Source organism: Anabrus simplex, chromosome 1, assembly GCF_040414725.1.
Source record: "Anabrus simplex isolate iqAnaSimp1 chromosome 1, ASM4041472v1, whole genome shotgun sequence".
NCBI classification, from domain to species: Eukaryota; Metazoa; Arthropoda; class Insecta; order Orthoptera; family Tettigoniidae; genus Anabrus; species Anabrus simplex.
Genome location: NC_090265.1, coordinates 1106659512 through 1106947869, shown reverse-complemented (window position 1 = coordinate 1106947869; position 288358 = coordinate 1106659512). Strand labels below are relative to the sequence as shown.

General features: G+C 40.3%; 1 protein-coding gene across 1 annotated transcript; it reads right to left on the bottom strand.

Annotated features, from left to right (window-relative positions):
• Positions 1-78264: 78264 nt before the first annotated feature.
• On the bottom strand, positions 78265-252003 carry LOC136858162 (uncharacterized). The gene is made up of 5 exons (XM_067137505.2): positions 251884-252003; positions 150168-150395; positions 141937-142072; positions 106868-106997; positions 78265-78817 (listed from the first exon to the last, which is right to left on the bottom strand). The coding sequence occupies exons 1-5, from the start codon at positions 251994-251996 to the stop codon at positions 78726-78728; spliced, it is 699 nt and encodes a 232-aa protein (XP_066993606.2). The 5' UTR covers positions 251997-252003; the 3' UTR covers positions 78265-78725.
• Positions 252004-288358: the final 36355 nt, after the last annotated feature.

Below are 288358 nucleotides of genomic sequence, written 5' to 3'. Positions count from 1 at the left end.
GTCGAAACTGTAAAGGCGCAAAAGGATGCTTGGAGCTCGAAGGAGGGCAAAGCGAGCTAGACTGAGCGTGGCAAGATGTGTGAGAGAGCGAAAAAGCCAGGAAAAAGAATAGAATGACTCGAAACTGTCTGGGGATTCACAGATACCACACTTAAAAGAACAAATGCGGCATGACACAGTCCTGACAAGGTATGAAAACATGACGAAAATTACTCATGTGAACGAATTTCGGCAAAGTTAAAATAACAGGAAATTTTGAAGTAATTTACTGAGTGCCTCAAGCTGATCCGTTGTACTAAGTGTAGTTGCCTTTCTTAGTATGATTGAACGGGATGGGTGTGGGAACCAGTGTTTACTTTGAACAAAGGAAAAGTGTTTGTATCTTGGTCCTTTCACGTGTGAGGCGTCTCTGTCGAGAACATATAAAGGATCATTCGGAGAAGACTGATGGTGAGATAGAGTGCATTGCAAGGTTGCAGCAGTTAAGCAAAGCGAGTGGTATAATAGACTGTTGGCCAGCTTCATTTTAAGTAGCTTGTGAACTATAGTTGTTACACAGTGCTAGGAAGAATATTTGAATAAACTTTGATTGAGAAATTTATGCACAGATTTGAGTAGCAGTTCGTAATAAATAACTTCTCTATGTGAGGGTAACGTACCAGTAATTAGGAGGTATATGGGACGGGGTATAAGCCTTGATAGAGGATATACTCAATAGATTTCGGAGTCCTAATACGCGAGACATGAAACTAGGAGCGACAGGTTGCGCAAACAGTCATATTAATTGTGTGTGTAAACTGCAGTTACCGACGGTACGCTAATCTTACGACAAGAGCTGATAAGGCACTAGACCGTCCTAAAACTACTAGTACGAACAGGTGACAGCTTTACAAACGAGACCTTCCTACAAGTACCAGAACGGGCAGGCGATCAACCTTACAAAGGAGACCTTCCTAGAAACCAGGTGATCAAGTAGATGGCATCACGATGGCCCATACCAGGGAGATGAACCGCGGACCCACTGACCCAGGCCCCGTTAGCCCAAAAATGGGCTAGGTCCATATAACCGGTCCACATGGAGGAGTCATGAAATCGCAGCGTCACAGATAAGTCTGAATAGATGATTTTCTCTGCATGAGAGAGGAATAGGCAACTTTCTTTTGTTTCAGAGTATATAAATGTTTGACATGCCTAAAAGACGGTGTGTTAGAACTAATGCATGTGTTATACAGTGCTATAAGATGTGTGTGAATTCATGGGGTCACGAGGATGAAGTATTCAGTAAGGGTTGTTTAATTTTAAGCTTGTTAAGCTTGTCTTAGTGTAATGTAGGGTAACTTTGAGATGCTGAGGGCTTCCGTGCATGAAGCACAGCTGTACCTTCTAGGACTTCAAACGGGGAGCTTTTACTATAAGATAGTGGCAGCATAAGGAATACGTTTGCATGGAATGTTATTATAAGTCATGTAAATTTCAGCTTCGCAGTGGGGCAATGATGATTCAACCCAACATTGCCCTTATTAAGGTTTTCAAAGTAATTTCTGCTAACAGAGGCCTGAGCACGAGGTACGAATCCGGATCTATAGCATGTTGAGATGTGAGGCAAGAATGATACTCATGATACCCAATGTGTGAATAAACATAGAAGATTATTTATTGAAAGTACGAGTCTGGGAATCATTAGACCAGGCGCGAGATATATGGTATAACGGGTGATTTTTCCTGGCCAGAAAAGTGAGCCGATATGAGAAGGTATCCCTTCGAGTGAAAGGAGAGAGTTTTCTTGTAGTATCAGCTGAGCACTGCCATGTATTTTGCCAACTAGACAGGGTTTTGCGTGAGAAGAGAAATATGCCAGACTTGTGGAGCTTAGCCGTGTAACAGTGAAGGGTTTGTTTTGTTTATAAGCAGACGTCCTAGCCTTTTCTGCCAGTATATGGAGGTCATTGACGTCCGTGGAGCCAGCTGGTAGAGGGTTCGAAACCATCTCTCATTACTCAAGATCAGTGTTTATTTTCAGGCACCGTTGGGTATCGTGTGAATTTATTATTGATGTTGTTTCCAGTGTTTGTGTTTGGTTTGCCATTGTTGTGGATTTCTCATGGGTCGAAGTCCGAAAGGTTAAAGGGAAAGAGATCTTTTATCCTTCATCTGTGCTTATGGGACCGTTCCGATAGTAGAGACAGTGAAATTTTGCGGGTTACAAGAATGTCCTAAACAAGCCTGTAGTGTATACTTGTGTTCCAAATGGTTTGGAGAATAATTTCAACATTACTTTCACGTAATGAGAAGTTGCTATATTTTAATCTTACGCACGTGGGCGTATAATTTAAACGCGAATTCTTAACTTATTCAGGCTTATCTAAATATACAGTGTAGTGTTTACGTAACTGGCGCATGGATTCCATGATTGATGATTTAAGACTTGTTTGGACGCTCAAGGCCCTGCTGCCACTTGATGGCAAACAACACTAAATGGTAACAGAAATTATGTTGATTTACTTAAGGGAATTTATTTTCTAATCCAATGTTTATCTTTTAGCGTATTCAACTATTTCAAACCAATTTATTTCACTTGAATTCCCATTCACTCACACAAATGCAGTTCCTGTTCTATTTATATATTTAAGAGGTCTTACTTAGTGGTTCTTGGAGACCAAATTATGGACGATCTGCGGGCAATGGTACTGAACTAACCAAGGCAAAGGAGGACAGGAAAAATGGTAAATTGTGGCTTACTAAGTGGTGCCTCACTTTGTTTCATTTATTTGTTTGCCGATCCAGTAAGGTATAATACATACATGCATATGTACATACATACATACATACTTACTGTGACGGTGTCCGCTATTTTATCGTAAAGCCTTGGGAAGGGTAAGTTAGCCTATCCTCAGCTACAAGTGACGTCAACGCGTTAGTGCCTCGTCAGATCGGCGCGCAGCTATCAGATAGAAACGAGCCAGGTGCGCAAGGCCACTCCTTGCCACCACTCAATTATCTCAGTGGGGTCTCCGAACGTTCGGAGTAAGAAGTACAAGTTGAACCCAGAACATGTGATATAGAGTGGACCCTAGAGACATCCTCTTTCGCGAAGTATCTGGAAGGGCTGGCTTTCATATTTAAAGCGGGTGGACGAGTTCAAGTGGTTTAGGTTATTTGATGAGTCAGTGTTAGTCAGCGGTTCAGTGCTATAAGTTCACAGTACAGTGGTTTAGTTTGTGTTGAGGTGTGAGTGGAACTAGTGTAGTTCTGTCCATGAAATGAGTGCGCGTTCCGTTCTGTCACCGAGGAGCTGAGTCTCTCCTGTTCAGCTGCTGTGCTCGAGCGTGCATGTCTCTGGTGTATCTTGAGAGACGTCGTCGAGGGACACTGAATGAAGTCTGTTGAGAGTGTAAGGACGGTGTACGACTTAGAGTATTGTGAGACTGGGTTGTGCTGTCAACTAAGTTACTGTGATAGCGTTTAGCGAGAACAGTTGTGAAACTGAATTAGATTATAAGTGCCAGTAGTGTGAACCCTTGAACCTACCATTCCATCGTCGGTCGTCAGCCTCGGCTTCTTCGGTAGAACAATATTGATTCTTAGATTTTGGGATCGTGCAGGATTCCCATCCTTCACTTCATTGACCTATCGATAGGGTACAGAGGAGAGCATAATTACTTCGAATGAGGAGCAAAAGTGCGCTTTCCCAAAACTTATTGAACGACATCATGACAATCATATTATCTGAGTAAGAGAAAAAATCCAATTAAATTTAACATAAAATAGTATAAATCAGTAGCACTGCATAACGTGAACTGCGAATGTATCTTGAAATTATTCACATTAGTGTCTTCCCAAGTTTGAAAACACGATATAAGATTTGTGGACAGCAAAACCAGAAAAGGAACAGGAAATCTGAAAATCGGGAAACATTGACCCTAACAATAACTGTGAGTTAACCCACACGATCCGTGGAAAATCTGACCTTCAGCAAATAGAATTCCAGATTTATATTTAATTAAGGTTATCAACCACTCGAATATCCTCCCGGATATCGGAACATCCCCTGAATGGATCCTTAATTGAACCAAATTAACTATCACTTGCTCTAGGCAAGTTACGAAATATTATTTGAAAGCCTGGTGTTTGTTACAAGTTAACAGCAATTATCATAATCTGAAATAAAATCACACAATGCGTTGTCATCTCGTGACACCCTTAAGTTATAGATCACGATGCCAAAATATGCATCACCACAGACAGATGTTCAGAATGAGCCAACAACACTTGATACCAGTGGATATGTTACGTCGTTCTGAAAGAAGAAAACTGCGAAATGCAGGGAAACATTAACTCACTATGCATTCAGAATAAACGCCAAATACTAAAATTTTTAAAAAAGTCATAAATCACTCGCGAAGTCTTCTTACTACACCAACTTTCAGGTTATGAAACAGTTACGTAGTTAAATTAGTTAAAGTACAAGTATACGATATATAAAAGAGAACATGAAATCTTTCCATATCTACATAACTACAACTACAATTATAAATCTGTCTACCTGCACTTGTCCCCTTAAATTAAACTACAATTGATCGGTAGACCAACATCTCACCTAAGTAGTTTAATAACGTAAAATAAAATATTATAACAGCTGACTAATTGAAACCGCATTCGTAGTATAAGTTCCTCAATACCAAAAACTGAGTGTCAACACACTGCATTATCGTAACATACTGTAAACCGGAACAATAAATCTCGGAATAAAAGAAAAACAGTGTAAAGTACAAAATGAAATATCATCAAGCTTGAATGCACGCGGCTAAGTAGTAGGGACCAGTCTCCATTAGCAGATTTCCGCGTGGGATATCCCTCACATTTAAGGCACCACTGATGCAACGCTAATTTGGAAGCACATACCAACTAGTAAAGGTTATGCTGAAACGTGGCCTAATTAGTAACCGGCTAATATATTTCATACCTGCATCCACTACTGCAGACACTATCATCGTTCAAGTCGATTCATGAAAATGCCTAACCTATGACTTGGCTATGTACAAACGGCGTCCTGATTCTATCGTTGAGCCAACACTGCAGTGTCTACACATTCCTAACTGTAATTATGTACATGCGGCATCCCGAACCTATCGTTGAGCCAACACTTAAGTCTCTATCTACATCTGAAAACTAATCATGTACATGGGGCATCCAAAACCTATCGTTGAGCCAACACTAATCTATGCATCACTGATACCGTCAGGCAAAATCGAAAATTTAAAACAATGTCCAGATATTTCAATGTAATTATTGAAATTCAAACACGTGAAGAAAAATCCGCTACCGAAATTAACTCGAATCTGGAATAATATTAAGTATATCCATTTCCTACTATAAAGTGTGAAATCAAAAATAAACGGGTTTGAGTAGTTCAATCTATCGCTCAGTAAATTTCAGACACATACAGTGAAGTTCGCTAAATAAAATAAAGTGAAATCTCGTCTGAAATTACTGAAAACAATAATCACAACCACCACGATATTCGCGGCGTAGCGTTGATTGTGAAGCGCCATATAACCTACAGTGTCAACACTACAAACATGTGTCATTGTAAAATTTCCAGTGCAGTAATCTTTCATCAACATAAGCAGGGTAAACTGTTAATTTGGTAAATTCACTCGTTACCCGCAATGTTTCCATTTCGCGAAGTTTTTCGCCTCGTAAGGGTACACAATAACATTCAGTTTCCAAATAAACAAGTATTACTTCGATCGTGTGTAAGAATAGGTTTTGTTCGTGAGCTCGGTTATAACAAAATGCACTTCGCTGGTATCAAACGGAATTGTCTTCAACTTGGCTTAACTGACATTATTTACAGTCTTACGTAAAGTAAAAATCCTTGAAGAATATCACCTGTACTTAAAATGTGTGTTACAACACACTACTTGGGTTTGACAACCGTTACATTTTTCAATCGTTCTGTTTAACATAACTCAGGATCGCTACAGAATGTCGTTCCTCTTATACAACCTGTCTCTGACGTATTACACAACAACATATAGACCCTGTAACCAAAAATCATCTCCATCAAATTATAGGGCTTTTCCCTTCGGCATCCTTTTTAGAACTTCACAATCATAAAATACCGGGTTTATACTGCCTCAAACTCTCTCCCTAGTTATTCTCATGAATATTTCATTCCATATTTTACTTGAATTTATTTTCTTCCGGAGCTTAAAAAAATTTTAAGTACAAGTCATCCCGTAGTCAAATAACTTCACAATAATCTCAAAGTGGCCCCTCCAAATTTTTCAAGACCTATGAGAAAAATAGCGTGCCATGATTCTGTCTCTCAAATACACGGTATCACAAAATTAAATTTCCAAATGCCAAGAATTATCTCACATCACTGGATTTCGATATCAAACGGTAAACCACGGTCACACAATTTACTCCTAACGTGATTATTATTATTGTTATGATTTGACTTTTCTCACACTTATCATTTTCATCTTTACTTTATCATCACTACAACTTTTACCGGCTTGAACATATTTAACTGATTTTTATTGTATTATTTAAATCACATTTTTAAGAAGATTAACACAGTTTTACGCCTCACGGCTATATATGAGCGAAAATCGCACCTACAATGTTTCCTGGCCTTCTTTCTGCGGACATGACACAAAACCATAATACCAACGCACGCAATTCTAAATACACCACATATACAAATCGGGTTTTGTTTTATTAACTAATTTAAGCGCATAAAGCATTACATATCTAACCTCAAAGACATAATATTGGAATTAGACCTGTAATTGTGCTGATTGGTATGGCGTCGTTTTATCTGAATTCATCAAGCCAGCAACCTCCGACTTTGTGTCTCATAATGATAGGTGGCATTCTTCACTTAAATACTTCCTTATCAATTATACTGACTCTGCACTTCTCGACGCAACACAAATTAAGTCTTCTTGTGGTAAATTATAATTTAATACAATAACAGAAACATACATAACTGAAAAGTACGGTGTACAAAATTATAACCTCGCGACTGCTTGGACCGCCTGAAAGTACTAACGTCTAACGGCCAAGTGTTTTTCCTTTGAACCTGTTGGAAGAGATAACGGTTGTCTCACCTTCTCACCCGCACACCAAATATTTTCCCCGTGGTCAGGTAACCAAGTATTGTGTTAAACAGTCTAGATAGACTGACAGACAGACTTTAATCTCCTCTATAGAAGACAAACAAAACCTTCCTAATCATTAATACATGGTGTCACAATGTTCCCGTCGCACTACAATGACTACAATATTACTGTTATTTAACTTAAAGTGTTCCCAACTTTTGCCTTTCTACTTCTCTCAAGCCAATACGACTTTCGAGATACCAAGTCTATCACCTAATTTTTGAAATTATGTAAGTTCTCTTTTTGGTGTAGATTGTCGCAGGTGGATTCTTTATTTTTCACCGTCGATAGCACCGCCGCACTGCAATGTAGAGCCAGCTGCGAGAGGTAAATAGCTAGCCTGAAGTTCGTTGCATGTTACTCACAACAAGAGGTGAACAAAACATCGAGCAAGAACAGAACATTTCGGAATTTATTATATTTATTATATTATTATTTATTATATTATTATATTATTTATTATATTTTCCACATGTATTGGACAAATGTCTAACTGAACTACGATGAGACCTTTAATTCTTCACCGTCGATTTTATTTATATTTCCAGAATTTAAACATAGAAAATACTGAGGAAGGATAAGAGGATGCGCGTATTTACCTCTCGCAGCTGGTTCTACATTGCAATGCAGTGGTTTTTCTGCAATGTATAATTATGGGCTCAAGTGAAAGAAAAGTGTATAATGTGATTGTTTTAGTTCGTACATGATAGAACGAACAACTAGTGTGACTGAGTAGTGAGAGCAAGGAGACCGTGATCTGGTTAATTGTGTGTACTGTGTTGTGTAAGTTGAGATCCTGGTGAATCTGTGTAGTTTGCAAAGAATTGTTTAATAAATCCTACCAGTCCTGTGTTCTAATTTACCACCTCCGTCATATTACAATACATAAAACTACAACCTAGCGATCACTTAGTAAATCATTCCCAGTTTTTTTATTGGAAGGAGGTGATTCAGTATCTGCGCTGAGAGTTCTAAATACTGAGTTTTAAGAATATTGAGGTATATTTTTTACCCTTCCTCAGTATTTTCTATGTTTAAAATCTCGAAGTACAAATAAAATTGACGGTGAGTAATTAAAGGTCACATCGTAGTTCAGTTAAACATTTGTCCAATACATCTGGAAAATACAATAAATAACATCCACCGTGCCTTACCTGTATCATCTGCTAAAGATGAATCCAAATGTATCTTCGATTAAGGTCATTGTCTTCTCGTCAGTGCACTCATGGATAAAATCCTTGTAAATTTACATCCTCAAAATTCACTTCAAAAGCGCAATGGGATAAAATTGCCTAACTTTTCTGAGTGCATTTAGAGTGGTTCTGTTCAGCGATCCAACAAGCCCTCCTGGATGGTGATTTAACTCGTCAACGCCCAGTATCACCTACAGGTGCACTGCATATAACTGACATAGTACTGTGCTACATGCACAATAGTCAGGAACCTCCTCACTGTTTTGTGAAGTATTTAAGGAAATACAAAGTAATCATAAATTTCAATTGCAGTGTCAATGACAAATATAGATGACTAGTCAGAATGTAGACTTTGTTGAGAGGCAATATTAATTACGTTGCCATAATTATGATAACCTATCAAATCTAGTACTTCTATTTGTGGGCTGTACGTTTGAATAACTACTCTAAAACGCTGTTACAATTAGAAACCACGCATCTTCGAAGAGACAGCAGCACTAACTTAGCGATATGTTTGTATTATTTGAGTATATGTTATTTTTAAAATACACTGACTGACAGAGCAAATGCAACACCAAGAAGGAGTGGTCAGAACTTTATGCCAATTGCAGGGTAGACTGACGTCACTGAGGTATGCTCATGATGTGAAATGCGCCGCTGTGCTGCGCACGTAGCGAACGATAAATGGGACACGGCGTTGGCGAATGGCCCACTTCGTACCGTGATTTCTCAGCCGACAGTCATTGTAGAACGTGTTGTCGTGTGCCACAGGACACGTGTACAGCTAAGAATGCCAGGCCGCCGTCAACGGAGGCATTTCCAGCAGACAGACGACTTTACGAGGGGTATGGTGATCGGGCTGAGAAGGGCAGGTTGGTCGCTTCGTCAAATCGCAGCCGATACCCATAGGGGTGTGTCCACGGTGCAGCGCCTGTGGCGAAGATGGTTGGCGCAGGGACATGCGGCACGTGCGAGGGGTCCAGGCGCAGCCCGAGTGACGTCAGCACGCGAGGATCGGCGCATCCGCCGCCAAGCGGTGGCAGCCTCGCACGCCACGTCAACCGCCATTCTTCAGCATGTGCAAGACACCCTGGCTGTTCCAATATCGACCAGAACAATTTCCCGTCGATTGGTTGAAGGAGACCTGCACTCCCGGCGTCCGCTCAGAAGACTACCATTGACTCCACAGCATAGACGTGCACGCCTGGCATGGTGCCGGGCTAGAGCGACTTGGATGAGGGAATGGCAGAACGTCGTGTCACGCTTCTGTTCTGTCAGTGATAGTCACCGCAGACGAGTGTGACGTCGGCGTGGAGAAAGGTCAAATCGGGCAGTAACTGTGGAGCGCCCTACCACTAGACAACGCGGCATCATGATTTGGGGCGCTATTGCGTATGATTCCACGTCACCTCTAGTGCGTATTCAAGGCACGTTAAATGCCCACCGCTACGTGCAGCATGTGCTGCGGCCGGTGGCACTCTCGTACCTTCAGGAGCTGCCCAATGCTCTGTTTCAGCAGGATAATGCCCGCCCACACACTGCTCGCATCTCCCAACAGGCTCTACGATGTGTACAGATGCTTCCGTGGCTAGCGTACTCTCCGGATCTCTCACCAATCGAACACGTGTGGGATCTCATTGGACGCCGTTTGCAAACTCTGCCCCAGCCTCGTACGGACGACCAACTGTGGCAAATGGTTGACAGAGATTGGAGAACCATCCCTCAGGACACCATCCGCACTCTTATTGACTCTGTACCTCGACGTGTTTCTGCGTGCATCGCCGCTCGCGGTGGTCCTACATCCTACTGAGTCGATGCCGTGCGCATTGTGTAACCTGCATATCGGTTTGAAATAAACATCAATTATTCGTCCGTGCCGTCTCTGTTTTTTCCCCAACTTTCATCCCTTTCGAACCTTTCCTTCTTGGTGTTGCATTTGCTCTGTCAGTCAATGTATAACATATTGTTTGCAAGATGAAATCAAATTGTCCCTGGTATAATTCATTTTAAATTCATGCAGCGTAATCATCCATAACGAATCGTTAAATCAGACAACGTAAGACCATAGTGTCAGGATTATCAGCTGATGAAACTCAACGTACTACAACGTAATGAGTCACACATCTGCTTACAAAAATGATGCTATGATTTGACTGGTATTGTTCTACTCGAATGCAGACTATTTTTACTACTTTTTCTTGTTTTATTTTTACATTTGCTTTGAGAAAGGATAGGAAAGAGTTAGGGGTGGGAAAGAAGCGGCTGTGGTCTTATTTACACTCGTGTTCATAAAAAAAAATTAGAACACCTCGAAAGACTAAAGATAGCAAGTTCATATTTATTCACAGGTCATCTTCATTAGTATGTTCTATGGAAACTATTAGCCGGCCCCGTGGTGTAGGGGTGTGCCTGCCTCTCACCCGAAGGCCCCGGGTTCAATTCCGAGCCAGGTTAGGGATTTTTACCTGGACTTGAGGGCTGGTTTGAGGTCCACTCAGACTGCGTGATTAGAATTGAGGAGCTATCTGACGGTGAGAGAACCAAGAATAACGGCCGAGAGGATTCGTCGTGGTGACCACGCAACACTTCGTAATCTGAAGGCCTTCGATCTGAGCAGCGGTTGCTTGGTAGGCCAAAGCCCTTCAAGGGCTGTAGTGTCATGGGGTTTGGTTTTGGTTTGGCAGAAACGATTAGCATTTCAGGCATCTACTTTCAGCATGTGCCCTGTTGTCTAGTAGGCACTGGGTCATCCATGGGCACTGATAACTTGTTCCATGCGTGATGGCATCGACGCGTATAAGGCGCGAATGGCGTACTGCGGTGGCGGTGGTGATTTTTGTTTTAGGAGGATGTACACCCAGGTAATCATCCTCTCTGGGGTATAGCCATCTATGCTGCATTCACCACGTTCCACAACAAGTTCATCTTTTGCGTTTGGCATTCTATCATAGCACCACACCCGTCATTTCACCATATCCCACATATTTCCGATTGGCGTCAAGCCCGGTGACCGGGCGGGCCAGGGCAATTCTGACATCCTGTGACATCAAGAAAGCACGTGTTCGTACAGCAACATGTAGCCGCACATTGATCTGCTGAAGTATGGCGTATGGGGTGTCATGCAGAATGGGCATGACTACGGGTGCAGGATGTCATTCACATAGGTGAAACTGGTCACAGTGCCATGTACACGCACCAAATGTTATTTGTGGTTATACCCAATAGCACCCCACACCATAAGGCCTTGAGTTGCCGCTCTGTGTCTTGTGCGAATGCAGTCAATTTGATGCCTCTCGCCCTGTCTGCGGCGAACCAAAATGTGGCCAACATTTTCAAACAAACGGAACCTGGAATCGTCCGAGAACACCATCTGCTGCCAATCATGTCTCCAGTGACGTCGTTCCATACACCATTGCACTCGAGCATGTTTATGCATATTAGTCAAAGGTATGCGGAGAAGTGCACGACTTTCCGGTAACTCAGACAGTAATATACGGCGACGGACTGTCGCTCCCTATAGCGTACGATGTGTTACACTGTTCCACTGTTGCGCCAGAGCCCAGGAGGACGCAGATCTGTCCTGCAATGCCATTCGGATGAGGTGTCGACCTTCTGGGGGGGGGGGGAGGGTCTGGGTGTTTCGAGCAGACCCATCTCGTCGTGCATACCCATTGCACTGCCAACACTCTTCGTCGGTAGCGGTGTGCAGAGATATCGATGTGGGCCTTGAACCTGAGGGCCGACATGGTTCAAATGCTAATCACTTCTTTAAAACATAATAATGCACATGTCCTGTAAATATGAACTTCCTATCTCAAGTCTTTCAAAGTGTTCTGGTTTTTATGAACATGAGTGTAAGATACAGCTCCATCATTTGCCTGGTGTGAAAGTGGGAAACCACGGAAAACAATCTTCAGGGCTGTCGACAGTGATATTCGATCTCACTGTCTCCCTAATGCAAGCTTACAAATAATTAAAATTGACTAATATTAAACATAGAGAGTACTATCTGTATTAACATTTAGGAGAATGTCCAGGTTATAAAGAGAAGAAAAGAAACCAAAATCACTCAAATCAGTTATTCATTCAGCTCCTTCACGGCCATCATCTGTGAAGATGACTGCTGCCCTACGACACGGCCTTCAGATACTGGAGCGACATACGGTCAGCAGAACATCATTTTCAATCGTATTTCCTGGATTTGGTAACTAGACACACATGCTTCCACATCGGACAGTTCCGCGGTTGACTCCACGAAATCTATGAATCCATGAATCCGTGACTCACCATGATTCACAGCCTTCAAACACAACAAAAATTTCTGCACGATTTATTAATAGAACCATATTATGTGTAAACACATCATTCATACAGTGCAGGGCTGAATTAGTAGAAGAGGGTATTGTACCGGTAAAAGAGCCCGACTCTGAGATTATAGTTTAAAATAAGCAAGTATATAGTTCTCAGGGCAAAAACTGGGTGACTAGTAGCTAGGGCTCGGTACAGGAGGTAGGGTCCTATCTACAAAAAACTTTGACTTTGACTGAACATGAGTTTATTCATATAAGGCATGCAATTGCACATCACCTCCAGGTAGATATAAGTTGTCTTCCATATAGTCCTATAATATGGCTCGGATTCTCCAGTTCACCAAGCCGAGCAGGTTGGAACACGTTCCAGAAGATTCCAGGGACTCCGTACAGAAGCGGCTGGACTGTCTGGGTTGGTAGAAGGTAGAGATGCCTCGAACTTTCGAGGCCCAGGTTGAACCCCGATGATCCTGGTGATGTTGCAGATAATCATTTGCTACCTCAGTCCAATGTGACTGAGGGGGTTGATGTCTCCAAGGTCACTCGCAGTACTGATAAATCTGAGTTCATAAAAACCTTCGGTGATTAACCTATTAGCGAAGTCACTGGTTATTATTCGTCAAGACTTTCAAAATTTAACACTCGTAAAATTATATGTCTCTGTATACGAGGATTATGAGTACTTTCAAAGTTCACCACTAGCAAAGTCCTCATCTCTGAATAAATACTGGCAAAAAAACACAAGTCCCTTTTCATAAAACTATGACGAAATTTAAAGTTCACCACTGGCGAAGGTACAAGTCTTTGAATGAACACGGACGAAAAACATAAGTCCATCCACATGAAAATCTGAATAGATTTAAAGTTCATCACTGACGAAATTTATAATGTTTTGAATCAACACTGGCGAATGTACAAGTCTTTGAGTGGACATGTACGAAAAACACAAGTCCATCCACATGAATAAATTTACAGTCTATCACTGGCGAAATTTATGTCTTTGAATCAACACTGGCGAATGTACAAGTCTTTGAATGAACATGGACGAAAAACACAAGTCCATCCACATGAATAAATTTATAGTCTATCACTGGCAAGGTATCCAAGTCTTTGAATAAACACAGGTGAGATCCTACATTTATGTTTTAAAGACGTTGAATGAAGTTAGAGTGCATCACCGGCAAAGTTTATAAGTCTTTGAACCAGTACCGGCAAAATGACAAATTTATGGTTACGGGAACTTTGAGCACATTCAGTGATCATCACTATCAAAGTTTGTAAATCACTGTTTATTAGAGGAATGAGTCTCTTAATACTCGCAAGTATTGCAGGTTCAATTTATGAAGAATTCGTGCTTTAACACACGTAAATAATACAAGTCTATTTCATGAATAATTGGAAAAGTTCCAGTCTCGAACACCCGTAAATATTGTAAGTTCAATTATGAAGACTTAGAAAATGTTCCTTAACACTCGAAATATTGCAAGTCCACTTGAGAATACTTGGAAGAATTCGTTCTCCCACACTCGAAGAAAATACAAGTTCACTTTATGAATACTTAGAAAATTACAGAGTTCCTCGTCGGAACTGGAAAATTACAGAGTTCCTCGTCGGAACTGTCACTACACGACGATAGTAGCAGCGAGAGTGTCCACGCTGACTACTCAGCTGTAACTGAGTGAACAGGCTGCAGTGAGCCCTCCTTTTATTCGATCCGGGACGTCTACGTCACAATACGGCTTGACTGAATATCTCCTGAATCCCTCGATGGATTTACTTCAAACTCGAGCATTGCGACGTTCAGATTATCCCAAACGAGATGATATATCGCTCAAGCTGCTAGCATAATTATTACTGGAGTTACAAAATTTTCCCCGTCGAACAATCTGGAAGATGTGACGTGAAATCTAGAATATACGAGTCCAGGCTGGGAACACGTGCTGTGACGGGCGGGCGGTCTAGCTAGCCCCTGTGGCTACGTCACAGCTCACAGCTGTCCTTCACTCGCTTGCTTGCCCCGCTGACGGTAAACAAACCAGGCGTGCTCAGAACATCACGCGTGATAATTAAATGTTATTTATACTCAAAAAATACTCATGTACAGGTCGTAACCGGTACAGCATATATTAATAAATCTAATCTAATTCCTATTTCTTCGTATGGAGCAAACGACATCAAAGCAAGCTCTCCATTATGTACGCGATCTTTTGCTTCATCCCATACTTACCGATTTTAACCAGTTAATCCTTAACTGTTCGCCTCCATGTGTGTCCACAATCATTTTTCTCTTTTGGATTCCAATCTATGACCGATTTTTCAACTTCCCCGTCCTGTTTTCTTAATGTGTGTCCTATTAACTCCCACATTCTTACCCTCATTCTTACATAAGTGGATTTCTGGCCGATTTCCTTCAATAGGTTTTCGTTCGTCATCATTTCAGGGCAAATTATATTGATGATACGCCGCAGACAGTGATTCATGAACACTTGCACTTGTATTGTTTGTTTCATGACTCACCATGATTCACAGCCGTACAGGAGAACAGACTTTCACGTTTGTATTGAAAAGTTATGTCATGATTATTTCGTGAGAAATTTCTGTTCTTCCAAATAGAGTATACTATCCATCGTCGTCGTAAGTCCTACCTGTATCGGTGAAACATAAAGCAAATTGTCAAAAAATGTAAAACTTATAGATATGCTTGGATTCCCTGTGCTCTCATCAAGAACGTTAAGCAGGTAGTGCACCAAGTTTACTTGTTGTCTCAATATTATTGATAACATAATGAAGTTGGTGTCAAAATGCAGTGAAAATTTACCCATGGGAGATATAATTTGTTTTCTGAGCTCTGATGAAATGCGCATAAACAGTAAGGTTGTTATGATGTTAAAATGGATCAAACATTGTCCCCATTCCAAAGTTCAGGTAGCAATAATGAGGGCAGAAACAGCCTGTGTATTTTGATTTTGGTAAGACTATACATCGATCATTGCTTTTCAAGATCATCATCGCTGTATAATAATCAGGAGTTAATGTATTAACCATTGTTTCTGATGTAGAAGGCCGTGGGACACTGTGGAAGGAAATCGAAATATCAACACAGAACACATATTTTATTAACCCTGCAGATTCTGAAATAATGATATGGGTTTGTGCTGACATGCCTTACTATATCAGACTATTAAGGAACCAATTTCTGGATGAAGGAATTGTGTTGGAAGATGGTGTGTGAAGTCTAGCATGTGTACTGTAAACGTATACAGGCAAAGTATATATTATTTATGAACAGCTTTTTCATGAGATATTAGAATGAAGTATGTTGCTGTTATATCAGAATTCATCATCAGTATAGTAGTATGATATGTCAATATCACGAATTAAGCCATACAAGAAAGCATTTCACCTGGCTTACTGAAGCGCTGCCCAGTGCTGTCTGGCCCATGACATCATGCATCGCTTCAGCTAGGCGACACATTCCAGGCTATTATTGTCACCAGTAAAGTCCAGGTCTTCAAGAAAGATGTTTTGCTGCCAATACATACCTCTCCCTCTTCTCGACTGACCTTCTCATTACACGATCTAACATTAGTGAGAACGATGTAGGAGAGGGGAGGTAACCTTTACAGACACCTGAGCTATTTGCTATATGCTCGGTTACGTTCCCGTAGAGGAAACCAAATCCTGATGAATATTGGGAGGCATTTACATAGTGACGAAATATCTATACGCCATCAAATGAAATGCATAATACTATACAGAAATAGGAAATGTGGCTATCTGAGTAACTTAGATCAGAGACCACACGTGCTTAGAAGAAGACAAAGGAAGACGGGCAATTGTTAGAAAACTAGGGTCAACTTCTGGAGCTAGATGTCAAACTATGATTGTATGAAGTGAAAGGCAATGGAGCATGCTTAGATATAAACCTGTCATGGATTACATTCAGCGGTCCAGAATGGATATCAAATGGAAGCAAACAAATCAGAAGGAATTTTGTATTCCTCCGATAAAGTTCAATTGACTCCTATAGATCATCCGCCCGATTATCGAATTTCTCTATCATAAGGGACGTACGCCGCAGCTGTGTATTCCCTTTAGTCTGTGAGCTCATATACTAGCAAATTCCAAATATCTAGTTGTCGACATGTGAAGGAGACGACTAAGTGCCGTGGCGGAACGTGACATTCACAAGATACAACCAGCCAACAACGGACAGGATAGACAACTTGTTGGTTTGTAAGGACTGTGAAAAGCGAGGCTTCCAGAGATATAAACACCCCTGTAAATAATTTCCGGTTATATTCTTGCCGGATTTTGATAAGGCAACACGCGATGAACTCGGCCTACCTGAACGTACCGTATTTCGTCAACTGTGTAATCAATTTATGGCAGTCATGTTTGCAGAGATAGAAACTAAAATGTCAGCCTATGTAAGAATTCGCCAAAGGATCTAAGAGATACCTTCACCTTAAAGGTATCCTGATTCAGGATGAGAAAGCTTTTTTTCCATCAGTTTTGCCGGAGGACCTCCATATATACATCAGTGAAGTGAATACGTAACTTACGTCATACGTAACATACATAACATCACTGTAGTGGCCTTTCGGTTATAATTACAATTATCCCAAAGTGGGAATGCCGTTTAAAACGGTCGCTTACTACATTATATCACGCGTATTTCGCTTGAAGCTGATAGCTCTTATAGACTTACTAACCAAAGGAAAAATATTGGAAATAGTGTTTATGTCATCGCTTGAGTGTGGTTGTGTAGTTTGTCTATAATATTACGGCTGGAGGATAACATAATAACTGGCGACATTCATGAGGTCATTGATACAGTGCATTGTCAGAAAAGAAGGTAATGACATAACGCTTTCCAGCTTTGTTGAAAGTCACAGAGTACACAGGGGTCTCTGAAGTGGCGATCAGCATAGATTAAAGACGAACCATGATCGTAACGATACTCACGTGGTTTCATTAACGAAAGACTCATGGGGATATCCTTATCGGCGTTAGGAGTCCATCCATCAAAGGTCTTCAATGAGGCTGTTGTTTCCCCACTAGAGCATCTACATGACGTGCTCTAAATTTATATAAACTTCATCTTTGTTGTATGAGAATTTGTCCGTCGTCATCACTAATGAGAGCCTAGGTCAGATTTAAATATAAATGGAATCAAACCAGTCATAAAGTAACATATAAATTAAAGAAATAACAATAATCAAATAAAGAAAACTAAGTCACAGAGTATTTAAAATGTATTTAAAAACACATTAATAATAAAGAGTCTAGTAACTAGCTTAAAGTAAAACTTCCTAACTGAACGATACGACGCATAGATAAATGAATATTCCTATCAACTCTTTCTATTCATCTGGATCTATAAGAAATTAAAATATATATACTTTTAAGGAGTAGAATATGAAATTTATTTGAAAGAAAGAATATTGCAATGTGTAACTTAAGGCACATTTAATTTATAATATGTTATTTAATTTACACGCTATTCACACAGTCATTATAGAATTCACTGCAGGTCGTAGACATACAATTAATGAAGAGAACATCACTTGTCTGGCCGTTCGATTTCCGGAAAGGTGGATTCAGGGCTGGTTCAATAGCGAGTTAGCCTATGTGAGAACAATCAGGAGCTACCTCATGGTGAGAAAGTGGTCCCGGCCTAGAACGAAAATAATAACGGGGATTCATCGTAACGACCACGCACCACCTCGGTAATATTCAGGCCTTTATGCTCTGCAGCTGAGGCTTGGTTGGCCAAGGCTGTTTTGCAATGTATTTTCTTGAAAATTCAAAGATTTAAAAAATGTGCAGGCTACACGAGACTGTATACGGCGGTATTAATGCTTCTTTTCAAGCATCACGAAAGTAACAGAAGAAACTAGCTGATTAGAAAGACACATGGCTTGAGATAAACCCCCATTCTATTCAGTTTATGTTTTCGATTGTCCGTTATTTAGGCATAATCAAGAATGATAGCGGAATGACTATCCATGCTGAACATTCCTAGACATGGATAGGCCTACTGATTTAATATTCTGACATTGCATAAAGACAATAATATGTCGCAATATTGAGTCCATCCAACTGGCAGATTTTGCGCTGCAGGCCCGTGTCTGTTAGAAACATGGAAATTATATAAATAAGCATTAATGATGAAGTACCTGTAACTCCCCAGGCAGTTTTCACAGGCTTATGTGAAACTGTTAGAAATAAAACTGATCTCCTTGAAATTAATGGGCGTCATTAAATTGGAGACTGCGGAATGAGTGGATTGTTGTGTAATCTCAGTGTGGATTTAATGTGGCGGTAATGGTTATAGAACTGTATTGGAATTCTGCGATGTAGAGATGGAATATTCAGCCATTTGGAACAGATCCCCGGTTAGAAGGGAAGTTTCAAAAATTTTAATTAATTGCAAAAATCTTTCTATTTAATAAAATGGTCGCGGGAGGCACTTATTGATAAATCCTCTCTGATATTAAAAAATATGGATATTGAACTCGATCTGCTCTAAGCTGCTCTCTCACTAAAGTTAGCAGTTCCTGGGATATCGGCAATGAAGCTCATCTTCTGCTCTGCTCTCAATTTCGCTGCCGTTTTCAGTCTACTCTTTCTTATTTCCATCTATCTATTTCGTTCCGTCTATCCTTTTCATTCTATTTCAGTTTTTTATTTCCTTGTTACGCTATTGTCTCTTCGAGAGAGTTGAGAGGAATCTACGGTAGGATTCGACAGAGATAAGTGGCACCATAAAAATTAATTCTGTCGTTTCTGAAAGACGGCGACTCAAATAAAGTTCAAGAGCCTCTGTGAAGAGATGAAGGACATTAAACCCCCGTTACATCAAACACCTCGTCGCTACGGGTGCAGTACCACGTATGTGACAATGCAATTTCTATCCATTAGTTCACATAAGACTGATCACGTCTCCGAGCCATCGGGACATTACCGTAATTTTTTTTTTTTTTTTTTTTGCTAGTGGCTTTACGTCACACCGACACAGATAGGTCTTATGGCGACGATGATAGAAGGAAAGGCCTAGGAGTTGGAAGGAAGCAGCCGTGGCCTTAATTAAGGTACAGCCTGGTGTGAAAATGGGAAACCACGGAAAACCATCTTCAGGGCTGCCGACAATGAGATTCGAACCCACTATGTCCCGGATGCAAGCTCACAGCAGCGCGCTCCTAACCGCTTGGCCAACTTGCCCGGTGACATTACCGTAATGCAAGAAAGTATGTTTGCATGTCTTATTTAGGCGCCCTTACAGTATAATATATTTAAAGGCCATTTTCCTCCACACACATCGCCATAGGAAAATGAACACAACGAAAATTCTTCTGATTGTCTGCATATCCATATGAGTCTAGGAGACGTGACCAGTCTTAAGGAATGTAATAGGTGGGAAGTTCATTGTCAGATACGCCGTATCGCTCTTGCAGTGACGGTATACTCTTCAACTGTCATGGCCTCCAGCGTACGGTAAGCCTGGCGAGAAAGCTTGAATGTCCTTGATATTTCAAATATTTTTCACTTACATTCGTGTTATATTCTGACCACTAACTGTGTTCACTCGTTCCTAGCCTTCTCGAACATCTTCATCCATTATGCAATTTCTCTAACCAACCCCTGAATCCCATTATCCCCTTATCCCCATTCAACGCTTACTCAGTTATTCACGCAGTCTTCTCTTTCCGAAATCTAGTCCAAAATTGCTTTGCATTTTCTCCCGTCACCAATTCGACAAATATAATATAGTCAAGCAAATTACTGTCTCTTAATAAGCATGAAAAGTTCAGCTTTCTGTATGAAAAGGTCCTGTACAGGAATCTGATTTATTCTCCATGTACCTTCCTTGTTCATGTTTGGTGGTATATTATACCTTTGTACATAGTAGCTTAGACTCAGACAAGCTTAGACATACCTATTCTTACTAAAATACAAACTACGCTATCAGCGTTCGGTCCATTGGAAACAATACGTTGCGATCTCGTTGTCAATTGAGACCGTTAATGACTGCAAGCATCAAGGCACTAGATTACACTACACCCCTTTGCTTTATAAACTAAGTTACTAATTTATCACAGAAATCACCTGTTACTCTTACACAATTAATGCCGGTATTTTCTTAAGAACTGATTTTAAACAAAACTGATCGAACTGAATATTTACTTTTCATGACCACACTGCACTTCAAATAAGTGTTAAATCGTGTTGAGTGCATCTAGTATATTCCAAATAGATGTTAATTAGGAAACAGCAATGACTAACTGTGCACCGGTGACACCCATACCACATATACACTCGGCACAACCTTAAGTTAAGAACTTAAGAGTAAATTGGAAATGCACGTGGGTAATTGCAGAGTGGGTCTCGACCCATAAGTGGCCACGGCTGGTACGTGGTCCAACAGCTCTGCACTCTGACCAGCCAACCGAGCAGAGGAGAGGTGGCCACGGCTCTACCGTAGCTCTACGCCTCTGCATTGGGGAGACGAGACAGGGATGGATCTCACGGCTACCCCCAACCGTCGGCTGTCCTGAGAGTGGTTTACCGTGGTTTTCCATTCTCCTGCACTAAGGCGAATGTCGGGACAGTTCCTAGTATAGGCCACGGCCACCAACCCCTCACCTTCTCAGAACATCTCCTTCACCTCAACAAACCTCCCGTCCTGAGAAACGGCGTCACCGTCTAAGAGGCCCGCCTACCCCTTCAGGGGGGGGTAATGAAATCATTTTAGTAGTAGTAGTAGTAGTAGTAGTAGTAGTAGTAGTAGTAGTGGAAATGCATAAATATCGTTTTAGTATAACTCGACTGTTTACAGTTTATATGAGTAAACCTAATTATAAGGTAAATGTTTTGTACCTGGTGCTTCATACACATACTGCACGGTAGAATGGGTGGTCGTTCTAGTCCGCTGTGGAAGTTTTCATTGTGATACACGAAATGGCTATCCGCAATGAAGATAAGTCAGATATGTTGCCGAAAAAGCAGGGCCTGTAACCGATTGAGTTCCTTGTTAGTATGAAGGCCCCGCACAAATATAAACACAATTTGACCTGACCGCGCGCTTAGAGCCGCGCAGATCTGACCTTGCATTCGAGAGATAGTGGGTTCGAACCCCTCTCTCGGCGGCCCTGAATATGGTTTTTCATATTTTCCCATTTTCATATCCGGCTGTACCTTAAACCACGGGTTCTTCCTTCCCACTCCTAGCCCTTTACTATCCCATCGTCGCCATGGGACCTATCTGTGATGGTGCAACGTAAAGCAACTTATGGAAGAAAAAATCTTCGCATATGCCTTTCTGATGTTTTTCGGAGGAATATTAACTTCAGTCATGAACAGATAGTCATCTGAATCTGAATCTCCTGGATGTCCGATTGTGCTCTACGAGCTATGGTGACGAGGTCAGTTAGTAGGTGTGTATTTGGGAATACCTGTCTTCCGCTTCCTAGAGAAATGAATGACGGGAATTGATTTCGGAACAAGACTGGAGTCTCTCCGGTGGTTCTCCGTTGAGTCGGGCAATCCTGAACAACGTTTTAGAATTTCCTTTCTTTGCCGCGATGAGCATTGGAATCACCAACCAGGATGATATCGTATCGATCGGGAACATTAGAGAGGAGGCATTTGAATTCTTTCCAGAGCGGATCAATTCCTTCCATAACATTTCTGGTAGATAGGTGCATGTACACGGTAGTGTAGACATTTTTCTAGATTCATAGGGAAAGAATCGAGACTTGACTATTAAGAGAGGTTAAATCTATGGCCGAACCTATAATCTTCCTGCCGAAAATAATCTTCTCTCGAGGTGGGGATAGTTTTCCTTAAAGCTTCAGCCTATTTTACATTTAAAGGTCATATAACCTTTGACTCGAAGGCATGTTCATCAATCAGGATTAGAATTTTATTTGTGGACAGGATATCAGTAAGCTCTTTCAGTTTACCGACTTTCAGAAGAGAATTTGTGTCGCAAAGAAGTTTCACTGTTTGTGATCGATTATGTTTGTGGGAATCTCCAATGCCCCCAAGCACATCAGTGCACGCTCCCCAGAATCCAAATGCCTGCATGTATCGCCCAAGGTGACGGCGGATTTGTTATCACCTATGCTAGTAGCTTCTGCTGAAATTTCCACCATACTTTGACAGTTGAAAAACTATTGATTGAAGTCGTCCATGTTTCCCACCGACCAACTTGCCCGGTTCCATGGCTACATGATTGTCATCCTGGCCTTTTAACACTGGTGTCCCGGGTTAGGTTCCCGACAGGGTAGGGAATTTTAACCACCATTGGTTAATTCCACTGGCACGGGAGCTGGGTGCCTGCTTCGTCTTCAACATCATTTCATCCTCACCAAGACTCGCAGGTGGCCTATGGTTGTCAAATCAAAAGACCTGCACCTGACGAGCCGACTATGTCCTCGGACAATCACGGCATTAAAAGCCATACACCATTTCTTTTACTGACCAAATTACTACCAAGGAAGTAGAGCTTGATGTTCTACTCAGGCTTGCGTTTCCTCTACATCTCATGATTCGGTTTTACCACAGGTAGTCAGGTGGCTGATTATTGTAATCTCCCACTAGCCGATTATTATTATTATTATTATTATTATTATTATTATTATTATTATTATTATTATTATTATTATTATTATTATTATTATTATTATTATTATTATTATTATTATTATTATTATTATTATTTATATTATTATTATTGTCTTATATATGGCTCATTGACTGAATAGTCACCCAAGTGTCCTTCAGATCAGATTGTCCTGGGTCCTGTTCTCGGCTGAGTAGGGGATCTTAACCGTGTCTTGTCATTTCCTCTGACTCGGAGACTGAGTGCTTGTGTTTGTGTCAATGCACTCTTGTTATCATAACGCAATAGTTAAATACATTCCACCCCATGTGGTTGGTGTCACGAAGGGTATCCGGGTGTGAAACAGGGAAAAGTCCACATGTGCTACACTGTCCGCACCTACTACCCCACCATGGTTTGAAAAATGTGGCGGAATATTCTTCTTCTTCTACTTTTACTTTTTATTCTAACTATTATTATTGTTGTCCGACTTCTTTACTGAATGGTCAGCGTTGATGTCTTTAGTTCGGAAGGTCCTGGGTTTGATTCCCGGCCGGGTCAGGGATTTTAATCGCGTCTGATTAATTCTTTCGTCTAGGAAACTGGGTATTTGTGCTTGTTCGAACGCTTACCTCTTTATATTCAGACAACATACTACGCTGCCAACCACCACAAAAACACTCAATAGTGATTACCCTCCTCCACATAGGGTTGGGGTCAGGAAGGGCATCCGACCGTAAAAGAAGGCCAAATCCACATGTGTGAATTGTGTCGCACACGTGACCCCATAATTGTTAGAAAAGTGAAATAAAAATTGTATTATTATTATTATTATTATTATTATTATTATTATTATTATTATTATTATTATTATTATTATATCGACATTGCGGCTAGAAATACCATTATGTGATAATGCCTAAGAAAGAAATACTGACTACCAGCACATGTATCACTCACGACGGAAATTCGTTGATATAGTTCTTGCAATACTGAACCTTAGATGGCAGAACCTTTCTGGTTAGAGTTATAAGCTGAAATATTATCACTTAGATATGTGTCTAGGCTCAACGAAGATATACTACTCTTGAGCATAAAAATGCCAAACAACAGTGCTCAGAAACGATATTGTACAACATGACTACTGCGTTACCCATCCGGTGCGATATTTCTCTTTATTTTAATACTATTCTAAATATATTGGACTATATGCGTTCATCTCAGTTTCCTCCTCCTACATTTTCGCAATGTCATTCACATAAAAAGAGCTAAATTACTTATTTCGAAAGCATTACGAGAGATTTCGTCCTCTACCCTTTGATGTTTGTGAGGAACATTCCATTTAGCCTTTTATGTTGGGAGACTTTGAAAATGTGCATCTGCTCATTCAGCACGAGATGTTGCAGCATGCCAGAGTGGCTTTTAGGAGCGTGTAGACAATTGTTATCGTAGACAGAAGTCAAGTCTCTCTTCCACTCCCATGTACATTTGAAATGCATTACTGCTATCGTCGCTTCGTCGCATGTTGCCTATACGAATTTGCCTGTGCTGTTACTTATGATCTGAGGTCTTGCAATCAAGTGTTTTCTTTCATCAGGAAGTGTAATTCAGAGTGTTAAATATGTAGATTTATGTATGTCGTATTAATTCGCAATACACTATATACTACCAGTGAGGTATAAAATATACTTGTACCATAATCCAGGAATACTGCATGAATACGTTGGCACCTTTTTTATAACACAGCGACATACAGGGTGTATCCGGGGTGATGTTACAAACGTTCAATTTGAGATCAGGAACCATACTCCGGAAACGCTCGAATCAAAATTTAGCAAAATTCTTCTTATTTAAGTCCCTTTACGTGCACAAGTTTCATAAGCTATTCCATTTGGAATCAAATGTTCGAAATGGCGTACCCCTGCGCCAGTGCAAGCATGACATCGTCCTACAAGGTTTGACGCAAGTGCCTAAACAGATATACCTTGTAAACAATATTCTCTCACCCATGGGTAACTAATGCAATTATCTAGCTCGAATTATTATTATTATTATTATTATTATTATTATTATTATTATTATTATTATTATTATTATTATTATTATTATTATTATTACTTGTATGTATGGCTATGGAGTGATGTACATCCATTTAATATTATTATTATTATTTACGTAGTCGAATGTTCATATTGTGTATGAGGTTATGTCATGAAACATGTGCTGTACATAGACATTTATATCAGTTCTAATGTAAGAACCTGTATATAGTTCATTCTTACCTGTATATATAATTTGTAATCCATAATTGTGAAACGCACTGTAACTTCCAGAATGGTAATAGGCACTAGAACGATTGAGAATATTCTGTACATTATAATCTATGTATTAGGCAGTCTAGAATTTTCACGAAGACATTTTTTGTAACGTATTTTTCTAGAAGCCTGGCCAGGCACATATATAAGGGGATTGTCTTGATGGTAACGACGATTTATTGGTTGACGAGTGATTGGTAAACGAGTTATTGTTCAGTAGAGTTATGATGTAGTAAAAATATTTATCTCGTGTGACATGTAATAGTTGCAGTCTCCATATTGAAGTGACAGTCAGTTGTTTTTAAAATGGCGGCTCTTTGATTGGAGTGTTTTGTATTTGACGGCAGTGATTAAGGTTATGTGTGTGTTAAATTTTTTAAATAGATGTGAATAAAATAATTGAACCAACTGACAGCATCTCGTGTGCGTCCTTGTGGATACGTTAACTGGCGACCGCGACGGGACTATTAGAATCTATTGGAATCGAAAATTAAGAACGACCAGAGGACATGGTGATGTTTAAACAGTTAATTTCCTTGGTTAAAATCATCCAGGAGAACATGGAGACCCATTCCGGAAAACTCAAGGGGAACATCGAGGCCAAGTTTGGAAAACTCGAGGAGAAAATCGGGGCCCAGTTCAAGACAGGATTGACGTCAGAAGAGGGAGCCGAATAACTGACCGCTGGACTTCGTGATCATGAGATGGAAGTACGACGCAGTCCGTAGTCAGGTTCGACCTGTGAGGAAGTTGTGGTAGAATTCATCGGGCGCGGCAGTGTCCACCAACCGAGAGCCGACTACCGAGTCCAGGTTCAGAAGAGGATTCAGCGCAGCGACGAAACGCCGTGGGTATTCGACACTGAGGTCGAACAACCCGACGACGCGACGGTGAATGGGCCGTACCAGTTTGACACCAAGAGCAAGGTGCTCGACAGCCGCAGTAAGCTCTACGGCACCGTGAACTGTCCAGAGAGGATGCTCAGCGTGGAGCAGAACTATACGGAGGCTCAGACGATGTCCCACGAGATGGAGGCAGCGATGGCAATGCCACAGCCAGTGAGAAACCCTCTAGGTGACGGAGAACCAATGGGGTCCGAACGGACAACCGCCAAACGAGGGTGCCACCTGACAGAACACAAAGGTACGAGCGAGGCTAAAGCCAACCGAGCTTCGAATGCCACGCGAGGACCTGTGGATCACAATCACCAGGAACGAAGACACCGTCGACCGGGCCCAGAGGACCCACCATAGGAAGGTGGTGGTCCCCGATGGAACTGCCGGGCTGCCAAATGTGGACTTCAACAGTGCCAACAGGAGGGCTGTGTGACTGAGGTAGTCTGTGTGCAGTTAAATGGTGAGGACCAAATGAATGTGACAAAGTGTGGATATTGTTTCAAGTTATAGGCGGGATATTGACGAATGTGCGATAAACAGATATAAGTTGAAAACAATATTCTCTCACCCATGGGTAACTATTGCAAATATCGAGCTCGAATTATTATTATTATTATTATTGATTATGATAATGATAATGATAATGATGATGATGATTGTTGTTTAAAGGGGCCTAACATCGGCCCCATTATGATTTTATTATTATTATTATTATCATTATTATTATTATTATTATTATTATTATTATTATTATTATTATTATTACTACTTGTATCTATGGCTATGAAATGATGTACATCCATTTAGTACTAGCAAATGTACCCGTGCTTCGCTACGGTATTCTACATTTTATACGGATATCGAAGTAAATACTGTACGTGCAGTAAATAAGATTGTTTTAAAATTGCTTGACTCTTTGCGTTATCCAAGAAATAGCATATGGAGGTCCCCATACGTTATTTCCAATGTGACATGTGGGTTGCGGAGTTGTGATGATAACGGCAGGCTCACTTGCCTCCTGCCGTTCACAATCGAGTTGGGAAGTTTTCGTTACAAAGGCAGGCCACCCTTTCCTACTTCCAGACAGACTACAATTGAGGAGTTTTTATAATAATGGCAGGAAACGTCCCTACGACCAGTCAAAGTTGAGTTGTGTTATCGTTATAATGACAGTCCCTTTTTCCTTCTGCGAGCCAGCTTATTGCCAGTCAAACAGTGTTGGTGAGTTTCCATTAAAATATCAGGCCACTATGCCTGATGCTAGTCACATTTTAGATGGGTACTTTTGTCTATAATGGCAGGCACCCTGGCCTACAGCCAGGAGTTTTGAAGAAAATTGCATGCTCCCCCTTCCTTCTGCAACTCAAATCGAGAACTGAATTATTGATTAAAATGGTAGGCTCTTCTTACTAATGCCTGTTACACAGGAGTTGGAGTAGGATCCCATTCCTACTGCCAGTAAAATTCAGTGTGGGGAGTACTGGTTACAATAGTAGACACACCCTTTCTCGATCGCTACAAATCGACATCAGTGAATATACAATAGATTAACATACGAAAGTATATGCATGTTTACATTATTTCAGACCTTCATTTACAGATTAACTGCTGCTAAACGGTACGTCATATCGACAAAGGATTGTACCATAAGACGCAGTATTTAGCGGCCTAAATGGCTGGTCCTTTTATATTTTCTCGCATCTCATCTATTAATGGAACAGATTGAGTTAGGAACAAGGAATAGGATAAAAAAAATTGTAAGATTATCTTACATTGCATTACTTTTCGGATAATTATGTGACATTGCATTTGGCTCATATATGGTAGCTGTATGAAAATTTCACCAAAATAATCAATGTACAGGTACACACAGTCGTTACGATTTTATTTATATACATAGATAAGGAACCTGTTCTACGTATAACACGTTTTGGTGTATGTCCGCTGGACGTAACCTGCAAAACAGACCGTTCATGATATATCACTTATTAATCCTCCTGTAGAAATATGCACATGAGTAAAACGTTTTAGAAATGGATTTCTATTAAGGAGTGTAGATTTCCATTAATTTCGGATGTGCATATTTTGAAGGAGTGCAAAATCATGGTTTCTGTTTCGTATAAATCCCCGGTAAATTTATGGATTCAGAAATATTATTGGCCCTAAAACCTATTCACGGACAGGTGGATTCTAAATATCAATTTTGGTACAAAATATATTCAGTAGTTTTCATGTCATAAGAACTCATACAATCAAACAGATCACTCCAAATTGAACGGAGATTGTGGCATTTGTTTTGTGATAGGACTTACCGTTTATTCACGAAATACCTCCAAACGAAGATCTGCACAGTCATTTAATTGCCTCCATATTTCTATATTCTTCGGCATAAAAAGTGAAACATTTAAAGATATTGGAAGTTTTCCTTAGGTTATCGGCTAAAACGTATAATTTTACTTAATTTCAATTCTTCTGCTCGTGTGGCAGAATGGAAGGCAACCTTCATTTTTGGCTAGGGGGTAAAATTTAGTACTTTCAGGAAACTATAGCTAAAAATATGCAGGTGGTCATCATAACCCCTTAAACAGAAATCTGTACGAAAATTTCGCCAAAATAGTCAATATACAGACACACGCTCGTTACGATTTGATTTATATAGATAAATAAGAAATCTGCTCCACGTATAACACCTTTCGGGCTATGTCGGATGGACTTAGCCTGAGAAACCGACCTTTCATGATATCTCCCTTTTTAATCCTCCTATTGGAAAAATGCATATGAGAAAAACATTAGAAATTTATTTCCGTCAAGTTTGGTCGATTTCCAATCAGGTTTGTCTTGTAATTTATATAATGTGGAAGAGTAAACTCGCCATTTCGGTTCTCCATAAAACCCCAGTCCATTCCAGAAATTTGAAATGGTATTGAAATTAAAACCAACCCTTGGACAGATGGATGCTAAATATAAAGTTTGGTTCGAATATCTTCAGTAGTTTTCAAGTTGTAAGAAATACACTTTGCACGCACCCACTCTTGCGTTAAGTCCGGTGGGACTTGTACCGAAAAAACGGGCCGTTAATGATATCTCCCTTATTAACCCTGTTAAATGACTTACATGAGAGGAAAGGTTAAACAATTTATTTCCATTAAAGGGACGTTGATTTCCATTAAATTTGGATGTGTATAATTTGAGGGAGTGCAAATTCACGGTTTCGGTTTCGTATAAAACCCCAGTCAGTTCAGGATTTTAGAAACAATATTTGCCCTTAAAACCTACCCAAGGACAGGTGGAATCTAAATATGAAGTTTGGTGGAAATATATCCAGTAGTTTTCAAGTTATAGGACAGACAAACAGACAAACAAACAAACAAACAAACAAACAAACAAACAGACACCAAAGCTGAAAGATATTCAGATGGTCATTATTACACCTGAAACGAATAGTACGGAAATTTCGCCAAAATAATCAACGTACAGACACGCGGTTGCTACGATTTTTTTTATTTATATAGAAGAAGAAGGTAAGGAATCTGCTACAAGTACAACCTTTTGGGCTATGTCCGCTGGAATTAGCCTGAGAAATCGTCCTTTCATGACATCTCCCTTACTAATCAGCCTGTCGAAAAATGCACATGATATAACATTTTAGAAATGGATTTCCATCAAGTTTGGTCGATTTCCTGCCAGGTTGCTCTTGTATGGTATACATTGTGGGAGAGTAAAATCACCATTTCGGTTCGGCATAAAACCCCAGTCCTTTCCAAGAATTAGAACGGTATTGACCTTAAAACCAACGCTTGGACAGGTGGATGCTAAATATAAAGTTTGGTTCAAATATCTTCAGTAGTTTTCAAGTTGTAAGAAATACGTTTTGCACGCACCCGCTCTTGCGTTAAGTCCAGTGGGACTTGTACCGAAAAACGGTCCGTTAATGACATCTCCCTTATTAATCCTGTTATCGAAATGATGATCATGAAAAAAAGGTATAGAAATTATTTTCATTAAGGCAGGTAGATTTCCATTAAGTTTGGTTGTGTATATTTTGCGGGAGTGCAAAATCATGGTTTCGTATAAATCCCCAGTCACTTCAGGGATTTGCGTTAAAACCTACCCAAGGACAGGTGGATTCTAAATATGAAGTTTGGTGGAAATATATCCAGTAGTTTCCAAGTTATAGAAGGACAGACAAACAGACAAACAGACAAACCGACAAACAGACACCAAAGCTAAAAATTATGCAGGCGGTTATTATTACACCTGAAACGGATAACTGTACGGAAATTTCGCCAAAATAGTCAATGTACAGACACACGGTCGTTACGATTTTATTTAGATAGATTATTATTATTATTATTATTATTATTATTATTATTATTATTATTATTATTATTATTATTATTATTATTATTCTTTATTTGTACGTAATCGAATTATCGTACTGTGTGAGAGGTTAGGTCATGAATGTATTAGTATAATTATTATTTACGTAGTAGAATGATCGTATTGTGTGTGAGGTTATGTCATGAAACATGTGGTGTACGTAGACATTTATATTAGTTCAATTAATGTAAGACCTGTATATAGTTCATTCTTACCTGTATATATAATATGTACTCCACAATTGGGAAACACCCTGTTACTTACAGAATGGTAATAGGCACTAGAACGATTTGTAACGTATCTTCCTAGAAGCCTGGCCAGGCACATATATAAGGAGATAGTCTTGACGGTAACGACAATGTATTGGTTGACGAGTGATTGGTAAACGAGTTATTGTTCAGTAGAGTTATGGTGTAGCAAGAATATTTATCTCATGTGACATGCAATAGTTGCAGTCTCCATATTGAAGTGACTGTCAGTTGTTTTTAAAATGGCGGCTCTTTGATTGGAGTGTTTTGTATTTGACGGCAGTGATTAAGGTTATGTGTGTGTTTAATTTGTAAATAGATGTGAATAAAATAATTGTACCAACTGACAGCATCTCGTGTGCGTCTTTGTGGATACGTTAGGTTCTACCGTACCCGTTCCAATAACGCCGGTGTCGTTTGAACAGCATCGCAGGTAGCGAGATTTCTTGCCAAAGATTCCCTTACGTCTCAACAGGTGTCTCATACACAAGGCTTTTCACATGGACCCACAAATGTGGGGTGAGATCAAGGTGAACGAGCTGGCCACGAACAGGACCTCCTCTTCCTGTCCACTTTGCTGGCGATGTCTGATCCAAGTGTTCATGAACCCTCAATCCAAAGTGAGGAGGGGCTCTACCATGTTGGATCCACATCTGTGGACGAAGGGCAAGTGGGATGTGTTTCAGCAACGTGTGTAGTACATCTCTGAGTACTACTGTATACACTGCTGCATTTAGACACGGAGGAAGAAGAAATTATCGAAGTGATTAATTACTAATAACTTTTTACTCTTACGATTCAGGACTGTGGTTCCTTATGTCAAATTCATCCATTTGCCGTCCCCCATCATCCCTGCAAGTTTGTAACATCAGCACGTATACAGCCTGTAGAGTAACCTGGAATCAGAGACACAAGTCCATACGTACTTGTATCATTCCTCATGAACAACTACTTTCCGTATACTCAGTTTACCAGTTGCCGCCGATAATATTTCAATATGTAGTTGGCGAGCCAGATGGCTGGTTAGATTTCGGCTGAGGTTGACGGATTCCTGAAGAGAGGAAAATTTATAGCTCGTAGTGCCCTGGTGTAGGCATGTATATGAATGCTGGGGTAGAGTCGAGTGCACGGAATCCTGCTGATATAGCAAGAGTAGCTTATGATATTGTTGGATTATCTGATTCTAGCATCTCCCTTGTGTCGATTGGCAGCCTGAAGTTACTTTGGTTCTCAGCGTCAAATGAGTTCAAAATACCTTCTTTTTTTTTTTTTTTTTTTTTTTGCTAGTTGCTTTACGTCGCACCGACACAGATATTTGTTATGGCGACGATTCAAAATACCTAAACGATCAAGTTATAATAATTCGTTAGGCTTTAAACTTTAACTAACATTCAAAATATTCGTTCAGTTATCTGTCCAACAGTTTACTATAAAATGATTTGAAAGCAACTGTTTCCCTTCCATGTATTGTACAATACTGTGTTCTTTTCATTCGGATGAAACCCCTTACATTCTGGGCTGTAAATACAAGTACAGAAAATATTATTTTCATAAAATTTAGTTACATTACACATATAACTGTTTGTTAGAAAAGGGTTTGTTGCCGAAGTAATAGCGGTGGAACAATAATAATAACAATAATAATGACAATTTTGTTAATAGTAATAATTTACATACACACATACATTTATAATTATAGACTGTTATGCCTTTCAGCGTTCAGTCTACAAGCCTCTGAGAATTTACTAAACGTCGCCACAATCCTCGATTTGCAACTAGTTTTGTGGCCTCATTTACTGTAGTTCTATACCTCTTATCTTTAAATCGTTAGAAACCGAGTCTAACCATCGTCGTCTTGGTCTCCCTCTACGTCTCTTACCCTCTATATCAGAGTCCATTATTCTCCTAGGTAACCTATCCTCCTCCATTCGCCTCACATGACCCCACCACCGAAGCCGGTTTATGCGTACAGCTTCATCCCTCAAGTTCATTCCTAAATTAGCCTTTATCTCATCATTCCGAGTACCCTACTGCCATTGTTCCCACCTGTTTGTAACAGCAATAATTCTTGCTACTTTCGTGTCTGTTACTTCCAACTTATGAATAAGATATCCTGAGTCCACCCAGCTTTCGCTCCCGTAAAGCAAAGTTGGTCTGAAAACAGACTGATATAAAGATAGTTTCGTCTGGGAGCTGACTTCCTTCTTACAGAATACTGCTGATCGCAACTGCGAGCTCACTGCATTAGCTTTACTACACATTGATTCAATCTCACTTAATATATTACCATCCTGGGAGAACACACAACCTAAATACTTGAAATTATCTACCTGTTCTAGCTTTGTTATACCAATCTGACATTCAATTCTGTTGAATTTCTTACCTACTGATATCAATTTAGTCTTCGAGAGGCTAATTTTCATACCATACTCTTTGCACCTATTTTCAAGTTCCAAGATATTAGACTGCAGGCTTTCGGCACAGTCTGCCATTAAGACCAAGTCGTCAGCATAGGCCAAACTGCTTACTACATTTCCACCTATCTGAATCCCTCCCTCGCATTTTATACCTTTCAGCAGATGATCCATGTAAACTACGAACAGCAAAGGTGAAAGATTACAGCCTTGTCTCACCCCTGTGAACAAAGAACTCATTCTACCATCAATTCTCACTGAAGCCCAATTGTCATCATAAATGTCTTTGACCGATTTTAATCATCTACCTTTAATTCCATAGTCCCCCAGTATAGTGAACATCTTTTCCCTCGGTACCCTGTCATATGCTTTCTCTAGATCTACGAAACATAAACACAACTGCCTATTCCTCTCGTAGCATTTTTCAATTATCTGGCGCATACTGAAAATCTGATCCTGACAGCCTCTCTGTGGTCTGAACACACTGGTTTTCATCCAACTACTTCTCAACGACTGATCGCACCCTCCCTTCCAAGATGCCAGTGAATACTTTGCCTGGTATACTAATCAATGAGATACCTCGATAGTTGTTGCAATCCTTCCTGTTCCCTTGCTTATAGATAGGTGCAATTACTGCTTTTGTCCAATCTGAAGGTACCTTACCAACACTCTACGCTTATTTTACTACTCTATGAAGCCATTTCATCCCTGCCTTCCCACTATATTTCACCATTTCAGGTCTAATTTCATCTATTCCTGCTGCCTTGTGACAATATTTACCACCCTTTCCACTTCCTCAAGCATAATTTCACCAACATCATTTTCCTCCTCCCCATAAGCTTGGCTGTTTGCAACACCACCGGGATGATTTCCTTTTACATTGAACATAGTCTTTCCAGGTTATTACCAAAATCTTCCCATGACTTCTTTATGGATTCAACAATTATTTGTTTCGCTCTGTTTCTTTCATCTACGTACAAATCCCTGTCTGCCTCGGCCCTTGTTTGGAGCCATTTCTGATAAGCCTTCTTTTTACGTTTACAAGCTGTTCTCACTTCATCATTCCACAAAGATGTTCGTCTTTTCCCATCCTTACACACAGTTGTTCCTAGGCATTCCCTTGCTGTTTCTACTATAGCATCTCTGTATGCCATCCATTCACTTTCTATATCCTGAACCTGCTTACTGTCTACTGTTCGAAACTTCTCACTAATCATATCCATGTACTTCTGTCTAATTTCCTCGTCCTGGATATTTTCTACCCTTATTCGTTTGCAGACAGATTTCACTCTCTCTATCCTAGGCCTAGAGATACTTAGTTCACTACAGATCAGATAGTGGTCTGTATCATCGTAAAAATCTGCGAAAAACTCGTACATTCCTAACAGATTTCCTGAATTCAAAGTCTGTTAAGATATAGTCTATTATGGATCAGGTACCCCTAGCCTCCCACGTGTAGCGGTGAATAGCCTTATGCTTGATGGATGTATTCGTAACAGCTAAACCCATACTAGCACAGAAGTCCAGCAAACGCTTCCCATTCCCATTAGCTTCCATATCTTCCCCACATTTACCAATCACCCTTTCGTATCCTTCAGTTCTATTCCGAACTCTCGCATTGAAATCGCCCATTAGCACTATTCTATCCTTGCTGTTGACCCTGACCACGATGTCACTCAATGCTTCATAAAACTTGCCAACTTCATCCTCATCTGCACCCTCACATGGTGAATACACGGAGACAATTCTAGTCCTAATTCCTCCCACTGACAAATCTACCCACATCATTCGCTCATTTACGTGCCTAACAGAAACTATGTTGCGTGCAATGGTATTCCTGATAAAGAGCCCTACCCCAGACTCTGCCCTTCCCTTTCTAACACCCGTCAAGTACACTTTATAATCTCCTATCTCTTCCTCATTATCTCCCCTTATGAGAATATCACTTACTCCTAGTACATCCAAATGCATCCTCTTTGGTGACTCAGACAGTTCTACCTTCTTTCTTCCATAAGCCCCATTAATATTGATAGCTCCCCATCGAATTCCATTTCGTTCGCCAAGTTGTTTCCAAGGAGTCCCTCGCCTGTCAAATGGGAGTGGGGCCCCGTTACTCCCATAGGTCCGAGGCTTGCTAAAAATGTTCTGAGCTCGGTAAATTCATGAAGCAGGATGCTGCCCTACTTGCACATAGTCCAAGTGAGGATCTCTCCTCTAACGGGTTATGGACCACCGGTGAATTGTATAGTCCTAGGCGCCTGAGCACAAGCAGGGCCATGACTCAGAATATGTCCGAGATGCCCACTCCCATTCCATAGCAACTGGTATCCCGACTCTCAGGACCACTTACTAGGCCACTCAGTCGTTGCCCGTGGTTCACGAACTAGGACGTGACTACAGTAACTCACATACATGAACCTAGTTAGTGGTAAGTGCTGCAGTAAATGACCCTTTAATGATAAAGAAAGTCGGAAATTTGTATTTAATCATAGAACCAACATGAAAACGAAGCGTGATCTTTTTGTACACATGCTGTATGATTGGATAGACGCTTGATGGGCCTTATTAAAATGTTGGAGGTTAGAGAGAGAGAAATGCATCTTTTCTGCTTCCCCCATTTCGATGCTTCCAAAAAGACAAAGGTTACATAAAAATTTGACTGACAACTACAAGGGTCGTATAAAACATATATATATATGATGGGTATATCATATTATGGCCTACTTATTACATAATAAAAACCGTATCACTCAATAATTTTTAAATCCGTGAAGATCTCCTTATAGGACCAAGTTATTTATAAGGGTGTAGGTAATTTCTCACTGTTGTCAATGTCATTAATACATTGATTATCCAATTTACATTTCTTAAAAAAGTTGTGAAATATGTGAGTAATGGTGCCTCTTGCTCCCGTCATCAATCCTAAGAGCTCTCTGGGGTCTAGATAATACTTCTCAGTTTAGTATGGAATATTTTATTTATTTATATATATATAACATTTCTCCTTGTGTACATCATGTGTTTGAGTGGATGATGCCTCGGTTCTATTTGTGAAGTATACTATGAACCCTTTACTTGAGTCCGGTGGTATAGCTATTATGTCAGTCCGGCGGCTTGACCCAGCCTAAGGCAATCCATGTATCTCCTCGTAGACTGTGTAATGCTTTCCTCTTAAGGCTTCAACACTTAAAGATCGGATACGATGATGTCATGAATTCCGTAGTGTGTCATTAAATGGACAGAAACCCAAGACGTGACCAAGTGTTTCAGTCTCACTGTGGCAACGCCGACATTGGTAATTGTTTTAGGACCTGCCAGGTATTGCACAAATTGGAACTACATTTGCTGTCAGTTTTACTTCATTTCTACAGTTACTGCTGGTTAAAGCTTCGGGGTGTTTTACCCACTGACTGGCTGATGTGTATTCCTTATATAGTATAACATCCTTACCGTTTTGTGGTAAGGTACACAAGGCATCGAATTCTTTCCCACGGAGTAGTTGTTGTTTCGTAGGAGCGAGACCTTGACTGATTCGTATTCAGTATTCAGGAGTAGATCAATTTATTTCGAAGCATTTCTCTGTTTCTGTATGGAGGTATCTGGTATGGTTAATGTGTACTATTATTGGATCTGTGGAGAACTTATCATGCATTTATGTGCTCTAGATAAGCCACCCAACCGCATTTGAAAAGACTGAATCCTTCATACTTTTATCGAATGTAACATTCTGTTGCTTTTGATAAAGTTTGTCAGTATAAGTTAGGAAACTCGCAGGTATTTGATGTAAAGGTGTAGTGTGGAATTTGTAGATAAAAGATGGGCAAACGTAAGTCGATAGCACATTACATTTCTGGTGTGGTTGCACTAGTGGAGTTGATGCTAAAAAGTATAATTTACTCTTAAGTTTTCCATTATCAATTTAGCATAAAATACAGTATCGTTGTGATAGTTTATTCCGAGGTAGTGGATTGGCCCTGCAGGAGTTATAGATGTAATTTCATTTTTACCATCTAACATTAGAGACCTGCAAGTTTTCTATGGAAATTGATTTAGATTTGTTGACGTTGATTATCAGGCCAATTTTTTCGAATCTCTTAATGGCAATTTCAGTGATCTTTCTAGCTGATGTCTTGATTTTTGCTACAATCAATGTATCATAAGCAAAGCCTGGAATGGTTATGTTAGGAAGGCTCGGCGTTATACAATATCCATGTTCTTCATGGAACTCTGTTGATGTAAGTTCATCTAAAATGTTTCCAGTTGCAATGTTGTACAGCGCCGGCAATAAGGGAGAACCCTGCATTATACCTTTATTGGAAACAATAGATTTGGTCTTCGTGTGATGGGACTCTATTTGAATAGTGTTATTAGTTTATAATGCCGTTATTAGGTCAGCCAGTTTTGATGGTAGGGCGAGGGTGGAAATTCAATCAATTTTTATGCCCTTTGTTAACAAAGGCATTATTGATATCCAAGAAAACCAGGTTACCGTCGATCTTTTGGTGTTTGGCTGATGTCAGAATAGATTCCAAGCTGAGAGTGTTGATATGAGTGCCAGCAGAGTTTGTGAGTCCACGTTTATTGCCATTAAGGCCCACATAGCTGCGTAGTCGTGTATCTAAAATGCGCCCTATTACTCTTCTTACTAGTGAATAGACGGTTATTGGTCTCCAGTTATTTAGATCCATGGGGTCACCTCCTTTATGGATAAGCACGGTTCTACCTCTCTGAAGTATATCGAACACCAGTGTTCTTGTTAACATGGTTGTTACAGTCAGTACTAGTACACTCTCCCTAACTAGTATAAGAGCCTCCATCGATATGGTCAATCTCGCTTCGCCATGTAACTTCCCTGATTGTGTGTGTGTTTCAACGAGCGATGCCACTTCTCTCTCTTCCACATACCTAGTGCAGACACACTATACAAGGCGACGTGTTTCTTCCACGCGCCTAATACAGACACACTATACAAGGCGACGTGTTTCTTCCACGTGCCTAATACAGACACACTATACAAGGCGACGTGTTTCTTCCACGTGCCTAGTGCAGACACACTATACAAGGCAGCGTGTTTCTTCCACGTGCCTAGTGTAGACACACTATACAAGGCAGCGTGTTTCTTCCACGTGCCTAGTGTAGACACACTATACAAGGCAGCGTGTTTCTTCCACGTGCCTAGTGCAAACACACTATACAAGGCAGCGTGTTTCTTCTACATGCCTAGTGCAGACACACTATACAAGGCAGCGTGTTTCTTCCACGTGCCTAGTGCAAACACACTATACAAGGCAGCGTGTTTCTTCTACATGCCTAGTGCAGACACACTATACAAGGCAGCGTGTTTCTTCCACGTGCCTAGTGTAGACACACTATACAAGGCGACGTGTTTCTTCCACGTGCCTAGTGCAAACACACTATACAAGGCAGCGTGTTTCTTCTACATGCCTAGTGCAGACACACTATACAAGGCAGCGTGTTTCTTCCACGTGCCTAGTGCAAACACACTATACAAGGCAGCGTGTTTCTTCTACATGCCTAGTGTAGACACACTATACAAGGCAGCGTGTTTCTTCCACGTGCCTAGTGTAGACACACTATACAAGGCGACGTGTTTCTTCCACGTGCCTAGTGCAAACACACTATACAAGGCAGCGTGTTTCTTCTACATGCCTAGTGCAGACACACTATACAAGGCAGCGTGTTTCTTCCACGTGCCTAGTGCAAACACACTATACAAGGCAGCGTGTTTCTTCTACATGCCTAGTGCAGACACACTATACAAGGTAGCGTGTTTCTTCCACATGCCTAGTGCAGACACACTATACAAGGTAGCGTGTTTCTTCCACATGCCTAGTGCAGACACACTATACAAGGTAGCGTGTTTCATTCACTTAGCTTCAGCTTTTCCTCACTCCTCCCTTTTCACTTCTCACCTAGATCTGATTTTTGTTTATAATTTAGTATTCGTGTGTCAAACTTGTCTTCAAACCAATAACAGACTGTCGCCTTAGGGGGCTAGTGTTGCCAGCAAATTGCGAGGAGTTTCTGTGAATATTAGATAAGAAGATATCATTGAGAGCTGCATCGGCAAGGTTCCGTGTTCACGACTGTATACAAAGGGTGCTCGTACAGAAAATTTCTTGGTATATACATTAATATAATATGGTTTATTTATATAGAGATGCTTGGTTGGCTAAAGGGGATGGTATGCTTAGGTGGCAGGACATTAAAGAAGATGACAATGATGGTGATGACGACGACGACTACGACGATGATGATGATTACTGTATTAAGGAACCAAACTTTGACGATATTGATATACCATAACGGTCATATGGTGTCCTAAACTATACGATATTATTGTCAATATTACTTTTGATTACGTCGATGTATATGGACAGTGTAAAGTTCCAAATAATTGACTATCAGCAGATTTAGTGTACACAGGGGGTATCAAAATTCAGTACTAGGGACGATAGAAGAGACTGCGGAATACATGTTTTGCGGTAAATAACTATGAGTCTGAGGCGAACTCTTGACCGACAAAATGAGGAATTCTAATGTAAGTGTATAAATCAATTGCGACTCTCATTATTCAAAACTATCAGTATCACGTAACTTCGCTGCTGCGCCAAAACCGCGAATGTGACACAGCTCTTCCTATCTATTTTTCTGTTAAAACTGGTCACGCTTCCCAGCCAAATATTGTTAATGCAGTCCATCAGAACAATTTTCCTTGACTTAATTTTCCTATGGAGGTGTGCAAAGGGAAATTAATCTTGAAAACACCATACTCTAGGAGTGGGTAAATATGACATCCAAACATACATCCCTACAGTATGGGGTACTAAGGTTCCTATTAAACTACACATGCGTATAGGAAGATGAATTGTTCTGATGGCCTGCAAATCAATATGTAGCTGGATGGCGGGACCAGTCTTAAGGAAAATGATGGATATGAGGGGCAAGGCCACATTCGCGGTTTTGGCACAGAAGCAGCGACGATATTCTATACAACTTACTACGTCATAATGCAATGTCTGTGATGAGATAGCACGCAGTATATTTGTGTTCGTTTAGAGCATAGCGACGGAGTATATGAGACTCCAACTGAATCCAAGGATGAGATCGTCGCTAGGGCACTTGCCACTGCGTACTCTCTACAGCATAACCCTGGCGTCTTTAGACATGTTCGAAAGGCAATGGCACGACGTTGAAACAAGAAGCCGAATTTTGAACAGTTGTTGTAAATGTCTTTAATTAAATTGGCATGAAATAAATGTATTCTCAGCAACCTCAAAATGTACTTCAACTATTGATGTAGTTTAATAAAATATATATTCTGTCTCTTCTGTCATCCCTATGTTTCAGTACTAAATTTGGAAACTTCCTCTTGAAATAGAATGGGTGGCATACGGTGATACTGTGATAGAAACGACAAGACAATTCGTAGAAACAATTGTGTGTAAGGCTGGAAATAAAGGGATACCTTGGTGGAATAATGTAGTCGGGGATGTTTCTAAACACAAAGATAATCCATATCAGAATATTATTCACACTGATACGTAATTAAACTAAAAAAGCGAAACAAGTCCAAGAATAAATCATGGGAAGATTTCGGTAATAAAATTGAAAGCACCAGGGATACTTTTGTGGAATGAAATGAATTTCTGGAAAGGGAGGAGAAAGGGAAATCGGTAACATCTTGGATGGATAATTTGAACTCAGTGTAGATCCTAGGGAATCACTGGCCGATGGAAGAAATAGTTTGAACAAATTTTCGCTGTAAAAGTTAAAGCAGTCTGTTGAAATACCGAACAACAGAATTCATGGAAGAAGAAACAGGAAATTTATATCGACGAAGTGGACGGAGTGGTAGAGAAGCAGTAATAAATGGACATGGAATGCATTAGGAAGGCAGGAACAACAGGATAAGCATGAAATTTGATGAAGGTACATTCTGATTGTGCCTATCGATAGGCAGGTATTCCGAAACAATGGTAGCCACGAACGAGGTATTTCCTTAAATAGTGTACAATGCAAGGTATTCACAGTAATTTTGAAAAGGAAGTTGCGATGAATAATGAATGATAAATTGGGTGAAAGGCCAAGAGGTTTTAGACGCCAGAAGGATTGTCAGGACCAGAGTTTCAGTATGCGTAATGTGATTGGTAAGTACTATGAGAAGAATGGAATCTTCTTCAAAGATCTGGTGAAGCTGCATAACATAGTATCAAGAGGACAGGGATTTGCTATTCTGAGGCGTTATGGGAATAGGCGTAGTTTATTACAGGCAATCAATTGTTGACAATTGAGCAACGATGACCAGTGTTGGTAGAGTAAGTTCTTGGTTCCAAGTAGTTAAAGAGGTTACAAAAGTCTAAAATCTTTTGCCTTTATTGTTCATAGTTTGTGTGGATAGTTTTTCGAAGAGTATTAGATAGAAAGCACTAATCCAGCAGGGTGAAAATGTAGTAAAATTCTTGGTCTATGCTAAGGCCTGGTGTAATGATAGGTTGTTCTCAAAGCCTGCAATCTAATATCTCGGAGCCTGAAGAGAAGTGCAACGTGTTGATATAAAAATTAAAGTCAAGAATTTCACGTTTGGTCCGTAATGAATAGAGATTACAAAACAATAAGTTAAATAGTACAAGACCCAGCTTTACAATACAAGATATGTTGTTGATTAAAATTACAACATCATTTATTAAATGGTACCGGTTTCAACATCCATGTACGTAATCAGCCAAATAGGGTCATTATAAAAAGATATACATTAAATGTAAACACATAAAATTGACCCTCATAATTAAAACTATCCATAAAATGTTAAAATATAAAGCATATTTATGCTAAATGTCCAGGTTTGAATATGTAATTAGTACAAGATTGACAACTTGTTAGTCACAAATAAAAAAAACTGACGCTTAGAAGCCTCGTGGAAATAAGTTCGAAGTGTTTGACTGTCTTGAATTTTTTTAGATTTGGGTGCATTTTTACAGCATTGGCATCAACGTATGTAGAGAAATGTATGTTAAGTGCGATGCAGTAATGTTAAATACGTTGCAAGAAGTCGTTGATGTTCCTCTGTGAGCGTAAAAACAATACTAAGTCAGTAGTACATATAAAAACCATTTTGTAAATACGATGTTATGTCGTAATTTTCTGGAGCGAGTGGATCTCGTGATCGGAACTGTATGTTGAAGAAGTTAAAATACTCTCGATCCAATGCATTTCCTAAACCCAAGTGATGTGAGTACGGAAGTAATTTAAGAGGATTTCATGTTACCTGGAAAATAAAAAGTAGAACAGAAGGTTCAATTTGAGTATTCAGTGTATACTCCCTTGACTGTAGTATAGTAAGTGAAATCGTATCGAGTTACAACTAAGCTAATCCAGTGCGTTTACAGTTGGGAGCAAGGGTATTCTCTACGAAGGAAGCGATTTTTCGGAATAAATCACATTAAAATCGGAATTGCACCAGACCGATTTTGCTGTACAGGAATGAAAGCCGGATGCAGCCAGGATATGTTATTAATGAGGTGAAAGTAAATACACGAAGGGAACGATAACCTTTGCTCCTACAAGCGGATGGGAATAATGGCAGGAGGGTGCCAGAAATGAGAACATAAAGGATAAGTTTGAAAATCCGATGGATGAAGTCGTGTCCTCACTCCCGGCATTTTGATATCTATTGGTTCCACCTTTTGAGTAGGATATGAATAACGCAACTAACTAACTAACTAACTAACTAACTAACTAACTAACTAACTAACTAACTAACTAACTAACTAAGTAGTATTACTTGTTTAACATTCCTTCAATTGCTGTACATCTTTAGAGACAATGAACACGGTAAGAATCTTTTCTCCTCAGGATGTGCGGGAAGCCAACGATACGATCTTCATATACCGCCGACATCAGACACTGCCGATCGTGTAATTCCGTCAACAGAAAGTCATAACTAAATGATAATAAGATAGTCGAGAAATAAAATGGAAACAAATGCGTAAATGAATAATGAAGTAACTCCTTTCTCTTGACCGAGCTCCAGGATCTGGGTAGGGTAACTGAAAGGACATCCTTAGCCGGAGATAAATACCAGAGGAGTTAATCCGCTTTTTCCTACATATATTCTGTTAAAACTTTCAACTCCCAAAACAATGTATCTTCATTATGGTTAACAAACTGATTTGTACATTTTTGGCATGGACAGAAATAGAACCAATTTTCTCAAATTCAATAACTTATTGCTACAACCAGTAGAGATAGATGGTAGGAAAGATACGTAGTTTTTTAAGGATAAGGTTGTAAAGTAGAGGAAGGAAATATATTACATTGTTTTAAAAATATATCTTATGCCTTATTCATTGACTATTACTGAAATGTACAATTCATAAAACTAATCACTTGGTATACTCTTCTTTTGATGAACAAATTTATTTTCGATATTTGATTTTGCACCTTCCATGCTTGCCAGCATTCTAAACAGAATATTCTACCACTTTATACAGTGTTTAATTGATAAAAGTGATCGAACATTTGATTTCAGTTCACGCGGCACGTAAAGTAAACCTAATTAGTTGGCATCAGTTAATTAGATTCAGATATTACGGTAGATTATCATCAGCTGAACTGACTTTACAAACCGGTGAGTTCATTTCAAAATATATTGCTGTTCCATAGATCACTGAATATGTTACGTATCAAGATATTATGTATTAATTCATGGGATGTATTTGTGTTCCAACGTATTTTGTCACTAAGGTAACTGATATATATTCATAGACCAACAACTCAAAATACAGTATATGTTCCAAATTTTGTTATTATTGTTGGCTTCGTTAATGTCCGTACTTCTTCTAATAACGATCGTATAAAATATCGATCAACAACCCCCCTTGAATAATGTACAATGGAGAACGAAGAAAAGAGTGCAGTTTAACTATATAAATACTTCGAATGATCTTCAGTATATACTTCCATTACGTAATTACTCTGTTGAGTTGATTTTTTTTTACGTCGCACCGACACAGATAGGTCTTATGGCGACGATGGGAGAGGAAAGGCCTAGGAATGGGAAGGAAGTGGCCGTGGTGTGAAAATAGGAAACCACGGAAAACCATCTTCAGGGCTGCCAACAGTGGGATTAGAACGGACTATCTCCCGCATGCGAGCTCACAACTGCTAATCGCACGGCCAACTCGCCCGGTACTGTGTTGATAGAGTGATAGTACCTTATTGGGATCACTGTAAGTACCTAGGTTACAGATCGTTTCATATGTTTAGGCGTTGTAGTAAGGATGTAAACGAGAGGGCGTGTAAATCTCTGGTAAGACCTCATTTTGATTGTGGTTCCATGGTCCCAATGAACGGGAACTACGCCAGGATTTCATGATATGAAAACTGGAAACGATTCGTAGGAAAGCAGCACGATTTGTTCTGGGTGATTCCGTACAAAAGACTAATGTTACGAAAATGTTGCAAACTTTCGGCTCAGAAAACTTGGGAGTAACGAGACTAGTTGCTCGACTAAGCGGTACGCTGCAATTGGAGGAAATGAAAATCCACAGCCTGTTTCCATCAATGCGACCGGGTCAGAAATGGAATGAATGAAGCCCCCATCTAGCTGCGAGGACAGGAATTGCGCTGGATGCCTAAGTTTGTCGCACTTTTCTGGGGCAATGATTAATGACTGAGAGACGAAATGATATGATATTGGAGAACGTTGCTAGAATGAATAATTATAAAGAAAACCGGAGTACCCGAAAAAAAAAACTGTCCTGCCGTGCTTTGGCCAGCATAAATGCATTTTCTTGTTATCTACAATAGTTTTTGAGAACACGTGTGTTGCTATATTTCCGCGCATGCTTTATTCTAGGCCTCGTTTTCTTGATTTCTTTCATGTGAAAACTACTTGACGAATCGTGTTCAAATTTAGCAAGAATACAACTGGGACTTTTGGTTAACATACAGGCTACTTACTATTAGAGTGTATCTTAAGGGGCCCTCCATGGAAATACAGTGTGAAACAAGTCATGGGAAAATGTACTCCTGGGACCCCTAAAAGTGTTTACCCGACAAAATTAATTAAATCTCAGCCATAGACGCCCGAGAGCATTTCAGTTTACTCGGTGTGTCATCTAGTGGGCCTAGAGTAAAACAGAATGGCGAAATTGACGAGCAGACAGCCAGATGGCTGTAAATTGAAATGTCTGCACACGGTAGCTGAGGCCATACGCTTATTTATTATGATTATGATTATGATTATGATTATGATTATTATTATTATTATTATTATTATTATTATTATTATTATTATTATTATTATTATTATTATTACCCTCCATAAACGGTTAGTCGTATTAAATAATGGAGTCAGCGAGTGTACTTAAAATTATATTTCCTATAAAAAGGTTTGTAAGCATTTCCTTCGTACTTCTAACGCTATTCCAGTAAAATAAGATATTCTGTGTTTTTCTTTAATACTATCTCATAAGCGGACCATGTAGCGAAAGAAAATCTGAAGAAAGTCAGAAGAAAGGTTACACCTAGGATCCTTAAAAGTGAGTAAGCTGCCTGATCAGTTAGTCCTGTTAAACACTGGAGCAGAGCAGGTGAAATTAAAATTCTTTTTGCTAGAAAATGTATATAATTTTCTTCGCAATTGAAATCATTTCCGAAACAAACTGATTTTTATGTGTTTTGGGGCATACTTTTGAGGGTAGGAGTGTGAAACCCTTACTTTGAACGAATGAAATATGTCTCAAAATGGGAGAAACTGTACCATTTTATTCGACAACTGTTACGCACACTCGTATGTGATTCACAGCGCTCACAGGCACAGTACAAAACATATACAACTGACTCCGCTTGAATTTGAGGACCATACACTTGCACCACGTGTGAATCTATCTTAATTTTAATGGCTTTGATTGACAAGGGGCATGAATGGATGAAACAAACGAGGAAACACAGAAAACTCGGTCAGTTACCACGGCATGGAAGTTCATTGCAAAATACTGCTTTAATATAATATAACAGAGATCGTTTTACCTCTCTTTCAGTCACAGACTTTCTGATTCTTAACATTTTCCCAGTTTTCATGACAAATGTTAGCGTTTAAGGTCTTGAAATCATACGGCTGTTTAGGGAACCATTTTAAATGATATCTATACGCAGGCCATTTATACCATATGCATTGCACCACTTGTTCCGTTTCTCTTCGAGGTTGGATATGAAATGAGATTAATTTTCGCAGTGAATTTTTATTACCGGATGCCTTTCCTGGCGTGAACCTCATCAGAGGATTTAAAATCGGATGAATGACGTGACATACAGTAAGAGAGGAGAGCCTACTCGTATTGAATAGCACCAGAAGGTCTGCTCAAGGCCTGATGTTCCCATCGGATGGATGAATCACCAGGAACAGCATCATATGCCCGCATTTAACATGGACGCCGCGGATATATCAAAATGGTGTTTTCCATAGAATAGGTCGTGCTGCAATCCTACTCTCTGTCCCATTAAAGAAAACAATAAACTACTTCACTCATCATCTTGTCTAGTACGCCTCATTTTCGCGCCATCAAACTAGAAGGTTTGATTTATGACCAGTGATTTTTAGTGTCAAATGGTCAAACAGATACAAACAATTTTCATCGCCATGCAGAGGACATGCTCTGGCTTCATACTGTGTCTGCCTCGTCTACGAATTTCTCTCGTAGCATTTATAAACGGAGTGACATGCACGGAGTGAGAAACTGATCTGCATTCGCTGTAAGACATTAATTAATTATTGCTCTGAAGGGGTCCACACTTCAGAGCAGTACTCTAGACTCGACCTCGTGAGTGAGAGATACAGGGTTTTCAATGAGAAATCGATTTTAAACTCTTGAAGATTCTTTTCAGAAAGCCTGACTTCTTAAAAGCTTTATTGACGATATTTAACATCTGTTCATTGAAGGATAAACAATCTTTATCACTAAAACGTACACCAAGACCATTAACGTATGGAACACGGTTCACTTCTTGACCTTTTATATAATACTTCAAAACATTAACTTTTCGATTTTCTAGTGAAGAATCTTGTTCTGTACTTTGAAATATTTAGGGATAAATGCCACTTTCCAGACCAATAACTAATATTATTTATAACTGACTGTAGCAATTCAAGTTTTGAATTACCCTCTAAACTTAATTAAGGTCATCAGCATAGAGTAGACAGTTGCTCGAACGAATTTATGATAGCAGATCATTAAAAAATAGTGTCCGACTCCATGGCTAAATGGTTAGCCTGCTGGCCTCTGGTCACAGGAGTCCCGGGTTCGATCCCGGCGGGGTCGGGAATTTTAACCTTAATTGGTTAATTTCGCTGACACGGGGGCTGGGTGTATGTGCCGTCTTCGTCATCATTTCATCCTCATCACGACGCGCAGGTCACCTACGGGAGTCAAATTAAAAGACCTGCATCTGGCGAGCCGAACTTTTCTTCAGACTCTCCCGGCACTAAAAGCCATACGCCATTTCATTTCATCACAAATAGAAGGAAACATGAAGGTCAAAGTAATGAACATTTAGAATCCGAACATAGGCTGGTAAGGACGAGAAATGAGACCCTCGTATTTTACTGAATGCCTTCTGTCATAAACTTATCACTTAAACCATTCGAGCAAGCTTCCATGAGTGCCGTATGCGGTTAATTTAGTCAGCAGAGCACTATGATACACAGAGTTAAAAGCTTTGGAAAAGTTCGTCCGCGTGGCAAAAACCTGCTTGCAATTGCCTCGTGAGATAGATGTGAAGTGAGAGTAAACAGTGGTGGTTGTTGAGCGTTTCTAGACAAAACCATGCTGGTTAACATTAAGTAAACCACTGAATGCACTGCTCAGTGTGTTCTACACGACGCTTTGCAATACTGTAAAATGACTGAAAAAGAAACTACTGGCCTGTAACTAACAAACGAAGACCTGTCACCTGTTTTGAGCACTGGAATAACATTAAAGGAGATAGGATGACGTAGAAATATTTTGATTGATAAGTTTTGTGATATGAGTCCATACTGGAAAATGTTTGTGATTATGGAGAGATGTTATAATAATATCACATAAGGTACTAAGTGTGGCTAAGCAAATACCTGTTCTTTGCTACTTGTCTAATATACCTTGTTATGGTATAAACGTAGGATGCATCGGTAAATGATGTAGGCCTTCTCTTCTGAGCCAAGGAAGGATGACGGAAAGTTGTTGAAGTTAAAATCAATAATCATTACTCTTTTGTCTTTGATGAAGATAAGAACATTACATCGTGCTTGGCTGGCGTACTGTGAAAGGTTTAAAAATGCTGACAAACCTCACTTGAGTGGAGCGTACTTGAGGTATTGTCCCTGCCAGCTATGCAATTAGCACCCCATAGGGTGTTGACAATGACACGCTGGCCATTCAGGCGTCACAATACAGTCACCTGCAGATTGTTCCTTCCTCTACCTGATTTATTGGCTGCCAAGGAAGGAAGTATTTGGGCAGTCTCATCACAGGTAAATGAAAGGACGGTTACTGAACACAAACGCGATGTTGGCGCCATTAAAGCGGTATATTGCCACTTCGTAGATCACTGTAATCTCCATTTACATCACAATGTTAGTCAAGAAACTGACATACTACGTCGTTAATTGGGAGACTTCTTAGCAAGGTAATTATTGTGTTCGACACTATGTTTTAAAGATTAATACACGTGTGTGACGTAATTATTTAAAAATGCGTAGAATATGAATCTTGAGGACAAAAAGTATTCTACTTATATTTTACTAGCCTATAAATGAAAATTAATAGAGAGTGGGATACTTTTAGGAGAGTCACTGCTATTGTCTGAGACTTAGCATTCTCCTTTATTTTCCTTTCCTGTCAATAGTCTGTGCTTGATACTGCTAATAGTGTCGGGCTCCATGGCTAAATGTTTAGCATTCTGGCCTTTGGTATAAACGGTCCCGGGTTTGATTTCTGGTCAGGTTGGGGATTTTAACCTTAATTAGATAATTCGTCCGGTTTGGGGGCTGGGTGTGTGTGTCGTATTCATCATTATCTTAGGAAGGGCTTCAACGTCAAGGACATGCAAATCTCGTATAGGCCGTTTACTATAAACGTACCTGCATGAGGCCTTTTTTGAGGCCATACGCCATTATTATTATTATTATTATTATTATTATTATTATTATTATTATTATTATTATTATTATTATTATTAATATTATTATTATTACTATTATTATTATCATTATTGCTAATGGCAATTTTAGGCAATAGTAACTGAATTCAAAGTGCGGATTACCTAAGAACTCCAGAGTTAAGTATAGGTAAACTTACTGAATACTCCTATAGAGTTGCTTCCTTGAGTTAAAGAGTGGGAGGGATCAGGTCCCCGACACTCGAGGACTGTGTACAAAAGTTCTAAATGTAATGGTTATCATGAATGTACTCATTTATCGACAATAGTCTTACAACTGTTATGAGGAAGAGCATTACAACTTACTTACTGTAGCTGTTCGGACACTCCCTGCAAAAGTTTTCAAATATGCTAGCATTTAAGTACGTTAAACTTTCTAATAAATATTCGTAGCTGAATTTATGGAAACACACGAGATTAATGGGAGTATGCGACGAAGATTTTAATCTCCAGTTATAACACAGGAATGCGGTGTGAACTCTGTTCATAGAGTAAGAGGAGGAAATGAATCTTGAATCCCAGTCTACGATTGTGAAAACGAATATCTGATTACAGATTGCAACCAGAATCTTCAATCACAGCATCGTAACTTCATGAACAAACGCTAACAGTTTAGGAATGTTTCACTAGAATGAAGAAGAATTCTGATAGATTTGAGAACTAGTTGGCTTCTCATGGGAAGATGGTAACTTATTGTTCATCGAGAACGTGTTACAATAATTTGAATATAATTTGAAGAATCATGAAAGGTAACAAGGCAGTAGTGGGAGCAAGAAACATTTGCTGAAAGCGCTGACCTGGGACCAAGGAGTGACATTCTAGCACTTCTTTTATATTCAACAATAGTCCATTCCTTTTTTATGAGAGTGTTGTAAGTGGAATTATTTTTATATGTTGCAATATTACCTAATGCCCTATAATTCTAAATAATGCATAGACACACACTGGTTACCTTTTGGTAGTTTGATAATGTTTCTGGAAATTTATGGCAAGTGTATGGATAATTATATTTCACGTAGGGCAGAAAATGTATGTGTCGTTTGAAAAACGAAAATAGGAAAGATAATATACTCCTTTCTTTTTGTTATTTAGAGTTTGTTTCCAACATAACTATTTCTTGATAAGAATTTCTGAAGATATTTGTTTTGCACATTGATTTTCATTCCTCCTGTCTGTTAGTTTTACTTCATAATTTTCAAACTAATTTAATAGAGTTATTTTACACCTGAGGTGCCGGTCGTTCTTGAAGATTCCGCTACATTAATTGCCAAATAATTCTATCCGAATAGTTGTGACTAGAGCAACCTTAGTTATTCTTTATAATTTCGCAAATTATGCTTCATTTTTGTTCCATGTAATGGAACAGAAATATTCTAAGTAGATCATTACTTTAATTACTATCCTATATTAAGAAATTTATAAATTAAAAATTACTTCATATTTAACCATACATACAACTGCGAAAAAATGTTGTCGTCTAGATATTTCAGAATAAGACAATACTTAAGAATGAAAGTTTTATTTACCCTGTGTCGCTCTTAGTCTCTTGGTGTTGATTAATTGCGAGTTTTAGACTCATCAATATGTTATTCTATCAGACATATTCTTCCATAATTTAAATTCAAACTGAACATAAAAATGATTTTTTCGAATGAAGCTAATGATGGAGGAACCAAAATTGCATTCCTTTCTAACATAATGTAATGTTAGTGGAATGTCTCTGCCAGAGAGATGCATTAGAATAAGAAGAAATAGACAAGTTTTATTCCACGTACAATTGATGATAGAATGAGTTCTTGGTTTAAGAAAATTACAGGGTTCAGAAAAAACTGTAACATTTTTCCTTTGTTGTTCATAGTTTACACTGGTAATTTACTGAAAGTTATAGGCCTAAAATTGCAAAGGGTGATTCAGTAGGTGGAAATGAAGAAACAGGTTTGGCCTGTGTTGGCACCTTCGTATTAATAGATGACTGTGCCAAAATTCTGCAATCTAATATCTTGGAACTTGAAAGGAGGTGTGATATGAAAATTTGCATTTTAAGGACTAAAATGATATCAGTACAGAAGAAATTTAAGGTAACAGAATATCGATTGGGAATACAAAATTTGGAACTCATATTTCATTTCCTTTGTTTGCGGTGTGTGTCATCCCAGGATGGCAGTGTTGAAAGTGAAAGAGCAACAAAGTGTAGCAAAACAAATGCAGTGAGCTCACAATTGTGATCTATGGTGTTCTCTAAGAAATAAGTCAGCTCCTGGACGAAACTAATTTTACACTGGTCTGTTTATAGACAAGCTTTTTTGTACAGGAGTGATAGCTGAGTGGACTCAGGATATATTATTCAAAAGTAAGAACTAGCTGACTTGGGAGTAGCTAGAATGATTGCTGGTACAAACAAAGAGGTGTGAACAATGGCAGGAGAGTACTTGGGGTGATATACGCTGTACATATAAACCGTCTCTCGTGATATTTTCAAGTGAGACGAGTGGAGAAGGATGGACTTGGCCATGAAGAGTGAGAGAAATAGAAAGAGACCAAGGCGGCTATGGTAAGACTCAGTGTTAAATATGTTAATGATTAGATGTAAGGAAATAAGTGATGCCGTAGAGCTAGTTACTAATATAGCATTGTGAAGGAGTTAAGTTGATTCACAGATGCTTGCTGGGTGAACACTTAAAAGCTTAACAATCTGTAATAAACATATTTAAAAATGAGCCTTTTTATTTCTATTGAAGTAACGAACTTTTTAAAATACACGAATCTTTAAAATCTGTAATTTGTTTATTGTTTATTTTTGCACATTTCAACTCAATAAGTACCAATTATCCATGTTAGAACCTTTCAAACAACTCAATACTTCCTCCTCACTTAATGGTGGATACTATTGATCGCTTGTATTCACCATCGGTATAGCTTCAAGTAATATTAATTTCTCTGATTGCACAGTCTTCAAATGAGCCAGGACAATGAAGAAGCTGTAGCTTTTACATCCTAGGTGGCTGTGGGACGGTTATAATATTCTGTGATTTGTAAAGAAACAGAAAATAAAACAAATGATACGATCAGATAATATCTGTCAATTTTGACCTATCGTGTTTGTAAGTGTAGGGGTTAATAGAATAATGTTAATATTTTATGACAATCACTTCTAAGATTTGAATCCATTTTTTTCCTGAGGTACCTCTGTGAAGCAGAAATCTTATGACTTCAAACTCTGGACTCGAGAAAAATTCCTAACGAACGGGACGGAAGACTGTTAAGCCTTTGCTAACATCAGGACATCAACGTTGAACAATTCCAGTTTCCATATCACAAACAGAGCCTCGGTTCTTGCAAGTCAAAGCCCAACACACTAGATGGTGATCATGGAAGAAATCTTAAGAAAACTAACTGATTTTACTGTAAGGAAACAAGAAGCACATAAAAATTTGTTATTATTAATGTACTGATTTCATAAGTCAAAGCATGCTAACTGGTAATGTGAAATATGGGAATAAAGTAGATATGTAACACTTTGTTGAATAGAAAATAACTAAACCTGTATGCTGATGTTTAATTAAAACCGCTATGAATTCAAATTACTGTTTGACTCCCAAATAAAAGTTTGTCTGTAATGTTGGAAGCGAGATTTATTTACATTTCACTCCTTGCCCAAACGCAGAGTGAGACTCGGTTAGCTTCAGATATAAATATCCCAATAGTTGGCGCCGATAAAGAGCACTTTTCACCAAGTACGTTAATTTTACACATAAGCAGGACGTACAGTACATAGATTGACGTACTGATTCTCTCAAAACCCTTAATTAAAATACAGATGAGATGCTAGCTGTTTATTTCAGAGACCTGGGATATCTGTAATTTTAGAGTGAGTGTAAATGTTCTTTAGTCCGAACATGAAAGTCAATATCGAATGTTAGTTCATTTCGAAAAGTAAAGTTTTACTTAATATCATCTCATTAATCAAGAAGCCTCCACACCATCTGACCTGCGGTATATTTGCTCCAGGTGGTCATAAATACGGACAAAGTCTGTGAAGAACAATGGAGTTTAGGTTAGCACCTTCAATGACTTGACCAGGTACATCAAAGGGAACATCTCTTAATCTAGCCCTATTCCAGAAACAATGCTGCTTCTATTAATACGACATTCAAATGTAGTCCTAGGTATAGCAATAGGAGATCTTAGTGAAAACTGAGGAATGCATATGATTTGGTTTTAAATGGTCCAACTGTTTAGTACTCTCGAAATCTCGTGACCTGGGATTGAATGGCTTCTACATTTGAATGTCGTAATAATGCAAACAGCATTTTTTCTGAAATAGGGCCAGATTAAGAGACGTTCCCTTTGATATACATGGTCAAGTCATTGAAAGTGCTAACCTAAACTCCATTGTTCTTCACAGACTTTGTCCGTATTTATGACCACCTGGAGCAAATATACCGCAGGACAGATGGTGTAGAGGCTTTTTGATTAATGAGATGATACTAAGTATCTCATGGCCACCCAGTACCTGATTACACACTCTCTCATAGGTCGCAACCATCAGACGTGTTAACACATGCACACATCTGAAGAGTGAGGGTAGATGGAGAAAACGGAAGTACGAAGATATCTAGCATGAACGAAACACACGCGGAGGGGAAGGTACTTGCTTCTTCGCCTGCCCACACGTCCCACTGGCTCGACAATGAACGGAGAGGGGAATGAAGGAAGGAACCACATGCCTCCTTGAAGGCAACAGACGTAATGTGTAACTCCGAACTCACTGAGGGTCAAATTCTTCTGTTTCTTTGTAATTCTTGTGTGCGAAGTCTGGCTGAAATGTTAGCGGTCTCGACTATGATTTCCTTATCAAATGGCATCGCGCTCAACTACTGTAAGAAAGAATGATCCTTATTTTCGTCAATATGTGCCCTGTTAAATACTACTACTACTACTACTACTACTACTACTACTAATAATAATAATAATAATAATAATAATAATAATAACAATAATAATAATAATTGTTATCCTCAAGAACGAAAGTAAAAATAACCTGGCATTAAATAATTATTATCAGAGACACAAGGGCGTTCGGAAAACCGTTCTTATGAAGTTATTGTCAGCGTTGATCAAACAATAAATGCCATATATTAGGGTGGGATTACACCGTGCACACTTCATCGCAATTGAATTACAGTTAATTAATTGATTTCTTTGTCCGGCTCCATGGCTAAATGGTTAGCGTGCTGGCCTTTGATCACAGGGGTCTCGGGTTCGATTCCCGGCAGGGTCGGGTATTTTAACCATCATTGGTAAATTTCCCTGGCACGGAGACTGAGTGTATGTGTTGTCTTCATCATCATTTCATCCTCATCAAAACGCTCAGGTCGCCTACGGGAGTCAAATCAAAAGACCTGCACCTGGCGAGCCGACTCGTCCTGGGATCTCCCGGCACTAAAAGCCATATGCCATTTCACTTCATTGTTTTCTTTTATTAGGAATGTTTAACCATAGAAACTTCTTAATCAGTTCCCGAAATAATGGAGTTGGGAGTGGCCTCTGAGTGTGCAACGTCGCAAGCCACACCTCCTGGAAGACGAACACATGTGTGACGTTGTCTTGGTTACTTTTCCTTCATCCTCACGTTTGGCCAAAATCTTCTCCAAAACGTTACCTGTTTCCTTTTCCACCAGGAATTTTTGTGATCGCGGTTGTACAAACACATGTAAATACAACTATATTTTAGTATCAGTTATGTTCTCATTTTTTATTTTGGTACTGGTTTCGACCTTTTTTGTAATCGTCAGCCATCATATTTATTGGTATATAATAATTAAACACCTGAATCCGTCTGAAAATATAAACGCACATAATTTTTTTTAAAGAAATACTCCAAAATATTATGTGTAGCGATCTTAAGAGTGACGATCAGATCGACAGTCCAAGCTCGACCGATTAACTAGTTTCCAGGTACCGCTGTGTGGTAAAAGTTCCCTTGAAGCTATCGGTGAGGGGGACATCGTTTCTAGTTTCAAATGCGCGATCCATTGACAAACTGCCTGAACAGTTCTATAGGTCTCTAAGGATCTACTTTACGGATATCCCTCTCATTCATGGTCACACACCTCAGTATTAGTGACTACCACAAGTTACAAGCTCCATTCTAGGACAGGTGTTATACGTACCGATATTAAATCAAGACTGTTACAGTAGGCAGTTATTACTGTCGATCTGATCGTCACTATCAAGCCACTACACCGACTTTCCTGATGTGTTTTAAAAGTTTTTTATGTGTGTTTATATTTTCAGAAACGATGCTGAAAGAGTCATTTACTTGCTTCTCAGTTGAAAGTATTAGACTTCCTTGGTATTTCCCATACATTGTTCGTGTCTTGGATGTAGGGATGATGAATTGTGTAGCAGACGTAGACATGACCCCGTTATACATCCGGATGAACCTCCTGAGGCCAATCGCATGTAGGGAGATATATTCCCTACTGTGCGTTTTTAGGGTGTTTGGTAGTGCGATGTGTTGAGTTCACATGAAGAAGTGTGTATTGAGAACAATCACAGTCCCCGAATCATAGGAATTATCAAGGACCCGGCTGGGAATCTATCCCAGATCCCTCTGGATCGAAAACAACAACGCTGACCAAGAGCCACACTAAAAATTAAGGAACATTCATTATGTAAAACAAATGGCACATGGCCTTCGGAGAGGCCTGGTGCAGGTCTTTTTCTAGTAGACGGCCTATTAGGCGACCTGCATGTCCGTAAAGATGAGGGCCCTACCTAGGATGATTTCCAGTGTTGAATACGCCACACACATACACACACCCAATTAAAGTTAAAATCCCCGACCCAACCGGTAGTCGAACCCGGGGCCCTCTGAACCGAAGGCCAGTACGCTGACCATTAAGCCAACGAGTCGCGCATTCATTATGTAGAAAATATTCTTGATAACTTCTTCAATTGTACAAAATTATTCTTTTCCAATAGAGGGTCCATACGAGTCAGCAACTTATCAGGATCTTCCTCACCCCCAGATTGAATGGTATTATCTGACAAGTAAATAAATATATTTTGCAGTATAACAACGTAATACATATTCCAAAATGCGCTGGGATTAGTAGGTCAGATCGTAGATCTGATGTTGTTGAGTTCGATGCCGACTCAGTCGAATGTTACTTGAAAAGGGTCAAATATTCCAGTCTCATATCGGTAGATATAGTGGGACGTATAAGAGACCCCCGTGGGAGAGCATTCCGGCACTTTCGGCGTATTCGTAAAACCAATAACATAGGTAACAAAAATTAAAATATTTTTATGTGAACCTTTGTGTATTTAAATATTAACAATATTTTTTCAACTTATTAAGTTGACTTAACTTATCGTTAAAACATCAGGTCTATGTTGTCTAATGCCATGGACAGCCGGCTCGATCCCCTTAGAACCAAAATGGTTCAGCATCAGAATGTTAGCCGGCAGGGTAGGAGAGCCGATTGTGAGCCGAAAGCCAAAGTTAAATTTCCATTCCTCTCCGCAGTGGTCATATGGAGTGATGGCATATGGTAGTGATTCGTCCGACGGATTGGAACGTTAAGACTTGAGCATGCTATTCCATAGAAGTAGGCCATGTGCCGGCACCGGCTATCACCCCATCCCTTCATATTCTCACAAACCAAACCAAACCAAACCAAACCAAACCAAACCAAACAAACCAAACCAAACCCCATGTCACTACAGCCCTAGAAGGGCCTTGGACTACAAAGCGACCGCTGCTCAGCCCGAAGGCCTGCAGATTACTAGGTGTCTTGTGGTCAGCACGACGAATCCTCTGGGCCGTTATTCTTGGCTTTCTATACCGGGGCCACTATCTCACCGTCAGATAGCTCCTCAATTCTAATCAATTAGGCTGAGTGGACCTCGAACCAGCCCTCAGGTCCAGGTAAAAATCCCTTACCTTTCCGGGAGTCGAACCCGGGACCTCCAGGTAAGAGGCAAGTACGATATGCCTATACCACGGAGCCGGCTCCTATTCTCATACATTACGTAATTAACTTCATCTCATCAACTCCTCTCATGAGGCTGATGTCAGGAGGGGCATCCAGTCTTAAAACTCCGCTACGGAGATTCATCTCACTTCATACCTGACCCCGTACATAAACAGGACAAGTGTTGGACGTATCTTAATTTTCCAAACTAATGCGTGGTCAGGTGGTGAAGCTGTAGTGATGTGATATATTTTACATGTCAGGAACATCGTCCCAGACCACATTATGTCCACCCATTGAGGGCTCGGGGAATAGTAGGTTCGAATCCTACCGTCAACAACCCTGAACATGGATTTCTGTGGTTTCCCATTTTCTAAGCAGGCGAATACTGGGACTGTACCTTAATTAAAGGCATGGCTGCTGCCCTCCCAGTCCTAGCCCTTTTCCATCCTTCCGTCGACGAAAACCTTCGATGTGCTAGTGCGACGTTAAACAAGTAGCAAAAGAGGAAAGAAATGAGTTTCATGCGGTTTCGTGTAGTTTTACATGTGTTCTTTTTCGATGAAAAATCAAATTGTGCCAAACCGTGTTTTCTTAGTGTAAATAAAGCTTAAAAAGTGACTGTTCTTTAAAACATATTTTGTCCACTGAAATCATCGGACCAAACCGTGTTATATGCACGGACATGTTTTGTTACGTTGGATGGAATAGAGTTCGCTGTATTCTTTTCCTGGATATCCTGAAAATTAGGTAAAAAGAAATAGAGTATAGCTTTTAGTGCCGGGGGTGTCCCAGAACAGGCTGGGCTTGCCAGATGCAGATCTTTTGATTTGACACCCATACACGACCTGCGCGTCGTGATGAGGATGAAATAAGATAAAGACGACACATACACCCAGACCCGTGCCATCTAAATTAACCAATTATGGTTAAAATTCCTGCCGGGAATCGAACCCGGGACCCCTGTGACCAAAGGCCAGCACGCTAACCATTCAGCCATGGAGATAGACTATAAATTAGGTGCCCATCGGTAACGGCAACACTGGACAGACTGACCTCGACTGCAGAACGATGATGGAGCAAGATCTCAGTGCAAGAGAGCACAAAACATAGAAATCTAACATGTTTACACACTTTATTATCTACGACATGCAATATTTCTTGTAAGAGCATTAGTTTTATTCTGTCGTAAATTTGTACAATTTACAGTAAGTAATTTAACGCATTTGTCAAAACGACCCATTACCATATTTTACTAATCGAATTGCATTACGTCTGATGTGTTTCTTTTGCTTTTTCTAAAATTATGAGAATATTTCATTTTCCATTGTTTCTGGGTGCGTGCATAAATTGCAAAAACAAAATGTTTACTTCTTCGTGATTTCTTGTCTGGTCTGGCTAAATTCGTTTCTTGATTACGTTGTAACATTTCGTTCACTGTTAGTTATATAAGACGCTTTTAAGCGATAGTCTTAAATTAGGCTTATATTTCATCAGCTGGGCTGAATGGCTCAGACGGTTGAGGTGCTGGCCTTCTTACCCCACCTTGACAGGTTTAATCGTGGCTCAGTCCGGTGGCATCTGAAGGTGCTCAAATACGTCAGCCTCGTGTCGGTAGATTTATTGTCAAGTAAGAGAACTCCTGCGGGACTAAATTCCGGCATCTCCGTGTCTCCAGAAACCGCAAAAGTATTTAGTGGGACGTAAACAAAGAACATTATCATCATTATTATTATTATTATTATTATTATTATTATTATTATTATTATTATTATTATTATTATTATATTTCACAATGTCGCTCAGTAATACGTATACTTGTATACTACTAGCTAAATTACCTGTTCTTCGTACGGATTTATGTGCAAGGATTAAAATGATTAAATTATGGTGGCCCGCAAGTATATGTATATCCTACAACACTCTCCTGTAGAGAATATTTACGACCTTCTCAACGGGGACATAGATATATAGGTTATTCCCATTCGACACTCGAGAGGGAGTTCGCACAGGAGGAGCCAGGCACAAGAAAGTGGCTCCAAATGCCGGAATCACCTTGAGGCCCTGATTGTCACACCACGTCTTACAATGAAATATTTGGAATGATTTATCGATACATAAAAACGGAAGACTAAATAGCAAGTATAAAGGAAAAATATATGTGAAATAATAATAATATTAATAATCGTATGGCCTCAGCTACCGTGAATTTTAAGTCTAGGTCCTATGTAAAATGAAATGTGAATACTATACCTATTAAATAGGAATACGAATCCAACAAAACATTAAAAAGTTAGATCATCATCATCATCATCATCATCATCATCATCATCTGTTTACCCTCCAAGTTCGGCTTTTCCCTCGGACTCAGCGAGGGATCCCACCACTACCGCCTTAAGGGCAGTGTCCTGGAGCTTCAGGCTCTTGGTCGGGGGATACAACTGGGAAGTATGTCCAGTACCTCGCCCAGGCGGCCTCACCTGCTATGGTGAAGAGGGGCCTTGTAGAGGGATGGGAAGATTGGAAGGGATAGGCAAGGATGAGGGAAGGAAGCGGCCGTGGCCTTAAGTTAGGTACCATCCCGGCATTCGCCTGGAGGTGAAGTGGGAAACCACGGAAAACCACTTCGAGGATGGCTGAGGTGGGAATCGAACCCACCTCTACTCAGTTGACCGCCCGAGGCTGTGTGGACCCCGTTCCAGCCCTCGTACCACTTTTCAAATTTCGTGGCAGAGCCGGGAATCGAACCCGGACCTCCGGGTGTGGCAGCTAATCACGCTAACCACTACACCACAGAGGCGGCAAAAAGTTAGAAACGGAATAAAAATATCGTACGATGACGATAATAATAACGCAAAATGAGATGTAAGTTATGAACCCACCCTATATGAATCATAAAACTACACCACAATTTGAAACACGGAATATAAATGTAATACGATAATTTATTTCATAGATTGTAGCAAACTCCTTTACCAGCAGCCTGGTAGTGTTTGACGTCACACAGATAATGAGAGTCTAAATGATCAAATACCCTGCCATGTTCACAATTTTGTGGAACTCTGTATATTGTCTCAGAAATTTGTGTGTTTTTTGTCTACACTAAATTACTTTTCATTGATCAGTTTGAACCAACAACCGAGCTATACCTCCAGGGTGATGACAAATCGTCGCTGACGGGGGTGAAACCTACTATGTGAAATATTTTAGCTTAGAACTTTGGTCGGTAAGGTTCTGTCATCTATTGTGTGAATATTGTCAAGGCATTCTCGCTCGTCATAATGTATGTGCGGCGGGTCAGTATATCTCCAAAAATATTATCACATACGAGATTTTATCCCAGAAATGATGAAATGCATGATTATGGAGAGTAAATTGGCGGAAGAAACTGGAGACCACACAGAAAAACTGTCCAGTGTAAGTATCACATGAAATCACATGATTTGGCACAGCAGTGAATAATGAAGGTGTCCAGCTGACTGACTGAATTTTCAGCGCTTTAGTTTTCGCTTCAGTAGGTCCTGGGTTAGATTCTCGGTCTAAAGGGGTTTTTTAATCACGTCTGGTTAATTCATCCGTCCCTTATACAAAACACACCACATAATGAATCATTACAAAAACACGATGTAGTGAATACATCCCTGATCACAGGGAGAAGAGGATCTCTCCGTAAAACTGGACCGATTTTACGTTTAGTGACAAATCCCCCCCACAAATAACTGAGAAAATGACCGGAAATAACAAAGTAAATAACCAACGGATCTCTGAAACATGAAGAAACCCAACATAAATACTGCCAATACAAACAATTTTATTTTTTGTTACAAGGAACCCTCATGATATAGATTAAGTGCTAAAGTAAATGACCATTCAAGGACCATAAAATAGCCTATTTAGATTTAATCACTGAGGTTGATAATTTTAAACTACAAAGTTACGCTTCGTTTATATCTGAAGAATGGGGACTTGAATAACTTTTTAAATACCCTGGGGTAAAACAGGATATAAAGGAAATTCGATAACAAATTTAATGTTTGCTTGATCACCAGTGAATTATCCGTTCGTTCAATTCGCCGACCTCTCTTCCACCGATCATCGATGAGAAAGGACCAAGTTGTAAGGACTTCATTTTATTAATTATACTTAAAAAAATACTCACCAGCATGAAAGTATATGATACAGCACTAGCATATATACGGATATAAAAATAATTTTACTGATGTCGGTAAAGCATGTTTATATTGTATCAATCATTTAGACAATGAGCCTCCGTGGCTCAGGCGGAAACGGGCCGGCCTCTCAACGCTGGGTTCCGTGGTTCAAATGCCTGTCACTCCATGTGAGATTTACAAAACCGAGGCCGGACAGCTTTCTCTCCTGATAGTCCGTTTTTCCGTGTCGCCTTTCATTCCAGAAACTATTTGCATTATTATTCCATTTTCATCTGTCAGTCATTAATCATTGCCCCAGAGGAGTGCGACAGGCTTCTGCAGCCGGTACAATTCCTATCCTCGCTGCTAGATGGGGCTTCATTCTTTCCATTCCTGACCTAGTCGAATGACTGGAAACATCCTGTGGATTTTAATTTTCTTTCATTTAGACTCTCTTATTTCTGAAGTAGTGTAAACCGAAACATGCTCTGTGATTGGATAGAAGCTTGTTGAACCTTATTCAGTTCGTTTAAAAGTAAATCTGACCATTCACCAGTGCCCTCAATGTAAAACACACGACGTTCTTGGAAATATCACAACCCGGATGTTTCAAGGAGTGAAGACAAAAATATAAATACATAAGCAGTTCATTTGAAGTGTCTCCTATAAACTCATTAGCATGGTGTAGTTCATGATCTCCTAACATTGTTTTTGTTGTGTCAAAGGTCAAAGGCCGTTGCACTGTGCGAGCGCTAATCGATACCTACGAGCCTGTGACATTCCAAGCTGCATTCTGTCCAGCTCTGGCTCATCTTCACTGAGGTAATTGTGATGTGTTTCAATGTGAACATGTGGCATCTTCTGTGGAAATCTATGTGGAAGTTCTTCAACATTCCAACATTTACAGTGATTAAACCATTTTTAAGGGAGGATATGCTTGTGAAATGTTGAACTCGAATGCTTCAGCACATCTTCACGGAGATTCTCCATGTGATTTGCTTAAACACGATTCATTCTTGAACGAGGACCTTCGTTAATCTCTCTCCTGATCTCTTGTGATTACAAACTTACTTGTACTATGTTTCACTGCGTTGTTCGTTGTCATTCTGTGATGTTGTCTGTCCATAAAACATATTATGGGCCTTGGCCAGCCCCGTGGTGTGGGGGTGACGCCCCTTCTTCTTATCCACAGGCCCCCAGTTCGATTCCTCGCCAGTACTGCTATGTGAGATCAACTCAGGAGCTACCCACCTGATATGAGGGGCAGCGGACCCGGTCAAAAATATCCAGATATATGGCTGAGGAAGACGTAATGCTGACGGCATGGCATTCCGGTAGCTGCAGGCCAACCGTTAGAGCAGCAATCGTCTTGGTAGGCCAAGGTCCGAAAGGGATGCCCCTCTGCAGTTTTACTTCTTGTCTGATAGTAATCAAGTGTATGAAGACTTCCTCAGCCTTATTACTTGGCCTTACAGACAGAGTACGCTTCTTCTCATATTCATTGTTCCCCAGTAGGTCTCACGAGGCGGAGTAAACTCCAGACTTAGGATCTTTGGACGAGAAGAGGTCTCCGGTTAAGGGACAGGCACAATGTGGCTTCACCAATGGACTGGAAACTATTATATATATTGCACAAAAATATTCACCAAGAAGACATTGCTTTATAGAAATGCAATTTAGGCTAAGCAGTTGTGTAGGTAGAAGAGCCTCCGTATCTCAGGCGGCAGCGCGCTGGCCTCTCACCACCGGATACTTTGGTTCAAATCCCGGTCACTCCATGAGAGATTTGTGCTGGACAAAGCGGAGGCGGGACAGGTTTTTCTGCGGGTACTCCGATTTCCCTGTCATCTTTCATTCCAGAAACACTCTCCACTATCATTTCATTTAATCTGTCAGTCATTAATCATTGCCTCAGAGGAGTGCGACAGGCCTCGGCAGCCGGCACAAATCCTATCCTCGCCGCAAGTTGGGGGCTTCATTCATCCCATCCCTGACCCGGTAAATAAATGGCGTATGGCTTTTAATGCCTGGAGTGTCCGAGGACATGTTTGGCTCGCCAGGTGCAGGTCTTTAAGGTTGACTCCCGTAGGCGACCTGCGCGTCATGATGAGGATGAAATGATGATGAAGACGACATATACACCCAGGCCCCGTGCCAGAGAAATTAACCAATGATGGTTAAAATTCCCGACCATGCCGGGAATCGAACCCGGGGCCTCTTAGAACAAAGACCAGCACTTTAACCATTTAGCCATGGAGCCGGACACCCCTGACCCGGTCATTGACCGGAAAACAGGTTGTGGATTTTCATTCAGTTCTGTAGGTAACAAATTTATGTCATTAAAGTTTCCAGGCCATGGTTTCAAGAATGCGAGAGAAGTCTTGTGTTATGGCTGTACATTAATAACCGCTATAGTCGCCATGATGTAGTTCCATACCTGCTGCACTTGGTCAGTCAAACCAGCAACGGTTAATGCTGGTATTGGATGATGCTGTACTTGTCGTCGTCTAATATCCCATACGTGCTCAATGAGTGAAAGGTCTGATGATTTTGCAGGCCAATGCAACTGATCGACACTCTATAGAGCATGTTCGGTGACAGCAGGAGGATGAGGAAGAGTATTATCTTGTTGGAAACACCACCTTGAATACAGTGATTGAATGGCAACACAACATGTTCAATCACCAGAGTGATGTACAAACTCCCTCTCAAGTTTCTTGAAATAACGACGAGAGTGCTTTTGGTGTCAAAGGAAATCACTCCCATGACCAAACCTCCTGGTATGGGTCCAGCCTGTCCATGCCGCAAACAGCTTGGTTCCAAGCGCTTAACTGTCCCATTCTTACCAACCTACAGCCATCAGTGGCACCAAGAGGGAAATGGCCCTCTTATGACAAGACTTCGCCCTCGAATGAACTCTATCTTGACACTACTGAAGTTGCAGATGGCAGTGATTCGGAGTTAAGGTCATGAACGCTACAGGACGTCTGGCTTGTGCTTTCCCTCAAGTAATAGTTTTCTTACAGTTTGCTGTTCTAATGGTTTCTGCAGATGCATTAAGATCCACTACTGTCAAGCGGCGAATACGGCGGTCTTCCCTCTCCGCTGTGTCCCGTGTGCGGTAAGACCCAGGTCTTCTTGAGACAGTGCCTTCTCGTGACCATTGTTGTCAATACCGATGCCCTGTGGATACATCTCTGCCAAGTCTTGTTGCAATATCCGCCTTCTCGTAGCCCTATTATACGGCCGCGTTCAAAGTAAGTAACTTGCTGATACTGCCTTCATCGTCTCCTGGAACACATCTTTGACCCACACCTACTTCAGAATGTAAACACCGAACGATAACTAAGACTCATGAAGTGTACAGCGCGTATTTAAAGCAATCTTGCGTTTCAAGGTCATAGTGGCACTAATAGCACTATTCGTCACCAACTAGTTCACAAATTTGAATACTCGTCATCTTTCAAATGAGGACATATGCCTTCCGAATTTCGTTTATCTAGCACAACTTCTTCATCGTGTTGGGATTATTTAATTTTCCACCAGTGTAGTAATGTACCAGAAATTCGCTCTGTATCAGGATTCGAACTTCAGGACTCCGAAAGTCTTCATTAGCATCGTAAAAATATTACGGAACGAACTGAACTGTGGTCCGCGGTGCTCAGCCACCTCGAGTTTCTTACCTCAATAAATAGTAAAGTATTCACAGGGACTACACGAATGCACTAGTGTTGCGGTATTGATACTTTGTTTGATTTTTCGTTTTTGATTCGTTACTTTGTTGATAGGACGAGTATATTCGTTTGCCTAGGAGGTTTCCTTACACTGGATACCAGGGTACCACAACCCATACACACATCATTTGTGGTGTCTCAATATATGACTGAATTGTTTACAATAAATTAATTAATTAATTAATAAGCAGATCTTTAGCATCTCGCGCATTCATCTAATCAAAATAAGTTTTCTTCTGTAAAAATAAAATCTTCAAGGGTGAAATTTTTCATCACTCATTATGCCCCAACCTACTGCCCGAGAGCGTCTTTTAACTGTACGTGAAGTGTATATCTCTGCTTCCATTCTCAATTTTGTGTATTGTTAATAACCCTCTGTGAAACTTGGTTAGGAATGTACGGAAGAAACTACAACTCTTAGTTTCGTTATCATATCACTACGCAAGTAAGTCTCAATAACATTTGACCGGTTATGACTCGCAGGATATAATATATTCGGTAAAAGGGGTAGTGTGATCCCATTGCATAAATATAAATGCATCTAATGAAATTATTGCTCTCCTTAAGCAATGTATCTGTGAAGAAATCTCGCCACCCAGGCACGCCCCACCCAGTGTTGATCCACCCTTTCTATCAGGTTTATCGATTCTCATCATCTTATAAATAAGAAAGCGAGAGGAATGCTTATTAAATTCTAAGAGGACCTCATTAGAAGTCTGAGGCAGATCTTCCCTATTGTACTCCAGTGTGATTGAAGCTTAAAGCTCTCCCTATCCAACTTCTCAATTACGTTCGTTTTGAACGAAGAGTGTTTTGATTAACCGAGGATCAGTTAAATTCCCTTCATATAATAATAATAATAATAATAATAATAATAATAATAATAATAATAATAATAATAATAATAATAATAATAATAATAATAATAATAATAATAATAATATACGTCTTCATTATTGACCGTTACATTCTATTTAATTGAAGTAAGCCCCGCCAAAATATGTATGCTCCGGGCTGTCTTTGTGGCCCCATTAATTTCTACGTCTTTTTTCACTAAATCTAGAAAACTAGATCTAAACATCGTCATTTAGATTTTTTTATTGTACTCTAAAATAATAACAATTCGTCGCTGTTCTGGCAGAAGGTTATATTTTACAATGCTCTTCCCATCCGTTATTTTCCTTAAGACCTGTCACGCCTCTCAGGCTCAAGGATATTTAGTCTGTCCGAACAATATTCTTGTGTTAAATTTTTGCTTGCGTGGAAAGAAAAATGAACATTACCGTACCGAACTCTAGGAATGTATGTTTGCATGACTTATTTACGCACTCCTAAAGTATAATGTACTTAAGCTGTTTCCTTTAGACGATAGCATACAAAAATCAACACAACGAAAATTGTCCTGATGGCCTGCATATCCATATGTAGATGGCAGGCGTGACACTACATCTTATATTCTCATTCAGGGTGCCCTTCTTTCTTTCTTCTTTCTTTCTTTCTTTCTTTGCTACTTGTTTAACTCCTCACTAGCACATGGAAATTTTCGGCGATGGAAGGATGGGCCTTAATTAAAGTACAGCACCAGCATTTGCCAGGTGTGAAGATGGGAAACCACGAAAAACCATGTTCGTGGGATTCGAACCCACTATCTCCCGAATGCATGCCCAGAGCTGTGCGACCTTAACAGCACGGTCAATTCACTCCGTCGACTTCCCTTCTTCTGTTGTTCCCTCTTGTATATATCAGCAATAATTCTCTACTTTGGTGTATGTTACCTCCAGCTCCATGACTAAATGATTAGAGTGCTTTGGTCACTGTGGTCCCGGATTCGATTCCTGGCAGGGCCGGGAGCAGGTCGGGAGTTTTAACCATAATTGGTTATTTAATCAGGCGTGAGGACTGGGTGTAAGTGCCCTCTTCATTTCATCCTCACCACGACGCGCAGGTCGCCTACGGGAGTCAAACCAAAAGACCTGCACCAGGCCTCTCCGGAGGCCACACGCCATTATTATTTACCTCCGGCTTATGAATGAAGTATCCTAAGTCCACTCGTACAACAAAGTCGTTCTAAAAACCGTAGCGATGTAGGAATAATTATTTTCGTCCGGGCGCTCGCTCACTCCTTACAGAATAAACTGTGCGCTTCATGCATTAACTTCTCTACAACGTGTTTCACACTTACTGTATTACCCCCTTGAAATTATCAACAATAATACTGGATTGCACTGTTATAACTCAGTGATAATTACGAAGAAAACCAAAATGAAAGTATATTATTTCGTAGATCCATGTAATTGACTTGGGAAAAGTAACAGAAATATGGATTTGATGACCACAATGGTGTTGTTTCATAACCTAGTGCATTGCCTATGATTTATAATTACATAATATCTGTTACGGGATAGTTCACCATCTAGTACAAGAGAGGGCTGAAATATCCCTCGATATGACTGTACCACAAGAAGGGAAAAGTAATATACAGAGAAGTTTATTATAAACTGGTGGGTTGTGACATTATAATTAGAAAATGGAAACTCTTTACAAACTGTATTAGTTAAAGAAAGGACACCATTTATTTATCTAGTTGTCATTACGAATTATGGTAACATGAATATCTTTATATCACATCACTGTGATAACATGGCAGGTTTGATCACGGTTGTACTGACATTGCAGGTATTGTGAACATGTTATGATCTGTCAAATGGCGTAAGTTCTCAATAAGAACTTGTTGGAGTTCAATCATCAATTCCCAGTTTTATAAGTCCTTCATATTCTTATTCACCTTTTCATAACAGACACTAATGGGTTTATTCAATTCATATTCTACTTCTAAGACTTTCTGAAGTTGCTGACTTTAGCTTCACCGTGAGCAATAATAGTTAGTAAACCATGAAATAAGTTAGCACATCATAATGTTCATTTTATATGTACACTTTCGCTTCTTTTCTGATCTGTGGCACATGCCGTGTGATTCAGATACAGTTCATTAAGTAGAGTTGCCTGAAGTAACAGGTGATTCGGGTAAGATTTTCGATCGCAACTCCCGATGTGTCAGCAAATTCTCTGCTTAACTCGTGCAGCGGGACGGTCTACTCTAAATAAATGAAATCCTGTACTCCATATTAATTCATTGGGTACAGTCTTTGCACAACTCTCTAGAAGGGGATTAACTCATTGCGCAGTTGTGAGGCTATGACCTCGTTCACAGTAGATCATTTGTAAACATTCCGGTTACACGTTATTTATTACTGAACGGAGGATGAGCGTTACAGTACTGAGAGTTGGTGGGTATGTCACTAGTCCGAGAAAAGTTGAAGAAATGGATTTCTTGTCGTGGGGATTCATATTCTGTCATCACCTCATAATAGGGATGATCTTGTGGGAAGGATCAGAGCAGCAACTGAAGGTGTCGAACACTTTATGCCATCGAGGTTGAAAGCAAGCGATATGATGTGTATATAACATGGTGTAAAATAATAATATGGATATTTTGAACTTAATTCGTAAATGAAATGCGTTTCACAGTGATGGAATTTATATATTTCTTTGTTCTATTACTCGAGACGTTTTCCTTTTGAGAAGACTATCCCGCTACACAAATCAATCCGACAGGTTGCCGACATTTCGGGCGTTTGGACTGAAAAACAACAAGTCCGAAGCACACATTATTTTAGGCCACCAAACTTTGAACTTCCTAATATATCTGAAGCCCACTGTAAAGTCCATTAAAGACCTTGACTAACAGGGACTGGAGTGTCATTTGGTCTGCATGACTATTTTATCAAGTATACTATAATAATTTCGTGTGGCTATTTCTAGCCGAGTGCAGCCCTTGTAAGGCAGACCCTCCGATGAGGGTGGGCGTCATCTGCCATGTGTAGGTAACTGCGTGTTATTGTGGTGGAGGATAGTGTTATGTGTGCTGTGTGAGTTGCAGGGATGTTGGGGACAGCACAAACACCCAGTCCCCGGGCCATTGGAATTAACCAATGAAGGTTAAAATCCCCGACCCGGCCGGAAATCTAACCCGGGACCCTCTGAACCGAAGGCCAGTACGCTGACCATTCAGCCATTTTATCAAGACATTTTATCAAGTGTATTATATTAATTTCTTGACCGGTTTCACTGTCTGCCATATCAACAGCTCGTTAGTTTGCCTTACGTGGCTGAATGAATTTCGTTCCACCTCTCAGTCCTGGTTTAAAATCATCAATGAGACAGGAATCGAATCACTGAACTACGCGTGAGAGGGAGATATACTCCTCCTAATTCGCATATTTGTCTAAGGCGCATTTTACACAGCCATAACTGGTTTGGGTAATATATGAATTAATATTACCTAAACTACAGTACATACGGCCAGCCCCGCGGTGTAGGGTTAGCTTGCCTGCCTCCTACCCGGAATCCCCGGATTTGATTCCTGGCCAGGTCAAGGAATTTTACCCGGATCTCAAAGCCTGTTCCAGGTTCACTCAGCCTGCATGATTACAATTAAAGAGGTATCTGACGGTGAGATGACGTGTCGAGTCTAGGGAGCTAAGAATAACTGCCGAGAAGATTCGTCGTGGTGACCTCATGTCACTTGCAGGCCTGCACCTGAACGGCTGATGCGCCATTGGTGGGTGTGGGTGTGGGGGTGCGGGTGGGGAAGTCTATACGTGTGCTATGAAATCTGCTCTGAGCGTAACTATTTAATGCTCTAAGGAAATTCACAGCTTACAATTACTCCGTTGGAGTCTGCTATTTCACACCATGCATGATACGTTCATGACACTTAATGAACCGAACGCCGCAAATGGTCTGTTAATACTTCACCTCCAGTTCTGTGAGCCCGTCATTAACGCATAATAATTTAGCTACAGGTAATGTACCTTTCTGGATCACTCCTTTCCGAACGTTAGACTTCCATCTAATATCAAAGTTTGTTGGGATCTTCTGAAACAATTCAGTCACCATCAATCGCTACGTCATCGGGATTGAAGAACAAGGAATAATGTAAAATATAATATGTGAAGGAAATAGGATTTAGAAATAAATTCGTTATTTTGCCGAGTTGAACAACAGTCTCTCCGGTGCATTAGCGGGCAGTTGATTGCTGCCTACTTGGTCATATACTGTATTTAAAGAAAATTAAGTGATCCACCTTGTGAATATAAGTGATTTATAAGTGATTTTACCCTAGTTACACTTTACAAGTATCTGTTCCCCATTTGGAGCATATGTTGTATGGTTGAATATCCAAGGTGTGATTCCCATTAGTGCCTGAATCATTCTTAAAATCCTTTTGTTAATATTTTTGCTTGATTTGTGTTTTTAGGCATTATAGAAAATAAAATAAATCCGTTACGTAATATTATCACGTATATTTTTCGAGAAATTTGCCGTTGCCATGGCAACATTGGGCGTTTGCATGAAGTATTCGCTGTATTGTATCTTGTATTATGAAAATCACCGAGCTCGATAGCTGCAGTCGCTTAAGTGCGGCCAGTAGCCAGTATTCGGGAGATAGTGGGTTCGAGCCCCACTCTCGGCAGCCCTGATGATGGTTTTCCACGGTTTCCCATTTTCACAGCAGGCAAATTTGTACCTTAATTAAGACCCCGGCCGCTTCCTTCCACTCCTGGACCTTTCCTGTCCCATCATCGCCATAAGACCTATCTGTGTCGGTGGGATGTAAAGCAACTTGTAAAACAAATAAGTGTTAAAATAAAATTTAAAAAATGAAAATCCACAGCCTGCTTCCAGTCATTCGATCGGGTCAGGAATGTATGAATGAAGCCCACGTCTAGCGGTGAGGATAGGAATTATGCCGGCTGCCAAAACCTGTCGCACTCCTCTGGGGCAATGATTAATTATTACTTACAGATAAAAAGAAATGGTATTGGAGATTGTTGTTCGAATGGAAGATAGCAGGGAAAACTAGAGTACCTGGAGAAAAACCTGTCCCACCTCCGTTTTATCCAGCAAAAATCTCGCATAGAGCGACCAGGATTTGAACCACGGAACCCAGTGGTGAAAAGCCGGTGCGCTGCCACCTATACCACGGATGCTCTGTCTATCTCCTGCATATAAAGAAAATTTCACTTATACATACCTTACCTTTTTTGGTGTATAGAATATGCCAGCTTCTGTGGTGTAGTAGTTTGTGTGATTAGCTGCCACCCCCTGAGTCCTGGGTGCGATTCCCGGCTCAGCCACGAAATTTTTTGAGAAGTGGTACGAGGGCTGGAACGGGGACAACTCAGCCTCGGGAGGTCAACTGAGTAGAGGTGGCTTCGATTCCCACCTCAGCCATCCTGGAAGTGGTTTTACGTGGTTTCACACTTCTCCTCCAGGCAAATGCCGGGATGGTACCTAACTTAAGGCCACAGCCGCTTCCTTCCCACTTCGTTGTCTATCCATTCCAATCTTCCCATCCCCCACAAGGCCCCTATTCATCATAGCAGGTGAGGCCGCCAGGGCGAGTTACTGGTCATTCTCCCCAGTTGTATCCCCCGCGCAGAGTCTGAAGCTCCAGGACACTGCCCTTGAGGTGGTAGAGGTGGGATCCGTCGCTGAGTCCGAGGGAAAACAGACCCTGGAGGATAAACAGATTAAGAAATAAAGAAAGAAATAAATGCTTTTATTCTAGAGGTGAAAATTGACCTTTGAGACTAAAGGAAGTTAAACCTCCGTAAGTTACACCTTTACTACGAATGCCTTAAGAGTATGAAAATTAAAAATAAGAGGTCGTAGTTACATTCGAACTCTGCATGCGCCTCAACTGTCAGATGCTGGCTGTAGTTAGTACCATGCAGCCACTCCAGGCGACGAAAGCTTGTATCGTATCTCTGTACTAATGGAATTATCTACGCTATCGCTTCTGAACTGATATTGTATGTTACAAGTTCTGAACTCGAGTGTGCAGACACGTTTAACTTGCTGCAAACACCACAGTATGCTGAATCATGTATCTTAAAACCAGATAGTTGCAACCATTCCCTACGAGTAGAGTATGTACGTGTTACTTCGTTCAATTAGTCCAGTATTATGTTTCAAGTGGTATTCACAATGAATTTGTCCGTAGTCGGTGTTTACGTGGCGATAGTTATAATGTCTCATAATTAGAACTTCGTCAGAAGAATATTTGCGACTTCAGAAATATCTTTTTCTTCTTTATTCGTTTACCCTCCATTGTCGGTTTTTCCCTCGGTAGCAGCGAGGGATTCCACCTATACCGCCTTATGGGCAGTGTCATGGAGCTTGGGACTCTTGCGTCGGGGGATACAACTGGGCAGGATGACCTGTACCTCGCCCAGTTGGCCTCACCTGCTGTGCTGAACAGGGGCCTTGGTGGGGGATGGGAAGATTTTAAGGGATAGGCAAGGAAGAGGGAAGGAAGCGGCCGTGGCCTTAAGTTAGGTACCATCCCGGCATTTGTCTGGAGGAGAAGTGGGAAACCGCGGAAAACCACTTCCAGGATGGCTGAGATGGGAATCGAACCCATCTTTACTCATATGACCTCACGACGCTGAGTGGACCCGGTTCCAGCCCTCGTGCCACTTTTTAAATTTCGTGCTAGAGCCGGGAATCGAACCCGGTCGTTCGGGGGTGGCAGCTAATCACACTAATCACTACACCACAGAGGCGGACCTCAGAAAAGTCAAGTCTTCGTAAAATATGCCTAGAAGAGTACGAAATGAAAATTTAAAACGGAATGACTCAATAAGGTTTCGAACCCTCACTATCACATCTGTTGTACAGCATTTGAGTGCCATAGATTATAAAAATACTGTGGAGAAACGCGTTTATATCAATTTCGTTGTGGTGAGACTGTACAAAATGGCGGTGAATTTACGTGCCTGTAATTGGGTAATTGTTCCTAACCTATCACGTTTTGTATTATACCGTTACCACCCTTTTCAGTCAAAAGAAAAATGGCCTCGTGAACCAGTTAGGTCTTTACCGACAGTTAATGGAGTGGCTATGGTTTGTACAGTACAGTGACATTTCGTAAAATTGCCTGGAGTATTGGACTCCCCTCTACATAAAATGGTACAGTGTTTTTGAGATGGGCCTCATTTACTTCCCCTTGTACAGTTTTTGCATTGTTGGGGGGGGGGGGGGGGAAGTAGGAGGTCTATATTGGACAACTGCATAAAGTTGCTGTAAAATGTTGCGCAAGATAGGACTAAGAGACATTTCATTCCTAGCCGGTTGCATATGTTTGGGAAAAAATAGGGGCAACTGAAATCATGTTGTTCTGACGAACTGCATAACAATTTGTGGCTAGGAGGCGCGATCAGTTTTAAAATAAATAATGAATAGAAAGAGCAAATTCATATTCGCGGTTTTAGCGCAGCAGTGACGATATACGAATTCAATTGCAGTAGAAATTCCATTTTAAATATACTGTAGTTATCGAGTTATAGGATAAAATGTTTACTCCAGTCGTTGGTTTATCGTGCATGAACCATATTTAACGTTGCAATGCGCACGGGAAGGTATAAATTAAATACCAAAGGAAAGTGTGTCAAGTTTCACACACTAATCACTCCTTTCCGATAAGTTAATGGATTTTATATGGGAGAGGTTGGACGAGTAGGCCTATATTATTTTATTCTAAAATGCAGGTTTACTGATACATAGTATATCCATTTTAGTTGCAAAATATTCATCATGTTCTGGTTTCTATATACAGTTAATAGATTGATATTTTCGTAATTACAGCAGAATGATACGGATTACCTCAGGTGAGAAGAGTTCTGGCTGCTTTCAAGGGCTTTCGGTTCGAATTCAGGGTTCTGTCAGTAATTCTGGCATATAACGTACACGAGCATATCGTCGCTGCCGGGACAAAACCTGCTATGTGAAATATTTTAGCTTAGAAGTTTGGCCGGTTAGGTACTGTCATCTAAGGTGCAATATTGTGTGAATATGGTCAAGGCATTCCCGCTCTTCATAACGTCTGTGCTGCGGGTCAGTATAACTCCAAAACATATTGACACATAGAAGGTTTTGTCCCGGCAACGACGATATTTTATATGGAGTTTGGTTTTCGGCATGCCCACTGCCATATTCTTAGGGATGAGTACTTTGGATTTGCCTATCAGTACAGATTATAGGGAAATGTTTCTTTCTGTGATATCTCGGTCCCATATGTATCTGTGATGGTACGAATGTTACTAGAATATTATTACCGTTACTTAGCGCGGATCCTATTTATTATTGTGTAGTTAGAATTCAGATATACGCCTTCTAACTCTATTGTGCATTTGTAATTCCAATATGCCACATATCTGAGTTTTACTCATTTAGAACTCATAGAGTAAATATGTCCGTCAAACTGTTATTTGTCATTGAATTTTTATCATGGTCTACGTATGGAAATTCAGAAGACTCAGTTGTAATTATAGGCCCTAATATTTAAATATAACGTATATTAATGCAAAATAATTATATTACTTTTTTGTAAATACCAGAGTATAATATAATCCCTTCGCAAGCTTTGTCAGTTTAGGGAATCACCAATTATGTGTAAAGCAAAGTAAATAATTTATTCAAAATAATACTGAGAATGTTTTTTGTCTCAATGAATTGTATTCTCTGTAATAAACATCTCATTTTTGACCATTTGGACCAATAAAACGTAGATTATTGAACAAGTCACGATGCATGCATAAGCTGTCTTCCCCAGGCTATATTAAACTTAAAATTGTGACATAACTTGCACGTATACAGTTTTGCCTAATAAAGGGTAGGTAAACAATCGTTCACATTCAAATTATGAGGAAAATACACGATTATTTGAAAATTTCTTGAACGTTAAAATTTGTTCTTGCGATAAAATGATGAGACATTCTGACCGATAAAGTCCCTATCAGAATAAATTGTTTTCAGTCAGACTGACTTAAAAATTGTAATTGCTAGGAAGGTGATATTCTCCTGCGGTTCTAAATACAGCGATCAGTAGAACTTGTTCATATAATGTTATTGTGTTTCTCTGAATAATCATTGTATCAAAGGTGTCTACGAGGAATCCAAAGATTGTTACAAATATTCGAACTCCCTTTTCATCGGACTCGTCACGACCACAGTATGTAGAATTAATCAGTTGCGTGGCGTAGAAGATTGTACTTATTATATTCCTAGAGCATCTCAGTAGTATTTAAGAGATCTTAAAATACGAGCGATCAGTGTCAATAGATATACAAATGGAACATTCCACGTATTATATTTGACATTTTTCCTATCCGGAAGAAGTTATATTTTTGTTGAGAAATGATTATACGACCTCAGCTATCGATTGCTGTCATTTTGATCTGATGCCATCCAGTCACGTTTAAGTCGATTTCTCCTCAGTAAAATGAGCCGTCTAACAAATAATGAGCTAAATATATGGGATGTGAAAATTACATAACCTAGAAGTATTGAAAGAACGAGATCCTACTGATGAATGCAAGACTTCATAACAGTATGAATCTGTTCGTTATATCATTCATCTCCGCTCATGCAGTAGATAACTTAACTATAGATTTCCTCGGAGAATGTTCTCACTTAGTAAACGATTATGTTCATCATATCCCTGTAGTATGAGTATTTGAAACCTAACAAAATTATGTAGTTATATGTAGAAATAGTTCTTACATATCTTCGCCGTAAGACCAGTCCTGTCATTGACGATGCAACGTAAATGAATTGTAAAAAAGGAAATAAAAACTCTTCTTAAATTTGAGCACATAGCGCAGATCTGACGTCTGACAAGAGATTCAGAGCAGTACCTGATCATTCTTGAATTTTAGCAGCTGACACAGGTGTTCTTCAATAACTATCTGAGAACCATTAAATAAAATACCACCTACTTTAAAACATATGAGAATAAATGAACCAGCTGATTTCGGTTCTGACTAGACATTGAAATTTTAGTGCATATCCTTCACACGGAAGGAAATGCAAGCGATGGAGGTGGAAGGAATGTATGGAGTGTTAACTCAAGAGGAGATGAGGACATGAATCGATGGCTTAGTTCTAATACCACGTATGTGACAATGCTTTTCCTATCCATTATTATCCTTAAGACTGGTCACGCCTCCCAGTCATATATGGATATGCAGTCATTCATAACAAGTTTCGCTGGGTTCAATTTCCTATGCTTACGTGTAAAGGAAAATAAACTTTAAACATATTATTCTTTAGGCGGGCGTAAATATGTTATACAAACAATATTCCTACAGTACGGTAAGGTTCATTTTCCATTACACGTTACACATAGCAACAACGTTGTCAGATACGTTGTATTAGAACTAGGCCATCGGTATGTTGAATATGAATAAATATAAGCTGGTAACGGAAAAATAGCAGTGCGTGGGTATTGTGATTAAGGACATGGTGCATAATTGATCCTTATGAGGAGAATACTAGTCAGCGAAAAGTACTACATTAGATGGTGCACAATTATTGATTTCCTTACTTAATTTATCGCACAAACTGGTTTTTAACACATTGGAGACCGAGTGTGTATCGGAGTGGGGTAACAGCGCAGACTGACCGCGCCCGAGGCTAACTCGGGCCCGCGTGTTCCTTAAATTGTCAACACAGCCAGGACGAGAATCGAGCGGAAACTATACTTACCACATTAAAGAACTTTTGTAACAGTTATACCGTGCGTTCATGTCCTCTGTCGCTGTTTCCTCGAAATTATAGCAGCTTATTTTTCTCGAGTTCGCTTCTACACTCCATGCTTCCAGCCTTGCTTCCAGCTGCTCAAGGCGCGCGCTTTCAGAGTTGTGTATACATCGTGCGAAGTGTTTAGACTTTGTTTTGTTTTTGCTAACTTGCTTGGATCATTGAATGAAAGTGAAATTGCAGAGATTTTAGAAGAGAGTTTTGATGACAGTATTCAGGAGAAGAGGTGCATGATTCAGATCAACACCCTCATTTCGAACTTCATGTTAGTGATGAAGGTATTTATAACCTATTCTATCACATTCCACCCAAGCGTGATTTTGCACTCTGTAGTACATTTAGCTAATGTTTCATGATCTTCATATGATTGGAGATTCATTTAGAACGAAGTGACGCAAGCGATGATAATTCAAAGGTAGGGACTGATTCACATTCGCCGGGTAATTTTGGTGATTTGGATGCGCTTACAAAGCCTGTGTAGATAAAGGAAAAACGTAAAATGAGAAAGTAACGAGAAAAGAGACATGCTGGGGATATTCGATGTAATCTGTAGCACTTTGTGTCCCTGAATGCTGCAAAGTATTCCACACTTAAGCTCATTATGTGTAAGACTTTGTTGTCAGACTTTTTTGTTGGTTATTGCAAAAGGCATACCGTTGGAAAATGTGTAATGTGAAAAGTATTCAGTAGATCTTACTGCAACTTTTTAATCTGGAGAATAGACCCTTTTAATTTTTTGGTGATATATACGTGTTACAATTGCAGCCTACCTACCATTTTCTACAATTTTTTAAAAACCTTCAGAATATGGCGGTCTGCCTGCACATACGCCACCTTAAGACACGGTCTCCAATGTGTTAAATAAGCATTGATCTTCACAGCAATAAATAATCAAAAACTTCTTTTACTATTACTGAAGTCTAAGAGGGGGATATTATAGATATGGCATTCTTTTAACAGGTATGATAATCTTTATTTTATGGATTAGTATTCACATTTAACAGATTCCGTAGCCCAAATACTTGCTGTCTTAAAATATTCAACTTCTTTTGATATCTCAGAATCACCTCACTAAATAAACTCAATACACATTTTGTTGAATTTAAACTTGGAAAACAAGCATTTTATTGTATAAACTAGATTGCTTCTTCTTTTAAATAAAATATTGTTCCAACGTTCACTTCTTCTATTTTTTATGAAGCAAATTCTCCATTGACTGGTATCACTGAGGTCCCGATCTCTAGTCCTCCTAACAGCAATGTTGATACGTATATCTAATAATATCAGTGGTCTCATGTAAATCCATTTTTTCACATAACTTTACTAATTATCACGTAGCACTTCAAAACGCTGTCGTCAATCTGGAAGTCCTAATGAGTCACTTTGCACCGCACATTTCGAAGCTACGATGCTGAAGAACTCGGCGTCTGTCACTAGGTGAAATCGAATTGTGCTCCTACAGTAATACTCAGCTCATCAGACACCACAGCTGTCTCATGGTACCATCGGGCTGTATCCACCACAACTGAAACAAAGACGAGATAGATATTAATAAACCTTAGTACTGTAATCTCGTGATTTTAATGATTCATTATGAAAGGAACTATTAGAATTAATTTGTCTTCGTAGCATCCAAATATCACCACAGTTCTTGAGAATTCAGTAATTCTTTAAGAAGGGATAACAGTGAGATAATTTGTCCATAGTAGCATCAAGATACCACAATTGTCTTGGAACGTTATTGCTAAATTAAGAAAGGAAATATGTGAGTTAATTTTTCCTTGGACGTCCCTTTGAAATACAATATGGATTTTATTGACACCAAAATAATTACAAAACATGATCAACAGATGGCGCTGGACAGCAACAGATTGACCTTTCATGGGGTTTTATTGACACCAACAACGAGTGCACAAACAGGCCAACTGATGGCGCTGGACAGCAACACGTCAGTGATTCCGTATGAGACCCATGTACGGTATAAAAGAAGCTGTTGTGAGGGAGTGCGTCAGATGGGCCTGCAATTGTGGCATGTTGACGTTACCAGAAAAGGTGCTGTTAGTGAAGCTTTAGTACTTTATTTTGGTGTCAATAAAACCCCATTTCCCCATTTCACGCCAATCATCTGTGTCAAGTTTTACCTCTCTACCTTCAATATTCCGTGGAGTATTGCCTCGTCAAATGTTAACAGACTCTTGGGTTAACCTGTATTTTGTTAGAAAAAACATGGCCATCAGTTTATCGAAAAACATACATATATGTTTTATTGTAATAGTGATGGGATAGTTCTTATTTATATGAAAGTTGGAGAGAACTTTCATGCTTCTCTGCTGTTTCATATACGCCTTCATTATTTCAGGTTTACTGAAATCGGTACTATATGCTATGAAATAACTCTGAACAATGGGGCAGTCCTGCAGTGTTCAGTATTCAGTACTATGAAATAAGTTGGAAAACAGACTCTGTACAACTGACATAGGTAAAATATATTGCCAAGAATATTAATAGTACATTTTAGTGGTGATTTAGGAGTAGCCGTATATTCGTAAGCAAGTTAAACGTGTTGCTTACATTAAGTCAGACTGCGAACCAAACTTGAGGAGACTACTAAAGTCAATACGGAATCGCACGTAACGCTGTGCTTCACTCGAAGTCATAAATCAACGCCATGTCAGCCTATCAAGAATTCTCAGTTAGTTTCGATGGAAAGTGTGAAAGGTGAAGGGAATATCGCAGATTCAAGACGTGAATCACACTAAGGGAGAATTTGAGCGCAAGTATTCCCTACTAAAAGCAAGAGTTCAGCGTCACTGGTACCAGTTCCATTATGCAACTGAATTTATTTTTATCGTGATTGGAGGCAATGAGTATTTCGTAGAATTTTATAGAAATTGGTGCATTGATATCAAAATTGTTATAGCTTCTGGAATTACATTACGAAGGTTATATGAGGTGCTCCTGGGGAAAGTTTGCTACAAGTGCTGTAAACGTACCTACTGTATAGTTTTCAGGAATGTAGATACCAAACATAAGCCTTTCAGAAGAATTGAACACATCTTAATGAATTAATCTTCCTAAACTTCCCCTTAAACACACAAAATGACCTCAAACGAGCGATATGCCCGCGCTGTTAGGGTCATGTATCTGTGAGATGCTGCGTTCGAATCTCACCGTCGGTAGCCCTGGAGTTAGATTTCCATGGTTTTCCTTCTTCACACCAGGCAAATGCTGAGGCTGTACCTTAATTAAGGAGACGGCCACTACCTTCCCAATCCTATCGCTTTCACATCCTTCAATGTGTTAGTGTGATGTTAAACCACTAGCAAAATTAAAAGAAGAAGCTTCCGACGAGGAATGCGCAACTCTTTCTATTTATAGTCAAAAACTCTTATCAAGTTGTTTGAAAGAGTGTTAGACTTCATCTTACGTAATACATAAGCTGTTTCATATGCAATACCTTTTATTACAAAAACTCGCAAATCCCTTAGTATAGTTTAAAGATTAAATCACTTTTATTGAAAATGGGTGTTGAAAGAACTATTAATTTATACTTTAATATTTTGTCGAGAATCTTCCTCACTCCACCCACCTGTACCCAACTGTTTTGCCTTTTGGGAACATGAGAAGGATGGCTGCAACCTAATATGGTGTTTGACCAGATAAATGATCAAATTTCGAATAGCTCGCTATCCACAGGCCTCTTAGTGCGTTAACAGGTTGATAAACTTATATTTCTCTTCTATATAGGGGTGAAAGCTTTGACATTTAAAGCGAAAGAGGACAATATCTAGTAATGCTTAGTTATTAAGATAACATAGAATGACGCGGTGTAATATGCTGAAAAATGTTTCAAAACTATTCCTGAAATGGGAGTCGAAGTTGATTACAGGTTTCTAGAAATTACTTTAAACATTCAGAAAAAGTTCAATTGCGTAATTAACACTACCAACATTGAAAAAGTATAAGAGTTTTGTCTGTAAATTGCTCAGAATTAAAAAAAAATGGAATTCCTGCATCGGTCATGCTCACAGTAACAAGGAAATGCTCTTTTTTTAACTTTTCCGTAATTTCTGCCTGTCTGTCCGCTGTATGTATGTACACGCATCACGAGATAACGGCTGAAGATAATTTAATGAGAATCGGTATGCAAACTTGTGGAACGAGCCACTACAATCTATGCTATAATCATATTCAGGCTGAGGGAAATGGTAGTTTAGGGAAAGGCCTAACATTTCATTTTAAGTACATTACATTGTTGCTCCTATCGAAAACTACTACATAACAGAATTGATAGAGAATACAATTTCCCGTCATTTATGCTTTATTCAGTTTTATCGTATCGACTATGATACGAGTGGTATTTCAGAGTCGGAAGAAAACTAAATGTGAAGGCCTACTATACCGAAAGCTCATAAAATTGATCAACATTAACAATACGTTGACCTTTGTTTGCTGTGGTGTTCTTTGCCTCTTATGCTGCCACTCATCTCCGATAGATGGGACTACTGCTGCGTACCGAGTATAACAGCCTGCTTGAATATTGGCCGGAAATAGCAGGGGAATTCGATAACATTCTTCTCTAGCATACCATTCGTCTGGTTCACAAATTTTCTAATACTGCTGGTATGTAACGTACTGGATAATCATAGTATTCCAGCTATTCGATCCCTACTCTGAAGCGCTGATTGGATTGTTCAGTGTGCACAAGTAGCGAAATAATGGCAGAGGCCTACTTATGACTAGGTGTAGAATTGAAATTTCCGCTTATTCCAAATTATAGCACCACAATTCACTAAATAACTCGAAATTTAATCCTGAAATGAGCTGTTTCTTAAGGAAACGTTCTTCTTCTTCTTCTTCTTCTTCACGTTTTTAAAATTCTACATTCAGGTTTTGCAAGAGGGGATTGGAGGAAAAATTTCCTCAAGTCAGATAGATTTTCCCCTGCCAGAGTCGTGAATTGAGATTTTCCAACTCATCGGGTACTCCTAGGAAAGAGATGAGTAAAAGGGCATAGTTTTGCCCTGGGATTCTCCACTTTTCTCACCCCTCCCCGCTTACCCGGAAATAAAAGAGTGTTCATGGCTCACGGCTGTCTGCAGCCTGGTCGTTCCAGATTTGCAATTTTGGTCTGTTAGGGCGGAAGCGTGCTACTGTTCGTTAAAAGTGAGAATATATGTGGTTTTTCATTTGATCGAGTGTTTCAAATGATAGCATTTGTTTTAATCACGACTGGCATCTTTGTAATGACTTATGTCGACTTCAGTTGGGGAAGCAACTAAGGCAGACTTTCTGAGGATACAAAAAGGCAGTTGGAGAGTGAGAGTCTGCCATTATAACGAAAATTCCCCAATTTGAATGTGACTGATGGCAGGGTAGAGGGCCTACCATTACAATGCAATTTCCTAACCCAGTCTTCACATAAAAGTGACCTTTGGTGACTTCTCCGTCGCGTTTCAAGGGTAACGTTAAAAGCAATACAACTTAATAAATCGTACTCACAACGTGTACATTACGTAAATTAGAATTCTGTATACAATGTAGAATTCCGTAGCGAAGCTCGGATACATCAGCTAGTATCGTACATAACGCGAAATGTAGCATACATATTTTCGTGTATTTCGAATTCAGGAAATCTGTTAGGAATGTACGAGTTTTCCGGGGATTATTCGATGATACAGACCACTATCTGATCTGTAACGAACTATCTCTAGGCCTAGGGTATAGAAAGTGAAATCTGTCTGCAAAAGAATAAGGGTAGAAAATCTCCAGGACGAGGAAATTAGACAGAAGTACATGGATATGATTAGTGAGAAATTTCGAACAGTGGACAGTAAGCAGGTTCAGGATATAGAAAGTGAATGGGTGGCATACAGGGATGCTGTAGTAGAAACAGCAAGGGAATGCCTAGGAAAAACTGTGTGTAAAGATGGGAAAAGGCGAACATCTTGGTGGAATGATGAAGTGAGAGCAGCTTGTAAACGTAAAAAGAAGGCCTGTCAGAAATGGCTCCAAAAATGACCGAGGAAGACAGAGATTTGTACGTAGATGAAAGAAACAGAGCGAAACAAATAGTTGTTGAATCGAAAAAGAAGTCGTGAGAAGATTTTGGTAATAACCTGGAAAGGCTAGGTTAAGCATAAGGAAAACCTTTCTGGACAGTAATAAAGAATCTTAGGAAGGGGGGGGGAAAGGAAATGAACACTATTTTGAGTAATTCAGGTGAACTCATAATAGATCCCAGGGAATCACTGGAGAGGTAGAGGGAATATTTTGAACATCTTCTCAATGTAAAAGGAAATCATCCTGGTGGTGTTGCGAAAAGCCAAGCTCATGGGGAGGAGGAAAATGATGTTGGTGAAATTATGCTTGAGGACCTGGAAAGGATGGTAAATAAACTCGATTGTCATAAAGCAGCAGGAATAGATGAAATTAGACTGAAATGGTGAAGTATAGTGGGAAAGCAGGGATGAAATGGCTTCATAGAGTAGTAAAATTAGCATGGAGTGTTGGTAAGGTGCCTTCAGATTGGACAAAAGCAGTAATTGCACCTATCTATAAGGAAGGGAACAGGAAGGATTGCAACAACTATCGAGGTATCTCATTGATTAGTATACCAGACAAAGTATTCACTGGCATCTTGGAAGGGAGGTTGCTATCAGTCGTTGAGAGGAAGTTGGATGAAAACCAGTGTGGTTTCAGACCACAGAGAGGCTGTGAGAATCAGGTTTTTTAGTATGCGCCAGGTAATTGAAAAATGCTACGAGAGGAATAGGCAGTTGTGTTTATGTTTCGTAGATCTAGAGAAAGCATATGACAGGGTACCGAGGGAAAAGATGTTCGCTATACTGGGGGACAATGGAATTAAAGCTAGATTATTAAAATCAATCAAAGGCATTAATGTTGACAATTGGGCTTCAGTGCGAATTGATGGTAGAATGATTTCTTGGTTCAGGGTACTTATAGGGGTTAGACAAGGCTGTAATCTTTCACCTTTACTGTTCGTGGTTTAGATGGATCATCAGCTGAAAGATATAAAATGTCAGGGAGGGATTCAGTTAGGTGGAAATGTAGTAAGCAGTTTGGCCTATGCTGACGACTTGGTCTTAATGGCAGATTGTGCCGAAAGCCTGCAGTCTAATATCTTGGAACTTGAAAATAGGTGTATGAGTATGGTATGAAAATTAGCCTCTCGAAGACTAAATTTGTATCAGTAGGTTAGAAATTCAACAGAATTGAATGTCAGATTGATGATACAAAGCTAGAATAGGTCGATACTTTCAATTATTTAGGTTGTGTGTTCTCCCAGGATGATAGTATAGTAATCGAGATTGAATCAAGGTGTCGTAAATCTAATGCAGTGAGCTCGCAGTTGCGATCAACAGAGTCATGTGAGAAGGAAGTCAGCTTCCAGACGAAAATATATTTACTTCGGTCTGTTTTCAGATCAACTTCGCTCTACGGGAGTGAAAGCTGGGTGGACTCAGGACATCTTATTCATAAGTTAGAAGTAACAGATATGAAAGTAGCAAGAATGATTGCTGGTACAAACAGGTGGGAACAATGGCAGGGGTACTCGGATTGAGGAGATAAAGGCTAATTTAGGAATGAACTCGAATGATGAAGCTGTACGCATAAACCGGCTTCGGTAGTGGGGTCATTTAAGGCGAATGAAGGAGGATAGGTTACCTAGGAGAATAATGGACTCTGTTATGGAGGGTAAGAGAAGTAAAGGGAGACCAAGACGACGGTGGTTAGATTCAGTTTCTAACGATTTAAAGATAAGAGGTATAGAACTAAATGAGGCCACAGCACTAGTTGCAAATTGAGGATTGTGGCGACGTTTAGTAAATTCACAGAGGCTTGCAGGCTGGACGCTGAAAGGCATAACAGTCTATAATGATAATGTATGTATGTATGTATGTATGTATGTATGTATGTTATGAAAGCCAGTAAGCTTTAGATGTACGTGACTTTTGACATTGTGGTCATAACCAGGGGCATTTATTAATGATTTTATTGCAGGTCACCGATTTTAGAATTTGGATATCCGAAGACCTGCGTCCGATTCACTACCACCGAGCGAGTTGGCCATGCGATTAGGAGCGCGCAGCTGTGAGCTTACTTCCGGGAGATAGTGGGTTCAAGTCCCACTGTTGGCAGCCCTAAAGATGGTTCTCCGTGGTTTCCCATTTACACAACAGGCAAATTCTGGGGCTGTACCTTAATTAAGGCCACGGCCTTTTCCTTCCCTGCTCTTGGCCTTTCCTGTCCCATAGTTGCGATAAAACCTATTTGTGTCGGTGTGAAGTAAAGTAATTCTAAAAGAAAAAAAAGATTCCCTACCGACTGAACCGATTTGGCCTTGTCGTTTCTACTCTGTACTACACGTAGTCCACGTAATCTTCTTCCTCTTCTACTACAACAACTACTACTACTCCTACTAATAATGATAATAATAATAATAATAATAATAATAATAAAAAAATAATAATAATAATAATAATAATAATAATAATAATAATAATAATAATAATAGTTATAAATAATTTCGTGAAACTCGCAAACCAAGGCTCAGTATTTGAGAAGTCTGGCTCTGCCTGGCAGAAGTCAAGACTAACGGGGAGTGATAGGGGAGTTATACCTCTTTAAAGCCCCTTGGTCTACCCGGCCTGGTTGGCAGTACCTTGTAAGGATTCCTTGCCAGGCTTACGGCGAAGAGGTCAATGTTATCTGAAAGCGGATGAGTACAACCATGTCCCAACGGCAGAATCTTCTTCAGATAGCAGCGTCAGTTCTTCCTTGCAGTGGTTGCGTAAGGTGTCTGTGCTGCAGAGGAATGGCTGATTATGCAGTTCCAGAGCTACAACCACTGTTCTATTACCGGGAAGGAGTTATCCGACCCAGTCTTTCATTACAACCAAACATCTTGAGAAGTCGTCAGAAAAAAGACTGTACCCCGGGTGGTAATTGTTCACAGGAATCCACCGCTCCTAGGAGCATAGGCAGGCCTTTGTATTTTGAGGAGCCTGCACATAGATGATTAAGAAAGAAGTTTGTGTCTGGACATGGGTAACTCAAGACCAAACAGAGCTTAATATTAAATCAATGTTCAAGGTTAGTAAACACAATGAACTGACAAAGATGATGGATGACCACAACATATCGGTCTTATCCTTGCGAGAAACACGATATCAGTGTGAAGATATAATGAATATTGAGGGATACATGGTCTATAAAAGAATGAAGGCAGTGAAGGTAGGCAAAAATCACCAGTTCACGGTCCAATTATCATCATAATATTAACCTGCATATTCAAAATTATCATCAAATTATCAACCAGCATATTTCAAATAGCGCTCTGTAGAGCCTGAACTCCGTGTTTTAAGTGAAAGCGACCCCATAGCGTAAGTTAGAGACCGTGCGGTTGCTTGTGAAGACCCCGGACTTGAAGGAAAGTTCATTTCAAATTTACTGGTAACCACGCCGGAGATAGCGTCATCCTGCCAGCGAGAGAGATAAAGGAGATTGAGCGACGGTGACAGAGAGTTTTGAAGTTGTCACGTGGAGGTAATAGTTCCATCCCCACGTAGCCAAATATGATCACTTCAGGCCTCACAGCAAGTCAGTAGAGCAAGCTAATTCCACACGAGCGCCAGTTATATCATTCGTGGGACAATAAAACACGCCAATTTATTTTATGGAAGACGAAGTGTATCACTGCGGTGAGATCCAAACAAATAAGGAGTTTATCTACACAAATTCAAACGACCGTTTAGGGCCAACGGCCACCACAGGAAGACCGTACGATAGGCATTGATGAGAACAAAATCAATGAGCGGAACAGTTCCAGGAACATTGTGAAAAATCATGATGACTTTATGGTAGAGTCAGAACCCAGAAGTCGGAGAGAGGATTTACCAGAAAAGTGAAAAAGTTGCTGATTGATGGGCTCAAGAGATACTGGCAGGGCACTAAAAACGGCAAACGAACAAGGTCTGATAGACACTGAATATGAGATTGATTTTTAACAGTCACTTCATGAATTATAATGTTAAAAACGAAATAATATTAAGTTTGAGAGATTGTTGATAGCCTTGTGCAGCTCATGTAATCCAGATCTTCTGAAGAGGGTGGGGTGCATCTGTCGCGCACGAAAACTCTGTGTGGAGGATTGTGTTGCGTATGGTGTTTGAGATGCAGGAAAGTTGAGGACGGCACAATTACCCAGTCCCCGAGCCAAAGGAATTAACCGTTCAAAACTGAAATCCCTCGACTCCGCCCAGAATCAAAGCCAGGACCCCGAGAAATGAAGGCCAAGACCCTGAACACTCAGCCATGATGCCCGGAAACTGATAGCAGAAAGGCAACTTGTAATAATAATAATAGTAATAATAATAATAATAATAATAATAATAATAATAATAATAATGTGACGTTGCATTCCTATCAGATCATTACATTACCCTACTTTATTGTATTTTAAATTCTTACGCATTGTATTACACACCTGACTATGTCTTCCTAGTATTATAAACTCAATGGAAGATAAATTTTGTCTTTCACTCTCAGCACTGCTTGTTCAATGGGCAGCTTGTAATTGCTACTCTTCCGCCCCTCCAAGCCATTTCTGTATTACCGAGGTATTCTTGGTGACCTTGACTATTATCCGCAGCCATGAGTTAAATTTGCCTCGCGATGCCGTCATTCGGAGACGCATCGTATGCTGTAGGTCTTATTTGTGGGTAATTTTCCCTTATTTTATCTATGTTTGGATAATTTAACTGTTCACGAGTAAAAATTTCCTAGTTGTCCTTAAGTATACTATCTTCTAAATTAATTTAACCGTTTTTATTAATATCCAGAAGGTCAAAAAATAAGCTAAGTAGTTGACGTTTCCACTTTTGAGTTATTAATTTCGTAACTGTGTGTCAATTAGTAATTTTTAATCGTCCTTATTCTGTATATCGTAATTGAAGAAACCAAACATCGTACGTCACAACACCATTTCTATTCAATTTCTTCCTTAATACTGGTCACGTCTCCTAGCAACTTCTGGATATGCAGTCCATCAGAACAATTTTCATTTTGTTCATTTTTCTGTGGTGGGGTGTAGATGAAAATGGACCTTAGGGTACCATACTGTAGGAATATATGTTTGCGTGACGCATTTACGCACTCCTACAGTAATTATAATATATTTGAGGTTCATTTTCCATTACACTGCATATCCACATGTTGCTGGGAGGCACGACCAGTCTTAAGGAATTTATTGGATATCAAGAGCACTGTGACGAGGTATTGTTTCTTCCCCCCCCCCGATATGTAGGTACTGTTTTCCTAATTGTCCTTACCTTGAAGATTCTCTAAATTTGTTTAAACAATTTTTGAAAATGAATACCGGTATCCGGTAGTTCAATGAAATAATGATATAAGCTGAGAAGTTCTCGCGTACCTTTATTTGCAATTCACTGATTTAATAATTTGTATGGGCCCCGGGAAAACTCTTTTTTGCCCGGTCGAGCATTGCGGACGGGTCTCGAGTTATCCCGTGTTATCGTTTGCTGACGAGTATGTCAAGCATCGAAGTTCAACTTGCATTCAGCACAGGAGATGTGCTGGAGCACTCGGTCAGTAATTCATTTAGTCCAAAACAGGCTTTAGTAACTTATATTCAATCTTTCAGTATAGCCTATGCGCTCGACAAGCGAGGACATGTTGAGTAAACGGTCCCGGTAGTGAAGGAGGGGAGTGTAAGAAAGAAGTGAGGAGTATTAAGAAGATGATTGGTATTGAACCCAATACAGGGCAGTAACAGGAAGCTGGCTGGGGAGAAAGAAGAAAGAAGAAGTGAAATTAGGAGGGAGTAGAATGGTATTGGAAATGAAGGGAGAGATGATGCTGACAGCAGCGGTAATTATAGTAATGTTATGGATAGGATGAGTTGAATTGAACCCCGGGCCGAACTCCAGTGGAAGTATGAATTGGGAAGACGTGGAGCTAATCAAAAGAGTTGTAAAAGAGGTGGTTGAAGAGGTGTGCCCATTATAGCAACTTAAATATGTGATTCAAGAGCAAACGAAGGAGTTCGAGAAAATGAAATGGTTTCCAAAGAAGGCAGATGACACAACAGCCAAAGTGAGAAACAACACCGAAGAAGTGGCATCATTAAGGGAGAAAATAAGAAGATTAGAAGAGAAAACGCTGAAGCTGAAATAAGAAGTAGAAATCAGTACACAAAATCAGGGAAAGAAATGCCTATTTATATATGATGCTCCCGAGGACAAGAGGGAGGACAAACTGCTTACAGTTTATAAAGTGGTGGACCTAATTCAGGGGAAAATCGAAATTAATTTTAGTGAAGTAAACATAGGCGATTTGGTGAGAATAGGGAAAGTAAAAGGAAATAGGCCGCTTAAAGCGCAACTGTTTTCCACGCTGATGGCCGAAATAGTGATGGGAAATGCGAGTAATATACAGAGGGAAAAATATGGATCAAGAAAGACATGGGAAGTGAAGGGATCAGGAATGCTAAAATTCTTATGAAGCATATGATTCGGGCCAGACACCAAGGCTTGGGAAATTCTATCAGGGGACAGGAACTTGTAGTGACAAATGGCTGGTGGAAAAGGATTTGGACCGTGTCCAAATTACTGGACCTGGAGGAAAAGATGACACAGGTGGAAGACAAGGAGATAAGTATGGGGAAGAGAGTGGTAGAAAGGCAAGTTGTACACTGTAATGTTGGAGAAGACGGACAAAGTGATAAGGAAAACACCAAGGAAAACAGGAAGGTGAATGAAAAAAGACAGGGAGTGGAGCCTAGTGAAAGTGTGATCGTGAATAGTGAAAAGGGAAGACCAGTGAAGACCAGACAGGTACGGGCACAGCACGTGAAGAGGAAAATCAGAGAAGTGAATACAGTGAAGTAAGGAATGTGCAGAGTGAATAGGACAATGCAGAGGTACCCGGCAGAGAATTGAACTGTGTTTGAGCAGAGGAAGCAAGTAGAGCTCAAGAAGGAACAAGAGCTTAAGGGACCTGTGGGGAATAAAAAGAAATGATGAGGGTATTGCAACAAGAAGCAAATAATGTTAGAAAGTAGTTGTAGATAATATGTTTTGTAAGAGAGATTTTAGTGGATATGATGGTGTGATTATAGTGGATAATCTGTATTTGGTACGTAAGTAATCGGTGGTTTATGGTGAAAGGAGGATGAGGTGATGATAAATTGTTGGTGAAATGTGCTCTGGAGGTGTGTTTAGATTGGCACGTGGATGGTAATTGTGATTTGAAAGTAATAGTGAGTTGATGATATTAGTATGGATGGAATATGCTTTGGAGGAGTGATTATGATGAAATTATTGGTGTAATGTGTTCTGGAGGTGTGTTTGAGAGAGGGTGAGGATGAGGTGGATCTGGAGGTATGTATAATTTAGTCTGTCAATGTATGTAGAGACTGAGTATAGTGGATATGATGAAGTTGTTGGTGAATCGTGTTCTGGAGCTGTGTTTATGGTTAGAGAGAGGATGAGAATGAGGCAGAACTAATGGTTTATGGAGGTAAGTGTTAGTATTTTGAGTAAGCTGTATTTGGTAAGTGGTGAAATGTGTTTGGGAAGTATGATGAAATTGTTGATATGGTGAAAGTATTGGTGAAATGTGTATTGGAGGTGTGTTCATTGTGAGAGAGAGGGTGAGGATGAGGTGGAGCTGGAGGTATCTATTATTGAGTCAGTACATGTTGGAGAGAGTATGTTAGTGGAGGGAATCTGTTGAAATGTTTATGGAGAAGTGGTGGAATACGTAATGGCAGAATTTAAGTGCAGAAAGGTAGGAGTTTGATAAGTGGTGTTTGTTTATAGGAAGTGTGATTGTGTTTATTTTATTGAGTTGGTTTTGGAAAATGCAATGTGGAGAATGGCTGGGTATTTAAATGAGATTAAGCATGATGAGATATGATGACTGTAACAGAGTGTAGTAGTGTAAGGATTCAATTATAACATAAGCGGCTGGTGATGTAAGTCTTGATTCAGCTAGGCAGAGTGGGTCAAGTGAGGAATAAAAAGTGCAAAGTTTTGCGTGACAAGACAGGAGGAACAAGAAGATCGTTGACATTGGACATGCCATGCGGGTATGGAGGATGACTACTGTGGTGACCTGCATTTTGGGGGTCATGTTTCCGGAGTATCCGAAGGACCTCATGGTATGTCCAAGGAGAATCATGTGTCCTCTTCCTTGATTATTATTATTATTATTATTATTATTATTATTATTATTATTATTATTGTTTATTTACCCTGTTTTTGATCCTTTATGCCCATTGCATGACAAGTTATCGATCACTAAAAAGGGTTGATCATGACCATATGGCAGTGCATATGGGAAATGGTGGCCCTTTATTTTCAGTTTACTTTATTTGGCTGTTTTTTTATCGCATGTCGTTCAGGCTATACCGAATTTGAACCATGTATTGTGTGGAAACCTGTGAGGTTCAATAAATCTAAATCTAAAATAATATTCAATCTTTAGTTAATCTAATTAAAAGTAAATTATTTATGCTAACGTCTACATTTGAGTGTCGGCAAGATTTCAAAATATTGATGAGTACAACGCTTGTTTTGAGAGGACTCATTGGACATATTGTCCCAGCTGTTGCTCAGATAGATAGAGACCATTTTTTATGGGCGAAGTAATATCCATTTAACACTCAATCTCGTAACATGTCAGTACGTAGAAAATCTCTGATGATACATTTGGTGTTTATCCCAAAATGAATAAACGACACTCAGTAAAAGATACACTCCACTGATTTTTGGTTTTGCAGTCATCCGGTGAAGTAAAACCTAACGTTTCATTTCACTCCGCAGACATCTTAAGTGATGTCAAATATACACTGACTGAGCAAATGTCATGGGATAGCGGAGCACTGATGCGCAGGTGTGTTGTCTGCGCACCACACGCCCCTTGTGCCAGCGGCAGTTGTATAGGAGACATTGTGTGCAGTGGCTGTGCATGTGACAGATGAAACATGGAACGTCATCGTGAGCTGACACCGTTCGAACGGGGTATGGTGTTCGGTGCTCGACGGATGAGGAGTGCGATTTCGGGAGTGGTGTGGGAATTCGGCTTCACACGATCAACCGTGTCCAGGGAGTATCGTGAATGGTTGAATATGGGTGGCACCGTCCACAACAGACGAACGACTGGCCGTCCAGTCACCCTCGATGACCGTGACCGGCGACATCTGAGACGGATTGTCAATAGTGACAGACGGACAACCGTGCAAGAAATCACGGCTCAATTCAACACAGGCCGTGCTAGACACGTCTCCCAGTGGACAATCCGTAGGAACATGGGTTCTATGGGGTATGGGAGCCGGTGCCGCACACGGGTGCCACTGTTAACCCAATGTCATCGGGCACAACGACGCGTATTTGTCGCCAGTCACCAGGGATGGACGCTGGAACAATGGCGTAACGTGATATGGTCGGACGAATCACGATTTCAACTGCACCATGCCGATGGGAGGCACCGTGTATGGCGCAGACCACATAAAGCTATGGATCCCGCTCTCTGTTATGGTCTGGGGTGCATTTTCCTGGTATGGAATGGGCCCCCTAGTTGTTCTGGAAGAGACTTTGAATGGTACGCGGTATGTTGAGCTGCTCGGAGACCATCTCCACCCATTTTTGGCCTTCCAGCGCTCAGACAGTTCTGCGGTGTTTTAAGATGATAACGCGCCGCCACATCGCTCCCACGTCGCCCGGGAATGGTTCCAAGAACATGCAGCGGAGGTCCAACGACTGCCATGGCCACGCAGGAGCCCCGATATGAACCCTATCGAGCATATCTGGGATGTCCTGGAGCGCAGGCTCCGTGCCATGGATCCTGCACCCACGAACCGACCAGCATTGGCGGCCGCTCTGCAAACGATTTGGCGTCAGCTGCGTCCAGAGAACTACCAGGGATTTGTCGACTCACTTCCCCAGCGTCTCACTGCAGTTCGTAGGGCCAGAGGAGGCCCCACACGCTATTAAGTGACTATTCCATGACATTTGCTGAGTCAGTGTAAATGCCTGCATATGATATTTACGGCTAAACAGTGGTAGTAGTAGTAGTATCATCTGGTGGAGTAAAACCCAACGTTTCATTTCACTCCGCAGACATCTTAAGTGATGTCAAATACAAATGCCTGCATATGATATTTACGGCTGAGCAGTGGTGGTAGTAGTAGTAGTAGTAGTGACCAAGTGAAGAATTGCCTATATTTGTCGGACAACAAGGTACTATGCTATCTCATACACTGGACACAGTATGGAGTATAAATTAATTTATTTCGTAAATTATGCACAGCCACTCAAGTTATAATGAGTACATGATAATGTATAAGTTCCATGCAGGTAAGCTTCTCAGAAGCATTGAACCAAGAAAGATAACATTTGTTCTGGGCATCCTCATGGTTTTTATCCACATCGAGAAATAAATGATAGGAAAGTCTGATTTTTAAATGGGAAAAACATAAAATACCACTCGCTCATTCCTTTTTTATATTGAGTGACTGTACATACTGCCGGACTCAATATGAGGTGAGTTGCTGCCACACATGTCTGAGGAGTTAAGAATTCCCCAGAGAAATATTTACCGTGTCTTATATTTGAGTAGGGAACTACACGCTGCATGAGAATGAAGGGAGATATACAGAAAGGTCTGATCGAAGGCTATCATTCTAGCCTTCAACAGGACTTTGCGAACATCCTCTCCTAATGCAGGCATCGAAAGTTCAGAGCGAAATGCCTTCGGAGCCAGTCTGCTCGGTGCTTGGAAAGGGTGAAAGCAGCTGAGTTGGGGAACGAAGGGGAAGTTCGTAAAGTCATGCGTACCCGATGCTGGAGTTGTTTGAGGGACAGTTCGATAGTTGAATAAATGTCCGGCTCCAAGGCTAAATGGTAAGCCTACTGGCATTTGGTCACAGAGATCCCGCGTGCGATTCCCGGCAGGGTGCGAAGTTTTAACCGTAAGTGGTTAATTTCGCTGGCACGGGGACTGGGAGTATATGTTGTCTTCATTATCATTTCATCCTCATCACAACACACAGGTTGCCTACGGATGCCAAATCAGAAGACCTGCATCTAGTGAGCCGAACATGTCCTCAGACACTCCCAGCACTAAACGTTATACGCTATTTCATTCCAGTTAAATCAGTTTAAACAGGCAGATTTTTATACTGATATTTCACAAAAGAGAATCCCTTCATTGTACAAACATAATGCAAATATGTTAAGCATGGGGGCTTGTAATTTGTTAAATTATTGTCTAGAAAGGTGTCGGATCCTCATAGTGTATCACTGTACATAATGCGGATACATCGAAACACCACATACTTACGGTAGGACAGCTGTTCTTAATAACGAAGGTATGTGATCTAGTTCTTAATAATGAAGGTACGTGATCTAGTTCTTAATAATGAAGGTATGTGATCTAGGCACAGAAGCAGGCTCACCTATCTACAGCTAAATTATGCATTGCTACTTGCCATTATGCAAACATTAGTACCAAAGATTCATATAATACAATCTGAAAGAGCCCGAAGATCCTATGGAGCAGATGTACACCAAAGATGAATTTTAATTTGTTTGTTTAGTTTCTTTCATAGTAAAATTTGTAATGTATGTTCGTTTAAGAAGAATATGAAAAAAAAATACATACATCGCATTTTCTTGACATAAATGCCCTAATACTTCAGGTTGTAAACATAACGACGATACATTTATTCCGGAAATATAAAATGCTATATTTTTTCCTTGATCTGTGAATAATTTTTTCGTCCAGTCATACTTTTATGTTCTGTAATATCTATCCGATTGGTTTCATATGGACCATACTCCAAATAATAATAATAATAATAATAATAATAATAATAATAATAATAATAATAATAATAATAATAATAATAATAAACTATTTTTACGGTATAATTATCTCTGTGTACCATCACTGTATGCCTGTCTGGTGCTCCGTTCTCTCTCGCTAGCCAGCCATCACGAGCGGAGCAAGTAAAGCCTGCTCCCTAGAGCAACGAGCTGATGACCCTTATCCTAATGTATAACGGACACTTCTTCGAGAATTTCTGAATAAGATAAAATTGCTATGCACGCGATTCGCACTGTCAGCAGTACTGAATTGTTTTATTAACTAGATGCTAATTAAAACACGAGTTGTAAAGAACGTTTTTTAACTGTCAGAATAAAAGTATAGTTGCCTTCACGTTTAAAAAAAAGATGGTTTCTGTTTCCTATGACAATGCACTCAGCAATGTGCAGTTTCTTTTAAATCTCTTTGGCAATGATGCGTCGTTTTTGTTGTTTGGAAACATGTTAACAGGAGAGCCAGATAAAGGTCACCGAATGTTCCTTGTCAAAGGAGCGTCGTGGCTACCATGGAAACAAACAATACCTCTGTCTATATATGTGATTAATGGAAATGTACAGGAATAACATGAATAGCGGGCCAAAGGTTTATCAAACTTTCTGTCCACACTAGCGCACTAATAATGTTATGACGCAGTGCGCTTGCCTTTTGAACTATCAGCATACACTAGGAGGGAAGAATTAATTACACACTGGTGTATTTCGTGAGGTTAATGTGAAGTAATTTTGATATAACAGCTATGTCACTTCAAACCAATGTGTATTGAAGTTCATGGAGTCACTTTGAATTAAACATTAAACTAGTAATATTATTTTAAAAAAACTGTTATTTACAACTTTGCAAGTTCTGCGTGTTAACTATGAAGGCTTGTGGTTTGTTAAATGTTCGTCTGGAAAGAAGTTGAATACTCAGAATTTACCACCGTAAATAATGCTGATATATCGAATTACTCTCTGACTCATTGGCTGAATGGTCAGCGTACTGGCCTTCAGTTCATAGGGTCCCGGGTTCGATTCCTGGCCGGGTCGGGTACTTTGACCTTCACTGGTTAATTCCAATGGCTCGGGGCCTGGGAGTTTGTGCTGTCCCCAACATCCCTGCAACTCCCACACCACACACGACACTATCCTGCACCACAATAACACTCAGTTACCTACACGTGACAGATGCCGTCCACCCTCATCGGATGTTTTGCCCTACAAGAGCTGCACTCGACTGGAAATAGCCACGCGAAATTGTTATTATTATCGAAATACTACATACCCACGGTGGGTCTTTGAGGAGTTATTCAGACAAGATAAGGAGTGACGAATTATATCCTTAGGACTTCTCAAATTTAGAGAGTAGCTCGGTGAAAATTGGTTCCAGTAGCGGCGATTGGAAATTAGATGTAGGGGCGGGGGCACAAAAATATACAGGCGACGAAAAGACCCAGGTCCAAATGATACCGAGTGGGGGATGGGGGAGTAGACATCAAAACTGAAGGAAATTTTGATAGAGGTTGACAATCTACTAAATTTAAATCGGTAATGATAGTACTATACAATAAAATATTCACTAAAGGAACAGTAATTTCACCATATATTACAATGAAATAGAAGTACGCCATGATTATACAATTAAAATCATTTAGTGTTTGACTACACACTAACAAAGTAACAGACACTATATAGAACTGAACAGACCGAGCTCGATAGCTGCAGTCGCTTAAGTGCGGCCAGTATCCAGTATTCGGGAGATAGCAGGTTCGAACCCCACTGTCGGCAGCCCTGAGGATGGTTTCCGTGGTTCCCCATTTTCACACCAGGCAAATGCTGGGGCTGTACCTTAATTAAGGCCACGGCCGCTTCCTTCCCACTCCCAGCCCTTTCCTATTCCATCGTCGCCATAAGACATATCTGTGTCGGTGCGACGCAAAGCCAATAGAAAAAATAAACCTCAACCGACACTCGACGGAGTGAGACCGCCACATTAGGGAATGCGCGCGGCGAGTGGGTGACCTTTGCAAAAATATAACCCTGCTACCCTTCATCGCAGAACATACTACACATTGCTCCGCGGGCCTCCACTACTTGCTGTGGAGCTGTACAATTCGGTTAGCAGCGACGAACGACAATTTCTGCGTATTTCCACTAAGTATTTTTCTTGGTAACTGAAAAAAATAGAAGAAATAATCAGCTGTAAAGACAACAAGTTTTGTACAAATTGCTTTTTTTTTTAACAATTCCCAGTTTTATTCGGTTAAAATGGAATGGAATTTAATTATTTCACCACAAAGTTGCGTGGGGGGGGGGCGGAGGGCGGAGACTCTCCTCCTTAATCGACGTTACTGCTTAGCCACCTAGATGAGTCTAACTTTGCCTCCACTTACTTGTACAAACCACCTCACTACCTTCTTTCCTATCTGAACTCCTTTGGTCAACTCGTATTATCGCCCAGCTCCGACAGTTTTACGATTGAGAGGCCGAGAATGATATTTTCGTTCTTCGAAAATTTGGAAATAATTTTTCTTTGGTGTGGCAATCATTCGACAAACATGACCGAACCATTAAGTAAAGTTAACTCGTGTCGTTGTCCAGAGGTGGTGTACCTCTTTCCAGGCACACCCTCAATGGACGTGAACTTCATACACAGTTATGACCACATACGAGGCTTTGTGCCATTCTTAAATCTTTATTTTGCTGATATTTTCATTCTTCGAAAATTTGGAAATAATTTTTCTTTGAATATCTATTATTGGCAGGTCGTTGCTAAGGCTCTGGCGACACAGTAGCCCTTATAATGTTCCTCTATGTTCCTGGGTTGGGTTTTGCTTAGGGCCGCTCGTTCTTTCCAAGTGGTTGGTCGTTGCTGCTAGAGAATTTGGTGTGGCAATCGGGAGGTCTTCATTCGACAAACATGACCGAACCATTAAGTAAAGTTAACTCGTGTCGTTGTCCAGAGGTGGTGTACCTTTTTCCAGGCACACCCCCAATGGACGTGAACTGCATACACAGTTATGACCACATACGAGGCTTTGTGCCATTCTTAAATCTCTGTTAGTACTAGGAATCGAATTCAGGGCTCCAAGGAGTGTAGCTAATAACTCTAACCGTTACGCTACGGAGGTGGACCATTACAAGCGACACGTTTCCATGTATTCTTTGATGGAAGGCTGGTGGTCGCACGATTGAGTTTGTTTCGAATACGGTCGCGTATGAGAATCCCCAGTATCAGTCGTAGGTATCGCATTTGAAATACTACGAACTTGTGGAGGCCAACCTTGGAATGCATCTAGGCTTAGGACCTATACAGGATTACTGAGAGCATAAGTGAACAATTAAGTGAGGCAAATGCTTCGGCTGTCCAATCCTGTTGTGGATGTCCGTTAATTAGTAAGGCTGTTACTTCTATTTGTGGACCAGAGACAAATGTTACTTGAATTCCGTTACATGTTCCATCTGAACTCCTGACTTGTAGACACATAGACTGGTCAGTGAACCTAATGCGACAGATGTACTCGGTCAAAAATGTCATGGCTGACGGATCTTGCCTCGCTGCAGAAACAACACGGCGTTACCCAGCTTGTCACATAACTAACAATGACAAATTACACAAATGATATTGTTGTTTTCCTTACAAAGTAGTTGGGAGATTTCACAACAAAAGAACAATTCCTAAGACTTCTGGATCATTTTTAGAGTTGAGTTTGTTTCTCTCCTTCAAGTATAAATTCAGAATTTTTTCCTTACTTGGTACTGGTTCGTAAGTGTGTCCATAGGAATTTGCCACTATTAACTCGTTATTTTAATGTTATAACTCGGGGTTAATTATTATATTTCTAAATGATATAAATAACCCACTTCTTTTATTCTGACTGTAATTTCACTGTGTCAACAAAAATAATTATACGAATTAATTAATAGGCAATAGGAATAAAGATGCTGCTGTCCGAGCTCGGTTCACCCGGGGACATAGATTCTATTCTTCTTCAGGAAGCCAAAACATCTGTGGAAAGGTATTCCCTTTTTCGGGGCGGTTCATGGCACTCAAGTTACTATATGGAGGAAAAGGTTCTCGAACATGTCCTTCATGGCTTGTACAGGGATATTTTGCTTTCTTATAACAACTTTTTAATAAAATAATCTCCTCTTTCATAATAGAAAATGCAACAGTAAAGGACACTATACCATTTGTTGGTGGTGGTGGTGGTAGCGGTGACGGCGGCGCACTTCTACTGCGAATATAAGAATTACTTTAATGAACAGACTCGACACAGGCAGAAAGTCAACTCGACCGAATCATTCATATTCAGCTGCAAGACAATAACTTAGTGATTCGCATTAATATGTGGTAGTTTGTCGATATTGCCGGGCGTTAGACTATTTCAATTAACCCATGGCCTTCATGCTGGGCTCCAGTAAAAAATTACTAAGATATTGCTTCGGCGTTCTCCGTGTTGACTTCGAGGTAATTAGACTGCGTGGAATGCGCAGTGTTGTACAAGATGCTGGTGACTTCCGCATCAGTGACGGAAGATATTCCGCTATCGTCGGTGAACATGAATGACATCAGTCACGATTATTTTCTCACTTGATGGCATCGGCAAGAACTCTGAAGAGTAACGTAGATACTACGCTCCCCTGGCGCACTTCAGTCAGGGCAGGAAGGTCTTCAGATAGTACAATTCGGATCCATACACAACTACCTGAGACGTTACAGTTTGTTTGAAAGAGTATGCTGAATTTCCGCAGTCGATGCTTGGCCATCGGTGACTTCTAGAGGGTAAGCATAAGAATTCGAGAAAATACTGACCTTATATAAATAAATAAATAAATAAATAAATAAATAGATAAATAAATAAATAAATAAATGAGATGACAGTTCCCTTCCCGTTGCAAATCCCTTCTTCCTATCACCCAAGTGCTTATTCAGTGGTTCATAAAAGATGGGAAATCAATGTGTGCTTGTGACGCCTGTTGAAAGCATGGCAATCACTTCCTGTTTGTGCTATGGCCACAGATGGAGTTATTATTATTATTATTATTATTATTATTATTATTATTATTATTATTATTAGTAATTATTATACTTTTACCGAACTCGATAGCTGCAGTCGCTTAAGTGCGGCCAGTATCCAGTATTCGGGAGATAGTAGGTTCGAACCCCACTGTCGGCAGCCCTGAAGATGGTTTTCCGTGGTTTCCCATTTTCACACCAGGCAAATGCTGGGGCTGTACCTTAATTAAGGCCACGGCCGCTTCCTTCCCACTCCCAGCCCTTCCCTGTCCCATCGTCGCCATAAGACCTATCTGTGTCGGCGCGACGTAAAGCAACTAACAAAAATTATACTTTTTCTTGCTATTGGCTTTACGTCGCACCTATACATATAGGTCTTATGGCAACGATGGGATAGGAAAGGGCTAGAAGTGAGATGGAAGCGGCCGTGGCCTTGCAGGAAACCAATTATTAATTAAGTTAGTGATGCGCTTTGTCGATGCGTAAGTCGTTCCGCACTACGCATCTCAGTACGTTATATTTACGCCTGCCTTGCAATCTTAGAATGAATGTTGTAATTATATACGGTGCAGTTGTATGATAGTGAGAGGTAGCAGTGATCTGTCCACTCAGACTTAAATAAATTTGGAGTGAATTACAAATTAAAATGGAAACATTTGTTATATCATTTTCTCTCATTTCTTGAACAACCATGTGAAGGATTATTTATTCTCAGCCAAAGAGACAACCGGCAGAAAATATTATTATTATTATTATTATTATTATTATTATTATTATTATTATTATTATTATTATTATTATTATTATTATTATTTCTTGCCATTGGCTTTACGTCGCACCGACACAGATAGGTTTTTTTTTGCTAGGGGCTTTACGCCGCACCGACACAGATAGGTCTTATGGCGACGATGGGATAGGGAGGGCCTAGGAGTTGGATGGAAGCGGCCGTGGCCTTAGTTAAGGTACAGCCCCAGCATTTGCCTGGAGTGAAAATGGGAAACCACGGAAAACCATTTTCAGGGCTGCCGATAGTGGGATTCGAACCTACTACCTCCCGGATGCAAGCTCACAGCCGCGCGCCTCTACGCTCACGGCCAACTCGCCCGGTCAGATAGGCTTTATGGCGACGATGGGATAGGAAAGGGCTAGGAGTGGGAAGGAAGCGGCCGTGGCCTTAATTAAGGTACAGCCCCAACATTTGCCTGGTGTGAACATGGGAAGCAACGGAAATCCACCTTCAGGGCTGCCGACAGTGCGGTTCGAATCCACTATCTTCCGGAAACTGTATACTGACCGCACTTAAGCGACTGCAGCTATCGAGCTGGGTATTATTATTATTATTATTATTATTATTATTATTATTATTATTATTATTATTATTATTATTATTATTATTATTATTATTTCTTGCCATTGGCTTTACGTCGCACCGACACAGATAGGTTTTTTTTTTTTGCTAGGGGCTTTACGCCGCACCGACACAGATAGGTCTTATGGCGACGATGGGATAGGGAGGGCCTAGGAGTTGGATGGAAGCGGCCGTGGCCTTAGTTAAGGTACAGCCCCAGCATTGCCTGGAGTGAAAATGGGAAACCACGGAAAACCATTTTCAGGGCTGCCGATAGTGGGATTCGAACCTACTATCTCCCGGATGCAAGCTCACAGCCGCGCGCCTCTACGCTCACGGCCAACTCGCCCGGTCAGATAGGCCTTATGGCGACGATGGGATAGGAAAGGGCTAGGAGTGGGAAGGAAGCGGCCGTGGCCTTAATTAAGGTACAGCCCCAACATTTGCCTGGTGTGAACATGGGAAGCAACGGAAATCCACCTTCAGGGCTGCCGACAGTGCGGTTCGAATCCACTATCTTCCGGAAACTGTATACTGACCGCACTTAAGCGACTGCAGCTATCGAGCTGGGTATTATTATTATTATTATTATTATTATTATTATTATTATTATTATTATTATTATTATTATTATTATTATTATTATTATTATTATTATTATTATTATTACTATCCACTCACTTTTAGCAGAATGTTGAAAGTGAAATGGAACGATAGGATCAGAAATAAGGAAGTACTGAATAAAGTTCGTGTAAATAAATGTAGGTAAAATTTGAGCAGAAGGGAAGACATGTTCACCAGGTATAACATATGAATCTACTGTGCCGTTCTTTTAATATTTTCAACCTGCCAGAAATTAAAAGATCTCTAGTCGTACCCTACGCAACAACTCATAGCAACTTTATGTACAAACAATTCGTAAAATGCCAAAACCGCAAGTAAATTAAGTAAGACCCATATGAAAACATCCATGCCATTTTATATAGTGTATAGTAAATTCTATCCTTGTTTCTTTTTATAAAATATTACTGTATTGTAAAAACAATATCTACCACTATAGGTATTCGATGTAGAATATCTATACACCATCACATCATAGCCTCACCGTATCAAAATGTTTAAAAAATATTAATTTTCAAATAATGGTGTAAACTATGGCACGTAAATGGTATTTACCAGATGTGAAACCTTACGCTAAGTAATTATGACCTTTATCTCGTTCAATAATGTCTTAAAATCTGGCCATAAGGCTTTAACACTCTACAAAAGCATCTAAGTGATAACTTACGCATCCTAGTGATTGCTGTGTTACAATGCACAAAGCCGCACGCTTCAATTAGCGGAATGGAATTATGTAAGGCACTCGTTCAGAGTGTTCATACGTGAAGTAGTGTGAGTGAAATTTCTCACATCTTCGCTGCTGTACCAAAACCGTGAATGTGACCATGCTCTTCCTATCCACTATTTCTTTTAAGAGTGGTCACGCCCCTCCCCCCCAACCTCATATTGATATGCAGTCCAGCCGGACAATTTTCGTTGAGTTCATTTTCCTATGCGCGTGTATAAAGGCAAATGAACCTTACTGTACGTACTGTAGGAACGTATGGTTGCATGACATATTTATTCACTCCTAGAGTATGATGTATTTAAAGTTAATTTTCCTTTACACGCGTGAATAGGAAAATGTACTCAAAGAACATTTTTCAGATTGACTGACCAATCCTAAGGATAATAATGGGTAGTGAGAGCATTGTCACATTCGCGGTTTTGGCACAACAGCGATGACATAAAATGCAACATGAAAGTTAAATCACGATTTTAATAGCAATAGTTTATTCCTTCTGTAACCGACTTACGCATTAGAAAAAGAGTCCATGGAGGCCTGTCGAGTTGTTTTAGGGAAATTATTAGAAAACACTTTCGAGACCCATGTGAAAAATTGACTAGCATATCTTGGCTAACAAGATTCACTTCCTCACTAACAACAATATCCAATTATTACCTCGCAATTTACAAGTGAGGTGCTCAATAACTTATCGACACGCACAACAATACATTGACCAAAATCACAATCATGTGCTAAGTCATCTTCAGATGAAATTTACGTCTATTCCTGGAACTTCCGTGAATTTCTGTTGCTTGATTCTTCATGTTGGTCAAACGCACGAGGTGACATGAGCTCCCAAATAGCCGGCCTGCGCCTATCTTGAAGGAAAGAAAGTATTATTATGTTCACGTAACCAACTACGTTTTTCTCCAACCGAAGTCGCAGTAAGCGGAAATCCACTAATGCACGTTATATTTTTCAAGAGAATTGGGATCGTATTTTGTATGCAATGAATTGAAAGATAACATTGTTGTCTTACTGTTCAATAGCACCATCAATCTCTCGCAGTAATAGAATTTAAAACGTCACTTTCATAGAAGTTGATTTTATAAAATCCTGCTTAATAACCTGCTTGCAAATGGAATGATAAGATTAAAACAAGAGCATCTTATTCTAACGATTTTCGATCGCTTTTGGCGAGTGTGCGAACATCGGTGTTAAGGTCATTTAGCTTTGTTTACGATCAGAAATTAATATTTTTAGAGAAATGCTTCAAAAGGGTGCTGTTTCACTACACTACACCTGGCAAAGACTTAGTCAGTTATTTTGTGAACTTACGTTAAAATATTATTTATCTGTGTCAAAGTCGTTCTGTGTAGCGATGGAATGGGACCAGTCCATGATGCAGCGAAACACGATTAAAGATTGCAAGATTGCAAATAAAATTATATGAATATTTTGAGATATTTGCAGTGATTTTTATAACTTAAATTGCATAATATATTAAGAGGTTTTATCTTCAATAGTGGTTTAATTTAATTTTAATTTCGTGTGGCTATTTCTAGCCGAGTGCAGCCCTTGTAAGGCAGACCCTCCGATGAGGGTGGGCGGCATCTGCCATGTGTAGGAAACTGCGTGTTATTGTGGTGGAGGCTAGTGTTATGTGTGGTGTGTGAGTTGCAGGGATGTTGAGGACATCACAAACACCCAGCCCCCGAGCCATTGGAATTAACCAATTAAGGTTAAAATCCCCGACCCGGCCGGGAATCGAACCCGGGACCCTCTGAACCGAAGGCCAGTACGCTGACCATTCAGCCAACGAGTCGGACTTCAATAGTGGTGAGTGTTGCATATTTCGTTAAAACTACAAAATGAATTGTAAACTTTATACGACCCTATGGTTTAAAACCAGAGAGAATATACGGAATTCTAGACAGATACCCAAGGCGAATATTTTTGTTCACCGTACTGTGCAGAAATGCGCTGTCTATTCTTCTGTAGAGTTCTTGTAAAATTCTGGATACTGGAGGATGAAATAAGTTTGTCGGATACAAATTGGTTACAAGGTCCATCCTTCATGATTGATTAATAAATCACTTGTCTGTTTTAAGTTTGAGATAAGAAGGGAAATATTGAGGCGTAAGGAACATGAAGTACAAAGTTACCTTCAACATTACTTGTTTGGGGTTAAAACCTTTAGAAGGTAAAGACTTAACGCAAGAATTAACAACTCCTTCTTTTAAAATTATTTTCTCTTTAATTATTTTCCAACTGACAGAGGGAGTGAGCCAGAATATATACAACTGAAGGTGAATGAGGTACTATATTATTCGAATTTAATAATCATACTAACATAAATCTACAATGTCCTCATCACCGACTAAATTTAAAGAAAATATAACTTGTATTATATGATTTACTTTAAACACACAACAAGTAATGACTGAAAATGCTCCACTGCAGCACAAAACGGTTTATGGTCATTTTTTAGATCGGGAAGTAATAAGTAATGCAGGAAAAGAAATAATCAAAACTTACTCTAATGTTGAGTCTAATAATGTTCACACTTCTTTGATTTCAATATCAGGAAGTGTAGTCTAACCCGTTTTTCCGTTATGTAGTGGGAGTAATATAAATTCTAATGGCTCTAGTAGGACGTACACCTTGTGTTTATGCAATACTTACAGCATAACCATTGTGCAGGATATATACTATTTCTTACTCGCTTCAATAAGTTCTCATTCTAACCTACTGTGATATTGCCTAAACGTCCGGATTACAGTCATCAGATATGGAATTATATGCTATGTTGAACTTTATATTGGAACGATTGCAGGAGTAATATTCAATATCCTAATTTAACCAAACCACCCTGAAAAAGACTTGTACTTACTTTGCCATATTCGAATGGCCAATCTGAAAGAATATTTTCCATTGTGAACGATGTAAAAATTAGAAAATGAAATAGGATTGACGACGACGGCGACGGGGGTGAAGTCAGCTTTGCAGGCGAAAGAGATTAGCTCTACTTCCTTCCAAGTCAGCAGTGTCCATGTGTTTCTTTACAACTTAGATGTTTTATACAAATAGCGGTCAGTCAATTTTTATTTTAATATTATTTTAATTGTTATAATCATTATTGATATCATCAAGAAAAAGCGACCATTTTTGTGAATTGTATTCATCAGTCGTATCGCTAGCCCTTTATTTTAATGTAACGTACCTGCGTGGGACCATCAAGATTATAAAATGTTAGAGTTGTGGAAGGAAAGTCCGGTAGACGAGGGAAATTTCAGCAATGTGATGGGAAATTCTACTCGAGGTATCTGGCAACATAGCTTTCACCTCTGATAATCGGCCTTATAAATCCTAACATGAAGACTGTTAAACGTCTGTCACTCATCAGCGCAGGAAATACCAGCCCAAAGTACCACGAACAACATCATTACAGCGGAGTGTGTCACACCAGGAGTATGAAAATTCCCGTATGTATAATTTACATGATTTTATATGTAGTCAGTCTGTAATATCACGCAGTCTTTTAATAAGATGAGGCACATGAAGAAGAAAACTGCCTGTTGACGGCGGAAATTTGTTGATGAGATTTGTGTCAAAAGATAATTTCATCCACAAAACTATGTCGTCGCTGCAGAAACCTCCTATGTGAAATATTTTAGCTTAGAACTTTGGCCGGTGAGGTTCTGTCGTGTAAGGTGCAGTATTGAGCGAATATTGTCAAGGCATTCTCGCTCTTCATAATGTATGCGGGTCAGTATGTCTCCAAAAATGTTATCACACAGGAGGTTTCTTCCCGGCAACGACGAAATATAACCTTACAATGAAATCCTCATGTTCTAATTAGAGTAGCGACGAATGAAAAATTTCCGACAGCCAATTTTGATCCGTAAGTATATAGAGAAATCCTTTTGAACACATTGGTACTAACAGATGAACAGAAGGGAAATACTTACTAATTTCTCCTGGTTCCACCGTGACCTCCAGTGATTCACACTGATAATAACACTCCGGTGGTGGGTGAAGGAACCACCGCTTACTTCCTCTTAGTTGAGCTTGCCACGAGGGTTGTTCCACAACATCGATCTGAAACAATGTTATGTTCATTAGGTTACCGGCTGTCAGCTTAGAAACTATAATTCTTAAAATAAAAATCACCATCACTGCTGAACACCTGAAAAGGTTAATTGCACCCTCTCTTCATAGACAACGAACACTCACATGATAATATAATATTAAAGAACAATACGGCCCCCACCTATGATGACATCTCTGATCTCAAATTAAACTGGCTAAGGTAAGGACTCCACCGAGCCGCTATGTCCAGACGCTAATTGCAAGCAGTTTCAACCCTTCTGCCCAATGGATGAAGGAATGAACATCATAAACAGATTCTCAACTTTTGCTGCTTCCTGAAGACTCAGAGATCCCTTGAGGTTGATGTTGCTAGAAGAAAAGTGGGTTTCAATAAACATGATTCGTTCTGGGCATGACTCTGTGTCAATTCCATATTTAAGTGGGGAAAATTAATTCTCCCTGGGGTGACTGTAGTCTCGTTGTCCAGACAGGCACCATATTGTGAGTGAATGTGGATTACAGGCTTATCACGGAGAGAGTAAGACTTCATTGGTATTTTGCCATCTCCATTTAAGTAGACAAAAGACTTGGACATAAGAATATAAATTTTATTGTGACATATTGACATGTAGTTGTGAAATTGTGCTAGATATACAACCTGTGCCTGAAAAGTTCGTTGAATGGTCTCGTGAAATAAAGACAACGTAAGCTACACACAAAACTATTTTACTGACCTTCAAAGTAATCTCCGTCAGCTAAAACACACTTTTGACATCGACTGTAGAGCTGCTGGAAGCTAGCAGCAAACGCTTGTTTTTAGAATCTCTTGGAGAACCCTTGTCACGCGTTGTTGGATACCTGCTACACTGTCGAAACGGTGGCCTTTCAGCGCTAGTTTAATACGCGGGAACAAGAAAAAAATCTACCGGCGACAACTCCGGAGAATACGAAGGGTGTGGAAGAACAGTCACCTGGCGTTCAGCAAGAAACTGGTTAACGCGGATCGCGGTGTGTGGACAGGCATTTTCGTGGAGGAGTTTCCACTCTCCACTCCGGTACAGTTCAGGCCGAACCCGTCTGATGCGTTGCAGTAGCCGTTTCCAAACTCCCTCGTAGAATTCCGCGTTGACAGGTGTACCCTGGGGTAAAATTCATGATGAATGACACCATACTGTCGAAAAATGCGATCAGCATTGTCTTAATCTTGGACTTTGTGCGCCGACTTTCCTTGGGGGGGGGGGCGGAGAAGACGCTGAACACCACGCCATTGACTGTCTCTTGGTCTCCGGATCATACTGGTATCACCACGACTCGTCTTCAGTAATGGTGGTTTTCAACACCTGAGGATTTTGGTCACATACGTCAATGAAATATCCCGACGTTTCCATCCCAGTTTGATTCTGCTCGTCTGTCAGGTTGTGCGATACAAACCGGGCACTAATCTTCCGCTTTTTTCAAATGTTCGTGAAGAATGGTCCTTACACTGTCCTTGCCTACACCCACTCACCCACTTCATCTGCTATCATTCGTATGGACAATCGCCAATCATTCGCAAGCATCTGTCGCAGTCGTTCGATGTTGTCTGGAGATGTGCTTGTGGTTGGTCGACCCGAACGTGCCTCGCCCTCAACACCTTCCTTTCCATCTCGAAAGCATTTAAACCAGTCCAAAACGCACTTTTTACTCACGGCTTGAGCGTGGTAAACTTGCACTAACATTGCGTGTGTTTCCGTTGCCGTTTCGCCTAGGTGGAAGCAAAACTTCATATTAACGCGTTGCTCCGTTTTGCACTCCATTGTGCAATGACACGAGTCCTCATACTGACTCCGTGCGATATGTTGCAGCGTTTAATTCCGTTTAACTGTGTTGAGTTGACCGATAGAGGGCACTTGGTGTCATGTCTCGCAATGCGTATGTGCGAATGCATCGTCCGAACTAGCACGGTGTACAATCTAGGCGACCATTCACCGAACTTTCCAGACACAGGTTGCATTTACCTATATATTTTATACATGTTTTACCATACTTTAAGTAAATATATGTAATTAAATAAATAAGAGTAAATAAATAAACTTCAAATGTTGGAAAGCAACCATCGGCATGAAAAGTGGGAAGATATTTCTTAACGAGCCGCGTCAGAAAACGACTGCAATACTATTTAAGGATCAAGTTAAGACTTACTGTATAGTAACACTCTTCACAAGATACACAACTGCAAACAAGCACTTAAATAGAATAGGAATTCTGAAGAGAAGCCTAGAACTAGATTATGCGAGGGGATAGAAAGGTAATTGAATACGCAGTAATTACTGGGGCCATATACTCTAGTAAAGAATACAGGAATAATGGACTGGACTAAATTTCTAACAGTGTAGTATAATAATATATAAGAGGCTGTGGTACATTTAGAGCAATGCTGAGGAGCTATATTTTGCACTGAGATAAGTACTTAAGACATCAGCAAGAAAGAAAATGTATAAGCTAACCGTGGTTTTCGTAATGATCATTATCGTGTTCTTCGAGAACATGATACAATGGCGAAGTTATTCACGTATAAATGTGACCTATCGTTATTTCTGTGACAGCCAAGAGAACTATGTATCAATACACTTCACCAAGAAAGTCCATTTGAATACAAATACAATTCCGTTGCTGAGCACTTTTTTGTGAATATAGTTTAATCTTTGTTATATTCAGTCACGGAGGCTCCCGGCGACATGAAATTCCAATAGATAAATATAAAAAGAACATCAGATAACACTCGTATGATAAATCAATGTCAAGTGTTCTCAGTGTATTCTCGTGACATTGATTTCTTGCAGGTCAGCTTTGAGAATGATGACGAGCGATTTGAATTTTTATAAAGACAAGTAAAGACAAGAAGTAACTGCAATACATGCCATTTTAATAACACAAAAGATAGGAGGAAACTAATAATAATAATTTCGTGTGGCTATTTCTAGCCGAATGCAGCCCTTTTAAGGCAGACCCTCCGATGAGGGTGGGCGGCATCTTCCATTTGTAGGTAAGTGCGTGTTATTGTGGTGGAGGATAGTGTTATATGTGGTGTGTGAGTTGCAAGGATGTTGAGGACAGCACAAATACCCAGCCCCCGGGCCATTGGAATTAACCAATTAAGGTTAAAATCCCCGACCCGGCCGGGAATCAAACCCGGGACCCTCTGAACCGAAGGCCAGTACGTTGACCATTCAGCCAACGAGTCGGACAGGAGGAAACCGAAAGAGATAAATAAACTGATAGAAATAAACAAATTGAAGAAATAGTGGAAGGAAGCACATGAATACTTCACCTTCGTTCAGTAAATCAGGGGCCTTAACTGTCAATGCACTGGACTCCTTAAACCTCATATCGATTGTTACTGCGATTTATGAGAATATACTGAAAGTAATTTTCTTTGTTTATGAGACCGGCTATGCAGCGTATTCACTTTCCGTTTTCAAGGTTATGAGTTGAAATTCCAGTGCTGTCAGACACTAAGGAATTGAAGAGTGTGCTTGGTTTTACTTGCAAATTAAAGAACTCGTTTTCAGGTCAAAATTCACGATGTTCAGTGAAAATACAATATATCGTTTTATTACCTTGGTATTTTTTTTTGTTATTTGAAAATGTCTCTTAGAACATAGTTTATAAAACCAAGGTATTTACTTTGAAAATAACATAATATTCGCTGGAATTAATAACGATAATGTTGAACATGTATGATAAATTCAGATATGAGATACTTTTCCAAATACAGGAATAATAGACTGGAGTATTCCGAACAGTGTAGTGCAATAAGCCAACAGGTTGTGGTGCATCCGGAGCAATGCTGACTGCTTTAGCTGTGGCTGGATGTACATCAGCTTGAGTATTTCTTTCCACTTATTAGTAGTAACTAACCCAGCCATTAGCAAGTGTGAATTGTTTATTTATAACTAATACGTGGTTTTGGCCCGTCCACGTGCCCATCATAATACTTTCAGTGGCTGACACAACTTTTATAAAGTACATTTTTCGAGTAAGTTGGTATTATCCTTGAGAATAGTTTCATAGCTCATATTATACCAATACAATCTGTCTCACCCTTGGAAACAATTTTAATTTTGCCTACAGGGTGGACAACCTAAACCTTGCACCCCAAATATTACTGAAATGTAAGGTACTACTTTGGTGCTGTGTAACCGAGGGCTCGTAATTGTATCCCGTACATAGATTTTAACGATTAAAAATGAATGTTTATTCTAGAAAGTTACATTTTTTTTTCAAATAGAAAAATGCCCATTTACATTACCAGTTTCTTTTCTTTGTTTAAAATTTACTTTACGTCGCTCAGATGGTGGCGATGGGATAGTAAAGGGTCAGGAGTGGGAAGGAAGCGACCTTGGCGTTAATTAAAGTACACCCCAGTCTTTGCCTGATGTGAAAATGGAAAATCACGGAAAACTAACTTCAGGGCTTCCGACACTGGGATTAGAGCCTACTATCTACCCAAGTCTAGATGACAGCTACGTGACCTAAACCATGAGGCCACTCCTTGGTATTAACAAAGTAAAACTATAGTAAATTAATATGTATAAACAATGTTTTTTTGAGGATTCTAGTACAAGTAGTTTACGAGTTATCGTAGTTTCAAAACTGTACATATCGTTGGTTGTCTACTTAATGTACCATCACTGACTTAAGAAAAACGTGACTAAGCAAATTATTATTTGGATTCCGAAGAAGAGAGAAAATTGGTCTCCAAATGTTATTCTAAAAATGACGACCACTAGCTTCCATACAGAGTCCAAACCGTCATATAAAGACTGATGCACACGAGTAGAAGGACAAAGTACGTTCTAGAGCAATGGGCGCTGCGTCAGTATTTCCCACGATTTTATCAGTAGTGTAGTTGTATCGATTCGGATACAGTGAACTAGTAGTGCACCTATGTGGTTCCTTACCCGGGTTCAATGACCTCTCGGTTAGGTTAAGATGCGGAATAACGTCACAACCGCGCGTACGGGAACAATCCTAAGCTCGCAGACTCCATTGGAGGGGACCAATTGGTCAGATAATGATTTGGGTTGCTTTTGAACCCTAGGTGAGTTTATGACGTCATATCGTTATGAACGAGTGTAATGCTAACCTCATTGGCCAACGGGTTCTTTGACCCCTAATTGAGGTAATGACGTCATACCCATACGTACGAGGGCAATGCTAACCTCACGGGCTTCTTTGGAGGAGTCGAATTGGTCGGGCGCCCTTGGATGAGCCAAATCAGTTTGATGACCTTCAGATAAGGTTAAGACGCCATTATGACTTGTTAACCTAACCTTGCCCACGAACGCTAACCTAAAGTCACACAGGCTCTTTATCGGCTCACCTTGGAGGAGTCGAATTGGTTAGGTGACTTGTAGTTGAGGTTATGACGCCCTGATGACGTGTTAACCTAACCTCGCTACGAGGGACACTAAACTAACCTCAAGCTCTTTACGGGTCGCCCTTGGAGGAGTCGAACTGGTGAGGCGACTTGTAAGTGTAGTTAATGTATTAACCTCACCTTGGCCACGAACGGTAAATTAACCTCACACAGACTTTGAATGGTTTAAGGAAAGCTGCCATGTCTTCTGCAACCTAATAACTGAAGCCATCTAAATTCTGGAGGACATTATGATTTCGCAACAGCGCAACAATTTGATCATACTGCTTAAAAACAGATTGTAACATCGTATAGAGACTATTCCACCTCGGCATTATTTCTTGCTGTACCGTTGTTTGAAGCCGGGCAGCAAGACCGCTATTTTTCAGATACCTCACTACTGCATTTGTGGCGTTTATTGTGTTTGCAGATACTAGAGCATCTTCCACAAGAAATCTCGTTTCGTCGAATACGTGCGGAAGTGCTGTATTTATGCAGTGAACAGCACAAGGCAGACGTCTATGTTCTTCGAAAGCTTTCTTTATGTTTGAACCCTGATCTGTTACAAAAAATAAAAACATGTCCTCTACTTTCGTGAACTTCCTCATTTATACTTGCACTTGCTTTCTTTGTACTTGGAAATGTTGTAGTAAAAAGAAGCACATTACTGATCAGCTTCCACTCTCTGTCTATATGCTGCGTAGTCAACGTCAGATATGGGTTTGGTTGTACTGGTCAGTCCACATATCAACAGTAGCAGAGCAACATTTGTCGTGTATAGCAGAAATAATCAGCAGCATAGTCTAGAGAGATAACAGAGTGAGAGAGAGAGAGCATGTTAGTAAACAAACATGCATAACCATGTCCACGTGATCACTGCATGTCAAAACAGCATGACCATGGTATGAATTATGCTTAATCTCGTTATCTTGTTCCACGCTTTAGACATAGCTGTCCCAGTTAACTAAAGTTTCCAGTGTGTTCTGAACACAATGATTTTTTCTCTGACTGATGCAAAGAATATTGTAGGGCGCTACAAGTCTCTAGAGTTCAAATCTATAAGATCTTAAGTTAAAGTCTAAAATTGAGTGTTCTAAACGCCAGCGTATTTAACGCCACAGCCGCTCGGATCACAGAACTTAAAGTACATCCTATATCGTCTCCATCTTGTCTAGTTAGGTTAAGCTTCTACACTTGGAAATCAAAGTTGAGTTCTGTAAGGTTAATTGCCTTGTACAGTTATGCATGGGAAAGGGAACGAACTCGGGTTCCGTAAGGTTACACCGGCACACGTTAGGTTATAACGCCATGCACACTTAGCCAGAAGTTCGCATTTCAAATCGCCCACGCTGTGACGTCACAACTCAGTCAGAAGAAGGCCTGTGCGTTATGTTTTGACGTTATGTAATGATAAGGATACACACTTAGCTAACAGTTTGCATTTTAAATCGCCCACGCTGTGACGTTTCAACTCCCTCACACCTCAAAGGGGAGACGTTCTTCATCCTACATTGTCTTAAAATGGCGACGATTAAAAAACATTTGATAAGTACATTTTAAATTTAAAAAAAATTATTGCGTAATTATTTTAAATATTATACAAACTACCGGTTTTACTACAATCCTCGCTATGTTATCGATAAGGTTGCTGTACTCCTTAACAACTTACTGTTCTGTACACGATTTTACACGTCAAGAGCGATTTACGCAGTGAAAGTAACTTAAATACGTTTTTATAATTGGTTTTACGTCACACAAACTATGGGATAGGAAAGGCCTAGGAGTAGGAAGGAAGTGGCTGTGGCCTTAATTAAATTGCAGCCCCAGCATTTTCCTGGTGTAAAAATGGGAAACCACGGAAAACCATCTTCAGGGCTGTCGACAGTGTGTTTCGAACTCACTGTCTCCTGGATGCAAGCTCACAGCTGCGCGGCTCTAACCGCACGGCCATCTCGCCCGGTACAGTTACCTGTTGTTTCTTGTGTGTGTGTGTGTGTGTGTGTGTGTGTGTGTGTGTGTGTGTGTGTGTAATAAGAATTCATAAGCAAGTGCAAGTATAATTGAGGAAGTTCACGAAGGTAGAAGACATGTTTCTTGTAACAGATCAGGGTTCAATTGCACAGAAATTGAAAAGAATTGTATTTCTATATCGGTCGTCTCCACAGTAACAATGAAATGTACTCTTTTAATTTTGCGTAATTTCCCTTTTCCTGTCTGTCTGTCTGTCTGTCTGTCTGTCTGTCTGTCTGTCTGTCTTATTGTCGTGCATTGTTCGAACTTGAGACGGATAACCAAGGCAGAACATCATGTACCTGCATATGCAGCCAGTATCACGCGTGAGTGGAACGTGTAAGCTAAAACGCCCGAGTTGGCTCAAATTCGTTCGACAGGCCATGTTCGAAGCGAAGCTTGCTGACTAGAGAGGATGGCTTTGCTTGCTTTACTGACGTTGCAAGCAATGTGGTTTTTCCAGATATACGGAATCCCTTGTTTACATAGAGAAAAGTCCGGGAATTTGGAGGTATAAAAGGGCGAAGGAATGGTTGAGTTATCTGTTAGTTTTGAGCTGAAGTTCACCACGCCACGTGAATCGACGGACAGCGTTATGGCTAAAATTCAAAGCAGTGAATATAAACTAATCAAGAGAGATGGGCTCAGTTCTGATGTTTGGAAGAAGTTCCTGATTGTGGTCACTGCAGATAGTCAGCAGATAGGATACGTTTCCTGTGAAATGGGCAATGCACTGTTAACATATGAGTCCGGTACAACTCAATTAAAAAAAACACGTTTCCAAATTTAATGCTGGCTGTTCTCGCCAAGTATTACAAAGCAAACCATAACTGGCGCGTGTGTTTTCAAGTGTGCCAAAGATTACCGACAGTTTAACACTGTTGTCGGAGAAGTCACAAAATAATTAGGGCAAGAACTGATTCATATCGGTGCCAATTTTGGAAAAGTAGATATTTTTGATGTGTTACCGCATCCTTCCACCATCAGTAGAAACGTCCAAGCAAAGGCAGATGAAATACTAAGTTGTGAGCTCGCATCCGGGAGATAGTGGGTTCAAATCCCACTGTCAACCGCCCTGAAGATGATTTTCCGTCCTTTCCCATTTTCACCCCAGGCAAATACTGGGGCTGTTCCTTAATTAAGGCCACGGCCGCTTCCTTTCCATTCCTAGGCCTTTCCCGTCCCATCGTCGCCATAAGACCTATATGTGTCGGTAAGACGTAAAGCAAAATAGCAAAAAACATTCAAAGAAGCAACCGATGGTCTGGAACATGACACAGCACCAACAGTTCACTTAGTACTCTTGTGGCTTCATAAACTGCGGCAGCACTGCTCAGTCAGTGAATCAGACAGTGAGGTATTTGTCAATGATTGGCTTCTTCATTTTCTGTCACTTAAGTAATATGCATATAGTCATTACATTAATATTACAATGAACCTTGATTTTACTTTCAAGAAATCCTTAAAATAAAAGTCAGAGCTCACAAGCTATTAAGTGGAAAGGTACAGGTCTCAACTGTACACAAAATAGCCGCATCTCTATGCCCTCCGTTTCGTCACCTAAACATGTTAGAAGAAGATGAAAGGAAGCGTGTAATGGACGAAATCAGACGTATCTGTATAACATTTGATATATCAGGTTCGTAAAATAATTCGCTGTGTGTAATTACTTAAGTGATTTTATTACAACGTCCATCAAGAAAAAGAACAAATTCAGTAAATGGATAAGCGACAGCTCAGCTGCTGGCGACGAAATAGGGATGTATTGCAATATGAATGCTGGTGAAGATGATGACGACCTACTGCGATGGTGGAAGGAACACGAAATCAGTCTGCCTACTCTGTCAATAATTGCCAGACATTCGTTGTGCATCCCAGCAATCAGCACAAGTAGCGAAAGAAACTTTAGTAAAGCTGGAATGCTTTAAATGAGTCGTAGGAGTCAACTAGACCAAGACCAAGGCAATGACTTGTTATTCATAAGAATAAGTAATTCGTTTGCAATTAATTTCCAGTTCGGAGCTAGAGTTTGTGCGCTAGAAATAGAAAACATTGAACAAAGAGGAATTTTTAAATTACTGTTGAGGTTTATTTTTAACTTTATATGTTATAATGACTTAAATTGAACAGTTGATTAAAATGTCTTTGGTATAGTTAGTAGTAAAATATTTAACTTATGCATTAATAATGTGTATTTAGTTTCCGTATAAAAGCAGTAAAATATGATAGGCAGGAAGAATACACGTGGCAGCACGTGAAATTCATTAACCATTTCTCCGACAGGAGGGATATTTACTACATTATCCTTTTCCACTCCTATGTCGAGTAGAGTTCGACATTAAAATATTAGACTTGCGCTCCGATGTCAAGCTCCACTCGACATGACAATTTCTCGTACTTTTAGCGCTCGTATGAGGACTGTGTCGTGTTCTGGTATTGTAGAGCTATCTAACGGTCTCTAAGAGAACACGTTTTTCTATTTACAATAGTTCGCGGGAATTGCGATAACTTTTTTAAGCTCTGTTATTCTCGAATATTTATGCAAGCTCACATATGTTGTTGTTTGAATGTAAACATGGCTTATGCTTCGTCTTCACTCACGGAACTGGATATTTTAGAACAGTTAGTGGACAGTGATAGTGACAATGATAAACCAACAACTGACTTGGATGATTTATTAGTGAATAATGTAAGTGAAAGTGAACAAATTGATAGTGATAATGAAACCGGAGGTGGTGATGCTCCTCCATAACCACGGCGCGAGTGGAGAGCTGGCGATCCTGATTTACCTGCATTCTCATTCAATGAAACAATTTGTGGATACTAATCATCAGATAGGAAGAATCCTTCAACACCTAACGGATTTTTTCAACTTATTTTAGTGACGAGTTTTTCAAGCAAATTGCCGACGAGAGGAACAGATATGCTAAAGTCAAAATTCAGAAAGTGAGAAAACGCGGTCTCCACCCAGAAAACTGTTTTGAAAAGTACCACACAGTGAAAACATACAAGGATTAATGTATTTTGTGTGTCTAATTGTACACTGACTGACAGAGCAAATGCACCACCAAGAAGGAGTGGTCAGAACTTTATGCCAATTGCAGGTTAGACTGACGTCATTAAGGTATGCTCATGATATGAAATGCGCCGCTGTGCTGCGCACGTAGCGAACGATAAATGGGACACGGCGTTGGCGAATGGCCCACTTCGTACCGTGATTTCTCAGCCGACAGTCATTGTAGAACGTGTTGTCATGTGCCACAGGACACGTGTATAGCTAAGAATGCCAGGCCGCCGTCAACGGAGGCATTTCCAGCAGACAGACGACTTTACGAGGGGTATGGTGATCGGGCTGAGAAGGGCAGGTTGGTCGCTTCGTCAAATCGCAGCCGATACCCATAGGGATGTGTCCACGGTGCAGCGCCTGTGGCGAAGATGGTTGGCGCAGGGACATGTGGCACGTGCGAGGGGTCCAGGCGCAGCCCGAGTGACGTCAGCACGCGAGGATCGGCGCATCCGCCGCCAAGCGGTGGCAGCCCCGCACGCCACGTCAACCGCCATTCTTCAGCATGTGCAAGACACCCTGGCTGTTCCAGTATCGACCAGAACAATTTCCCGTCGATTGGTTGAAGGAGGCCTGCACTCCCGGCTTCCGCTCAGAAGACTACCATTGACTCCACAGCATAGACGTACACGCCTGGCATGGTGGCGGGCTAGAGCGACTTGGATGAGGGAATGGCGGAACGTCGTGTTCTCCGATGAGTCACGCTTCTGTTCTGTCAGTGATAGTCACCGCAGACGAGTGTGGCGTCGGCGTGGAGAAAGGTCAAATCCGGCAGTAACTGTGGAGCGCCCTACCGCTAGACAACGCGGCATCATGGTTTGGGGCGCTATTGCGTATGATTCCACGTCACCTCTAGTGCGTATTCAAGGCACGTTAAATGCCCACCGCTACGTGCAGCATGTGCTGCGGCCGGTGGCACTCCCGTACCTTCAGAGGCTGCCCAATGCTCTGTTTCAGCAGGATAATGCCCGCCCACACACTGCTCGCATCTCCCAACAGGCTCTACGAGGTGTACAGATGCTTCCGTGGCCAGCGTACTCTCCGGATCTCTCACCAATCGAACACGTGTGGGATCTCATTGGACGCCGTTTGCAAACTCTGCCCCAGCCTCGTACGGACGACCAACTGTGGCAAATGGTTGACAGAAAATGGAGAACCATCCCTCAGGACACCATCCGCACTCTTATTGACTCTGTAACTCGACGTGTTTCTGCGTGCATCGCCGCTCGCGGTGGTCCTACATCCTACTGAGTCGATGCCGTGCGCATTGTGTAACCTGCATATCGGTTTGACATAAACATCAATTATTCGTCCGTGCCGTTTCTGTTTTTTCCCCAACTTTCATCCCTTTCGAACCACTCCTTCCTGGTGTTGCATTTGCTCTGTCAGTCAGTGTAAATATATCCATGTAACATACTTATATTTTGTGTTAGATTCTTTTGCATTGTTCAAATTACAACTGTTCATAGTGCAGAAATTAATTAGGAGTGGAGCAGGAAGCATACGCTAAGGGTAATGAAGTTCAAAATGTTATTGTCCAGTATTGCTTACCTAAATATACAAGGCCGCCCGAGTTCATTCTAAAACTTCGAGTTTAACTATTGACAGTTACATGCCCAGTCATAAGTCCACCATTGAGGGAAAAGCGAATGTTATGATAGATAAAGGTGCGCGAGACAAACAGCAGAGTACGGCTAAACAAGAATGAAGGGAAGCGAGCACTTCTACCTGTGCCTGAGACAGCGCGTGAAGGAGCGAGTATGAAGGGGCAAGTTCCATCGAACACAGCTCGCCTCGCCTTTGAGAAGCTAGGATCGGTCATACCTTACTCGCCAAATATGAACCCAGCATGGAGCGTGTTTTGCACGACACTATTATGTATGTATGTATGTATGCGCATCACGAGAAAACAGCTGAACAGAATTTAAAGATAAATCACTTTATTCATGCTGAGTGAAATGGTAGTTTGCCGGGCTGAGTGGCTCATACGGTTGAGGAGCTGGCCTTCTGCAACCAATTTGGCGGGCCGATCGTGACTTAGTCCGGTGGTATTTGAAGGTGCTCAAATACGTCAGCCTCGTGTCGGTAGATTTACTGGCACCTAAAAGAAATCCATCAGGATAAAATTCCGTCACTTCGGCTTCTCCGAATGCCATAAAAGTAGTTAGAGGGACGTAAATCTAATAATATTATTATTGAAATGGTAGTTTAGGTGAAGGCCTAAAGTTTAATTCTCAAATATATATGTTATTATTTGTCCTATCGATAAATACTACATAACTAAGGTTATATAGAATTAAATTTTCGATTTATGTTTTATATATTTTTACCGTCCCGGCTATTATAACAGAGATATTCATGAATTTGTATTTTTGTTGCTAAGTCCATATCAACGCCGAGCCACGAGAAAAGGGTGAACAGAATTTAATTAAAATCGAGTAGGGGTTTAAGAAACTGCAGTCCAGGCAATAAATAATTTTATTCACCCGGGATAAAGGTAGCTTAGGGGAATGTGCCTAAAATGTAATTTTAAATACCTATGCTATTGGTCCTATCCATTGTACTACACAGCAAAAGCTGTAGAGAATACAATTCCCGATCATTTATGTTTTATTCAGTTTTACCGTACCAACTATGAAAACAATGGTTATTCAGAGTCGGAAGAAAAATAAATGTGAAGGCCAACAATATCGAAAGCTCATAAAATTGTTCAACAATAACATTACATTGACCATTGTTTGTCTCTTATGCTGCCACTGATCTCCAATAGATGGGGTCACTGCTGCATACCGAGTATAACAGCCTGCCTGAATATAGGCGGGAAATAGCTGGGGAGAGAGGTAACCTTCTTCTTTAACATGCCATTCCTCAGGCTCATACGTTTTCTGATACTGCTGGTACGTAACACCCTGGTTCATCATAGTATTATATCTATTGGATCCCTACTCTGACGCGCTGTTTGGAAAGATAAGTATGCACGCTTAAAGGAGTAATGGCAGATGCTCACTTATGACCTGGTCTAGAATTACAATTTCGGCCTATTCACAATATAGTACCACAATTTACTAAATAACTCAAAATTCAACCCTGAAAAGAGCGGATTCTTAACAAAAGCTACTTTCTCTCCACTTTTACTAAATTCTACATTCTTTTAATTCCAAAAAGCATCAAGGAGTGGGTTTCTCCTCTGGCTTGGAGGAAATATTTGCCAGCAAGTCAGATAGTTTTCCCCCGCCAGTGCAATGAATTGATATTTTTGGACTCATCACGTAGTCATATTATGCAGATGAAAATAAGGGCATAGTCTTGAATCTGGGACTCTACACTATTCGACCTCTCCCCGACGAAATTAAAGTGCTCATGGCTCACGGCTGTTTGCGGGCTGGTCATTCCAGCTCTGAAACTTTTGATTGTTAGACTGTTCTTTAAAAGTGACAAAACGTGTGGTATTTCATTTGATCGAGTATCTCACACGATAGCATTGCCTTTAATCGTGACATTTCTATTGGAGTCATTGCAATGACATACGTTGAATTCAGTTGAAAAAAACCACTAAGACACTCCTTGTGAGGATGTAAAAGTGGCAGGTGGAATGTGAGTGTCTGCGATTATAATGAAAACTCCCCAACATGATTGTGATTGATGGTAGGGAAGAGGGCTTACCATTACAATGAATATTTCCTAACCCAGCCTTCAAATAAGGAAAGACGTTTGGTGAATTCCCGCCGTGTTTCTAGCATAACGTTAAGAGCTATGCAATATAATACAAGCTTACTCACTATGTGTACACTACCTAACCTAGAATTCCGTAGACGATGAAGAATTCCGTAGGGAAGCACGGGTACATCAGCTAGTTTGTTATATATAATTATTGTGTGATACCTCATTATTCAGCCAGCGTGAAATTTATAAAGCAGCAAGACACACTATATGTTAGTGACATAGTGTCATATCTCTTACCTAGTTCTGTTACAACTACACATCCACGTCATGGAATATTGTTTCCTTTAACTCTTCGATGTATTGTAACTGGGTCATCGGGATGCTGCAAGATAAATCTTTTAATCACACTCTTTACCTATTTAAATTGCATTTGTCTTCGAGAATATTCACGTTTTCTCAAAGTCACTCTATCAAAGACCATATATTATTCTGCAAATTGTAATGCAGGATCTGGTTAAAGCTGGTTTGAAATGTGTTCAATTTAATGCACGTCATCAGGTACTGCCACCGGATAATGTGCTTCTCAATTCTCTTGAGATCTTTGACAATGTCGCTAAAGAACCGTAAGCCATTATTATTTATATGGGACGACATAAATACGTATATTACTTCTATATATGTAAAACGTCTTCTCGTATGCCTAAGCAGTCGATACGTGGCAAAGCTAATATTATAGCGCTTTTTCGGCAAAACGAGCTCAACATGCGACATGTGTATGACAATCATAACTCTGATATGACATTCAATGACTTTAAACGTATGTGTGCTACATGTTGGTCATCGCAACGTTACGGATTTATAGTTATTGATAAAGAAAGTAATGTTCATTATGGAGAGTGTCGCATGTGCATTAATCATTTTGTAAGCATGAACACAGTGTTACAGACTGCACTCAATCAAAAACCGTCATTATGTCAATAGCCAGCAAAGAGATTACACAACACATAATCCATGCTCGAAACAACATTCAACGTAAATTTAAAGATTAAACATATTCAAGCAGATACTTATTTCCTTTTGAAAACGCAACTCGTTACACCACTAAAAGAATATTTTTCAAATTCTACTTCATCATCCAAGTCTACTACATATTCTGTTTCTATGCAAACATTTGAAGATAAAGAGAAGCAAGAACAAGAATATACTGAAGAGAAGAAGGGAAGCAGGATAAGTAAGAGGTGAAGCAGGATAGGGATGAAGGTGAGGAAGAGTAAGAAGATTTCAACGTCTCTTTACCATATAAAACGTTAAGTTTGCAACTACAGATGCTATTGCTGAAACACCTACTACATGAACACAAGATGTACCTTCTTCTATTGTACTGTGCCGTATTGTATTGTATTGTATTGTCTCCTATTGCATAAAACTAGTTAAAACTTGTTAGTCAATATTACTACTAGTTATTGAAGACTTGGTGTAGGGTAGGATTAAAATTAAAAATCAAACACCACCTGCATAATGTTCCGAAAATACTATTTATTTTAGCGTATGTACATTTTTCTTTCTTCAAATAAAACTGTTTAGCCCTTCTCGCATATAATATTTCTGCCGTCTTCGTTTTGAATGCCACCGGAAACGGCAATCATTGCGATTTCTCCAGCAAATGTAGCATTAGGTGACGTCACACGCTGCATAGCTTTCCGGAGCAAATTTTCAACAGGTACACATCTCAGTTCAGGTTTGTTTTCACAGTTACTAGCACGGACTTCGCGGTCTTTTAAAGCAGCATCGATCATATTAATACCAGGATCAACACGCGCCAAGCGAACATCCAGTTAAAGTGCCAGGACCGCAGTGTTGGTAGGTAGGAAGATGAAGCTCAAAAGGAAGACGATCAATTACTTTATTGATGAGCCGAATCCCAGCACGATTCACCAAAATTTCCCCAGAACGTCTCTTCATGATTTTCTGTGTCTGATTCTCTGCTTACTTCGCATCCGTGGTATGTGTTCATAAGTAAATTCAACTCGTTATTTTTTCGGTCCGTGATACAATGTAATCAGTTGACACGTACGATACTGTATCACAGATGATCTCAGATAAGCTTCGTAATGCGGACTACACTTTTGAAGCTCTGAGTAAACAGTATCCTGCGTCCACTCACGAGGCACTGTCTCCAAATCTTCTTTACAGCATTTGCGGCTATATTCTCTATAAATGCTTTTATGTCTCTCATCTTCATCAACAGTGTTTATTTTTTATTGCAAGCTTAAAACTTTACATTTGCGTTTTCAACTGTGTTACACTTAGTATCAGACAGGAATGCCATGATGCATTTACTCTACAAAAGTTCCTTGTGCACTGTCGGTATTTGAACACTGCAAATTACAAGCTTTTCACCTCCCGGCATGCACTGCGACACAACCAAAGACGTGTATATTGTATAATTGTTTCTCCACCATTCTCCTTGAGAATGGTTTTAAATTATGGACATCGTAATTCATGCATGTCGATAATTTCTTATATTGATGGTAGATGCACAAGTAACCATTCCTTCTTTCGAAACCCTTTACAATAACAAGATTTTGCTCTTGACGAATGAGCGTGCATTGTGATAGCTAGAAAGCTATACGGTATTCCTTTTCCTTCCCACTGCAGTCCTAATTTTTTAACCATGTGTCCGCTTTCTGTCTTCATATGTTTGCAAACAGTAAGGAAAAGGTGGACTAAATACTAAACTGACGAATTTTGGCGCCCACTACCCAGTGCAATTCTACACAGCCACCTCTTTGATCACATATCGGTTCCCGTTCACTTTAAAGCATTGAATATCGACTATTAATATTCGTGTAATGAAGGAAAAATGCACTCTACTCTCTATCACAATATCTCATGTACTACGGAATATATTTTCAGCTATAACGTATATAAAGTCTTGCGTTTATTAGAGTGTGACCTTGAGAACGAACAAGTCTAAACATCCATAATCATGTTGACGTGATCGCTGCATGTCAAAACAGCGTTAGACATAGCTGTTGTTACGTGGTGTTTGTCGTTTTGGCAAAGTACAACCGGTTATTAAATATGTTAAAGAATAAAAAGCAGCACGAAGGCGATAGAATAGATGCAACTTTAAAGAAATGTACGTGCTGTTGTCCACAAAAAACGAAAATCAGTTATGATAACATCGCATCGACTGTAATCAGACTGCCTCACTGTCAGAATAGGACGGTACCAAAAGACTGGTGGAAATATGCGGGACCACAGAAAGACATAAATCGAACATAGAATACGCAAAAATGGTTACAGATTTCCTGAAACATACAGTATTAGCAAGCAGAGTCAGTGAAGCGTTTTCCGACCAAACCAGAGGGTAATCCGATGTAGGTTAAGAATTTAAAGAAACATAAAAGGAATGAGAGGAGGGAACATGAGGCAAAGCTTTGAAAGAGAAAATCAATTTTAACAAGATTATATTTTATCAACTTTTCAAGAACAACAATGGCCTGTTACAAAATTGGATTTTAAAATATCCACAGTTTTGAAATTCGCAGAAACTAGACAGAATCAAATGAGATCAAAAGGGGCTGACTAGATGAGTATAGGTGAGCCTAAAGAAACTCACAAAATTCATGATACACACACTACGACAACCTTTGGCAAGTTAATTACAAAGGTTAAGAACTATAGAGTGATAATATAACCGAAAATAGGCCACACATACAATCATTATCAAAACCCACCAGGCGCAAACACAGAGTAATTTAAGTAACATAGAAATAGTTGAATAAGTAATCGAAGAGTAAGAAAAAGGCAATATGGAGTTTAGAGGTAGACGGACAAGGAAGGGAGGAGAAGGAGGGATCTTCCAGGCTGCTTTAATCGTATTAAAGTCAATAGTGGATGCATGCATTATGCCACCAAAACAAATTAGTTCTTGATGTGTGAGCATTTCTGATGTTTGTACATGATAAAGTTTCATCACCAGAATTTTGAAAATAACTAGATAAAGGAGTATGCAATTTTCCAGCTTACGATCATAGCCTGAAGGCCATGCATTCGTAAACCATGAAGTCTTTAACATCTTGAGAGGAAACACAAGTGTATGTAGATAATATGATTTTTGCTCATCCAGCAATTCGTAGAGTTTTCAAAGTAGCATCGTAAAAATAAATTTTATGACAACGCAACGGACCAGCCGCTTGCGTAGCGTAGCTCTTTCCCCACTCTAAAATACTCACATGAATGTCTGACAGGCGATCAGAGGCAGGAGCAGGCGTATATACTCATGGCGAGGCAAATCCAGAAGTTACGAGAACAGAGTGTACGTCATAGTGACGTAGTGGCGGGTTGAAGGGAGCGGGGGAGAGCAGCACAGTTCGTGGTGAGTCGCGCGAGCATGACGATTATGTAGGAGTTGCACCAATAGAGCGGCGAAGTAGGCAGACGGTAAGGATATATGGACACCATTTGAAGTTGTAGAAAGTGCGTAACACTGTCCTAGTGTCCGGCTCCATGGCTAAATGGTTAGCGTGCTGGCCTTTGACCACAGGAGTCCCGGGTTCGATTCCCGGCAGTGTCGTGAATTTTCACCATAATTGGTTAATTCCGCTGGCACTGGGTCTGGGTGTATGTGTCGTCTTCATCATCATTTCATCCTCATCACGACGCGCGGGTCGCCTACGGCCGTCAAATCAAAAGACGTGCATCTGGCGAACCGAACTTGTCCTTGGGCACTCCCGGCACTAAAAGCCATACGCCATTTCATTTTTACTGTCCTAGTGTTCTAGTGTTCTAGTGTGTTCTGAACGCAAGGATTTTGACTCTGCCTGATGCAAAGAATAATGTAGGCTTTTGTAAGACTCTAGATTTAAAATCTATAAGGTCTAAAGTTAAAATCCGAAACTGAGTGAACCAAATGCTACCGTATTTTACTCCACAGTCACTCGTATCCGAGACCTTAAAGTACACTCCTATATCGTCCGCGTGTTGTCTAGTTAGGTTACACCTCCACACGTTACGTTATAACTCCATGTACCCTTATCCAGCAGTCCGTATTTCAAACCATCCGGGCTGTGACGTCACAACTTCGTTACTCCTTCAAAGAGGGACGGCAAAGATCATGTGTGACGTTCGGTTACCGTTCATGGCTAAGGTTAGGTTAACACACGGGTTAACCACACCTACAGGTCACCTCACAATTTCGGCCTCCAAGCGGACCCGTAAAGAGCCTGTCTGAAGTTGGGGTAATGTTCCTCTTAGTGAGGTTAGGTTAACACGTCGTCATGGTGTCATAAACTCAACTACATGTCACCCAATCGATGGACTCCTCCAAGGGGAGCTGATAGAGAGCCTGTGTAAGGTTAGTTTAGGGTTCGTGCACAAGGTTAGGCTAACACGTCATAGTGACGTCTTAACCTTATCTACAGGTCACCTAACCGATTTGGCTCCATCAAGGGCGCCCGACCAATTCGGCTCCTCCAATGGGGTCCGTGACCTGTTCGACTTGGCTACTCTAAGGGGGCCCATCTGATTCACTCCTCCAAAGTTGTCCGCGAGGTTAGCATTGCCCTCGGACGTAAGGGTATGACGTCATAAACACACCCAGGGGTCAAAAACACCCCAGGTTGGCCAGTGAGGTTAGGATTGCCCTCGTACGTATTGGTATGATTCCATAACCTCACCTAGGGTTCAAAAGTACCCCCAGATAATTCCTTGAGCAATTGGGCCCCTCCAATGGAGTCTGTGAGGTTAGGATTGCTCCCGTATGCAAGGTTATGACAGTATTCCGTGAATTAATCTCACCGAGAGATCATCTATTCCGTGTAAGAGACTACATAGGTACACTACTAGGTAGTTTTGTCGTCCGAATCGACATAGCTACACTGATCAAAAAGATTGGGAAAATCCTGACCCAGCATCCATTGTTTTAGAACATTCTGTTCCTTTCTCCACACGTTATACCATTTCATAAAAAAATGTTAATGCAGGCAGCAGTCATGCAACGTCTTACATCATCTAGTGTAGTCAGGATGTCCTTCCAAACAGTGTAGTTTAGTTTTCCACAGAGAAAGTGATCTAAAGTGGTGAAATCTGGTGAAAGTCAGGCCAAGGTACAGGTGCCGTTGGTCATATCCAATATGTCGTGTACCAAGCGCTGCACAGCCATAACTTCGATGTATGTTTCTCTTAGTCTGCATTGGAAAGTCTTCTAACGTCTATGTAAGTTGGACTGTTAGAAGGTTGAGATATGTTTGAGAATCTGGTTGTCCTTCTACAAGACAAGAGCCTGTTAGCTGACAGGTCACTATTCCTCACCACATATTTAAACTCCATGAATGCTGATGTTCCACCTGACGAAGACAAATGGGATCGCTTACGGACCAGTAGTGCATATTTCGGAGGTTTACTTGGCCACGATTTGTAAATATGATGCTTTATATTATCTTAATGCCCACGAACAAGAGCTAACACGATTCTCAGAATCGTTTCCATGCACCTTTTGATGGAGAGAGTCAAAATACAGATGGAAATTCTGAAGGTGGTAAACGGGTAGTACTCTTGCCTGGTGCATGCCACTTGCTCGTGAGATTGCATGAGAACGAGAGCAGTTATAACATGAATTTCATCCTCTTATCCAGCCACTCGTTTGGTTCGTTAGGTTTTATTTGTGTTAGCCTTCCAGTTTCACGTAATTGCTTGAAGAGGTTCAGAAATATTTTTCGACGTGGGTGACGTCTATCGAGATATCGTTCCGCGTACAGAGCAGAGAACGAACATCCCTCCTCCAGAATTCTCTATACACCATTAACATATCCTGTTTCTTCCATTGTCACAAAATTAACTGACAAGGATGTCGCATTGCTATCGGCGTATGTATCACAGTCTCGTAACTAAGCATTTTAATGGAGCAGACAATTGTCGGAATTGACAATGTTCGAACTACGATAGCTGGTAAACTGCATGTACTAGCATCCTGAAACAAATGAACACCACTTATATTCTAATTTATTCGTTTTCTTTTTATGACGTCCATATGCATTGTTCCAAGTGAAAACATTTACCTCCTAAAATAAATCATTAAGATCTATGTATGGGCTACAATTATGAGCCCTTGGTCACAATTAATTTCTGTGAAAGCAGCACATGTATAGTACTCTCCATTTCACAAATATTTGGGGTGGAAATTTTAGGTAATTCACCCGGTATATACAATGAAATAATGGAAGGCCTTACAATCAATTGGTGATTTCAGATGGACTATTACTGTAAATATTTGTCCGTGAAATTTTGTAGAGTGTATGTGTCGATCCATATCAACATCGTATGACTTGAATATGTTCATGCCCGAGGTTGAGACCCTTGGAAATAATTATTCACGGTTTTTATGCGGGTCCGTTTCAAGGAGACTGGAAATTTTAGCCTTTCCTCATTTTCCTCGATGAGGGGTCCTATGTAGTAAGGAAGGAAAATGCATGGAATGTATGAATATGAACCACTGTATGCCTCAAAATCTATTGCTGTTAGGGCAATGACAGATGAAGAATTGATTGAAGAGAATTGATAAGCGTAAATTAAAGATAATGGAAGCTTACTGTGCCGCGCTGTTGGAACGTATATTTGCATGACGTATTTACGCACTCCTAAAGTATAATGTATTTAAGGTTCACTTTCCTTTACACACTAGCATAGGAAATTAATTCAACGAAAATTGTACTGATGTACTGATGTATTTGGCTGGGAGGCGTGACTGATCTTAAGGTCATTTTGGTGAGACTTTTTTATAACTGAAATTGAAAGGATTTATTTTCCATTTGCTCGCCACCAAGTTATTCCGATGGATTCAAAGAATTTGTCACCGTAGTAATGTTTTGTTTGCCAGTTGTAATTTTACATTTAAATCCCATTTTCTCCCATAATATTTTGCCATATATAACAAAATTTGCATGGTATATATATCGCTGCTATATTAGAGAACCTGCATATGGAATTTTTGATTACAGAATATTTTCATGTATTAAGGAAAGTCTAAAATTTTAGAACGTAAAAATTACACAAATTTTAGCACGATATTTATCTCCTTATATAAATTATGTACAGAAAAATCGATACATAATGCTTTTAAAAGAAGTATTATCTACCTTATTACGAATTTACATTAACATGTCAATTTTCATGAAAAATGGAATTAAAATTCAAAAAATTACTTTTTTGAAAACAATTAATTGTGTATGAAAGAAATGTTCGTGATATCTCTACTTTTATGTAGGTGACGTTTCCACAAAGTTTCGTGAAAATTCATGCATTAGTTAAAAATATATTTTTATCTTCGGAGTGTCGCCTTAAGGAGAATAATGAATAGGAAGAGCATTGGGAGATACGATGTTTTGCAGAAAATACGGTGATAACCAGCAACAGTTAAAACAATCACGTCCCGAGGACGAGGGACTGCCGCCGTTTCAGATGTTGGCTTGCAACTCCTTAGTCTGTACTTTTCGCTTGTCCACGGGGTGATATTTCGCCCATCGTACATTATGAAATACGTTCCATAACTGACGAAGCCTTTGCGAAGTAATATTTTAGAGTAAGCTAGTATTGTCCTTGTGAATGGTTCAACAAAAGAACTGTTACTATATGAATATAACCTGTCTCATCTTTACCAACGATTACGGAGGAAACTTTGGCAGAATTAGCTAAAGAATTTTCGTAGCAATCGAACATCCATACACTACTACTGCAATAACTTACTCTAATCGAATACACTGGACTACTAGTTGCTTTGTAATATTTGTTGAAACTTTAAACGAATTAATTCATTTATTATAACAATGTGTCAAATATGAAAACCGAGGCAATCAACTGGGTATTTCAGTACAATTACTCTAAATATTTGTCCATGAAATTATGTAGAGGTTAAGTGCCGAACCATGTCAGCATCGTTATGACTTGAATTTGCCTGCTGCCATTTCTTGATGGATACAGTACTTTTGTATCCATCTCTTGGCACAGGCCAGAGTAAAGTGTAGCTTCCACCGAAGTCCCAGTCTCATTCATGGCTGTGACAATATGGAAGCTGCTGGGGTATGGGTGGTGCTGAGTAATGGCATTCAGAGCACGGCTAGTGCATCTGAGTGTTATGAAAGGTGTTGCTCATAAGGTTAGTCGTGCTGCAATAGCACTTTCTGACCCAGTGAGGAAGGCAATGGCAACTACCTCACTCCTCGTCTTGCCTAGTACGCCTCATTTTGGTGCTACCATTGGTTTCTGCGGTTTCCTTATAACCGCATAACCTTTGGTGGTGCTATTTGAGGATCCAACCAGCCTCTGGGCTGATGACCTGACAGACAGAGAGACAGATGACTTGAATACAATGTTTGCTTTCAATCCAGAGTTTCATGAGAAAATAATTGTGGAATAGATCGAGTAATGCATAATGAATTCTCTAAACTCATGAATATTGAACGACAACAACTCAAATTATATAAATAGAGATATAAAGGTATAGAATGAGATAGAAGTGAAGCTATATAGCACGTGGAATTGTAATGTTTGCAAAAGTTTAACTCTAGAACTGAGGACAGTCTTTCTCAAAGACAGAGCGGTATTTTGTCGGCAAGTGCAAGCACTTGTATAAATTAAAACACGAATACGTAATTAGTCATCAAATGGCACCTATTTTAAATTGTGGTGCCTAAGGAGTTTATTGTCCTTCGTTTTAAACATGTCGCCTTCTAGGTGATTATACAACTACAGAAATGCAAGTACCTTTGTTGAGAAATGATGTTCGCGATGAGAAATGATTCTCGCAACAGTTTACATGGAGTGAAGACTAACGCTGGTTTATGCACACCGTTATTTCCTTGTCCAAAAGATTCATACACTTCCTGCACTATTCAGAAAGGGAAAATATAGGTCTAAAAAGCAACACAGTTACTAACTTGCTTAACGGCTCTCAAATTAAGCCTTTCATTTTGAAACCATTGTGCCTGTATCGGCAGTAATAATAAGGCTCATCAGCCTTTAGTACTATACACCAGTCTTTTGTCTCAGGCCTGACCCTAGACTTCAACAGAGTGGGATGTGCCTACTACTACTCCTAGTACTCCTCCTCATACTACTACTGCTCCTACTCCTATTACTACTACTATTAGTACTACGCAATTTTTATTCCGTCCCTTAAGGAGACAGCGGCCTCCTAGTCGGTAACGCCATTTTTAGGTCAGGGAGATTTGATTCTATGAAGATATTCGGAGGTGTTGAAGGTTGTGGTCTATACTAGGGACACTTCCCGGTATTCCAATTAGTGAAATATAATGGAAAACCTCAGAAAACCATTCTTAGGACAGCCGACGGTGGAGAAGGTCTCATCTCCGTCTCCCGAATGAATTCAAGGTTAATAGAGGAATACAGTAAGGTTAGTCATTCCGCGATACGATTTGCCATTGGCTGTCGCTGTGACGTCACCATGGAACATCGTAGCCGCTGACGGCAGATAGTATCAGTGCGCGGGTAATGTTTCACATTTTAATAACATAGGGAAGCGATATTTTAGAATTTACGAACACCATTCAGTGTATACTGTACTAGATAGCGCTGCAATAAAACGGGTACTTAAAAGTGTGCGATATGTTAGGTTTAATAACAACAGATTCGAGAATAACAAGACTATAATATATTAACTGTTTTTCTCTCTTACCGTAATGAATATGCTGTTGACGAAATGCCCGGAAGTGCGACTTACAGATAGAGGTTGTTTCTTATCAGCAAAAATTGTTCATTTGTTTACTTTACGGTGAAAACGAACAGGACACACTACGATATGACCACGTCTTGGAACACTAGCATCAAATGAATGCCTTGTGTTTCATTCAATGCAGATAAATGAAGAAGAGTAGCATTGTCTACTGTGTTCAATACCTAATCGATTTTCATAAAAAATGGTACGGTTCGAATCGAAGTCCACGGAAGCGAGACAAGATATGAAACAATAACTTTTCCGATTTCTGCATAAAAACTAAAGGTCCTGCGTCTTTATACGTGAATTTTAAAACAACGAAGACTTTCACAGACTTTTCTTGACGTTCAAAATATTTTCTTTGCTGAGAAATGCCACATTTTCACTTTTCACTTGCGGGCAGCGCCCCTTTTTTTAGATTTCAGTTTTGCGGCCAACCAACCCAGAAGGAGTAATAGCATAGGTCTTAACATATGTTTTCAGGACATGTGGATGGACATCAGCAAAACGGCTTTTGAATTTCCCAAACATATTGTTCACAACTTCCGATTCCCTGATCATACCCATTCGTCCGTGAAGTTCAGCAAATATCAGCTCGAATTTAGTTATCGTTTCAATGAAATAATCTGAGGGGGCAACAATCCCCCACGAGACTCTATGTGTATCCACCCCAGACTTGGGTCAACACGCGATGCCAAGAACTCTCTAGTAGGTGTGCTCAAGGACCTGTCAAATTGTCGGCAGTGATACGCGATAAAGCTCGTAACATATGGCGTGTGTCTGGGGACGTACATTCCATTCGTGAATATGCACCGAGAATATTTAAACATGAGCCGAATGGATTGAGCTAGTCCTCCTTCACTGCCTATTGTGCTCGAAAGTGTGGTGGACAGATGTTGGATGTCAACTATAAATATGCAACTCTGAAAGATGAAGTTTCCATATAAACCTTGAAAAGTTTCATGGCGCTAGATCCGATTAATAAAAACCAAACCATATAAAACACTGTCAAACAGGGTAAGATACATGTCGTCGCAATTGCCATTGTCCTGATAATATCGTTATATATCAGCAATAGACAGCAATGAATTCAGATTTCATCGATAACAAATTTCAACCGATTTAATCTGTGCCGTATCTTAATCAGTGCTGTGCATACAAATTGCACTCGTGCGTTTGTTATCTGGTCAAACTGAGCGAACAATATGCTGTAGTCTTGTCTCCTCACTCGCAATGGAATGAAATTCATACATAATAAAAAGTACATTTTCCAGTTTCCATCCGAATGTTATTTGTTCAGTTGCAATTGTAGGACAGGCGATAATTTCCATATATATGAGCACTTTTTTAAATTATTTTTATGACTGTATCTCTCGTTCACCATTTGTATTCTACAAGGAAGCACTGCACCTTACACCACAATTACTACAACTCTCATTATATACCAGATCGCCCTAGTCCCTCACAACAATATGGATCTTCACCCAGTGTTGTGCCTGTTAAACTCCGGAGGTCAAGATGTGCATTGTCTGATAAAGATATTATTTTATTTAATTCCAGTTTAAGTATGTTGCATTGCGTTCTAGAAGAAAACAAATTTAAATTTGATCTATTGAAGAAAAATAACAGTAATGCGGAGAATTATATCACATGTAAAACGATTTAAAACAACATCCAGAGAGGATTCTCGGGTTACATGAGAATCACTACTGCTGCATTAGATTATATCCGAAAAGTGATATATTATTTTACTTGTATTTATTGTTAACCAACAGTGGAACGAGTCAGTCATCAAGTTCTCAACCGAATGAAACTATGTTAAGAAAATGGAAGGTATGGTTCTATAGTAGGGTTGGAGTGTAGCTCATTCCCAGCGAACTACGGTACCCGCTTATGGCTGCCATCATTTGAAAATCAAGAAGTCCAATTTTTCAGTTCACTTTTGGAATAAGGGCTGTGAAATGGGTGCTTCCAGAAAGGGTGTTTCATTGTGAATGAGACTAAAGTCTAACATTGCTCCTTCCTATTTATCCTATACATGCCTACTGTCGACGTTTGTCGTTACGAATATTTGAATATTGCTTATCTTATATCGGTAAACATGAAGAAAAATGTTGAGGTATATTGTTTACAATTCATTGTTTGACACTTGCTACACGACGAGAAAGCACGAGACACTCAGTTTCAGAACGATGTAATGTATGATCCCATGGGATCAATTGTTGTTGGTTCCTTCTGAACATCTGTTCGGGATGATGGGTATTTCAGAGTGCATCGTATGGTTGGGTGTGACATAAAGAACCCTTTAACTTACCGTTCATCGCTGGTCATCTGCCTCGGGTGCTTCGGTCGAGCAACGCCGTACTCTCAGATATTGGGGTCATTCCGAGTCCTATTCTGTCACTTCATCGACCAAACGATAGAGTTCAGAGGAGAGCATAACTACGTCAAATGAGGAGCAAAAATGTGTTTACCAAAATATTTATTCAATGTAAATCACAATGATTTCTTCATTGAATAGGCAAGAAAAATCACAGTGAGTGAGTGAGTGAGTGAGTGAGTGAGTGAGTGAGTAACGTGAGTGGTAAATATATTCTGAAATTGTTTATTAATGCCTTCCAAAAAATTAAAACGCAATGTAAAATTCGTGGACAGCAAAACCCAGAAAAAGAACAGAAAACCTCAACACCGTGCAACATTGTTCCAAAAGATAACTGAGAGTTAACCCACACGATCCCCGGAAAATCTGACCTTCAACCAGTAGAATTCCAGGTTTACATTTAAATAAGGTTATCCACCAGTCGACCATTCTATCGGATATTGGAACATCCCTAGAATTGATCCTTAATCGGACCAAATCGGCTATCAGTTGCTTTGAATGGGTTACGAAATTTTACTTGAAAGCATGGTGTTCATCACAAGTTAACAGCAATTGTCATAATCAAAACAAAATTCCATCATGTATTGTCATTTCGTAACACCCTTAAGTTTCAGAGGAATACCGATGCTGAAACATGCATCATCCGAAACAGATGTTCAGAAGGAACGAACAACACTTAATCCGATAGGATCTTACATCACATCGTTCTGAAGGAGCTAAACTGCGAAATGCGGGAAACATTCATTCATTACGCGTTTATAAGAAATGCCAAACACTAAAGTTAAATAAAAGTGATAAATCACTTTAAAATGTTCTTACTACACCACCTTTCAGCTTATGAAACAGTTACAGCACGTCGTTAAATTCGTTAAAATACAAGTCCCCAATATAAAACAAACAATAGGAAGTCTTTCCAATTCTCTATAACTACAACCACAATTACAAATCTGTCTACCTACACTTGTCCCATTAAACCAAAGTACAAATAATCGATAGATCAATCCCACATATATAAGGTGAATAACAAAAAAATGAAAATAAAATATCTTAACAGCTGACAAATTGAAACCGCATTCGTAGTGAAAATTCTACAAAAGTCAACTAAGAGTCAACTCACGGCCCTATCATAATATACCCGACATCCGAACAATAAAACTTAAAGTAAAGAAAGAAACAAATATAAACGAAATTTCATCCAACTTGAACACACGCAGATAAGTAGTCGGGATCAGTCTTCATTAGCCAGGTTACCACGTGGGACAACCCTTACATTCATGCCACTACTATGCAACGCTATTTTGGGAGCATCTTCCGGCTAATGAGAATTATGCCAAAACATGGCGTAATTATCACCTGCTAATATCTTTCACAGTCGTATCCACTACTGCAAACACTAATATCGTTCAAGTCGATTCGCAAAAATACCTCATTTATGACTTGGCTATGTTCAGACGTCGTCCTAATCTTGCCGTTGTGTCAACATTACAGTGTCTACGCATCCTTAAGTTATATAATCCACGCGGCATCCTAAATCTATCGTTGAGCCAACATTATGCTATCTACAATCATTCATACTGTCAGAAGAAATCGAAACTTTAACACAATATCCTGATATTTAAATCTGATCCTCGTTTAAACTCTAACACATGAAGTGAAATTCGCTACAAAAATGAACTCGAATCTGGAAATATTACTGTGTCTATTTCCTGCGATAAACCATGAAATCAAAATTAAATAACATGTCCTAATAGTTTAATTTATTCCACATTAGAATTTAAACACCTGCGGTGAAGTTCGCTAAATAAAAATAAACTCAACTCTCGCTAGACCTTACGTAATATCACTGAAAACAATAATCACTACCATCACGATATTCACGGCGTAACTGGTGTTTGAGGTTCCAACTGACCTGCCATGTCACCACTCCAAACATATATTATCTTCAACTGTCCAGTGAAGTAACTTCTCATCAAACTGCATAAGCTAAACACTCCTTCTAATAACATTCATTTTTCACACCCGCAATGTTTGCAGTCAGCGATATTTCGTCCTGTAAAGATGCAGAATAGAATTCAATTTACAATAATTAAGTATTACTTCCATCGTGTTCCAGAATGTACAGTACGTTGTTCGTGAGGTCGGCTATCACAAAATGCACTTCGCTGGTATCAAATAGAACCGTCACCTGGACTTAAGTGCCGTTACCTACGGTCTTACATAAAATAGTAATCATGGGAGAACATCAACTTGTACATAAAGGCGTTACAACGCACCCACTTGGATCTCAAAACCCTTACATTCTTCAACCATTCTGGACAGCTACAGGACACCGCTCCTCTAATACAGCCTGTCTCAGAAATATTACACATACCGGTACACCACGTCACAAAAATTCCTCTCCATCGCACTACAGGGCTTCTTATTTTCGGAGTCCTGCTTATTCCACATCACTCATAAAATACAGGCTTACCCTGCTTTTAACATCTGCCTAATTATCCTCCTAATATTTAATTTCCATTATAATCCATTTTCTTCTTACTTGAAACTTTTTAAATACAAGCGATTCCATGACCAAACAACTTTATAATGATCTCACAATTAACTTCTAGAAATTTGTCCGTACCTGAGGAGCAAAATAGCATACCCTGATTTTCTGTCATAAATACACAGTGTCACAAAATTTAAATTTCCCAAAATGCCAACTTCATCATACTTCACTGGAATTCGATATAAACCGCAAATATCGCTTACCTAACTGCTGAATGCATTATTATTATCGTTTCAATTTTATCTTAACGTGAACATTATTATTATTATTATTATTATTATTATTATTATTATTATTATTATTATTATTATTATTATTATTGGATACGTTGTTATTTGACTCCATCACGCTCGTGTGTATGTTCAGTCTTCAGCCCTGAAGCGCAGACTAAATTGTTCTGAAATTCGGTTTATAGTGACGCGTTTTCGCTATTTGCAGATTCAAAAATCATACTTGCTTAAAATGTGGTATTCTGTTTATAACATGCAATGCAAACACACGAACATTGTCCGATTTTGTTGAAATAGAGTTCATCCTAAATTGGTACCAAAATCTTCCTCAGTTATATTTTAAATAATGTATTTTGATGTCCTGTTTGTACTAATTCGAAACTTGTGTGACCAATACTATATTATCGGTTATCGCATTTTTATGAGCTTAAAATGCAAAGAAATATACCTTCATTGAACACCTCTTTTACACTACCCACTCACACTCACTGTCGACACATGTCCGACACGGAAAATCTCAGTAAAATTATGTCATTGAAATCCAAAATCATCGTAACCTGTTCATCTAGATTTCAAAACACTGGACTAACGAAATATATCAAAATATTCCTCAGAAAAATTAATTTTGGCATATATGGAGTTTGTGAACGGGACTTCAAATTAATATTTCCTGCCAGACATACACCGGTCAATTCATGTTCCCTTCTGATTGTAATGTCAGATGATTTCTGAGACATATGAATCTTTCACTTCATGGCCTTTCTCTTGTTCCACCCAAAACCTCTACATTTTACAAGATCGGAGCACTATCTCTTCAACATTAGGCCTCTTCCCTAATCACCACCAGGGACTCCAAACTGAGGAACCTCCATTGCCGATCATGGGACACACATGAGATTTGCATTGCTTCCATATACTTGTCCCGAGCTCGAACTTCTCTTTATAAACTCTTATCCTTTCTTGAACCAGCCGGTAAAAGGTTTAATAGGCCTTGGGACTAATTCACTATAATGTCTTTCATGAACCATACCTATCTTATGCCTATACCTTCATTTTTCAGAAGCCAGATATTTCCTCTCTCCCCTGTGGTTAACGAAGCCCAGTCTCTAGGAAGAACAGAAGGTGTCAAGTTTATAGCATGGATGGCAAACACTGAGTCACTAGCTTTAGCGTCATCTCCACATGTGTTAAGCTCCACATTGCCTCTCTTCGTAAACTATCCGATCTCTTTTCATAAACTCTTGTTCCTTTCTGATATCGATAGTTTGCGAGTATTCAGGAATATTTCATTTTCAGATCTACCATGGCCTTTCGCTTTCCTTTCAGCATAAACTCATTATTCAAAAGTGAGACCTCTTCTTCTTCATTCTATGAGGCAATGGTTATCTCGGTGTACCTCGCCTTGACCAAATAATCGTCACCACCATTACCTATTTCAGTTTAAATTATACTCAGAGTTAATCGGTGATAATTGTCTGGTTGCTTTTACCCAGAAAATTATAATCATCAATATCATCACGTTATTCCATCGGAATATCTCAACGGTGGAATGCAATATTTTTCATTTGCTTCTTAATGCATAGATTGCCGCGAATATAAATTTATTTGAAGGACCGCTATTCATGGTAACTTTATATGCTTGTAAGTCTATTTCGTGCTAATAGCAAGGGAAATATGAAGCAAAAATTGAAGTGGTGATATACTCACAGTTATTGTACTAGCAAGAGGAATAATTGAGATACCGAGGTAAACGTGCCTCCCCTGGGAATCGTGTGACCATGCCCCAGCGGGGAGCTTTGTACGTCTCAGTGAAGCAGATGGCCGAGCTGTAGGTGAAACCATATCTGATGTGTATCGGTCGAGACATCAGACTAACGAGTGGTTCTGTCAAAAGGCGGGTAGCAGCTTTTAAGAAGTTGTAATGGTTGCGGTCTAGATGATTGACTGAAATGGCCTTGTTAAAATATCTAACATGACTTAATTGTGTTGATACTGCTACCACGGCTGAAAGATACGGGAAGCTACACCTGTAAATAATTCCCAAGTTCATGCAGCTCTCTCTATATGAATGATGTATTGATGATGGTTTACCCTGAGTAAAGTATTCTGGAGGTAAATTAGTCCCCCACTCGGAACTCCGTGTGGGGCTACACTAGATGGGACAATCATTAGGAAGATATATACTGTCATTCTGTGAGTCGGAGTGTGGAATGTTAGAAGTTTGATTCGTTGTGGTAGGTTAGAGAACTTGAAAAGGGAAATAGATGGACTAAAGTTATATGAAGTTGTTATAAATGAAGAACGTTGGGAAATGCAGGAGTAGGTTTAATAATGAATAAGAAAATAGGGGAGCGTTTAATGTACTACGACCAGCATACTGAACGAATGATTGTCAATCACCATTAATCTGCAATTTGGGCTGTTGCCCAGGAGGCAGATATTCCCTATCTGTTGTTTGCCTAGTTTTTCTTAAATAATTGCTAGACATCAAGCCAATGCCCGCCGCAATAATGCAGGTCTATATGAATACTAATTCCGCAGATGAGGAAGAAATAGAAAGTATATCCGAAGAGACAGAAGATTTAATACAATATGTAAAAGAAGACGAGAATCTAACTGTGACGGGAGACTGGAATGCAGGGGTAGGCCAAGGAAGAGAAGGTAATGCCGTAGGAGAATTCGGACTGGTCCTAACAAATGAAAGGAAGTCGGCTGGTCGAATTAAGCACCAATTATAATTTGTTCCTTGCTAATATTTTGTTCACACTCTACAAACCATGGCTGCATACGAAGACTAGACCTGGAGACATTGGAAGGTATCGAATAGATTTCATTATGATTAGGCAGAGATTCAGAAACCAGGTGTTGGATTGCAAGACATTCCCAGGAGCAGGCGTGTAGTCTGACCACAATTTCGTAGTCGTGAAATGCCACCTCAAGTTGAAGAAATTGAAGAAAGGAAAAACTGCAAGAAGATTTGATCCAGATAAGTTGAAAGAAGGAGTGTGTTGAATTGTTTCAAGTAACATGTTGCACAAGGACTACATGAAAAGGCTGAAGTAAACACAGTGGATGAAGGTGGACTCGTGAACAATAAAATACGTAAGGCTGCTGAATATAAATTATGAAGAAAGGTAAGACCAAGTAGGAATCAGTGGATAACTCCGGATATACTAGATCTGAATGATTAACCACGGAATTACAAGAAGGCGAAAAATCATGAGGGCAAGAAAGAATACAGGTGATTAAAAATGAAACAGATAAGAAGTGCAGGACAGCTAAGGGAGAACGGCTGAAAGAAAAATGCAAGGATGATGAAGGTTGTTTGGTCATAGGAAAAGTAGGTTTTGCATACAGGCAGGTCAATGACTTTTGAAAAAAGGAAACCTAGATGTATGAATTTTAAGAGCTCAGGTGGAAGGGAAATAAGGCAAGGAAGAAAGATTGCAGGAACTTGTTTTACAGTTATATCAATGAAATAAAGTAGGTGAGAATATTCTGGAACAAGAAGAGGCTGTTGATGCTATTGAGATTGGGGACCCAATTTTGAGGTCAGAATCCGACAGTGATTTGAGAGACCTAAATAGGAACAAGGCATCTGGAATTTATGACATACACTCAGGTTTACTGACTGCCTTAGGAGAAAACAGCATGGCAATATTATTCTATTTAGTGTGTAAGATATATGGTACAGAAGAAGTGCCACCCGATCTTAGACAGAATTTTAACTTGTATTATTTACGGAAGAATGGGAAGTCAGTTTGTAGGTGAGTTGGGAGAAGAACATTTCAGCAGAACTATACGAACACTTGAAGCAATCCTGATCTAGGAAGATCGAATTAAGTAAAACAAATCCACGTACTTTGCATTCGTAGATCTAGAAAAGACATTCGATAATGTTGATTGGATCGAGCTATTTGAGATGCTGAAGGTGATCTGGATCAGATTCCCATAAAGAAAAACTACCTAAAATCTGTATAACCATCATTTTGCAGTGATAAGAATCCAAGGCTATGAAAACGAAGCCGCAATCCAGAAAGAAGTGAGGCACGACTGCATTAGAACAGGTGGCGAAGAAAATCAAAGAGGAATTTGGCAAGTGAATCAAAATCCAAGGAGAGGAAATCAAAACTGAGATTTGCCGATTATATTGTTATTTTGTCAGATGATCTGGAGAAATTGCAGAATCGTGTGGACACAGTCTTGGAGAAAGCGTACGAGATGAAAATAAACAAATCGAAATCAAAATTAATGGAGTTCAATCGAACGACGTAACGTGATGCAGGAAGTATTAGATTGCGAATTGAAGTCTTCAAAGAAGTAGATGAATATTGTTATTTGGGTAGTGGTATAACTAATGATGGCATAAGTAAGGAAGACATAAAATGCAGACTAGCACAAGCAAAGAGGGTCTTTCTAACGATAAGAAATTCGCTCATTTCGAACACTGATAGAGGAATTAGAATTTAGTTTATGTTTACCGTCTGGAGCGTGGTTATTTATGGAAGTGTCACATGGACGATACCAAGCTTAAAAAGAAATACAATAGAGGTTTTTGAAATGGGGCGTGACAGATGAATGCTGAAGGTGAGATGGATATATCGAATTACAAATGAAGAGGTACTGAATCGAATTGTTGTGAGGTGAACGATTTTTTGAAATTTGACCAGGAAAAACGATAGAATGATACGACACATCTTAAGAAAACCAGAACTTGTTCAGTTCGTTTTTGTGGGAAGTGTAGGTGGTAACAACGGCAGAGACAGACCAAGATATGCATATGGCAAATAGATTAGAGTAGAGGTAGTATGTAGTAGTTACGTAGAAAAGAAAAGTTCAGTATAAAATAGTGTGCGATCGAGTTTATATGACCTAAACAACAAAATGAAGACTAAAAAAAAGAAGTATTCAACTTACATGCATGGTTTCTCTGTAGCCAGGGCTTCCCAGGTATATCCATTCCAGTTTAGTATTTTCACCACTGGGTGGTAGGAAGTAGGGTCGACCATAATGCTGCCGTAAGATAGCAGCAGCTCTCTCGTCGCAATTTCTCCTGAAACAAAGCAGAAAATATATATTCTGCTGGTGCTACTTATAAGTGCATACCGTACCAGTAAAAGATAGCCCGTACCAACCTTTTATTTGAAAAGAGCATGAATTATTCTCAAGGCGCTTCCTAGGAAAAAATACCTAGGGATTGGAACAGGAGGATAGGTTCTATCTACAATAAGTGGAGATGTACTTTGAATAGTCTGTTTATTCAAAATATTGGCAAGTTTGGTGCACTGAAGCGCCATCTCCCGAGTTATGTTCCCGAATGGTTCTCCAGGCAACTCATACTCCATGGTTCTCTTGTCAGCATGGAACAAGACTCGTGCTCCCAAGTTCACTCGCCATCATGGAATCGAACCCGTGCCTCGTACCTGAAAGTCTCGAATTTCTCGGAGGTCTACGGCGATCGTGGTGTGGGGTAATCACTAGTGGTTCAACTTTATACGAGTGTCGTACAGTCGTACAGTCCCCCGACACGTTAACAATCAGTTGTCACCGAAATTATTTTGCTAGTTGCTTTACGTCGCACCGACACAGATAGGTCTTATGGCGACGATGGGACATGAAATGGCTAGGAGTGGGAAAGAAGCGGCCGTGGCCTTAATTAAGGTATAGCCCCAGCATTTGCCTGGTGTGAAAATGGGAAACCACGGAAAACCATCTTCAGGGCTGCTGACAGTGGGGTTCGAACCTACTATCTCCCGAATACTGAATACTGGCCGCACTTAAGCGACTGCAGCTATCAAGCTCGGTGTCACCAAAATAAAAAAAAAACACTGCCTTTAATTTATACGGGAAGACAACACGTTGTTTGGAATTTGCCAATAAACTTTACTTGACACTTACAGACAGAAATAAATGAATATCACTTGATCATATTCAAGTTGAAAATGCGGATAGCATTGATTTAGGAAAGGAAATGATGGAACACAGTGCATGGTTATTTACCACTGAAAATTATGAAACTAAACACAGTTCACTTGCAGGACTCTGTATGTGGTTATTTGCCAAAACGAAAAATAATACCGTCGCACTTGACACACAAAAAGACCTATTAAAGACTTTATCCGTAAGGCAATGCTAATAACGATGAAATAAATAATAACTTGTCAGTCACCCTTAGCACAGCGAGTCTTATAAAATGATAAAGTCACTGAAGAATAAATATAAGCAATTTTATACAATTATGTGCAGAAATTTGTTCGAATCCAGTTAAGATTAACGCTATAATGGAATATCAGTTTAAGTCGCTCACATTTTACAGTGCGGTTGGCACAGTCTATCGTACTCGAAGTTTATCACTAGTTGAGGAGCACTTGAGTGTTCAATAGCAAGAAATATGCAAACATTTGTGGTATAACGATTCAATATTCCAAACAGTTTTAAATATCACGGTTACTAAAATATTAAATAATGTACCAACAATTGCACAGCATGAAATAAAATAAACACTTCACTTGGTTCTAAGGAATATTAAGTTCCGTAGTTCGAGAGTTACGCTGAGTTCAATTCTCGGCTTGAGAATTTACAGGTTACGCTTGAAAAACACCACGTCGTACTCGACTCTACTTTTCGACGGACAGAATAACATAGGTTCTGACCATGCAGAGCCCTTGCCGAATGCTTGTCTATCGCTGTGTAGCCTCATCTTTTATATGGTCAGGAGCCTACACGTTATAGGATAACGTGATTATTTTAAAGTGAATTTACTTGAAAATACCTCGTTGGATTTTATTGACTTGACAATAGAGACGTTCTTGATATTGAGTACAGAATGGCGCATATCCCAAGAAGATAGACCATTATCAAAAACGTTTTATAAATTTTTGAATCGAAAGTTCCTGAATACATGACTCATGGTTCCAGATGTATCCAGTGTTCGCCACGAAGTAGGATGACGAGTTAGGCGGGCTAGTCTGTCTTTCTCCTGCATCTACTTCCCGTACAGTTGTTTCCTTACACCCTGGCTTGTCCTGGCGGATGTAAATACATTGAGCTTGGAGTTCTCAGCGCGCGTGATAATGATACGACATTGTTCTTAATAATTACGACATTTACCGTGCGTTCCTGGTACAATACATACTGAAGTGTTTTAAGAGGCGACCAAAATGCAATCAGCTTGAAGCTCTGAACTTAGGAGCTTGGGTGACCCGGGTCTCCTAGATGTATCTGGTATAGCTTCCCCTGACTTGTGCGAGTTAATTGCTCCCTTGTTTCATATCAAATATCCTTCTTCAGTCGTTGAGCCTTTCCTACGCCGACAGTATTAGGTTTACGAGCCCTATATTTGTCCCTAATTGTCACGCCATTCGTCGTGCCTTTCCCTTCTTTAGCAGATACGCTCATTCTTCGAAGTGTCAGACAGCTGCTATTTTTCCTCTGATTAAGGGAGATAAGTTGTCCAGTTGTACTTTCGTTTAAAGCAATAAGCAGCAAAGCCACTACAAAGCATTTGCGTTGAACATTGAATATACATAATACTGTTATTGGCTTTATGTAACTATGCTTACGGCTTTCTGATGGTGATGATGACGCTTTTTGTTTACAGGGACCTAACGTCTAGGTCATCGGCCCCTAATGGTAAGAAATGAGTCGAAATATAATGACAAATTTAAAGTCCAAAAATAACCAATGACCAGTATTCTAAATGTGATGACGAATAATGAATGGATGAATATGAATTTAAAACAATCCGTGGATCCGACCCGCAATGCCGTGCATTCCCAGAAACTAACGTAAAACAATTGTATTAATGACCAAGGGACTGCTTCTAAAGCAAAGTCCGTAATCGATGATGCTTTTGTCTAAATGGGTTCAAAATCCCGTTCATCGGTCCCTCATAGTGGTAATAGTAAAGTAGAACCATTTCATTCGTCACGTTGCAGTACTAATCGAAGGTGGCGTCAACTCGCGGTATTCCGCACATTATGGCACTACTCACAGGTAATATAATACGTACATGTAACGCAGGCCTATGGTGTTTCTCACATAGGTCTACTAAATACAAGGACTGGTACTAACTCGTGGTGTTCTTCACACAGTGGATACTGATCACAGGCAACGCAGACCCACGGTGGCGCTCACATAGTGGTACTAACACATGCAACGCCCAGGCTCGTGGTTTTTCTCACATAATGGTACTAATTACAGGCAACGGAAGCCCATGTAGTGGTATTAATCACGGGTACTGTAAAACCCATCCTCATTTACACTCTGTTGCTACTAATCACAAACCTATTGTGTACCTAACATAGTGGCACTACTCGTAAGTAAAGCCAGCCCATGGTGATCCCCGCATAATTGTACTAATTACAAGTAGTCTCATGGTTCTAATTCGATCATATCTTGGTCACCACTTTTTGTCGCCTCTTACGAAAGGCAGAGGATACCGTGGGTTTATTCTCCGTCTGCGTGCCCCACCCACAGGGGTTGTGTGTTATTTCGCTCAAGTACGCCGGCAAGCCGGTTGGGACCCCCCCCGCCCTTCCCCAATCCACTACCTGGGATGCGCCACGTGGGAGTGTCACCTTTCCCCCTGCTACGCCAGCTTAGTAGGTTCCTGGCGGTTTTCTGACAAAAAAGGTGAAATATAATTGACCTGTTAAACTGTGTTGTTACTGCGATGACGCAAAGCTCAGGCGACACATTTTATTGATGGTTATGTTACTATGAAATAATAGAAAACTCTCGAACAAGAGCAGATTGATCTTCCAGTTTCATCTGTGGGTCATGAGATGGCTCCATAGCCCAATTCGAAAAGCACACAGTTTGGCACAATTTGCAGGTATAATTCGGATGCTGAACGGGGAAACGTCCGTTTCATTTGAGAAATTCATTTTCTTTCCTTCGTTTGTATTCAGTCAGTCTCAGTCTGTCCAGCTCCATGTCTAAATGGTTAACATGCTGGCCTTTTATCCAAGGGGTCTCGGGTTCTATTCCCGGCCCGATCGGGAATTTTAACCTCAATTGGTCAATCCTTCTGGCTCAGAGGCTTCAAGTTAAAGTGATACCTTCAATATTAGAAATCGTCTAGGGTAGGGTCTTATTCTTGCATGCAGGTCGCCTATAGGCGGTATACTCGTAAAAGGCCTGCACCAGGCTTCTCCGGAGAATATACGCCATTATTATTGTTATTATTATTGGTCTCAATCCGTCGCTGGCTTTCTTCAAAACAGAGCGTGCTATTACGTAGTCATGCCCTCTAAGTTGTATGATCAATGACTTATATCTCCCAGTTATTAATACCGATGTTCCAGCCCATATTTGCTCTAATTGCATATTTAAAGCGTTTCCTTGGAGCTCCGATACCACGTTTACCCAGTGAGCTGTTCAGAATAGGGGCTTAATATTTGTTTGGTAAGGCGGTTGTTATTCATGCGGATCACATGGCCCGTCCAGTGTAATTGCCCTTGGACAATCATAGCTTCAATATTTGAGGCCTTAGCCTTATACAAGATATTTCTACGCCTATCTTGACATATTACTCCAAATATCTACCTCAGACATCGCTGGTGATGTACCAGCACAGTTAATTCAATGTCGGACTTCCAGGTCAACGTCCGGTTCGAAGAGAGTATACTGCTTACGTAAGGAACGGTGTTTACAACTCGAAGATCTCTGCACTGATGTCCACAAAGGGCCTTACTTCTTGTTCTCTTGGGGCAGTTTGGTTCAGGACCTGGGCATTTTCAGTATTAATCTGACATTGCTATAATCATGGCATAAATTGACACTTTCTCAACAATATTACCAAGTTCTAATCACTGATTCATAACCAGGATCTTCACTTCTCAAATCCGTTAAATAGGCCTATGCATGGTACGAAAGTCATTTATAAGAAAATCATGTAAATAATTATTTCAGAGACTGTGTGTCAGTTTGCGACTCTTGCGGTGATAAGAGACGTAATAACATGTGCATGGTGCAAAACAACTTTATGCATCACATTTCTTCAGAGAATAGCATTACTACCGAGCGAGTTGGTTGTGTGGTTAGGAGCGCGCAGCTATGAGCTTGCATTTGGGAGATAATGGGTTCGAATCCCAATGTCGGAAGCCCTGAAAATGGTTTCCCGTGGTTTCCCACTTTCATACCACCCAAATCCTGGGACTGTACCTTAATTAAGACCACACCGAGCTCGATAGCTGCATTCGCTTAAGTGCGGCCAGTATCCAGTATTCGGAAGATGGTTTTCCGCGGTTTCCCATTTTTACACCAGGCGAATGCTGGGGCTGTATATTAATTAACGCCACGGCCCCTTCCTTCCCAGTCCTAGCCCTTTCCTGTCCCATCGTCGCCGTAAGACCTATCTGTGTCGGTGCGACGTAAAACCAATTGTAAAAAATATAGAACGTTACTGCAAAACGTATTCCAAAAAAGTGATGATTGTTCAATTAGGTCTAACGAGATTAAGAAGAATTTATTCTCACTATTTGTCGGGATGCTCCAACAGAATTGAAAGCACCGGATCGCACTTGAATTAAGCACTTCACATTAGATCTGCCTTTTCGAAGTTTATACTTTTGACCACATATTATGCTTCATGACATTCAAAAATCCCGAGCATGTTGAAATTTTAATTACGCAATTGATGCCTGTTGTACTCAGTAAACATCCTATCCTTTACTGAATGCTCAGTAGAATGGGTATTCTATCCAGTTCCTAGCGGGTCCTTTCAATTTAATGCTCGAAGCGAATACATGCAACAACGTAAGGTCGTAGGTGAAGAATTTCAGGGGTTGCAGACTAAGCGGAAACTCATTTTTTTGGCGGAAGTTAACTATCAAGCAAGTAAAACGTCAGTTCACAAAGGACCAACTGACACAGTTGGATGTAAACTTCAGCAAGAACAACTGCAGACACTTGTACAGAAGTTTTAAACGGAACCTCGGGCACTAAACCTACCTATCCTCAACTTAAGGGGACGTGATGGGAAGATAACCTAGACGGAGACAGACAACTGTCACCTTCTGGCAAATTACATTGAGAATATCCTTAACTGTGAATCGCCCGACATATTCCTTACGCATTAAGATAGCATCAAGCAACCAAACTTTCAAATACCGACCAAAGAGAAAGTGGTAGAAAACATTCAGTCCTTGAAAACCAACAAAGCATTAGAAGGCTCAAGAGCAGCCGAACTATGGTAGCAGGCTGGAGATAGGACTGTCAACAATTTGACGGGGATCTTACAAAACATTTGGAAGACTGAAACTTTACCTAGTGACTGAACTTCCGCTTTGATTGATCTCTCGTACAAGAAAGGAGACTTGACCGAAATGAACAACTATCGAGGAATCTCGTTGGTGCCTGTCAGGTATAAGATGTTCTCGAAGGCCTCATTCAATAGAGATGAACCCCAAGTAGACCCACAACTAGGATAATACCAGGGAGGATTCAGAAAAGGGCGCTCTTGTACTAAGCAGATACACAACCTGATGTCGGTGCAGCTACAGGTAAACATGGCTGGTAAGAAATATTTCATCAACTTTATCGATTTTAAGAAGGGATATGACTCACTTGAGAGATCTACTCTCGTGAAAATCTTGCAGGAACTAGGACTGGGCCAGAAAATGCACAAAGTTTTACAGCAGACTTTAAATAACACAAAGTCACTAGTGAAGTTCGAAGGAACGCTCTTAGAAAGTTTTGAAGTCAGGACAGGGGTGAGACAGGCGGATGGTCTCTCCACTCTCCTCTTCAACTGTACACTGGAAAAGGTAATACGAGAGTAGAGGAAGGAGTTAGATAGACAGGGGTTTCCATATGGTATATCTCTGGGACACAAGTGCAACGGTCTCAATATTGATTGCCTGGCATTCGCCGACGGCCTGACACTTCTATATAATTCAATAAAAAGTTCAGTGAAACAAGTCAATGTTCTCAGACGACAAGCAGCAAAGGTAGGTCTACGCATTTCACTTGTGAAAACACAATGCATCACGAGCATCGGTAAATCTCGTTGTACACTGCATCTGGAGCAGGGAACGATAATGCAAACTAACAGGTTTAAGTACCTGGGAGAATGGCTCGAACCCAGTCTCTGGGAAGGGGTAGCATTATCAACTCGAGTTAACAAGCTAGAACTGGCATACCAACTGAACAAGAACACATACAATAAAAATTGTATCTCTCGTAACACTAAATTGAAGCACTAGAAGACAGTCATCCACCCTGAAGCCTTCCATGCTTCAGAATGTCTATATTCAAGCGGAAGGGACTCATGGACAAGCTCGAAATCCAAAAGAGAAAAATATTGAGGAATATGTTAGGAAAACACGAGGATGGGAACGAATTCTAAACGCGACCCAACCAAGAGCTCAACAAATACTATGAAAAAATCACGGACGTTGTCACGAAGAGACGCCTAGCATTTTATGGACAAGACTACAGGAAACATCATGCCAGGTTGAACAACCAGCTTCTCGGTTACTGGAAAAAGAGGAAGACCAAGTCACCATGGAAGTAAGCAAATATCTACAGGAAATAGGAAGAATAGGAAGAGTTCCGGGACAACCCTTCAAGGAGGAAGAAAGGTACCCTCTGGACAAAAGAGAGGGAGGAACAACACAGCCAGTGGTTGCGTAATTTCTGGGCAAACATTAAAACCTACCCCAAACCCCGTAGTTGAATACCGTGATCCTTAGTCGCCCTATAAAAACCAACAACAACAATAATATAATAATAATAATAATAATAATAATAATAATAATAATAATAATAATACTAGTTTATTGACCAACTGCATTTTTATGGTTTTCGGTGACACCGAGGCATCGGAATTTTGTCCCTCAGGGATTCTTTTACGTGTCAGTGAATCTCGTACACGAGGCTGGCTGACGTACTTGAGCACCTTTGAATACCACCGAGCTGACCCAAGATCGAACCTGCCAAGTTGGGTTCAGAAGGCCAGTGTTCTACCTTCTGAGCTACTCAGCCAGCTAAATGTGTTTCAAAGTATTTCGGGAGTGTACATGCTCTGCTTAGGATAAGCTGAAAGTCAGACTTCAATTAACGTTTTCTCCCTACGTTGGTACTGTATGTAGGTAAATCACATCTTCTCCCCCACTAAGCAATGTAACTAAGTCTTTACTCACCATCCTATGTGCCATGGCTGAAGTTTCTGTGCCTGACTGGAGTTGAAAACTTCTCCAAGGCTGGAGAAATCGGAGTTAGTCACCACCAGTTGGCAGTCCTGCGCTTCTTGGTTCTGGGGCGGTAACTGCTGATATAGCCGCTTTAGAAAGCGGAAGTTAAAGACTTGCTGTGCAGTCCAGTTACGCATTGCGTCGGTCACCACGACAGGACGACCGGTGTACGTATACCTGAAAAAGAAGGAAACAAACTCTCAGGTCTTGTTAAAAATCTTGATTTTCCAGATGAGAGACATTGGTAGCTCTTAGTTCTATACGCGTAAGTGTATAGTATAGTTAATGTTACTTCGTTGTCTAATGTACTATTAGATGTTGTGGTAAGAGCGAAAGGAATAATCTTTTCACCAGTTGTGGAGGGAATGAAATACATGCCTATGTTATGAGGCGAATAAAAAAGGGGTTCTCTCTAACTCAGAGTGAGGTTATGTTCAGGAAGTGTTGTACTTTTTCGTCTTTCCTGGCTCTTCCGTACCTTTTGTCGGTACCTTCATTCTTTGTGATGTCGGAATTCTTCCGTGTTCACCTAAGACTACAGTTAAGGAAGTATAATTATTTTGTAATCCCACCAAGATAATAATCACAACCGCAAACAAAAGATTTTTGATTTCTAAGATGATGCATTAATTTACATGGTATGTAATATACGTCGTGGATTTTAACTTGATTTATATCACTGTGAAAACGAAGAAAAGCCCAGGTCTTTATGAATAGCTTCAATTCGTAACCTTTGGGTTATATAGGACTGAAATATTATGTTGGTATAAATATCCAACATTGACATAGTAATTTGACACCATAGCATTCGCAGTACCCTTCAAAATTATTTCAGTAATTTCTAAACCTGGGGTATTCAATTGTATCCCCTACAAAATTGAATCAAACGCAGAGAAACTAGAGGTAATAGCTGGCTCTCGTAAATTTAACCTATTCTAATTCGAGTTGCAAATAATTGATTATGTAAACCTTGGGTATTTAAAGGGGATATAAATAAATTTACTGTTTAAGAATTTTTTTAATACTTTTCTCAAATTTTTGTGGTTGTAGTTAAATTTACGTGATATATTGCTGAAATCAAATCGTTATTTGAGAAGATATCAAATTGAATTTTAGTTTCTAGTTTTTACTTTGCTAGTGGCTTTACGTCGCACCGACACAGATAGGTCTTATGGCGGCGATGGGAGAGGAAAGGCCTAGGAGTTGGAAGGAAGCAGTCGTGGCCTTAATTAAGGTACAGCCCCAGCATTTGCCTGGTTTAAAAATGGGAAACCTCGGAAAACCATCTTTTGGGGCTGCCGACAGTGGGATTCGAACCCACTATCTCCCAGATGCAAGCTCACAGATGCGCCCTTAACCGCACGACCAACTCGCCCAGTTTAGTTTCTAGTAGGCTATAATACTTTTAGTGGCATTATTGAGGAATATCGGATGTCAGGCAGTTGAATTTCTGAAATTTACTACTCGAACGAACAGCGGTCATTGGATAAATCGCTGGAAGTTTTAATGTACAATAGAAGTAGTAAACATAGGTTACTGTAGTGACATAAATAATACATATGCCCCTCTATCAATTTCCTCTCTTACGAAAGTAGGTAAGTCGAAATTGTTTCCGGTAAATACAATGCCAAATGAAATTAAGGTTTCAATAACATTCTTTTTATCACACATACAGTACGTACCTTTTTCTGTAGGGAGTGGGGTGCGGTGTGTGGAGGGAAGAGATAAAGTGCTCATAACCATACGTTCTGTGTTTCATCCTGAATTTCCTTACAAAGTAAAATTATTTGTGTATTTGGCTTTTCACAATCGATTCTTCAGTACAAAGGAATACATAAATTGAAATCTCTACATGAAAGTTAAATAAAACTACGTTATGAGAACTATTACATATTACTAAATAATATAATTATGTTACGGTAAATAAACGTTCATCAATTTACTATACTTGGCAATGAGCCCTCACGTACGCACACGTGGACTGAAGTGAGGTAGGGATCAGGCGTTGTTAATCTGGTCTCAGTTTCGTACACTTTTATTTTCACAGTGGACTGTTCCCGAGCAACGGAATTGTATACGCCAGTGGGAAGGACCGCAGTGGAAGCAGTAGGTGTTCTAATAAAGTGACGAGATCAAAATCTCTGTCAAGAGTCTGGAAGTGCACTTTAGTTCAATTTTACGTATGATGTACAAGTCTAGCTTTCAACAATCTAATACTGAAATGCTACATATATCCTCTTCATCTCACGAATGTGCTATTCTTCATAAATATAATACAAATTTAACGAGATAGTAATATTAACACGGAAGTATTTAACCTCGAGTAACATGGTGTAGGAAAAGAAATGTAAAATAGTGACGGTGATGATAACGGGGATCAAATAATTAAAATATGGGATAGAAACAAACCCTCTAACTCGTGGTGGACAGGAACCAACCCTATAACCCACAACATTCACCCAATGTCAACTGAGACGCTGGCCTTCTGACTCCAACTAGGTAGATTCAATCCTGGCTCAGTGCGGTGGTATTTGAAGGTGCTCAAAAATACGTCAGTCTCGTGTCGGCAGATTTACTGACAAGTAAAAGAACTACTGAGGGACAAAATGACGGCACCTCGGTGTCTCCGTAAACCGGAAAATTACTTAGCGGGACTTAAAAAACAATAACATTAAAAAATTCTTTACTTGCCGTTTCAAAACAGTGAAGTAAGTATTGCATTCAGTACAAAAATCCCACCTCCGGATTTCGATGGCCCTTTAACCCAAGACACTGAGAAAATGGGTTTTACAATACAACGTCACAGGGGCTCCTTTTGGGGTATTTTCCAGGATATTTAAACCACAGGCCTTTAACAAAATTATATTCACTTATCTCACTTGAATCTGGATGGAAATTACAAGTTTTATGGTTGATTCTTATCTCAATTTTACCAGACCTGATCCTTGTAAGATGGCACATTTCATGCGAATTTTACTGTCATTGACATTTTACGATGACCGTTCTTCGTCTTCTTTGGTGATCAGTACAGAGATTGGCTGAGAGCAGTTCGCCACTCGTCACGATTTTCAGTCTTCTATTTTAGTTCTTCTCAGCTCTTGTATCCCGTATCTCTCAAAATTCGTTCAACAGCGCACAGTCATGATCTTCCCCTATATCTTTTCAGATTCATATGTTGTTCTTAATAGCTTTAGTGACTCATTAATTATTATTATTCTGTTTACAATTGATTTCTACAGAACCCCCTTTTCAATTCACTGATTCTTATAAAAATGTCAATTTGGAAGCTTATCGGTCCAGTTAGTTTAAAAAGCCTTCTATAGTGATGGTTATGTTAGTAAAAAACACAGTTCTTTTCATAAACTAGCCTCGTTTAATTAAATATAAATTCTGCACTACGAGAATAGAACAGATCATCACAATTACTTTACAAGAGGCTTTCTGCCATTACTTTCCAATTCCATTGTTTAAAGACAAAAATATATAAAACTAGCAGAAGTACCCGTTCTTCGTACGGGTTATCAGAAACTGGCTTTAGTTACTCATACTATCGGTGTGACGGACTTCATTAGATATTTATATCACTGGTGTGTTTACTTAAGTACTCAGAAATTATTTGTCATGTTTGGAATTATAGTGTATCTTCTTCTTATTTTCTTCATGGGGGTCTCTAAATATTAGTTCCTAATTAGCGTCGACCTCTAACATCTTTTGCTACCATGTTTTTCCTTCATTCCCACCTAGACATAGGCCTACCTGCTCCCTTCACAAATCTGCAGGTTTAGTGTTAGTATACTTTCGCCAGATAGTACCACAAATATAAATATTATTGAATGTACTTGTTTGATCCGATATTTCATAACTATTACAAATATGATAAAGGAAATACGCGATGCATAAAATAAACTACTATAATTATCGAGAATTATAATTCTCAGGGCTTGTCACTCATGTCGCACATCATATAATGAATCTGAGTATAAATGTTGAGAAATTTTTTCAAGTCATGGGTGCACCATCTTGACAATTGTGTACAGTATATAGGTTGTTTTCATGGTTACAATGATCGTAAAAGTGGACCAAAATATCGGCACTAAAAACATCAGTGATCCTACTACTCCATGATTTGATAGATAATACTTTAAACTATAGGTAACAGGCTCCGCAAAATGCTGAAACCTAAGCCAGTACGTAAAAACGGAGGCCCGTCGGCAAACGCTGGTCGCTGTACTACGGAGATATCCGGGGCTATTATTTTTATATTTCACTCCCTTTCCATCCCCACCCAAAGGAGTGCTATGAGCGTCTTACACAACAGTTTACTTTTTCCAGATAGTAAGTCACATGTATATCAATTTTAGTTGGCAGCTATGCCCAAACGTACATGCATAATCTCGCTGCTGTAGAATCCTTGAGCTGACGTTGCCATGGTTACGGTCGTTCGCTTCTTTATCTGATTCCTAGAGCAGGAGTAGTATGGTTCCAATATCTCCATAACGGCTGGTTTTAGAGCCATAAAACATGGTTTTCGGGCCCGCAGGGCTTACCGACTTTTGTTCATTGCGTCAAGAGGATTAAATTGAGCTTTGTCTCGTCCTTATACGACAAATTCTATATTTTGCCTATATTAGCCTATTATTTTTAGATCTCCTCCCCCCCGTGCCCCGCACTTCGAATTGTTTTGAAAATAAAATACAGCCCATGTTACTCACTCGCAATATAGCTTTCTATAGGTAAAGACATTTTTTAAATCGGTTCAGTAGTTTTTGAGTCTATTCGTTACAAACAAACAAAATTTTCCTCTTGTTATATTAGTATAGATGTATTTCTCGTAGTTCAGCCGACAAGTTCGCGTTCTCTTCTTGTCCCGAAGGTATTATGTTTTCAATAGAGTCCTTCACACTCTCTTAGTGGCCCTTCTTTTTCTACCGATACTTTTATCATTCGAAGGGTATTTCCCGTTAATCACTAATCACCTCCACGGCATCATTGTCACAAAATCAACATCGGAGGTATCTACTTCAGGGACAAATGTTGGGAGTGAAATCTGAGATTTTGCAATTAACTCGCGGTGAATGTCGGGATGATACCTAGCAATAGGGATGCATATTAAACTTATTTCCCCCATTTGCGAAATAACTATTTACGAAGTACAGACACTGAAATCATACCGGTTATCATACATTTGAAGTGTGGAAATATGAATCACGATCGTAAGCCCTTTCATAAAGCAGTCACAGCTAGGCGAGAATACTGCGAGAGTCCTCGCAGTGTAGAGATCCACGCCCCCTAGACCATTATGAGAAACACTTTATGTAAATGGTATGTGTGTTGGACACAGAGGCGTTCCTCTATACATATTTCAATTTTAACAGTTGGCATTGCTATGGAAGTTGATTATACTGGGCTGGGAATGATATGTGTGCAGACATGTCATGCGTACAAGACATATATGGCAAGTTCTGTAGACATAAACCTTGTTGTTTTTAACAGTTGGTATCCTTGCACATGACAGTATTACATTATACGAGCGGATAGTTTTAATAGTAGGCCACTGTCACCTGCTCTGGACAGGACTGCCAACCTACATAAATCGAAAGCAAGGTCCTGGCTTTAATTACACCGCAACTAAATTATCTGTGTGGCGGGTGGGGTGTCTATAAGCGCTGCGTGCTCTGCTGACCTGAGGGATGTTTTGCAGATACAGATATTGATTGACTATGTAGCGCGCTTTGTTGGGCACGAGGTTAAAAGGTACTGCTTACTGGAGTTGGAGGTTTAAATGTCAAACGTCTTTTCTCGATAAAGCTTACTCGCTCACTCCATCAAATCAGTTCATTTGAAGCCATTGAGTGATTTGGAATCCCTCATAGTACACAAGCTCTTGCTGGCAAGATATAGTGTTTACAGTGCACTGTGTCTTCTGGTATGGGCTACAATAAATTTGTTATTTTCATTGGCCTGTCTCAGTCTTATCCTTGGCTTTGACAATATGAAAGTAGCTGAGGTATGAGTGACGCTAGTAATGCCATCCCATATGCAACCAGTCCCAGCTATGAAAGGTGTGAAAATGTCGCTCATAGAGTCGGTTGGTGCACGCATTTCAGTGGGCTTGGCAGACTGATATGCAATACCAACTTCTGACTCAGTGAGGAACACAACGGGAAACTACCTCACTCCTCATTTCCCTAGTACACCTCTTCGGTGACATCTAGGCCATTTATGACAGCTAATGTTTGACCTGTTAAGGATCCAACCAGCCTTCGGTCTGAAAGCCCAACATACAACATAAACATAGTACACAGTTTAAGGGGTTACATGTGACTTCTCAACAAGCATTGGGGACTGGTGAGGGCAGTGATAGTTTCGTAGTTTCAATCCCGATTTGCGATATACTTACTTTATTCTGGTTATCAATTTAATGTCGCACTAATATCTAATTTTGGCACCGGCGAGAAGGGAGGAGATTAGGTAAGGAAAAGTAGTGCAGCTGAGCAAAAGGATAGCAATCTCCATATAAGCCATGAAGGTCCTCGCAGGAGTGGAAGGTAAAGGTCTCCTTTAACCGTAACCCCACCATTAGGTGGAGTACAGTGGTTCGCTCTATGCTCGGTTTCCTTTGCCCCCAGGAATTAACTTGGATCTCACTTCTGATGTAGACTGAGTGAACCTCAGGACCGTGAGCACATTCTTAAGTCGAAATTAATTTTCTTTCTAAATGTTTCGACCTAGCGAGCTGGCCGTGCGGTTATTGAAACGCAGCTGTGCGCTTGCATTCGGGAGACAATGGTTTCGAACCCCACAGCCGACAACCCTGAAGATGGATTTTCGTGGTTTCCAATTTTCACATCAAGCAAATGCCGGAGCTTTACCTTAATAAAGGCCACGCCGCTTCCTTCCCACTGCTAGCCCTTTCCCATCCTACCGTTGCCATGAGACCTATCTGTGTCGGTGCGACGTTAAGCTCAGGGTAAATATAGATTTTCTGACAAAATCGAACCCGTATCCTTCAGGCTGAACCGAGCACGATTTTACCTCCTCCGCTAGGCATTCCAATGGGAAGGTATCGGTCGTAGCTTTATTAATATATATCCCTATCACTTATCAGGTGTGAAAATTGGTAACCACAGGAAATAATCTCCAGGGCTGTTGTAATTTGGGGATCGAACTCAACAACTTCCAAAAGAAACCTTGGAGCTGCGTAACTCGCACAACGCAGCCAACTCGCTCGGTGGCTTTGATCAGTCTTAATAAGGGAGGAGAGGATTAAGTCAAGGCTTTTAGTTAAGTAAAGACAAGTCCGGCCCCGCGGTGTAGGGAGCAACGCGTCTTCCTGTTACCCGGCGGCCCCGGGTTCGATTCCCGGCCGGGTCACGGGTTTTTAATTGTAAATGATTAACATCCCCGGCCTGGAGACTGGGTGTCTGTGTCGTCCTTACCGTCCCTTTCCACACATTCAACACTACACTCCCGCAATTCCACTTACACGCAGGTTTCTCTCATATGGTGGAAGTAGTGGGAAAAGATCTACAGAGATCGACGCCACGAACAAATATCATTTTAAAAAAGCCTATAGCACGAGTTTTTTTCTTGACTGTTTCAGTCATTTCTAATGAAGATTTGACACTTATTAATTTCGTTTGCCAATTTCGATTTATTTATACAGGCTGATACTCATCTTGTTATCCCCATGAAAGGACAGTCCCCACCACCATCACATATTTTTATTCAAGTACTCACTAATTATGTCAAATTCAATTATTTCGACCGTTGTCTAGCCTTGGAGGGTGGAATTTTGACCAGGAGAGCGATAGCTTATTTTGTTTTTGATTTCACTTACTCGTGCACGGTTACTCGCTTTCATTTTCCTTATCCGACTTCTTTTGATCAACACTTGATTTCTTCCGAACCCCTTTGTGCTCAATTTTCTCCAATACTTTCATTCCAAGGCAGATTAGATTTCACATTGTATTCTAACTGTAGTTAAGTGGGGATACTTAACTGTGCTTCTCCTTAAGACAGTATAGTCATCACTGCCACTACATAAAGTCAAGGGGAGGATACTTATTGTATTTTCACTCAAAATACCTATCGGAGACCTGATTGCTGATATCCTTACTGTCTTCTCACCGACGCCGATGCAGTTCGAATTCCAGAAAATGCATTGGGATTTAAAAAATGGAAAATCACGTCCCAGTTTTTCGCATTGTACGTAAATCAAGGTGTCCGTCAACATGCTCTCGATATTAACAGTTAGGGAAAACCTCAAGCTTGCTACTTTCAGGACAATGAACACCACCAACATGTGTCTGACTCCTGGGCTGAATGGTCATCGTAGTGACCTACGGTTCAGAGGGACCATGGTTTGACTCCCGGTCGGGCCGGGGACTTTGGCCTCGTCGGGTTAATTTTTGTAGCTCTATTGATTATACATAGGCAAACATATTATCCCTATAATATGCATTTTTTGATTTAAATTACATAAAAATTAAACAACCTACATTATTCCCGTCAACTGTCATGAATTGAGTTCAGTTGAAGTTGTTGAACAAAACAGAGTGGAGGGATCCATTAACAGATATCAGGAACATTGAACTAGGTGCATTTCAGTAAGGTTCCGCGTGCATTTTCACCCCAAGCTCAGAAATCTGTATACGCAGCAGATATTAATGGCAATTAATGTGTCACCGCTGCACATCAGGAGACAGGTAGCTGACCTGAGTTTCCTCCACGAGATCTTAAATGGACATTACCGCTCGGAACATCTTGTTTCTCTCTTCTCTCTCCACGTTCCTTCCTGCTCCACCAGAACCAAAGACCTTCTCCACATTCCCCACACTCAGCACTCAATACTTCAACGATCTTTCCTAATCCGCCTCCCAACACTCTTTAACAATATTAATAGGAGACAAGAGCTTGATATAGCATCAAATAAAAGTGTATTCGAGAGGTGTGTAAATAGTATCTTAAAGATAAGTTGATGTGAAGGGATTGTACCGCCATCTTGACCCACGACGACTTGGCTATGAACATGGACATTCTCATGGTTTTCGATTTGGACAGTTATTAGTAGGATGTGTACCTGATCTTGTTATATTTTGTTATGTTTGTTATATTTTATTATGAAAGTTTACGTTTGTTAAATAGTCTGTTGACAGTGCAAGTGAAATTTGCTCAGTGTAGCTGTATCTTGTGCTTCGTGAATAAATAAATAAATAAATAAATTCTGCAATCTATCACTCAAAGAAACAAAGTTCATATCAGATATTTTTATCTCGTGTGTATCAATATTAATATGCACACAGAATAAGCTAAAGCTTCTTTGAAGTACTGGAAGATTAATATTGCGCTGTGGATATAACACAGTCCCCTTCATTGTTCTTCGGCTTCATTCACCAATTGATAAGCCTAATGATGTTTCCCCATCCGAGGCTTTATGTGTGCGTGTTTTGGCTTTTGTGTTTCATTGTAATTAATTATTCAATTAAAATTGGGATGTTGCTGTTTTTTTTACCATTTGACTGTTTTCATAAAGATAAATCAATTTAATGAAGTTTATAAATTCAGTCTCCAACAACTGGTTTCATATGTCTGTCCGTCTCTGATTTGAGCGAACGACAGCATGTGGGCATATGTCCATGTCTACATAAGGTACCGTGTGACACGCAAGGGTGTGTTTGTATGTCGTAACGCACGAAATACAAAGGTGTGCATCTATAAGACGAAGTGCATTATATGTACGCATCCGTAACACACAAATATGATATTGCTAAAGTACGTTCTGACTCACAAGTATGAGTATTTCTAATGCACCACCTGAGACAAAAATATAAGTATTCATAAAGCACAGTCTGTCACGCAAATGTGGGTATTCTTAAGGTACAGTCTGACACATAAATATGAGTGTTCCTAAGACACGGTCTGACACATAAAAATAAAAGTTTCTTATACACAGACCGACACACACATATAAGTACTCACCGTCTGGCACACAAATATCAATTTTCCTAGTACACAGTCTGACACATAAACATGAGTATACCTGATGTAAACTCTGCACACAAATACGAATTTTCCTTATGCACAGACTGACATGCAAATATGATTAATCCTAAAGCACGGCCTGTCACTCACGTATGAGTATTACTAAAGTAGAGAAAGGCACACGATCTCGGTTTTCAATATCACACGGCTTAACACACTAGTTTATTCTGCAATGAGACGGACACGGAGTTATAAGTTTCTGCGAGGTACAGTGTTCTTGTAATGTATAGTACCACACACAAGTTCGTTAGCAGTGAGGCAAATTAGGACACGGTCTCGTGTTTCTGTCAGACACAACGAATTCTTTTGATGTACAGAAAGACGCACAAGTATTTTGAAAATGAGACTCATTGGTAGGGCGTAGAATAAATAAAAACTCAGTGCCGGCCCGTGGTGTAGGAGTAGAGTGCCTTCCTCTTACCCTGAGGCTCGGGTCCGATTCCCGGCCAGGTCAGGGATTTTTACCTGGACGTGAGGGCTGGTTCGAAGTCCACTCAGCCTATGTGATTATAACTGAGGAGCTGTCTGACGGTGAGATAGCGGCCCCGGTCTAGAAATCCAAGAATAACAGCCGAGAGGACTCGTCGTGCTGATCACATGATACCTCGTAATCTGCAGGCTTTCGGACTGAGCGGCGATCGCTTGATACACCAAGGCGCTTCAAGGGTTGTAGTGCCGTGTGGTGGGGGGAGGTTATTCTACATTCAACGCATTTCGGGACCCCGGCTTGCCAAGACGACTCTTGGTCAACGAGAAATACTACAAAATTTGAATTGCCATGTGATAAGCATGGTGACATTCACAACCGTCGTACTTAGCTTTCGTATCAGATAACCACTCAACTGATGTCAGGAGGCTGAGTGAACCCCATTCTCGCCATCATTCCGGAATTAAAATTCCTTGGCTGGCCGGGAATTGAATCTAGGGTTGCGGGTAAGAGGTGGACACACCTGCAACACAACCACGATACTGTCGTAAGAAGTTGTTCGAGATTTTCATCTATGTCTGTGAATGTCTCTCATAACCTTTAAATCTCTTGGGACGACGGACAAGTGGACCAGAAATCTTCTGTTATCGACCGAATGGCAACGCATGCAAGAATAAAGGAGAATCAAGAGAATCCCAAATGTATGTGCGAGTTAATAGCTGCTGGATTTTCATGTGTCTTATTTCGCGATAACCGGAAGATGTAGTGAGTATTTCAAAGACACGAAATTCTTGGAATGATAATGTTAAGTTTCACTTCAAGAAGGAAGTTTAATGCTTAAGTTTCTGACACGGAAACCAAATTACACTTGTACTTCAGTGCTCAGTTACTGAAAACTACAGACCAGTAATTTATTTGTAATATTCATTTCCACAGCAGATATAGATTGATATCATTACGATACCAATATGAATGTAACTACCGTTACCCGTGTTTTAATTAAAACCAATGTTGGAAATAGAAACAACACTGAGACCGAGAAACTAAATCTATAATTGAGTTATCCCACTTCCGGTAGTCGAATTGAAATAATTGTATTCAATATCTGGAAATGAATGAAATTTTATAAGAAAAACAAAAGCTGATTATTGGCAAACCAGGCAAGAAATCAAGCAGTAAAACTGTAGTTGTCCTACTTTATGCACACAGGCAGCAACCACAGATAACAAAGTATTTTCATAACTAGATTTTACGAAAATCGGTAATACGTTTTAATGTTGATACGATTAGTATAATAACAAGAATTTTCACATTAACATTGAATCACTTAAATTTCGAAAGTTTATTGTAAACGAAGGAAACTAATTATTCACAGGGAATATTGCATGTTATAGATCAAAACTTGCGCAAAATGACAGTTTTTCATGTTTTGTGTTCTCCTACACTGATATCTTGGTCCATCAAAATACTGTAAGCGAGCCGAGTCTCTCCAGTGTTGTCGTAAGTGGATGGTGCCTACTTTGTAGGATATCTAACATAAGAATACAGTGAAATTCAACAGTATCCAACGTAACGAAATATGTCCGTGGACATAACATGGTTTGCTCCGGTCATTTACATGGATAAAATACGATTTGGAAAGGTAGTAACTTTTCAAGTCTCATTTATACTACCTAAATACGCGGTTTGATACAACTTGATTTTGCAGTATGAAAGAGTAGAGAAAACCTATCAACTTCTATTTTATCCAAGGGTGGATGTAACACAGTTTGCAACGGTACTCCTCGTATGTCAGTTTCAAAGTAATATAATTTGATAATATCGATCCTGGATTCTAGAGCTGGAAATAAAAATTGAGAGAGTTGTTGTATGTGAATATGAATTTTCTGTGAGTGGGGTATTAAATACAACCACAATTTGCTCAGCAAAAAGGAACTACAAGTGGCGAAATTCAGTGGTTTATGACCACGGGTACTTGAGTCTAATATTGCTTCCATTTACCTGAGCCTGTCTCCTATGTGAAATCCCTCATTCAACAATTGCCTTCTCACAAACTTGATTGATGTGTGATTATTAGGCCTAGGAAGTCTTCCTTTTTTCATGACATCATCATGAATAATTGTTCCCCACTATTAAAACAAAATTAGGTATATAAAATGTGCTATTCAAGCGATTCCTAGTAAATAGACACTTGTAGCAATACAAAATTGCAATTTGCTGTTGTTGCTTATCAAGGAACACTACTAACGTTTCATTTTCGACTCTTCTAAAATATGTTCGATGACATTATCCAGGATCGGCAGATGTGAGGGCGCAGGGTGGGGTATAGTTACAAAATGGTGATAGAACACAATGAAGGTACTTGTGCGTGAGTGTTGCGAGGATACAAGATACAAATAAATGATGTTGATATTCAGATTGCAGTATACCACAAAGTCTTACATTAAAGCACCGAACAATACGAATGAGGAATCATAGAAAATATGTACAACATATCTCTTGGTTCTATATTATGCCTCCGAATGTTTATTTAGTTCATTGTTTATTGTCAGCTCCTGTATATTTTATTTTCTGTAAGCTTTCCTTGAGAGGGGGAAGGTTCTAACGCCCAGTAACGCCCCTTTTTACACCCGTGACATTATCGAAGGGTGCCATATCACTAAATATTAACGGAATAATCTCTCTAGAATGCCTTGAATGTAATGTATTGTTCTTACGAATAACGTTAATTTATTAACGATCAGTAGTAGTACAGTATGCCTTTGGTGGTGAGATTTAGCGTTTACAGTGCTTTTTATCCTCTGGTGTGCGCTAGAACAAATTTGTTAGCTTCATTGACCTGTCTCAGTCTCATCCTGGGCTCTGACAATATTAAAGTGACTGAACGGTGCTAGCAATGCCTTTCCTTGTGCAGCCAATCGCTGTTAAAAATGGTATGAAAATTTCGCTCATAGGGTCGGTTGGTGCATGCTTGGCAGACTGATATGCAACAGCAACTTCTGGCTCAGCGAGTAAAGGGACGGGAAACTACTTCACTCCTCATTTCCCTGGTACGCCTGATCAGTGACGCGTAAGCCGTCTATGACAGCTGTTGACGGAACAGTTGAGGATCAAACCATCCTTTGGGCTCAATACTCAACATACAACAACTAGTACTAGAGTATATTGTCCGATAGTTTACAATTGTGATCTCGAGCTCTGTACACGTTTGACGCTTAAATAATGCAATAAAGGAAGATACGTGTTACTTTAATTGCAAGATTTGTATAAATATCTCCATTGTAGACTGTTACTTTTCTCAGCCCCTGTGAGTTAACTAAGCGTCTCCACAATCCACGATACTATTTACAACTAACTCTTTGGGTTCGTTTTGTTCCACACCCTTTACTTTTCAGTAATTAAAAACTGAGTCTAAGTACCGTCGCTATGGTTTCCCTTTCCCTCTCTTACCCTCTACGACCGAGTCAATTATTCTTCTGGGTAACCTATCATCCTCCATTTACCTAATATGGTCCCACCACGGAAGTCGATTTATAAGCAGAGTTTCATCCGTAATATCCATTCATAACTTTGCCCTTATCTCTTCAATTCAAGTCCCTCCTGTAATTGTTCCCAGATGTTTATACCAGCAATCATTCTCGCTACCTTAATTTCCGTTTCTTCTAACGTATGAATAACATACTCTTCATCAACCCAGCATTACTCCCGTGCAGCTCACTTTTTTTCTTGCAAAACACCGTTGGACCCAAACGCTAATGCATTTCATTAGTATACTTTACTACTGACGATATTATCTCACGCTGTGGAAATAGGTAAAATTCCTAACAATTTCAACAGGGACACTGGCTATTAATTAAGTAATGCGTGTTTGCCAGCCATTAATGATTGACGTAGGTACTAATAGTTCTCTTCCCTGTCCTTTCACTGTTGTTATTTCGTTTGGGCGTTTTCCAAAATTTTCACTCTCCCCATGACCAGGTGGTTCACTCTACACCAGGGCCTCTCAGACGCCCAAAATCTCACGCGTGCAAATCGAGGTGCAAGAGCTCCGTGCACTACACATCGGTTCCACTCGGCTTGGTTCGGACCAACGCTTCGTCTCTGCGTTACTCGGCTAAGCTCGGCTCAACTCGGCTAGGATTTGGAGCGCTACGGAACAAGTGAGGAAGAGGAAGAGAAGGGGAGCGAGAGACAGGCTTGGGGAAAGAGAGAGAGACAGCGCTATTGCTCCAAATCGAGGAGTGGAGGTCTGCACTCTGGGCAACCAAGCGAAGTCGTCTTTTGCACCGTGAACAGTGCATGCACCAGGCGCATGCACCCTGAGAGGCCCTGCTCTAGGCATACTTCCACAACCTATGTGCACCTGTCACTGTATTATTCTTTCTTCTCTTCACTATCGGGTCTTCAACCTCGTTATGGTACATCATTCTCCCACCTCGCCCGACTCACACTCAGGCTAACGCACAGTGAGTCATCTGGTGACGAACGAGAGTACCATTTTCTAAACACGAATGGAAGAGCATTATTAAATTCAAACCTTCATTACTAGAGAAGTCTTTCTCGCAGAGAGATGAGATTTTGTTCTGAAGACACGGAACAACGTCTTCTGTGAAACGAATTTCACATTCTTTTCTGTCCTGGAATAATTCTCAATGTTTAATATCATGTCTACAATTACGGACCGTCAATGGATCAATATAAACATTAGAATGTTTTAAATTTGTCTACGCGTTCATTCGCTGAGGCAATCCTAAGTGTAAGGAATGGGCGTAATGCAGGTGCGAGGACCAATGGAGAGAGACTGCATCATCACGCTGAAATTAATATTGTGACAAATTTCTGAGGCCTTTAATTACCCATCGACATCAGAATTCTAATATATCACTTATAGTGTTCCTGAATCGACTTGTGATGTACAGTCTGATTTTCGTGCCATGAATTGCGTTCCTTGCATGCTGCGGAGTGAGCTGCCACATCAAAAATAAATGAAACTGAACAGAAGTCTACTAAAGACACCGCCATTTACCACAAACCCATCACTACGATGCGCTAGATTGTACTTAGAAATAAACAATATGCCATATGTTGTGTTAATGTTCTTAACAGTGACCTTATTTCGAATTATATCTCCTATTTAGACCAGTTCCTAAAGGAAAAAAACGTTGGAAAATAATGGGTCAATTGAATGTAAAATACCAGTATCTCAAAAGATAGACATACATGAGACATATAGGAATAATATAATGTAATGCATGCCTTTGTGTGTAAACAGTTTTTACTTATTGCGTGTAGTAGTTATACTTAAATTCAAACAAAAATGTGTACTGTCTTTATAGTTAACTTGACAAAATAAATTTGTTCACATCAGTAAGAAACAGCTTGTAGCAAACTTGATAAGTCAAGAAACACAGACCAACATTTTAAATTATATTCTGTGATATTTTGCAGTAGAAAATACTACATCATAAAAGACAAAACCATCATAAAGATTGTTTTGTCATATATAAAATGTTTACGAAACTGGACGTATATCGTCCATTAAGAAACAATACCACGTATCTGACAATGCTGTTCATGTCCAATATTTTCCTCAAGTCTGGTCACGCCTCCGGTCCACACATGGATATGCAGTCCCTCAAAACAATTTTCGTTGAGTTCATTTTCCTATGCAGTCCTGTAAAGAAAAATTCACCTTAAATACACCATACTCTTGGAGGGGGTTATGTCATTCCTACAGTACGGTACAGTAAGGTTAATTTCTTTTACACACGCGCGTAGGGAAACGAACTCAAACGAAAATTGTTCTCATGGTCTACAAATCAATATGTGGCTGGGAGGCGTGACCAGTCTTAAGGGAAATAATGGATAGCATGAGTATTGTCAGATACGTGTTATTTTTTCTTAAGGGACGATATGCTAGTAAACTGACTTTCATGTTACATATAAATAAATGGAAGCGAGTGGATTGTTTTTATCGAGAGAGGTGTGTTAATAATGATCACAACTGCAGTAAGATAATGCAGTTTGGAGCTCAATGTTTAAAAGGTGTGAACAAGTACTGCATGGCAGTGAATGAAAAGAATTATAATTTCAAAATATATGAATGGTGAATCATTTAGTGATATGTCGCTAATTACATTAACAATATGAACAAAGGAATGCAACAGTAAACATGTGACATGTTTTCTGGATGAGAACTTTATGTTAATTAATTGTATAATATATACTGTATTAAATGGTTTTATTACATGTTCACTTCATATAATACGTGGGAAGCTGAGTTAATTAAGCACTTCTTTTCCGAGCTGAAGATTGTAAGGTTGTGACATTCAAACTTTGTTGCTCCCTCTGCAGATCTTTGATCATCCGGATCTGAAGGTCATGGGCTAAATACCTGGCGAAGGTAGCTGAATTTTAAAGGGTGAATAGAAGTCAAATCGACACTCCGTATAGTACGATGCCATAGGAATGCTTTTATTATTATTATTATTATTATTATTATTATTATTATTATTATTATTATTATTATTATTATTATTATTATTATTTTCAGATGGATATATAGGCTGCAAAATATTTTACTGTCTATTATTTAAATGATGCGTAATAATTTTAACCATTTTGCCGCCTCGATTAGACAGAACGTATTACAAACAGCACGTTTAATAATAATAACGGCATGTGACCTAGGTGTCGACTTCCTCCATAAGTTATGTCAGAAGATATGGACATCTGGAAATTGGCCGGACCAGTGGTGCCACTCCATCTTCGTACCACTGTTCAAGAAAGGTTCTCCACTTGACTGTACAAACTATCGAACGATGCCCTCATCTCCCATGCCAGTAAAATCATGCTCACGGTGCTAACGAGAGGCTCAAAAACTTCTTATTTCCATAAATATCAGAGTAACAAACCGGGTTTGTTCCGGGCAAAGGGACTCGTAAGCAGATTTTAAACATTCGGCAGCTCATAGAGAAGAAAAGGGAGTACATCATCAAGATGTTCCTGTGCTTCATGCACTACAAGAAAGCCTTCGACAAGGTGAAATGATCAAAGCTCTGGGCTGTACTCATTGAGATGGGGACGCCGACACATTTAGTGTACCTTATTCAATAACTGAACTCTTCGAGCACTGCGACAGTGAGAGTTAATAGCAACTTCTCAGACATCGTTTCTACTACTGCTGGAATGCGATAAGGTTGCATTCTTTCCCCCGTTCTATTTAATGTACAGAGCAAGTGCATTATGAGGGGGATTCAAGAGGATTGGAGTGACGGCATCACAGTTGGTGGCAGGAAAATTAACAATGACAGATATGCGGATGACACTATGGTAATTGCAACACATGATTATGAATTGGAAACCATCATGCGAGGGTTAGACGAGCGAAGCAGATAATATGGTCTTGAAATCAATAATAAAAAGACCAGAGTGTTGATTGTAGATCGCTTTAATAACAACAGACCTTATAACAAGAATTGCTGATTATGAGGTTGTCAGTCGCTTCGAATATCTGGGATCTGTTGTCACAAATACCGGAGACTGTGAACCTGAGATCCGTAAGCGCATTGGAATTGCGAAAAATTCAACAGCAAAACTTACTCCCACCTGGAAGTATACCTCCATCACTTCCAATGCAAAGCTCATCCTCATTCGATATCTGATCTTTCCGATCGCGACCTATGCAGCAGAAACTTGGACGAAGAAAATGGCGGATCGCTGCGGGGTTGATGCTCTAGAAATGTGGTGCTATAGGAGATTACTGCAAATACCATGGACAGGAGATTACTGCAAATTCCATGGACAGCACACCGTACTAATGAATCGATCCTGCAACAGCTCGGCATTAAAACAAGTCTTTCTACCCTTATCAACCAAAAACAACTCAGATAATTTGGGCATATTGCCAGAAGACAGGAGGCAATGGAAATAATTAGCATAGAGGGAAAAGTCGACAGCCGAAGAGAAGAAGACGTGCAGCGTTACGATAGATGGATCAGATCAAGAGCTGGAAGGATGGGCTTACACCAAGCAAGTTACCACGCCAAAAACAGACACTCCTGGAGGCAGATCATCAAAAGGCTTGTCGCGTGATGCCAGTATACCCTTACGAAGGGTTGGACTCAAATAGATACTATAAAATTGGAGGAATATTGGAAAATTGTTCCAATCAATCAATCAATCAATCAATCAATCAATCAATCAATCAATCAATCAATCAATCAATCAATCAATCAATCAATCAATCAATCAATCAATCAATCAATCAATCAATCAATCAATCAATCAATCAATCAATCAATCAATCAATCAATCAATCAATCAATCAATCAATCAATCAATCAATCAATCAATCAATCACTATTGATCTGCATTTAGGGCAGTCGCCCAGGTGGCAGATTCCCTATCTGTTGTTTTCCTAGCAGTGTTCTATTGTTGTTCTGCATGATTGGTTAGTGTTTCAATAAAGTAGAATGTGCTATCCATGCTGTTCTGACGATATTCTGGATATGTTAGAAGAAGATTATGAAGATTATGTTTTCAATGATGACAGTGATTTGCCAGGTGACGAAATACCAGAAGCGAAAGAAAGATTATGCATAGTTTGTTCGGAAGATCCTGCCATAAAAAGAAAGCGAATCAACTTCTGGTGCCCTAAGTGTAATTGTAGCATTCGTCCTACTTGCTACCGTAAGTTGAAACACTTCTACAGGCCCATAGTAAAGGGGAGGAAAAGAAAAACTCTTGCAAGTAACTCGAAGTAAATAATTATGCCCGAAGAGGAGATGTACATAGTTTCGGTTTTTTTTACATAACTTTCTGTTCTTTAGTTTTACGGTAAATATGTACTCTAAGTCTTTTGTTGCTAACAAAATGGTGAACATTTTATACATTTAACTTTTGTTTCGATCTTTTATAGTTGTTAAGCTACGTACAGTGAAAGTTGAAACTTTTTTTTTTCAAAAATGAAAAATTGTAAATCACCCCCCCCCCCAGTAAAATAGAATCAAGGTCTGTACCCAATATTATTACATAATCACATTATATAGTTTATAATGAACAAAAAGATATGTAATATGACATATTTTACTGTAATTTTGTATTTCTTATTATTTTTTAAAAAATCTTCTACGAAGACTTTACATTTGCTTATCAGTTAAGAGAGGTTTTTACTTGGAGGGTTTTAAACGCATCCACAAATCATCCAACACAGATCCCATTTACTTTTCCATCTGTTAAAACAAAAAACAACTTCAAAATTGACACTCAGGAAGCTGAGACCGTAGATGATGATGATGATGATGATGATGATGATGATGATGATTATTATTATTATTATTATTATTATTATTATAAAATACATCGCAATTGGGAAATATCCCGGTGGCAATGGTCACTTACAGCAGTGTAATAATAAGGTATACTAGTTTAACATTCTTATGTATATCCAGTGCTGAACACTATGGCTTACAATACTGTAGGTTTAGCTTACTACTAGCTTAAGATAAGAAGTGATAATAAAGTTTTTTTTTTTCGGCTATTTTTTTTATTAGTATACACTTACACATAAAGTTACAATATACACATAAGCACTTAACAAGGGACAAGATGTATTGATACAGAATCGTGATGTCGTTATATATCATCATTTGCACTTTTCTTGCACCTCAGTGTCCTGTGCTTACTTCTTACGCCTATGCACTTACATCAAAATGTATTACTTCATGCTACATGAAATTCACTAAGGAACACAGGCTATACAATGTAACTTGTCGGAAACCACGATCTTCACTGTAACCCTGCGCGTCGCTAACACTCGCCCCGCTTTCCAGCACCTTTGTGACAGGGATTAAAGAAAGAAATTATAACACACACGAGGTATCGGTGGAAGGTTTAGACACGGCTGAGACAACAAACCGGAATATATCACAGTATACTTTGGAGGTCTTTGATGAGTAGACTAGTGGCGGGACTACCACATCTTGCTAGTTTCCATTTACATTCTTGTAAGTAGCTTCTGAAGGAAGTCAGAGATACCTTGTCGTTGGTTTGAAGGTAAGAGAGATACCCCATACTAAGCCAAGTCAGAGCATGTCGATGATCACGTCTGCTAATGTCCAAAGTCAATACTGCACGATACACATCGTTCGGGTTTCTAGATCCCGTCAACCTGTGGAACGCTACTCTGAGCCACTGCCAAATGTCCTTGACGGCTCCACAACTAGTCAGTCTATGAAACTGAGTGTCAATTACCGCGCATTCCTTGCATAGCGGCGATTGTGTCATCCGGTGGCGGAATTTCTTTTCTTCTGTCGGAAGTAACTCGTTTATAACCTTATAGCTAGCTACTTTCCATTCTAAGGGGATGCAAGACATTTGGAAAGTGGTCCAAATATTAGTCCAATTGTAATTGGGGTATTTGACCATGATGTGTGGAAGATGATCATGCTTCTGTAGCAATTTATTATAAAGTAGTTTAACAGTGGGGATATTATGGTCAGATGCAAGCTGTACAAAGCCTGAAGAAACGATTTAAAACAAGACGAGCGAAAGTAATGATTATTTTCCACAAGGGGGGAAAACTGGACTGCTCTAGCGTGGTCGGAATACGAATACTGCACCATTTCTCTGATCAGGAGAGCTTTGCATTTTTCGGAGACTGCTATGAGGCCTAATCCCCCTTGGTCAATTGGTTTCCTCAGTTGTGGTCTGGCTATACGAAAAGGATATCCTCTCCATAAGTAATATCCGACACAAAGTTCTATCCGTTGGGCAATTCTTTCAGGCATCGGTAAAATTTGTGCTGTGTACCATAGTTTTGACAGGGCAAACAAGTTGATATGCCATACTTTTTGTATTATATTGAGGTTCCTGCTGAGGTGCATCGATAGGGTGGAGCGCACCTTTTGAGTAATAGTAGTCCAGTTTAAATCGACTATTTCTTCAATGTTTGGGGTAAAGATGATCCCTAGTATTTTAACACGCTCTTTGGTTGGTACTTCGGCTAACGATATTGCCTGCGGCCAGCTACCAAGAGGAAGAAGTTCCGATTTTTGATAACTTACAAGGGCGTTGGAGGCCATTTCTTACGTAGATATTATTCCTGTTAGCTGTTGAGCGATTTCTGGGGTCCGAAGATGAATGATGACGTCATCTGCATAGGCCCGTATGGTAAACAGATTATTTGGATTAGGTATGGAGTTAAGGACGTGGTGAACAGCCCGTACGAATGGTTCTATGCTCAAAGAATATAAGATCATAGACAAGGGGCATCCTTGTCGTACTGACGTCCGAATAGGAATCGGACGAGAAAAGAAACCATTAACTAGAATTCGAGAGTGGGCGGATTGATAAACATTATGTATAATGTTACAGAGAGCGTCGGGGAAACCCATATGTCTCAGAACTCCCAGCAAGTATCCGTGATGAACTCGATCAAAAGCTTTCTGAAAGTCCAGACTTAAAATGGCACCAGCCAGATCTGTATTCCTTGCATAAAATAGCACCGTGTTCCTAATGTCTTGAAGATTGTGAGTTATTTTTCTAGTTGGAATACCACACGTTTGACCTTGTTTGATGACTCTTCCCATAAAAGGCATTATACGACTGGCAAGAATTTTCATGAATATCTTATAATCAGTGTTGAGCAATGTTATTGGACGGAAGTCTGATATTGTTTTGGGCATTTTAACCTTGGGTATGAGTATTATTATACCATCACAAAACCCGGTACAATCAGGCAGTTCTTCGAGAAGTACATTCATTAGCTCCACAAAAGTAGTTTTGATGATAGGCCAGTAAGTCTTGTAAAAAAGGTAGCTAAGGCCATCGGGGCCTGGTGCGGACTTGGGACTAGCTGCGCGTATTGCCTCAAATACTTCCTCTTCAGTGATGGGACGGGTCAGATCCTCTTTCTCTTCTTCACCCAAGTGCTGCTCTACAAATGATAGAAGTTTTTGTTGCTCGGCTACGGAGTTCCCGTTATCTTGAAATGTTTCTTTGAAGTATTTCTCTGCTTCCTCTAGGCATTCTTGCGTACCATTCAAATGTCTACCATCTTCCGAGTGTAGGGTTTGAACAAATTTCCTCTGAGCCTTCCTTTTCTCCATGGCTATATGGTAGAGTTGAGCTTTCTCGTCCGCCAGGAGGGATGAGGGGCAGGACCGCACAAGGGAACCTTGAAGAATGTGGTCCTGGATAGATGTTATTCGACGGTTGAGAGCTGCTATACGGTTGGAGGCATCAAAGCCTGCTTGTTGGCGAATCAATAAATCATTGAGGATTACATAGTAGGAATGTAGGGTTTGTCTCCTGTTATTTGCCATTTCCACCCCATGTCTTTTAAAAAAGGATTGAATTGCAGGCTTCAGTCTGTACAACCATGTTGATATGTTGAGGGGCCTCTGCCTTTGTAGTCGGTTAATTAAGTCTGTCCATATCTGAGTAAATTCTTCTTGTATTCCCTCCGTATTTAACAGGGAGTCGTTTAATTTCCAGTATCCTCTCCCTATCCTGGGTAAAAAATATTCAGATCGCATTTTCAGGACAACTGCATGATGGTTACTGAACGGTACGATATTAACTGTTATGTCATGAACACTAGAAATAGTGTCTTTATTAACATAGAATCTATCAAGACGGGATGCCGCTGATCCTTGGAAATATGTAAACTGAACAACCGGGCCATGTTTGGATTCCCAGACATCACGAAGTTGGAGAGCCGTACATAGGCGTTCAAGCGCTGGCGACGAATTGAAGTGACCTTTTTGATCTTTGGAATGCAACACGCAATTAAAATCACCTCCAATGACCAGTCTGTGACAGTTGTGTCGCAAATAGTATGGTAGTTGTGTGGTAACAAATTTCTCCCTTTCATGTCTTCGGTGTGTCCCTGAGTGCAAGTAAATATTCACGTAAAGTGTGTTGTCGTCTGTAAGTATAGATGTAATCCTTCCACTGGGATGACATTCGGTAAACTTGATGGGTATATTTGCTCGAAACAGTATAGCGGTACCTCTGGACTCCTCTCCGGGGTTGGCAATGTAATCATATAATGGGCCAAGAAAAGATAGATTACTGATGTTAACCTCTTGCAAAAAAATGATGTCAAGGTCGTGATCGCGAATAAATTCTCGGAGAAGAACTTGTTTACTTCTACTTCGCAGGCAATTCACATTAAGGGTGGCGTAAGTGCGAAGGAGTATTATAAACAAAAGGAGAAATACTTTAGCCACCCACAGTTTACTGACCATTTTTGATCTGGCCTCGAATTTTGTCTTGCGGGATGTTTTTAAGAAGTTTCGGTCCTCGCCCTTTACTAATATCGTCAACCGGGCGTTTTAATCTGGGGTCTCTCGAACTGGTGCCCGAAGGTTTGATTAGTCGGACATCAAGTTCCGTATTCTCATGTGGGCTGGTTGGTAATGAAAGTGTTTGGAGTTGACCTGGACCATTATCCAAGATCTGTTTCGGCACTAGAACATCTGGAGTAGAAAGGTGTTCCGCTTGGTCAGCTATCATGGGTTCTTCGTCTTCCCCTATGTGTTGTCGGTCGCTTATAGATTGAAGTTCATGGGGTTGTTGTTGTTGTTGTTGTTGTTGGTCTGGGACATCTAACGCTGGGGGGGAAGAATCTTGTTCCGTAGACTCATCAACTGATGTTGAGGAGAGGTTCGGTACAAAAGTCCTCTTGTCTGCACTTGTCATATCTAACTTACATGTCTCAATGGTTGTATCAACATCCATGAATGGTGGTAGTGGAACTTGTTCGGAGTTCTGTGGGTCCTCTGTCTCTGGTGGTGTGCACTCAAGTACTGTGTCAACTGTGTGTGTGTTGTTGATATTGTCCTCGAGTGTGAGTTGGGCAGCTGATAACGGAACTCGTTTGGTTGGGAGTTTGCCACTCGCTAGTGTTGCCCAGGTCGGGGCATCGACCGCGGCCGGCGTTTGAACTGGATGTTTTCGTTTGGGGCATTGACCTCGCAGATGACCTGTTTCACTGCATATCAAGCAAGTTATGGGCTGGCTTTCGTAGCTGATTAAAGCTCTGAAACCACCGATATCAAGATAGGAAGGGATATGCTGTTTTAACATGATTTTAACTGCACGGACACCATTATGTACTTGATAGCGAAAACTTGAACCCCAGGTCTCATCAGTAATGGAAAGCACTGTACCAAATTTACCTATCCGATCGGAAATTAGTCTGTGTGGCACTTCTATCGGTAAGTTGAAAATCCTAACCAATTTGGTGCCTAGGCCGGCAGAGTCTATTGTCACTTTACTTCGGAAACCATTACTATGGAGAAAGGTGTGCTCACCTGAATAATCTTGGAGTAATCGGTCCGATATTTCAGAATTCTTGCATTTAACGAAGATTTGTCTTGATACGCCGTTGAGCTGGAGCATTTCGATGTCATTTTCCTCAAGTTTCAGGGTGTCGAATATCCAGTCATGAACTTCATACGGTGCCGGTCGGGGAATATCACGATCAATGAAACTAATCACAATTGTGTTTTTTCTTTCGATTGCTGTCATGTTGATTTGTCTAATTATCGTTGCCAATATGTAGAAACACCTTGTCTGGAACTGGTAACAGGGTCACTGGTTGCAAAGTCCGAACACGACCAATACAACGGTACTCGTAACTTCCTCACCACACTACTACTAAACACGTCCGACGCGCTCGCAAGCACAGCGAGAACTGAAGTTAAAACCTAACTACCCAACAACACCATTACAACTAGTGTACAATAAGCACTTCCATGAAGAAAAAAAAAATTACGACAAGAAATACTACTTGTTTAACATTCTAACTCCAGCTATCCCGGTACGGAAAGTTCTAACGTACGGGTGATGTGTAATGACATTCGGAACACGACGACTAGTGCGCCTGGACTTAATGAAAGCTGTTACCTAGCCGAACGTGCTGTAGTAGCACTTCCTGTCATTTTGAGGAAAGCGACGGTAAACTAACCTCACTCCACATCATGTCCTGCACACCTGATTATAGCGCTGACGTCAGATTTTCAGTTTGACTATAACAGCATAATATTTGTTGGTGTTATATGAAGATACAACCAGCCTCTAGGCTAAAGACAATACAGACATTCAAACCATAAAATTAATGGACAATGAATTTACAAGAAGTATCAACAATTAGAACTTTAGAAGTTCTAGCTCCAGACGTACTAGTGCGAATGAAGTGAGAAATTTATCATTACCGGGATAGAACTTGCCAAATCCCTTGTCACAGAGGTGAGATCAAACCAGAGAACTTCACAGCAAGCTAACACGATAACCAGTCTACCACCGCGACCGTGTACAATAACAATATATGTAATGCTTTAATAATAATGTTATTAGTTTTACGTCTCACTAACTGTTTTAAGGCTTACGGAGATGCCAAAGTGCTGAAATTTTGTCTAGCAGGAGTTCTACTCGTAGTAAATGCTGGCAAACCTACTGACACCAGGCTGATATATTTGAGAACCTTCAACAAAACACCGGTCTTAACTAGGATCGAACCTGCCAACATGAGCTCGGAAGGCATAGGGCCTGATCAACTCAGTCCGTAGCATCTACGATCAAAATATCGTTGCTGCCGGGACAAAACCTCTATGTGAAATATTTTAGCTTAGAACTTTGGCTGGTAAGGTTCTGTCATCTAAGGTGCAATATTGTGTGAATATTGTCAAAGCATTGAAGTGAGAAGTGTAGGTGCTGCGGGTCAGTATATCTCCAAAAATATTATCACATAGGAGGTTTTGTCCCGGCAACGACGGTATGTTGTATGGGACTTGGGACTTCCTTAATTCATCAGTTACAGTTCTTCCCGCGGTTGTAGAACTAATAGATTGATAGGTATGTTATTTGGCCAAATTTGATTAAAATTATATTGGGTGGAGATTAATTGGATTTTGTTTGATATTGTTTAACAATACATTATCAAAATGCAAATCCACACAATGCTGGATTGTTGACAGTATTATCCAATGGATTGATGGGGATGGGGATTAGGGGTTGGTGGTAATATTATTTTTTTGTTATAGATTTTACATAACACCAATTCAGACAGATCATATGGATGGGCTAGTACTGGGAAGGAAACCGCAGCCTTAATTAAGCCACAGCGAGGTTCGCACCCCCGTATCTCTCGAATACAGTCTAACGGCTACACGCCCCAATACGCGCAGCCAGCTAGCTCAGTGTACCACTATTAACAGAAATTGCTTGAATAATGAGATAAAGAAGATTACATATATTTATATATTTTTGGAAATATTATAATAATTTTCTGTGAAATATTAACAAGTAAATAGCTTGAATTCAGCGCTGGTGAGCTGTAAGTGAAATGTGACGAGGCCCACAGGCCCAACAGGCAGTAAGTGTAATTTGCTCGGGTCATTTCATTAATCGTATGAATTGATTCATTGAATCGCATCATTGCGTTCGATTGGTATAGCCTGCCATTAGTATCTTTAATTGAACATTGTTTATTCATTAACGAACATTTTCAGTGGCAACACATTGGTTATTGTGTGCAATGATCTATTTTTTATGCTTTAAAAGAGACTGTTCGAATAACTGACGACCCTAAGCACACTGATCATCGTTACTCACATATTCATTTCTCATTATAGAAATTTATCTTCTATATCTCATATTCAAGATATCCTGACGGATACGTGGCTCATATAGCGGTGGGATGACAACGGAAGGTGTGTAAGCCCAACACAGCACGCGCATAAGATGGGAAACGTGTATAATGCCTGAGCCAATCCAATTTCGACTATGATTAGTACTAAGGCAATTAATTCTAACCGGGCTGAGTGGCTCAGACGGTTGAGGCGCTCGCCTTCTAACCCCAAATAGGCAGATTCGACCTTCGCTCAGTCTGGTCGTATATGAAGGTGAAGAAATATGTCAGCCTCGTTTCGGTACATTTACTGGCAAGTAAAATAACTCCTGCGGGACTAAATTACGGCACTGTCCGGCCCGCGGTGTAGGGGACAACACTTCCGTCTGTCACCCGGCGGCCCCGCACTCGACTCCCGGCCGGATCAAAGGTTTTTAATTGTAAATGTATAATATCCATGACCTGGGGACTGGGTGTATGTGTCATCCTTAATTATCCTTTCTCACATTCAACACTTCACACTACTGCCATTTACAAAATACACGCAGGTTCCTTACATATGGTGCAAGTATGGGCTAAAGATCATTCTATGTCGATGCCCCGAACAAATAGCATTTTGAAAAACAAAAAAATTACGGCATTTCGGCATCCTCGAAAACCGTAGAAGTATTTAGTGTGATGTAAATCCAATCTAATTACTATTATTATTATTATTATTATTATTATTATTATTATTATTATTATTATTATTATTACTACTATTAATGAATTTTACTGGAAGAGGGAGGAAGCAGGAGTGAACCAATAAGGAAATTCTAAAAGTACTGTCCGTGTCAGTACACGTAATGGACTGTCTTTAATATTTTTTTGTTTACGATTTGCTTTACTCCGCACCGACGCAAATAGGTCCTATAATGATGATGGGGTAGTAAAGGGCTAGTAGTGGGAAGGGAGTGACCGTGGCCTTAATTTAGGTACAGACCCAACATTTGCCTCGTGAAAAATACGGGAAACCACGGAAAACCACTTTCAGGGCTGCCGACAGTGGGATTAGTATCCATTATCTCCCGAATGCATGCTGTTAGCTACGTGACCCAAACTGCGCAGGACCTGCTCGGTGATGGACTGTTTTAGTGCAACAAATATTTATGTCATTTCACACTATTCATTGTACATCTTTAGGGATCATAACATCAATAGAAGTCTGGAAATGTCAATGCTTCGTACAATAATTCGAGAGAGTCACACTGGCTAATCGAAGATAATGAACGAGCTGATGCACTTGACAAGAAGGTTTCTAAGGACGAATCATCTTACTACAGTGCCAAATTTGACAGTCAAAAATAAATTAATGTTATGGAAGAGAAAATATTTCGGAAGCCGTTAAAAGAAGGAATACCAAACATCTCCTACTGGTCACAACGAGTGGCATTTTGTCGTTGCCGGGACAAAACCTCCTATGTGATAATATTTTTGGGGATATACTGACCCACAGCACATACATTATGAAGAGCGAGAATGCCTCGTCAATATTCATACAATATTGCACCTTAGATGACAGAACCTTACCGGCCAAAGTTCTAAGCTAAAATATTTCACATAGGAGGTTTTGTCCCGGCAGAGACGATTTGCTTAGTTACGTCTGAGTGTCGGACATGTCTGCCTAGTGAATTATATTCTTCGCTTTGGAATTGTTTCTGACCCGTACAATATGGTTTGTGACCAATAGGAGTTGTTCGTCAGAAATCTAACGACGTCGGCTGCTCTAACCACCAATAATGACAGCGACTGTCCTTAGCTGGTGACTACGATGACCAGGTTGAAATATATTACATTAGTCTATTACTTCCGGATTGCTTATTAGACGTATTCGGAAAAGAAAGTTTTGTCTTTGTAACTGAGTATATGGTTTGAAAATTACTTTCGTCTGACAATGTTAATATACCTCACTAGAACGATGTGCAATTTTATTCCATATCCATTTGTTAAAGTCTGCAAATGTACAAATGCCTGATACAAAAGTGTTTTAATATAAGGGTTGGAATTTATACCAGTGCCATGAACATTGTCACTACGCTGTTACTAAACGGCCATACCGTGCATAGTAAATTCATGTTACCTTTAAAACTGTATGAAATTTGTGTGTCATCTTTGAAAATCAATTGCAAGACTGCATCTGACACGAAAGGCGTACATCAACAGAAGCCTTGTGGTAAAGGAAGAAGACTAGCAAATCCTTAAGTTTCTAATTGAATCTTAATAACATATTGTAATTAAGAAGTTTCCAACCATATATCTCCTCATTTAGACCAAAGATATTGTAATTTAATTAAGAAATATAAATCATTCTATATAAAATTAAGAGCACGAAATATGTGACATGTGTCTAGACAAGAAATCATTATTCGAGATAGCCAGGTCAAAGACTCTGATTCCAAGAATCATTCTATGACTATAAGATACAACACTTCCTTTTATTGTTTCAAATATTATTTTCCACTCGTCATGCGTGTCTGTTTGACGATTCACAGAGTAAAAAGGAACATTTTAAATTGTTTAGAAACTCTAATCGAGCCAGTATTTACTCATGATCAGTTAAATCATGCTGCACTTGGTATTTTGGGATAGGCAGCATGTGATTTTGTTGGGTCTCCTGGAGCCTGATGAGACTGTCAATTCTGAACGTTACAAGGCGATGCTGACCAAGCTGCAAGCCCACATTTCACGAGCCATATCAGAGAAGCAGACAGATTTTTCGTTTCTAACACGATAACGCTTGATCCCATACCATTTTGATGACCATCACACCCACTGCAAAGTTTGCGTGGACTGTCCAACCACATTCTACTTACAGCCCTGGTTTAGTACCTCCCTATAAAAAACTGACAGACTTTCCAGGCAATGGCACTGTCATTGGAGCAGTAAGAAAGTGGCTTGCCTCTGTTGACGCTGATTTTGACGAGCATGTTCTTGTTCATCGCTTGCAAAAGTTCATTAAGAATGGTGGCGATAATGTTGAAAAACTACTGTAAGTAGCTGAAATACTGCTCTGTTTTAACTTCTTGTGGCTATTTCTGGCCGTGCGCAGCGCTTGTAAGGCAGATCCACCGATGAGGGTGGGCGGCATCTGCGTTGTGTAGGTAAATATGTGTGGTGTGTGAGTTGCAGGGATGTTGGGGACAGCACAAACACCAAGGCAATGAGCCATTGGAGTTAACCAATGAAGATTAAAATCCCCGACTCGACCGGGAATCGAACCCGAGACCCTCTGAACCGAAGGCCAGTACGCTAACCATTCGGCCAACGAGTCGGACACTGCTCTGTTAAACTGCGTTATTTTGTTCTCTGTATATATTGCAGTTTATACGAAGTTATTCATCTGAAGCACACCAGTCAAATTACACTGACTGAGCAAATGTCATGGGATAGCGGAGCACTGATGTGCAGGTGTATTGTCTGCGCACCACACGCCCCCTGTGTCAGCGGTAGTTGTATAGGACACCTTGTGTGCAGTGGCTGTGCATGTGACAGGTGTAACATGGAACGTCGTCGTGAACTGTCACCGTTCGAACGGGGTATGGTGGTCGGTGCCCGACGGATGGGAAGTGCGATTTTGGAAGTGGTGCGGGAATTCGGCTTCACACGATCAACCGTGTCCAGGGAGTATCGTGAATGGCTGAATGCGGGTGTCACCGTTCACAACAGACGAACGACCGGCCGTCGAGCCACCCTCGATGACCGTGACCGGCGACGTCTGAGACGAATTGTCAATAGTGACAGACGGGCAACCGTGCAACAAATCACGCCTCAATTCAACACAGGCCGTGCTAGACACGTCTCCCAGTGGACAATCCGTTGGAACATGGGTTCTATGGGGTATGGGAGCCGGCGCCGCACACGGGTGCCACTGTTAACCCAACGTCATCGGGCACAAGGACCCGCTTTTGTCGCCAGTCACCAGGGATGGACACTGGAACAATGGTGTAACGTGATATGGTCGGACGAATCACGATTTCAACTGCACCATGCCGATGGGAGGCACCGTGTATGGCGCAGACCACATGAAGCGATGGATCTCGCCTGCCTCGAAGGTGTGGTCCAAAGCGCTGGTGGCTCTGTTATGGTTGTGGTGCATTTTCCTGGTATGAAATTGGTTCCCTAGTTGTTCTCGAAGATACTTTGATTGGTACGCGGTATGTTGAGCTGCTCGGAGACCATCTCCACCCATTTTTGGCCTTCCAGCGCCCAGACGGTTCTGCGGTGCTTCAAGATGGTAACGCACCGCCACATCGCTCCCACGTCGCCCGGGAATGGTTCCAGGAACATGCAACGGAGGTCCAACGACTGCCGTGGCCACCCAGGAGCCCCGATATGAACCCTATCGAGCATATCTGGGATGTCCTGGAACGCAGGCTCCGTGCCATGGATCCTGCACCCACAACAGACCAGCATTGGCGTCCGCTCCGCAAACGATTTGGTGTCAGCTGCGTCCATAGGACTACCAGAGTCTTGTCGATTCACTTCCCCGGCGTTTCATTGCAGTTCGCAGGGCCAGAGGAGGTCCCACACACTATTAGGTGACTATCCCATGACATTTGCTAAGTCAGTGTATTGCTAGCTGTGGAGACTTGGTACCTCGGATTATACAGTACATCAGTCACCTCGATGAAAATTACTGTAATGTATTCTGAACGCAGAAAACTGCACACGATGTACGTGGTAATACTAAACGAACAACGTAACTTCGGTTCAACAGCTTTCGAAAGGCTCTACTAAAAATGCTGAGTTACTTTCGAGTTTGATAAAAACTACATCTCTGGCTTCTAATTTAGGTTGTATCGAAGACAAAGTCAACAATACTGGCAACGGAAAGAAGGAGTGAGTACTATAATTAGTTCTTAATTTGATCATAATTACTCAATTCGGGGACTGTGTTAAGGATGAGAAGGATAAAGTGTTAATGGTGTGTCTGATATACATTTTATATTTGCTAAAACTAAAATAAATTCCAAATTAGAAATCAGTAATTAACGAATGTCATAAATAAAAGAAGGCAAGTAGAGGCACTGAAGAATGGACTCTACAGATTTCTGCTCGCATCTATTATCTGCTTCAATTTCAGCTTAATTTTGGCCTCTGTCCGCTTCAGAAATGACAAAAATTGATAATTTACTATAATGCTACTTATGTATAAAACGGGATAAATTCGTTTTTCATTCATACGATCAACCAATTTTCTCGTCCACTTATATATTTGGACATACTAACTTATTTTCAGATCGCTGTAAGTAGTTTTAAGCGATTCAATCATTTCACGTATAGTGGGGAATTATTCCAATTACGAAACATTTTTCAAAGGCATATGGATGTGTCTGAATTTTTTTCGCTGCATTAAACATTTAAAGAGGATTAGTGTGATTAAAACAGAGTCTTTGACTACTTTCGGGCCTCCTTTGATAATAAATATTCCTTTGTTTTCAAGTTTATTTAGCTACAGTTATACAGTATATATATTTAATTGTATTCATATCCTTAACCATGGAAATGAAATCATAAAGGTAAATTAATATTATTTAAGGCTAATCTACTTCCCTTATTTTGAATTAAGCAGCAATTATATTTTACGAGTATTTTGCCAGTAATTAAATATTAACGTATACAAATAGAAAAACTGGAAAGGCAATCAAAAATATTGAAATGATATCTATATGCAAAATGTTAATGAGCTTGTATTCTACTCTTGTTCATAATTATCAGTAACAATTTTGATTTTATGAATAGTTGATTATTGGAATATTCAAACACTAATTACATAGCTAATTAGTTCAAATAACTGAAATAATATTACACAATAGGAACTGTTATCTAAACATATAGACGTAGGCCTATATTTATGAGCTTTCTTGCAATCAGGTGACGAGGATAGCAATTATCCACTGGTTGTGGCTACTACTAAAGACAACGTATTAGTAATGCAAGTAGCCCGCATCACAGGCATTGCAAACAAACCCTACAAGCAACAACTTAAACAAGCCTTGAGCATATCACAATGATGGGAATTCATTTTCTGACACCTCGGCGCCTCCAAAATCCGTAAAATTTAGATTATTATTATTATTATTATTATTATTATTATTATTATTATTATTATTATTATTATTATTATTATTATACCGCAAGGTACACCCGCGCCGAGTAGAATGCCATCTTCAATATAAACTTGCAACAACGTCTGAAAGTAGTTCGGCCTTTCCCACACAGATATCTCTACCAACAGTTAACTTCAAAATTGACCAATAGGAAATTTTGTATATGAGGCGTATAGTTTCAAACAGGGCCAAGTCCATCTTTTGCACGTTCTGATGTTTTGACTTCCATGGATTCCTCTTTACAAGATGAATACAACGAGAACGAAAGTGGGTTTTAAATCCGGCCAGATCACATTTAAAATTACAGCAAAGAATAAGGTTTCATGTCAAAGTCGGCCAAGTCCCTGTTAACCCGCACGAGCCAATAAACCTGCGCTATCCAGTCACGTGTTGTCTTCTGATAAAATGGTTGACTGAAGTCTGTTCGAGTCACATGTGGTGGTTTTGTTTGCATATATTTTTATAAACATTTTATAAATAATAAATATATAATTAATTCGTCGTTTTTAATAGTATTCATATTTGCTGTGCAATAAAATGGAGGAAGTAAATAAACGCCATTCCAGAAAGCGGCAACGTGATCCTTCTACCTGGAAGCGCATGAGGGAAAACAGCTGAGACGAGTACAATCAACAACGTGTTGTTAGTGGTGATTCAATCAAGGCTCGGTTATGAAGTAACTACATGAATTAACATATTTGCAAAATATACACTATTTAAATGTTAATTAGCCTCTACATTGGTTACAATGTTGGGTAATTTTACACAAACGTAATGTTTAAAATAATAAGGATTTTTCACTAAATCTTATATCATTTTTATTCATATTTGTTCCAAATAAAGTCAAGATGAACACAGTTGGAAAATAGGCCTAATCTAGATTTATTTTTTCCTTACGTATTCCGCGACGTCTTTACCACAGTACCCATCACAGAGGAACAAAAAGTGTAGGCTACTGAAAATGATATAAAAGACTTTCATAGTGCATATCGGCGACTTACTTCTAAAACCTCGTATCTCGCAACGCTTTTTCTATCCATTATTTCCCTTAAGACTGGTCACGCCTCCGAGGCAGATATTGATATGCAGCCCATCAGAACAATTTGCGTTGTGTTCATTTTCCTATGCCAATGTGTAAAGGAAATAGAACCTTAAATGCATTATAGTGTAGGAGTGCGTAATTACGTGATGAAAAAAAATCCCTACTGTATAGTATGATAAGGTCAATTTACCTTTACACATCATCATAGGTCCGCCTCTGTGATGTAGTGGTTAGCGTGATTAGCTGCCACCCCCGGAGGCCCGGGTTCGATTCCCGGCTCTGCCACGAAATTTAAAAAGTGGTACGAGGGCTGGAACTGGGTCCACTCAGCCTCGGGAGGTCAACTGAGTAGAAGTGGGTTCGATTCCCACCTCAGCCATCCTGGAAATGGTTTTCTGTGGTTTCCCACTTCTCCTCCAGGCGAATGCCGGGATGGTACTTAACTTAAGGCCACGGCCGCTTCCTTCCCTCTTCCTTGCCTATCCCTTCCAATCTTCCCATCCCTCCACAAGGCCCCTGTTCAGCATAGCAGGTGTGGCCGCCTGGGCGAGGTACTGTTCATACTCCCCAGTTGTATCCCCCGACCAAGAGTCTGAAGCTCCAGGACACTGCCCTTGAGGCGGTAGAGGTGGGATCCCTCAGCATAGGAAATTGATCACAATGAAAATTGTTCTGATGGACTGCATATCCATATGTGGTCGGGAGGCGTGGCCAGCCTTAAGGAAAATAATGCGTAGGAAGTGCATCGGGACATACAAGCTTTTAGAAGTAAGCCGACGATATTATGCACACCCCGTTAAAGCTAAACAATATGCTTTTATTCTGAGGTACTGTTGCATAAGCATACCCAAAAGACGGCGAACAATAAATAATGCATATTAGGCCAAATTTTCTAATCTACATTTCAAAGATGGCCAAGTTATCTTAGGCAAGTTTCAAAATTGGCCAAGCCCCATAGTTAGTTTCAAACATGTCCGACTCGTTAGCTGAATGGTCAGCGTTCTGGCCTTCGGTTCAGAGGGTCCCGGGCCGGGTCGGGGATTTTAACCTTCATCGGAGGGTCTGCCTTACAAGGGCTGCACCCGTCTAGAAATAGCCACACGAAATGAAATAAAGTTTCAAACATTGTCAAGTCCAAATTTTAAATACATTTTTCAATTCATGTAATATATTTGGACTGTAAAAATCGTATGGTAATGAATTGGAAGCCTCTGTTAAGCAACATAAAAAATAAGGTGTCTGAATATATATGAATTAATAGCCTAAACGAGTTTTTTGCTTCTCGTAAAAAAAAAGCTCAACGGGCTTGGCCAAATTTGAAACCATACGCCTCATACGTATTTTTCCACGAATAATATTCATCTTCTACCTATTTAATTATCCAATAAAATTTGGAGGCGTGTCGGGCTTTATCCCAGAGCTGTCTAGAACCTTCCTGTTGGATATAAAAGCTGGCACATTTTTCGACCAGGTTGTCTCATTGATCATCCAGTTTACGGATTGTGTGCTAACAGAGGAGGCAGGGGCGTCTCGCCCTTCATCGAGTATTCCAGCAGATTAAGGTAATGACAACCATTTAATAACTATGTTATAGCCTCTGAAAGCTAACTCGAGGGGAATGTTTACAATCTTTAATAATGTAAACTAAAATTTCCATCTTTAAAATGTAAATTTCTACTTCTAATATACATTTTAAACAAGCCGAAAAGCACTTAGCTAAAATTCAGGAATAGAGAGTGTGACGCCCTCTCGAGTTTGAATTTGAGGTGACCATGTTTTTGTAACCGTTATCTGTCTGCAGCTTTTGTAACTTAAATTTTCTCCATGTAGTCACCTTAGTAGTACAGGCTTAACATCTGTAACTTCGGGTCTGAAGCCCAAATTGGGTTTTAATCATTTTTGTGCAAATTTCAAATAGTGCAAGTGTCCGCCTCCAGATCATTTTGATTTCCGGGCCAGTAACTTTAACCTGTCTTTTTGTTTCCCACAAAGGCCCGATACAATGGGTATTCGACACCTCTGTGAAATTCTTTTATGTGAAGAGGATAGACTCTTGAGTGTCTAAGACGGTGAATATTGTTGGAATCGTAAAATGTAGATTGTGCCTTTAATAGGCCTGGACATTTAGTTTAAAATGTAAATTTTATAGAACGAAGATGCTATGGGTGTTAAGGTAACAATGAAGGTTGTCTTTGGAAGGCTGTTATGGTGGCATGTTCGGAGAATAGACTCCTAGACTCCTAGATAATTGTGTGGAGCTAAAGGTGTTCTTGAAACATTGCAAAAGAATTTGGGAGGTTTGTCTCCTTGACTGTTCTGTGAAAGGAGCCGCAGTGTTCATGGAAAATGTATGAGTAGTGAGCGTCAAGCTGAAGGTTCTTAATCAATTGTTTAATTATTTGTTATTCGATTTTCTAAAATTGTTTCCCAATCTTATGATCTTTTGTATCTGAATTTTTAACTCTTATTTTTGGAAAAAGGAAAAGAAAAGCTAGACCGTAGAAAGATATATAACCATTACTTTAAAGTTTTAAATCAATCTTCTGAATGCCCCTTCAAGACCCATTCATGCCCGCACCTTCTTTCACCTCTGTGATCCACAAAAACGCGGTAGAATATTATTATTATTATTATTATTATTATTATTATTATTATTATTATTATTATTATTATTATTATTATTGAAACATTGTTTATTTTGTTACTTGCTTACTTTATTTCAGTTGGCATAAGATATCATTACGACTGTTTTAAATAAATGCAGTAGCTTATAGCATACTGAACACCCATGTAGAGGATATTTGAGAAGAATAGAATGAGTAGGAAGAAGAGTATATCTGTGGGAGTGGAATTGGAGATGCTAGGTAATGAAATAATGTAAAGGTAGGATAGTGTGAATGAAGTTCAAATTTATTTTCGTACAGTATATGTCGACCTAAAAATTTAGAAATAGTAGCACCAAACTGCAATCAGGGTAGAGATATACCCATTACTTCTAAGTTCAAAAATTTGCCGTCAGGATAATTCAAATTCCAGTTCGGAAGGTGATGTTCTACACAGACTAAGCATAAACGTTCAACCCACTGACGAACTGAAAGTTCCAAAGCATCTCTAACAGTTCACAGGATTCAAATTTATGACCTTAGTAGAGGATCTCAGAATTCCTATTCTTCTATATAATATACCTAGATATTGAACGCATGGAGCAATTTCATCCAAACGTAGTATATATGAGAAAAATAGCTTACTGTGGGGATAGTACACTCCTAACACCCGTAGGTTTGGAGGTGGGAATCGTGTATCCAGTAAAATATCGGAAACGGCCAGTGTTAGTATCGATTCCATGGTTTCCGCCATCCTTGACATTAATTGTGAAGCTCTGGATACTACATAGGTTCAAATTCAGCATGCTTCGGCTTGGGAGTGAGAACGTGTGCAAAAGGGAATGTCCAAAATGGCCAAGATTGTGAATGACATTCTAGAATAGCTCTCAAGCAAACTTGGCACAGAAATGACATAATATAGTCGGGCAAGACACCCCTAAGGCCGTTAAGGACGGGAGTGGGGAAGGAATGACATGTAAAAAATAATCGAAAATGACCGATATTAGCGACGAATCCATAGTTGTCGAAGTCGCTGAGATGAATTGTGAAACGTTGGACACTACTTAGGTCCAAGTTCAGCCTGCATCTATAGCTCTCAACCAAACTTGGCACATAGATGACGTACTATGTCGAAACAAATACGGAGGGGGTAGGACAGGGGAAAGGGTGGCTTGAATTAATATAAAAAATTACTGATATTATTGACGAACGCATTGTTTTCTGGGTCGCTGAGATGAATTGTCGCGCTCTGGATGACATTTAAGTCCAAGCTCATCCCCATCGGCACGGAGAATGAAAAGAAAATGGCCGGGATTAGTGTTAAACCCCAGTTTTCGAGGTCGATAAGCTGATTGGTTACAGTCACAGTGACAGATGGAATCGTGTATATCATATATGTATATAGTGCGATGAGTAAATACGGGCACGAATCACTATTTTTTATTTGATAGAATCACCTACGTTTCAAACAATCTGGCTGCCACAAGAACAAATATAAACGCGAAACAAAATAATCTCAGGCGAAAAATTAAAACTAAACACATAGTAATAACTCAAAACTTACAAAATTTTAAAGTATCAGTCAAAAAAACAAAAGAAATCTCGGTCAAGGCATGAAGGCCCTTCGAGAGGTGGAAGGTAAAGGCTTCCACTATCTGTAACCTCGGCACTTGATAGGGTAGAGTGGTTAGCTCTACGCCCGGCCGCGTTTGCTCCTAGGAATTAACCTGGTACTCATTTTTGGTGTAGGCTGAGTGAACCTTAGGGCCATGTGCACCTCCAGAAGGTCAATAAGCTTCCTTCCGGGCGAACCGAGCACGCCTTAACTGCCTCGGCCAGGCAGCCCCTAGAATATCAGTCAACGTCACCATAAAGAGATCTATACACTTCACATGTAATTAACAGGTAGTTGCAAATTCTAAAATTAACATTCAGAGAAGTACACGGGCAGCACCGGTACTGCAGCTAGTTTATACAATAAAAGCTGAAGCTCTCTTATCACTTTGAACTTCAGTCACTCGGGAACAATAGAAAATATTGCTTTCATACTTGCGCTGGGTAAAAGTCAACTAGTGTTCATTATTAAAAGAGTCCCTTCGAAAACTTTCAAATGAAGACATTTCTTACACGATATTGGGACCGTTCTACAGTATACTGTATAACAATTTTTGCTACGCATGACTCACAGTAAACTACTTTTAATTATAAGAATTATTATAGCGCAATGGACTTGAGGTGTAAAGAAAATAATAATTGGAATTATCTGGTACCCTAAAAGTGACCACATTTCTTCAAGCCAAGTAGTCGGCAATTTACAGTGTATCCGGTGTTGCCGAAGAGGGAATGACTGAAAAATATCAAAATTATCAGTTAAGCATAAATTGTAATGAGTGAACAGGTCATTCTCCTTTCGACGTTCTGATTCTACCATTCCCTAAAATACAGAGCTCGTTAAACGAACTTGTGTGTCTTCTAAATAAACACATGGTGCTTTTTTGGCTTTTAAATCAAACTTTATGAAAATTGAAATTAGGGTAAAGGTGGACATTTTAGATTTAAGTTTTATTATTATTATTATTATTATTATTATTATTATTATTATTATTATTATTATTATTATTATTATTATTATTATTATTATTATCATTCATGACTGGATAGTTGAATTGGTAAATATGTATTAGATTCACACGTAAGTATGTGGTTTCGATTCCTTGCTAACAAAGAGGTCTAGAAGGCGTTGGGAATCAGGCTCCAACTTCTGGATGGTAGCCTTTCCGTCTGCAAACTCATTATATGATAAATAAGATAAGGCCTTACATTCGATGAATGGAATTATCTGCAAAAGAAGGTAAGAGCCATTAAGGGCGGGAGAATGAAGGACATGCCAGAACTCTCAAACCTAACACTGTCAGAGTTTGTCGAGAACAAGATTTGACCAAGAGAGGTAAGACGCATCTGGTAGCCCCGTGCTCACCAGCCAATGTTCCCAATCCGAAAGACCATGAAGGCTCTCAGTTTCTTTGCCTCTCACGACATATAGAGGATACAGAGTCCCCACTCACTTCTGAAGAGGTCCATGGCCCCGATGATTCCTCAGTCAAAAAAAAAGTACCTGGATAATTCCTGGTAAATAGGCCCGTAATCTTCCCCTCAAAATTACTATAAAAGCTGGGCGTGCTAGGGCTGTAGTTTCTTCTTTATTGCTCCAGTTAATTGAGTGGGGCATGTCCTAACGGAGACGGGGGCCGCGGGCGACGTTTGGAAGGTCCAGCAAAGCAAGGTAATGACAGAATTTTCATAAACATATGATAGCTCCTGCAGATAGCTTGAGGGCAAGGTATCAATCTCTTTCATTTCATGTATATTTCTATGTTGGTGGTTTAAATGTAAAATTTTCGGCCAGTCTGAGGACTCTGTTTCATTTCCTACTGGGAAATATGTAATGTAAGGGAATAAAGAGTGATTATCCTCGTTTGATCCATATTCAATTTGTCATGGAGTGACTAAAGTTTCTAAAAATCTAAAATTCTTAACACTCTTTTGGTACTTAATGTTTCTCATTTAGTCACCCCGGTGTAGAATAGGCTTAGCCTCTGTATCGTTGGGCCATAATCCCACTTCGGGTTTTAGGTATTTCTAGAAGGAGTGTAAGTGTTTCGCTTCCTCTGTATCTTGCTTATGGCCTCTTACAATCAAACCTTTTCTTTTTACATTAAGGCCGTTTAGTATGGGCTCTCATGCCCCTGGAAATTCATTGAGGTGTGTAGAATTGTTTCTGGTGTGAAGTTACCTTGAGCAACAAGAAGATATAAACTGTTGAGCAATAGAAAATCCCATCTCGGGTCTACCTTGCGTAAATTCTTTAATTAACGAAAATCGACAGGTTGTAAGTGCGCAATTTGAAACTGATGCCTCTGCGAGGCAGGACTATTGTGTAGTTGGAGCGCAGACTCTCTTGCAGTGTAAAGAATAGGAGCAAATCGTGCTCTTGTAAATTTGGTACCTGCCAAATGCAATTCAGCTATTCGTGTAATTAATCATTTGTAATTCTCTCAAATTTTGTATGTGATTTTCGGACTTTAAGCCTTTGTTATTGTGGGAGCTGTCAAGATAATTAATATTGTTATTATTAATTAAGATTTTCTATTTATCAATTTTAAGTATAAAAATGAGAAAGAAAGGAAATGAAATTTCAATTTTTGGTGTTAGATTCTGCTCTAGTTAATTCCTTGTCCACCTATTCAACCCTCACGCTTCTTACACCTCTGTAAACCAAGATCGATAACTGCAGTCGCTTAAGTGCGGCTAGTATCCAGTATTCGAGAGATAGTGGGTTCGAACTCCACTCAGCAGCCCTGAATAAGGTTTTCCTGGGTTTCCAATTTTAACATCAGGCAAATGCTTGAGCTGTACCTTAATTAAGGCCACGGCCGATTCCTTCCGACTCCTAGCCCTTTCCTGTCCCATCGTCGCCATGAGACCTATCTGTGTCAGTGTCACGTAAATCAACTTGTAAGAAAACACCTCTGTAAGTCACAGATTCCCATAATAATAATAATAATAATAATAATAATAATAATAATAATAATAATAATAATAATAATAATAATAATAATAATAATAATATCACTTGCTTTACGTCCCACTACCTACTTTTACGGTTTTCGTAGACGCCTATGTGCCGGAATTTAGTTCCGCAGGAGTTCTTTTACGTGCCACTAAATATATCGACACGAGGCTGACGTACTGCATTTGGGCACCTTCAAATACCACCCGAATAAGCCAGGATCGAACCTACCAAGTTGGGTTCAGAAGATGAGCTCCTAGACCAGCTCCTAAACCATCTGAGCCGCTCAGACCGGCCCAGGCGGAGGGGATTGTTTTGCTTTGCTTTGAATTACTATTACGCAGTTTTCCGTATAATTCATTTCCTTTTCATTTGCCTAAACATTTCCGTTTAAGAAGTGTAGTTATCAAAATAAAACATTAACATTTTCGTTTTTCATTCTGGAGATGAGGACGCTGTCAGCCGCACGGCTAAATAGAAGCGTCATATAATTCAAAATTGCCCACCTCTCTTTAGAGAGCAGTATTAGTTCTGCTTCATCAGTTTGAAACACTACCGCATTTTGGACTGAGAGGGAAAGCAAGAGCTCAAAGTGTTTGTCGATAAAGAGACCTGGCACAGTATTGTGCTCCAGCATGACGTGTGGAACGCAGTTGGCTACGTTTTTCTTTGTTTTCTATTGTATAGCTGTCAGCGATACCGTTCATTACTATATAAAGGTTACACACACTGTCAGTGAGCGGCTATTTGCGATTCGATACCAAGGTCTGTGTTACAGGGAAACTGGAAATAAAAACGGCAAAATAAAAAAAAGCGCCCAAATTGTTGTTTGAAACAGTCTGCTAGCAACCAACACAATTTCATTTTTTATTCTCTTCTAGTGCTGATGAGTACTGCTATATCCTTTTATAGGATAATTTTTCTCAGAAAAACCTTTAACTATAAGTGCCAAAATACTTACTTTAGTTAACCCTTGAAGACAGATTCGAATGTACTGGGAGGGATTGTGGTCGTATGTAGGGTCCACATCCATCTCTGCCTTATACAGACGGTAGCACTGTTTTAGTACGGATGTGGTTCTCACGAGCACCACCATCCACTACAGTGTTGATCTTTGTGCGGTGTTGTTCTTGTTGAACATCTGGACGATGATTTATAGAGTTCCTATGAAAACGAATTGTAATTAAAGGTCAGGGCTCTGCTGTTATGCTTGCCGACAGTATTTTTGCATACGTCTATCTTCATTGATATTTCATTATTATTATTATTATTATTATTATTATTACGATTATTATTATTATTATTATTATTATTATTATTATTATTATTATTATTATTATTATTATTATTATTATTATTATTTAGTTCGTGTGGCTATTGTCAGCCTTGTTGTAGCCCTTTCAAGACCGACCCTTCGACGAGGGTGGGCGGTATCTGCCATATATAAGAAACTGTGTGTTAGTGTAGTGGAGGGTAGTTTTGTGTATGGTGTGTGAGTTTCAGGGATGTTGGGAGCAGTACAAACTTCCTGCCTCCGAGTCAGGAGAATTAACTGTTTATCGTTAAAATCTCCGACCTGACCGGGAATTAAACCAGGGCCCTCGAAACCGGAGGCGCCTACGCTAATCAGTCAGCCAAGCAGGCGGACGTATCGAAACAATAGCTCGTATCTCACAATACTCCTTCTATCCATTATTTTTCTTAAGACTTGTCTCGCTTCCCAACAACACATCGGTATGCAGGTCATCAGTAAAATGTTCGTTGTGATAATTTTCTTATGTATGATGTAAGGGAAAATGAACTTTAAATGGAGCATATTGTAGGAGTGCGTAAATACGACATGAAAAACTACACTCCTACAGTACGTATGGCACGGGAAGATACACACATGCATGGAATTTTTTCTGATGGACTGCATATCCATACGTGGCTGGCAGGCTTGACGAGTCTTAAGGAAAATAATGGATAAGAAGCGCATTGTGACAGACAAGGTTTTGTTTCTTCAATGATGTAACAGCAGTTATTAGTAAGTATAATATCAATACAGTCGACAATCGATATCTTGTACCTCAATTGCTCGAATTTTCAGTATCTCAAAGTAACTTAAATTTCCTGGATATTTGTCCTATTATTAACGTGTATTTATTTCTCTATTACTCAAAATTCGGTAACACGAATTTCTCGATTTATCCAACCAAACATTTCCTCCCTTCAAGCCAAAAATACTCCACAACTCGTATTTTGTGCAACTTTAACTCTGAAATACGACAAACAATGGTTTGTGAGGAACAGTTAACAAGTAAAGTACCTTGTAAGGTTCAAAGTGATGCTGGGAGCTAATATGACGGGAACCGGGAAACTAGAACTTCTAATGATCGAATAATCGGTGAAGCCTCGCTGTTTCTCAGGTGTGAATTAATTACCAGTCACGTACGAAAGCAACCCCCGAAGTCGCGAATGACAAGCTTCATTTACGAATCTCGGCTGCGTGGTATTGACGAGAAGTTTCAATGTGAAGGGAGGGAAGGTTAATAGTAACAAACAGAAGAGACTAACAGATTTTTCCAAGGGTGCTAACCGAGGTATGTTTTTAGTTTCACTACTGTGTGTGTGTGTGTGTGTATTTTATCCTGCCTTCTAAAAAGTTACTTTAATAAGGATTATAATTTGTTTGTATATTTGTAAGTACCGTTTGAAAAATGCATTCAATATAAGCCTGTAGATGCACATGATTCAATTGTGTGATATACATGCTCGAAAACGATATTCTCTATATCTCGAAATTTCGATAACTCGAAACAAAATTCGATTCGAGATATCGAGATTCCACAGTATATTGACGGTTTGCGAGCAATTCCTCGATGTTGTTCTGATCTAATATCCTCCTTTAAGACTGGTCGCGCCTCCCAGCCACATATGAATATGCAGTGCATCAAAACAATGCTTGTGGTGTTCATTTTCCTGCGCTAATGTGTAAAGGAAAACAAACCTTATATATTATGCTGGAGGAATGTGCAAATACTTTATGAAAATATACATTCCTACAGTACGTTACAATAATGGATAGGAAGGGCATTGTGAGATATGACCTTTTACCCAAACAGCGACGATATAACAGGGGACAATTGGTTTTCATCTGTGAAACTGGTAAATGTTTTGAAAGATCGGGGTCTAAAATGCGTGAGAAGTATGAGAAAAAGCAAAAGAGTGATCCTTAAGGAATTACAACTATCACCTTCAAGACTTGATACCGACGGTGGGCGGCATCTGCCATATATAAGAAACTGTGTGTTAGTGTAGTGGAGGGTAGTTTTGTGTATGGTGTGTGAGCTTCAGGGATGTTGGGAACAGTACAAACTTCCTCCCTCCGAGTCAGGAGAATTAAGTATTTATCGTTAAAATCTCGGACCTGACCGGGAATATATTCGACCCACGTAACCCCATAAAGAACAAAACTGAAAATCATAAACGTTTATCAACATCTATCATATCTTTTTTTTTTGCTAGGGGCTTTACGTCGCAACGACACAGATAGGTCCTATGGCGACGATGGGATAGGAAAGGCCTAGGAGTTGGAAGGAAGCGGCCGTGGCCTTAATTAAGGTACAGCCCCAGCATTTGCCTGGTGTGAAAATGGGAAACCACGGAAAACCATTTTCAGGGCTGCCGATAGTGGGATTCGAACCTACTATCTCCCGGATGCAAGCTCACAGCCGCGCGCCTCTACGCGCACGGCCAACTCGCCCGGTACATCTATCATAACAACGTAGACTTTATTTAAGGTAAACATTATAAATAGGCTACCATGTAAGTACGCATGTCATTAGCGGATCAGAAACTATCAAATCGCTACTTGAAGGAACCGTAGCATTATTGAACACATACAAGAATCTCGATGAAAGGGTACAAGATGATCTCTTCCGCTTGGACACACGACCTAATACCCTCACAACGCATGGCCAAAGCTCTTGGCCGTTTTATCACTTATCGATACATCCCTTCAAGTCTGATAACTGTAGTTGGTCTTGGAAGGTATCATGTCGACTGTAATCGAGTTCTTCAGCGAAAAATATATTGCCGAGTCCAGTGAACTCGGCGAAAATTTGATATTCAAAAGAGGATTATCATTTCATTGTCTTTCACTGCTTACTGTAAAGAAGTACAACAAAAACTCGGCCCGCACTTCACAGCCTCCTTGATCATTTCCGATAATATAAAGCAGCAATATGTATCGTTGATGTTATTTCCTATCCACATCTCTTGTCACATCTCTTTCAATCAACGTCACTATGGAGGTGTACAAAAATGGTGAAGTAGTCCAAATTATTGATTACGGAAACTGTTTATTTCATGCAGTTTCTTATTGCTTATATGAAAATGAAGATGAATATTATGAAATTCGTTCAAATTGTTTTCAATGTGATCAAGAATTGGCATCTGTATAAAGATTTTATTTTTGGTGATGAATCTTATGGACTTCATACGCCTATCAAGTGACCTGTTGATTATAAGCGTACAGTATAATGGAGGTCGATGGTGTATATGCTAGACATGCTGAACTGAGTAGTATTAGTGAGTTATTTCCTCAGTGTCCCTTCAGAGTGCATTGCTAAAATAATGATACGTCTGTCGATAATGGCTCCGGAACGGTTGTCCATAATTTACTATCCTCATCAGGGAATTTTGTCAAGGGAAATTACTCTGTCTTGAACAACTGCGTACATACACCTGTAGTTTCAAAGAAGCGGTGACAAAAGGAGACAGTGACAGGACATCGCGATAGAAAAATAAAAAGCGCTCATCGTGACGACTTAAACTCTATATTGGATGAAAGTGTCGTCATTCATTTCAATGGTGAAAATTGTAGGCGTAAACGAAAGGCTGTTTTCAAAGTTGAAAAATCAACAATTCAAAAATATTAAAACCAACGTTCAAATGCGTTGCATCAGATGTACTACCAGCTACGAATTCTTACGCGATAGATAGCTTATGGGGAGTTTGCCAATATTGCTTTGCGTTATATTTTAAATTAGAGGAAAATACATCAGGAAACTATACACTCTTTTTTATGACAACTAACATACTTGAAGAAATGAAAAAGTTATTTACCGTTAATGGTGTAAAAAATAGGGACAATATCCGTCAGTATAACAATGCAATGCAACTTCCTTCATTTGGTGCAAACATTGAATTATTAAAAATCTATGGTCCTTACTGCTTTAAAATTCATGGCATTATACATCATGTTATTTAACAATTATGTGCCAAGAACCATAAAAGCAGTTCATACGGTCAACTATACATTCTTGACTTCGGCAAGGCCAACGAAATTAGAATGTCGCACGACGCAAATGCTTCTCTGAGAGAGGATGTACAATGTCAATCCTTATCTGCGTTCATACAAATCAGTGAATCAAATGGTTGAAGAAGAAAATTCATTGCTTTAAAACAAAGTTGCCCACAAATAAATTTTGTAATGAGGTTCTACCACGAACCATCTGCAGATTGTCAGCGTTTCAATGAACAAACGCATTCTGAAATTGCTGCATTTTTTGAAACAGCAGATCGAGCCCATCCTTCTCATAGAAATATTACCATTTACGAGAAAGAAGGAACCTAGCAGACAGGGGCGATTTCTCCGAGCATGCTACGCTTGCTGCGCAAGCGCAATATTTTTCTAAAGCAGGCGACGAGTTAAAAAAATTACAATATGTAGGCCTACCGTATCTGTAATAGATCTGCATTATACAAATCGCATGTTGCATATATCTTGGCGAGTCCAGCAAGGCTTGCTCGTGTCTTAAGAGCTTCAGCGGAGCTGTCGACACAGCGAGAAATATATGCGCGCGCAGGTTCCTTCTCTCCAAGGCCGGTTGCAAGCTGTCAGGTTTGTAATGTGTAGTTGGAAGCTCTGGTCTGAGAGCTACAATCTAGTGTGTTGTGTCAGTGAGGAGGGTACTGTAAGTTCCTGATCATCTATTCTGAATGATTTGACGTGCTGCAATGGGTTCCGAACCGTGCATTATTGACAGCTTATTATCAAATCCATTTTCTCGGAGGACTATCCAAGAGAAAACAGACATTATTAAGAATGGCAGGCCCTGTCCGGCGCTGCCAGATTTAAAAACTCAGCACAGGGAGAAAAATAGAGAATATGTACGTTTGTTCTTTGTATCTCAATATAATAACACGCACTGGTTGACAGGGTCCAAGAAACTGAATAGACTGTTTTGCTGGCCGTGTTTACTATTTTCTGCTGATAACGGTGTATGGTGTAAAAGAGGCTTTGACAGTTTGAACACCTTGACACTGTCCATTAAAAGACATGAGAAATCTGCAAACCATATGAAGTGTTTCTTGCAGTTAAATAGCTTTGGGCGTACAAGGATCGACCACCAGCTGGATGAAAAAAAAAAAACGCATCAGTGACCAACTTCATAACGAAAATGTAAAGAAAAATCGTGACATACTTAAACGACTGATCGATGCAGTGTGTTTTTCTTAGCAAAACAGGAACTACTATTTCGCGGATATAATGAGTCTGCAACTTCCGTAAACAGAGGGAATTACATAGAACTTCTACAAATTATAAATGAATATGATCCTCTTCTGGCAGCTTATCTGAAAGACTCCACCATTTTTAGAGGGACGTCGTATGCAATCAAAAATGATTTAATAGCAGAAATAAGTTCAGTAATTGTGTGAAGAATAAAGGAGGAGCTTAAACAAGCAACTTTTGTGGCAATAATGTTGGACGAAACGTCCGATATTATTAATAAGTCACAACTCTCTACTTTACTCCGTTTTGTAGATGAAAGTGGTGAAATTCAAGAGAGGTTTCTTGGTTTTGCTGACGTTAGTAAAGACCGCACTGCTGGAGCCCTCTTAAATCATGTTCGTGCTATTTTAAAAGAGTTCAGTTGTGAGGAAAAAATTGTGCCTCAAACATATGACGGTGCTGCTGTCTTAGCCGGCCATGTGAATGGGCTTTATAAACTACTTCAAGACCAGTATCCATACGCGACATTTGTGCATTGTTATAGCCACCTATTGAATTTAACACTACAGCAGTCTGCTTCAAAAATCAAAGAATGTACAATTTTCTTCCAAACAATGTCAGAACTTGCAGCTTTTTTTAAAAAAAAGTCTACAAAGGGAACAGCTGCTCTTCGAGATTTTGTTCAGAAGAAGTTGCCAACAGTAGCACCAACGAGATGGAATTTTGCTTCACGTCTAATTAATACTGTGAAGGTATATTCTGATACGCTGATGAAATTCTTTCAACATGTACAGGATACTTCAGACGACTGGAATGAAGACACTACATTGAAAGCACAAGGATTTTTGTACTTCTTACTTAAGTTCAACACTAGATTTCTGCTGGCAGGGTTCTCCAAGATTTTTTTCATTCTCCGATATTGTGTTCAATATTTTACAAACAAGAAGTCTGGATATTCAGTACTGTGGCAAGAAGGTTGAGGAGCTCTTTTTAAATATCCAGTCTATGAGAGATGAAGATTTTGATAGTGTGTATGGACATGTTGATACTGAAATTGATTTTTATGGAGAACAGCCGCGCTCTAAAAATCGAAGAATTAGTGATGAACCAGAAAAATCAAAATACAACGTCTATTCAATGAAATTCTTGACAATGTACTTGTCCAAATAGGAGAGCGTTTTACATGCATAAAGAAATTTGTGTTCTTCTCGCTGTTGGATTATTATTTGTTTGAGAAGCACAGAAATAGGTTTCCAGACAGTGATGTTACTGCCCTAGAAAGGACCTATGGGTCATATTCGACATTGTTCGCTTAAAAACCGAATTAAGTATGATGTATTCATCTTCTGATTTTAAAGAGAAAAGTGTTTCAGACTTAATGCAGCTTATGCATACTAATAAATTGTACATGGGTATGCCAGAAATTTTCAAGCTTATCAAACTTGTAGCAACAATTCCTGCTACTGCACCCCCTGCAGAACGTTCTTTTTCAACACTGAGACGCATTAATACATATTGCAGATCGACCCAAGGTCAGGAGAGGCTATCATCATTAGCTATGTTGTCGATTGAAAAAGGATTGCTTGCAAAAATTAGATTACAGTCCTCTTTCTATGGTGAAGTTATTGATGGTTTTGTAAAGAGAAGCCGCAGAGTAGAGTTTGTTTTCAAGTAGGAAGATCTAATAAATAGTTGCATTTTTCTGTGTACATAGTTTGACGTTTACGTGTTTAAATTATATAATCACTGGCTTTTCATGATTTGTTAATAATTATAAAATGTGTCTGATTGGCCATTCTTGAAGGTATGACGTAACCAGCTTGAATGGATGTTCATGTAGCCAATGATTAAAATGTTCATGTGATTTAGCGATTATTGGGTTTATAAATTTTATTCATTCAGAACTATGCATGTCCCACCCCACCAACTTTCACGAATGGAAGAGCAAGCCTGACTTTCATGACCAGCATTCGCCCCTGCTAGCAGAACTTCAGTTATGATAGTATGCACTGTGACCCTACGTGTTCTCCTTTAATTTGGCCGTGTGGTCAGTCAGACTGACATATTGAAATGCCAATTCAAGGTGTCCGTCGAACCAATGCCCAACAGATTGTGACCATGCGAGAGTATATTTTATACAGGAACGCATACGTGGCACAGTTTCCTTTGGTAATTTCCATCCAGTCAACATTACTGGGAAAATTACTTAGCAGAAGTTTTGTAGATTATTATTGTCGCATTGAAGGAAACCGATTGAAGTTTATCAGGAAGGGGTAAACCAAGTTACATGTAGAAACACATGTAGGTTTAGCAGATGCATTACTTGTTAGGGCAGAACAAAAAAACCTTCGTGCTGGACGTATTGTCATACTACCGTCTTCCTTCTTTGGCAGTCCCGAAAAAATGCTGCAAAACAAACAATATGCCCTGGTAATAGTTCGGAAGTTTGTAAAACCCCTTTTATTTATTACTTTTACATCTAATGCTGGATGGGCAGAAACTGTAAGCGGTATTCATCCTTGCGAAACAGCTAATAACCGCCCAGATATTATTGTGTGAATTTTCCGCACTAATTTTGAAGAAGTACTACAACTAATTCATGAAGTACAAATACTTGGTTCAGTTAGGGCTTTTCCTGTACACAGTGGGATTCCAGAAACGCAGTCTTCCCCACATTCATTTCGTCCCTTAAGAAACATTACCGCGTATCTGACAATGTTGTTCCTGTCCAATATTTTCCTTAAGTCAGGTCACGCCTCCGGGCCACACATGGATATGCAGTCCATCAGAACAATTTTTCTTGTGTTCATTTTTCAATGCGGTTGTGTAAAGAAAACTGAACCTTAAATGCACCATACTTGAGGAGCGGGTTATGTCATGTAAACATACATTCCTACAGTACGGTAGAGTAAAGTTCATTTTCCTTTACACACACGCAGACAGTTCCCCGTACGACTAGCCTTCTGTATGACCATTAATAAAGCGCAGTGACAAACTCTTGAAAAAGTGTGACCGGGCGAGTTGGTCGTGCGCGTAGAGGCGCGCGGCTGTGAGCTTGCATCCGGGAGATAGTAGGTTCGAATCCCACTATCGGCAGCCCTGAAGATGGTTTTCCGTGGTTTCCCATTTTCACACCAGGAAAATGCTGGGGCTGTACCTTAATTAAGGCCACGGCCGCTTCCTTCCAACTCCTAGGCCTTTCCTATCCCATCGTCGCCATAAGACCTATCTGTGTCGGTGCGACGTAAAGCCCCTAGCAAAAAAAAGTGTGTGTCTACTTATCCGAATCATTATTCAGTCACGGCCAATTGTATTTTGCCCTTTCACGGGCATGATCGTTTGAAGATGTTAAAATCCAGATACTGCCGAATCGTCGAAGCACAGTGAATACCATATGGAAAGAAGTGTTATAAACTACGTTACGAAGGAACACTTTATTATGTACTAGTGTAAATTTTCATAAAACCCTTTGAAAAGGGCAGGAAAAACAATTTGACAACAGGCATATCAAGACGTGTTATCTGACCTATTTATAGCGAATACACATATTCCCGGAGATGTGACATTTATTTACTAATTCGTATATTTAATTCTATTTATTTATGTATTTAATGATTTTTCTTTATTAGTTTATTCACTTTTAGCTGTTTCCTCTCTCAGCACCACTGACTACCATTCTTTATTTTGGTGCGACTTGAAACATAGGTGATTTTTTCAGTCAGGATTGTTTGTTGTGTTTCTTCAATGTCTCTAATAAATCTGCAGTTTTCCCATTGCAATAACAATCACCACGATGGGGATAAATGAATGTTAATTCTCGTATCATCCTTATCTGATTGTTATCCCGTCATCTTCCCCTTTACTTTCAGGAATGATTATAAATCAACATCATCCAGTAGATGATGTTGATTAGATGCGGATGTAGCTTTATAATTTTACTTTTAGAGGTTTTGATTTCCTCGCGGAATTTTGGAAAATACTTTAAAATGCTGTAACTCTCCAAACTTTGTTCTGTCGTTTAATTACAGCTCTATAACAAATAGTATAGCGTAACACGTTGTACAAACTGAGACTATACAAGTATTGCTATTCTGAGTACTGATACATTGGATTCTATTATTAAAGATATATTCGAAAAATAGTAACTTTTGTCTATCTTTAAATGGATCTCCATCGAAAACTGCCTGATATGAATGGATTCGTATGTCCAAATCACCAATGTTAACAAAAGATCATGCTTTTGATAGCCTTGATATGTATTGTTTATAAATATTTCCAGAGTATCTTCAATAAAAAGAATCACTTAGCATTCACGATAAAGGATTTCAAGAACACAACTCATTGGAAGGTGTAATTTCCCAGAAATTCAATGACGTATTCGCTAGAGTCCTTTACGGGTTGAGTTGGCCGTGCGGTTAGCGCCGCACAGCTGTGAGGTTGCATCCAGGAGATAGTTGGTTCGGACCCTACTGTCGGTAGCCTTGAATATGGTTTTCCGTGGTTTCCCATTTTCACACCAGGAAAATGCTGGTGCTGTACCTTAATTAACGCCATGGTCACTTCCTTCCCATTCCTAAGCCTTTCCTAACACATCGGTGGCCGGGCTTTGTGGCTCAGACGGTTAAGGCGCTGGCCTTCTAAGCCCAACTTGGCAGGTTCGATCCTGGCTCAGTCCGGTGGTATTTGAAGGTGCTCAAATACGACAGCCTCGTGTCGGTAGATTTACTGGCACGTAAAAGAACTCCTGCGGGACTAAATTCCGGCACCTCGGCGTCTCCGAAGACCGTAAAAAAGTAGTTAGTGGGACGTAAAGCAAATAACATTATTATTATTATTATTATACTAACCCATCGTCTCCATAAAACTTATCTGCGTCGGTGCGACGTAAAGCAAGTTGTAAAGAAAAACATGTTCCCTTTAAGGATCGAATGTGGCATATTGTTTGTTTTCAGCAAGACCTTCGTAATCAGAAGCAAAAAGACTACGACAAATACCGGAATGTAGCGTATTCGTTACTTTATCGTCAGAAGAGAACTGCAGAACTAAATTAGCGACGCAAATTTACGAATGTCATTTAATGGGTATTTTATCATGGCCACTTGAAGTAAATACACACATTCGTCCAAATAAGTTATTTCGGTTCATTGTAGCCTTTCACTAATAGCTATATATTGCACAGTTTTCCACAAGAGACGTGACCCATGGTAGCACTGGCAAATACCTAAATTGAAAAATGCATTGTTTAACAATCCTTAGTTTTATTAGGTGCCGACGAAGAAGTTGAAATTTGCCCTGCTCAGTCTGTCTGTCTGTCTGTCTGTCTGTCTGTCTGTCTGTCTGTCTGTCTGTCTGTCTGTCTGTCTGTCTGTCTGTCTGTCTGTCTGTCTGTCTGTCTGTCTGTCTGTCTGTCTGTCTGTCTGTCTGTCTGTCAGGTCAACAGCCCAGGGTCTCATTGGATTCTCAAATTTCACCACCAACGGCTATGGGGTTATAGGGAAACCGCGGAAAACAATGGCAGCTCAAAAAGAGCAATGGGATAGTTTTTCATTGTTTTTCTCACTGGGCCAGAACATGTTATTGCAGCACGACTGACCCTATTAAAAGCACTTTTTACACGAGTCAGTCGCATTAGGCATGTTTCAAATGTCATTACTCTGCACCACACATACCTCAGCAGATTCCACATTGTCACAGACTGGGAACTTTTGCTACATTTTGTTCTGGTCTCTATGAAGAGCCAACGGCCGTAGCCGTGTTGAAACACCGGATACCGTGAGATCTCCGAAGTTAAGCAACATTAGGCGTGGTCAAGATTTGGATGGGTTGCCACGCGCTGTTGGTGGGGGTAAGGGAATGGAGGGGCGGAAAGGAACTGGCCACCCTACCGTACGTAAACTCCGGCTCAGGCACACCTCTGCGGAGGTTCGAACCTGCCTTCTGGCACAATACACCCTTACCTCACCTCTATGAAGAAACATATCACTGCATCCATCAAGAAAGGGAAATAGATAGTCCTGTCGTTAGTACGTGCCAAAACGTGGAATCAAATCCCGCAGTCCACTTAGATGTAATGCTCTATTTCTAGAGTTGATCAAAGCTCAAGAATGGGGAGTAAGATTCCCGTGAAAAATAAACGTTGCTCCTTCATTGTAACACATTTGAAGAGACGCCGAGATGTCAAAAATTTGTCCCACAAAAATTCTTTAATCTGTAAGAAGCCAATAACAACGTGCATCTGCATTTAAATGCATTCAAGTGTCACGGTCATCAGCCAGAATGCCACTGAGTTCGACTCGTTTGTAGATTACTTCCTGAATTCAGCAGTATTCATACGCGAACGTTACAAGCGACAGTTATTTGGGAAGAGAAGGAAAATATCTGGACAGCGTAAGTTGAGAAGTTCAGCGAAGTGGGGGTTTTAGTGTGGTATTATTACCGTCACAGTACCAATATAAATTTTTATCAGGCGGCACTTGGTTTTCGGTAAGTGTTATTTCATGAGTGACAGGTGGTTGTTACGCTCTATGAACTTGAATGTGACTTGCTCATGTAAATGATTATCTTAATTCAATCGTATTCAATTTTTAATGGTAGGACTTCCTGGCTGAATTGTCAGCGTACTGACTTTCGGCTCAAAATGTCCAGGCTTCGATTCCCTAAAAAGTCGTGGATTAATTGTGTATGATTAATTCTCTTGGCTCGGAAACTGGGTATTTGTGTTAGTCTTAAGACGCTTCTTTTCATCCGCATGCAACAAACCACACTATCAGCCACCTCAGAAACATACAATGGTGATTGCATCCCTATATATAGGGTTGGTGTCTGGAAGGCCATCCGGCTAAAAGACTGGCCCAAACCTAGAACATGCACCGATCGCAATAAATTGGGAAAATGGTAAGATAGAGGGAGGGGGTAAGAATAAGAAGAAGTATTCAGTTCACAATACAGAATTCACGATCCTATATTGTTCATTAACCGACTGTTTCATCCGCCAAGTCTTGTCGTGTCACTGCAAACGAGGATCGAATAGAAACGAAAATACACTTATTGATAGATAACGGAAGTAAGGGACTATCACCGTTAGGGTTGGAATGGCGGGCCATCCTTGCTTTTAGAGGAACATGTCCTTTGCTATTTGCATTTCTGATTTACTTATAGTCCTCACTCAGGGAATACGGTTGTGTGGTTGAATTTCCTTCATGAGAGTGCAGTTAAATTAACATTAAAATTATACCTACTTATTTACATCGTTAAATCTATCGACGGCTAGTATTGCTGATAAGGTAATATCGTTCAGTATGGAGTCAGTACCGGTGGTGTATGTTGTTGTGAGTCTTTAAGATACAAAACCGCGCCTTCATTGTTGAGAAAGGTGATGAATATCACTGTTGAAATTACGAGAAAACCTGGAAGGAAAATTTACTCAAAAATGGGAAAAAAGGTAATTTCAACCTCAGATGCCTTGATATCACGAGAAAAGGACAGAAAGTGTTGACCTACAAAATCATTAATCCTTAAAACTTAACAACAGTACCATTACACTGGCTGACTACTGTACAGTACATAGTTGAGATGTTCTTTGTCTTTTCTTCTGCTAAAAAGCGAGTAGCTGCGTGGTTTGGGACAGTTAGCTATAAGATTGCATTCGGTATGTAGTGGGTTCCAACTCCACTGCCAGCAGCCCTGAAGATGGCTTTCCGCTATTTCCAATTTTCACACCAGCCTATACGTTAATCGAGGCCACGGCCGCTTCTTTAACTTTCCATCCCAATGTCGCCATAAGACATGTCTGTGTCAGTTCGACGTAAAGGGTATTGAAAATCTTTCTAATGCTGCTCTTCTTCATTAGATGACATTCCTGCAAGTCTTTCAAAAGTAATCCATTAAAAAGGAGTACACAAAAGCTAGACTTCAAATTTTGTATAACGCTATTGAAAGCAATTTTTTGTATACATTTTTGGATATGTTACATACATGAATAAAAATACTTACGTTTGAATAATGATACCCATTTTGTAAATTTCCATCAGGGAGCATTTCATAAAGATATTTTTCTTTCTTTCTTTCTTTCTTTCTTTGTTTCTTTGCCTAATGAGTTAAGGTTTATAGTTATATAATATAATGTTGCTCACTGAATATCTTCATCAATTGAATTGCAAAAGGCATTACGTTTCAAAAGACATCAATCTCGAGTATACACAGTTGAACACGTTTGAATGTGTACCTTGTAAAACTGGACACGATTCCAGCCTGCAAATACTGTCTTGAAGTCCATTAAAATTTCAGAGGAGGAATATTCGAAAGAGAGTTAACAGATTACGAAATGTGGACACGGCGGAATGGAAAGAAGGGAGTAGGAATAATTTATTAACTTAGCTTTGCAAGTCCGCCGTACGAAACTGTTATAACAGTAGAGCGACTTGGCATTTTAGCAAGTTCACTTGAAGTTGTTCCATCATTAAGACTTCTGCTTGTTAGATGTACTCTAGAATTCTCATCTCAAAGGTCGTACTCCTACTTCCTTCAAGGGGATCAATTATACACAAAACTCAACTTTTTATGCTTTCTCGATAGTTCTAGACGTAGTGAGTCAGCAGCAACGAGGATTATGTAACGTAAGACTATTTTCATTTAACAAATATACTTATGAGAAATGTCAGTCCAGCTCCTTGACTGAAAATTCAGAGTCGAGGTCTTCAGTTCAGAGGGTTGCAGGTTCGATTATAGGCCGAATGAGGGATTTTAATTATGTCTGTTTAATTCCTCTACCAAATTGTGTTCGTGTTTGTCCGAGTATATCCCTTTTCGTATACACACGACACATCGCAATGATCCACCACAGACACGTACAATAACGAATTCCACATTTTATTGATTCTAGGAAGGGCAACCGGCCGTTAAAAGGGGTCAATTCCACTTGTACTACACATTTAGTACCCGCGACCACAACAGGATGTGCGGAAAAATAAGATTATGTATGATTAAATTTCAAAAGTGTGACGTATTCCGTTGGACCATTCGATGCTTGTCTATTTTTTGCTATTTGCTTTACGTCGCACTGACACAGATAGGTCTTATGGCGACGATGGGATAGGAGAGGCCTAGGAAGTGGAAGGAAGCGGCCGTGGCCTTAATTCAGGTACAATACCAGCATTTGCCTGGTGTGAACATGGGAAACCACGGAAAACCATCTTCAGGGATGCCGACAGTGGGGATCGAACACACCATCTCCCGATTACTGGATACTAGCCGCACTTAAGCGACTACAACTATCGAGCTCGGTCGATGCTTGTCTCATGAAATAATGATAATATACTCCTGTTCGCCTTATAACATCAGTGAAACATAAGTCTTGTATTCTGTCTCAAGGTTCACTGTTCATATCCTATTGCTTTTCAGCTTTCTTCTGCTTGTGTCCTTATAACCGGAATAAGAGCTAAAATTCGAAACGAAAATGCAGATTATGGACAAAGTCGATAAGCAACTGACCTTATTGCTCACCCACGTTTTCGTACCAATGTTTCATAAATTAATATTGCATAATCTTGGAGCATTACGTGACTTTCGATGACGTGATCTCAGCCATTGGAATTCCTGTTTTAAGTAGGAAAGGAACAACATGATCGATGATTGTGAGAGGTCCTCTTGCGCTGTAACGATGACGTCCCAATGTTTAGATTTTGGAGGGGTGAAATGAAGTAACGAGCGCTTGCGAGACGTTCGAAACAAGATCCATATATGTGGAAGTTCACCTGATGCAGCAGTGACGATGATACTCCAGTCTCTTATATATATTCTAATAGTTCGTTCGTAATCTGTTCACCCTCCAGGGTCGGCTTTTCCCTTGGACTCAGCGAGGGATCCCACCTCTACCGCCTCAAGGGCAGTGTCCTGGAGATTCAGACTTTGGGTCGGTGGATACAACTGGGGACAATGACCAATACCTCGCAAAGGCGGCCTTACCTGCTATGCTGAACAGGGGCCTTGTGGAGGGATGGGAAGATTGGATGGGACAGGCAAGGAAGAGGGAAGGAAGCGACCGTGGCCTTAAGTTAGTACCATCCCGGTATTTGCCTCGAGGAGAAGTGGGAAACCACGGAAAACCACTTCCAGGATGGCTGAGGTGGGAATCGAACTCACCTCTACTCAGTTGACCTCCCGAGGCTGAGTGGACCCCGTTCCAGCCCTCGTACCAGTTTTCAAATTTCGTGGCAGAGCCGGGAATCGAACCCAGACCTCCGGGGATGGCAGCTAATCACGCTAACCACTACGCCACAGAGGCGGACATATATAATAATACTTTAGTTAATTTATCTCACTTTAATCAGCTAAAAATCATCGAATATACTGATGAAGAGAATTTGGAGAGTAAATGAAATACATGCTTCAAGTGATAGGCCCACAAAATCTCTCCAGTTGTGATATGTGCGTACTATTTCAAACAGCTGTAAATGTGTGAATAGTGAATGACTGCCATTGTACTTGATCAAACAGTGTCGCGCAAGTTAGAGTTGGCCGTTATGATAGGGAGCTGTGATAACAGGCGACAGCTGAACAAAAGTTACTACACAATGGACTTAGCCAACTGAGAGAACTTGCAGAACAGACGGACCGAGTTCCAGCAAGACAGTTGAGTAACGTATCTTGTAAGAGCTTCCTTCCTTTTCAGGTAGCAAGTCCTAACTTGTTTCTAATATTCACCACTCCTGTATTACTTGCTGCAACACGGTACCTATACAAACAATTATTTTTAAAGTTTACAAAACTTGGATTAAGGTGTAAAAAGCAACAGTTTAAACCAAGCAAGAAAATCATTTTAAGGATATGAACAAATAAATTTCCGCCTCTGTGGTGTAGTGTGATTAGCTGTCAACCCCCGAGGGCCGGGTTCGATTCTTGGCTCCGCCACGAAATTTGAAAAGTGGTACGAAGGCTGGAACGGAGTCCACTCAGCCTCGGAAGGTCAACTGAGTAGAGATGGGTTCTGTTCCGACCTCAGGCATCCTGAAAGTGGTTTACCGTGGTTTCCCAATTCTCCTCGAGGCAAATGCCGGGATGGTACCTAACTTAAGGCCACGGCCGCTTCCTCCACCCTTCCTTCTCCATCCCTTCCAACCTTCTCATTCCCTCACAAGACCCCTGTTCAGCATAGCAGGTAAGGCCGCCTGGGAGAGGTACTGGTCATCCTCCCCAGTTGTATCCCCGACCCAATGTCTCACGCTCCATGACACTGTCCTTGAGGCGGTAGAGGTGGGATCCTTCGCTGAGTCCGAGGGAAAAGCTAACCGTGGAGGGACAGTGGAGATTGAGCACACTGTCTCCCGCATGCAAGCTCACAGCTACGTGACTCAAACCGCACAGTCACTCGTTCGGTAATATACTCCTTTCTCATATTGATATAATAACTGCAGATGGCGGATCCTTCCTTTTCGACTATCCTTGGTCAAATCTTATTGCCTTCCGATATCGACAGTATTATGATTTTGAGGCCAAGGATTTTCACGTCCTTCATCCCCTGCCCTTTTTGTACAGCCTCCCTTGTCCAACGCGAGCTCTCTCCAAGATCGCCGCGATATGAGTAGAATTTCAAAACCTAAGAAGCCCATCATTATGGCCCTTTCCTTTATTTAGTCTTTGAAGAAAAATAACGCCTTTCTCTTCCTTCTTCGCTTTGTGTCTAGATAGGATGAGGAGGCTAGAGTGCAAACTTCAAATCATTAAATATTGTTTAAAATATTCCAACCTACTCACACAAAATTTGGTGTGATAACTTACCCTATCCCACAGGATGTTTTTACTGGTGGTAGTGGCCATTATTGTTTAATGTGCAAGTACAACAAAGCATCCACATCATTTTCACATGAAACAGAGGGGAAAATGGAAAAGTTCCGACCATTGGAAAAGTAAAACCATCTGCAAAAGATTGCAGATTCAGCTGTGATCCTGTAATTATTTTAGAGCGTTTCACACTGTGTGAAATCTTCAGCATTTAGTGGTGATTATTACAAGAATATACAGGATGAACCGAAATTCGCGCATTCTGGCGTCGCAGCACGACTCCTCACATGCCACCAATAAAAAAATGTCTCTCACAAAAGTTCGTCCTGCGAGTACACCTGGCAGAAAAAAAGGACGTTGAAGAGTTGAAATCTGGCAACAATGTAACCATATGAAGGATAACTACCTCTGGCAGCACATACGAGCCGAGCTGTGCAGTTGGTGCAGTGGATAGAGTTTTCGGTTAGATGCAGGAAGTCGAGGTTTGGTTTGATCCTGGGGTGAGGCGTATGGTTTTTATTTCGTAAATGTAGTCCAGGTGGCGTTGTATCTGGCATCTTAATCGTCAACACAGAATAAAACCACGACCACGACGTGGAAAGGGCGTCTTTCAAAGATGACAAATGAAAACGATTGTTCGTCCATTTCTAGGATCATAGCATGTAAGTGCAAATGGTTTCTAGAGGACCCGCTGCAATCGCTATTGACGATAAAGATGCCTACATTTCTACATTTCTTTCTTTCTTAATCTGCTAACCCTCCAGGGTTAGGTTTTCCCTCAGACTCAGCGAAGGATCCCACCTCTACCGCCTCAAGGACAGTGTCATGGAGCGTGAGACATTGGGTCGGGGGATACAACTGCGGAGGATGACCAGTACCTCGCCCAGGCGGCCTCACCTTCTATGCTGAACAGGGGCCTTGTGGGGGGATGAGACGGTTGGAAGGGATGGACAAGGAAGGGCGGAGGAAGTGGCTGTGGCCTTAAGTTAGGTGCCATCCCAGCATTTGCCTCGAGGAGAAGTGGGAAAGCACGGTAAACGACTTCCAGGATGGCTGAGGTGGGAATAGAACCCACCTCTACTCATTTGACCTCTCGAGGCTGAGTGGACCCCGGTCCAGCCTTCGTACCACTTTTCAAATTTCGTGGCAGAGCTGGGAATCAAACCCGGGCGTCCGGGGGTGGCAGCTAATCACACTAACCACTACACCACAGAGGCGGACTGGACTACATTTACGAAATAAAATAACATACGCCTCAACCCAGGATCGACCCCTCGATCTCCTGCATGTTAACCCAAAACTCTATCCACTGCACCAGCTGTACAGCACGACTGATATGTGCTGACGGAGGAAATTACGGTGCATGTGGTTACAGTGTTGCCAGATTGCCACTCTTCAACGTCCTTTTTCTGCCGGATATACTCGCAGGACGATCTTTTGTGAGAGATGTTTTTCTTATTGACGTCATGTCAGGAGTCGCTCTGCGACACCCGAGAGCGCGAATTTCGGTTCATTCTGTATTTGCCGAAAATGTTTACCAAATAAAACAAATTAAAAGCAGAGAGGGGTTCACGACATTTTCCTCTCTATGAAAGAAAGGTGGCAGTCTTTTACACTAGAGTACTTCGTTTAAATAAGAAATAGCACAAAATATTTTATTCTCGAATGTCACAGACGAGCACGGCATCGGTTGAGGTGTGGGGAACATCGTCGCTTGCGATATATGCAATTTCATATCAGTCAATTCTCCAGAAATGTTAGGGAAGATTCGTCTCACAAGAAATGACACTTTCTGCATGTCACTCGCTGGGAATTGACAGTTGAAATGCTTTCAAGAAGGTAGCTCGGTTCTTCAAGTTGAATGTTGGAACTTTTGTCGAGATTTTTGCTTCGAAGCGGCGACTTGAAGTTCACAAATCGACAAGCTCAGTAAAGGGAATAAGTAAATTGAGGACACAAATGAAGAGAGAAACTCGACTGGATTCCTTTGATAACTAGTCATCAACTTGTATCCTATCAAGCGCTGATGTTCATGATAACGTTAATTGTCTCTGGTGAGATATAGAGGTAGATAAACTGCACATTCAGTGAACTCGAATCTAATCCTGACCTTAAGAATTTAAGGTTAGTTTGGAAATAATTTAACTCATCTATTGGAACTCATCTGGGAGGAGACATAGCTGAATTAAATCCTAGCCGTTCAGGTACTGACTATCCTTGTGGATAGGCCTAGGCGGTAGGGTATCGGCGTCCTCATTCAAAGAATATGATGGATTTAAATCGAACAGAGGTAATTGGATTCTTGTAGGGTGGAATAAGGTCCATTCTCTGCTCCACGTCGTAGGATGTCGGCATATGGAGGATTTCTGGTGGCACATTTAGTATTTTCCCGTCACAATTAATGAAAATTTAGCAACAGGGCACTCAATAAAGTTCTGCTTTTCCATGTAGACTGCTTAAATGGGGTAAAATAAAAATATCTGTACACGGAATCTGACGCCATAGGTAATGTTGTTATATTATTATTATATATAAAATTCGCTGGGGCCATCAAGGACCACGTTAAGTCTTGTTGCATTTGACACTGAACTTGGCCTTCTTTAGAGCCCAAATTTCCCTCATTCTTTATGAGTGGGCCTGCTTACGCTCCTCTGTCTAAGGGGCACCGTGTCTTCTCTTCGGTTGCTCGTCTCGGTTTAGCCCGTTCGTAAATATTTTCTTGCGGAAGAGATCTCTGTTAAGGGCGTCTTCAGCTGAGATATATAGCATTGTCTTCTTTGGTATTTCTAAACCATGGAATTGTGGTTTTGGGGTTTGAATCAAAAAGGTGAATGATTTCTTTAGTTAACTTTCTTCCGTCTATTCTTTTCAGATGACCGTAAAATCGTGCCCGTCCTTTTCTGATTGTGTCGGTAATTTTCTCTATTTTGCTGTAGACTTCCTTGTTGGATCTGTTTTGATGGTTTCCATTTCTGTAGTTTGATCCCAAGATTCCTCTCACAATTTTGCGTTCTTTTTCCTCCATTTCGTCAAGGAGTCCTTTGATGGCATTTAGAGACAGGGTTTCGGCTGCATATATAACTACTGGCTTCAGAACTGTTTTATAGTGACGTATCTTGGTGTTTTGGGAAAGGCATTTTTGTTGTAGATTGTGCGGGATGTTCGGTAGGCTATTTCCAGTTTGCGTACTCGCTCCTGAAGTGCTTCTTTGTTCAGTCCATTTCTCATGATGATCTCACCCAGGTATTTGAATTTGTCTACTCGGGTGATGTCCCCGTATTTTGTATGGAGTTTTGGTGGAGACTCCTTGATGTTAGTCATTACTTCTGTTTTCTCAAACGATGTCTGCAGACCAGTTTATTCGGCAATTTCCTTTAAAATTTCAATTTGAGCTCTAGCGGTTTCTATGTCGTTTGAGAGAACAGCAATATCGGCAAATGCTAAGCAGTCTGTTGCGATCCCCTTGGATTTGGTTCCTATTCTCAATGGACTGTAGTTGGTTTCCTGTAATCTCACCCGCCAGGTTCTGATGATCTTTTCAAGAACACAGTTGAAGAGTATCGGGGATAGCCCATCACCTTGTCGGACTCCTGTTTTGATGTCAAAGGAATGCGAGAGACATCCGTGGAACTTCACCTTGGATTTTGTATCGGTCAGGGTGGCTCTAATTAATGCCAGCAGTTTCAAATCAACTCCAAATTCATCTAAGATGTTTAGCAGGACTTCCCGGTCAATGGAGTCGTACGCTTTCCTAAAGTCCACAAAGACAGACACATACTGCTTGGATCTTAGTGTACAATATCTGATGATCGTTTTGAGATTTTGAATCTGTTCAGCTGTTGAGCGACCTTTTCTGAACCCTCATTGGTATTCACCTATTTGATGTTCGACTTGTGCTTCCAAACGCTCCAGGATGGCAAGTGATAGAATTTTGTAAGTCACGGGTAGCAAAGATATTCCTCTGTAGTTGTTGATGTTCTTCATGCTGCCTTTTTTGTGTAATGGTTGGATCAAAGCTATTTTCCAACCTTCGGGTAGGGTCTCCTTGTTCCAAATTTCTTCTATTTGCTTTTGCAAGATATCAGTTGATTACTCTGGGGCATATTTCCCTAGTTCTGCTACTACTGAGCCTTCCCCCGGCGCTTTGTTATTTTTGAGACGGGCAATGTGGCGCTTGATTTCATCTCTGTCGGGTGGTCTGGAATCTGGGTACCTGAGTAAGGGTTCCTTGGTCTCAATGGCGCTTTGCGGTTTAGAGCAATTAAGTAAATTCTTGAAGTAATCTGCCAGAATGCTGCAATTTTCTTCATTTGACGTCGCCAGAATGCCGTCCTTTCGCTCAAAGCATAGATATGGTGGTTTATAGCCAGTGAGTTTGCGTTTGAAGGCTCTGTAGTACTCTCTGCTTTCATTCTTCCTAAATTTTGTTCTATCTTTTCAATGGGAGATTTTTCGTATTTACATTTCTCAGTTCTGAACACCCTAGCTGCTTGGGCACGTTGGGTTTTGTAGGTTTCCCAATCATTTTCTGATTTCGTAGAGTAGTACTGTTTCCACGCATTGAGTCTTTCTTGGAGGACTGTTTCGCAGGTACCATTCCACCAGGCATGCTTTTTGCTTCTCTTGATTTCTGCAACGTCTTTGGCGGCCTCAACAAGGAGACTTTTTGCGTTGTTAAAGTCACAGTCATTTTGGTCTAGCCTTCTCCTGGAACTCCTCGACCCTTTGCCGAAGTTTATCATTGTCGAAGCGTGTGATCTGTTTGGTTGTCTTCCTTGTGTTTGCGGGAATTGGTTTGAATTTGATACGAGACATATAATGATCTGAGGCCACATTGATGCCTTTCTTTACCATCACATTCATAATCTCAGGGCTGTTTCTCCTGGAGATTGCAACATGATCAATTTGGAACTCTCCGAGAGCTTGGACGGGAGAACGCCAAGTCATTTGCTTTCTGGGTAGACGGCGAAAGTGGGTCGACATGACCTGCAGGTTGTGATTTTCGCAAATGGAAACCAGTCTTTTGCCGTTGGGATTGATTCTTTTGTGAGCAGGGTAATTTCCTATAACTTTCTTGTATTTCTGTTCCCGACCTAGTTGGGCATTGAAGTCACCCAAAAGAAGCATGACATGGTGTTTGGGGATTTTGTTTAATTTTTCAATCAGTAGGTCCTAGAAATTATCAACTTCGTCTGGATCAGACTTGTTCTTATCGTTTGTAGGAGCATGTGCGTTAACTAGGGCGTAGGTTTTGTTCGCGCATTTAATTGTGAGTATAGACAATCTGTCATTCACAGTCCCGAAAACTGCAACCGATTTAAGGATCTTGGTTCTAACAGCAAACGCGGTTCCAAGCATCACAGCTCCATTGAGGATTCCTCTTTGCGCTTTGCTCTTGAAAAATCGGTAGCCTTCGAATTCATAAATCTCTTCATCTGGGTACCTTGTTTCCTGTAGTGCCATTATGGATATCTGATTTTCGTGAAGAGCTTTGGTGAGAGTTTTCAGCTTGCCAGTTTGTGTAAGTGAATTTATGTTGAAAGTTGCTAGAAAGGTTTTAGATTTTGGCCTGAGTTTTTGACTCTTCGGGGTACACTGAGACGCTCCGACTCGTCTCTTGCATGATGTCGAGTCTCCCCCAGAATCCGAACGAGACTCGTGCGCCGTGGCGTTCACGACGAGGGATTTATCCGAAGATTTACCCCCTGGGGTAGTTTCTTGAAATGTTGTGCCATCATGCTTTTTGACTTGACTTTGCTTTGGACGGGTACCCATCCTTTTACAACTAGGGTTGTTAGCCCTAGAGGTTGCCTCAAGATGTTTTCTGGCTTCTGGTCATTTACCAGTCTTCGCCGTAACCCTGGCAAGGGACCAGTTTTTTTCACGGTGGTATTTTATTTCCCTACTACACCCTGACTCTGCGGGCGGCAGAGCCAGCGAGCTTCCCCAATTCCAATGGGACGCGCGCGATGGAGGTAACCAATAAATCCCCACACGGGTATTATTATTATTATTATTATTATTATTATTATTATTATTATTATTATTATTATCATTATTATTATCTTCTCTTCTTCTTAATCTGTTTACCCTCCAAGGTCGGTTTTTACCTCGGAATCAGCGAAGGATCCCACCTCTACCGCCTCAAGGGTAGTGTCCTGGAGCTGCTGACTTATGGTTGGGGGATACAACTGGGGAGAATGGCCAGTACCTCGCCCAGGCGGCCTGACCTGCTATGCTGAACAGAGGCCTTGTGGAGGGATGGGAAGATTGGATGGGACAGGCAAGGAAGAGGGAAGGAAGCGGCCGTGGTCTTATGTTAAGTACCATCCCGGCATTTGCCTGGAGGAGAAGTGGTAAACCACGTAAAACCACTTCTAGGATGGCTGAGGTGGGAATCGAAGCCACCTCTACTCAGTTGACCTCCCGAAGCTGAGTGGACCCCGTTCCAGCACTCATACCACTTTTCAAATTTCGTGCCAGAGCCGAGAATCGAACCCGGACCTCTGGGGGTAGCAGCTAATAACACTAACCACTACACCACAGAGATAGACATTATTATTACTATTATTATCATCATCATCTTTTCCTCGATTTTGGCCTACTTTGAACCACGGTCATAAAATTGACTTGCTTGTTAGTCCTTTTTACTTCCCCCGGGAATTCTTCTTCGTCCTCTTCTTATCATACCGATTTTCTCACATCCTTGTGGATGCGAACTGTATCGCGCATGTGAATTTGGCCCTGTTTTGCGACTGGAGGCACTTCCTGCCGCCAACTCTATCTGCAGGGTTGCGTGTGCTTGTGGTGGTTGGTATTATGGTGTTATGTCTGAATATGAAAAGAAGAGTGCTGCGACAAACTCAAACACCCTATCTCCGAAAGAGAGGCATTAATCAGATGAGATTAAAATTCCCTACCCGGCCGGGAATCGAACACGGAACCCTGTGAGCCGAAGGCCTCAATGTTGACCATTCAGTCAAGGAGTCAGACATTATTATTATTATTATTATTATTATTATTATTATTATTATTATTATTATTTCTTCAATTTTGGCCTACTTTGAACTGCGGTCAAAAATTGACTTGGTGTTAAGTCCTTCTTTCTTCTCCCGGAAGTTCTTAATCATTCACTGTGGTTCCTCTTTCTTTCTTCTGACTACATGTTCTCGGACTTTTCATTTTGCTTTTCCTGGAACCCCCTGAATTTATCAATTTTAGCTGGAAACATATCTCTATTAACGACTTCTTTTGGAGTGATTCTAACTTCCTTCACATTTTTTCTTGTTTCTTCTACCCATTTAGTAGTTGCTTTTGATCTGATGATGTTGTTAAATACTTCCTTTGTTAGTCGACTCTCGTTCATTCTTGTGAGGTCTCCTCCTACGTATGGTGTCTGTGATCTCTGTCTGTCTGTATAAATCAGGGCCTCTCAGGGTGCATGCGCGTGGTGCATGCACTGTGCACGGTGCAAGAGAAGACTTGGCTTGGTTGACCAGAGTGCAGACCCCCCACTCCTCGATTTGGAGCAATAGCGCTGTCTCCCTCTTTCCTCACGCCTGTCTCGCTCGCTCCGCCTGTCTCCCTCTGCCCCACTTGCGCCGTAGCACTCAAAATCCAAGCTGACTTGAGCCGAGTATAGGCGAGTTGAGCCGAGCTTAGCCGAGTAGCCCAGAGACGAAGCGTTGATCCGAGCCATGCCGAGCGGCAGCGATGCACAGTGCACGGAGCTCTTGCGCCTCTATCTGCACGCGTGAGATTTTGGGCGTTTGAGAGGCCCTGGTATAAATCTTCATTTCTCCTCTTACTCCATATACCATTCTCTATTTTCATTATTATTATTATTATTATTATTATTATTATTATTATTATTATTATTATTATTATTATTATTATTATTATTATTATTAATATTTCCGTTGTTAGTAATCTGTTGTTGCTCATTTTGATTCAAAGTGAATGCCTGCAGAATTCCTAACCTGTTGTCATCGACCTCTTACATCTTATTTATAACTTGCAATATGTTACAGATTACATCTTATTTATAACTTAAAATAAGTTACAAATAGTTGCGTCATTGCAGATCTCTGCAACACAGATTTTTCAGTGTTTATTGGAGACCACGTACATGGATATTATTAATACGGTACGTGAAGCCCTATGTGTTTACTAGAACAAAAACATCCGTTGGTCCGACTGCCTCGCGGGTATTCTGTGGAACGCAGAGGTGTATGAAGCTGCGGGCATGAATAGATGGATAGAGGAAAGATCAAATTTTGATTTAAAACTTTGAAATTTGAAATGTCATTTTTTCCCTTTTCTTTTTAGATTTTAAATTTTGTGAGACAATAACAAATAATCATTTGATATACATAAGGGGAGGTCTAGAGCTGTAGAACAATAGTTATTTGACGTTTAAGAGAAATCAGGAACCATAAAGAGATGAGTTAGGTAGCTCAAAAGATACACTTAAAAAGAGCACTACTGCTACAATCAATTACAAGTCAGGAGACAGGGCTCCAAAATTTACAACATTAGAAAGAGCATCTTTGCTCCACACAGTAACTCTCTAGGAGACTATTCTCCAAAATTTACAAGATCCACGCCCCTCCCAGGCACAATCTAACTTTTACAAAAACAAACAACAGACACTGTCTTATCCGCTCAATAGTCTAATTTACATTTAAATAGGAAGTGAGTAATAGTAGTTAGAGGTAATAAGTACCCATACTACATGGACTTAGTGAGAAAGAAAAGGTTAAAGTCATTGGCCGAAAATCAAAATGTCAATAGGCGAACACTTGCACTTCTTTGAAATTCACATGAAGATCATTAAAACCATATGCGGGCTTATGGCCCGACGTTGCAGTGGATAAGCCTATACTATAGAGGTGACTAGATGGAGTGAAAATTTAAATTACCAAAAGGAAGAGATAAATTTTAATGTTTACGAAATCATAGTCACCTCAAGACCAAGTTGAAGGGGAATAAAAGAGGGTTCCCGCTCTTTATTCCCTAAGTTAGACGAAAGTCTTAGACTTGGTTTAAAGATTTACAGAGTTACATTAAGAAACCTTCCCCTCAAACTAGCTTTCTGAGACTATTGCATGATTAAAAGTTGTCTGCCATTACCTTGAGTTGGTGGGCCTTCCGGAGATTGACTAAGCAATCACCATCGCCCACCCCCTTAGCCGCCTCCTCTATGAACACACTCTAAACCTCTTGACTGGAGCGATAGAAAGACAACATGGCCCAAAAGGCAGAGAGGAAGGCTCCAGAATTTTCTGGGCCGAAGCCCTGAACACACCCGCCGTTTTGATTAGTTGATTAAGTAAATGTGCAAAATTCCCTATTGGCAACCATATTAGGCCGGCGGGAATAAAGAACACCAAAAACAATTCTACAAATAATTCAATTTTACCAACAACTAACTATAAAATTTCTCTTGAAAATTAATTGTCAATCCTCACACCAGAAGGAGCACCTAAATAGATAGTAGAGACATCTGCCCGATAAACGTCCAAATTTCTTCCACTAGAATTTCCGCAATTCGTATTACAGTTGGCCTTCTAAAAGGCGCTTAATTTAAATGCACGGAGCTGGTGCACCTCCGGTACAATTATTATTATTATTTTGCTATTTACAAAATCGGATCGAAGTGTGCAATTAAGAATGCCAATGATTCGGTGCTATGTATTCTCCATTTATCTCTTTGGATGTGAAAGCTGGACCCTTGACCAAAATCTAGTAAAAGAGAATAGATGTTTTTGAAATGTATCTATATCGCCGCCTACTCCGAATACCTCGAGTGCTGAAAATTTCAAATGATGAAGTCCTTCACCGCATGAAGAAACAAAAAGAACTATTACTTACTGTACTGTTAAAAAAAACCAATATCTAGGGCACATTATGAAAGCCGAGAAGTACCAGGTATTACAACTCATCATTGAAGGCAAAATACAGCGGAAAAGGTCTGTTGGCAGGAGGAGGAATTCATGGCTGAACGATATCCGAAGATGGCAAAACTGCACTTCAGAAGATGCTTTCCATGCTGCAACATCACGTCCAGAGCTGGCTATGTGGACCGCCAACCTCCGCTAGGAGAAGGCGCCTCAAGAAGGAGAAGAAGAAGAAGAAGAAGAAGAATATTTCCGTCATTGCGGATCTCAGCAACACAAATTTTCAGTGTTTCGTGGACACTACGTACATGGATAGTACTACCACGGTACATGAAGCCCTGTATATTTGGCTAGAACAATAATACCCGTTGGTCCGATTGGCTTTGTAGTAGCCTTTCTGCTGAAATGGAACAACTATCGCTATGTGAGTATATCGCGAAGTAAAGGCTATGAAATAGCAAAACGGATGCAGATAATAGAGTATGTGTTATGCAAGATGAAAAGAGATCTGTGATTGTGTGTGAGATAGAGCTTCTAATAGAGAGAGAATCCACTAGTGAGAAGAATGTATTGTGTATATATATTGACATACGGGTACATGGAGACACAAAAGCGTAGGTGGGTCAGGCTGTTCTGTTACATTCCATCTATACATTTTACGAAAATATTTGAATATTATTATTATTATTATTATTATTATTATTATTATTATTATTATTATTATTATTATTATTATTATTATCGTGATCTGTCACGTACTTCTGCAAGGCAGCGATATTGATTCGTCGCGGCAGTTATGATGATTTATCTCGATAAGGATGATGTAATATGGCAGTGGTGCTCTGCGACAATGTGATATGTGCTTTATGAGGAGAATAGCACTAACTATCGTAATTTGGTGAATATATTTATTTATTTACTTTCTTGCCAGCTGTTCAACGTCACAGTAACACGCTGAAGGTTTTCGGCTACGGAAGGATGGGTAAAGGTTAGGATTGGGAAGGAAGCAGCCATGGCCTTAATTAACGTACAGCCCCTGCATTGGCCTGGTTTGAATGTGGAAATCACGGGAATCACGGAAACAATCTTCAGGGCTACGGAGGGTGGGGTTCGAACCAACCATTTTTTTAATGTAAGCCCTACAGCTGCGTGACCCTAACCGCACGGTGAACTCGCTTGGTGTTGTGTTTTGTATGCTTCAAATTAAATTACTTTTAATTACTGGAGAGATTATTATTATTAAATAGTTTACTTTGGGAATCTAGGTCAGGTAGGGTAATATATGGTGACATGATGATGCTTAGTGTTTAAGGGGCCTAACATCGAGGTCATCGGCCCGTAGGGTAATATACAAACGACCTAAAGGACGATACCTTGACTATAAACGCTCTGGTTCTTGGGACCAATTAGTACTGCTTTAACTGATTTAAAGTATTTACTCTTCTTTCTTGAAATATTCTATCCTAACCCCATCATTTTAATCACTTCAATGTTAATGGCTTTTCGTGTAAACATCCCGTTATATAACAGTGATTTCCCTCCAGTTACTCTTCACCGCGTTTTCCCTTCATACTCCTTTCAATTCACCCCGCCAATTACTTCGTTTACTATCGTTAGGGTTTCGTCTGGTTCTCCAGAAACAGAGGAAACCAAGTCGTAAGACCCTCCCTAAACGAGCGAAGACGGAATTCCTGGATCTATAGTTGGATTAGGTAAAGTTCCAGAACGGACCACGGCGAGCATGGAGAAGAAATTTACATAATTGACACTGTTCGTAATCCAGATATAAAACGTGAAGTGTAATTGGCACAAGAAGTTCGCATTACAAAGGGTTTTCTCTAAACCTTTCAACAATGGACTCGTTATATAACGACCTGGCTTTGGCCCGCTGATAAAGTGTCATATCTCTCACTTCTCACTCTGTTGATATCCGCTGTCAGGAGGACTTTACAGTCGAACAGTCTACTGAGTTTGGGGAATAAAGACAGACGTATATATATGATAATTTTGACATTTCTAATCTTTCTCTGTTTACTGGCTAAACTGCAAAGAACCTAAGTACAGATTTTAGGAGTTCCTTTTATAATGGAAGAAAAATAATTGTTATGACCGAATATTATGCCGGAAACTGGCATGCCTAGTTTTATTTGCGCTCTGTTTCAATTCAAAATTCTGTTTCATACACTCCATACTCACGAATATCACAATCGTATTTAAACCAATGACAGATAGGAATGAAAATTATAGGCAATAATTTGGGGCTTCACTGTGGTATAACACTGCTTCTAAATCATATCTATAAATTTTAATATAGTGATGTTACTGGAGGGAGCAGGAATTGGTAGAGATACCCAACGATCGTCGAATGACCGTTTTAAGATATATCTCGCGGTTGCGCCTGTGAAAACCGTGATGTGATAATGTTTTGGGAGAAACACTAATCCGCAAACATACATGTCATCAAGAGCGAAAATTCATTGAAATTACTCGCACAGTATTAAACCTTAGATGACAGAAGCTTACCGGCCAAAGTTCTAAGCTGAAATATTTAACATAGCTCTTTTTGAAGGCGCAACGACGGTTTGCAGACTTGTGAAACTCAAGAACGTAAATATCGGTTTAAAAATAGATGACAAGCCGGTTTTCTGATAGGACATGAATTTAATAATATATTGTTTATCATAACTGTACATTAGGTATGGAATGTATCCACATAATTCAACTTGAAGTAATTGCTTGCTTTAACCACTAAGGTAATAAATGCGGTTATTTCTGACGTCTCAGCCCTTTTGTTAGGGATTGAGTACTCGTAAGTCGTGCGTAAATTGCTTTAAATAGCTGACAGTGCTTAATCTTGATTACAAATTACACTGAATGGAATGGTAAGAAAGTTTTAAGGGAAAATTGTAGTGTTCAAGTAGAGTTTTTTTATTAATGGTATTGCGCATGCATGTTGCATTAAGTTTCACGTGTAAATATACTTAATACAATAACGACATAAGTGTAAAAAATTAAACTAGGAATAACATTTTAATAGATAAATTTGAAAACGATAGGGCCTAATATGCATATTTTGTGCTTTCAAAATATCTTCGCATAACCGACCACTTCAAAGTTATAAATATATCGTCACTGCAAAACTGAACTAGACATACTTTTACAATGACAGCATTATTCGGTGTTATTGGACACTATCATTTTCACAGTGGTTAGAAAATTACGCTGTTTTAGTTCAATTTTAAATTTGATCCATTTTTTAGATTTTCACTTATTCTCCGCACCGCTTTACTTCTAAATTGACGATTCTGAAAAACAAATGAGCATCGCCTTACGTCTGTTGCCAGCGCGCTACTGCCGCGAGAACAGCTGATGCAATACGACCACGATAAACAACAGCCTTCGTAAAATGTAATACCATACTCAGAAAAGCTAATGAATTGGGAATGGAAACAAATTCACAAAAGCTACACATACTAACAACATCCGACACTAAAAAAGAATACATTATTAAGAATAAAAGTGAATTAGGGAATAACGCATCACTCATCGCTAATGGCTGGCACAGAAAGAAGGTTAAGGCCTACAAGGGGAACACTCCACTGATATCAGTAAATTTCTTGCCACTTGTCTTTCCCGAACTACACTGATACATTCTAAACACTTACGAACTAAGTACACTAACCAATATGCAGCCGTAAATAAAACTACAACTATTTTTATACATTGAACTACTATACCTGTATTTTACTTACTTATGCTATGCTAAACCTTAAACTACGCTATACTGTACTATACTGGAGAGATAAAGATTAATATTAAAACACTAATTTCTGAAAACATGCAAAAGTTCGCGAAGCGTACGGAATACCATACACGCTGAGCGAGACAGGTTAACCAGGTGGTGAAAGTAAATGTTAGAGTTGGCAACAAGGTTTCGAGATGGCACTCTGCCGACATAAGTCGATATGAATGGTAGCTTTGGATTAGTTGGATGTCTGTGATTCAGCGCATAACCACCAGACAGAGCCAAAATCGGCTTGAAGGTCAATTTTAAAGTAAAGCAGTGCGGTACTTCGAAGTGGTAATACAACACCCTCTGATATTTCATTATCAAGCAATCCTAGCATGTACGACTTAAACCGTCAGCAATGCTTTTCTCAGATATAACCCTGTTTCGTAGTATTGAAATACTTGGAGGATGACGTATTCTGCATTCAGTGTAATAATAACTTAAGCCTAATGAGGCAAATAGAAATAATAATCATGATCCGCTTAGAATTCAGTGAGATCAAGCCCGAAGTAAATTGACGGCTAACATCGTGGATAATGAGGTCGGGAAAGGGATTATGTACTTTATGATTGGGATTTGTGGAAGTAATCTCCAATACAGCGAATTATTGGTAATATGTCACCTACTATAATTTAGCGTTACCAACAGTTAATTTACAAAATTATAATATTGAGGTTAATAATTATATAGAATATTAAATGTACTGCATCTATGATTGTTGTTAATACAACCTTTCATATTTGTCAATTTGTCACCTTACAGAAGGTGACTAACATTATTCTAGCAAGGGTAAGCCCAAGAAACAACGTCTTGTGAGACAGCACGTACTATGCAAAGATACGAATTATTGTTCAGGATGAAATCGGAGAAGTTATGGGCAGAAATATATTCTAGATTCGTACACTAATATAATAACAAAGAAGAGAAGAAGAATCGTATGGCTTCAGTCACAGCGATGAAAACAATTTTGTAATATATTATGTCGTTCTGGTTGTACTCGGTGACTATCAATTTCGACGTTCCCTGTACGCAAAAATAAACACCAAATGCTCACCAGAAGTACTTTACATGCTGACTTCGCATGAAATGGAGCGTAGAAAGGACTTACTTTTCGCCCTTCGAAAAAACTACCTTTGGCAGGTTTCAACCCGCGATCATGGGTTCTGGAGGCCGATATTCTCTCATTGATTCACACAGAGAATATTTGTGCACTTAAGAGGTAAAATAGTGCAACCACCTTCCTTTCATTGTGTTGAGCTGTAATTGCTACAACTGTTCTCGTCCTGGTGAACAAGCAGTGGACTACAAATACGTCCATGAAAATATAAAACACTAGTTGGTAACTTACGGAGTAGTTTTCATTAAAAATTACAGAGGTTCTCTAAACGTTTACCCTGGTGAGCATGATAGGCATATGATATTGCCTCTGGCTTCTCATGAAGGTGGTCACAGTTCAATTTCCGGTTAATACACGTGGCATTTTAAAAATACAAATTCACTTTGCTGTGGTTTGTATTCCGCGTGAAACTGGAAGTATCGTAGCCATGATCACAATATCAGCGGTCGCGTACATCTACTTGCTTGCTTCCTAAACATATCCCAAAACGTGTAACATTGCTCGTCAATGAATTAACGTTCCACGCCGTTATTGTTCACTCCAGGAACTTAATATAAAGTTCGCTTCATTTTCAGCCACTCTCTTTCTCTAATCGCCAAATGTGTCTCTTCCTTAGGGATCGTTCAAAATCAGTTTTATTTTGTAATTAGTAATTACCATACTTCATACCGTGCGTTTATAAGAGAAACAGTTAAGTGAGACGTTTTCGTACAGACCTACACTAGATTCATCAGAGATATCCATTATATCGTACGAGGACATACGGTTACTCAATTTTCTCATTTCATGTTCTTACTAAGTCGAAAGAGAAAATTGTATTCGGTAAAATATATCAAGTAACTTGGGGTTATCCAGATTTAATTGTGATTTGAGTATTGAATCACTGTAGATGTACTTAGTGTAATTTTCCTGTTAAAGTGTATTGATATTTAAGATTTGGTATTTTAACTGAATTAAATTTATCTCTCGCATTGTTGATCATCTAATAATAATAATAATAATAATAATAATAATAATAATAATAATAATAATAATGATAATAATAATAATAATGTTATTTGCTTTACGTCACACTAACTACCTTTACGGTTTTTGGAGACGCCGAGGTGCCAGAATTTAGTCCCTCGAGAGTTCTTTTACGTGCCAGTAAATCTACCGACACGAGGCTGCCGTATTTGAGCACCTTCAAATACCACCGGACTGAGCCAGGATCGAACCTGACACGCTGGGGTCAGAAGACCAGCGCCTCAACCGTCTGAGCCACTCAGCCCGGCTGTTGATCATCTAGTGGACATAAGAAATCTGAGTTGGCTTGGTACAGTACGAATTGTTATTTTTGTATGTGTTTAAATATTATTGGTAATTGCTGTTGTTGTTATTTATTGATGCCTTGTCCGGCTTGTTGGCTGAATGATAAGCGTGTTGGCTTCCGGTTCAGAGGGTCACGGGTTCGATTCCCTGCCGGGTCGGGAATTGTAACCTTCACTGGTTAATTCCAGTAGTTCGCAGGCTGGGTGTTTGTGCTGTCCCCAACAACCCTGTAACTCACACACCACACATAACTCTACCCACCGCCACAATAACACGCAGTTGCCTACACATGTCAGATGCTGCCTACCCTAATCGGAGGGTCTGCCTTACAAGGGCTGCACTCGGCTAGAAATAGCCACACGAAATAATATTTGTTATTATTTATGCCTTTCTGCGCCATTATTTGCATTCATTGATAAACATCTATCTTCTTCTATCTTAATCTGTTTATCCTCCAGGGTTGGTTTTTCCCTCGGACTCAGCGAGGGATCCCACCTCTACCGCCTCAAGGGCAGTGTCCTGGAGCTTCAGACTTTGGGTCGGGGGATACAACTGGGGAGAAGGACCAGTAACTCGCCCAGGCGGCCTCACCTGCTATGCTGAACAGGGGCCTTGTGGGGGATGGGAAGATTGGAAGGGATAGACAAGGAAGAGGGAAGGAAGCGGCCGTGGCCTTAAGTTAGGTATCATCCCGGCATTCGCCTGGAGGAGAAGTGGGAAACCACGGAAAACCACTTCCAGGATGGCTGAGGTGGGAATCGAACCCACCTCTACTCAGTTGACCTCCCGAGGCTGAGTGGACCCCGTTCCAGTCCTCGTACCACTTTTCAAATTTCTTGGCAGAGCCGGGAATCGAACCCGGGCCTCCGGGGGTGGCAGCTAATCACACTAACCACTACACCACAGAGGCGGTGATAAACATCTTTATAAATTAACCTTTGGTATAAGATAACAAATTTTGTCTTAACAGCTGTAAGTGCTGCGTGTACTGAAAAATAAACAGGTAAAATACACTGTTTACACTAAGTCAAGTTATGTTATTTATTTTCAACTGATTATGACGGGTAAAACACTTTATGTCAGTAAGCCAGGGGCATCTTTGATATATTTATTTACATATTTATTTGTCTATTCATTTGTTTATTTAGTGTATGATATTTATAGTATATACACAACCATCTTAAGTTCACAACTAACGTTCCATGTGGAAGTTGGAGAACCGGAGAAGGGCTTCGCATAAAACACAGTGTAATTCCTCTACGGAGCATCCGTAAGCAAGTGAAGGGCACTGAAATGTAATATGATCCACTCTCCGCTCCTCCTCTTCGCAATAACATTGTTGTGAAATATTCTACCGCTATTTGAACAGGGTGGCTCCGCGTCTACCTTGGCCAGTCCCAACTCTGTTTAGCGTCCTCCACTGCCGTCTGGGAAATGGAAATCCAACTGGGTGCTCACAGGAATTCACAAGTATGTGAGGATGCTGCTTTCATTCTTCTACCCAGGCGTCTGATATACTGAAAGAGCTGTTCTATAAATTAATTGCAGTACCAGTACGCTAAGACGGGTGTTTGGATTTCAGTAGTTTAGCCGGGGAAGCCGCTATGTGACAATGGATAGGCAGATGAGGATTGTTTTCTATTTTCTTCCATAAATTAAGCAGTTACTGTGATCTTCTTATGGAGGTTGCTGTACGTGACTTAGGGTTAAATGTCAGAGAGAATTCGTTGGTCGAATACATCCCGTAATGATGCGCATTGCTTGGTTCAGCTGTGTGTCTAATGGTCTAGTGTTTTGATATAACTGTTATTTACACTTCATAAGCTATGGAAAATACGATATGAGCTGTACAGTGATATTCAAGATAATCTATATAAAACATTGCGTACATTTTAAAGAGACGTATTCCTATAGTGAGAGCAGGTATTGGCAAGGAAAGTCTACGGAAACTTCAAAATCTATTTTTCCCAAATGTAAAATCTTCGACTCAATGTGTTTTGCTTCCAAATCCAGATGACTATGTTTGTTGTGTTATGGGGCCTAACCCCTATGTCATCGGTTCTTGATACCTCCTATACCATCAAAAACAATATGAATGAAGCACTAATGTATTGGTGTGATATGTCATAATATGTGAACGTTTATGTATGCGCGCATGTGACTGAGAGAGAGAGAAAGAGAGAGAGATGTGACCATGGCCTCTGTCTGAGACTGGCAAAATATTCTTAGTTTGCGAGCTTCCTCCTCTCTCACCTCCTTCTTCTCCTTTTTCTATCCGAAGTAAATATGTCTGGTATGATATTACGACTAGCTTATGATGAATATAGGGAATATAAAGGCGTGCTCGGTTCGCCCGGAAGAACGTGGGTTCGAATCCCCGTCAGGAAGTCGTAAAATTTAAGAAATGAGGTTTCCATTTCCGGAGGTGCACATGAACCTGAGGTTCACTCAGCCTACACCAAAAATGAGTACCAGGTTAATACGTGGGGACAAAGGCGGCTGGGCGTGGAGCTAACCACTCTACCCCATCAAGTGCCGAGGTTACGGATAGTGAAAGCCTTTACATTCCAGCCCTCCAAGGGCCTTGATGGCCTGTACGGAGGTGACTTGCCTTTTAATGATGAATACGGCAACGATGTGAATACTAGCAGGTGTATGTGAGATTTTTGGAGTGGAAAATTATTCTGATTTATCGTAAGAGCAGATCAAAGGGCTTATAAATTAATGGTCGGCTGAGCTTCAATCTAGCTTGCTTTTCTTACTCCGATTACATTAACGTAACAAGACAGTCGTTCACGTCCTCTTCTTTCATAGCCTTCCAAACTTTTATCCCATTCTTTCTTTCTTTCTTTCTTTCTTTCTTTCTTTCTTTTTTGAAACTGAATTAAAGAGGATAGACGAGATGCTTTAAAAATGCAAATCGTGACGCTTAATGGAGTCTATGAAAATTCATTGTTATTTTTATTACTGTTTTAAACTCAGTTATATCTACGGTTTTAAGCTCAAAGTTGCCTTTCTATGTTCTAATTTTAGGACCGTCCACTGTTGGCTGAGCCTGTAAAGTACTCCTTCCATACCTGCATCAAACGATTTTTAAGAAACAATTACTTATTTAATATCTAGAATGGAGAAGCGACTAGCTTCTGAACTTTGACTTCATACATCGAGCAGTAATGGAGGAATGAATGCTTTGTTTTAGGCGTAGAATGTTTTAAAAATATTGATATATTATTTACATTCATATTATTACTAGCATTTGTACCCGTTCTACGCACGGGAATTTGCAATGTATTATATGTTCCTTTCATAAATTTATACGAAGAAACCTATCTCTATTCTCTTGTTTAATACGGCGTGTTAAACTGATATTTATCTTCGAATGCACAGGGCAGTAACGGAAAGTACGAACAAGCTAAACAATGTCGATACAGAAAGAGGATGATTTCAGAATTTATTGTACGGTACAATTCCTGGTCCGAATTTATGCGAAATTTCCCCTCCTTCTGGGTTAAATATTAATTTTTCTGACTACTGGCGTTGCGCTGTGACTGACGACTCATGAAATCCATCGTTGATGATACATCCCTTATTGCCTGCTGTATCGAAAAGAGTAAAATGGCTCTTTAACCCACCATCAAGTGACATGCACGAATTTTTCCAAGGTACTTGGAATAGAAATTGTTATTATTATGTGATAAATACGCATGCTGTATAAAAAAACAGAAATACAATTCTTAATTCTTTCTTATATATAGTCTTTTGATAGACCTAATTTAACGAAATGTGGGAACAATCATACGATAAACATTGAAGTCATATGCACCTGATAACACAATCCTGAAGGAGTAGTTTACAAATACACAATTTGGTTGAAATAAGTAGTCTATAAGTTTATGGAATGGCACAGACAGTGCAGAAAAGACGGCATGCACTCATGTGCGAATCAAAAACTTCTTGGATTGTTGCTTACAGTGCAGGCAACACAGATTACACGTATGCACATACTGTAGTCAAGATGTTCGCAGACTGCTGCAAACAGTTCAAAGATTACATAGTATTTTACTTGCCATTCTGCGTCTTTTCCCCGTCATGGTGATCTGGGCGATTTCTACTTGATCACCTCAAATGTATCACTAGCGGATTTGCCTAATTTTTGCCAGAACTTCAAATTTGTCCGTTGCTCAAATTACGACGTTCACATGTCCCGTCACTGACATTCAACTATACATCACCACAGATACCGTAGTTCTGCTTATATTCTATGCACGCAACTGCCTCTTGCGGGGAATAGTGAAGAACTGTGACGGCAACATCCTGTGCTGCAAACTCTCCGCTGAATTGCACTACTGCGACACTAGCCGGCCAGTCCACGAAGTCTCGATACCTATTTGCTGTCGGTAAGCTATATCAAGATTTACTCCTCATTATGTTCTTTTAAACCTAAACCAGGATTGTATAGTTGTCTTAATTTATATGAACCTTTATGCTAATATCCGCATATAGTAATCTTGCATCACTATTCGCTGTGCATCTTTGTAAATCTGCAATTGTTTTAATAAATCTACTAGTGATTGAAACATGCATTGCGATTTCCTTTTCTGTGCCCCTTACTTCTGAACCACATAACATTTTAGATATAAATTTCCTTACACCCTAAAACAAATATTAGACATTCTGTTTAATATTGGTATATTAGCTAGAGCTGCTGCACCAATCAGTTTTTCCCACTTGACATGTACAGACCATTTTCCATTTCTTGATATTATAACAGGATCTGCCTGGCCGAGGAGGTAAAGACGTTTTCGTTTTACCCACCAAGTGTTGAGGTTTCGGATAGTTGAAGCCTTTATATTCCACCACTCCAAGGGCCTTCATGGCCAGTACGGAAATCACTTTGCTTTGCTTTGCTGATATTATAATTCTTAAATGTTCTCAATCCCAGATTCACTCTCTCAAGATACCCCTTTTCCTTTTTTGCTTATTTCTTCCCATTTTTTAACATATTATTACTCTGTGCGTTAATTTTCATGTTCCACTCCTTACAGTATTTCTCGATACCATCAATACGTCTTTGCATTGCAGGTGGCGTTAGAGTTAACAATAGTACGAGTATGTCGTCAGGAAGGACAAGACCAGGAATATCCTGGTTTTTCAAGCAAGGCAGTTCAAATCTCTCCTCTCCTTTATCGGTGATGATTTACACCCGATTTTAAAAATAATCTCCCCTACTACTACTCTTTCCTTCACACTCACTGTACACTTTATTTAAAATATATTTTTCTCTCGCTCTTATAATTTTACACGATACTCTAAATTGTATCAAACTAGAAATGACTCCACCCCCCTTCCTCTATTCAGAGTATCAAATGCTTTGCATAAGTCTACTGATGTTATGTACATATTACCTCCTCTTTTATTTTCTTATTTATCAATAAAGGTTCTCACTATATCGGGGTTCTTCTCCCATTTCTAGCGCTTCAATAGTACTGAATGTTCTTTGTCCAGTTCCTTAGTCTATTTTCCAGGATACCGGTATATCGTCGTTGCGCCTAGAAAAACCGCTATGTGATAACATTTCAGCTTACAACTCTGACCAGACAGGTTCTGCCATATGAGGTTCAGTTTCGCATTAACATTATCAACGATTTTTCGTTCTAAGTGATAAACGTATTGCGGGTCAGTGTTTCACCCCTCAACATTTTCATGTAACCGTATTTCGAGGCACAACGACGATATCATCGCACCGGAAGCAATACGGCGTATCTGGAAATGTACTACTTATACATTTTTGTCCTTAAGACGGATCACGCCTCCCAGCCACATATGGATATTCAGTCCAAACCAAACCAAACCCCATGGCACTACAGCCCTTGAAGGGCCTTGGCCTACCAAGCGACCGCTGCTCAGCCCGAAGGCCTGCAGATTACGAGGTGTCGTGTGGTCTGCACGCCGAATCCTCTCGGACGTTATTCTTGCAGTCCACTTTTCGTTTTGTTCATTTTCTAATGCTGATGTGTAAAGGAAAATGAACCTTAAATATATTATACTGTAGTAGTGAGTAAGTCATGAGAACATACCTTCAGTACGGTACGGTTCATTTTTCTTTACACATCGGAATATGAAAATTAACACAACGAAACATATTCTGATGGACTGCATATCCATAATATATGTGGCTGTGTGACGTGACAAGTCTCAAGTAAAATAATATTTATGAAGAGCATTGTTAGATACACGCCATGGCTCCTGTAGCAACGAAATTTGCCCAATTGTTTCTAATATGGTTATTTCCTCTGTAGTTGCTTGAATTAAATCTGTCATCATTATTTTTATATACCGGGAGGTACACCAGCCCCTTATTTTTTCGGAGACTGGCAACCAAAATAACGTGCAAACCTAAAGATCCTTATCATTTAGTTTTATGAACACCAAATAACTTGACATTTCTCCCTATGTTTGATAAGGCTCTCCCCTACCTGTGTGTCATCGGTGTAAATTGATCCATGGATCCGACAAAGGAAAAACTACAATGCACACTTCCACGGCAAATACTATTCTGCAAACATACGATTTATTGCGCCTTGAAATAACACAGGTATCCCTAATACGATCGAATTAATAGGTTATGCCACGTACTCTGTAATCTAGAAAATTTAAATTCACACTGTAAGCCGTCATTGACGACTTTGACACGAATATTAACTTACGAGGTGGAACGACCTTACTTGAGTACTAAACCTCTAGCAAGCATCACGTACGTTGACTTCGTGGCTGAAACGGTCAAGGATTCGAGGACAACGTATGTGATTATCGGCACCGTAGTGGTTCGAAACCAGCATAAAACATATGTTTCTAACGGCAGAGGTGCTCCATTTTAGCGGGAACACATTAATAATAATAATAATAATATAAATAATAACAATAATAATAATAAAATTGTTATTGCCCACCTCTGTGTTGTAGAGGTTAGCGTGATTAGCTGCCACCCCCAGAGGTCCGGGTTCGATTCCCAGCTTTGCCACCTAATTTGAAAAGTGGTACGAGGGCTGGGACGGAGTCCACTCAGCCTCGCGAGGTCAACTGAGTACAGTGTGGTTCGATTCTCAACTCAGCCATCTTCGAAGTATTTTCCGTGGTTTCCCACGTCTCCTCGAGGCAAATGCCGGGATGGTACCTAACTTAAGGCCACGGCCGCTTCCTTCATTCTTCACTGTCTATCCCTTCCAATCTTCCCATCCCCCACCAAGGCCCCTGTTTTCAGCATAGCAGATGAGTCCGCCTGGGCGAGGTACTGGTCATCCTTCTCAGTTGTATCTTGTATCCCCCAACACAATGCCTCACGTTCCAGAACGCTGCCCTTGATGCGGTAGAGGTGGGATCTGTAACGTGCTCCTCTATCTCTACAATCTTACCTCTTCAACTGGTCTACTGCTGCTTCTAACCTCTGCGTGTGTTCCGTCCGCTCGCTCAGCCGCCTCTGTGCTTCACTACTGCTCTCCCTCCGTCCCCTCCCCACTGCACGCTGCTTGTGCCGTCACCATCCGCTCTCGATCGTTCTGGACTCTTCTTTTGCGATATAAATAGGCCTGCTCTGGCCTCGATCAGCAAGTCCGACTTTGTGCAACGAACTGTGTGGTGGGAGGACTCCTTTTATTCGCATTTTCGGCTGGCCCGTATGCGATGTTTACTTCGTCTACTGCTCAAGATCCGAACTCAAGACCGCTGGCTGAGTGAGCGAGTTTTAATCTCTTTCCGCTTTTTCACATGAAACTATTTTCCTTTTCCAATATGCCCTTCTGGCTGGAAATGCAACTTTATACTTGCCGTGGCTGCAAGACAAGCCTGTAGAATTTGTCGTGTACCGACCTCCCACGGACTCGAACCGGCGGACTGCCAGGCAGAAGGCAGCCGGGGTTCGTAGCCGAGTCTTGAGCTCAAGGTATCAGAGGAGATTAATTAGTATTAAAATGATGATCAAAGACAGGAGACACCTTGTAGCATTAAGGTAATTGAATAATAATTATAGTCAGATTAATTACTGTAAGAAAAGGGAAATATTTCAAGAAGTTACATGTAGTGGAGAGAGTTTGCGAAGTGCGCTTACACAAGTGTTGACTAAGAGCGGGGACTTGTTGATCACAACAAGGTATTTACTGTGTATCGACAAACAGAGCTAGTATGCCAGCGGACCAGGCGGCCCGCCCGATAACGACAAAGGAACAAAGCCGAGTGCAAGGCCAATCAGGGTCAGTACAGATGCACTTAGGAAACAAGGAAAGATGAGGACAAAGTAAGACAGAAGACAGTAGTGCCTAGGTAGCAGCACTTACTGTGACAACTTTTGAGAATAGCTGCTTGAAGGCGCCACGGACTGGATGAACAGTTTGGTAATGCCTGTAAGACCCAACCCCTTGGTAGGAGGTAGGGATAGAACTTTGAGTTCAGAAGCGGAGATATAATCCCTGGCCAAGATGGGGCGAGGCCTTCTTCCAGCCAGTAGTTCGTACTTGTCAGAACGTGATTCTTTTCGAGCTTAGCCCAAGTGCCGCAGGGCAAGGTTCAGAGATACGCGTAGTAGGAAAGTAGGCGCGTGGAACAAGCTCTCTCTCCCTTTAGATCATTACAATCAGACTTGTAAATATACTGTGCATAGTAGTTTTAGTTGTCCTCAGTAATAAAGGACAGGGAAATAACTTCATCTTTTATTTCGGGAGTTGCGGGACGAGTCATACCTACAAATACCTCCCTACATTCCGCTCGGCAGGACAGGTAATACTTCAACATCCAACGGCCTGGTGACCAACCTACGAGATCGTCTCACTGGACAGGTAGGTCACGACAGGCACGTATAAAAATTTGGTGCCAGGTGTGGGGTCCCGAGCTCGATCCTCGAACAGTGTCAACTCACCAAAATAACGTAAGAGAACCGCGACTTCGTAGAAGATTGTCCGTAAGAGAACCGCGACTTCGCAGAAGATTTCCGTGTGAGAAAATCGCGACTTCGCAGAAGATTGTCCGAACCGCGCTACCGCGTAGTTTCGTTCGTGTGCCGCGCATCGCAGAAGAGGAGCATCACTACAGCAGCCTACTAAGCCAGCCCAGCAGAGGGGTAGCAGTCCAGTAGCAGACAACGCCATCCGGTGGAGCCGCAGCACTACCGCCGACTACTCATCCAGCCCAGCAGTGAAGCACCATTGAAGATTAAGGTAAGCTGAATATTATTTCAAATGGCACGACGGAATAGTTCAGTAGCAGCAGACCAAGGCACTGAGATGCTTGACGAGGTGGAATCAGTAACTATGAGTGGGCGTTTTGTTACAGTAGTAGAAGGACATCGTCTCATTGGACGAGAGTTTGATGGCAGTCAACCAGATAGATTGCATGAGTTCATAGCTAACGTAGATGCTGCTGTTAGTATGATTAAGGATGAGGATCAAGAGTTGTTTTTCAAGTACATTTTAATTAAGGTTACGGGCAGAGCCCGAGATAAATTATTGTACAGACGTGATATAAATAATTGGGAGAAAGCCAAGCGGGCATTAACAGAATATTATGGCCAGCAAAGCACATTAGATTTGTACATTTGTCAAATGTTCCAAACAGCGCAGGACCCGCGAGAATCAGTCGCACTTTGGGCACACAAAATAGAAACATTGTCAGCTTCTTTTAGAGAGGCAATACTTGAGGATGAATTAGAGGAGGATCGTGACGCGCAGTTGAAAATAACGAGAAAAATATGTGTTGCTAGTTTCATACAAGGGTTAGCCAACCCTAGAATACAAGCTAGGGTACAGTCAGAAAAGGGCATGACTTTTGAGAGGGCAGTTGCACTTGCTCAACAGGAAGAAACCGTAATAATGTCAAAGAAGGCACGAGAGGGCCTACAACACAAACATAGTTCAGGGTTTAGCAAGCGCAGACCAGAACAGGAGCGCAGTGCAGTACCAAAGTGGCATACTAAGCCAACACATGCTAGGGAGCGCAGTGCGGCACCAAAGTGGCATACTAAGCCAACACATGCTAGTGTTAGGGTGGTCTGTTACAATTGTAACCAGGAAGGCCACATAGCAAAGAACTGTAAGAACACAGGAACGCAGGGAGCTCACACCACACAGACGGCTAGTTCCAACACAACTGCAGGGGGCACATTCAGTAAATTAAAATGTCGCTATTGTGGGAAGCCAGGGCACATTGAACGTGAATTTCGAAAGAAACAAAGAGATAAGGAAACAGAAGTACGAGAGACAGTGCGCATAGTACGCACACAACCAAACACAGTCACAAGGGAAAACAGAACTTGTTATCGTTGCGGTCGGAAAGGGCATATACAGGTGAATTGCCGACAAAGTATACACACCCAAGGTTCACGCACACAAGGTGCACACACTCCGGTGATGCGAACGGATAGCCGTAGGTGCTACTCGTGTGGCCAACAGGGCCACATTCAGAGAAATTGTCGAAAAGCCCAAGGCAAGTCCACGGTCAATAGGGCCATGAAAGGCCAAACTCAGGGTGATCGCGTAGGAAGCAAGACCGTAAGATACCGAGCCCATTGCGAACATTGTGATAGGTGGTCACATCGAACCCAAGACTGTTGGTTCAAAAAGAAGGGTGGCAGTACGCACGCCACGAAAACCTCCGTGGCTCAGGCGGCAAACTAGAACGGGCCCGTAGCAAGGGGACAGTTACTGAGGCCCGCACACCAGAAGGTCCCAAGAATTCTGACGTAGAAGGCACGGTGCTGATCCAGGTTGCGAACCAAGGAAGACCGTTGATATTTTTGATAGATACTGGGTCCGATGTCAGCCTAGTTAAGAGGCAATCGGTACACAAGGAATGCCTGATTGACGGGAGTAAATCAATTGAATTAACGGGTGTAAGTAAGGGAATAATTTACACCCAGGGTACTGTACGTCTTGCCATTGGAAACACAAATCACACATTTCATGTGGTAGGGAGTGATTTCCAATTAACACAGGGTGGTATAATTGGACGAGACATCCTGACAGATAGTGTGATTGACTATAAGGAGGGTCATGTCACCATAAGAGGGCGACAATACCCTATGGGGGCACGAGAGACGAAGGTGATCCGTCTCGTACCAAGGACCCAGAAGGTCGTTGTTATAGAAGTAGATCGAAATCTACCTTTAGGAATTATAGAGAAGGAAGAGGTGATACCAGGAGTGTACCTCGCAGGGTGCCTAACCAAATCAGAGCGCCACGAAGCAGTGGTTAGCATGATGAATACCACTGAAAAGGCAGTGACTTTACACAGTCCACGAGTGCACATACAGGAGGTAGATAAGACCTGCCTAGCACAAGTGCGAAAGGTAGAGCAGAACAGTAGAGTGGCAAACGGAGAACCGGCCACCCAGGAGCCCCGATCACAGCGGGTGATAGACTGTTTGCGAGTTGATCACCTCACGCAGGTAGATAAGGAAGGGATATACGCCATCTGTGCTGAGTACAATGATATCTTCCATCTTGAGGGAGACAAACTAACTCACACTGATGTACTACAGCATGAGATCCCAACACCCCAAGATCAACCTCCAATTAATGTACGACCATATAGACTTCCCGAAGCACAGAAGGGGGAGATACAAATCCAGATAGATAAGATGCTGAATGATGAAATTATCACACCCAGCACATTAGCCTGGAATGCGCCATTACTTTTAATTCCGAAGAAATTAGACGCCTCAGGGAAACAAAAATGGAGGGTCGTGATCGACTTTAGGAAATTGAACGAGATAACGATAGGAACCAGTTATCCACTGCCATTAATTTCAGAACTGTTAGACGCCCTTGGCAAGGCGAGATACTTTTCAACTTTAGATCTCGCGAGTGGCTATCACCAGGTGTTGTTGAAGCCTGAAGACAGACCAAAGACAGCATTCTCTGCGCTAGGACGCAAGTACGAATTCAGGAAAATGCCCATGGGTTTGATGGACGCGCCAGCCACATTTACGAGGCTGATGAACAATGTGCTCACAGAGCTAACGCGTATAAATGTCTGTGTTGCCTGGATGACGTCATTGTGTACGGGAGTTCAATCCAGGAGCACAACGCGAAGCTAAGGGACGTATTTCAAAGGCTGAGAGAGAACACGCTGAATCTCCAGCCAGATAAGTGTGAATTCCTAAGAACCGAAGTAGCGTTCCTAGGACATGTAATCACTGACGAAGGTGTCTTACCAGACCCATGTAAAGAACAGGCCGTTAAGGACTTTCCGAGGCCGACCACTAGCCGCCAGATCAAGCAGTTCTGCGGACTGAGTGGGTACTATAGGAAGTTCATACCTAACTACAGCAAAATCGCGAAACCGCTGTATCAGTTAGTGAAGAAGGACGTTCCCTTTGTATGGGGAGACGATCAGGAACAAGCGTTCCAGACACTAAAGCAAACGCTAATTGAGGAACCTATATTGCAGTATCCGGATTTTTAAAAACCATTCGTTGTTACCACTGATGCGAGCAACGAAGCGGTTGGGGCAGTATTGTCACAAGGACCTATCGGGAAAGACCTTCCAATAGCCTATGCAAGTAGAACGCTTAACAAAGCAGAAATGAATTACAGCGTAACTGAGAAAGAATTGTTGGCAATAGTGTGGGCAGTAAAGTATTTCAGACCATATTTGTTTGGTAGAAAATTCACTGTTGTGACAGACCATAAGCCGTTGAAGTGGGTCTTCAACGTGCAAGATCCGTCTTCACGCCTGCTAAAGTTCAGACTGAAGCTGGCGGAATACGACTTCGACGTCGTATATAAGCAGGGCAAACAGAACTGCAATGCAGATGCCCTGAGTAGGAATCCCACTGAATCCAAGTGCCAAGCGCGAGTGGTTAACTCGGCTCAGCACAGGTCTCACTCAGAGACAACAGTAGAAACTCAGGCCTCAGACGAGAATAGAGAGGAGGTACCGTCTTCAAAACCCGAGGACGCTACGGCAGAGGGAATTGAAGCGGACGGTAGCGAGGTTCCTGAGGAAGCTAACGCAGAGGAGATCTCGCCCGAAGGTAGTTCATCTGAGGAAGAGGACGAATTAGGCGAAGCTGAAAAGCTAGCCATTTTGAAAGAATGTCATGATTCTTTGGTGGGAGGCCACCAAGGAATAGCGCGCACGTACGCCAGGGTACGTGAACGAATTCAGTGGAAGAGCATGAAAGGGGACATTGAGCGCTATGTACGCACATGCCACTCCTGCCAAAAGAATAAAGGGACCAGACCAGACGTCAGGGCTCCCATGAGAATCACCGATACCTCGAACACAGTCTTTGAGAAGATATCCCTAGACGTAGTTGGACCTCTTCCGTTGACAGGGGCAGGAAACAGGTACATACTGACATGCCAAGATCAGCTGTCAAAATACCTAGTAGCGAGTGCCATGCCTAATCAGGAGGCAGAAACCGTGGCACGGACGCTAATCAATAACGTAATAAGTATCTACGGGATACCAGAGCAGATTCTCACTGACCAGGGCAGTAATTTCATGAGTGATGTGTTTAAGACGCTGTGTAAAACGTTGCGCATTCGGAAAACACACACTACGGCCTTCAGGCCACAATCGAACGGTAGCATAGAAAGATCCCATAAGGTGCTCACGGAGTACCTAAGACATTATGTCTGCTCAGGGGAGCAGAATGACTGGGACAAGTATTTGCCTACAGCTAGCTTTGTGTATAACACCACGAAGAGCACAAGTACAGGGTTCACACCCTACGAATTAATTTTCGGAAGGAAGGCAAATATCCCAGGTGCGCTGCAAAAGCCACCTGAAATGAATTACAATGAACACCAGAACGTGGTGGAGGAACTGACGGCACAGCTTAGGCGAAATCACGAGGCCGCCAGAAAGACCTTAATAGAGCGAAAGGAATTAGAGAAAGAACACTACGACAAAAAGCAAAATGAGGTCACCTTTCAGGTAGGTGATAAGGTTCTCTTGCGCAATGACGCATTGCGAAGAGGAAAATCCAGAAAGCTAAGCCCACCATTCGAAGGTCCTTACGAGATAGTAGATGTTTCAGGGGTGAATTGCACCCTACAGATGAACAAGAAAGGAAAAAAGGGTTAAGGTACATAAGAATCGTTTGAAATTGTACTTGTAGATGAGTGAAGCGAGAACTGGGAAGCGAATGTATTCACAGATAAAAGGGTAACACATGTCCGTCTTTACCTTGCAGGTAGACAGCAGATATGGCGCGAATGCTAGGATTGTTGTCCATCGTAGTAGCAATGATAGTCGTGACGTCACATCGCTACAGAATAGCCGGAGAAGTACTGGATGTCAAGGTGACACCATATAAGAGTACTCCAGGGGCATATTTCGACAATCAGGGTGAGATACAGGTATACCATACGGAATGGACACTAGTTACCTATGTAAACCTGAATAAATTAAGTGATGCATTTTCAAATGTCAAGAGACACATACACTGGACTCAATTAATATGTACACAGTTAGAAAGAAGTACTAACCTAACATGTCAACAGGATGTTAAAATGCTAAGTGCACAATTAGATAGAATTAAGGAATCGAAGGAATTAATTACGAGGATTACTAAACCAATAGGGGAAACGGATAACACTAGGCGAAAACGAGGCCTAATTAACGCAATATTTTCCACCGCAAAGGCGTTATTTGGAACATTAAGTCAAGATGATGCCGATAAATATGAGTCAAAAATTAGTGAGTTAGAGCAGGAACAGCTTTCAATTATGAAAATTGCAAAAGACCAGATGATAGTAGTAAAATCAACATTGCAATCTATGAACAGCACCATTTACGATGTCACAGCCAATGAGCAGAGATTAACTCAAAACATTGCAGAAATTAGATCTTATCTTGCCAATAGCACGCTTTAGATTACAGAAGCACTTAAGCAAGTAGAATTAGAAAACTCAGTGAATAGGCATTTAATTGAGATTGAAGGCCTTCTCATACATCTGTATGAGCATTACAGTGTTGTATTATCAGGTATAATGAATACTCAGGGAGGAGTCATTCAGGTGCAAATAATTTCACCAGATGATATCATTAAAGGTTATAGGAAAGCTCAGGGAGATTTCCCTAAAGGATTGTCCTTGCCATTTGACTTAAAATCAGCTTACGGCTACTTGATTTACAAGGTAGCCACAGTGGAAGTCTTCGCTAACAAAAATTATCTAGTGTACGTCATCAAGACACCCCTTACAGATAGGGTAACTTATAAAATGTTTCACATGATTCCATTCCCCACGTATATGAAAAGTAATCCACACCATTTTGTTTATCTTCAAGAGACCAAGGACTATATCCTTATGGACAAAGAGAAACAAACTTATGTTCAGTTAGATAAAGATCAGGTAAATCAATGTAAGGTAGTAACACCCACTTGGAAACTATGTCATGTTAAATTCCCTATTAATACAGTGTACACTCAAAAGAGTTGCGCGATCCAGTTAATTATTGGAGTTAGTCAAATCCCAGATAATTGTGATAAAAGAGTGCTTCCCGTTCAACAGCTCATGTGGATACCTACCAGAGCCAACAGATATATATACGTATCCTCAGAAGAAGTTAAAGTCACATGTATGTGTAAAGATAACACCAGTGATATCATGTTAACAGGCACAGGTATTCTTGTTTTAAGTGCAGGCTGCACAGTGTATGGGCCACATAGTAAAATACAAGGTGTAGGTGAAGTGAACACTACACAAAGTAAAAACCTCGTACCAGAAGTCACACTTGATTATGACTGTTGTGAACAGATAGGTATTGAAATCAAGTTAGAACAGGTACCCGAAATGAATAAGTTGTCATTAAATAACTTGCTAAATCACATTAACGATTTACAATGGGCTACCCATAAGACACAAGAAGTGGAAGGTATGGTGAGACAAAAAGAAGAAGAACTGCAAAGACAAATGGTCAATCAACATATTAATGTGTACAGATATATTGTGTGGATAGTTGTTGGTATCACAAGTTTAATTTTAATTTGTTATTGTTGTAATTGTTGCTGTCCGAAACTAGGGTTTCCAGCAAAGAGATGGTTCGATGATGCACGGGCTCATTGCCCTAATATGTGTATAAAACAAACGGTAATTACGAAGGGTGATAAGGTTAAGACTTCAGATGAGGATTTAACTATATTCTAACGTCCCAGGCGGATCCGGGGACGCTCGGAGATGTCTGAGGAGATCGTGGAATTACACTCCAGGCCTGCTGGGGGACGCCCTAGTTCGCCTGTGAGATCTATAGAAGCAGTCGAATTAGATACAAGTGTTAATCAGAGTAGAGAACAACCTTCCCCTTCACCACAGGGTCGCCGATCCTTACGTACCGGCAACATCAGAGTATAAATAGTGTAGGACAGAAATGGACGCAACGTATGGTTGCATCCATTTCTTCCCTAAGGGGAGAGATGTCGTGTACCGACCTCCCACGGACTCGAACCGGCGGACTGCCAGGTGGAAGGCAGCCGGGGTTCGTAGCCGAGTCTTGAGCTCAAGGTGTCAGAGGAGATTAATTCGTATTAAAATGATGATCAAAGACAGGAGACACCTTGTAGCATTAAGGTAATTGAATAATAATTATAGTCAGATTTAGTTACTGTAAGAAAAGGGAAATATTTCAAGAAGTTACATGTAGTGGAGAGAGTTTGCGAAGTGCGCGTACACAAGTGTTGACTAAGAGCGGGGACTTGTTGATCACAACAAGGTATTTACTGTGTATCGACAAACAGAGCTAGTATGCCAGCGGGCCAGGTGGCCCGCCCGATAACGACAAAGGAACAAAGCCGAGTGCAAGGCCAATCAGGGTCAGTACAGATGCACTTAGGAAACAAGGAAAGATGAGGACAAAGTAAGACAGAAGACAGTAGTGCCTAGGTAGCAGCACTTACTGTGACAACTTTTGAGAATAGCTGCTTGAAGGCGCCACGGACTGGATGAACAGTTTGGTAATGCCTGTAAGACCCAACCCCTTGGTAGGAGGTAGGGATAGAACTTTGAGTTCAGAAGCGGAGATATAATCCCTGGCCAAGATGGCGCGGGGCCTTCTTCCAGCCAGTAGTTCGTACTTGTCAGAACGTGATTCTTTTCGAGCTTAGCCCAAGTGCCGCAGGGCAAGATTCAGAGATACGCGTAGTATAAAAGTAGGCGCGTGGAACAAGCTCTCTCTCTCTCTTTAGATCATTACAATCAGACTTGTAAATATACTGTACATAGTAGTTTTAGTTGTCCTCAGTAATAAAGGACAGGGAAATAACTTCATCTTTTATTTCGGGAGTTGCGGGACGAGTCATACCTACAAATACCTCCCTACATTCCGCTCGGCAGGACAGGTAATACTTCAACATCCAACGGCCTGGTGACCAACCTACGAGATCGTCTCACTGGACAGGTAGGTCACGACAAATTTCGTGTTCTATTTCAAGATCATACTTGGACTTTCTAAATTTCATTCCCCAATTAGAAGTGAAAGTATGAAAAGTGAATGAGAAAGGATATAAATTTCTGTGAACAGACGCAAGAAACTGACTGTACTATCTGTGACCTTTTCGAAACTCTCATTTATGCCTAGTTTAGGTGTGAGTTCTCTACATTAAAAATTTAGTTGCAGGCTATACCTTTCTTTTCTCTATTTTCTCTTCCAGTTATCCGTTATTTTTCCTTGATCCTATCCTGTGGGTTTTTGGATATTGTACAGTGGCCTAGGCCTCTTTTAAAATTCCTCTTATAGTTTGTGCGGTAATATATATCGGTATGATACTTGTTGTTAAATTCTAGTTAATCTTATAGTGTATAATCCCTTATTTTGTGTCAAACAACTAAATATTGATAATCTATTTGGTTTTCTGCATCAATTTATTGCCCTATGTTATGGTGATAATTATTCATATTTCGATTGTTTACTGCTGAACATAGTCATTCATTTCAAATAATCATTCTACTTTGTTTCGCGTGACCATTTTTGTTCTTATTAAAATACATGTCTATTATGAAAATACGGTTGGTTCTGTTTCTCTGATTACTGTTTCGGCCTTTCCTATACTCCTCCCCAATTTGTACTTACCACGCACACCTTTGGAATGGTCTCAGCAAAAAGCTTTTTCGCGCGCTCTGCTTATTTGCTTCCACTTTGTATTTGAAAAGTGAACTTTGGTTAATGCTGCGCACGCCTATTTTGGTCAAGGTCAGTAATCCTTTTCACTGTGTGCTGTACCTTGCTTCGCTTGCGTTGTTTACGGTACCACGCTGGTCAGACCAGCGTCATACTATACTACTTATTTCCTATACTACGTGCTGTATTTAATGGTTGGTTGCAATGAATGTTCTACAATCTTAGTTGTATTTTCATACTTCCTTCATCAATCTATTTATCCACCATCGCCGTCCCACACATAATAATTCCATGTGCAAATTACGTCACAGATCCCTCGCTGAGTCCGAGGGAATAACCAACCCTGGAGAGTGAGCAGATTAAGAAAGAAATTTGCTATTGGATTTGAAGTGTGCGATCTGATTCGGCGTCTTTCCCATAAAGATGGGTGGGGGAAGGATTGAGAAGGAAAATGGCCTTTCTCCTTTATTAAGGTACCGTCCAGACATTTGCCTGGTGGTGAAAATGGGTAACCGAGGAAAATCGTTTTCAGGACGGCCAGCATGGAATTTGAATCCATAACCTCCAGAGTCAAACGCACGCAAATAATAATCAACACCTAACAGGTCACATCAGAGCACTCAGTCATTTCCTCGCGATGTATTTTTGTGAATAGTACGATGACCATCATGTCGTAGTCTAACCTGGCTACCTAATATCGGATAACAACGGTGATATTCAGGACGAAATAAAACTCCACTCTTTGGAACAGGATAATATTCGGTCATATTTTAGTCACTGCAACCGGCGTTAATCGAAAAAAAATACTAGCCTGCTAATCGAATCTACTACCTGACAATTTGGCTGATGCAACAGCATTAATGAGGTAGTTTCTTTTTAAGTTTTCATTCCCTGCGCGAAGGGCGGGGCGGGCCTCCTAGAGCGTAACACGCTCCTCGGGCTAGGAGAGGTGATGAAAAGAGTGAGGTGTGGTGAAGGAGAAAGATGGGAAAAACTAAGTAAATAAATTAAAGGAGATGAATGGTGGAGCCTCTTGGCTAGGAGGATGTGAGGAAGGGTGTGCATTTTATACGAGAGTGCCGGGGTGAAGTTGAGGGCTGAGGAGTTGTAAGGTGGCAAAGATACGGCATGGTGAAGTTGTAAGGAGACTGTAGAGATCTGTATGCGGAGGTGTGTGAAAGAAGGAGTGAACTGGGTTATGGGGTGGACGAACGTGGTAACGAGGTTCATAGGGAAGATGTGCTGGCCGGGTGCGACGACGTGTAGCGGCGGGGAGATGTCTAGGGAAAAGCTGAGGAGGGGAGCGAGAAATTTCCACTTTGTGATGGCGTTTGTAAATGTGCACTCCACTGGAGATGAGGAGATGTACTGCGTCTTCCGTCGGTAGATGGAGACGCACTAGTGAGGTCGGACCAGTGGAGTTCATAATGCGGAACGCCCGCCATGCTGGAACGCCTTCCGCGTGAAGTTCATGTAGGACTTCGCGTTCAGTGATGGTGATGGCAATGCAGCGAATGACGCAACTAAACGTTGCGGGTTGAGACGATGTTAGTGGTGGTGACGATGTTGACGGTGTGGCGGTTCTGTAGTTGGAGCAGGCGCGTCGTCGATTTGCTGGTGATTGAAGTACCGGGGCGTTCAGAGGTGGTTGCGTAGGGAGGCACGAGGACATTACTGATGAAGGATGAGAGTATACGAGCGTAGTGAAGAAATGGTAGGGGAGGGAGAGAGTGGAGGTCGTGGTGGTAGTAGTGGTGGTGAAGGTGGTCATTATGGAAGAGGAGGGTATATCGGGGAGGCTAACTTCCAAGTGCTGGTGTTGGCCGCTTGCTTCATTAGTATCGGCTGGGAGCTGGTACTAAGCATTAGTGCGTTATTCAGCCACTTTAGCTAACCCGAGCCGCGGTGCATAGTTAGCACGTTGTAGACCTTATAGACACTTCCCGTCTAAACGTGTGATAGTGTTATTCGCAGCTGTGATCATTTTACACATTTATTATAGTTTAAGAAGGGGCTGCCTAGTCGAGGCGGTAAAGGCGTGCTCGGTTCACCCGGAAGGACGTAGGTTCGAATCCCCGCCAGGAAGTCGTAAAATTTAAGAAACGAGATTTCAACTTCCGGAGGTGCATATGGCCCATATGAGTACTAGGTTAATTCCTGTGGGCAAAGGCGGCCGGGCGTAGAGGTAACCACTCTACACCATCATGTGCCGAGGTTAACAATGGTGGGAACCTGTATCTTCCACTCCTCCAAGGGTCTTCATGGCCTGTACGGAGGAGACTTTGCTTTGCTTTCCTATTATAGTATAAGTAATAGGAATGACACTGCTACAAATGATTTCTATCATATTCACGAGCATTATCTAAACGATATAGTTGTACCATGACGAATATAAGAAAAAGTGTGAGGACTCATCGAGTTCAAGCGCGCCCCGCCAGGCAGCGCTAGAGTGGGCTATGCCCATAGTACCGATCAGCTGGCCTTAGGAATGGTGCCAGAGGAAACGTATTAGGCTTCTCCGTAACTGATAAGTATAGACACTGTCTTTTCAGAACTATGAGAGATTACAATTGCAATACCACGGCAGGGTACAATTGAAAATATCATACACGGAAATAAGAGCTACGACCTTCATCACATGTTGCGAAAAGCACAGGTTACTCGAGTGTACATATACAGGTGAATAACACGTGACTCCCAGCATATTAAAACAAACACCCATGAACTATTTAAAGGCAATACTCTACTTACCACCTCAGTTTGTCTGTGACTGGACTTTCGAAAGATTGCGTGAAGATTTGGCGGACGTTTGAGAGTGTAAATATTGCAGGATTTTTTTCATTCTGAAGAAACATCGGCACTTCAGATCTGATAAGCAAGTCTGGGGATTATATAACATGTTAAAGACAACTGAAATTTTGTCTATGGAATCGATACAATCAAAAAATATTTCGCCCCACATCGATTTTGAGTTCAGTTTTCCACTAATTACTTTCTCGGCCTGGAAAAGAATGTCACATATACGTATCGAAGGGCGTGTTAAGAGCACTTCATTATTGCTTGAACCGTAGTCTTTTTTTCGGTAATAACTGAAAATGTATGTTGATTATTGTCACGTGGAGAATGAACACAAGGCGAACACTTAAATAATTTACAAGTGTTATTAGCGACGCACCCAGCAAAATGGAACACTTAAACACTTCTCAATCGAAGAATTTCGAACTGCGCTATCAAATTCAGGTACATAGCTTTCCCAGTTTTCGATATTTACTGCTTCTTTAACCACAAATGTTTGTTTAATGGAAGTTTCTACTGAATGTTTCACTGTCTTGTCATGCATTTCCTCATTCCGAGCTAACATACGCATCAGATTTACATACGAGGTCAAGATCATCTCCCGTATAGGTTCTCAATTTACTCCTACATTTAAAGGCTGCTTTATAGGTACTTAGACACATTGAACTAGACGCAAATGTAGGAAAAATATTGTCAATGGATGATCATCTTAAGTGAATGAACGCATAATTCTGAACTGCTGTTCCAAGGGATCATGGGTGAGCTTTCCTGTTAAGACATACTTATAACATCCTTCCCAAAGCCATTCACACATTTCTAAAGTACTCTGTATGGTTACCATCGGTGAATCCAAGGTTCTGTTGTAGGCAAAGGTGTTGTTAGTACATTTCTCGGTTCGAAGAATAACAAGAGCTGTATGAGAAGGTGAACCTCTACGAAGAGCTTGAGATGGATGAATGCATTTACTGCATCAGCAAAAATATCTATATCACTAGCAAATGTGTCAGTGTCCTCACTACCTTGTAATCCTGCCAAACCCATTTCTCGATAAAATTTCATACCTTTGGGAACACTGTCACTAAAAATTTGGAAGGCAAGCCTAGTATTCATTCTCTGGATTGATGATGGGTCTAAATGAGCAACTTACAGCTTGGGGTAGACTCTAAGCCCTGCATATCTTGAGAGATCTTCTCTGAACAGTTCCCTATAAAAATTTAAATTAATGATTTTGTCGTTATAGTGAAGTTCTACTTTAGCATGAAAGTTGTTTCTTATGCATTTCAATACATGCACGAAGTCGGAGAAAGCCCAGATATTCATCTTAACATCTGCAGGATTAAGGATGTGAGCTCTTGTCTTGCCACTGATTCCTAACGATTTCCAGGCGTTTTTATTTGTCTGACTACCATCACAAGTAAATCCGACCACCCCGTCCCCAGCCTCTTCTAACTGCAAAATCGCCTGTATTAGAATATTTGCTAGAATGTCTCCTGGAGCAGCATTTCTGCTTGCTTAAACAGCAACTGGTTGCACCCAGTCATGCATGAAAGGTACGAACATTAACACTAGTGCGTGATTTGCAAGCAAGTTCTTCTGGAGATCTCGTGTGTATTCACGTAAATCAACTAATCCACCCACTACATGTGAAAAACTATTGAACTGGATTTCTTCTCTTACCTTAAATGCATTAAAAATAACAATACTATAACGTGAATGATCACCCTTTACATCCTTATGAAAATCCGAAATAGCATTTATGCTATGCGTATTAACTCCATAAGGGCAATTAAGCCCTTTACAAAGTTTTCTCAAGTGACTTTCTAAGGGCATGGGTAAGATGTTATGTCGCCAACAATGACGGAAACATTTCAGTGATTATCATATTTTCGTTACTGCTGAGGTGTTTGTTATCTCTATAATTATATTACTGTGTATTTCTAACCTGTTTCTCCAGCAAATTCATTCTAGATTTCCCTGAGTTGAGACTGGAACTAGCTGGAATTGAATTTCGATTATAAATTTTTTGGGGCCTTTTGAGCGATTTCCGAATAACCCAAATTTTGATCAATATTAGAATGAATGATCTTTCAATTCTCCATTCACTGCTACACTCCCGCCTTCAGTTTTCTTTATTCTTTTTCTGGTGGTGTCTAGGTTCTTTCTTCTGTTGGGAGTTTCACGGATCTTAACCTCTCTTGAAAGGTATTTCGGCAAATTAGGGAAAATGTGAGGTACTGCTCCTGGACGTAATTTTCATCTCATACGAGAGAGAGCCACTCTTTCACCATTATAAAATTATCTGTTTTTACTACCAAATCATCAGGGAAATGAACTTGAAAAATTCTGCTAATACGCGTTAACTTAATATCCTTTCCTGGAATAGCTCTGGCCCATTTTTCAAATTTATTTCTATCCCTCGGTGGTGAAAGGAATAGCAAATCATTAACTACTCTACCATAGCCTTACTTACAGCCAGAGACAAAACAGTACGGCATCTCGAACTATTAATTTAATCAAGCCAAATAAGATACGTGCTTTTAAGTACACAACACACAATGAACATAGTTTAGGAACTGAAAGCAAAGAAAATTCAACTTATAGAATGAAATACCTTTCACAGTAACGTCTCCCGCAGATTTCTATAGCCACCTTGCCGGAAGTACTGGAGCACGTGTTGGACAGAATCGCTTGCAGTGCTTGCACCACAAACTACCATGTTATAATGGCTCATTCCTCACACTTAGTTCTTGTATTCCTCATGGTTGTAAAAAGGCCATAAAGTAGCAGGTAGTAATGTTTTTCGGATGACTATGATATATGCGTTAGTTGGGTTACCTTACCCCCAAAAGAATAAGGGGCTGATGAACCACCCGGTAGAGGATATAATATTATCTCCTCTTGCCAACCATTCTGGAATACCCCTTTCTGAAAGATTTTATTGAATATCATTGTCAAAATTTCCATCATGCCGTTTGCACAATTCGTATATAATACCAGAAATAGCCCCTGATTTTACCTATTGCATCTCCTGGTAACAGGTCGAATCAGCCTCATCTAATTCAGGCAGAGTGACACTCAAAGCTCCCGAAACCACAAGCCTGTCATGATAAGCTCGCCATTTATTTCCTTTATTCAATAATTTCTCAAAATATTGAACCCATGTACTATGGTACCTCTAGAACCCGAGTTATTCTTGGTTATCTGATTAATTTTAACCCATACTTTCCTGCTATCACTGTCCTTAAAATTTTTATGTATGTCTGTAACAATCGTGTATTGCCACTCCAACTTAGTCATTGTTAGCACTTCTCTATTCTTCCCATTTTTTAAACAAAATTCGTTTTCATCCGCTTGACCTCCGCCTGTACTATATCTAGTAAGTGCCTTCAAAACTACTGTATTATTCATTGCACATTCTGTATTATATCATTCAAATTTTTAAGGATTTTACCTGAATTTACCCCTATAGAATTTCCTTCCATTGCCAGTAAATTTTCCATCGTATTTAGAGTGTTTCTTCAACACTATTCTCTTCTAACAATTTTATTTTCCATATCAAAACATTCTCTCCACTGAGGTACTCTATGAATGCATCCAATATTTAATCTCGGCAACGATACCTAGGTATCTTTCTCTTCCTTAAGCCATCGTAATCCATCGCCTGCACTCTTATATCTCGGCTCATTATTTTTATAGTTGGCATATGGTTTGCCTCCGTCCAATCCCTAATGTGTATCTCTTTCATAACTTGCAGACCATCTCTACAGTATACAACTAGGTCATTTGTACATCCCTCATTTTCTGCTATACTGTATAGCTTTCCTCTCTCATTTCCGAGCCCTCATCCATCCTCTCTACCGCGCATAATTCTAAAAGATTCCCCTATTTCTGTTTCATACTTTAGCCTGGCTGTAAACTGGCTCCTTGTCCTCTTGATACAGTATAAAGAATCCGTACTAATGTGGATTAATCCTAGTTTTATATGCATATGCCCTTCCTGACGCCAAACGCATGAGGAACTATGTATTTTCTGTCCTGAATTTCTGCCGTGCTTGGTGACATGTTGTATGTAATAGACGATGTGTACTAAAAGTATCCCAAATGCCAGGCCCCAAGCTAATGGATTTAACCTAACGTGGGTATGATCCCCTGCCCATCCAGGAACCGATCGCTGGATTCTATGAACTTAATGTCTCAATGCTGATAATACATCCAAGTGGCTACACTCTAAGCATATTTTGAGTGGATAATCAAATTTAAATTATTTAAATTTAAATCAAATTATAAAAATCGACGTTTGCATAACAGCTAAGAAAAAGAAAATCCACAGCCTGTTTCCAATCATTCGACTGGGTCAGTAATCTAATGAATGAAGCCCCATCTAGTGGTGACGATAGGAATTGTGTCGACAGCCGATGTCTGTCGCACTCTTCTGGCACAGTGATTAATGACTGACATATGAAATGAAATGATATTGGAGAGTGTTGCTGGAATGAATGATGACAGGGAAAACCGGAGAACCCGGAGAAAAACCTGTCCCGCCTCCGTTTTGCCCACCACAAATCTCACATTGAGTGACCGGGATTTGAACCGCGGAATCCAGCGGTGAGAGGCCGGCGCGCCGCTGCCTGAGCCACGGAGGCTCCATCATAACAGCTAAGAACTGCATTGTACTCTTAGGATCGAGTGTTTCCATGTAAGGAGTACTTTTTACCTTCATTAAATTGATCTGCCACTTAAATGAAGTTATAAATTTATAACGATTTAACTTACTGAATATTCCTCATCATCATCATAATAATATGAGAATAAAATGACATTAAAGGTATAATGTAAGTAAGACGCTAAGAAAATGCAGAAAACAGTTGAGAGAAGAGCGTTCCATCTTACCTGTCTTGGAAGGCGGCCGGGGATAGTTTATCCACCCGTTCCACTGTGTGCAGCCCTCGGCACATCGTACAGTCTTCTGGTGGTCGGAACACTCTCACGAGCCGAGGGGGCATGGCCACGGTACACTGAAACACAGATACACATACATTAGAAGAATGACAGGTTGTACTTTCGCAAGCACTGATGGTAAACCTGGTATAATTAATCATTTGTGTAAATACTGTATTTTATTGTATGTATAATATTTGAATTAATTACTCATATATTTTGAAGTTCCAAAATTTCGAAACCTGGATATTACACATAATATTGTAAGACTATGTCTAGATAAAATTAAATGGTGGTAAGGTAATGGATTCAACGTAACGTTGAACTAACAAGCACTGTCTTACGAGTTGATGTGTGATATACTATATCAGAATTAATGACGGGCTCTATGGCTAAAAGGTTAGCGTGCTGGCCTTTGATCACAGGGGTACCGGCTTCGATTCCCGGCAGTGTTGGGAATTTTAACCTTAATTGGTTACTTTCGCTGGCACGGGGGCTGGGTGTATGTGTCGTCTTCATCATCACTTCATCCTCATCAGGAAGCGCAGGTCACTTACGGGAGTCAAATCAAAAAGATCTGCACCTGGCGAGCCGAACTTGTTCTCGGACACTCCCGGCACTAAAAGCCATACACCATTTCATTTCATTTCAGAACTGATAACATTATAGTAAAGTGAGTTAGCTGTCAACATGTCGTGTAGCAGCAAGCTTTCGTTCGAGATAGGGTGCGTTCAATTGCCACTGTCTGCATACACCATAATAGTTCTGTGTGGTTTCCCATTTTCTCACCAGAAAAATGCTGGGGCTGTATCTTAATTAAGATTATGGCCACTACGTTCGAGGCCCTAGTTCCTCACGAACGATGAGTCACCGAAAATCTGTGTTAGTGTAACGTTCATTTTTGAAAACTCTAAAAAAAATTCAAAATTTTGTCTTAAAATTGAATAAAGTAACTCATTGCCTTGTTCTATTCAGGATGCATGAAATTCGTTTTCCGTTAATTAAAGGGAGGACAAATAGCAACTTTGAAAAGTACATCTCCCTGTGGTTATACGTTACATAGGAGAGAGTATTATTCCTAATACTTTCACAATACAACCTTGCTCTCCTAGTTTAGTATCTATTCTTGCCCTGCTAGTTTAGTATCTATTCACGAGGTACAGCGTTACTCAATTGAGTTTCATTAAATTTAAAAACAAAATAAAGATATGTTACCGTGTTGCGCACAGCAGACCAATGGTTAGTGATGTAGGGTTAAGGAGCATTTGATTGGCTGGCTAGTTTATTGGTGCATTTTCCGGTTACGTCGAAGCAGTTTGTGGAACTGTATTTGGAGTTAACGCATTTTTTAAAATGCTATTTGTTCGGGGCGTCGATCTATAGTGATTTTTGCCCCTACCTGCACCATGTGATATGAACCTGCGTGCAATTGGAATGGGGGAAGTGTAGAGTGTTGAATGTGAGGAAAGGAATGTTAAGGGCGACACAAACACCCAGTCCCCAGGACAGGAATATTAATGATTTACAATAAAAAATCCTGACCTGGCTGGGAATCGAACCCGGGGCCGCCGTGTAACAGGCGGAGGCGTTGCCCCCTACACCGCGGGAGCGGACGAGTTTATGTATTACTACTACTAATAATAATAATAATAATGAAGGTACCATAAGCCATCCTGGTGGCTATGATTGTTATGGCATCAAGTCTATATCGTCTGCCACTGTGGTTAGTGGGGTCAAGTTTTTTTTTTATCTAAAAAGTTTCACGAACATCATGTTGCCCGGCTGGGTAGGAGAGGTCGTCATGTGCAATTCATAATCGCTAGATTGCGTGCTAAAAGCCTGCATTCAATTCTATAGAGTGACAACATACCGTATTACGTTACCGATGGTGATTCATCCGTCGGATGGAGACGTTAAGCCTTTAGCAGACCCCTTGATCCTCTCCGACATGAGTAGACTATGTGCCGGCACCGAGTTTCATCCTTCCTCCTATCATTCATAACCTCATTAATCTCATCTCATTGAATCCTCTGATGACGTTGATGTCAGGGCATCCAGTCACAAAACATCGTACGAATATTCGTTTCACTTCGTATCCGATCCTGTAGAAAAACGGGGCCAGGGTTGGAAACACGTGCATTAGTAAAGTAAACTCGTGTCCTCATCCTGCAGCACTTTTCAGGCATACCCCCAATGGAGGTGAGCGAAATGAATAATAAATATATTACAATGTAGCAGTACGTAAATTCGCCACACAAACAACATCCCTACAGTTCGCTATGCTAAGTACCATTTTCCTTTACACAGTAGTGTGGGAAAATGAACTCAACGAAAATGATTCTGATGGAATGCAAAAGAAATATGCGGCTGGGAAGCGTGACCAGCCTTAAGGAATATAATGGGTAGGAAGAGCATTGAGACATTTGAGGTTTTAAAAGAAAACCATCGATATGCATTTCTTAAACAGAGACGTCCGTCCACGCTTGGGGATGACCATATGGATCCGGAAGACACAACAAAATATATTCATAAACAGATACATATATCTTCATTATAGATTCGTATGCCTTTCAGCGTTCACTCTGCAAGCCTCTGTGAATTTGCTGAGCGCCGCCATAATCCTCAATTTGTAACTAGGTCTGTGGTCTCGTAACGTTCTACACCTTTTTTCCTTGAATGATCAGAAACTGAGTCTAACCATCGTCGTCCTGGTCTCCCTCTACTTCCCTTACCCTCCTTGACCGATTCTATTATTCTCCTAGGTAACCTATCCCGCACCATTCGCCTCACACTACCCCACCGCCGCAGCCGATAAATGCGTACATATATGTGTATTACCTTCGAAAGAAGAGTAGTTCTATAACAATGATAAGGTAGCAAACCTGAATTACTAAAACATTAAAATGAACTTTACGAACTAGAGTATAAAAGATTTAAAACTAAAAGACAGCTAACAAAAATACAAACGTGTGGGTAAAATGGAGAAACAATTCTTGAGGACAATACGAGAGAGATTTTGTAGATCGTCGAGTCTTAATAACAGCTTCTTGAGGAAGCAGCTTGCGCCCTTAAAGGAGGTTCATCTGGCTACAAAATGTATCCAGTTGCATTGTAGCTCTCAGTTAAGTGAGGACCAGCCATATTACTGAACACATGGCCAGTGAACAGTGTTTTCTTCCTCCTCCTCCTCATCCGCCATTGACGCCTCCTGTATGCTCTCTTCTATGCTTTAAATGGATGCAATATTTTAACTTAAACCCAACTTATCTGGCGATTCCCTCTCATCTTCGCTCATTATGTGAAATTTATTCATTTTTCTTCAGGATATTTTTCTTATTACGCGTTTTTATTCATTTATATTGCTCAAATAATTTTATATACAGAAGAGAATGTACGAGTACCTTACCACTACTATAATAAGCAATGAGAGTAATGCTGTAGAGCAATTTGCGCTGCTTGTTTCATGAATTCCAAGAATGTAATTAGAATAAATCAACACAGTAAAATATCTGTCATGACATTCACCTGTAATGCAATTAATAGTTAAAAACCCCAGAAAATTTAAAAAAAAAATGCTAAGAAGAAAATTAATTGAATACAACACAAAAAGTACGAAAGTAGCTTTGAAAGTAGCCTAATTTTGCATGCATGCTATTGATATGATTACCTCACTGCACTTCCCCTTTCAACAGCAACCGCCAACACCAGCAGTTACGTTAGGAATCTTCACGAAATGTTTGGTGATTACATAATCGACAATGATTTAACGAGTTATTCTTCAAACATGTAAGATACGAATGGTTGTCGCAGAGCACCACACGTAACAAGGCTTCAAATCTTTTTAATAAAATACGGAGATTCGATCCTTTATAGTGTGAAAATAGCATATTTATTCGAAGACTCAGTTCAGTTTCTTACGTGTTTTCACTGTTTTCTTGAACTATTGAACGTACAATAATCACAAAAATGTCCTTGTTAAATCAGTAGGACCCGATACCTTACAAAGCAATAAAATACTGGTATTGTTGTGACTTCTGTTTATGAATTTATTAAGGTAACTTATACTAGCAATTACGTTTGTAAGCAATTAATTATTTGAAGTTGAATAATAATAATAATAATAATAATAATAATAATAATAATAATAATAATAATAATAATAATAATAATAATAATAATAATAATAATAATAATAATAATAATAATAGTAATTTTATTCTTCCATCATACAACTCCTAAATAGATCTGAGTGCTTATTATCTGACAAAACATTATTAATATGATACTTTATACATGTCTTTGAGAGCTTTATAGGTAAACTATTATGTATTTCACTGCTTTTAGAATTTAATCTGTTTTCTCAATTGAAGGGAACAGTGCGTTTTAATTTCAGCTTAATTCAGTTACATACACACATTATATCGCATATTATTATACACGATTCGCAGAGATAACCGAATTCAATTTTCTCCTATGCATGACGCACAGCTATTTCTTAGAAAATGGTTTCTTTTTTAGCCTATGTCTTCTAAATATTTTTTCAATGTTATGTGAAGTGTACACAATGGCATAAATTCATAATATTCAGTAACGAATAATTTATTAAATTAATGTAGTGGTAAATAGTATGATTCGCTGTATTTTTAAGTGTGGTAAGAAGAAAAACATGCTAAGAATCCCCTGAACTTATGTATGAATGCAAACGGTTACGTCACTTTAATGTCTGGATCATTTCTGGAATACTTGTATCTTCCTTGAAGTATTTCGTTAGTCGCAATCACTTGAGAAATACTGGTTTACAAACGAGTATTTTATTATAATTGAATTTGAGCCTGTAATATGTAGGGATGAGAACCTAAATTTAATATTGATCTCCTTATTGACGCAATATTTAAAAATATTCATCCACCGCTCTTATCAAAACTAAGCTTTTCCCAGATGCCCAGAACGTTGCAAGATGTGTTTAATAATAAGCAAGCTGTAGATGAGTACTAAATTACTCCCATATCTCTGTGGCTGACTCCAAGGCCATCATTCGTGTCCAATCTGCTTTGGCCAAACTGTATTCTTATCTGTTCCTGATGGTGTAAGATCTTCAAGGTGTCGAAAGTCTTCAGATACTCATCTCTTCTTCTTCTCCAGTTTGTTCATATTCTTCTTCTGATTATTTTACCACTTATTGTTATTTTATTTTAACGAAGGCCAATATCGTCACATTAATACCGTTTCTTCTAGAGCATGAGGTAAGCAGTCAAACGACACATCTGTTTTTTGAAGTATAATAAATCTTATAGTAACATTTCGTCCAGTATAAATATTTTCCATTTAAATCAGAGGAACTATTCGTTCAATTTCATAAGTAAATTTCGTAGGCAAGAGCTAAATCTCCATGTTTCCATTGATTTATCTTCACAGCGAATGAAAATAGATGAGATGATCCTAAAATCCTCATTTCATACATGTGGCCACCAAAATGCATTGGTTGGTGCTAATTAATGTTGTCTGTTAATCCAATTATACAAACGTTTCGTTTAAGTTCTTGTTACCTCGACTTCGGAGAATAATTAATGGTCGAAACCCCGGCAGAGCTTATCGCGCTACTTGATTAGACCTTACCCGGGTATCAATTAATTTTTATTTCCAATGAGTGGAGCCAGCTCATTATTTACGGAGCCCCAGCTGAATACAACCTCTACTTAAAATGCGTAGATAGGATTGTTCTGGAGTCAACTGATTTTAAAGGTTGGATACATTCTCGAGGATATTGTTCTACACAAGAGCTGTTTGTTCCTCGTGATTATTTCTGGTAGTGACGCAGCTCATTTTGTGTGGCTAATGCAGCCGGCATTTATCGCACTCCAAGAAGCCAAAAAATGTGTTTTCGGTCGTAATATAGACACAGTTGATTAAAATTGAGCTAATTTTCAGAATGTGCTCCAAGGTTTGGGGTAATTCAATATTGTTACGAACCAATTTCATTCTGTTTTATAACTCTACTTTATTCAGGATGACCCGGTAAATGCACACACACACACATTCAATCATGAATGACCATACTCATTAATTGTTGCCTATGTACAAGTTTCTGTCCACATAATACAGCTGATAGTTTGGCTCCTTGGTATTATCTGAGACGGCTATAATCCACATTGACAGGTTCTCCTTTCTTTCACTTTAGTTCGCAAGCCCAACCAACCTGCGCACCAGCTACAGGTGGGGAGAACCGAACCAGGACTGCTGAGCCCCAAACATATGACGACTTCAGAGGAAGTCCAGTAATTCAAACAGTCAAACACAGTGAACTACTTAACAGTTACAACTAAACAGAAACAGATCAACAGTGCTAAGCAGCATAATACTCCACAAAACAACGACCATCAACTCTGTTCCACTTACACTCAAGACAGCTGTTCCACACACTGCCTCTACAACGGTCCTCAGTCCGCGGTAGTAAACTCACTCCGGTGAGGCACAGACGACAAGCAACACTTGTACCGTCAAGCGCCATCGCTCACTCCAAGTCGGTACACGTACAGTACTCCAGTCAGTACTTGAAGGCAGTACACACAACGTAATCCACTTTAATACTCTGACACCGGTGAGATTCTGGCAGAAGCGAACACTGCTGCCACCCCAGTCCAGCTACCGGACTCCCAACACTGACTGCTGGAGCACTCACCACACACTCACCCCTGCCACACTACAGAAACTCCTCGTTCACGGCGCGCTTGTATTTATATCTCGATGATGAGTTACTATAATATTCTGCATTGGGCTAGAGACGGAACATTCCCATTCCGTGTTCCAAAATGTGCAGGCTAAAATCAGACGAATAGAACAATATAGGGAGAAACCAGCCGTGTCTTCAGATTGGGAACTCCCGGTTGACTCGCTAGACCCTTCGAGGAAGTGCCGAAGGCGGCTACGGCAGAGCTGGCACGTAACAATGTTATGTTACGATAATCCATTTCTTCAATATTGTGTTAATAATAATAATAATGGCTATTATTATTATTATTATTATTAATGGAGATATCATGAACGGTTGGTTTCGTAGGCTATGTACAGTGGACATAGCCCAAAAGGTAAATGACAACCAGCATTTATAATTATTTTGAAGTGAAAAAGTAAATATCCATGATTAGATTTGAGTGAGGGAACGATTGACATAATTATTTGCCATTTATCTATTATGCACGTAATCGAGCAGTACAACATATACAATGAAAAACTTTCTTCGTATTTAAATTTTAAAATTCTATGTTACGTAACTACTTCTTATTCACATAGATAATTCACTGAAAACTCGGTCTTTACGCAAATTTTGAAATTATCTGTAATTATAGTAGTAGTAGTTTATTGAACCTCACAGGTTTCCACCGAATACATGGTTCAAATTGGGAATAGCCTAAGCCAGTTACAGGATACAAAAGGACAGTACATTAGAATCTAGTAAACGACATAAAATAAGAAACCAGCAAAATGAAATAAAATGAGACTAAAATTAAATAAAAGGCAATCAGACAAATACTCCTTGGACATGCCATGATGTCCGTCGGATACTCCGGAAACGTGAACCCCAAAGTGAGGGTCACCACAGCACCCATCCTCGGTCTATTCATGTCACGCCCAACTTATCCCCTGAATATGTCTTTTGTCTTCCAGAATATGCTGTTTAAATAACGTATAGTTAAAAGGCATATAATCAGATGGCCCACGGTCAACTCGCTTCCGGAGAGCCGTTAGCCCTGCCAAAAGGCAAACACATAATTAAAAATAAAATTAGAATACCACATTTGCAAGCTATAAAAAGAACTACACCTTCCACCTGACCGGCCAGGCCGACGCGGCACATTCTATCACAGATATTGTCATAACTCCTGACCTACTTACTCTGCTGATCCATTCCCCACGAACACTTTAACTACCTCCTCGTCAAAACAATGCCGTCATTCTTTGCCAACCAAACCATTAAAATTGCTTAACAACCACACAAATAATCTAAATCACCATCAAACTTTCCAATCTCATGCCACCAACTCCAACTTTTATACTTCGCCACTTACGGACACCTACCTTCAACTCCATCTCATAACACACACCACTATTTCATTCTCATCCATCTCAACACTTAAATTCTGCCATTACATATACCACCACTTACCTACCAGAAACTCCATTCAACTCCACAATCTTTCACTTACACACTACATACCAATTACTATACCTATCATACCCACACACATATCAATTACAACATCAGCAATAAACACACTTCACTACCTGCCAAGAACTACCCCCATCACCGTATACTACCTACCATTAACTCCATCTCTTACTCATCACTTTTCAGTTCTCATCCCTCTCAACACTTAAATTACAATTCTCTTACTTCTTGCTAACTTTATTAGCGTTTTTATTTTTTGTATCAGTACCCTCATTATTTCCTCCTGTTTCCCACATGTCTCTTAGGCTTCTACTTCTCAAATTTCTTCTCCACCCTTCGTTCCAGCTCTGCTCTACTCTCTTCCAGGTTGCCTCCGAGCATTCCCTTTCCCTCTGAGCCGCCATTTCTTCACTTTTTCCACTCTGCTGACCTCCTTTGACTCCAGCTGTGACTGTGTCTGTGACCCTAGGCCTACCTTCTTTCGCCCCATTATCATCTGCTCCTTCCTTATCGGTGTTTATGATCACATTTTCACTTGGCACCTCTCCCTGTCCCTTTTCGCACAGCACATTGTTTCTTTCGGTATTAATGTTACTACCTTCCCCTCTTCCCTCATATCACTATCTTTCACTTGCCTATCTTCCCCACTAATCGCTACAGTTCTCTCTGTTTCGTCTTATTTTATCCATTTATAGGTCCATCAATCTATTCACAGACGAGATTCTAATCCAGTTGTTGCTTGACAGCACTAGTTCTTGTCCTCTGATAGTTTCTCTCAGCCCTTGATGGTTAACTCGTATCATGTGTTTTCTAAGTAGTCTTTCGTTCCTGATCGCCTCCATTCCCACGTCCTTCTTTATCCATATGTTTTTCCCTCTGCATGTTACTCGCATTGCCGACCACAATATCAGCCATCAGCGTAGAAAACAGTTGTACTTTGATAGGCCTGTTGCCTCTAATTCTTCCCACTCTCTACACATCGTCTATGTCCACTTCACTAAAATTAACTTTCAATTTCCCCTGAATTAAGTCCACTACTTCATAGGTAGTAAGCACTTTGTCCTCTCTCATCTCCCCAGGCACACCATATATAAATAGGCATTTCTTCCTTCGATATAAAGTGTTGGCCTCCACTTTTGTTTTCAGTTTCAGCGTCTCCTCTTCTAATCGTCCTATTTTCTCCCCTAATGTTGCAACTTCTTCAGCATTTTTCCTCACTTGAGATGTTGTGTCGTCTGCTCTTTCTCGGAACCATCCCTTCATTTTTTCAAACTACCTCGTTTGTTCTTGAATCATATCTTTGAGTTGCTCAAAGGGGCAGACTTCTACAACCACCTCTTTTACAACTCTTCTGATTGCTTCCATGTCTTCCCAGCTCATATTTCCACTAGATTTCGGGTCTGGGTTCAGCTCGACCCCTCCAATCTATAATCACCGCCGCTGATAGCATTAATTCTCCTTTAATTTCCATTTACATTTTACACCCTCCTGATTTCACTTCTTTCTTCCCTGCCATCTTCCTATAACCGCCCTGTATTTTTCCACACCAATCATTTTCGGTAAACTCCTCAGTACCTTCCTGCAGTCAGCACCTGCACTCCCTTCTCCCACTCCAGGGAACCTCTACTCAATACGTCTGCACTCGTCAGTGGATTAGGCTGTACTGTGCTATCTGTAGTTATACAACTATAACTCCAGAATTGAGCCAGAGAGAACGTGGAATTCGAGTCGCACTTATTTTGATAATTTGGCGAATATTTACAAAATGAAATAAACAGTGATAATAGCAGTGCTTAACTAAAAATATAATTGGTATTCATAACGTATACAGAAAAGGAAACATTCAGAACATAAATATGCTGTTTTTATTTTGCTTTAAAACTCTGCGGGAAGCAGTATCTCAACATGTCGGCTGACGACTTCAGCAGAGAAACACAGCTACATTCTATTTATTGTGTGATTTGCGGTCAAATGTTTGCTGTAAATATGTTTAAATCACTGGGCTGATTAATGTACAATAAGACAAGTGTACACAGGCGCGAAAAATGAAAACGATAAAATGAAAACCATGAAATTGTGGTGATAGACAACTGCTGATAGGCTGAAATTCACGATATTCTTATTCAGGTTTGGTAATTGGAGCCATGAGACATATAGTAATTATAACGTTATTCTTATCAGTATTTAAGTAATATCACCGAAAATAAGAATCTCTGCAGAAATTAAGTTCTTCCGGAGTTTTCTTTGATAAAAGTAACTCCAATGATAATTCTTGTTCTAAATATAAAATTCCCTGTTGCAACGTTTTTATTCCCTTTGGCTTCAAACTAACACTCTCATTAATCAATATGATGATCATAATCATCATCATCACCATCATCAATTGTTTTCACTCCTCCCCTTGAAGTGTCAGACAGGTTACCCCCATTATCTGAGCAAAAGATGCGGACTGGTTTGTTCAACAGGTACGTTACTGAAGGAATGCATGTTTACAAGACGTACTTTTGCACTACCAGAGTATAATGTATTTACAGTTCATTTTCCTTTACATACAGGCATAGGAAAACGAATGCAACGGAAATTGTTCTGATAAACTGCATAATTGTATGTGGTTGATAGGCTTGACTAGTCATAAGAAAAATAAAGGATAGGAAGAGGATTGTGACATACGAGATTTGGTTTCTTCAACATCGATATCCATATGTTGCTTGGAGGCATGACCAGACCTAAATAAATAATAGATTGGAAGAGCATTGTCAGATATGTGGTATTCAAACTAAGCCATCGATATTTGTTTGATTAAAGTTTCCATATCACAGGTTCAAGTACGCATGTGAAGACATGTGACATGTTACTACATTAATAACTGTTTTAGGCGGCACGATTTTGAATGTGAGCATGCAAACGTACATGCATTGTGTCGTACAGGTGCGGCATGCCATGGAGTTTCATGCATGTTACACCTTGTCAGTCACATCAGATTAGACTTGATTTGTTGTCCCATAATGTCCCATACGTGAACAATGGGCGAAAGATCTGGTGATCTGACAGGCTAACGCAACTGGTCGACACCCTATGGAGCAGACTGGGTGACAGCAACGATATAAGGACGAGATGGAAAACACCTCTTTGAATACCGTGAATCAACAGGAGCACAACCGGTTATGTCACCAGTCTGACATACAAATCCACTTGCAAGGTTCTTGAGATAATGGCGAGAGTGCTTCTGTTGTCAAAGGAAACTGTTTACCAAACTCACGGTGTAGATTCAGTCAAATAATCAATACTGATATTCATTTAGGGCAGTCGCCCAGGTGGCAGATCCCCTATCTGTTGTTTTCCTAGCCTTCTCTTAAATGATTTCAATGACAATGGAAATTTATTGAACATCTCCCTTGGTAAGTTATTCCAATCCCTAACTCCCCTTCCTATAAATTAATATTTGCCCCAATTTGTCCTCTTGAATTCCAACTTGATCTTCATATTGTGATCTTTCCTACTTTACTACTTCAGTGTGTGTTGGTTCCAAGCAATCATCTGGCCTCCTTTTTACCAGTCTTCGGCCATCACTTATATTACACCAAGACAGAAACGAATCTCATATGAGAACACAACATATCTCCACTCCGCCCTCCAGTGAGCTCTAGCTGGACACCACCGAAGTCGCAGATGGTAGTAGTTTGGAGTTAGTAATTGATCTGTTGATTTGTTAGAGTTCTCTCTGTCACTCTGGTATCAACTGAAGATCTAATTGCTGCTGCAGATGCAGTACGATCCGCCCCAGCCATGCGGCGAATACGAAGGTCTTCCCTCTGCGCAGTGGCGCGCGTGCGGCCGGATCCCGGTTTTCTTCTTCAGGGTGTCCTTCTATGATCATTGTTGCCAACACCGACGCACTGTGGATACCAATATCGCGGAAAAGAACATCCACCTCCCATAGCTCTATTGTGAGACCCCCTAAAAAGCCTGTTTGACACCTTCCTCATAACGTAATACGAAGTGTACGGTGAATATTTAAAGCAAACTTGCTTTGAAACGTCATAGTGGCGCTACTAGCACCATCCTTCGTCGACTAGCTCGACTAGCACACAAATTTGAATAGGCGTTATCTTTCAGATGTTGAAATACGCCTCCATGTCTTTAAATCTAGCACATTTCCTTCTTGTTTTCGGGATTCGATTTTCCGTCATTATACTACAAATCTTAGGTCCTTCAAACATTGCTATGTCCTTCATCGATTCTCACGATTAACACTGAATAGATTAATCTTTCGAATACCCACACTGTTCGGCTTCCGGTGAGGAGAGAATGGATCAGTCGATGAAACATTTCAAATAACCTTGGTGAAAGGTCGATGTATCAGAAAAATTAATCTGAGAATCCATCATTCTTCCAGAGTTCTAGCCTGCACCGTATTACACTGTTGAGTTTGTGTTGTTGTTTACATCCAGAAGTTTCAAAAACAACGACTTCACAAAACGTAGTACGTCAGAACTGCACTAAAACAACTAAACGTACCACAGCCCTGAGAACATCCATCAACATGAGATTTAGGTATATTGTTGACGCATACTTCATAAGTAAACAAACCAAACCAAACCAAATCCCTGACGCAAAAGTCCCAAAGGGCTATGGCCACGAAGCCGGCTTTTAAAAGGGAACAGTGCTACAATTTTAGACAAAAATATTTATTGTGGTTTTCATCGCACAAAAATTCAACGAAAGTTTTGTACCATGGAAAGGAAGCCATAATTCTTACTAAAGCATCAGCATAAATAATGCTACAAACTCTTATTGCAATGATTTCAAGACTTGTGCTTGGTCTAAATAAGATGATTTATCATTGGTGGATGAGAAAATACGAGAACATTGTGTTTGACTAGCAACTAATAACTCGACAGGTCTATTCAGTCGAACTGCCTTTGTGGCAAGACAAAGTGCTTAAAGTGCACTATCTCTTCCGGTATGGGATAAAAATATTAGTTGCTTTCTCATTGATCTGTCTCAGTCTCATCCTTGGTTCCAATAATACTAATGTGACTGAGGTATGAGTGATGCTTGTAATGCCATTCTTTATACAGCCAGTCCCTATTATGAGCGATGTGATTATGTCACTCAGTCATAGGGCTAGCTGATGCGTGTATTTCGACTGGAGTGGTATATTTAATAGCAACTTCTTGTTCGGTTAGGAAAGCAACGGGAAACGAACTCACTGTCGATTTTCCAGGTACTCCTCTTCAGCCACGTATGACAGCTGATGGTGTAGCTATTGGGGAGCCAACCAACCTTCCGGATGAGTACTCAACATACATACTCAGTCGGAATAGAAGAGGAGTTTTGGAATATACCTGATGAAACTTGTGCAAATATTCAATGCACCTTTATTGCATATATGACTAGTTAAGAGACGCCAAGGAATGAGTGCTTCGAAACTGAAGTTTCCATGAGAATAGATTAATACAACCAAGTAGATTCCTATTCGCTCATGAGACTACTGACCTTGTCAAATCGGAACGAACTGTCATTGTAAATTAGATTGAGATATTGTGTGTATTTGGCTCATCAGTCCATAGACTGCTTTGATGCAGGCATCCATATATCGCTATCCTATGCTTAACGTTTCATTTGGAAGAAATTATTACACCCTACATTAATATCTGTTTTTATTTTAATGTCTAGGCCCACCCCGACCGTTCTTACAGCCTACAATTCCCTCAAAACCTAAGTGAACAAATCGTCGTTGCCGGGATAAACCCTCCTATGTGATAATATTTTTGGAAATATACTGACCTGCACCACACACATTATGAAGAGTGAGAATGCCTTGACAACATTCACACAATATTGCACCTTAGATGACAGAAACTTACCGGCCAAAGTTCTAAGCTAAAATATATCAGATAAGAAATTTTGTCCCGGCAGCGACGATGTCCTGGTTGTCTAAATGTGTGTCCTATCATTCTATCCCTTCTTCTGGTAAAATATATCCAAATCGTTTTCCTCTCTCCAAATCGAATCACTATCACTGCATTCGTGATTAGAAGTACCCATCTCATCTACAACATTATTCTGTATACAACATCTTAAAAGCTTCTAGTCTCTTCGTTTCTGATCTAATTCTTCTTCAGCTCATTGCTGTGCGAGAAAAACTGCACATCTGATAATATCCTTCCTATCGATTATTTTCATTAATACAGGTCACGCCTCCCAATCACATATGGAATTGCAGTCCATTAGAACAATTTTAGTTTTTCTCATTTCCCTATATAAAGTGTAAGGGAAAATTACCCTTAAGTACATCATTGTGTAAGAGTCGTAAATACGTCATGCAAACATACATTCCTACAGTAATTTCTCTTTACGCATAGGAAAAAGAACACAACGAAAATTGTTCTGATGGACTGCATATTCATCCATGGCTGGGAGGCGTGACCATACTTCAGTAAAATACTGGATAGGAACAGCATTTTCAGATACAGGGTATTGCTCAGGCAGTAGTGATATTTCACTTCCATACGAAGCCACGCTCGAGACGAAAGTCTTCAAACCGTTCGTATGTCAATGTTTAAATTGAAAAAAATATATTTTGTTAAGAAAGGTCTTCCTTGTCTGTTATAACCTACATTCTTTGCCATCCTTACTTCCACCCTCGCTGGTTATCCTGCTGCCTAATATAAAACAATATTCGCCTACTTTACTTAAGACTTCATTTCCTAATCTAACATTTCCTCCATCATCAGACTTCGTTCCACTCCATTCCATTATTTTTGTGCTATTTTTAGTTATTTTCATCTCATACTTCTTCTCCACGATTGTGTCTATACCGTTCTGCCATTAACTACTGCAGACTTAGTTAAATAGCGTCAGCATGGAGAATGTTACTGTATTAAATACACTATCGATAACACGATAAGCTACAAATGGCACTTAGAACGATGAAATGAAATGAAATGACGTATGGCTTTTAGTGCCGGGATATCCCAGGACGGGTTCGGCTCGCCAGGTGCAGGTCTTTCTATTTGACTCCCGTAGGTGACCTTTGCGTCGTGATAAGGATGAAATGATAATGAGGACAACACATACACCCAGCCCCCGTGCCATTGGAATTAACCAATTAAGGTTAAAACCCCCTACCCGGCTGGGAATCGAACGCGGGACCCTCTGAACCGAAGGTCAGTACGCTGACCGTTCAGCCAACGATGACGAGATAATACGCTATTTTATGACTGAAACCACTTCAGCTAGCGTAATTCATTACTAAGTATGCGAACGATATTCCGATCTTTGTAATGTCGATATTAATGTTAAGGATATTAGGTTTACCGTTCAGTTAAAACAACAATATCGTCACTAAGGGAAATATTTACTAACGAAATAAATTGTCGATTATACGATTAGCTAAAAAGGACACTTAGACTGGTAAAAGGTAAAATACGCAATGTTTTTACCGAAACAATTTCAATGTAGTTTTGGTACATTGTCGATAAAAAGGATTCTAACGATATTGCGAAGTTTCTTAATAGTAATCTAGGATTTGTATAATCAGTATTTCCTACAATACGGCTTACATCTCTCATATAAATAGCATCATAAATAACGACACGTTCGGTGGCAACAAGTAGTTACCGAGATAAGGAAAACGGTAAGTTGTGAGTGAGATATAGACTTACCGATTAGCAGATAAAGAATTATAGCATCAATTGCAGACCTCCCTTTCAGGACCAATGAAGTCCGTAATTATTACAGGAGCTAGCCTTGAAAGTATTATAGGTTTCAAACACAACAGCACATCCTTTATGCGTAAGGGGCTGTTATGCACGAGTAACTAACTACCTAATTACGAAAGATTTCGTTCTGTACCCCTGGGTACGGCGGACCTATCAGAGGGTAGCAGCCTCTCTTATGCCAGGGAGATTTGTGGTGGTGATTATGGTATAGGTCAAGTGAGTGAGTTGGCCGTGGCCTATTAAAAAATCTGTTCCGATATTCGCTTTAGTGGAGGAGAATAATAAACTATTCTCAGGACAGCCGACAGTGGGGACCAGCCCGTCCACCTCCCGAATGTAGAACTGCAAGGATAGCTAAAACTAGCCGCTGTTAAGGCGAAGCCTTCCCTACTCGATGATATGCACGATATCATCAACCACAATAACAGCATAATTCCTAAGAGAAAATGTATCAGGGCAGAGATATAACCACTCTCTTCTAATTAGGCCAAGGTTGCGCTTACTCTTAACCTTCCATTTCTGCAAGGGATTTCTGAGGCATGTAAGCAGGTGCATTCTCTTCCCTTTGCTTTGCTTTGCTTTATTATATTAGGGGACAAGAACTGCAATTTCCATTATTCCCTAATTTACTCTGGTGTACTACGTACAAAGGGAATTTATGAAAGTAGCGTTAAGTGAATACGTACATCAACATCTATCAAAAGTCGTTAAGTGGCGCGTAATCCAAAGATCAGGGAACACAAATTGATTTCATTTTTATTTTTCTAATTCCCATTTATTCGGAAAGTAAATATACGTGTGATAATATTACATATTATTTGGTGAAGTGTACAGTAACAGACAGATGGGTATGTGCACAGTTTACAGACGATAACACACTAAAGAGAGAGCGAAGTATCCATTACGATCCAGTTATAGCGGCGTGAGGTATCTTCGTAACAACTGCAACTAGTGTACTGAGGTGTTTTCAGAGGTATTATGACGAGGTAGATAAAATTGATGAAACGGTTTTGAGTCCAATGGAAAATGAGTTTGCATTAAAGGGCAATGTTGCACTTCTTCATTGAGCACAAAATTAAAGAGAGTAAATCTGGTGTAGGTATAGCGGTCACTATGACCGTATTATTTATATCCCATATGACGTACACATTATGACTTGATTAAACCTTGACATTTTTCATTACAGACAATATTGTTAAAGGCGTCACGTCTATATGATCTGACACCAAGGTTAAGCCTGTCTGAGTCGACTTGGTAGAAAAAATCACCATCAGTTTGTTGGCCGGCAGGGTAAAAGAGGTGGTGGTATACAATTTATAATCACTAGATTGCGTGCCGAGATCTTGGATTCAATTCCAAACCTCTCTACAGTGTTCATATGGCGTGAGGACATATGGCGCTCTTGATGGTGATTCTACCGTCGGATAGGAATGTTAATACTTGAGCAGACCCCTTCAAGTTATTTGACAGGAGTAGGCACCACATTTCACCCTTTCCTATAATATATCATCGCTGCTGAGCCAAAACCGCGAATATGTTCTTCCTACCCATATTCCCCTTAAGTCCGGCTCCATGGCTGAATGGTTAGCGTACAGGCCTTTGGTCACAGGGGACGCGGGTTCGACTCAGGGCAGGGTCTGGAATTTTAACCATCATTGGTTAATTTCGCTGGCGCAGAGGCTGGGTGTATGTGTCGTCTTTATCTTCACTTCATACTCATCACGATGCGCAGGTCGCCTACGGGAGTCAAATCAAAAGATCTGTCCCTGGCGAGCCGAACCTGTCCTTGGACACTCCCGGCACTAAAACCCATACACCATTTCCTTTCATTTCATTTCTCTTAAGACTGGTCACACCTCCCAGCCACATATTGATACGCTGTCCATCAGAACAATTATCGTTGAGTTCGTTTGCTTACCCGCGTCTGTAAAGAGAAATGAATCTTAAATACATCTTACACTACGAACGGGTAAATATGTCATACAAACACACATTCCTACATTATGGTACAGCAAGGTTCATTTTCCTTTACACATGCGCATAGGAAAATGAACTCATCGAAAAATTTTCTGATTAACTGCATATCAATATGTAGTTCGGAAGCGTGGCCCGCCTTAAGAAAACTATTGGATACGAAGAACATTGTCACATTTGCGGTACTGATACAGCAGCGACGGTACCACCCCATTCTGTTTCACCTCATTAACTCCTGTGAGGAGACTAATGTCAGGAAGAGCATCCAGTCGTAAAAACTCGCTACGATGATACATCTCACTTCATGCCTGATTCGGGGCCGATGACCTCGATGTTAGGCCCCTTTAAACAACAAACAAACAAATACCTGATTCGTGGAAAATGGAAGAAGGGTTGTACATACATACATACATACATACATACATACATACATACATGTATGTCAGATACGCGGTGTTGTTTTCTCTACATCAGACGATCTCCATAAAAAACCTATGATTTACGTCGTTGTGAGGCTTTATGTCGTCGTTGCCGGGACAAAACCTCCTATGTGATAATATTTTTAGAGATATACTGACCCGCAGCACATACATTATGAGAGCGAGAATGCCTTGACAATATTCACACAATATTGCACCTTAGATGACAGAATCTTACCGGCCAAAGTTCTAAGCTAAAATATTTCACATAGGAGGTTTTATCCCGGCAGCGACGATGTGTACGATAGTGGAAATCATAAACCTTATTAATCATCGTCTGTCATTGTTGTTCTCATTTTGTATTCCGGCCATAGGCGATCAGTACTACTCGTGTGTATTTGTATTTCCTGCAATGAAGTGCTTGTATATCATTATGCTGTTTGCTGCTGTGTGTTTGATCACGTATGATGTACACTTATCAAATATAGTGTCATTTTAACATCTATTTGAGGATAAATCAACATGTAAACCAATTACACATAACGTGTCCACCAGTGTATCTGATAGTTGTTTTTACACCAGTGTTGATTGAGTTTTGTAATGCTTTTGTACGTTCTCGTTTTCAAGTTCTATATTCAGAGCCTTTTTACCAAGGTGATATAGGATACTTGCCCGCGCAACAGAGTGAAGATTTTATGGCCGATCTGTTTTTGGCCAATTGTGAAGTAGTAAAGTCTACAGTGAATTTTCATTATCACGTTATTGAATTTCCACTAGCTGTACTTAAAGGATGCATGGATCTTCGTGGAAGACTAAAAGTCAGTATGCGTTACCAACAAGCCTAAGCAGATTATTATAATCTTTTACTGCACGTTGTATGAACTGAAATATAAGTTTGAAGGTCTTCTAGAATAGAATTTTGTACTTTTAATGCTACTTACTTCTGGTCCAGTGCTCTAGAGAAAGCGAACCTGCACCTTACGCAGAGACACCAGGTTCCATTCTCGATCACATCAGGAATTTTTACGCAGATTTAAGAGCTACTTCAAGATTTACTCATAACGTGAGAAAAATTGAGGAGCTATCTGACGGTAAGATAGCGGCTCTGGCCTAGAAAACAAAGAATAATGGCCAAGATAATACGTCCAGCTGACCATGTGCCACCGCGTAATTTTTATGGCCAGCCGGCTGGGCAGCAGTCTGTTGGTAGGCTAAGATTCATCAGGTCTGTAGCGCTAACAGTTTTTTAATAGTAGTCACGTACATGCTACGAAGTCCCCTGAATTCGTTAAACGAATGTAATAATAATAATAATAATAATAATAATAATAATAATAATAATAATAATAATAATAATAATAATAATAATAATTCCTGCAGAAACCACTCAGTGAATTCAGTACGTCATTGGTTTCTGATGCAGGTTCCAAACCTGGATAAAGGAGGAGGGTTTGTTGACTACACACTGAGTCAGTCGTAAAAGAGATTTCAGCCATAGAACGCATAGGGCACCTCTTGATTTCAAGAATCGAGCTGTAATCATGTGATCGCACTGCAACGATCAATCTTACAATACTACTTAAATTTTCAAAGCAGGAATGATGAAACACACGCTATCGGAGCAACTACCACAGGCACCGGACGCACATAATCCGGTTTCTCACGTTGGTCGGATTCTGGGGGATCGGGAATATCATGCAGAGAAGTGTCGGAGTATCTCAAAATCTCTTTACCCCAAGAAAAAGAACTACATACGTAAAATCAACGTAAACACCCGAATGAAAATAGCCAACTCAAACAACTCACGAACACCATAAACAAATTCAACATCAAATCACTGCGCTACAGGAAACTCGCTATCAAGAAAGAGACCATCTCAACTCAGAATACTATAGGTCAGGGATCTTCACTTGGTGGACTCTGGTCTGGTTCCGTATCCCGCTGATTCTTTTTTCCCTGCCCTGCACGGTTAATAGTAATAAAGAAAGGAGAGAAGTTACAATGTAAAACAATGAAGGTATTTTAGAGAGTAACGTACTATTCATATCGTCTGATCTAAAAATATTTGCTTCATGGATGACAGTGCCGTATTTTGAAGAAATGAGCGTGAACAGGTTCATTATTTACTGCATAGATGCCGGTGAGTGTTTACTTGTTGTTGTTTTTTTCAGTCTTCGGCCTCTTCCCTGCCTCAATACTAGTCAACTGCGCTTGCTTTGTACAAGAATTTAAAAAAGAAACGAGTTGTCAACAATGTTTGTCATGAGTGATTAAAAGGGGCGTAAAATTGGGCCTGAAAATTGCATCTACAAACCTGAATGGGTACTTTATTTCTTCTTCGTTTTTCCTGAACGTACAGACCTAAAACCGATAAGTTGTCTGGCTCCATGGCTAAATGGTTAGCGTGCTGGCCTTTGATCAGAGGGGTCCAGGGTTCAATTCCCGGGAATTTTAATCATCATTGGTTAATTTCGCTGGAACGGGAGCTGGGTGTACGTGTCTTCTTCATCATCACTTCAACCTCATTACGATGCGCACGTCTCCTACCGGCGTCAAATCAAAAGACCTGCACCTGGCGAGCCGAACCTGTCCTCGGCCACTCCCGGCACTAAAAGCCATACGCCATTTCATTTCATTTATCGACAAGTTTAATATGCTGCACGACAGTTACTTTACCAAGCGAATTGGCCTTGCGGTTTGGGTTACGTAGCTGTGAGTTTGCATTCGTAAGATGGTGGGTTCGAATCCCATCATCGGTAGCCCTAAATAGGGGAGTTGCGCAGCGCAGCTCTGTGTAGCCAACTCTTTTCAACCTAGCGTTAGATGGAATAATTAAGGAGCTTACTGACCATGACATTTCTGATGTCCTGTATATGGGTTTTAAGTAGTAGATGGATTAAGTAAGCTATCTTGTCTTGCTTTTGCGGATAGAATAGATGGTTCCCCATGTTCACACTAGGCAAATTCTGGGACTGTACCTTAATTAATAATACGGCTCCTACCATCTCAATCCCATCACTTTCCCATCCTTGCATCACCGAAAACCTCCGATATGTTTGTGCGACGTTGAACCAGTAGGAGGAAAAGACAGTTACTTTAGCGGCATTTCAACTTTAAACATTTCAGTTATTGCCAATAATTTTTATTTGGCAATGAAGCAAGAAACAGAAAGGTTAAACATTTGAAAGCTTCGTTAGGAGCTGGTCAACGATGCATGAGACTAGATACTACAGAACAAGAGAACGCAACGCAGATATCTTTAAATGTATCCTGGATTTTAGGTAGGGAAAAAATTCATCCGCCAGGTTTGAAACTGTAAAGGAGTGTCTTGTTTAAACAGTCAGCACATTATTCCCAAGTGATGTTGAAGTGATTAAAGCCGTGAAAAACATACGGCTATCTGCTGCTACAAATGTGGGCAGGGTACCAGTGTTACCGATGGATGTTCGTACTAAACTCCAGCAGTAAATTAGTGAAGCATCCGTGTACACTCTGACTTGCAAGAATCTTAAGACAGGACTGACTGCGCTCAAATATATGTATGTATGTATTATATTTTAATGATGTTCAATTTATGGAAGAATTGTCTGGATTCCAGGCTATTGAACGCAGTAGTGAGAAAGATATATTGGACACTACGTACCATTATATACAAGTATGATATGAAATGAGAAAACCTGTTATCGGTGGCAGCAGATGGAGTTTGTACTATGGTGGTAATGCCCTAGTACACAGGATTAGAGATTAAAATACTAATGTTGTGTTTGGCGACTGCATAATTCACCAAACCTCACTGTGCAGTAGGTTGCCTTCTGAGTTGCGTGATATTTGGGGACAGTCACTCGCATGGTTCAATTTTACTGACTTTTCAGAACCATCCTTAAGGAACTTCGCATCACGCACATAGATCTCTTTCTTCACAACAATGCTCTCAGGCTTTAAAGGAATAACGCTTAGCTGATTATTTGAACAAATGACGAAAATAGTTTTCTTGATGGGTGTGATATTAAAGATAGTAACCAGAAACGTCAACTCATCAAATTCGTCGACAACGAAGAATCAGTCCAGCAGGTTTCTTTCTTCAGTGACAATGTTTACCACTTAAGCTATCTTGCAACTACTTTACTAGAACCATGGAAACTGATATATGAACTACATGATGGTTAACACCTCTTCCATTCTGACTTATATCTCTTATTCAGGACTTGAAGTAGGAAATATTTATCTTCCAAAATATTGTTCTGCATCTTGTAAGGAAGATTTGTTGCAAAAATTGTCAGATTTTTGTATCAGCTGAAGAGAGTATTAGATGATGACAAGATTCATGCAGTTCAACAAAATAGAAAACATTTCTCAGGATAGCCTTCCCTAGATCCTCGATGAGAATGGTATGCCAAATAAACTGAACTGTGGAACTTCGGCAGGGAAAAATTACAGATGGGAATGCTACAATTCCGTATGATAGAAGGAAGAACAGAGAAGGCTAATGTGTCGTTTTGGCTCTTTCTGATAGAGATTCATACCCCAACGTTGCGAAAATGTTCGAGATATGAGCTGATAATGTTTGGGAAGAAATGTGTGTGTGAGAAAGTGTGTTTTCCAATATGAAATTTTGTGAGAAACAGCTCTATAATAACCAATGAATACAAGAGAACTCTTAAATCATTGGTGGAACTTCGTACACTAGAGAATGTTAATAGATTTCACAAAACAAGGCATGACACTTCTCTCGCTGATCGTGTTAGCTCATGTTGGTTGGGTAAATTGAGTATTTCGAACGTGTATATTATCGCTGGATTAAAAATATAATTAATCTGCGAATGTATTGTGTGTAGATACTCACCTGGTTGAAACTGAGATAATCCTTGGAAGCGCATTGCTAATTGAGGATATATACACCATATTTACTTTTTGTAGTTATTATACGGAGTGACCAATCACCGTAAAAAGACCACAAGATCAAATATTTCGATCCCAGAGTCCCCTGTATTGTAATATTAGCATCAACCCGGACTCCAGGGGTAAAGAATTGAAATCCCTGCTATCTATATAAATAAAGTTGTAGGGGATCCGCTGTCTGTAATTTCTTTTGTTTTGCCAATTTTTCAGATATTTATCCGTTTTAGGTCAACTTAAGACCGAATCGGTGGTTTTCACTTTTCGTATCTGTCTGTTTGTTTGTTTGTTCCACCATCACGACGAAACGGCTGGATAGATCTCAACCAAACTTCTCACCTAGATTATATTCATCCCGTGGAAGGTTCCGATATGCATATCATGTTAAAATATTTTAATAGACGGTGGGTTCATAGGAAAACCAGAACGGTTATCCTCCATTTTCTCTTATACTACTGATTTTTCTGCAAACTCCATGGACCGTATATAAAACGCCTCTTCATTATAAACAACTTTTGTTATGTTCATAATTTACCTTACTCTTCACATGACGGAGAAACTTACTATTTTCTGCGGGTATCATGCCCTGCATTGAGTGACCGACAGACCGACAGCGAACCTACAGGTTACCATGGCAACGTCTCTGACTGCATGCCAGCAGGGAAGTAACGTACTGCTATTTTCCTCATCAAGTTTTTAAATTCGTGGTTGTTCTTTGGGTAGAAGGCAAGAGAGGCGTCAATCTGCCTATCTGCGGGATATTGGCGGAATATCGTTGGAGGATATAACCGCCCTCGAATAGATTAAGTATTAACACCCTTAGTCATCTTCTTATCTGTTTACCTAAGAATCACTGCACCTAAATTTCTCCTCTGTTACCGCTTTATTATATCCATAACTCACACCAGCATAATTTATTGGGAGGCATTTGATTTTCCGATACATTTACTTGGCATTTACATATTTGTCGTTATCCGGCTGCCCTCAGTTATGATCCATTTTCTATTAATTTCAACTTCCTTAACTGTATTACTTTCTTCCTTAATTACACCGTATGTACGCGAATGCTAGAATCTAGTGGATATATTTCCACTAAACTAAAAGAATCCACCTGTTCCTGGGTAGGTTTTAGGGCAAATATTGTTTCTAAATCCCTGAACTGACTGGGGTTTATACGAAACCGAAACCATGACTTTGCACTCCCACAAAAAACACAACCAAAATTAATGTAAATCTACCTACCTTAATGGAAATTAATTTCTAAACCTTTTTTCTCATGTGCATCATTTCGATACGAGAATTAATAAGGGAGATATCATTAACGGACCGTTTTTCGGTACAAGTCCCATCGGACGTAACTCAAGAGCGGGTGCGTGTAAAGCATATTTCTTACAACTTGAAAACTACTGAAGATATTCGAAGCAAACCTTTTATTTAGCATCCACCTGTCCAAAGGTAGGTTTAAAAGGTCAATTACATTTCATGTTCCGGAATGGACTTGTGGTTTATAAGGAACCGAAATGGTGATTTTACTCCTCCACAATATATACAGTACAAGACCAACCTGACTGGAAATCGAGCAAACGTGATGGAATTCCATCTCTAAAACTTTGTTTTCATGTGCTTTTATTCGTCAGGAGGATTAATAAGGGAGATATCATGAATGGTCAGTTATGCAGGTTAAGTCCAGTGGACATAGCCCAAAAGGTGTCGCACGTGGCGCAGATTTCTTATCTATATAAATAAAATTGTAACGACTGTGTGCCTCTACATTGACTATTTTGGCGAAATTTTCGCAGACCTACCCGTTTAAGGGGTAATAATGATCATATGCATTTTTTGGTTTAGTTTCCTGAATGTCCTAATTTTTACCCGCCTCGACCAAAATCCAGATTGCGGCATAATCTGCCAGACGAAAAAGAAACTTGAAATTTGACGAAATTATACGTTTTAGCCTGTAACGGACGGAAAACGTCCAAGATCTTTAAAATTTTCACTTTTTATCCCCGAGGAATATCGAAATATGGAGGCAATTATAATGATGGTGCAAACCTTCGGGAAGGCCTATCAAAAAACGGATTGCACAATCTCCGTTCATTTTGGAATGGTCTTATGACTTTTTGTCGTATCTGTACCCCTTTTACGTTTGATTTTTCTCTACTAATCGATGTTAAGTAAATTTGGACTTTTCAGATGCATAATTCATACTTTTAATCACTTTTAGGAAATATAGAATCATCACTCTCTTTACAAAAATTATCCCACCCAGTAGCCATATGTGAGCCAAATGCTATGTATGTAGCTGTCACATAATTATCCGAAAAATAATGCAATGTGATATAATCTTACAAAAACTTTACCCTGTTCAACGTTTATAACTCAATCTGACCCAAGAATAGATCAGATATCATAGGACCAGCCATTTAGGCCGGTAAATACTTCGTCTTATGGTACAATCCTTTGCCTGTACGACGTACCGTTTAGCAGCAGTTAATCTGTAAATGAAGGTCTGAAATATTGTAAACATTAATATACATTTGTATGTCGATATATATATATATATATATATATATTCATTGAGGTCTATTTGTAGCGATGGAGAAAGGGTGTGTGTGCAATTGTCATCAGCACTCCCCACACCGACTTTGACCGCCAGTAGGAATGTGGTGCTTCTCCAACTCCTGTGTAACTGGCATTAGTAAGAAAGGCCTACCATTGTTATGAATAGTTCACTTCTAGATTTGACTTGCGGAAGGCAAGGGAGCATGCTGTTTTGTTTAAAACTCTCCTACCCGATTGTGTTTGGCTGTAGGCCAGAATGCCCGCCATTATAAACAAATATACCCATCTAAAATGTGACTGGCATTAGGCATAGTGGCCTGCTATTTTGATGGAGACTCACCAACTTGGTGTGACTGGCAGTAAGTTGGCTGGAAGTAGGAAAAGGGGCCTGACATTATAATGATAACTGCACAACTCAATTTCGACTGATAGTAGGGTAGTTGCCTGCCATTATAAAACTCCTCAACTGTTATCTGTCTGGAAGTAAAGAACCAATTGTTACCGCGCGGTAGGCAATGGGGCCTGCAATTATAATGTAAACTTCCCAACTCGATTGTGAATGGCAGTAGGCAAGTGAGCCTGCGTTACCATGCTGTTCCTCAAATAATGCTAAGAGACATGCAGTTTTAAAATAATCTTATTTACTGCATGTACAGTATTTACTTCGATATCCGGATACAATGTAGAAAACCGTAGGCAAGCAACGGCACATTTGCTAGTAGGAAATACAAAGGTAAGCCAGCCATGAAATTCGGAAAAAAGCTACCACACTTCGGGACAGCTTTTCTGATAAGGAAGAAGATCACATATTCGATAATCGACTTTACATCCCTGTCTGAAATGATCTCGGTACTCACTGTGAAATCGCGCTATTGTTAGTTAATTCCCACGCTCCAGTAAAAAATGGCAAATACAAAATGCCTCAGAAAGTTGAAGATTTCTGGGAACTCCTCGATAGAACTACCAGCAATATCTTATTGGGTGACTTCAACGCACAGGTTGGCAGAGAAGAGGAATTCAGGTGGATCGAAGGACCATCACACTCGAGAACCAACAAAAACCAACAAAAATGAACACCTAAGATACTTCTGCAAAGCCTTCAATCAGAGGCACATGTCTGCCACTTCATCTGACCATCACACAAAATTAATAAACCTGGAAATCGCCCAAGCTATTACTAGGGGAATTTCAGATCGACAATGTTGCGAGCTACAAAATATATATGTGGGAGATACGAAATATCAGAGTGGAGTGGGTGACTTGGACTAGAAACAAATTCATGTAAAACAGAGATTCAAACTAGCAAATCCACACATAAATTACCGAGAGACGACTCCGAGTACATCAAACAGAACTAAAACTTCTTTCTACAAGGCATATTAAAAATACCCAGAGGACTAGTCAAGCTAGCGAAACATACTCTAACCATGATCACTAAGGATAGGACAGGAAACTTAAAAAGCACAGATGGTGGAATGTGGTCTGTGATAAAGCAATCGGAGGTAGAATCAATACGTGGACACAGTTGAACTGACAAAGTACGACCGAAATATGGGATACCTCCACAGGGACTACAAATTGACCTGAAAAATAATCCGAGAGGGAAACGTACGCGAGAAAAAAACATATTCATGGAAATAGAACAGAATTTCCTCAAGAAGAAAGCCGGGAATTTTTCCAAGATCTTCCATGAGAATATATCCAGTTACCAACCACCGGTGTTTACTTTACGTAGATGGAACATTAAGGACAAATACTAAAGAGAACTGCACGATGTTAGCTAACTACTTCGGAGAACTGCTCCACCAAAAAAACTTCACTTCGAAAAAATTACGTCGTACCCTGATTCACAACCACGATACTATAGGAAACAACAGAGAATATCCGATCACTTATAAACAACAAAGCACTCGGAGTGAAGGGCATCATCACATAGATGTGGAAACGAACGGAGAACACCTCATTAGAATAATCCACATACTTTTAACAAAAATATGCAAAACCGGAAAAATCCCACAAAATTGAAAATGCGCTTTGATGCATCCACTCTCATATAGGAAAGGTGACAAGGGTACAGAGGCCTGTTTCTACTACCGGTCACTTATACAGTACCCTCCAAATTCCTTCTGAACCGACTAGAACAACAGACGGATCATTATATTGGCGAATACCAAGAGGGTTACGGAAAAAGTTCGATCATGTTCCGAACAGATACGGAAACTTAAAACTATATTGAAGGTAAGAAGTTGATACAAAACGATCGTCACTGTCGTGGACATTAAGAGGGCACACAAATTCGTGGACAGAAAAACCTTCGTTGACTTGCTAGAAGAACTCAAATTGGGCAGGAATGCCCGATATCTGATCCGCCAGACCCTCGCCAGCACGGCATTTAAACTAGAATCCTTAAGGAATTATCTGAGCCTTTCGAAGTACGTACGGACATCCGACAAGTAGACGGCCTTTCTCTTCTTACCTTTATCTTAGCTCTAGACTATGTTATGAGAGATTGAGGAAGGGACATAGGCAGGTCATGACACAAATTCAAGATGAAATGCACAGGTTTAGCAGATGACCTAGCGATCGTCACACAGGAACTAAGAAGTAGCTATGTATGCCATAAAGAGGGTACATAGGATAACGTATAAGGTAGACCTCCAGATATCAAAATAGTACAAAAGCCTAACTAGAAATGGAATTCGGGACGATCTCGCATGCGTCATTCTTCTAACTCCCTGGAGAAAACATTCGAAAACACGATTGGCCAACTGAGCCAACATATAAAAAGCCAAGTAACAAGTGGAAGCGTGCTGGGCCCATAACCCAGAGGTCCGTGGATCGGAACCATGCTCTGCTACCACTTGTTACCGAGTTTTTGTGGTAGTTGTGCGTGAAAGAAGGTGCGGGGTGGTGAACAGGTCTCAAGCTACTAAGGTAAAATTAATTTAAAATTTAACAAGGTTATATTTTCTTTTTTAAAACAAAGAAATAACAAGCATGGCAGGTACAAAGTAGCAAGTCCAAAGGGTAGTTACAATATTTACAAGATTTGGGCTTCGAGCCCTGAAAACACAATGCTTGGGCAATCAGCCCAATTTTACCCCAACACAAGTTTCAACAGAGGGGCAGAAAACCCCATTCATGCCTAGGAGCCCTTGCCCCAAATTACACTGAAAAGCCTCCACGAGGCATACAACACTCAATTTTCAAAAGAGCCACTCGCTCTCAAATTTAAGCCTCTCCCAGGCCACACCAAACTCCACCTTCAAGTTGTCCTCAACGGACATAAACACAGGGGTAAAATACCCAATCTACTGAGGTCTATTAAATGAAAAGAAGGTTACTTAAATGACCTCTAAAATAACAATTTGAGAGGAGGCGAACTTGCACTCCTAATACACTTTGATTAAGACCTACTTGGCACTAGGCCGTTAATACAAGGGCTAATCCCATACTAAAGAGGTGACTTAAGAAGAGAACAATTTGTTTTACGTTAACAAAGAATAAGTTGAGAAAAATAAGTTCACCTCAAAACAATATGAGTGGGAGCTCGAGAGGGTTAGCACTCTCTATCCCAGTATGTAGCTTTAAAAGATAATATATAAAAGGAGTAGTTACATTTAGGAAAAGGTTACATGGTGGAACGCTTAGAACCCGCCCCGAGAGTTAAACTGCTGAGCAAGCAAAGAAAGAAGTTATTAATCGGCCATTACCTTGTTGTTGACCGCTGCCGAGGAAAGAGGCGCTTCCCGCCTCCTGCTATGTACCTTATACACTGAAAGATGGAACAGAAGTGGCCCGGAGACCCTAAAATCAGCAGTTTAAATACTCTCGCAGAAGTTTCTAGGCGTTAGGGGAATGAGAACACCCTCCCACGAGGATTTTATTGGTTCATCCATAAACCCCCTACACAATACTAAGAAGAAACACATAATTGGTGGAAAATTAATTTAAGAAATTCGGGATAGGCTAGATTTAAAACAAGGGGAAAGAAGGGGTTAATATTGCCAACTTAACCAATGACTGAAAGAAATTTAGCAAAGAACAAACATTTGAAATAAAAATTTCTCCAACAAAATAGTTCTTTGACTTCGCACTAGGGTGCACTATTGTTGATCTTCAGTAGTGTCCTCTAGAAGAGAAAGTTCACACTTCTTACTTCAAGCAAAACAAAAACACATAAAAAATGACACAGTTCAAAAACTCAAAATTTTCCACGTGGTGACATCTTCTGAGAAGGTAGCGAATTAATAGCGTATATAAAGTTCAGACTTCCTCCAGCAGAGGAGTTCCAACTGGCGCAAATTTTAAATTAGCGGCGTGGAGGTGTACCGCCCGGTACAATTATTATGATTATTATTATTATTATTTTGCTACTTGCTTTACGTCGCACCGACACAGATAGGTCTTATGGCGACGATAGGGACAGGAAAGGGGTAGGAGTTGGAAGGAAGCTGCCGTGGCGTTAATTAAGGTACAGCTCCAGCATTTGCCTGGTGTGTAAATGGGAAACCACGGAAAACCATTTTCAGGGCTGCCGACAGTGGGATTCGAACCTACTGTCTCCCGAATACTGGATACTGGCCGAATTTAAGCGACTACAGCTATCGAGCTCGGTATATTATTATTATTATTATTATTATTATTATTATTATTATTATTATTATTATTATTATTATTATTATTATTATTATATGGTTAAAATATAATGAAAATAATAAGTCAAGTTTAGAAAGGAAGTCCTAATTGCTACATGGTACATGAATAGTAATACTTCACTACCCAAAAAAAAAAAAGAGCATCTTGACTGTGAGCCGTATGTAAAAGATGAGGTGAAAAGTCATGTAATACCATAGTTCTTTCATGTTGTCGAGTTATTGAAGATTTATTGTCGTACTATGGCAATGAAAATCCTGAAGTAATCATTATAACGTCAACCGTATATAAAATGATTGGACACTATTGTTCGATCTCTCTCTTTCAGTGACATTGCATATACACAACATCAAATTTCACCTGTTGTTAATCTTTTAGATTAATGATGGCTGGTAGCTACGGGCACAATACCCATATATTGCCTCCTGTCAACTCTGCATACTTTCTCATTAAAATTACCATTATGCATCCATATGTATGCTGTTGACTATTCTAGTGACAGCGCTATCAACTATCAGACACATTCACCAATAGTCCTCCGAAGGTAAGCCATATTCCTTTTTACAATTTACTCCACGTCCCACCGATACAGATAAATCTTATGGTGACTATGGGATACGAAAGGGCTAGGAATGAGAACTTAATGATTGGTAAAATAAGAAAGGTGTGTAATGATATATTTCACGTCGGGTTTCTCAGGCCCCATTGTGATGTTCCAGGATTGATATAAAGTGTAAGAAGGGAACACTAACAACAACAATAACTACTAAAGAGTTGAATCAGTCCACACCATTTAGATTTCACGTGTCAATCACCATGACTCTAATATACAGTATGTATCTATGCGTGTGTGTATATATATTTAGTCTTCAGCCTGAAGACTGCTTTCATTTGTAACGATCATTTGTCATAAATAGCATAGGTGTAACTGAAATAGTGAATGGGGAAATAATGCTATTTCCTTTTGCTTTCATCGTTGAGCCAGTATACAAAGCCCACTGAACTGTCTATACCAGCTGACTTTTTAAGGCATACTCTCCATTTATCACAACCACTGGTTATAGAAGTGATGGTATTACGAGCTTCGCTCATACTTCCACTACTAACATACTGCCAAAGACTAAACTAAGGTTGAGACATATCAATGAAAGTAATAAACGTATCCTAGCACAAACAGAAAAGAAAAGCAGTACACTGCAAATACAAAATCTAACCAACAAAGTGTCTGGGTTGGGTGATAGTAATTTATTTAGTTCCCTTGCACTACACCATTGACATCCAAAAACTATCGTGTATATGCTCTTGTGATGAATTCAGTCACCTATGAACATTTCCTCTAACAAAGGCGCCCTTCTCAGAGATGTCCTGGAAAGTACATCATTGCACATACAGCAGTGCAGAGGAAGATAAGGTGAACTAACTGTGTAGCTTTTAACAGCCACTTTAAATTCCGCACAGGACTGGTGGAGCGCCCTCACAGAGGAGAAGTCTTTAATCAGGGCAGCCTCACCGAGTAGCGCCGCGCAGACATCGTGCCCGTGGAGCTCACGCATTTCCTTATAACCTACTCAAAACGTGTACACAGGGTGCTGAAAAACTATTCATGCACGAGATAGTGAACAGAATACAGACTTATATTCAATAGTCCGCTGGTCAGCTGTTGGCATTAAAGGACGTATACAAAGTTGTTGGTAAAGAAAGTGTAGAAAGCTGGAAACAGTCGTTTGTTCATAGGAGTTGCGACCACCAGCACGAATGAATCCAGTACAATAATCGAGCATTCAACGTGGTATTCGTTCGAAGACTCTTAGCTGTTCTAGTAGAGACAATTCTAGCTTCGAGGTCGTCCTTTGATCTAACGGATCCCCGCGCATGAGCTGCTTGAAGGGCCCACAGAGAAAAACGTCGAGGCATGTGAGATATAGTGATCTCGGTGGCTGCGGATGAATCTATCCCGGCCTGTCCATTCGTTATCGAACCTCAGACGTTCCTACACGCCAATGACGTATTTTGTACAGTGGTAGGTATATCAGTGCAGATGAAGATCTGAGTAACATATTGACGCTCCTTCTATACTTCACTACTGAAGCTAATAATAGCCGATGGAAAGAAGCCCGAAAGGACAAGTTGATAACATTCTTCATGCCAATAACTGACGTCTGAGGACATACTTTCCTATATAAAGTATGTTAAACTTTGTGTTAGCTATCTCCTGTATCCGTTTGTAGTGATAATTTTGAAACACTCCATGTATAAAAATAACAACTAAAAATCAGGAAAACGTCCTTGGTTGCTGCAAAGACAGTAAATAATGACATAGCGTATGGCTTTTAGTGCTGGGAGTGTCCGAGACATGTTTGCCTGGCCGGGTGCAGTCTTTCAATTTGACTCCCGTAGGCGACCTGCGCGTAGTGATGAGGATGAAATGATAATGAAGACGACACATACACCCAGCCCCGTCCCAGAGAAATTAACCAACGATGGTTAAAATTCCCGATCCTGCCGGGAATCGAACCCAGGACCCCTGTGACCAAAGGCCAGCAAGCTAACCATTTAGCCATGGAGCCGGACACTGCAAAGGCAGTAGTATTCAGGGATACCACAGCTTGCGAACACAGTATTTAATATTTGGGATGAAACTATTTCGTTCTGTTTAATTATTTCTATCCATAATTAACACAAATATCTTCTGACAACTCATAATTCACAATATCACTTTATGAATTTTAGGCTGAAACTTAAGCAACATTGTAAGTAGATGTATTGGAATTTCAAATGTGACTACTATTTAATTAGCACTCATACGTAGTAGATACAAGTTTCACAGTTTTACGTCTCTAGGTCTGTAGATGCAGAGTGGGTTGTTGTCCCATATGCTTTGTACTCTGACCGGCCAACCGAGCCGAGGAAAGTTGGCCATAGCTCTACCGTGGCTCTACGCCTCTGCATTCCGTAGACGGGCCTGGGGCACAGTGCCCTACTTCACGCCTGGTTCCACCCGTCGGCTGTCCTGAGAATGGTTTTCCGTGGTTTTCCATTCTCCTGCACTAAGGCGAATGCCGGGACAGTTCGTAGTATAGGCCACGGCCGCCAACCCCTCACCTTTTCCGCACATCTCCTTCACCGTAACAAATCTCCCGGCCTGAGAGACGGCGTCACCGTCTAAGAGGCCCGCCTCCCCCTTCAGGAGAGGAATGAAAACGTTTAGTAGTTAGTAGTAGTAGTTACGTCCCTAAATGAAGTGAAAAAGTTGTATATTAGCCATTGATGGCTGTATAGAAGGAACAGAATGACGCTGACTGCTCAGTTTGCTTGATCGCATCTTTAAAATAATTCTCTGTTTAAAGAATATCTGGATTAGCTCTGAATTGAATACCATAAAGTAGATCCTCCAACTTAGAGATGAACTCGAAGTCACAAGCCTTAAATTATGGAAGAATAGATCATTATAGAACCCTTACCAAGATAATGCATGTGACTACGTGGGTTCAATGTGGGTTAATATACAGGGTTATTCATCTAACATGTTACACGCAAATAACTTCTAAGCCATTAAAGATATCAGCATTCTGTTTTCGTATTCGTAAATGGTACGCAGGGTCTTGTAAAACAACGTGCTACTTAGTCTCATGAAGTGATTAAAAACCGAGATATTGATACTAACTCCATATTTTTAAATGGAACGGCACAAATTTATACAGCTAATTTAAAAGTTCATCTGCGTACAAGTTCAAATATGTAAGTATTTTCAAAATCGGACAATTGCTTTTTGAGATAAAAAGAAGAACAGTATGCGCGGTTTTGCATGCCGCATCAGACGGCTTGAAGTCGGACAAGGACATATTGAGGCGCAAGCTGCTTCCTGGCCTTGATTCCAGCCACAGAACGGATGCCAGGCATGTACTGTAAACATAATGTGATGTACCTTAACATACCCTGGGTGTGCAACGTTATTGTATGACTGGCAAACACACAACGGGGAAGGGAGATTAAAGTTGTATTGTTTTGTTTTGACATGTAATAGGCTGCGCTCAGTTTACCGTTTCTTCTCACGGATGGGAATGGGAAGGATTTGGAAAGAAAGTCGGCCGTGGCCTATCACAAAGGTACCTATCCGGTATTTGCCTGGTGTTGAACATGGGACACCATGAAAATCAATGTCAGGTTGGGCGAGGTAGGACTTGAACCTACGCTCTCCCGAATGCACGCTACTACAGTCGCGCTGGAGCTCTGCGGAGATTAATGCGTGTAAAATAAAACATAAATAACAGTGTTGCTGCCATCTCACTACGATCAGCTCTGAACATTTGCTTTTCTAGAAGGAGCTCTTCCGGTGTTTTGTGTTATGTTTATTTCTCAACTCATACAGTAGTATGAACTGTACACTGAAACCAATGACAATTATAGCTTTCGTTATGTTCCTTATGTTCCTTACTCCTCATCTTGCCTAGTACGCCTCATTTGGTCTCTACCATTGGTTTTTGCGGTTTCTCTTTAACTGAATAGCCCTTGGTGTTGCTATTTGAGGATACAACCAGCCTCTGGGCTGATGACCTGACAGACAGACATCTATAGAGAAGGTAAATTGCAGCGCTAATATCTGCCTGACATTAGGAAACTTCGGAGAATGATGCTGAAGGTGGAGGTGGTGTTAGAATTCTCCATACCCCGAATGTCAGCTTACAATTATATACCAACTCACTAGATCCCTATGTTTTCTAGACCTTTGTAATTGAATTTCAGGCAATTTATTATACAACTACAATGTTTTCTATAATAAAACGTGACAGACTATTACAGTACATGTGAATTACAGCCTATTTTCCAGGTACAGCGAGCAGCCCAGTTACCGACGTTCCTCCGGAGCATAAAGTAAATAACGAGTATTAAAGAGCCCATCAACATAAGCGCCTGTGTTTAATGAACTAAGCGGCACGTGGTGCTCGGCCCTGGAGAGCGGTCGATACAAGAAGAACACACGTGTTCACAGGGTGTCTGCACTCCCTAAGGCTCTCCACAGCGACACTTTATACAGCCGTGCGTATCGGGAAGCAGTGAGCCAATTACTGTTGTATTTGTTTATTAGGGTACTTAGGCAAATCCTAATCCAGCTCTTTCGCTGGAAAGTTAGCGTATTGGCCTTCAGTTTAAAGAGCCCTGGGTTCGATTTTAACTGCATATGGTTAATTTCTCTGGCTCGGGGACTTTTGATTTGTATTCCCCTTAATACACTTATCAACATCTATACGCTGCTTAACACAACACACTACAAACCAAAATAAACCAAACCCCATGGCGCAACAGCCTCGAAGGGCCTTGGCCTACCAAGCGACTGCCGCTCAGCCGGAAGGCCTGCAGATTATAAGGTGTCGTGTGGTCAGCATGACGAATCCTCCCGGCCGTTATTCTTGGCTTTCTTGACCAGGCCCGCCATCTCACCGTCAGATAGCTCCTCAATTGTAAGCTGAGTGGACCTCGAACCAGCCCTGAGATCCAAGTGACCTGGCTGGGAACCGAACCCGAGGCCTCCCGGTAAGAGGCGGGTTCTCTACCCCTACACCGCGGGGCAGGCGCACTCTACAAACCAGCACAAAAACAATTCACCGTAAGTCCATCTCCCCAGATAGCGTTGGCGTCGGAAAGGGAAATCCTGTCGTAAAGCCGGACCAAATCTACATAAGTTGCCAAACAGAACAAATTAGGGAAAAGAGCAGGAAGAAAAATCACGCTGAATCCCAACCACTAGGACGTGATATTTCATACATAATGTGGACAGGATTAAGATGGGAATATCACCAAGACTAAACGAGATGCACATTTGGTTCATATTTTCTGAAGAAACACGTGACCCTGCGGTTAACTTACCCTGCAATAAGGACATTTATAATTTTGTTTGTTGGAAGCCATGGCAGACGAGAATATAGATAACCACTCAATTCTTCTCATTATCACTATTGTGATCACACACAGGACTTTTCAACCTTACTTCCGGCTCCTTGTCTGAATGATCAGCGTAATGACCGTCG

Coding starts and splice junctions, on each gene's coding strand:
- LOC136858162 (XM_067137505.2), bottom strand. CDS start 251,996: ATGCCCCCTCGGCTCGTGAGAGTGTTCCGACCACCAGAAGACTGTACG. Junction 150,396..251,883: donor CCGGCCGCCTTCCAAGACAG/GTAAGATGGAAC, acceptor CTTCTTTTTCAG/GTATACGTACACCGGTCGTC. Junction 106,998..141,936: donor GCTACAGAGAAACCATGCAT/GTAAGTTGAATA, acceptor ACATTGTTTCAG/ATCGATGTTGTGGAACAACC.